Source organism: Hemitrygon akajei, unplaced genomic scaffold (genome assembly GCF_048418815.1).
Source record: "Hemitrygon akajei unplaced genomic scaffold, sHemAka1.3 Scf000048, whole genome shotgun sequence".
Lineage (NCBI taxonomy): Eukaryota > Metazoa > Chordata > Chondrichthyes > Myliobatiformes > Dasyatidae > Hemitrygon > Hemitrygon akajei.
The window spans coordinates 423,108-711,465 of NW_027331934.1; the positions used below are offsets into that span (position 1 = coordinate 423,108).

Below are 288,358 nucleotides of genomic sequence, written 5' to 3' on the forward strand. Positions count from 1 at the left end.
GAGGCAGCATTAAGAAGAGGGACGCCTCACGTCTTAATAAGCTGGTAAGGAAGGCGGGCTCTGTCGTGGGCACAGAACTGGAGAGTATAACATCGGTAGCAGAGCGAAGGGCGCTGAGTAGGCTACGGTCAATCATGGAAAACCCTGAACATCCTCTGCATAGCACCATCCAGAGACAGAGAAGCAGTTTCAGCGACAGGTCGCTATCGATGCAATGCTCCTCAAACAGGATGAAGAGATCACTACTCCCCAATGCCATTCGGCTTTACAATTCAACCGCCAGGAGTAAGATATGTTAAAGTGCCGGGGTTAGGACTGAGCTTAAGTTACCATTCAATGTATTTAAATAGTTAAGTATTGTATGTAATTAGCTTTGCAACAATAAGTGTATGGGACATTGGAAAAAATGTTGAATTTCCCCATGGGGATGAATAAAGTATCTATCTATATACACGAAAAAAAAGAGGATAGACATTGAACCGGTGCTTGCAGAAATGTTCAATGGCACCGTGATTACCCATAAGGCGCTGCGTTAAAAAATTCTCCAGCGCTGAAGCACCGATAAAATGCGCAGGCGTCAGCGCTGATGACGTCTCCGAGTATCACGCATGCGCGCAGTACACTGAAGGTCTTGGAAATATCGGGAGCAGGTAAGAACTTTTCTCTGTATTTTTATCTTAAACACCGACTTCAGGACAATTCCTGTGAAATCCGGACACCGTAGTCCGCAATCCCGGGACAGTCCTGCTCTCGTCCCTCACTCTCAGCCCCACGATCCGTACACGGGCCCCGGGGAGCTTCCGGCTGATGAGGGAATGGGAACGGATGGATCTCTCAGACAGAGCTGAGCTCCAGCTATCTAAATGCAAGGATTAGGAACTCGGAGAAAGGGAACAAAATCTTTTACATCACCATTTGAGAAAATCGCCTTTGTTCTACCTCCAATCACTACCGAGAGAAAATCTGCAGATGCTGGAAATCCAAGCAACACACACAAAATGCCGGAGGAACTCAGAATTAGTACTCTTTTCCACAGATACTGCCTGGCCTGCTGAGTTCCTCCAGCATTTTGTGTGTGTTGCTTGTTCTACCTCCTCTTGCTCTGGACTTTCCTACCGGTGAGGACATGTTTTGACCCATTCTCTCTGGGCATATAATGATATCAAACACCTTTGCCCTGGGCAACAAGTGGCTTTCACATCACAAATGTGCCAGACTCCAGTGAGACAGACTACTGCCCTTCCCTTCATATTCATTGCCATTGCCATCACTGAGTTCAACACTGTCAGTCATTGGGGGAGGGTTCAGGGGGAATATTTATGTAGAATACAGAAACTAGTGATGCCTGTTTGCATTTTGGTAATGCAAGAGTTGCTGGAAAATTTGTAAGTGGGAAGAAGTGGAGTGATATTTGGAAATCTGACTTTTTAAAGTGTAATTTAGCAAGCAAACCACATATGGACAATATGCAAAAACTTTGGTGAGAAAATCCTTCATTACCTGTTACAGGCCTGCTACATAGGTTGTGTGAGAGTGCAGATGAACTGCATCGAACCCAGAGGAGATCAAAGTTCCTATTGACAGTGATTTGCTCGCTGTGAAAATGAATACCTCTCTATATAAAATTCACTGTGCACATCTTGTCACTGGGTAAAAAAATGCACAGTATATGCAGACTGATTATTACAAATTAGAGGGGTATTGGAGGGAAGGAGGGGTGACCTCCAGTGGTCCTGATGCCCTCACCTACAAGATGTGCATCCAGCTGCAGCTTGTAACCCTGCACTTCAATGAGCTGCAACTTGAAATGGGTGAATTCCAGATCATCCGGCAGTTGGAGGTGTTGATAGATATGACATGCAGGGAGGTGAATTACACCCGAGGTGCAGGGCACAGGAAACTGGGTGAGAGTCAGGAAGGGGAATGAGGTTAAATAGGCATCACAGAGAACTCTAGTGGCCATCCCCCACAGGAACAGGAAGACCACTTTAGAAGCTGTTGTGGAAATTCCCTGGCAGAGTGCTAATAGGGGATTTGTTAGTTAGGGGAACAGATCAAGAGGCGACTAATATCCTAGTGGTAAGGCTTGCCAGAGGTAGTGGGGGGGGGGGTGGTTACGTGGTTAAAGTAAGTTGTAGGGGGAATGGGAGCCAGAATGACAGAACAGATAGTGGAGAGGGTGAATTGAATTGAATTGACTTTATTATATACATCCTTCATATAGATGAGGAGTAGAAATATTTACATTACGTTACCATCTAAATGTGCAATGTGTAATTTAAATTGTTTTATCATAATTAGTTTGTATATAGGACAGTCAAGAAAGCAAAGAAATCAATTAATCAGTCTGATGGCCTGCTGTAAGATGATGTACCGCAGCCTGTTGGTCCATTTGCTGTGGTACTGTGTCCTGGATGGTAGCAGCAGGAACAGTTTGTGGTTGTGTTGAATTTGGTTCCCGATAACCTTTGTTCCCTTTTTATACAAATCCATACGCCTACCATCCAGGCTCCCATCCAAACTTCTTTTAAATGGTGAAACCGAGCTCATATTCACCACTTGTGTTGGCATCTGATTCCACACTCTCACGGTCATTTCAGTAAAGACCTTTTCCAAATGTTTCCGTTTAATTTTCACATTCCCCACTTACCCATGACCTCTGGTTATTATCCCACCCAACCTCAGTGGAAAAAAGCTGCTTGCATTTACCCTATCTATGCCCTCATAATCTTGTATACATATAACAATTTCCCAAAGCAATGTATAATTTCCTTGTTTATGTTTAGAGCCTTTTTTAGGTGTATAAGATGATGAGGGACATTGACCGTGTTCATAGCCAGAGGTTTGTTTTCCCAGGGCTGAAATGTCTAACACGAGGGAGCAGAGTTTTAAGGTGCAAGGAAATAGATACCGAGGGGATATCAGGGGTAAGTCTTTTACACAAAGAGTGGTGGGTGTGTGGAATGCACTGCTGGCTATTTGACTGAGAGTGTTTCAGTTACTGTGGGGCCAGGAACCCATGCAGCTCAGTGGGAACAGGGAATAATATCAATGTCTCTCCAAACTGAGCCAGGACACAGATTGGAGATGGCAGAAATGCTCCTCTCTTATAGAGATAGGAAGAACATCAGAGAGTTTGATGGTCATTCCAGATAACAGCAGTGTGCCCAGTTAGATGATGATTTCACTCTCCAACTTGTGTTGAACCTCACTGTAACAGTTCAGTTCCCAGCTTGACAACTCAAGTGATCTCATCTGAAATGTTGTCCTGCAGCCACTGATGCATTTTGTTAATCTTTTTACAGGTTACAAATGACAGGGAATTTGTGTACGGGAATCTAAAACTCAACACGCCAGTTTTGCTGTCTCTGTCCAGATATTTAAGAAGTGGAGCAAGGGATTCACTCGATCATCCTTCCTGCTCAGACTGTGGGGAGGTTTTCACTCTATCATCTGACCAACTGGCACGCCTGTCATTTTAAACAGGCAATTCCCATTCATCTGCTCAGATGGTGTGAATTAATTCAGACGGATATTTGAACTAAAGGGACATAAGCAATTTCACACTGGGAGAAGGGATTCAGTCGGTCTTTCCTCCTGTGGACAAACCAGTCAGTTCACACTGGGCAGAGGCCATTCACCTGCTCAGACTGTGGGAAGGGATTCACTAAGTCATCCACCCTAATGGCTCATCAACGAGTTCACACTGGGGAGCGGCCATTCACCTGCTCAGACTGTGGGAGGGGATTCACATGCTCATCCCAACTGAAGATACATCAGCGAGTTCACACTGGGGAGAGGCCATTCACCTGCTCAGACTGTGGGAGGGGATTCACATGCTCATCCCAACTGAAGATACATCAGCGAGTTCACACTGGGGAGAGGCCATTCACCTGCTCAGTCTGTGGGAAGGGATTCACTACGTCATCCAACCTACTAGCTCACCAGCGAGTTCACACTGGGCAGAGGCCGTTCACCTGCTCAGACTGTGGGAAGGGATTCACTACGTCATCCACCCTAATGGCTCATCAACGAGTTCACACTGGGGGGCGGCCGTTCACCTGCTCAGACTGTGGGAAGGGATTCACATGCTCATCCCAACTGAAGATACATCAGCGAGTTCACACTGGGGAGAGGCCATTCACCTGCTCAGACTGTGGGAGGGGATTCACATACTCATCCCAACTGAAGATACATCAGCGAGTTCACACTGGGGAGAGGCCATTCACCTGCTCAGTCTGTGGGAAGGGATTTACTCAGTCATCCAACCTAATAGCTCACCAGCGAGTTCACACTGGGGGGCGGCCGTTCACCTGCTCAGACTGTGGGAAGGGATTCACATGCTCATTCCAACTGAAGATACATCAACGAGTTCACACTGGGGAGCGGCCGTTCACCTGCTCAGACTGTGGGAAGGGATTCACATGCTCATCCCAACTGAAGATACATCAGCGAGTTCACACTGGGGAGAGGCCATTCACCTGCTCAGACTGTGGGAAGGGATTCACTCGGTCATCCCACCTACAGAGTCATCAGCGAGTTCACACTGGGGAGAGGCCGTTCACCTGCTCAGTCTGTGGGAAGGGATTCACTCGGTCATCCATCCTAATAGTTCACCAGCGAGTTCACACTGGGGAGAGGCCGTTCACCTGCTCAGACTGTGGGAAGGGATTCACTCGGTCATCTGACCTAATGGCTCATCAACGAGTTCACACTGGGGAGCGGCCGTTCACCTGCTCAGACTGTGGGAAGGGATTCACATGCTCATCCCAACTGAAGATACATCAGCGAGTTCACACTGGGGAGAGGCCATTCACCTGCTCAGACTGTGGGAAGGGATTCACATGCTCATTCCAATTGAAGATACATCAGCGAGTTCACACTGGGGCGAGGCCATTCACCTGCTCAGACTGTGGGAAGGGATTCACATGCTCATCCCAACTGAAGATACATCAGCGAGTTCACACTGGGGAGAGGCCATTCACCTGCTCAGACTGTGGGAAGGGATTCACTCGGTCATCCCACCTACAGAGTCATCAGCGAGTTCACACTGGGGAGAGGCCGTTCACCTGCTCAGTCTGTGGGAAGGGATTCACTCGGTCATCCACCCTAATAGCTCACCAGCGAGTTCACACTGGGTAGAGGCCGTTCACCTGCTCGGACTGTGGGAAGGGATTCAGCTGCTCATCCCAACTGAAGGTACATCAGCGAATTCACACTGGGGAGCGGCCTTTCACCTGCTCGGAATGTGGGAAGGGATTCACTCGGTCATCCCAACTGAAGGTACATCAGCGAGTTCACTCTGGGGAGAAGCCATTCACCTGCTCAAGCCTGAATTATACCTCTGAGTAGGCACTATGGCATAGCAGACTCAGTAGCCCATGCATGTTGACTACACGGTTGTGAGCATTTCTACTTGTGCGTTTGTGTGTCTGCGTCGCTCTGCCAAAATGCTAGTTGGCGTTGGGGTTCTATGCTACTGTGTTGAATTGACCCGTGTGGAGTTGGGAACGATGGCGACTGCTGAGTTCATCTTGTTGGAGTTGGAGCTAATAGATGTTGAACAAGAGTTACTTTTATTGAAATTACTGCAGCACAGAAAAGAGAGAAGTTTTTCCATTTCTTTGCGCATTCCACAACGACCAAACCGATGTTTATGGAAATTTCTTTCCACAAATTTGATGCCATTTTCAATTCTTTATGGTGTGCCGACGAAGGGTCATGCAAATGGACATATTTTCTGACTTCTTCACTTACCCTCTCCTCAATTTGGTCCACTTCCCAACTTCGAAGCAACAGGAAATGCACAGGAGGAAACTGGCTGCTGCCAAGTAGACCAATCACAGTTCTTGCGGTCTGTGTCGCCACGACACATAGGTACATTTTTGGGAATGTGCGCGTTAGACTACATTGGGCAAAAGACTCTCTTGGAGGCGCTAAATGGAATTGCTTTCCGGCTTTGCTCCGTTCATTTTAAATTTACTTACCACCCCTTTAATATCTTTATCAAAGTGTTTATAACACTTTTATATGTTTGAATTTGAATTTTAATCGACTAAAATGGCTTACAGAGGAAGAAAGGCATTAGCCGAAGGCAAGGAAACTGGTGATGGAAATGGAAATAAAGAAGATGTCTTTGAACAGCCTAAAAACTTTCCACTTACTTTACCGGCTATCTAGAATCTTTTGGATGAAAAACTTGATGAAAGATTTACTACCTTGGAAGTATGGTTAAAGGAGAGCGAAGGTGGATTGGCAACACTTGAAAAGAAGAACGAAAAACAGCAGTGGCAAATTTCAGTGATTATCAAAGCTGGCAAACTTGTATCACAAATGGAATTCTTTGGAAATGAAATGAACTTCGACACTCATACATTGGAGCAGAATAAAGTCAAGATTATTGATTTGGAGAGTCAAAGCCAGACTGCATTTGCGAATAATAGACTCAGTGCGGACGTTGAGAGCCGGGATCTTACTCAGTTTTTTCTCAATTCTCAATGGAGGTCTTTGGCTCGGAGGTTTCTTCTTCTCTTCCTGCGCTCAACTGCGCACATCGGGCGCTGAAACCAAAACGATCAAAAGGGTTAAAACCGCGTCATGTAATTCTTCGATGTCACAATCTGAATACCAAGGAGCACTTCATTCAGATTGCTTGTCAGAATGAAGTTACTGAGCATGAGAATCTTAAGTTTCATTATGTTGAAGAATGTTGTCCTGAGGTGATGCAAGAAAGATTGCATTTTAAAATGGTGATGTCAGAATTGTATCAGAGGAATCTTCATCCGGCTTTGTTATATCCCTTTCACCTAAGGGTTGCTCTGCCTCATAAATCATTTAAATGGTTTAAATGTGTGGATGAATCAAAACAATTTCTCGAAGATCTAAGCTTGAACGCAGATGTCTAATGTTTTGAAGATCAATATTTGAGTTTGGATGTCTATGAAATTTACCATTCCTTTATGTCTGTGTATATCTGGTTTATTAGTTAACAACCAGCTTATAGATTTGGACAGTTTAGAACTTTGCCCTTGAGTTGATTACAGTCATACTGTATTTTGACGTTCAGAAGTTTATTATGTTTCCATGTTAAAGTTCCTTTCTTTTACCTTCATTGTTTTACTTTTTTTATTTTTAATTGTTTGCTTTTGAAAATTATTAAGACTCTGATTTGCTGATTATTTCTTTTTTCTTGAAATATTATTAAGATTGTATTTTGTGTCATTTTTAAAGGCCTTGTCTTTTAAAACGGTCTGCAATAGGCTGTTTTCTCTGAAATGTGTTTGACATTCCTTGTAATTTTTTGACTATGGGTGCTTTGTTTATTTTTTTTTGTAATTTGGAGATTTTCCCTCAGGGGAGATGGGGGTAGAGAGGTTCTTAGATAGTTCTCTGGCTGTCTATTGGCCAGGTTTTTGGACTTTGTGGGTGGGGGATAGGGCTATTTTTAGTCTAGTATTTTTCTTTTGGGCTGAATTGAAGCTACAAAAATGTCTGTATTGTCATAACTTCCGGTTCCTCTTTAAACTTTCCCTCTTCCTGATTCGTGAGTTTCCTATGCGATATGGTTAACCCTTTACATACTACATTGTTTATTTAAGGAAAATTGATATCATTAATTATTTTGGCATTATTAATTTTGTTTCATGGAATACGAATGATTTGAATCATCCAATTAAATGGAAGAAGATTTTTAGAGTTTTTCATAGACTGAATGCTCAGATTATCTTTGCACAGGAGGCTCATGTGAGGAAGGAGGATAATCAGCACGTCTTTAGGTATTGGAAAGGCCAACAGTTTCACTCATTGACTAAGGAGAAAGGTGTTTCTTTTTTCTAGACTCCTGGAACTCATTTGTTCACTACAATACAATTTCAGACCCATATGGTAGATCTCTATTAGTCACTGGTTAACTTTATAACGATAAATTAGTTTTGGTTAATATTTATGCACTAAATACTGACTATCCTGAATTCTTTAAGCACTTTTTTGTATTTTTTCTCAATTTAAATGAATATATGGTAATAATGGGTGGAGATTTTAATTGTTGTCTGAATACTATGATGAGTGGTGGTTCAACTCTATTTTACTTCAGGGCATAAGTTTTGTTAATTTCATTAAAGAACAGATTGCCTTTTTCTTTTCAACTAACTCAATGGAAGAAATTTTCAGTGGGATATTATACGATACCTTTAAAACATATATCCAAGGGCAAATTATCTCATACTCTGCTGAATTGAAAAAACAAATTCTTAATGAAATATGTACATTGGTTAATAATATTACAGAAATTGATAGAAAATATTCTTTTGCTCCCATTTTAAGTCTTTATAAAGAGAGAATTGAACTTCAGATGCAACATCATTTGTTATTAACATCCCCGATTGAAAATCAGTTACTTAAAACTAAGAGTCAATTTTATAAATATGGTAATAAATCGGGAAAATTATTAGGTAACCAATTAAAAGTGATTTGGCGAAACTTCAGATTAATGGGGTTTGCAAACGGGAAGGTATTTTGACGGTTGACCATGGTGAATTTAACAAATCTTTTCAAGAATTTTATACCAATTTATACAAATCAGAATTTCCTGATGATTCTACCATAATGTATGAATTTTAAAAGAAATTCAATATTCTGAAATTATCAGTTAATGAACGTTTAGTATTAGTCAGACACATTACTGAAGAGGAAGTAAGCAATTTATTCAATGAATTCTGGTGAAGCACCTGGTTTGGATGGTATACTGCTGAATTTTTCAAATCTTTTTCTGATTTACTTTCTCCTGGTGAGGTAAAAATGTTAAAGATTATTTATAGGTAAATTACCACAATCCTTTTATGAAGCATCTATTTCTTTAATTCCTAAAAATGATAAAGATCTCACTGAATGTGCATCATACAGACCTCTATCTTTGTTGAATGCGGAATCTAAAATCCTTTCTAAAATATTAGCAATTAGATTGAAGAAGATATTGTCACAAATTGTCTCTGAGGATCAGACAGGATTTATTAAAAATCATTATTCACATTTTAATGTTTGGAGGTTAATGAACATTGTATGCACAACTTTATCTAAGACTCCAAAATGTGTTATCTTGCTCGACACCGAGAAGGCATTTGATACACTTGAATGGGAATTTTTTTTTTTTACTATACTTGATAAATCTAATTTTAACCCAAAATTTATATTTTGGATCCAATTGATATATCATATACCTTTGGCGTCTGTTTCACTAATAATCAGAGATCCCCTTTCTTTAGGCTCTTCCAAGGTACTAGACAAGGCTGTCCTTTGAGCCCCTTACATCAGATATTGGCCTGGAGCCCTTGGCATCGCTATTCGTGATTCACCCAACATATTTGGTGTTACTCATGGGAATGGGACACATGAAGTATCGCTATATGCAGATGACCTGTCACTATATATTTCTAATTCAGAGGAATCCATTCCTGCAGTAATAACACGACTTGCTCAGTTTAGTAGTTTTTCTACCTATAAACTGAATCTTAATAAAAGTGTGCTTTATCATTAAATATGCAAGTCTCAATGTATAGACAGTCATCATTTCGATTGGTTGCTGATTATTTTATTTATTTGGGTGTTAAAATTACTAAGAAGCTCAACGATTTATTTAAAGTTAATGTTGACCCTTAATTGATCATGTTAAACAATTGTTTACTAAATAGTCCCCATTGTCCTTACCCTTGATTGGTTACATTAATGCTATTAAGATGATTATTTTACCTAAATTTCTGTATCTATTTTATGCAATATCAATTTTTATCCCTAAATCTTTCTTTTTGATATTATTGATACTAAAATTTCTTCATATATAAGGCAGAATAGAAATTCCTGCCTAAGGAAGAAATATTTACAGAATTCAAAAAAGGAAGGCGGATCCTAGATTTTATTATTGGGCAATTAATATTCGATATTTAACGTTTTGGACACAAGAGTTGGATGAAACTCCGTGTCCAGGATGGATGAACCTCGAGCGTGAGACTGTACAGGTGTTTTCATTGCCTTTTATTTTAGGGGCTTTTCTCCCCTTTGCACTTACTAAATTGAATAAACAAATGGTAAATCCAATAATTAAACGTACAATAGGAATATGGTTTCAATTTTGTAAATTTTTGGACTGAATAAATATATACTGTCAAGTTCTATTATATCTATTTTTTTTCTTTCAACCATTTAAATTGATCAAGCTTTTCTTTTATGGAAAACGGAAAATTATGCTTTCGTGACTTATTTATGGATGATTGTTTTATGTCTTTTGAACAGTTTTCTAATAAATATAATTTGCCTAGATCACACTTTTTCAGATATTTACAGATTAGAAACTTTTTGAATGTTATTTTACATTCTGTTCCGATATCACATCAAATTGATGTTACGGAAAAAAAAAAGTTCAAATCCGTATTGGAAGAGTTTATTATCATTTAGTTATGATTTAATTATGAAAATATGCTTAGATACTTCTGATAAAATTAAGAATGGGTGGGAAAGAGAACTTCAGATACCTTTACCTATACAGAAATGCGAGAAAATTCTTCAACTAGAAAATTCCTTCCACAGTTTGTGTCAGACATGCATTCATACAATTTAAGGTGGTTCATAGGGCTCCTATGACCACTGGTAAGTTAGCTCATTTTTACTGCCATATAAATCCTGTCTGTGATAGAGGTAATTCTGAGGTAGCTTCATTGAAACGTATGTTCTGGTCTTGTCCTCTTCTAAAAATAATATTGGAAATATATATTTGATATTATCTCAGTAGTTCTGCGTATTGATTTACAACCACATCCTATTATTGCAATATTTGGACTACCAGTGATAGACTGTAGTCAACTATCCTCATCAGCTTGTCGTCTAATTGCATTTGTTACATTAATAGCCAGAAGACCCATTTTACTTGAAAGATTCCAATCCCCCTACTACATTGTAAAGGTTTTCCGAAGCCTTAGCATGTCTAAACTTGGAAGAAAAAAAAACGAGTGGTACTGTGGATCCTTCGGTTAAATTTGAAGAGACTCGGAGACCATTTATTCAATATTTTCATATGATGTAAGTTGACCCTTTCCGAATCTTGTGTAATAAGGTTTTGTTCATGTATAGAGGAGCGGAGTTAATGACAAATAATAATTTCAGCCATTGTGATATGACAGCCCAATTTTTGTCTATTTGTTTTTATTTAGTTTAGTGTTTTTTTTCTAGTATAGGGTGTTTTCCCCTTATAGAATATCTTTTTCATGGTTAGTTGCTATGAGATTGGGAGGTTAAACTATATTTGTCATTTGGAATTGGTGTTTTTACATGTTAACCGTTATTAATGTAATCCCGATCTCTTTATATCATTACTATTATTGCTATGCTTATTAAATTTGAAACTTAATAAAAAGATTGAAAAAGAAAAGGAAATTGGCTGCTACCAGCTGGACCAATCACAGTTCTTGTCGTCTGCGTCGCTGCGACGCGTAGTTACATTTTTAGGAATGTACGCGTTAGGCTACGGCATACGGTACAGCCTAGGGTGCAGCGTCGGGTACGCGGCTACGTAGAGCCTACGGCGTAGCCTCGACGGAGAAGAATAATTCAGGCTTCAGTGTGTGGGAAGGGATTCACTTGGTCATCTCAACTACAGAGACACCAGCGAGTTCACACCTGGTAGAGACTGATCACCTGCGCAGACTTTAGGAGGAGATTTTCACAGCCAAATCAACCAAAGGTGCATCATTGAGTTCACACTGTGGAGAGGTTGTTCATCTGCTGTGAATGAGGGAAGCGATCCACTCAGTCATCTAACCTTACGTAACTTTCACTTCAGCTGGCAGTTTAATATACGGGCTGATAGCTCCCAGCCCGGCCAAACTTCAGAAATCTCATTTGGGTGGATGCTGTGTGATGTGTCCCATGTTACAGATCAGTACCCTGAAATTACAAACGATACACAATGTGCAATTAAACGATTCAGCTCTATAATTCTTACTTTGCCTATAGGGTTAGTAAAGAAAATGAAAAAAAGAAAAAGGGCCGCTCTCTCCATTCATGTCTTCTCATGTCTCGCCAGCAAAAAACCGTGAAAATCTCTCTTCCAGACTCACAAGAAAGAATATTTCTGTCATTGCACAGCCCCACACTGGAAAACCCTATTTCCTCTAGTCGTAACCTAAACATTGCTGCTACAGAGATACCATTACCTCAGCAGCGAAACATTACAGTGTTTCTAAGCAACTAAAATAATTAAGAAGGAAATGATGGAACACTTAAGTTACTTTAGCGGTGAAACCTTACAGCGTGTTACACTACCGGGTTCACACAGGGGAGAAAGTTTCAATAAGCTGCATGCTGAATATTTGTCCATCAACGTTGCTGAATGCAATTTCGAGAGTGACTGTCGGTGCTGAACTCTGCAATTATTGCTGCTGCTCACCACATCCAGTTCTGCACCCTGGTCACTGGGCATGGGAGGAGTTTCTTCTGCTGCACATTCACCTTTAATGGGCCTAGATCTGTGACAAATAAATCAGTTCTATATTAAACGCTGTCTCCGGTACTTAGTGAATTTATAACACAACTAGTATACAGCAGAGAGTCAACTCAGGCTGGCTGGACACTGCCTGTGATTTTGTTCCACAGGCAGATCTTTCAAATCCTCCCCTGTTGTTCACCTCTCACTGTCCCTGTGAATGAGTTCCAAATAGTCACCACTCTGTGGGCGAAGAGGTTTCCCTTGAATTCTCTGCAGTGCGAAGAAGTCGAGCTGACTGTAGTTCTGTCTGAGATGTTCTTCGCCCCTCAAATCTCTATGCATCACAAAGAGGAAGTAGTATTCTAAAGCTCAGGTGACAAAACCGTGGCTGATAAGAGAAACCAAAGAAAACATAAAAACCAAAGAGAGGGCATAGAGCAAAAATGTTGGAGGATTGGGAAGATTTTAAAAACCAACAGAATGCAACTAAAATAATTAAGAAGGAAATGATGGAACACTTAAGTGAGCTAGCCGGTAATATTAAAGAGGATACCAAATGTTTCTTCAGGTAATTGTACTGTAAAAGAAAGGCGGAAGCGGATATCGAACCACTGAAAAGTGATGATGGAGAGGTAGTAATGGGCTGGGGGTGCAAGCTGATGGCAGATGAACCGAATATCTCTCGAAGATCCCGGCAGGAATATGGAAGTACCAGATGTCAGTGGACTGAATGTGTGAAGTTACGTTACTCGGGAGAAGGTTCTTGGGAAACAGAGATGGTCTGAAGGTAAATAGGTTCCCTGGATCAGATGGTATACACCACAGAGATCTGAAAGAGCTGGCTGAAGAGATGTGGAGGCGTTAGCAATGATTTTTCGAGTATCGTTAAGGAAATAAAATCCTAAGTTAGTTTTCCCTTCACTACTCCCCCTCTCGCAGTTTCACCTATCACCGACCACTTCTTCTACCCTTTTCACCCCCACACTTCTTCCTCTGACGTCTCATCTTTTCTTCCCCCCAGTCCTGATGAAGGGTCTGGGCCTGAAACGTCGACTGTTTACTATTTCCCATATAAGCTGCCTGGCCTCCTAGGTTCCTCCAGCATTTTGTGTTTGTGTTGCTTGGATTCCCAGCATCCACAGAACGTTGCAGTTGATACAGATAAGAGACAGATAGTTTGGAGTAAAGCTGCAGTCTGCAAAATGACTTCGATAGGTTTGGTGAACGGACAACGAAGTCGTGGATGAAATGTATGGAAATGTACAGTGTATGCAAATGTACGGTCATGTACAATTGTGGAAGGAATAAGGGCGTAGAGAAAAATAAATAAATGGGAGAAAATTCAAAAATCAAGGATGTGACACTGTGGCTTTAAAACGCATTGGTCAGATCGCTCTTCGTGTATTGTGAACAGTTTACAACCTGTAAAAACAGATGTGCTCATACTGGAGCGGGTCCGGAGAACATTTACGGGAATGATTCCAGCAACGAAAGGGCTAACGAATGAGGAGTGTTAGATAGCTTTGACCCTGCACTCGCTGGTATAGAAGAAAGAGAGGGGATCTCATTGAAACCTATTAAATATTGAAAGGCCTCGACAGCGTGGCTCTGAAGAAGATGCACACTATACTGTGTGAGTCTGGGACCACAGGTCACAACCTCAATGTATCGGACATCCACTGAGAGCAGAGATGAGGAGGATTTTCTTTCATCAGGGAGTGGTAAATCTTTAGAATTTATTGCCACGGACGGAGTGGAGGCCAAGTCATTGAGTGTATTTTAAATGGATGTTGAAAGATTATGGGGAGAAGGCAGAAGAAAGGGGTTGAGAGATAATCAATTGGACAGGAACGAGTGGCGGAGGAGACTCGATTGACTGACCAGCCCCTGTCTGATTTCTCATGGCTCATGGTCTGAAGAAGAGGCCGGTGAGGTTGCATTAGGGTTAGGATTTTGTTAGGGTATCCACGTCTGGATTATTGTATTCAGTTATAGGAAAGAGGACGCTAAGCTGGAATAAGTGCAGAAAAGATTTACGAGAATGCTGCCGATACTCGAGGCACTGAGATCTGGAGAGAGGTTGGGCAGGTTGGGACTTCACACCTTGAAGTGCTGGAGATTGAGGTGACATTATGCAGGTGTTCCACACTATGAGTGTACAGAAATGGGGAATGTGCGCAGTTGAGTGATCTCGGCCTTTTCTCCTTGGAGCGACTGAGGATGAGAGGTGACCTGATAGACGTGTATAAGATGATGAGAGACATTGATCGTGTGGATAGTCAGAGGCTTTTTCCCAGGGCTGAAATGGTTGCCACAAGAGGACACAGGTTTAAGGTGCTGGGGAGTAGGTACAGAGGAGATGTCAGGGGTAAGTTTTTTACACAGAGAGTGGTGAGTGCGTGGAATGGGCTGCCGGCAACGATGGTGGAGGCGGCTACAATAGGGTCTTTTAAGAAACTACTGGATAGGTACATGGAGCTTAGAAAAATAGAGGGCTATGGGTAAGCCCAGTAATTTCTAATGTCGGGACATGTTCCTCACAATTTTGTGGGCTGAAGGACCTGTATTGTGCTGTACGTTTTATATGTTTACTTTTCTTTTACCCCATTTTTGTGGAATCAACAACCAGAGGGCACCGGTTTAAGGTGAGAGAGGATTGATTTAATAGTGATCCCGGGGGACAATTATTAATCCACTCTCACTTCCGGTTCATTGTTTAACTAACATGATGAGTGCACTGTCAGGTTGGAGGAGCAACAACTCATATTACATCCGGGTAGTTTACAACCTGATGACATGAACATCGACATCGTTAACTTCTACCTCTACCTTTTTTTTCATCAACCCACAGGCCCGTCTCCTCCATTCTGTCTCCACACTTCTCTCTTCTGCACTGCGGATCGTCTCCCTCTGGTTCCTTTTGTCCCATGGCCCGCTCTCTTATCGTATCAGATTCCTTCTTTTCAGTCCTTTGCATTTTCACCTACCACCTCACAGCGTCTCACTTCATCTCCCACCTCCCCCACCCACTCACCTTCACTCTTATCTGGCTTCACCTATCACCTACCAGCTTGGACTCTTTCCACACCCCGCACCAACTTATTCCGGCTTCTCCCCACTTCCAGTCCTGATGAAGGGTCTTGGCAGGAAATCTCTGTTTTGCTTTATCCCCTCTATAGAAGCTACCTGACCTCCTGACTTCCTCCAACATTTTGTGTATGTTACTCTGCATCTCCAACATCTGCAGAATCTCACCGGGGCAGAGAGCAGAATGCAGAGACTACATCGGGTCTCACTAATGTCGAGGAGGCCACACCTGGAAAACTGAAAACAGTAGATGACCCCAACAAGCACGATGTTGAAAAGTTGCCTCATATGGAAGGACTGTTTAGGACCCTGACTAGTGGTGAGGAGAGTGGTTTGGGGCAGGTCTGGCACTTCATCCACTTGCAGTTGGCTTCCAGCCCCTACACCCCTTCTTATCGCTGTAAACCTTTCCCTTTTGTGGACAACACTGCCGCTTGGTGGTGATTTACCACAATAACAGGACCCCCTGATTTGTGGACTCCATTGTCACCAGGTGGCGCTCTGGCGCAATAACGCTGAGAGACAGAAATGTGACGCTGCAGCTGCTGAAATGTTTCTTCAAGATTCAGGGTTGTTTAATTCCATTTCCAGCAGACACGTGTAAATGAGGTCGAAATAATTATTACTCCGGTTCCAATGCAGCACAGAAACACAACAGTAACAACATATATCCACAGCTTATATACTGTGCATGGATTGATTGTATGTTCATAAAGTGACGCTCGGCATAGGATGCCTGCATATAAGATGACAGACAGGAAATGATAAAGTAGAGGTGTTTGGTGGTGTGGAAGTATGGGTAAGTGGGCAGAGATATTTATCAGCTTTACTGCTTGGGAAAAGGAGCTGTCCCAGAGGCTGGTAGTCCTGGTGAGGACGCTGCGTATCTACCCCCGATGGGAGTGAGACAAATAGTCCATGAGTGTGATGGGTGAAGGTAGATTGTGAAAATTAGGTTGGTGCTTGATCTCAAGAGAGGGAATTTGGAAAATACCAATGAGATGCCTTTTAGATCATCTTGGAATTGTGTAGCCGGCTGGTGGCGTAGTGGCATCAGTGGCGGGAGGTCCTGAGTTTGAATCCAGCCGGCACCCATCTGTGCTGGGTTAAGAGCTGGTGATCTCTTTAAAAAAAATCTCACCCGGCAGAAGGCAAATACAACAATGGCAAGCCTTTGCTGTAACTAGCCTAGCACACGATTTCCCAATACGTCAGAGGAAATCGCCTGCTAAGTTGAAAATTACGGATGTGTCTACCTTCCCTTTGCAATTGTGCCCACTAGGGAAAAGTTAATTCTGGAATGAACCAAATTTGATTGGGGAGCTTTTGGTAAAGGGAGCATGTGGATACAGTGATAATAACATGACTGAATTCACCCTTCACTTTGAGAGGGGAAAGGTAAAACAAGATGCATCATTATTAGTGGAGTGAGGGGAACTACGGAGGCACTGGAGAAGAGCTTAGCAAAGTTGATTGGAAGGGGACACTAGCAGGGATGATGGCAGAATAGCAATGGCTGGAGTTGCTCCACTTGACAGCCTCAGGGTTGAAGAGAAACAAATCATGTTCCACCTACGTAGCTCCAACCTGAAGGCATGAATATCGATTTCTCCTTCCAGTAAAAAAAATCACAGCCCATTGCCTTTCCTTCTACTTACTCCCGAATAACGTAACTTTACACATTCTGACCACTGACATTTGAGACTTTCATATTCCTGCCAGTGCCTTCCACAGATAAGAGTGAGTACAATACTTATTCAGTTCATCAGCCATCACCTTTCACCCTCACCCCATTATTCCCTCTCCAGCATCATTCTCCAGTGGTTTGATATCCATTTCTGTCTCTCTTTTACACAATATGTACCTGAAATTAAAAATGGTATCCTCTTTAATATTACTGGCTAGCTAATCTATTCCTTCTTAATGGTTTTGGTTGCATTCTGTTCATTTTTAGAACTTTCCAATTCTCTAACTGCCTAGTAATTTTTGTTCTGTGCCCTCTTTGGTCTTTATGTTGTCTTTGGTTTCTCTTAGCAGCTACGGTTTTGTCACCTTACCTTTAGAATACTACTTCCTCTTTGTGATGTGTATATCCCGTCACTTCCAGATTGCTTCCAGAAATTCCAGCCATTGCTGCTCTGTTTTCATCCCTGCCCGTGTTCTTTCCAAATCAATTTTGAACAATTTTTCTCTCAGGCCTCTCTAATTCTCTTTTTATTCATATCTGACTTTAGTTTCTCCTTCTCTAATGTCGGGGTGAATTTGATCAGATTAAGATCACTTGTCCCGAAGGGTTCCTTGAACTCATGTGACCTAATTAATTCCGGTTCATTACAACACCCAATCCAGAATAGCTGATCCCCAAGTGGGCTCAACCACGAGCTGCTCTAAAAAAAAGCATCTTGTAGGCATTCTAGGAATTCCTCCTCTTGAGACCAACACCATCCTGATTTTCCTAATCACCTGCATGGCAATCCCCCATGACTATTGTAACATTGCCCGTTTGGCACTCATTTTCTATCTCTCATTGTAATTTGTGGACCACATACTTACTACTGTTTTGGGGTCACTATCCAATTCCCATCAAGGATTTTTTTGTACATTTGCTGTTCCTTAATTCTACCCACAGATTCCACACTGCCCAACCCTATGCCACCTTTTATCTAATGATTTTATTTAATATTTTACCAACAGAGCCACACAACCCCACTACCAGCTTGTTATTTCACTAAACATATAAATATCTGGGAAACAGGAAGACCTGCAGATGCAAGAAATCGAGAGAAATTCACACAAAGTGCTGGAGAAGCTCAGCAGGTCAGGCAGCATCTATGGATGGGAATCAACATTTCCGGCCATGACCCTTCACCGGGACTCTTGATAACCACGTATCTGGAAAATCAACAAGCAAAAGCAACAGAAAGTAGTGCAATATTGGGAAAACCTTTGACAAAATTTATTTCAAGGCTTTAAAAAACTGCCGAACAGAGCTCAATAGTTAACAATTACAACAAAGGCAATAAACACTTCCATCAATACCGACAGTGACTTTTTTTTAATGAAAATATCTTAGTCCCATTTCAATCAGTAAAATTTACAAAGATAAGTAAGAACTGAAATGACAAGATTAGAAAAGACTATTTACACTCAAACCCACTGAGATTAACACTACCTTGGGCAGAAGGAGGAAGAGCACATGAGAAAAAAATCACATAAGACCATAAGACAAAGGAGCAGATTCGGCCATTTGGCCCATCGAGTCTGCTCCACCATTTCATCATGAGTGGATCCAATCTGCCCTTTAGTCCCATTCCCCCACCTTCTCACCATAACCTTTGATGACTTGACTACTCAGATACCTATCAATCTCTGCCTTAAACACACCCAATGACTTGGCCTCCACTGCTGCCCGTGGCAACAAATTCCACAGATTCACCACCCTCTGACTCAAAAATTCTCTTCGCATCTCTGTTCTGAATGGGCGCCCTGTAAACCTTAAGTCATGCCCTCTTGTATTAGACTCCCTCAGTCACTCTTGAAATTGCATTCATCAACGGGGATGGACAAATATCCAGCCTACAGGTTATTGAGACTTTCCCCCCAGTGTGAACCCAGTCGTGTGTTACAAGGTTAGATGACTGAGTGAATGCCTTCCCATATTCACAGCAGGTGAACGGCCTCTCCCCAGGGGAACACAATGATGCAGCCTTGGTGGAGAGGGTTGAGAGAATCTCTTCCCAAAGTTTGAGCGGACGATCGGCCTCTAAGTGGTGTGAACTCCCTGGTGTTTTAATAGATGACATGATCGTGTGAATGCCTTCCCACATTCACAGGTCTACGGCTTCTCCCGAGTAGAACTCACTTGTGTGCCAGCAGATTAGATGACAGAGTGAATCCCTTCTCACAATCTGAGCGGGTGAAATCCCTCTCTGCAGTGTGAACTGACTGGTGAGTCACTAGTTGAGATGATTTGGTGACTCCCTTTCCACAGTCTGAGTAGGTGAACAGCTTCTCCCCAGTGTGAACCCGCTGGTGACTCTGTAGGTTAGATGACTGAGTGAATCTCTTCCCACAGTCTGAGCAGGTGAACAGCTTCTCCCCAGTGTGAACTTGCTGGTGTCTCTGTAGGTTAGATGACTGAGTGAATCTCTTCCCACAGACTGAACAGGTGAAGTCCCTCACTGCAGTGTGAACTGACTGGTGAGTCAGTAGGTGAGATGATGTGGAGAATCTCTTCCCACAGTCTGAGCCACACAACCCCATCAGTTCCAATATCCAGATCACTGACAAACCATGTGAGAAGTAGCGGACCGTATACTGACCCCTGAAGACCACAAGTCACTGCTGGCCAACCAGAAAGGGCCCCTTTTATTCCCACTTGCTGCCTCTTGGCTGTCAGCCTTCCTCTATCCATGCCAGTATTACTTCGGATTTTTATCCTGTTAAGCAGTTTCATGTGTGACACCTTATCAGATGCCTTCTGAAAATCCAAGTAAATGATATCCACCGCCTCTCGTTTGTCCATCCTGCTTATGACTTCCTCGAAGATCTGTAACAGACTTGTCAGGCAAGATTTCCCTGTACAGAACCTATGCTGGCTTTGACTTATTATATCATTAGTCTCCTAGTACCCCAAAACCTCATCTGTTATCAAGTGATTCTTGACGTGTCATGACCAATGCATCTGTTATCTCTCCAGCAACCTCTCTCAGGACTCTGGGATGTAGTCCATCTGGTCCAGGTGACTTATCCACTTTAAGAACCTGAGTTGGCCTAGCACGTTTTCCTTTGTAATAGCAATGGCACTCACTCCTGCTCCCTGACACTCACGGATCTCTGGCACACTGGTAGTGTCTTCCACAGACAAGACGGATGCAAAGTACCTATCAAATTCATCTACCATCTCTTCCCCATTTGTACCCCATGAGCATCATTTTCCAGTGGTCCAATATCAACTCTCGCCTCCCTTTCGTATATTTTATAACTGGTTTATATTATTGTATAGTTTGCTGTCATATTTCACCTTTCCGCTTACAGCTTTTATTTTAAATTTGCCTGTTGTTGGATGTTAAAAGGTACCCAATTATCCAACCTACTACTCACTTTTGCTACCTTATATGCTTTTATACAGTCCTTAACTTCCTTTGTCAGCCACGACAGCCTAGCCCCGCTGTTTGAGAACTACGTCTGTGGGACATATCTATCCTGCACATTATGAACTATTCCCAGAAACGTCAGCCATTTATGCTCTGGCGTCTTCTCCACCTGCATCCTCCAATCCACCTGGTGAATCACCTTTCTCACGCCTCTGTAATTCCCTTTCATTCCTTTGTGATACTACACATGTGACCTGTGCTTCACCCTCACAAATTGCAGTAGGAATTCAATCATATTATGATCACTGCCTTCTAATGGTTCATTTACATTAACCTCCATAATAAGATCTGGGTTATTACACAACACCCAATGTAAGATAGCAGTTCCCCGAGTAGGCTCAACCATCAGCTGCTCTAAAAAGCCATTTCGTTTGCATTCAATACATCCCCTCTTTTGCGATCTCACGCCAATCTGACTTTCCCAATCCTCCTGCAGATTGAAGTCACCCACTACAGCTGTGTCATTAAATTTATTACATAAATGCCAAACATTCAGCTGTACCTGGGGCAGAAGTGAGGATACATGCTTTTACCAAGGAAAGAAGGTTTTTTTGAAGCTGAAAGGCCTGAAGGTAGATAAGACACCGCAGAGTTCAGAAAGAGGTAGCTGAAGAGATTGTGAAGGCATTAGAGTCATAAAACACTACAACACAGGAAAATGCCATTCGGCCAGTCTAGTCCGTGCTAAAGCATTAATCTTCCGAGTTCCAACAACTTCCACCTGGACCATAGCCCTCCATATGCTTCTCATCCAGTGACCTAAGCAAACTTCTCTTAAAGATGACAATCGTCCCTGCCACTTGCTCTGGCAGCTCGGTGCACACTCTCCCCGCCTCTGAATGAAGAAGTTCCCCCCTTAGTTTTCTCTTCAAGTGATGAGTAATGATCTATCAGAAATCACTAGATTTTGGAACGGTTCTGGTGGACCAGAAATTTGCAAATGTCACTCCACTCTTTAAGAAGAGAGGGGGCACAAGAAAGAAAATTATTGGACAGTTAGTCTGACCGTAGTGGTCAGGAAGATGTTAGAGTGTATTAAGAGTGTGTTTTTTTGGGTACTGTAATTGGGGAAACATGATGAAGTAGGCCAAAGTCAGCCGGATTCTTTCGAGGAAATCTTGACTGACAAAGCTCTTGGAATACTTTGCGGAAATAACAGGCAAGATAGATAAAGCAGAGGCAGTGTATGTTGTTTGCTTGGATTTTCAGATGATCTTCAACAAGGTACCCCATGCAAGGCTTATTGAGAAAGTAAGGAGGCATGGGATCCAAGGGCACATTGCTTTGTGGATCCAGAACTGGCTTGCTCACAGAAGACAAAGAGTGGTTGTAGGCTGGTCATATTCTGCATGGAGGTCGGTGACCAGTGGTCTGCTTCCGGGATCGGTTCTGGGACCCCTACCCTTCGTGACTTTTATAAATGACCTGGATGAGGAAGTGGAGGTATGGGTTAGTAAATTTGCTGATGACACAAAGGTTGGGTTAGGTTGCAGGGGGATATTGATAGTCTGCAAACCTGGGCTGAGAAGTGGCAAATGGAGTTCAACCCAAAGAAGTGTGATGTGGTTCATTTTCTTCGGTCAAATATGATAGAATATAGTATTAATGGTAAGCCTCTTGGCAGTGTGGAGGAACAGAGGGATCTTGGGGACGGAGTCCATAGGACACTCAAAGCTGCTATGTAGGTTGCCTCTGTGGTTAAGAAGCCATACTGTGCATTGGCCTTAATCAACCGCAGGCTTGAGTTTAAAAGCCGAGATGTAATGTTGCAGCTATACAGGACTTTGGTCAGACCACACTTGGAATACTGTGCTCAGTTCTGGTCGCCAAACTACAGGAAGGATGTGGAAGCCATAGAAAGGGTGCTGAGGAGATTTACGAGGATGTTGTTTGGATAGGGGAGCATGCCTTTTGAGAATAGGTTGAGTGAACTCAGTCTTTTCTCCTTGGAGTGATGGAGGATGAGAGGTGACCTGATAGCGGTGTACAAGAAAATGAGAGACATTGATCGTGTGGATAGTTCGAGGCTTTTTCCCAGGGCTGAAATTGCTAGCACGAGAGGGCATAGTTTGAAGATGCTTGGAAGTAGGTACAAAGGAGATGTCAGGGGTAAGTTTTTGACACAGAGAGTGGTGAGTGCTTGGAATGGGCTGCCAGCAATGGTGGTGAAGGCGGACACGATAGGGTCTTTTAAGAGACTCCTGGATAGGTACACGGAGCTGAGAAAAATAGAGAACTGTAGGTAACCCTTGGCATTTCTAGAGCAAGGACATGTTCGGCATCGCTTTGTGAGCCAAAGGGCCTGTAACGTGCTGCAGGTTTTCTATGTTTCTAAGGTGCTGCACGTGAGGCTGCTGAACAGGATCACAGCTCATGGAATTACAGGAAAGATACTTGTACTGACAAGGGAGAAAGAGTCAGAATAATGTGGGCAATTCTGTTTTGCTGTCGGTAACTAATGCTGTTCTGCAGGGGTCAGTATTGAGACCGCATCGTTTCATGTTAAATCTGAATGATACGGATGATGGAATTGATACCTTGGTGACGAACATTGCAGTTGATACAAAGATAGGTACGGGACAGGTAGTTCAGAGAAAAGTGGGAGTCTGCAGAAGGACTTCGATAGGTCTGGAGAATGCCAGCAAAGTAGCAGTTGAAATACACTGTATGCAAGTCATGTATATTTGGTAGAAGTAATTGGGCGTAGAAAAATAAATGGGAGAAACTTGAAAAAATTAGAGGTGCATAAGTGCTTGTGAGTCCTTGAGCAAGAGGCCCTAAAGGTTTGCTTGCAGATGGAGTTGATTAAGGATGACAACTGCAATGTTAGCAATATAAGAGCAAGGATGCGATACTATAGCTTTATAACGCATTGGGCAGATCACTGTTGGTGTATGGTGAGCAGATTCCGACCGGTACTTCCGACTTATTATCTGAGCAAAAGATGTGCTTGTATTGGAATGGGTCCAGAGAAGTTTCAAAGAATGATTCCAGGAAGACCAAGAGTGGATGACTTGGATGAGGAAGTACGTGGGAAGGGATTCACTCAGTCATCCACCCTACAGAAATTTATCAATATCCACTGCTGCTGATTTCCACACACAAATAAATCAAAAGGGATATGCCTAATCAAAACGATAATTAATCGATCAATAGCCCCCAAACAACACGGCACAGCCGGACACATAACAGGGGCCTTTACATCTCACAACAGTGGATTCAGTAATGAAACCTGTGATTAATGTTGTTTTCCCTCTGAAGTCATAAGAAACGCACATTAAGGTGCATTTAAATGCGAGTGCATCCCCGCAGGTGACGTCACACAGACCCCATCGCGCCTGACGTCAGGCATGGGCTTCCCATACCGGGATCTGCCCTTACGTGCACAGCGTCTTACGTCATCCATGCGCTGGTAAGCTCGGGCTTTATCAGTTTAATAGCTGGGCTAATAATCACGTGACCAGCCCTCCCCCACCGCTGTCAACAGAGGATTCAGGGTCTGCGCTATTCCCATTGGTGCAAAGCAATGTCAATCACTTGTTACCACCAAGTCCAGAGGGCCTTACCCCCACTGAGTTCGCCTCCCGCTCCGGCCTCAAACTCCACATCACAGCGGAGTAAATGTCCGTTTTTTGATTTATTTCCATTTCCCTCCAAGGGAAGTTGGGGCATTTGTGAAGCGTCTTCTGCGGCCGGAGTCTGATGTGTCACCGAGAGGTAGGAGGAGACTGCTCGGCCCGTCGGTTTGATGCCAGTTCCCTGGGGAGGGAGAGGAGGGATTTTATTGAAAGGGTGAAGATGATGTGAGAGGAGGCGGACAGGATGTTTGTCCCGGTGAAAATCTGAGGAAAAATCTGAGCCCACGGTGGTGGTGAGCAGAGGGATTCACATTGGGGGGGAAACACCGGCAGACGGTTGACCTGCAAGTGGGGCCAATGACAGGGGTAGGAGGTGAGTGGTTGGGGCAACACGGGGCTGCGGAAGATGGACATTTTTTGCACAGAGGATTAACAAAGTGGTTAGCGAGTATTTGTTATAGAGAGTGCAATGAAGTTTCAACAGACTGATCCCTGAAATGGTTGGGTCATCATATGAAGGAAGATCAAATGTGATAACCCTTTCATTTAGAGAATCGAGGACTGAGAGGTGAACACATTGAAATGCACATCATTACCGGTTGAACCATGGATCCCAGTCTCTGAAAAAGGGGGTGGATGCCTATATTTTATAATATAACCCCTATTGTTTTACCTTTACCTCCTCTCCCAGTTTTATGCTTGCCCTGGTCCTTCACACCCCCTTACCTGCTTAAGATTCAGCCCAGTAGCAACAGTCAGCAATTCATTCTTTTTGGCTTTTCCTAATGCCTTAGGGGTTGTTGCTTCCAGAAATTTATAAATGTCCACTGCTGCTGATTTCCACACACAAATAAATCAAAAGGGATTTCCCCAATCAAATCGATAATTCATCGATCAATAGCCCCCAAATTTGTTCATATCCCAGACGCAGGTCCCAAATTTGTTATGAACCAGAATGCTTTAGAAACAAGCCAGCAGCAATAGACTACACCTGGAGTCTGATTTTGATGTTAAATCTGTCTTTATTAGAATCTACTTGTAATATGCAACTTAAACAAGATAAGATGGTAAAGTATGAAAGTTCAGTTCAACTACAGAATAGGCGATAAGAGAGAGAGATTTGTAATCCAGGGTAAATAGCGAGAGAAGGCAAATATGTAGAATTCCTCAGATTCCATGGTTGTAAAATGAAAGAACAGTCGCTGTAGATTTTATCCGTCATCATTCCAAATCCACATACTGATTATCACCAAAAGTGACTTGTCACAAGGGGTATCGTCTTCAAGTGAACTACCACACCACAGCCAGGCAAGGGTTAACACATAAGTGGTCTCCACAGGATATCCCAAATCAGATCCACTCCTATGGATCAAACAATGTGACAACCACACATTCGATGTACATGAATCGATAATTAACCCACCATTGAGGGCGTAGGAAACTTCTAAACAATGACCCTTGGTCACTAGTTCTCTGGTTTCGATCCTTCCATTTTTCCTCCTTCGTCTCCAACTGACTCTGAGTGTCTGTGTCCTCGGTTAAAACTAAACAAACTGCAAGCGATGTAAACAAGCTGCAAGTCAGACTGATTCACCTTCTTAATCTCTGTCTCTCTCTCTTAAAATGACAGTCCACAGCAAAGGAAACCCAGGGATTCATAACAACGGCCAGTCCCCACTGTGAACTGACTGGTGTGCTAGTAGTTGTGATGACTGAGTGAATCCTATCCCATAGTCTAAGCAGGTGAACGGCTTTTCCCCAGTGTGAACTCACTGATGATTCTGTAGGTGGGATGACTGAGTGAATCCCTTCCCACAGACTGAGCAGGTGAATGGCTTCTCCCCAGTATGAACTCGCTGATGACTCAGTAATGTTTATTGACTCAGAGAATCCCTTCCCACAGACTGAGCAGGTGTATGGCTTCTCCCCAGTGTGAACTGACTGGTGTGCCAGTAGTTGGGATGATCGAGTGAAACTCTACCCGCAGTCTGAGCAGGTGAACGGCTTCTTCCCAGTGTGAACTCGCTGATTCTGTAGGTGGGATGACTGAGTGAATCCCCTCCCACAGAGTGAGCAGATTAACGGCTTCTCCCCAGTGTGAACTCGCTGATGTCTCTGTAGGTGGGATGACCGAGTGAATCTCTTCCCACAGACTGAGCAGGTGAACGGCTTCTCTCCAGTGTGAACTCGCTGATGTCTCTGTAGGTGGGATGACCGAGTGAAACTCTTCCCACAGTCTGAGCAGGTGAACGGCTTCTCCCCAGTGTGAACTCGCTGATGACTCTGTAGGCTGGATGAATGAGTGAATCCCTTCCCACAGTCTGAGCAGGTGAACGGCTTCTCCCCAGTGTGAACTCGCTGATGTACCAGTAGGGTGGATGACTGAGTGAATCCCTTCCCACAGACTGAGCAGGTGTATGGCTTCACCCCAGTATGAACTGACTGGTGTGCCAGTAGTTGGGATGACCGAGTGAAACTCTTCCCACAGTCTGAGCAGGTGAACGGCTTCTCCCCAGTGTGAACTTGCTGATGACTGTGTAGGTGGGATGAATCAGTGAATCTCTTCCCACAGACTGAGCAGGTGAACGGCTTCTCCCCAGTGTGAACTCTCTGATGTCTCTGTAGGGTGGATGACTCAGTGAATCCCTTCCCACAGAGTAAGCAGGTGAATGGTTTCTCCCCAGTGTGAAATCGCTGATGTCTCTGTAGGTAGGATGACAGTATGAATCCCTTCCCACATTCTGAGCAGGTGAACAACTTCTCCCCAGTGTGAACTCTCTGATGTCTCAGCAGGTCAGATGACTGACTGAACCCCTTCCCACAGACTGAGCAGGTGAATGGCCTCTCCCCAGTGTGAACTCGCTGATGATTCTGTAGGTGGGATGAATGAGTGAATCTCTTCCCACAGACTGAACATGTGTATGGCCTCTCCCCAGTGTGAACTCGCTGATGACTCTGTAGGGTGGATGACTCAGTGAATCCCTTCCTACAGACTGAGCAGGTGAAGGGCCTCTCCCCAGTGTGAACTCGCTGATGTCTCAGTAGGTGGGATGACTGAGTGAATCCCTTCCCACAGAGTGAGCAGGTGAATGGCTTCTCCCCAGTATGAACTGACTGGTGTGCCAGTAGTCGGGATGACCGAGTGAAACTCTTCCCACAGTCTGAGCAGGTGAACGACTTCTCCCCAGTGTGAACTCGCTGATGACTCTGTAGGTGGGATGACTGAGTGAATCTCTTCCCACAGACTGAGCAGGTGAATGGCCTCTCCCCAGTGTGAACTCGCTGATGTACCAGTAGGTTGGATGATGCAGTGAATCCCTTCCCGCAGACTGTGCAGGTGAATGGCCGCCCCCTGGTGTGAACACGCTGGTGTGCCATTAGGTCAGATGACCGAGAGAATCCCTTCCCCGAAATTCAGCAGATGACCAGCCTCTGCCCAGTGTGATCTGACTGGTGTGTCCACAGGTGGGATGCCCGACAGAATCCTTTCTCACACACAGAACAGGTGAATGGCCTTGCGCAGTGTGAACTTGCTGACGTACCTTCAATTGTTATAACCGAGTGAATCCATTCCCACTGTCTGAGCAGGTGAAAGGCCTTTCTCCTCTGTAAGATGACGGGCTTGCTAGATGTTCAAATGATCAAGTGAATCCCTCCCCACAGTCTGAGCAGGAAGGATGGTCGATTGAATCCCTTGCTCCACTTCTTAAATATCTAGACAGAGACAACAAAACTGGCGTGTCGTGTTTGAGATTCCTGGAGACAAATTCCTTCTCGTTTTTAACCTGTAAAAGATTTACAAAATCTATCAATGGGTGTAGGACAACATTTCAAATGAGATCACTTGAGTTGCCAAGGTTTGATTTGGTATCACACTGTTACAGTGAGGTTAAACCCAAGTTGGAAGATAAATCATCTCCTGACTGGGCAGAGTGTTGGTATCTGGAATGACCATCAATTCCCATATGCGTTTCAAGTTCCAACTCCTTACAGTGCAGGGTTACAAGCTGCAGCTGGATGCACATCTTGTATGTGAGGGCATCAGGGACACTACAGGTCTTCCCATCTTCCCTCCAATACCCCCTCTAACTTGTAATAACCAGTGTGTACATAAATCTTGCACTGTGTATTTTTTTTACCCAGTGACAATTTGTGCACAGTGAATTTTTATAGAGAGGTATTCATTTTAACAGCTGGCAAATCACTGTCGATAGGAACATTGATCTCCTCTGGGTTCGATCCAGTTCATCTGCATTCTCACACAACCTATGAAGCTGGCCTGTAATGGGTAATGAAGGATTTTCTCACCAAAGTTTTTACATATTGTCCATATGTGGTTTGCTTGCTAAGTTACGCTTTAAAAAGTCAGATTTCCAAATATCACTCCACTTCTTCCCACTTGCAAATTCTCCAGCAACTTTTGCAACACCAGAATACACACAAGTATCACCAGTTTCTGTATTCCCCTGAAGCCTCCCTCAATGACTGACAGTGGTGAACTCAGTGATGGCAATGCCAATGAATATGAAGGGAAGGGCAGTAGTCTGTCTCATTAGAGCCTGGCACATTTGGGATGTGAAAGCTGCTTGCTTCCCCTGGCAAAGGTGTTTGATATCATTAAGTACCCAGAGAAAATGGGACAAAACATGTTCTCACGGGTAGAAAAGTCCAGAACAAGAGGAGGTAGAACAAGCAACAGGCACAAAATGCTGGAGGAACTCAGCAGGCCAGGCAGCATCTATGGAAAAGAGTACTAATGCTGAATTCCTCCAGCATTTTGTGAGTGTTGCTTGGATTTCCAGCATCTGCAGATTTTCTGTTGTTAGTGATTGGAGATAGAACAAAGGTGATTTTCTCAACTGGTGATGTAAAAGATTTTGTTCTCTGAGTTCCTAATCCTTGCCTTTATTATAGCCGGAGCTCAGCTCTGTCTGAGAGATCCGTCGGTTCCCATTCACTCAGTAGCCGGAAGCTCCCCGGGGCCCGTGTATGGATCGTGGGGATGAGAGACAGGGACAAGAGCAGGACTGTCCCGGGATTGTTGGCCACGGTGTCCGGATTTCACAGGAATTGTCCCAAAGTCGGTGTTTTAGATAAAAACATGGAGAATCGGTCTTACCTGCACCCGACATTTTCAAGGCCTTCTGTGTACTGCGCGCATGCGTGATACTCGGGGACGTCCTCAGCCTGACATTGGTGTATTTCATCGGCGCTTCAGCGCCGGCAAAATTCTTAACGCATGGCCCTCTGGGTAATCACGGTGCCATTAACCATTTCTGCAAGCACCGGTTCAATGTCCATACCTCATTTTTTTTATAGTGTGTATAGAAAAAATCTGCAGCTGTTTTAACGTAGAAAGCGGCTCCCATAAACAATATACTCAATATCAACGTGTATCTAATGCCAAAGTAAAATGCAGATATAAAACACAGGAGATTCTGCAGTTGCTGGAAATACAGAGACGCACACATACAAAATGCTGGAGGAACTCTGCAATTCAGAGAGCAACTAAGCAGCGGAGTACACAGTCTAGGCATGCTGAAGGGGCTCGGTCTAAACGTTTTCTATTTATTCATCTCCACATTTGCTGCCTGAAATTAACCACCTTTTTTTCAGTCAACCAGTTTACAAATGTTTCTGACCTTCCTTTTGTAGCCACATCCTGCTGGTCTGATTCCTCCTCCTCCTCATAAACTCTAGACCCCATCTCTCTCTGGAGCCCCAAAGCCCTGACTCAGGCTGGCAACTTTTTGGTTTTTGACTCTGCACCATCAAAGATTTACTCACTGGTCTGCTGTCAGGCTTTAGATGCGCATTGTGTTGCGAGACCGGGGGTTCATTTACTGTGAGTGTCACTTTAAGTGCCTGAGTGAGGCGGGGCTGTGACGTCAGACACAAGGAGAGAGAGAGAGAGAGGGAGAGAGAGAGAACGTCAAAACCACAGTCAGCTCATCGTCTTATTCACCCTGGAGAAAATCATGCGGGTGTCTAAGATGATGAGAGGCATTGGTCGTGTGGATAGCCAGAGGCTTTTCCCCCAGGGCTGAAATGGCTAACACGAGGGGGAATAGATTTAAGCTGCCTGGAAGTAAGTACAGAGGAAATGTCAGAGCTAACTTTTTTAAGCAATGAGTGGTGTGTGTGTGGAAAGCACCACCAGCAACAGTGGTGGAGGCAGATACAATAGGGTCTTTTAAGAGACTCTCAGATAGGTACATGGAGCTAAGGAAAATGGGTGGCTATGTGGTAGAGTAATTCTGAGCAGTTTCTAGAGTAAGATACATGGTCGGCACAGCAATGTGGGACAAAGCATCTGTAATGTGTTGTGCATTTATATGTTTCCATGAAATTCATGGGAAATCTCCTATCCCACGGAGTGGTGACTAGCTGCAACCTGTCATCTCAGGGAGAGTGAGAGGGGAATGGCAGGGAGAGATTTTGATATACTGATATGGAACAGAAACTTGGGCAGGAACCAGATGGGCCGAGTGGCCTTTCTAGTGTACATTGTGAGTGTGGTAGAGACAGTAAGTACCTGAGACATGGGATTTGATACAGAACTGATTTATCTTTCACAGATCCACAATATTAAATGCCAGTCTAGTTTAAGGCTAACATCAGCAGAACAGACTCCTCCAATGCTCAGTGACCAGGGTTCAGTCCTGGGTACGATGAGCAGCCGCAAGAACTGCAGAATCTGACAGTAACAGTCCCTCATGAACCTACAGCTGCCTTCAGTCACCATGATGGCTAAACTTTTAACACACAGATGATTTGAACTCCCTCCCTGATGTAGGAGCGCTCAGACCGAAGATGTAGGGGAGAAGGGAAAAAAAGAGATAATAAAGTTATTTGCACCGTTAGGGATAAACAGAGAGGAAGAGGTGGAAAGTTTCTTGAATGCATCTATTTTAATGTTAGGAGCATTTTAAGAAAGGTGGATGAGCTTAGAGTATGGATTGATAACTGGAAATATATTAGTGAAACATGGTTGCAGGAGGGGTGTGATTGGCAACTAAATATTCCTGGATTTCGTTGCTTCTGGTGTGATAGAATCAGAAGGGCAAGAGGGGGAGGTATTGCAATGCTTTTCTGAGAAAATATTACAGCGGTGCTTTGACAGGATAGATTACAGGGCTCATTTAGGGAGCCTATTTGTGTGGAATTGAGGAATGGGGAAGGTATAGTAACACTTATAGGGGTGTATTATAAACCACCTGATTGGGAGCGAGAATTGGAGAAGGAAATTTGTAAGGAGATAGCAGATATTTGTAGTAAGCACAAGGTTGTGATTGTGGGAGATTTTAATTTTCTACACATAGAAACATAGAAAATAGGTGCAGGAGTAGGCCATTAGGCCCTTCAAGCCTGCACCGCCATTCAGTATGATAATGCCTGATCATCCAACTCAGAACCCTGAACCTGCTTTCACTCCATACCCCTGATCCCTTTAGCCACAAGGGCCATATCTAACTCCCTCTTAAATATAGCCAATGAACCGGCCTCAACTGTTTCCTGTGGCAGAGAATTCCACAGATTCACCACTCTGTGTGTGAAGAAGTTTTTCCTCATCTTGGTCCTAAAAGGCTTCCCCTTTATCCTTAAACTGTGACCCCTCGCTCTGGACTCCCCCAACATCGGAAACAATCTTCCTGCATCTAGCCTGTCCAATCCCTTTAGAATTTTATACATTTCAATAAGATCCTCCCTCAGTCTTCTAAATTCCAGCGAATATAAGCCTTGTCGATCCAGTCTTTCTTCAAATGAAAGTCCTGCCATTCCAGGAATCAATCTGTTGAACCTTCTTTGTATTCCCTCTATGGCAAGAATGTCTTTCCTCAGATTAGGGGACCAAAACTGCATACAGTACTCTGGCTGTGGCCTCACCTGGGCCTCGTACAACAGCAGTAGAACCTCCCTGCTCCTGCACTCAAATCCTCTTGCTACGAATGCCAACATACCATTTGCCTTTTTCACCGCATGCTGTACCTGCATGCCCACTTTCAATGACTGGTGTACAATGACACCCAGGTCTCGTTACACCTCCCCTTTTCCTAATCGGCCATTCAGATAATAATCTGTTTTCCTGATCTTGCAAACAAAGTGAATAACCTCACATTGACAGCCTGACAATCTGAAAAGGTCCCATTTATTCCCACTCTTTGCTTCCTGTTTGCCAACCAATTCAGCCAACAAAGTCAGCATGGATTTGTGAAAGGAAAGTCATGTCTGACGAATCTTATAGAATTTTTTGAAGATGTAACTAGTAGAGTGCATAGGGGAGAGCCAGTAGATGTGGTATATTTAGATTTTCAAAAGGCTTTTGACAAGGTCCCACACAGGAGATTAGTGTGCAAACTTAAAGCACACGGTATTGGGGGTATGGTATTGATGTGGATAGAGAATTAGTTGGCAGACAGGAAGCAAAGAGTGGGAGTAAACGGGACCTTTTCAGAATGGCAGGCAGTGACTAGTGGGGTACCGCAAGGCTCAGTGCTGGGACCCCAGTTGTTTACAATATATAATAAATGATTTAGATGAGGGAATTAAATGCAGCATCTCCAAGTTTGCGGATGACACGAAGCTGGGCGGCGGTGTTAGCTGTGAGGAGGATGCTAAGAGGATGCAGGGTGACTTGGATAGGTTAGGTGAGTGGGCAAATTCATGGCAGATGCAATTTAATGTGGATAAATGTAAGGTTATTCACTTTGGTTGCAAGGACAGGAAAACAGATTATTATCTGAATGGTGGCTGATTAGGAAAAGGGGAGGTGCAATGAGACCTAGGTGTCATTGTACACCAGTCATTGAAGGGAGGCATGCAGGTACAGCAGGCGGTGAAAACGGCGAAAGGTATGCCAGCATTCATAGCAAAAGGATTTGAGTACAGGAGCAGGGAGGTTCTACTGCAGTTGTACAAGGCCTTGGTGAGACCGCACCTAGAGTATTGTGTGCAGTTTTGGTCCCCTAATCTGACGAAAGACATTCTTGCCATAGAGGGAGTACAAAGAAGGTTCACCAGATTGACTCCTGGGATGGCAGGACTTTCACATGAAGAAAGACTGGATCGACTAGGCTTATACTCACTGGAATTTTGAAGATTGATGGGGGATCTTATTGAAACGTATACAATTCTAAAGGGATTGGATAGGCTAGATGCAGGAAGATTGTTTCCAATGTTGGAGAAGTCCAGAACGAGGGGGTCACAGTTTAAGGTTAAAGGGGAAGACTTTTAGGACCGAGATGAGGAAAAACTTCTTCACACAGAGAGTGGAGAATCTGTGGAATTCTCTGCCACAGGAAACAGTTGAGGCCAGTTCATTGGCTGTATTTAGATATGGCCCTTGTGGCTAAAGGGATGGGGGGTATGGAGAGAAAGCAGGTACAGGGTTCTGAGTTGGATGATCAGCCATGATCATACTGAATGGCGGTGCAGACTCGAAGGCCCGAATGGCCTACTACACCTATTTTCTATGCTTCTATCCACCGTCAACCCTTTAAATATCATTTGCCAGTCTGTCTTAGCTAATTCACGTCTCATATCTTCAAAGTTGCCCTTCTTTAAGTTCAGAACATTTGGTTCTGAATTAACTATGTCACTCACCATCTTAATGAAATATTCCACCATATTATGGTCACTCTTACACAAGAGGCCTCGCATGACAAGATTGCTAATTAACCCTTCCTCATTGCTCAATACCCAGTCTAGAATGGCATGGTCTCTAGTTGGTTCCTCAACATGTTGGTTCAGAAAACCATCCCGCACACATTCTAAGAAATCCTCTTCCTCAGCACCCTTACCAATTTGGTTCACCCAATCTATATGTAGATTGAAGTCACCCATTATAACTGATGTTTCTTTTTTGCACGCATTTCTAATTTCCTGTTTAATGACATCCCCAACTTCACTACTACTGTTAGGTGGCCTGTACACAACTCCCACTAGCGTTTTATGCCCCTTAGTGTTACGCAGCTCTACCCATATCGATTGCACATCCTCCAGGCTAATGTCCTTCCTTTCTATTGCGTTAATCTCTTCTCTAACCAGCAAAGCTACCCCACCTCCTTTTCTTTCCTGTCTATCCCTCCTGAATATTGAATATCCCTGGATGTTGAGCTCCTATCCTTGGTCACCCTGGAGCCATGTCTCTGTGATTCCAACTATATCATATTCATTAATAACTATCTGCACATTCAATTCATCCACCTTATTACGAATGCTCCTTGCATTGACACACAAAGCCTTCAGGCTTGTTTTTACAACACTCTTAGCCCTTATACAATTATGTTGAAAAGTGGCCCTTTTTGATTTTTGCCCTGGATTTGACTGCCTGCCACTTTTACTTTTCACCTTACTACTTTTTGCTTCTACCCTCATTTTACACCCCTCTGTCTCTCTGCACTTGTTCCTATCCCCCTGCCACATTAGTTTAAATCCTCCTGAACAGCAGTAGCAAATGCTCCCCCTAGGACTAGGAGGAGGGACAGCCCTCAGTGAATCCTGTGTATGCTCCCTGGAAGCCTCAAGAAATGATAATGATCATGAATCAGGCCCCAGATAGAAAAGAAAAACCAGCACAGTTTGCTCAGTGTGTCCAGAGTACTATACAAATTTTTAATGCGACTCTGCAAGATTTATTCGGTCTCTCCTGCATGATTCTCTCAGCTGATGACGGGTGGAAATGGAAGGCAGAATTGAGATACCAAACCTATCAGGAGTTACAGATGGGAAAACATAATGAGAATGAACAGATGGACCAGATCATTCAAGCCTTGGAAAGGGCTCTCCAGCAACCTGTAAACATCACTAAAGTACCTGAATGCAAACCTAAGCCTGGGGAATCGGGACCAGACTATTGAGAGAGATTTGTGGCCTGCTACGGCACCTTCGCAGGAGACCAAGACTTTAATGATGGGAATCTGTCCCCCCAGTTCAATGCCCTACTGCTCCAATGCTTAGCAACTAAGTTCGCCAACATGATTAAAACAAATAATATGGATTGGACTGACAATGACCGAAATCTAATGCGACGAGCTTTGACATATCATTAGGACCCAACTTTCGAATCTCGATCAACCCCGAAGGGAACTAATATTAAAGGTGAATATGCTCAGCTGGAAGAAGGACGCAAGCAGGCTATATCTGAGGAACAGAAATGGGAACAAAAACCTACCAAAGGACAGGTGGGGACAACAACCCATTTAGAAATTGACAAGAAGATGCTTCCAACCATGAGTGCCAACCGTCAGGAAGAGCCCAATGTAATATTGCAAGTTGCTGGAAATCCAGTTCCATTTATGACTGATATGAGGGCAACCACAACCAGTCTCGATCAGGAAATAGTATCGGAAAAGTGATTCCAGCTATCAGATGCTACAATCACTCTGTCTGGGTTCAAAGGCATGGAACGTACGTATTCACGTACCCAGCCACTGCAGGTGAAATTCCAGGGGAACCAGGGTGAGGTTTCATTTACAGTCACCACCAGACGGGGGTGTAATCTTGCAGGGAGAGACTTGCTCTGTCTGTTGGAAGTCGAGATTCTTGCACAGACAATGCTGTCACCCTTGACAGGTGAACAACCGACAGCTTCCCCAGTTTCCGACCCCCAAGTGGAGGGCAATTAATTTGGACTCCTCTCCTTCTGCCAGCAGCCGACCCTCATGTGACTCTGTGCTTTGACCCTACAGGGTGCGCCACTGAGGAAAGCCAATATTATGCACCCCTCGATGGACAGAAGTTCCCAGTCACGGTGATTAGACAGGTTAAAGGAAGAGACGGTATTGCATTACTGGCCGAATTTCCAGATTTCCTTTGGCGACAGACAGAACTGGTAGTTCCCCATACCACCATTAGGGTTTGCACTAGGTTCAAGCCAAAGAGCCCAGGGTTCCTGGCCTACACCCTAACGAAACAAGCCTCCAGCACCGAGGGAGACTGGCAAGACTTGGCCGCGGGTCTAGTCCAATATGGGAAGGAGTCTGAGGTGAAGACGGGATATCTGGTAAGACAACCTTTTAATATTGACCGATCCCAAGACTCTGTACCCCATCTCTGTGCAATTTCAGGCCAAGAAGTCTGTTGCACCAACTGCCCCCCTGTCCGGATCACCACGAAAGAAGGACAGACGCTCCCATCCATTTAGCAATATCCCCTCAATCCCGAGGCAACGTTTTATGAGGATGGAAGCTCTTTAGTGGATCCAGCAGGATAACAATATTCTGACTATGCAATAATGATGGACGGTGAAGTAATTAAGCAGGCATCTTTTGAAGCAGCTGTCTCCGCCCAGAAGGCTGAGCTGTTTGCTCTGACTCATCCCTGTATCCCAGCAACAGACTAAAGTGGGAACGTTTACACAGACTCCTGTTATGCATTTGGAATTGTACATGACTACGGGGCTCTCTGGGAACGTGGGGATTCCTAACTTCCTCTGGCAACCCCATTAGTAATGCCACCTTTGTAAACAACTTACTCACCGCTGTACAGCTATCTCGAGTTTTGTTCTTCTCAGGGGGCGCCTCTGAGGAGGAGTGAAAACTGTGGTCCCAGATGGGCTGCCAGAAAGACCCCAACCTAGGTTTTTGGATCACCCCAGTGGAACAGGTTTGTGTTCCTACACAGTTTTTACCAATATTGGCCGATTATATACATAATTGTACACACCTGGGAAAGGAGGGAATGGTTGGTAACCTGTACCCTGCACACCAGGTACGACTCCCTTGCCAGGTGGACCTTTTTGTGTCTACAAGTTGATTTTATTGAATTACCTAGAGTACATTGCTATAGATGCTGCTTAGATATTATTGATGTGTTTAGTAGACTACCAATAATACTGTTATGACTGTTGTGAGGGTATTATTACGGGAAATACTTCCCGGGTACGGCCTGGCAGAGATGCTGAGCTCTGACAATGACCCACACTTTGTGGTGAAAGTAAACAAAGGCGTACGTAATGAACTAGCTATCAAGCAACAATTCCACTGTGTACACCACCCACGGGCTGCTGGCAGAGTGGAAAGAGCCAATGGCACTCTGAAGAGAAAACTGGCCAGACTAACAGCGGAGACTGGACTCACATGGTTGATGGTCCTACCGTTACCCAGTTCCACATGAGGGTTACCCCACAGGGGAAAACAGGGTTGTCACCAGCTGAAATCATTTATGGACGGCCCATGAAGACACCCTGGGGACTAAGACCTTGTGTATCATTGCTCCCAGAAAGTATACCAGCAAAATTGGATATTCATACCCGAGGGGAAGACATGGGGAAATATATATGCCAACTAACCAAAATTTTCCAAGCATACATTCACAGGTATGACAGGCTTACAAGGAAGAGAACTACTCTGCACCATGGAACCTGGGATTTATTTTCCTGATGAAGAACTGGTGTTGCGTTCTCGCTCGGGTGTGAAATAACGCCGAGGTAAACGTCGAGATAAACCAGAATCAATGCAAACGAGACCGCAGTAAGATTAACCATTTACTGTTCACTCTTCACATTAACGCATGGTGAAAACTGTTGAAAAACAATACAAGATTGGTACAGTGTTTGTTCCCTTCTAAATATCACATTTACATTGTGAATACTTGCAAAGGTAAAACTACAATAACTACATTACATTAAAGTGCAGCATACAGTCAGAATCTAGCTGCTCCATTGGCTGCTTTAGATACACTTCAATACAAACTATCCCGACTCTTTAACTGACGAAAAGGTAAACCTTACCGACCGTCGTTACTTTTAACAGAATCGGCGTTAACATTTTAACTCAAAATACCGATTATCTAATGACTTACAGCGTTGCTTTCACTGTGTCTTTGGTGCATAGAGAGACCCTAGTCAGCGTTATGGTCGCACATGTGAGTGACCCCCACCCTTGCGTGAATCTCAAACCGGTAATTCCCCACAAGACGCGGCGAACCCGGATGTGACGTCATCGCAGCCGCGATGTATTACAGACAAATCAATTGATTTAAACAATCCTAACTTTAACTAAAAAATGCTAACAAATTACTACGCGAAAATATTATAAACTAAATAACTGCCATAAAGGCAGCACAACTGGGATTGAGGGAAACTCGGACTGCGGTGGAGAGGAACATATCAGGTGTTACTGACCAGTCCCACGGCTGTGAAACTGAAGGGGCAATCTCGGTGGATACATCATTTTGCGCCAAACATGTTACTGAAGGAACTGTGTAGAAGGTCTCTCTCGGACTAATGGGAATGTATTGGTTGTTAGGGGTGTTCATGTTTATGTCTTTGAGAGGGCTCACCCCAGCATCCGGGGGCCCCCAAGTTAACACATTTCTGTCTTTCTGTCATACCTATACCAAACAGGTAGAACTAGGGGCCTGCTGGGTTTGTGCTGAAATTCCACAGCATGGTAAAACTATGGTTCCAATTCAGTAATCCCACTCAACCAGAGTGAGGAACTCTCAGCCTGGGCTTTCTCAAATAACATCCGGGGAAGTGAGATGAGGACCTGTGGTCCAGTCAGAGATGACTGTGGCTGTCAGTGTTTTGAGGGATGGTGTCTCAGGCCCCCATCAAACGGAACTTCCAATACTGGGAAACATGCATCCTGGCCATACTTGCAGGTGCCCAGCAGCCGAGAGGAACAACTGAGACTGATTGATTTTGGATGATCGCTTTTCTCTCCTCTGGAGTAGCCAGGAATTCATGAGAGATAAATCAATTTGGATACAGCACTTGAGGAGCTGGCCACAATACTGCAGGGGCCCTGACAGAAACACAGGCCCAAGTAACAGAAATATCCACTGAAATGATTGCAATCTGGCAAACAGTCATACAGAATCGTACAGCTTTAGAGTTTATCCCAGCTGAGAAAGAGGGAACCTGTGCTGTTATTGACACAGAATGCTGCACCTATATCCCTGATGAATCTACTAACATTACACCCCTCTCCGAGCACACTGCAAAGGAGATTGACAGCATCTAGAAAGTAGGGCAGGATTTACACGGGTTCACCGAAGGGTCGAAATGGTGATCTTTGAAGGCCTGTTTGGTAATATGTGGGGCATGATACTGCATTATGTCCTAACAGTTGTACATATCTTTGTTACAATTACTGTTGTACCATGTCTTTACCCACTGATAAGTCAATGCTGTCGTCAGTTGCTTTCTCTGTAAAACTTTACTGTGTTGTTGATAATGTAATGATCAAAAGGAGGGAAGGATAAAGTCTGTAAAATGGTTAACACTTCGTTAAACAATAGCAGCCAGGTTTTCTGAAAGAAACTGCTGATGATCAACCGATGTGCTGAGCCATGTTTCTTCTTGCGGGTAGCTAGCTAGGGTTTCAAGATGCTTATCTCCTTGCGCATTCACATGTAGAGATAGGACAGCTTCAGTCTGTTCTGTGTGTGTAAACCATTATGACTATTTTGTAGTTTGTCTTTAGGGGCTCCAGCCCGTCATGTAGTAAATAGCCTGTCTTGTGTGGGGGTATCTGGATGGATATATCTGTGGTGTAAGGGGAATTGTTAGTCAGTTAGTGGATTGGGTGGAAACAGTCACAGACTGTTCCTGTTTGAGCGACTAACTAAATAAGCCCCGGGTGCTTGGAATAAAGAGTTTGTGCTGTACGGTCTCTGAGTGACTTTATCCGGATTCGACTTCCACAGAATGGGAGTGGTTTTAAAGGGCTGGGCTGCTGGAAGCTCATTACCAGACCTGGAGTGATTGCAACTGGGTCTGACAGAGGCAAAACTGGTTGTTCTAGGCACATTCAGTCTCACTGCAACTATATCCCACCTTCCCTTATACAGGTATGTAATGTCTAAAGGACCAATGTTTGAGTAAATGAGTCTCACCAAACTTTCTCCTGACTGAATCAATGGAATCTCCGAGTCTCTTGAGGCAGAGCTGTTCTCTCCAGTTAATGCTCTCAGTCCTCAGGCTGGTTCACTTGTTGCTGTTCCCTTGTTTTCAGCCGTGGTTTGCTTCTAGTTGGGGTTTTTCTTCCAATAAACCTCTAACTTTAACCAGAAAGACAATGAAGCACAATAACAATAAAAAGGAGAACCAAACATTTCTAGTTAAAGTTACTACGAACAAAACGTTAAAGGCTGATATAATGATCTCAGTAAACATTTTTTTATTGTCACTCACACATCAGAAAACAATATGGGATAAGGAGGAGCCATCATTCAGTCAGGAACAGAATTAGGTGATTCGATCCATCTGGTCTGCCCCACCATTTAACCACAGCTGATTTTCATTCCAACACCATATTCCTGCCTTCCTCCTGTAACCCTGAGCTACTCACCAATCATGAATATATTAATCTCTGTCATAAATATACCCAAATGGCAGCTTCAACCAACCTCTGTGGCAACAAATTCCACAGATCAGACATTTCCTGGCCAAATTTTTTTCTCCACTCAGTTTTAAAGGGAAGCTTCTTTATTTCGAGACTGTGCTGTCAGATCACAGTCTAATGGAAACATCCTCTCCATGTCCACTGTATGCAGGCTTTTCAGCATTCGGCAGGTTTACTTAACCATACATCCCTCCACCACCCCCACTGTCCCTCTGAACTCCATTGAGCACAGGTCCAAAACAATCAAATGCTCCTCATACATAACGCCGAACATTCCTGAGATTATTCTTGTAAACCTTGTTCACAACAACTGTACTGAACACAGTTCTAGGAATAACAAACTAATTGGCACCAGGGTAATTCGCAGGGAAAAGTTGTGGTTACTTTATTGTTCAACTGTCACAGAGTGAGCCATTTCCACTTCCACATTAAAACCGGTACATTTCAGGAAACATAAACCAATCCAGAGTGAATGTAATAAAAAGAAATTGGAATTACCAAACTGCTCAGCATGTAAGGAACAGCAGTGGGGAGAGGAACAATCTTTACAATTCAGGTTAATAACATTTTGGCAGCATGACTTCAAACATTTTCAGTTTTTAGTGCAGATCTCCAGAAGGGCTTGTATTGTGCTGTAGGTTTTCTATGTTTCTGTGAATAAATTAAAAATCGTGCAACAAACAGAAATACTATATATTTTAAATGTGAGGTAGTGTTCAAGTGTTCAATATCCATTTAGCAATCGGACAGCAGAGGGGAAGAAACTGTTCCTGAATCACTGAGTGTGAGCCTTCAGACTTCTGTACCTCCTTACCTGCTGGTAACATTGAGAAAACCACATGCCCTGGGTGCTGGAGGTCCTTGATAATGGACGCTGCCTTTCTGAGACATGGCTTCTAATCCTCTGGTAATCTTATAAACATCCATCCAGTCTCACTCCAGCTGGCACGGCTCCGGAGAAAACAACACAATTTTGTCCAACCTCCCGTTAAAGCTCAGGCCCTCTAATCCAGGCAATATCCTGGTAAACCTTTTCTGCGCCCACTCCAAAGCCCCGATATCCTTCCGAGAATGGGGGCGACCAGAACTGAATGAAACACTCCAGATGTGGTCTAACTAGTTTTATAAATCTGCAACACAACTTCCCGACTTTTGAACTCAATGCTTAAACTGATAAAGACAACCATGCCATTTGCCTTCTTAACCACCCGATCAATCTGTGCAGTCTCTTTCAGGGAGCGATGAACTTGGAGTCTAAGATCCCTCTGATCATCGACACTGTTCAGGGTTTTGCATTTAACAGTGTACTTGACTTGTAGCAGCATCACAGGCAAGTACATTCAGATAACACACAGAACAGCAATTATACAATTCTCTGTCAGTAACAATACAGAAACATGTTTTACTTCATCCGGCTAATAGGACCAGAACAACACGGGCTGAGCGGCGGCTCATCTCAGACGGTTCGGTGTGAAGGTCTCACAACCCGGACCGACCCCGGCAGATTCTGTGAAGGAAGCGAGGCGAGGCCGCCAGTCCGGGAAAGTTCATCCCCTCCCCTATCAGGTTTCACCGATCACCTTGTGTTTCTCTCTCTCTTCCCCACCCCCACCTTTTATTCTCCAGTCCTGCCGAAGGGTTTCGGCCGGTAATGTCGACTGTATTCTTCCCCTAGATGCTGCCCGGACTGCTGAGTTCCTCCAGCATTTTGTGCGCGTTGCTCGCATTTCCAGCAACTGCAGATTTTCTCTTGTTTGAGTTCGGGAAAGTTAACTCGCCACTCAACGTCAGACCTCCCCGCTCGGGACCGGCTTCAATACTCACCGAAGGGAAATTGTTGGTGTAGCCCCGCAGAGTATAATCCGTCTCCGGCTCCCCGTCCAAGGGGGTGAGGACCCCCTCCCGATCCCGATCTCGAACCCGAACCCGGATCCACCGCTGACCCACTTACACAAAGAACGAAAAAAACATCACTGCCTGGCTCTGGCCTGTGAGCATGCGCACTGTGCTTCTTTTGCGTCACAGGCGGTGGGCGGGGCCACGGAAACAAACCCGCAAATGCTGCCTATCTGCGGTAAAACATGATCACGTTTCGCTGGAGGGTCTCCCATGTGACCGGTGACTGTTCCTCGCCCTTCACATACTGCCCTACCCACCGCCGCATTTCCCACATTATTTCATTATTTCCCTATATCATTTCCATACGTATTTAGATTTTCCTTCCATATCTTCCCCGATCCCTTTCCCTCCAGCCCCAGGTCACAGAGTTCTCAGAGTTATAGTTCTGATTCACTTCCAATCCCGACACACAATTCAGACCCACACAGAAAATGAGCAGGTTTCTTTTAAATCAGTCAACACACACAAAATGCTGGTGGAACGCAGCAGGTCAGACAGCATCTATAGGGAGAAGCACTGCCGACGCTTCGGGCCGAGACCCTTCGTCAGTCCTGAAACGTTCCGAAACGTGGACAGCGCTTCTCCCTATAGATGCTGCCTAACCTGCTGCGTTCCACCGGCATTTTGTGTGTGTTGCTTGAATTTCCAGCATCTGCAGATTTCCTCGTGTTTGTCATTTAAATGTCTATGTTTATAAACACTCATTTCTATTCACATTCCTCTAGCCTCACTGGACAGGAACACTGAAACATTAAGTGAGAAACAACAGGAGGAGGCCATTCGGCCCCTTTAACCATGAGCAAGATGGAGGCTACTCTCCCATCTCAGCTTCATGCTTCTACCGATCCTCATTTTCTCGATCCCTTGGGTCTCCACAAATCTGCCAGCCTCTGTTTTATGTGAGGACGATCACCGAGTCTTCAACACCCTCTGTGGTGGGGATTTACAGACATTCACCACCCTCGGCGTGGAGACATTTCCCCTCATCTCAGTCCCAACATTTTCACTGCCATCATATTTGACCTACTAAAATGAACCACTTCACACTTACCTGGACTGAACTCCATCTGCCACTTGTCAGCCCTTTTCTGCATCCTATCAATGTCCCGCAGTAAACTCTGACAGCCATCTACACTATCCACAAAACATCCAACCTTTGTGTCATCAGCAAACTTACCAACCCATCCCTCCACTTCCTCATCCAGGTCATTTATAAAAAACACAAAGAGTAAGGGTCCCAGAACAGATCCCTGAGGCACTCCACTGGTCACCGGCCTCCATGCAGAATATGACCCATCTACAACCACTCTTTGCTTTCAGTGGGCAAGCCAGTTCTGGATCCACAAATAATGTCCCCTTGGATCCCATGCCTCCTTACTTTCTCAATAAGCCTTACATGGGTTACCTTATCAATTGCCTTGCTGAAATCCATATACACTACATCTTCTGCTCTTTCTTCATCAATTTGTTTAGTCACATCATCAAAAAATTCAATCGGGCTCGTAAGGGACGACCTGTCCTTCACAAAGTCATGCTAACTATTACTAATCATATTATACCTCTCCAAATGTTCAGATCCATAGCGACTTATCCAACTCGATGCTTTGCAAAAGCTGCAGCACAGCCTCTTTCTCAATATCTACATGCTCAAGCTTTTCAGTCTGCTGCAAGTCATCAGTACAATCACTAAGATCCTTTTCCATAGTGAATACTGAAGTAAAGTATTCATTAAGTACCTCTGCTATTTCCTTCGGTTCCATACCCACTCTCCCACTGTCACACTTGATATTTCAGGGTGAAAGGTGAAATATTTTGGGGGAATCTGAAGGGGGATTCTTCACTCAGAGGTTGGTGAGAGTGTGGAATGAGCTGCCAGTGGAAGTGGTGGATGTGGGTTCGAGTTAGACACTAAAGATAAATTTGGGTAAGGAGATGGATGGGAAGTGTATGCAGGTTGTTGGCAGTAAAAACAAAAACGGGTCCGCATTGACTAGAAGGGCCGAAAAGCCTGTTCCCGTGCTGCTGGGCTCTGTGACTCTAATAATATTCTGATTTGTAATTTCCACATGTCAGTGCTTTGCTGCTAATTACCGAACCCAGTAATATACAGTATGGGTGGCGAGGCTGCGCAGTGACTGTTCCTGTGATCAAAGTCACTGAGACGTTTCATCATTGAGCAGATAATATCTTCTCCATTCTCTTTCACTCAGTCCATCACTCAACACCTTCCATGTTTACAGGAAATCACAGAACTCACAGAGAAGGAAACCGTGACAGAGGATTCCCCGCTTTTCCTCAGACCTGGTGATGGGGAAAGGCTCCCAGTCCCAGAGAGTGATGTGGGAATCAGGAATGAGTTTGCAAAGTTGGACAAAATGCTGAAAGGATTTCTGCAGCTCGGTATGGTAAAACAATGCACCGAACTGAAAATAACATTGAAATATTGCTGACGTAACAAAGTACGTCAACAAAGTTCGGCCCATAATGTTGAGCTCAGCCAAATAAATTAGCAACCAAGTGGCCACTAAACTGATTCCTTGTGCCTGCGCAATGTCCATCTCCCTCCATGTTCTTCACATTTATGTGCCTGTCTCAGCGTCTCTTAAAAGTGTCTAATATATTTGCCTCTACCATCACCCCAGGCATTCCAGACACCCACCAATCTCTGTGTGAATGAACTTGCCTCTCACATCTCCTTTGAACTTACCCCCTCTCACATTAACAGATAAAAAACAATCACAATAAACATGCGATTGTACTGGAGTGAGTGTCATGGTCCGGTCCGTGAAATCCGCATTCCGGTTTACGGTCCGGTTCATCGATCCTCATTCCGGGATTTTCTGTTTTCCCTGGGTCCAGTGGCTGCCTTAATTGAGGCACCTGATTCTCGTTTTGGGCTAGCTCCATAAATAGCTTCGGGATTCATCTTCAGTCTGCTGGACTGTTCTCTCCTTTCTTCCTGTTCCCGCACTTCTGAATCCTTGGCAGTTAGTTCGGCAGCTTATCTCAACAGTTATTTTAATCCATTTTATAAAAGATACCCCTAATCCATATTTTTCCAATACCTTAAATAAAAAAAATCCCATTCCAATCTATCAAATGCTTTTCCTGCATCTAAAGCAACTGCCACACTAATTTCCTCCCTCTTTTGAGCCAAATGAATTATGCTAAATAACTGAGTTACATTATCTGCCGATTGTCTATTTTTAATAAATCCTGTTTGATCCATCTGTATTAATTTTGGTAAGTATTTAGATAGTCTGTTGGATAAGATTTTTGCTATTATTTTATAATCAGTATTTAACAAAGAAATAGGTCTATATGATGTTGGCTTTAAAAGATCTCTATCTTTCTTTGGCAATACTATTAAAATAGCTGTCGAAAAAGATTCTGGAAGTTTATGAGTTCTTTCCGCTTGATGTATTAACTCCACAAAAGGAGGAATTAATAAATCTTTAAACTTTTTATAAAATTCAGGTTGAAAACCATCTTCTCCTGGAGATTTATTGCTTTGAAATGATCCTAGAGCTTCTTCAACCTCTTTTAATGTAAAAAGCATATCTACTGCATTCTGTTCTTCCGTATTTAATTTTGGAAGAGTTATTTGTGATAAAAACCTTTCTATCTTGACATTATTATTTTGTGATTCTGATTCATACAATTCAGAATAAAAATTCTTGAAAGTTTCATTAATTTCTAAAGGTTTATAAGTAATTTTATTTACTCTTGTTTGAATTGCATTTATCGTTTTAGAAGTCTGGTCTGTTTTTAACTGCCATGCAAGGACCTTACGTCATCTTTCACCTAGTTCATAATATCTGTAAAGTAGTGACAAATGGTCAAATTTCAACACCATTTCAGTTAACAAGGGCAAGGTTGTCCATTATCACCTGCTTTATTTGTGTTGGCGACAGAACCATTAGCTGAATTAATTAGAATGGACCCAGATATTAAGCGTTTCAGAGTTAATCAGGAAGAATACAAGATTATCTTATTTGCTGATGATGTTCTGCTTTATTTAACAAACCCATTGCACTCGTTGCGTAAATTATCCTATAGATTTGAAGAATATGGGAAAATATCAGGTTACAAAATAAATTGGGACGAAAGTGAAATTTTACCTCTTACTAAAGGAGATTATAGTCAATGTCGATTAATAACTCAATTTAGATGGCCGGCAAATGGTATAAAATATTTAGGTATAACAGTTGATAATGATATAAAGAACTTATACAAATTAAATTACTTACCATTATTGAAAAAAATTCAAGAAGATCTTGATAAATGGATGATATTACCAATAACATTAGTAGGTAGAGTAAATACCGTAAAAATGAATATATTCCCTAGACTACAATACTTATTTCAATCACTACCAATACAATTAACCCAGAAGTTTTTTCAAGAGTTAAATAAATATGTGAGGAAGTTTCTTTGGAAAGGTAAGATGTCAAGAATATCGTTGGAAAAATTGACGTGGAAACTTGATCTAGGAGGGTTACAACTTCCAAATTTTAAGAATTATTATAATGCAAATCAACTTAGATTTATTGCATCTTTTTTGGAGAAAGATAGACTGGCATGGATTAGAATAGAACTAGATAAAATAGGAGAAAATACACCAGAAGATTTTATATATAAATGGGAATCTAAATGGATACGGGAAAAGAAAGAATCTCCTATATTAAAACATTTGATTGACTAATGGAATAAGATAAAGGTTGATGATGAGACAAAGAAATCTTTATTAGCAAAGAGATCTTTAATTCAAGATAGACTTATTCCTTTTACAATCGATGATCAACTTTTATATAATTGGTTTCAAAAAGGGATTAGATATATAGGAGATTGTTTTGAAGGAGGTATATTAATGTCATTTGATCAATTAAAGAATAAATATAAAGTATCAAACAACACTCTTTTTTGTTACTTCCAATTAAGGGCTTATTTAAGAGAAAAATTAGGTCAAACAATGTTATTGCCGAAATCTAAATAAAATAGAAACTTTAATTCAGAAAGGAAAAACTAAAAAATTTATTTCTTGTATGTATAGCTTGATTCAAAAACAGGCATTTAAACAAGGAGTCCATAAGTGAAGACAAAAATGGGAAAGTGACTTGAACATTAAAATTGAAGAAACAACTTGGTCAAGACTATGTTTTGATAGTATGACAAATACAATAAATGTCCGGTTAAGATTAGTGCAATATAATTTTTTACATCAATTATATATTACACCACAAAAAATAAATAAATTAAACCCAAATTTATCTGATCAGTGTTTCCGATGTAACCAAGAAATTGGTACTTTTTTACATTCTACTTGGTCTTGTTCTAAAATTCAACCTTTTTGAACAAATTTAAGAGTTTTATTGGACCAAATTACTGGAACACAACTTCCACATAATCCAATATTATTTTTATTAGGCGATATTGAAGGGATAAAATCGAAACCCAAATTGAATAAATATCAGAAAGAATTTATGAAAATGGAATGGCAATAGCCAAAAAGGCTATTGCATTTACTTGGAAATCGGATGCATACTTAAGTATAGATCGTTGGAAGAATGAAATTTCCAGCTGTATTCCACTTGAAAAAATTACTTATAATCTAAGAGATAAATATGAAACATTTTTGAACGTTTGGCGCCCTTATTTACAAAAGACAGGATTAAATATATAGGTGCTCTGAAGATAAAGTAATTGGCTATTTGGGGAAAGAAAGAAATATACATACTAAAGTTATTACGAACTCCGTGAAGCATGTGGGGATCTTCTGATATCCAGGCACTCTTTCTTTCTTTCTTCCTTCCTTCCTTCCTTCCTTCCTTCCTTCCTTCCTTCCTTCCTTCCTTCCTTCCTTCCTTCCTTCCTTCCTTCCTTCCTTTCTTTCTTTCTTTTTCTATAGGGACGATAGGGGGGAGGGGCTAAGGGGAGGGGGAAGGGTATTTTTTTTCTTCTTTCTGTAATTATCTGAAAACACAATAAAAAAAAGTTTTTTTAAAAAACAGTTATTTTGGCACTAACCTTCGTCAGTTTCCTTCGCCTGCTACCTTGCCTGTAATCTCGCCTGATACCTTGCCTGTATCGCCGTCAAGTTCAACCGCCGGAGTGAGACTGGAGCCTCACCATGCCAAGATATGGATGTATCTATTGCTGAGTTTGGATCTGTCTCTTTGTGCCCCTGTGTTTAGTGTCCGTCAAGGAAAGAGTCCCGGCCTTAGGAGGGGTCCTGACTCTGCATAGATCCCCGGCCCTAAGTCCTGTTCCCAAGGAGGGGTCCTGGTTCAGTGTTCTGTGTAGAACCCCGGCTCTCAGTCCTGTTCCCAAGGAGGGGTCCTGGTTCTGTGTTCTGTGTAGAACCCCGACTCTCAGATCTGTTCCAAAGGAGGGGTCCCGACTCTGTGACCCTATACTCCAACACCAAGGCTCTGTGTTCCAAGATCAAGTCAGGGCGCCATGTTCCAGCCCCGTCCAAGTCCGAGCTTCGTGTCCTCATCCAGTTCTGGTGCCTCCCTGAGCCCAGGAGTACCTCGCCCAGCCTGGTGCTGGAGATTCCTCGCCCAGTCCTAGCCACGTCCAAGATCCTGGTCTAGTCCAAGCCACGTCCCTGTGATCCCAGTGCTATCTTGTGTCTAGTCTGTTCCTAGTCCCGAGTCCTCGACTGCATCCGGGTTCCGAGCCCGAGTCAAGACCCATGTCCCGGGTCCCTGTCCAGTCTCTGACTCGGAGTCCTAGTCCAGACATCTAGTTCCAAGTTCCTCATCCAGGTCCCGCTTTCACAGTCTGAGTCCTAGACCAGGCTCAGTGTGCGTGTCTCGTCCAGGGCTTGTATCCATGTCCAGCGTTCTTTCCTCCTGACTTCCCTTGCTTTCATGATAATCTTAGCCCTGCTCCCAGTACTTCAGTGTCTGTGTCTTGCATTTGGATCCGCTACCAGCACCCCCCCCCCCCCGCCCCCCCGCTTGCAACATACATAAACCAGCACGTGGCGTTCCTAACTGTGATTTCCTCAATATAACGAACATTACCGAGAATCTGGAATCTGCAGCGTTCGCGGTTACAGAGCTACTGACTTGTTAAGTGATCTTTATATGAGGGTGGAGGTAGAGGTAGAACGCTACCTCCCTCCATTGCTGAGGAATGGGAGGAGAGTGAGGTGTTGAGAAAGTTGTGTGTGGAAAGTGGAGAGCGGGTAGCTGAAGATGAAAGTGAGTGTGTGGAGAGATGGTGGGGAAGAGAGAGGAGGAGAAAGACAGACCATAAGACACGGGTGTAGATTGAGGCCATCTGGCCTATCGAGTCTGCTCCGCCATTTAATCATGACTAAACCTTTTCCCTCCTCCTTAATCCCAGTTCCCGCTCTTCTCCCCGTAATGTTCATTGTCATGTCTAATCAAGAGCTTGACAATCTCTGCCTTAAACATACCCAACGATCTGGCCACCACCGCTGTATGTGGCAACGAATTCCACACATTCAACATACTTTGGCTCGGGAAATTTTTCCGGATCTGTTTTGAAAGGGCGCCCCTCTATCCTGAGGCTGTGCTCTCTTGTCCTAGACTGTCCCACGATGGAAACATCCTTTCCACACTCACTCTGCCCAGGCCTTTCAATATTCGAAAGGTTTCAATGAGATTCCCCCTCATCCTTCTGAATTCCAGCGAGTACAGCACCAGAGCCATGTAACGCTCCTCGTGTGATAACCCTTTCATTCCTGGAATCATCCTTGTGAACCTCCTCTGGACCCTCTCCAATGGCAGCACATCTTTTCTAAGATGTGCGGTCTCAAAACTGTTCAAAATACTCAAGGTGAGGCCTCACCAGTGCCTTATAAGGCCTCAGCATCTGATCCTTGCTCTTGTATGCTAGACTTCTTGAAATGAATGCTAACATGGCATTTGCCTTCCTCACCACCGACTAAGACTGTAAGATAACCTTCATGGTGTTCTGCACAAGGACTCCCATCTCCCCCTGCATCTTAGATTCCTGGAATTTCTCACAGTTTAAAAAATAGTCCGCCCATTTGTTTCTGCTACCAAGTTGCATGACCGTGCATTTTCCCACATTGTACTTCATTTGCCACTTTCTTCCCCATTCTCCTAAACTAAATCATTCTTCATCCTTCCTGTTTCCTCAACACTAGTGCCCCTCCACCAACCTTCGCATCATCTGAAAACTTGGCCACAAAACAATCTATTCCATTATCTAACTCATTTATATAAAGCATAAAAGGAAGCGGTCCCGTCACTGACCCCTGTGGAACTAGTGACTGGCAAACAACCAGAAAAGGGTCCTTTTTATTTTAACTCCCTGCGTCCTGCCAATCAGCCAATGCTCTAACCACTTTAGTGAATTTCCTGTAATACCATGGACTCTTAACTTGGTAAGCAGTTCATGTGTGTGCACCTGGTCAAAGGACTTCTGGAGTTCCAAATGTACAGCATCCAATTCATCACCTTTATCTAATCTACTTGTAATCTCCTTCGAGAATTCCGAAAGAGTCGCCAGGCAGGATTTTCCCTGAAGGAAACCATGCTGACTTTGTATTATCTTGTCCTGTGTCACCAGGTACTGCATCACCTCATCCTTAACAATTGATTCTAACATCTTCCCAACAACTGAGGTCAGGCTAACTGGTCTATAGATGCCCTTCTGCTGCCTTTCTCCTTTCTTAAAGAGTGGAGTGGCATCTGCAATTTTCCAGTCCTCCGACACCTTGCTGGAGTCTAATCATTATTGCAATATAATTTCTAATGCCAGCAGAATCTCTAACGCTACATCTTTCAGCACCCCAGGGTGCAGTTCTTCTGGTCACGGTGACTTGTGTACCTTTAGGTCTTTCAGTATTTTGAGCACCTTCTCTCTTGTAATAGTAACTGCACCCACTTCTCTTCCTTCACACACCACAATATCAGGCGTGTTGTTAGTGTCTTCCACAGTGAAGAATGATGCAAAATACTCAATTAGTTTCATCAGCCATCTCATTGTACCCGGTTATTATTTCTCCTGCCTCGTTTTCTAGCGGTCCTTGATCCACTCCAATTTCTCTTTTATTTTTAATATACACTTGGGGAAAAAACTTTTATATTCCACTTTGATATTATTTCTCAGCTTGCTTTCATATTTCATCTTTTCCCTTCTAATGATTTTAGTTGCTCGCACTCGTGTTGCGATCAAATTTTCCAAAGGTTCTTCTACTTTAAGCTCCCTAATCGCCTCCCGTTCATTGTATAGCACCCAATCCAGTACAGTTGATTCCGTAGTAGGCTCAACGACAAACTGCTCTGAAAGGCTATCCCTCGGGCATTCAACAAACTCACTCCCTTGAGATTCATTACTGACTTGATTTTCCCAGTTGACCTTCATGTTAATATGTCCCATGACTGCCATAACATTGCCCTTTTGACTCGCCTTTTCTATCACCTGTTGTAACCTGTGGTCCACCTCCCAGCGACTGTTAGAGGCCTCTATATAACTGCCATCAGCGTCTTTTTACATTTGCTGTTTCTTAACTCAATCCACAAGGATTCAACATCTTCCGGTCCTATGTAACATCTCCCTACCTTTACCAGTAGAGCCGCACTACCCACTCTGCCTGCCTTCCTATCCCTCTTGTATAACATGTAAACTTGGGCATTCAGCTCCCAACTGCAATCATCCTTCAGCCACGATTCAGTGATGGCCGCATCATCATACCTGGCAATGTATGATGTTGAGAGTGGACAGTCACGGGGGATATAGAGAGGGGGATTTAGGGATGGTTGGAGCCAGGGGAGAGAGCTGGAGAGTGAGGAGAGCGAGGTAGAGAGAATGGGATAGAGGGCTAAAAGAAAGGGAGTGGGAGGGTTTTTTTTTTTACGGAGACTGGGATGGAAAGGTGGAATTGGTGGGGGAGGGAGTCGGCGTGGTGGGCTACAGAAAGGGGTGAGGAAGGATGCGTGTGCAGGATACCGAGGTGGTGGGGGTAAACTATAGGGGTGGTGAGGAAGGTGAGGTGAGTGAAAATGGCGTCAAGAGAAAGGAGAGGGGGAGACGAGTTTGCAGCGTAAATGAGTGAATGAGTGCAGTGTGGAGGGTGCGGTAAACTGACCGGGTTCGTGGAAAGGAGGGTTCAGTGTTTTGGGTGGCGAGGAGAGTGGAGCGATTTGGAAGGGAAGAGGGAGAGGCTGGAAGAAGAGTCCACTGCGAAGGGGAGCGGCAGTGAGGAGTCATGGATGAGTGAGAGGCGGTGCGTCTGGTCAGAATGATTAAACTAACCAGTTATTTATCCACAGTGGCGAATATGTTAGTCATGGTTGAGATTGTGGCCCTCGTCTCGGAATCCCACAGTGAAACTTTTACCGCACATGGCCCCGGTTCTGCAACCCGACGCTGGGGTGGGATAGGGGGTGTTGTGGGGTGAGCCGGGGGTTGGGGGTATTGCGATTTCCACGCACTGCTCCCGATCTCTGTGTCGAACTGTAAATCCGTCAGATCATGCCCTCCCATCCATGTACTTAACCAAGTTTCTGTATGTACACCAAGTGAGTGTATATTGGACAGCGAAGGAGGCCATCATATCTTGCAGAGGGATTTGGATCAGCTGGATAAATGGCAAATGGACCTTCGGTAGGAACCAGGAGGCTAGGGTTTACAGATTAAAAGTAGGACACTGATGAGTGTGTACAACAATGGGTTCGGGGAATACAAGGTCACAATGCGTTGGAAATGGCGTCCTATGTGGATAGGGTCGTAAGGAAATGTTTTGACGCATTGGACTCCATGTACTGGGTGCAGGGGAAGGGATGTTATGTTGAAGTTGGTGAGGCCTAATGTAGAGTATTGTCTGCAGTTTTGGTCACTTAACTGCATGAAATATGTAAATAGGTTTGTAACAATACTTTGAGAATTTACAAGGATGATGCCGGGATTGGAGGACCTACGTTATAAGGAAAGATTGAATAAGTTAGGACTTTATTCCTTGGAATGTAGATTTCCGGGACATTTGATAGAGATTATACAAATTATGAGGCTTACAGGTAGGGTTAATGGAGCGGAGGGATGGGAAGAGAGGGATAGACCGGGGGAAAGTGGAATGAAGGACAAAGGATGTGCAGAGAAGAGTATAGTGGTGGTGAGGGGGGTGGTGACGGAGCTGTGCAGAGCTAGAGGCGAGAGTGTGGGCGGAGAGCGAGGGGGTTGAGAGAGTGCAGACAGTGGAAAGACAGGTGGAGAGAGGGACAGAAATGTGAAGGGTAAGTGGAGATGGAGGACACAGGGGTGATGATGGTTTCACTCATCTTTCCTCCTCTTCTACACTTCGCTTTCCCCACTCTCATCCCCAATCTCTTCCCATCACCCTCTCCCGTTCTCCATGTCCCCTGTAGAAGATGGTCTCGATTGACGTTAACCAACTCGCACCTTTAAACCTCGCCTCCAGTTGGCACAGAAATCCATTGAAGACACCTTCCCCGGTCTACAGCCTGAAGAGGTCAGTGCATTTCATCACGGGTGGCCATTTTCAATCCGCGGCTCACTCCTTCGCTGATTGTCAATCAGGTCGTCATACCCTCCCTTCGGGCATTTTAACACAGGTGAACATTTTCAGTGAATGCATCTATCCCTCACAGACAACATTCTGACAACAATTTTTTACTGAAGTTCTTACCTCACTCCCTCCATGGTTCCCAGTTTGGATCAGCCCATCACTCTTTCCCGTGTTAAATCATTTGGCCCTTTGGAATAAGGGACATTCCAAGAGGATATCGAAAGTTTCTTTCGAAACATACAGTCGGAAGCAAAATGCGAGACTAGGTGTCGGACGCTGGGAAAAGACGCTGGAGAGATAGTAATGGGGAAAGGAAATGGCGGACGAACTGATTGAGTATTTTGCATCAGTCTTCACTGTGGACGACACGAGCAATATGGTGGAATTTCCCGGTGTCATGGTTCATGAAGTGTGTGAAGTTACCATCATTAGAGAGAAGGTTGTTAGGGAACTAAAAGGTCTGAAGGAAGATAAGCCACCTGGACCAGATAGTGCAGATCCCAGGATTCTGAAAGAGGTGTCTGAAGAGATTGTGGAAGCATTAGTAATGATCATCCAAGAAGCACTGGGTTCTGGAAAGGTTCCGGAACACTGGAAGTTTGCATGTGTCGCTCCACTCTTCCAGAAGGGAAAGAGTCAGAAGAAAGGAAATTGTAGGCCAGTTAGGCTGATCTCGGGTTGGAAAGGTGTTGGTGTCTATTATTAAGTAGCTCTGACGGTACTTGGAATCACGTGATAAGATAAGCCGTCGTCAGCATGGTTTCCTCAAAGGACAATCTCGACTGATAAATCTGTTGGAATTATCTGAAGAAATAACAAGCAGGAGAGGTAAAGGAGAATCGATCGAAACTGTGTACTCGGATTTTCAGAAGGCCTTTGACAAGATTCCATACATAGAACATAGAATAGTACAGCACATTACAGGCATTTCGGCCCAGAATGTTGTGCTGACCCTCAAACCCTGCCTCCCATATAACACTCCACCTTAAATTCCTCCATATACCTGTCTAGTAGTCTCTTAAACTTCACTAGTAGATCTGCCTCCACCACTGACTCAGCGAGTGCATTCCACGCACCAACCACTCTCTGTGCGAAAAACCTTCCTCTAATATCCCCCTTGAACTTCCCTCCCCTTACCTTAAAGCCATGTCCTCTGGTACTGAGCAGTGGTGCCCTGGGGGAGAGGCGCTGGCTATCCACTCTATCTATTCCTCTTAATATCTTGTACACCTCTATCATGTCTCCTCTCATCCGCCTTCTCTCCAGAGAGTAAAGCCCTAGCTCCCTTAATCTCTGATCATCATCCATACTCTCTAAAACAGGCAGCATCCTGGTACATCTCCTCTGCACTCTTTCGAATGCTTCCACATCCTTCCTATAGTGAGGCTGCTTAACGAGTTACGAACTCGTGGTATTACAGGAAAGATTCTGTCATAGATAAATCAGTGGCTGATTGGTAGGCGGCAAAGAGCGGGAATAAATCGAGCCTGTTCTGGTTAGCTGGCGAGGGCTAGTGATGTTCCACAGGGACAGGTGTTGGGACTGCTGCTTTTTGCGTTGTACGCCAGAATTTGGATGATGTAACTGATTACCTTGTTGAAAATTTTCAGGTGATATGAAGAAGGGTGGAGGGACAGGTAGTTTTGAGGAAGTTGAGGAGGTACAGAGGGACGGACAGCCAGATTAGGAGAATGAACAAAGTGGCAGTTGGAACACAGTGTCTGCAAATGTACTGTCAGGCACTTTGGTTGAAGAAGTGGAAGGATTGAGTATTTTCGAAACGGAGGGAAGTTACGATAAAACACGAGGGCGCCAATGCACTTGGGAGTCCTTGTGCTGGATTCCCTACAGGTGAGTTTTCCGGGTGAGTCCGTGGTGCGGAAGGCAGGTGCAATATTAGCATTCATTTCAAGAGGAATAGAATATAAAAGCAAAGATGTCCTGTTGGGACTTTGTAAAGCACTGGTGAGGCCGCACTGTCAGCAGTTCAGGCCATTACCTTAGAAAAAGTGCTGTGAACCTGGAAGGAGTTCAAACGAAGTTCAGGAAAACGATTCGTCGATTGAACGGCTTGTCATATGAAAAGTGTTTGACTCTAGTCCTGTATTCACTGGATTTCAGAAGGATAAGAGGTGATGTCATTGAAGCCTGACTGAAGAGTTTGACGGAGTGGATGCGGAGAGGATGCTTCCTCTGGTGGGAGAGTCTGAGACCAGAGGACGCAACCTCACAATGGAGAGGCGTCCTTCTGGAAGGCATTTATTTTGCCAGGAAGCGGTGAATGTGTGGAATTCTTTGTTACAGGCTGCTGCGGAGGCCAAATCTTTATGTATATTTAAGGAAGAGTTTGATTGATTCTTGATTGGTCAGGGCATGAATGGATGCACCGAGAAGGCAGGAGACTGGGGCTCAGACGGAAACGGAATCAGTCATGATGAAATGGCGGCGCAGACTCGATGGATCTGATGGGCTGATTCTGCACCGATGTCTTATGGTCATTTTGTCTCGTGGACTTTCAGGGAGACAAATTCCACAAATGATTCAGGTTGGGTGGGGGCAACAACCCCTGCTTGTGAAATGAAACCCGCTGTTTACCGTGGAGGAGGGGGTTTCTTGCGACAGCAGTTGTCCGGATGGTATGGCTATAATATGGCTTAATGTTTGTGTTAAATAGTGAACGTGAATAGACTCCTTTAGTTCTAGAATCACTGAGAAAATAATTGACAACATTTGTTCCTGTTGAGTGGGAGCTAATTGTCGAACGTGTTTTCTCTAATTTCAGCTGAGATTCTAACTCCCCATCTTCCCGATTTATTAATCTAATACCAAATACACATGTACGGGAGGGATATGAAGGACTCTCCATATTCCAGTTCTAGCTCCAGAGGACCATAAGATCAGAAGACGAAATGTCAGAATTGGGCCATTCAGCCCATCGAGTCTGCTCCGCCAGTTCATGGCTAATCCTGGATTCCACACAACCCCATACACCTGTCTTCACACTATATCCTTTGATGCCCTGACCGTTCAGGAAACGATAGACTTGCGCTTGAGATGTAAGCAAGACTTGTCCTCCACCGCAGACTGTAGCAGAGCGTTTCACAGACTCTCATGCTCCATGATAGGTAATTGTAGTATGGCAAGCGGCTGCGGATGGTAACATTAACTCCGTGGTCACACTGGAGCTGCTCAGAATTCTGCATTCTGAGAGATATAACTACCACTCAAAACTTCAGGAGCTTCACCGCACAGTCGGCGGTGACGTCACATGAAGCGGCTGCTGTGCAAAACGATTTTGAGGAACCTGCTTACAATCATGGGCACAGTATATCCCTCGGTTACTGACATAGGTATACAGACAGGGCTCTCCATTACTTTAACCTCATTAACACCTGCTCTCTATGCTCCGGCAAACATGGAACATTATTCACTGCATTACTAAAATGAATATTTTAAATATCTGGCAAATTGACTTATAAATAAATAACTTCAGACCGCCGTTATACCTGTTTCTGTGCTCCATATTCACTGTCCCTGACGACACTGAAACATTCTTTAATCTGACCGAAGAGCACATCGCGGGAATTGCGAAACTTCGACGTTGAAGCGGTCGATTGAAGTGGAATATGGACAGAAACTTCACAGAAAGGCCCTGTCCTGTGTTCACATAATCTGTCGCATTGCGCTGTCTATAGTCAGCACTTAGAATTGATTGGGCAGAAATAGTTTCTGATTGAAACAATATCTGGCACCAATAGAATCTGCTGCTGAACCTAGGTTTGGTCTGAAATCGAGATGGTATGTTGTTTCTGTAATCGGTACTATTGAATGTAAATTAATGCAATGAGCTACCTGCACAATCACAGTTAATTTGCAGGTAGATCCCTGCGCTGTCGCGGTTGTAGCCATTGCTCACGGTCCATTTATATTCTTCCTGTCATTTTTGTACAGATGTACATCTACAACGTGGCCGCGGTTCCGTCACCCAGCTTACAGCTTCGCGTCCTCTCTCCCTCATCCCCTCGGGCCGACTCCCCAAAAGCCCGCCAAAACTAGCTTACAGACCCAGAAGAGAGAATAAGATTAATCCAAATTGGTTAACAAATGAATGCAATTCTCGTTATCAGTAAATTTTAACCCAAACAAGCTTCCAGCACTCTTTTATAACAAAGAAGCACTCTTACTTTTAACAAGACAAAGAAGCCATTTTGATTAACAGACGGAGTAACAAAGAGGAAACGCCCTTTACACTCTGCCCCCACCAAATAAAAGTCATGTCCTCATGACTTCTAAATAACTCCAAAACTCTTCCTGCCAATGCACACCCTAACCCAGGCACAAACAGTGACATTGCTCCCCAAACAGTAGACCTCACGCCCTGTTCCTCAGGTGCTACATAGGTCAACTTATCTGGGAGTTCCTTAACCCTCCGAGACCTCCGTACCCCTTCAGCAAAACCCTCCAGGCTCGGACACAACCGGGGATACCTCGGGTCCGCTTGCCAATTCCTCTCTCAATCTCTCACTCATAACCCCACTGCAACTCTGATCCCCCTGCTCTCCACGGCTAACCCTCCCCACTACACCTGACTCAGTGGTAGAAGGGCCAAAGGTCTCTTCCTCAATCGAGGGGGTTGGCAAACGGCAGCATGTACCACACATCCAGCGCATCATCCTTCGAATCCGTATTCTTCCTCACTTCTGCGATCGGTAGCTGCTGTTTGATCTTCTCCAAACGGAAGCACGTGGCCTGCACTGTTCCCCCAGCCTCTTCAGCCTCCCGCAATCGAGACGTCAGCTTCCTCTCTGGCTCCTCCAACTCCCGCCACAGTCTCAACAATTCTGTATTCACTGCACTTATCTCCAGCTTTTCCTTCCTGATGACTTCTTCAAGGTCAACCTTCAGGGTTTCCACTTCATTTGGACTGTCGATGGTCATCTTCAGGCTCCCTTCAAGCTTCCGCTTCCCTCTTCCAAGATCTGTCCGCAATTGCTTCACCTCCTCAAACTCCCCTCTCCGGGCTCTCGGTTTGCTGTTACTCTTAATCAGATAACTTTCTTGTTCTCCCAACTGATACCGGATCACTTTCTCCGGTTTCTGCTGAGAATTCGGCCTCTCCATCTCCACATCAAACTTGATTCCGTAGAGACAGTCACTCACGAGCTGCGACCTTCGCCAGACCTGACACGTGTCCAGAGAAAGCTTTAGCTCTTTAGTTCTCAGTCGCTCCTGCAACAGTCTCGCTTCAGATTCTCCCGAGGCAAATCCAAATACCAGGAGAACATCCACATACGCCAAAACTCCAGACACCCCCACATCCCCCATGGTCTTCCACATGCCCCGCGGGAAGGTTGCAAGGGCTCCGGATATGCCCTCTGGCATCTTTTCGTACCGGAAGAATCATAGGGGACCTATAACGGCCGTCTTCTCCTTGTCGGCCTCACTCATCGGGATCTGGCAACATCCACTCCTCAGATCCAGCACCTTCAACCACTTCTCACCACTCAGACAGGCCATCGTCTCTTCGGCCCTCAGGGCCGTATTCTGGTCACTGACATTGCGCCTCTTCAGCGCACTATACTCCACACTCACGCTGCCTACGTCTCCCACGGCTTCAGGGCCCAGTCGGCGCAACCTCTCTCACCGAGGTGTCTTCAGCGGTCAACTCCCCTCCCTCGTGGTATTTCGGAGCGTCCACTAAGAGGGTCTCACCCTCAGTTACTTGCCCCAGGCCGTACCACCACCGGCTCTCGTTTGAATTCGGTACCGGCCCGTGGCTATTACACAAGTCCTCCCAAGCAGCTCGAAACTCTGGGTTTAATAAATAATAATAGCCAGTACACCATATGCCATTAAATGATAACACTTTATAGATATTACTAGAACTATCTGATTAATAATGATACAATATATATAAAGGAAAAGAAAAGAAAGAAAAGGCGCCGACTTATCAAAGTCCAAACCACTTCGTGTACAACCGTTTGAGCTTAATTAACAAAGTCTTCTGGCCACCATTTGATCCCCTCCGAACTCCTCGACTCGTAGCTCAGGACCACCCGAAGTGATCAACCAAGCACGTCTCTCCTCGCCGAACATCCTGGCCTCGGACCCCCACTCGGGGTCCGTTCCTCACCCAGTTTACAGCATCGCGTCCTCTCTCTCTCTCACCCCCTCGCGGCGATCTCCCCAAAAGCCCGCCAACAATAGCTTACAGACCCAGAAGAGAGAATAACATTAATTCCAATTGGTTAACAAATGAATACAATTCCCGTTATCAGTAAATTTAACTCAAACAAGCTTCCAGCACTCTTTTATAACAAAACTAAGAAGCCATTTGATTAACATACGCAGTCACAAAAAGAAAAATAAACCCTCACAAAGAAGGAACCCCCTTATACTAATAAGAAACCCCCTCTACACAACGTTCTCATGAATGCTGCCCGACCTGCTGAGTTCCTCCAGTGTGTTGTACGTGTTGCCTTTCCCAGCGTTTGAATGCCACCGATCCTTGAATGTGGAGTTGGAGTTGCGAGAGAAGACAGCGCCCCACTGGCGTTTAATATTGTGGATCTGTGAAAGATAAATCAATTCTGTATCAAATCCCATGTCGCAGGTACTTACTGTCACTGCCAAACTCACAATGTACACCAGAAAGGCCACTCGGTCTATCTGCTCTCTGCCCAGGTTTCTGTTCCATATCCGTATTTTAAAAATTATCTCTCACTCTCCCTGTTGCAACTTGTCACCACTCCGTGGGAGAAGAGATTTCCCTTGAATTTCTTAGAATCAGAGAAATCTGCAGCAAATTACAGGCCCTTCGGCCCACAGCAACCAACTCTAGAAAATGCCCAGAATTACCCTACGACAGAACCCTCTATTTTCCTAAGCTCCATGTACCTCTCTAAGATTCTCTTAAAAGACTCAATTGTACCCGTCTATACCACCGTCGCTGGCAGTGCAGTCCACACACCCACCACCATCTGTATAAAAAAATATGTCTCTGACACCTCCATTGAACTACTTCCAAGCACCTTAACTATGCCCCCCCCCCTTTTGCTGAGTTCTTCCAGCGTTGTGTACGTAACTATGCCCCCCACGTGTTAGCCATCTCAGCCCTGGGGGGAAAAAAGCCTCTGACTTTTCACACGATCAATGCCTCTCATCATCTGATACACCTGCATGAATTTCCTGCATGATTTTCCCCAGGCTAATTAACACGATGATCTCGCTGAGTATTTGACCTTCCCCAGGGCTCTGGACTAAGGTGGTTAAACTCCTATTTCCCTGCTCTTTTCAAATTTTGTGTAATTTTCACCAATTTCAAAGGACTGTGCCTCAGACAGCTGGGTTGCTGCAATGCACCTCTAAAGCCTGACAGCAGACTATCGAGTGAATCTTCAGTGGAGCAGAGTCAGAAACCAAAGAGTTACCAGCACCAATCAGGGCTTTGGGGCTCTGGAAAGATGGGGTCTGGAGGTTACGAGCATTAGGAGGAAGAGGAACCAGATCAGCAGGATGTGGCTATGAATGAAAGATGAGAAACATTTGGAAACTGGTTAATTGAAAAACAAAATGGTTAATTTCTACAAAACATTGCAGGTAATCAGCAGGTCAGGCAGCAAATGTGGAGAGGAATAAATGGGCAGCATTTAATCCGAGCCCCTTCAGCATGTCTAGACTGTGTACTCCTCTGCTTAGTTGCTGCCTGAACTGCAGAGCTCCTTCAGTATTGTGTGTGTGTGCGTCTTTGTATTTCCAGCAACTGCAGAATCTCTTTTGTTTCGCATCTGCATTTGTAAGGGGAGTGAACTTTGGCATTAGATACACGAAATGCCTGTTGATATTGAGTGTATCGTTTATGGGAGCCGCTTTTTGCGTTAAGAAAGCTGCTGAGTTTTCTACACACAAAAAAAACTGAGATATGGACATGAAACCGAAGCTTGCAGAACTTTTTAATGGCACCGTGAGTACCCATAAAGCCGCGCGATTAAAATTTCGCTGTTGTTTGAAGCACCGATCAAATGCGCAGGCGCTGGATTGCTGCCGTCTCCGATAACTACGCATGCGCGCAGTATACAAAATGTCGGGAGGAGCGGAAAGGTAAGGGCATTTTCGACTCTAATTGAGTGACAATTGCTGTGAGAACCGGAGACTGTAGCCCGCAAACTCGGCACAGGCCAGGTCTTTTTCCTCTCTCTCAGCCCCACGATCCGTACAAGGGCCCCGGGGAGCTTCCGGCTAATCAGGGAATGGGAGCAGATAGATCTCACAGACAGAGCTGAGCTCGAGCAATCTGAATGCAAGGATTAGGAACTCGGAAAAAAGAGAACAAAATCTTTCTATCAGCTGTTGAGAAAATCACCTTTGTTTTGCCTCCAACCGCAGCAAGAGAAAACCGCAGCTGCTGGAAATCCGGAGGAATTTCACACAAAATGCCGGAGGAACTCAGCATTAGTACTCTTTCCCATAGATGTTGCCCGGCCTGCTGAGTTCCTCCAGCATTTTGTGTGTGTTGCTTGTTCTGGAGTTTTCTACACGTAAGGATATGTTTTGACCTATTCTGTCTGGGTACATAATGATATCAAACAACTTTGCCCTGGGCAACAAGTAGCTTTCTGATCACAAATGTGCCAGACTCCAATGAGACAGACTACTTGCCCTTCCCTTCATATTCATTGGCATCACCAAGGTCATCACCGTCAGTCACCTGAGGGAGGGTTCAGGGGAAATATTTATGTCCAATACAGAAACTGGTGTTACCTGTGTGTATTGTGGTGATGCAAAAATTGCTGGAGAATTTGCAAGTGGAAAGAAGGGGAGTGATATTTGGAAGTCCGACTTTTTAAAGCATCATTTAGCAAGAAAATTGCATACAGTGACATGCAAAAATTTGGGCACCTTTCTGTTCCTGTGAATAGCTAAGCGAGTAAAACAATGACCTGATTTCCAAAAGGCATAAAGTTAAAGATGACACACTCTTTAATATTTTAAGCAAGATTACTCTTTTGTATCCATCATTTACAGTTTCAAAATAATAAAAAAGGAAAAGGGCCTGAAGTGAAAGTTTGGGCACCCTGCATGGTCAGTACTTAGTAGCAACCCCTTTAGCAAGTATCACAACTTCTAAATGCTTTCTGTAGCCAGCTAAGAGTCTTTCAATTCTTGTTTGGGGATTTTTGCCCATTCTTCCTTGCAAAAGGTTTCTAGTTCTGTGAGATTCTTGGGCCGTCTTGCATGCACTGCTCTTTTGAGGTCTATCCACAGATTTTTGATGATGTTTCGGTCGGGGGACTGTGAGGTCCATGGCAAAATGCGCTTCCTGAGGTAGTCCATTGTGGATTTTGAAGTGCGTTTAGGATCATTATCCTGTTGCAGAAGCCATCCTCTTTTAATTTTCAGCTTTTTTACAGACGATGTGATGTTTGCTTCCAGAATTTGCTAGTATTTAATTGAATTCATTCTTCCCTCTACCAGTGACATGTTCCCCGTGCCACTGGCTGCAACACAAGCCCAAAGCATGATCAATCCACCCCCGTGCTAAACAGTTGGAGAGGTGTTCTTTTCATGAAATTCTGCACCCTTTTTTCTCCAAACATACCTTTGCTCATTGCAGCCAAACAGTTCTTTTTTAAATTCATCAGTCCAGAGGACTTGTTTCCAAAATGCATAAGGCTTGTTTAGATGTTCCTTTGCAAATATCTGAAGCTGAATTTTGTGGCGAGGGCACAGGAAAGGTTTTCTTCTGATGTTTCTTCCATGAAAGTCATATTTGTGTAGGTGTCCCTGCACAGTAGAACAGTGCACCACCACTTCAGTCGGCTAAATATTCCTGAAGGTCTTTTGCAGTCAAACGGGGGTTTTGATTTCCCTTTCTGGTCATCCTATGAGCAGACCTCTCGGAAGGATTTCTTGGTCTTCCAGGCCTCAACTTGACCTCCACCGTTCCTGTTAACTGGCATTTCTTAATTACATTACGAACTAAGGGAATGGCTACCTGAAAACGCTTTGCTATCTTCTTATAGCCTTCTCCAGCTTCGTGGGCATCATGTATTTTAATTTTCAGAGTGCTAGGCAGGGACTTAGAGGAGCCCATGGCTCTGATTGTTGGGACGAAGTTTGTGGAGTCAGGGTATTTATAGAGCTTTGAAATTTGCAACATCTGCCTTTCCCTAATGAAGACTGTAATTACTTGAAAACACAATAAAAAAAGTTTAATAAAAAAAAAGACTGTGAACAAGCCATTGCTCTAACAAGCTAATTAAGGGCTGGACCTTGGTAACAGTTATCTGAGAGCTCAAATCTCTTGGGGTTCCCAAACTTTTGCATGGTGCTCCTTTCCTTTTTTTTTCCACTCTGAAATTGTAAAAACAAAAATAATACTCTAATCTTGCTTAAAATGTTGAAAAGAATGTTTCATCTTTAACTTCATGACTTTTGGAGATCAGTTCATCTTCTCAGGACTTTATTCCTTGGAATGTCGAAGATTGAGGGGAGATTTGATTGTGAAAGAGGGGCATAGATGGTGTAAATTCATTTTTCAATCTTTTTTATTGATTTCCAAATAAAGAATATACAAATCGGAAGAGGAGTTTAACAAGTAGATAATATAAAAGACATATAAACAGCAACAGTAAAAACAAAAAGTATATAATATCAAAATCAAATAAGTAAAATATTATGCTGTTATATATACAATGGTCAAAAAAAAACTATAACTCATAATAATCATAAAAAAAGATTGGAGATTTTATTGATAAGGAAAAAAACCCACTAACTAAACTGAAACAAAAAACAAAAAAAAGAAAGAGAAAAAAAGGAAAGAAAAAGAAAGATTGGGCAGTCCAATTGAGGATAAAATTAAAGAAAACAGAGAGAAAAAAAACACATCCTTCCAGTCATCTCCAAACCTTCATGGATAAGGATTTTCCCCGAAGAGAATTTAAAAAAAAATAATAAATTTAAATCATGTGAAAATTTTGAATGAAAGGTAGCCAGGCTTGTTCAAAATTAAAGGTTGTATCAAATGTTCGGCTTCTAATTTTCTCCAAGCTTGGACATGACATAATGGAGGAGAGCCAATAGAAAACAGTAGGTGGGTTAGATTCTTTCCAATGTAGCAAAATAGCTCTCCTAGCCGGTAAAGTTGAAAAAGCTATCACATGTTGGGTGGAAGCAGACACTTTGCTTGCTTCCTCTGGAATAATCCCAAAAATTGCTGTAAGTGGATTAGGTTAAACATCCATATCTATAACTTCAGATAATATTCCAAACACATTCCTCCAAAAATTATTTAAACTTACACATGACCAAAACATATGAGTTAAAGTAGCCATTTCTGTGTTACATCTGTCTCAAATAGGGCTTATATTCGGTAAAATATGCGCCAATTTATCTTTGGACATATGAGCCCTATGTACTATGTTAAACTGAATTAAGATATAGCGTGACCAGATAGATGAATTATTGACTAAGTAATAAATTTTACTCCGTTGATTATCTGAAAGTGAATGTTGAAGTTCTACTTCCCAGGTACGTTGAACCCTATCATTAGGCGACATGTGAGCATTCATTAACTGTTTATACATGATAGCTATTAATTGTTTTCGAAAAGGTTTAAACTGAAAAATAACATAAGCCAAATTTGAACAGCAGGCCAAGGGGTAATTCGGTAAAAAATCGCGTAAGAAATTCCTAACCTGTAAATACCTGAAAAAATGTGTATTAGAGATATCATATTTATCCATTAACTGTGAGAAAGACATTAAACAATCTTGTAAAAACAAATCTAAGGAAGTCTTTATTCCCTTAATTTTCCATGTTAAAAAAGCCTTATCCAAAGTTGATGGTTTAAAAAAGAAATTAGAATAAACATTACTAGAAAGTAAAAAATAATTTAATTCAAAAAATGTATGAAATCGAAACCAAATTTTAAAAGTATGTTTAACAATAGTGTTAAGAGCTTGTCTACCTATTCTGGAGAACAAAAACGGAAGAGGAACTCCTAATAAAGAAGCTAACGAAAACCCCATTACTGAATTTTCCTCCAACTGTAACCATGAAGGGCGATCTTGGTCGTCTGTATCATAAATCCAAAAAGTAATATAACGAATATTAATTGCCCAATAATAAAATCTAAAGTTTGGTAAAGCCAGTCCTCCATCTTATTTTGATTTTTGCAATAAAAGTTTATTCACTCTAGAGCCTTTATTATTCCAAACATAAGATAAAATCAAAGAATCTATTTTATCAAATAATGTTTTTGGAACAAAAGAGGGAACTGCTTGAAATATATATAAAAATTTCAGTAGAATAGCCATTTTTATAGCATTTATTCGACCTATCAATGACATCGACATAGGTGACCATTTAGAAAGCGCCGTTTGAGTATATTCAACTAAAGGGAAGGTGTAAATTCAAGCTGGCTTTTACCACTGATTGGTGTGGGACTACAACCAGTGGCCATTGGTTAAGGGTGAAGGGTGAAATGTTAAGGGGAACATGAGGGGAAACTTCTTCACACAGATGGTCATCTGGGTTTGGAATGAGCAGCCATCACAAGTGGTGCATGTGAGCTCAATTTCAACATTTAAGAGGTTCGTGTAGGTACCTGGATGGTAGGGATATATGGGAGTGGGCAGTTTAAATAGTTCAGCACAAGACTAGGTGGCCCAAAGGGCCTGTTTCTGTGTTGTCTTTTTCTACACGAACCTGAAATATTACAAACATTCACTCTAAGCCCTTTTAACAGCTGTGTGGACCAACCATTCATCTCAGCAGGAATTTTTTATATGGCGTTAAAATTGTGGCTCTTTAAGTTAATAATACATAAGAGAACATCCCAGTTGCACGTCAAGAAAGACTATTTGTGTGATACTGTTTCAGTTACTGTGGGGCCAGGCACCCATGCTGCTCAGCAGGAGCAGGGAATAATACCAATGGAGAGTCAAACTGAGCCAGGTCACAGATTGGAGACGGCAGAAATGCCCCATTCTTATAGAGACAGGAAGAGCATCAGGGAAGTGGTGGTCATTCCAGATACCAGCACTCTGCCCAGTCAGGAGATGATTTCTCTGTCCAACTTGGGTAGGACCTCACTGTAACAGTGTGATACCAGATCAATCCTTGGCAACTCATGTAATCTCATCTGAAATATTGTCCTACACCCATTGATGGATTTTGTAAATCTTTTTACAGGTTAAAAACAAGAAGGAATTTGTCTCCAGGAAGCTCAAACACGGCACACCAGTTTTGTTGTCTCTGTCTAGATATTTAAGAAGTGGAGCAAGGAATTCAATCGACCATCCTTCCTGCTCAGACTGTGGGGGGGGGGGGGGGGGGGGTTTAACTTGGTCATTTGACCAACTGGCACGCCCGTCATTTTACACAGGAGAAAGGCCTTTCACCTGCTCAGACAGTGGGAATGGATTCACTCGGTTATCTCAACTGAAGGTACATCAGCAGGTTCACACTGGGCAAGGCCATTCTGTGTGTGGGAAATGATTCTGTTGGTCATCCCACCTGTGGACACACCAATCAGTTAGATCACACTGGGCACAGGCTGTCATCTGCTGAATTTCGGGGAAGGGATTCTCTCGGTTATCTGATCTAATGGCTCACCAGCGACTTCACACCAGGGGGCGGCCGTTCACCTGCATAGTCTGTGGGAACGGATACACTCAGTCATCCCACCTACTGAGCCATCAGCGAGTTCACACTGGGGAGAAGCCGTTCACTTGCTCAGCCTGTGGGAAGGGATTCACTGAGTCATCCAACCTACAGAGTCATCAGCGAGTTCACACTGGAGAGAAGCCGTTCACCTGCTCAGAATGTGGAAGGAGATTCACTGTGTCATCCCACCTACTGGTACATCAGCGAGTTCACACCGGGGAGAAGCCGTTCACCTGCTCAGTCTGTGGGAAGAGATTCACTTGGTCATCCCAACTACTGGCACACCAGTTTGTTCACACTGGAGAAAAGCCGTTCTCCTGCTCAGAATGTGGGAAGGGATTCACACTGTCATCCCGCCTACTGGTCCATCAGCGAGTTCACACCGGGGAGAAGCCATTCACCTGCTCTGTCTGTGGGAAGAGATTCACTGCATCATCCAACCTACTGGTACATCAGCGAGCTCACACTGGGGAGAGGCCATTCACCTGCTCAGTCTGTGGGAGGGGATTCACTCAGTCATTCAGACTACAGAGTCATCAGAGAGTTCACACTGGGGAGAAGCCGTTCACCTGCTTAGTCTGTGGGAAGAGATTCACTGAGTCATCCAGCCTACAGAGACATCAGCGATTTCACACTGGGGAGAAGCCATTCACCTGCTCAGTCTGTGGGAAGAGATTCACTGAGTCATCCAGCCTACAGAGTCATCAGCGATTTCACACGGGGGAGAAGCCGTTCACCTGCTCAGTCTGTGGGAAGAGATTCACTGATTCATCCAACCTACAGAGACATCAGCGAGTTCACACTGGGGAGAAGCCATTCACCTGCTCAGTCTGTGAGAAGGGATTCACTGAGTCATCCTACCTACAGAGACATCAGCGAGTTCACACTGGGGAGAGGCCATTCACCTGCTCAGTCTGTGGGAAGGGATTCACTGAGTCATCCAACCTACAGAGACACCAGCGAGTTCACACTGGGGAGAAGCTGTTCACCTGCTCAGTCTGTGGGAAGAGATTCACTGAGTCTTTTAACCTACAGAGACATCAGCGAATTCACACTGGGGAGAAGCCATTCACCTGCTCAGTCTGTGGGAAGGGATTCACTCAGTCATCCCACCTACAGAGTCATCAGCAAGTTCACATTGGGGGGAAGCCGTTCACCTGCTCAGACTGTGGGAAGAGTTTCACTCAGTCATCCAGCCTACTGGTGCACCAGTGAGTTCACACTGGAGAGAAGCCGTTCACCTGCTCACTGTGCGGGAAAGGATTCACTACCTCATCTAAACTGAAGGTACATCAGAGCGTTCACACTGGGGAGAAGCCATTCACCTGCTTAGTCTGTGGGAAGGGGTTCACTGAGTCATCCTACCTACAGAGACATCAGCGAGTTCACACTGGGAGAAGCTGTTCACCTGCTCAGAATGTGGGATAGGATTCAATCAGTCATCTCAACTACTGGCACACCAGTCAGATCACAACAGGGAGTGGCCGTTGTTATGAATCCCTAGGTTTCGTTTGCTATGGACTGTCATTTTTAGAGAGAAAGTGTGAGGTTAAGAAGGTGAATCAGTTTGACTTGCAGCTTGTTTAGTTTTAACCGAGGACATGGACGCTCAGAGTCAGACGGAGATGGAGGAAAAATGGAAGGATCGAAACCAGGGATCTCGTGGCCAAGGGTCATTTTTCAGAAATTTCCTATGCCCACAAGGGCGGGTTAATTATCAATTCACCGTATATCGAATGTGTGGTTGTCACCTCGTTTGATCCATATGTTTGGATCGGATTTGGCGTATCCTGTGGAGACCACTTATGTCTTACCCTTTCCTGGGTGTGACGACGATACCTCTTGTGACAATTCGCTTTTGGCGATAATTTGTATGTGGATTTGGAACAACGGATAAAATCTACAGCGACTGTTCTCTCATTTTACCACCGTGGAACCTGTGGAATTCGACATAATTGCCTTCTCTCGACATTTACCCTGGATTACAACTATCTCTCTCTGATCACCTGTTCTGTGGATGAACTGAACTTTACCATCTCAAGACTCCAAGCCTTGTTTCCCCCGAGCTCAGTAGTTTGGGAGTTATATTTACACACATTTATACACATAACACTTAACTTTTGTTTAAATTGTTTAAGTTACAATTTTATAAGTAGTTACAAATAAAGACAGTGGTTTTATCATCAAAACTGGACTCCAGGTGTAGTCTATTGCTGCTGGTTTGTTTCTAAAGCATTATGGTTCAAAACAAAATTGGGGCCTGCGTCTGGGATATGAACAAATTTGGGGGCTTATTGATCAAATAATTATCAATCTGATTGGGGGAAATCCCTTTTGATTTATTTGTGTGTGGAAATCAGCAGCAATGGATATTTATATATGTCTGGAAGCGCCAACCCCCTGAGGCATTAGGAAAAGCAAAAAAGAATGAATTGCTGACTATTGCGAATGGGCAGAACTTTAAGGAGGAAAGAATGTGTGAAGGACCAGGGGAAGCATAAAACTGGGAGAGCAGGTACAGGTGAAAAAAATAGGGGTTTTATTACCCAAAATGTTTATAATCTCAACAGAACTGTTCTACAGTCCAAACTTGAATCAGCTAAACGGAACAAAACTGGGTTACAACAACATAGCTAAATACTCCTCAGACCTAGAGACACCACTGAGCTCCTGGCTGTGGGCTTATATTGGATGCTGGCCATTCAATAGTAAATTGCATGGGAGAGAAAACATTCCTCTCCTTAAAAAGATATGCCATAAATGAAGTAGCTCCAGAGAACACCCCTCTGGCTGTAGTAGAATGGCACAATCCAATTATCCAGCCCCATCTACTTAGGGTGGTGTAATGCAGCCACTCAGTCGTTTCCCAGATTATCAGGAGGACGGTCGGCTACAGGACACATTAATATGCCCGGTCGATGGTGCGGCTGGGAATTGCAGCCACCATAGGGGGCTATGAGAAAGCCAGAAATTCAGAGGAAAATAGTTGAGCACTATATATCTATGAAGGTATTTGATAAAGAAGTGTTAAAGAGGTTTCCTGTGAGTAAAGAGGAGATCCAGTTACGACTGGAACAATTGAAGATTGATGTACTTAAATTAGAGGCTGAAGAGAACGAGAGAACGAGGGGGTCTGATGCTCAAGAGGCATACAAACAGACAGAAGAAGCATAAAAATGTTTTGAAGCTGAGGAAGCAGAAAAACAGAGGGAAGAAGGAGAAAGACAGAGGCAGTTGGTGATAGAGAAGTTAAGGCTCGAGAAAGAAGTTGCTGTCTCAAAGGAGTTGGTTGCACCGTTTATTGCCAGTCAGGAAGTTAAATTGGTCCCTCCATTTGATGAGACTGAGGTTGGTAAATACTTACAGCATTTTGATAAAGTGGCTCAAAGTCAAAAGTGGCCGAAAGGAAGCTGGACTCTTTAGTTACAAAGTATAATTAAGGGTAAGGCTCAACAAGCTCATTCTGCCCTATCAATTGAAAATGCAGCTAATTATGACATAGTGAAACAGGCTGTGCTCAAAGCTTATGAGTTGGTCCCAGAATCATACAGGCAAAAGTTTAGAAATTTGTGGAAATCTGTGAATCAGACTTATATGGAATTTGCTTCTGAGAAGTTTGTGTGTTTTGACCGCTGGTGCACATATAAAAATATAAATGATGATTTTTACAGATAGAAAGAGTTGATTTTAATTGAAGAATTCAAAAGGTGCGTCTATGATGACATAAAGACATATTCAGATGAAAAGGGTGCTGCCACTTTACGGGAGTCTGCTACATTAACAGATTAGTTTGCTTTAACTCATAAGGTTAAGTTTACCCCAAATAAGATCTTCCAAAAGAATAGCAGGGATCAGCAGGGTAAACCAGAAATTAAAGCTGTGACTAGTGACAACAGTAAGGATGAAGGGAAGCAGTTGAAGGAGAAATATTCTGGTCTTACTTGTTACGATTGTAAGAAAGCTGGTCATATGATGGCTAATTGTTCCATCCTGAAGAAGAAAAAGGAAAAGGAGGCAGTCCCAAATGCCTGTGTTCAGTATGTTGAAGCACCTATAAACCCACAGGGTTCTGAACATTCTGTTGAGGTTCAGTTAAGGTCTGAGAGGTCTGACCGAGTTAAGAAGGGATTCGATCATTTTATGTCAAATGGGTTTGTATTAGTAAAGGAAGGGTCAACCCCGGTACCAGTGAAAATTCTTTGAGTTACTGGGGATTCTCAGTCACTTATATCAGACAGCGTTCTAAAGTTTGGTGATGAGACTGACACTGATGAGATAAATCTTATTAAAGGCATTGGGGGTGGCATGGTTTCTGTGCCATTGCACAAGGTAACTTTACAGTCAGGATTGGTTTCTGGACCTGTTAAGATCGGATTATGCTCCAGTTTACCGGTGGAAGATGTTACTTTGCTGTTAGGGAATGACCTGGCAGATGGTAAAGTTGTTCCTGTAGTGTAGTTGACAACTAAGCCAACCACTGACGACCCACAGATAATTTTAACATTTATCCTTCCTACGCAGTAACTCGAAGTATGGCTAAAATGTCTGCCGACACAGACAGTTCTGTGCAGCATGATTCTGATACCTACCCATGATAGCCAAAATCGGGATTCAGGTTATGATGACTTGTCAGGGACTTTTCTGCCTTCATTGTTTCAACAGGATTCAGGTAGTAAGTCTGATGAGAAAGATTTATCCCAGTGTAGGAAGGAGTTTATAGCAGAACAGAACCGAGACCCTGAGTTTGAAGCTTTAAAAGAAACAGCTCTCTCAGATGATGAGATTAAGAAAGTGCCAGTAAGGTATTATCTCGAGGATGGAGTGTTAATGAGGCAGTGGAGGCCACCTGCTATACCAGCGAGTGAGGAATGGGCAATTTTTCACAAAGTTGTAGTTCCTAAAGTTTATAGGGCTGAAATTTTAACTTTGGCCCATAGTATGCCATTAGGTCGACATTTTCGAGTGAATAAAACTGTAAACAGGATTATGAAATAATTTTACTGGCCTAATTTGAGGAAAGATGTTGTGACCTTTTGCAGAACCTGTAACACTTGTCAAGTTGTGGGTAAACCTAATCAGGTCATCCCAGTGGCCCCACTGTGGTCTAAACCTGCATTCGGTGAACCCTTTTCTAAAGTTATCCTGGATTGAGTTTGCCCATTGCCAAAGACTAAAGCTGGCCATCAGTATTTGCTAACTATTATGTGTACTGCATCCAGATTCCCAGAGGCAGTACCTCTCAGAAATATTAAAGTTAAAACTGTGGTGAAGGCTGTTACCAAGTTTTTTTACTTTATTTGGTTTGTCTAAAGAAATCCAGTCTGATCAAGGAAGTAATTTTACATCTGGATTATTCCAGCAGGTAGTTTATGAACTGGGAGCTAAACAAATTACATCGTCCGCGTACCATCCAGAATCACAGTCGGTTCTAGAAAGATTTCATTCTACCCTCAAAACAATGATTAAGACATAATGTGTACCACACAATCTCTCTCTCTCGCTCCGTGCCTTGTAAAGGCTTGAAAAATACATAATCGGAGGCACGCACGCACACGCCAACAAAAGACATACTGTGTTGAAAATGGAAAAGACTAGGATGAAGGAATATATTTGCTTTTGTTCGCAGTAAGAGTCGGTACAGGAATCACTGGGCTTTAGTCCATTTGAACTTGTATTTGGTCGCAGAGTGAGGTGACCTTTGACCTTGTTAAAGGGACAGTGGGTTGATGGGAATGTACATGTTAACTTGTTAGACTATGTTTTGAAGTTCAAAAATAAACTACACCAGGCCTGTACTCTAGCAAGACAAAACTTAAAGATTTCTCAAAACAAAATGAAGTGTTGGTTTGATAAGCGGGCTTGCGAAAGAAAATACCAGGTGGGGGATATCTTATCTTATCTTAACTTATTTTTTCTCCAATGTTGACGAATCCACCTCAGGCGAAATTCAACAGACTGTATGAAATAGTCTCTCAAATTAATGATGTGAATTATGTTATTAAAACACCCGACCGACGTAAACTAACACAGGTGTTACAGATAATATGATAAAGCCTTTTTTTTGACAGGCAGTGAGTGTTGTTGTCAAATCATATGAATCTGGCAACCCTGAGAATGAAACAATTGACTCGTCTGAGACATTTCACAAGCCAAACGTGGTCCCAGTTAGGCTAATGAACTCGGTTGTTCTAGAAAACATTGAGAACAAGTTGGCTCACCTGCAGCCAAAGCAAGAACATCAGCTGAAGGAATTAATTCTGAAGTTTAAAGATTTATTTCCCGATGTTCCCAAGCAAACCACGGTCGCAGTACATGACATAGATATTGGTCAAGCCAAACCGATTAAACAACACCCATATCGCATGAACATAGTAAAGTGTAAATTGGCTGAGCAATTGTTTAAGTGGGGAAACAGATTCGGTAGGTCTCAAAGGCAAGGACTTCGGACACACACAGTAATGGTAGTAAAGGATTTTATTTACAGAAGTCAAGCGTGGGAAAATGGCAAAAGAAGCAACACGCACATGCGCACAATTTACAGCAGTCGTGGGGAAAGTCAGATCGGGAATAAAACACACACGGACAATTACTATCGAACGTGGGAAAATCGCCTGGGAACAAAGTACACGCACAACCAAGGGAAAAGTCAATACGATACTTTCCACCCCTTGACTCTGTGCAGGCTCGGCTCTATGTTATTAGGGACAGTAATCAACGCTCCCAACAGTATTCAATACACAGCTCACCAACAATTCCTCCAGCTCCGTTCCACGGTTCTCAGCCTGGGGTGAAGCAGGGTGGTCCCTCGGAGTTGGCAAAGGGTCCAGCACACGTGGCATCCCTTATAGTGCAGCAGGGCTGGAGGGTCCCGCCCTGGTAATTCACAGTGGGGGCAATGGCTGGGTGCCAGCAGAATTAAGCCGATTACAAAGGCCAATTGCTCGAGGCCAAGTACAAGGAAGGCTAATTAAAGGGACCAATGGTGAGGTGTGCATTGATGGGCGAGGAGGGGTCAAACTTTGATTGGCAGGTGGCGTGCCTTCCGACCAGGTAGTGGGCAGTTCCGTCACGTGACAGTCACGACGCCTCCAATACAGTCCACCCCTCGGATCCACGCCAAAATCTGTGAGACCGACATCCCACAGCCTGGAGATGAGAGAGAGGGAGGATGAAGGACACAGAGAGACAGGAGACGGTACAAATCCCCAGTGTTTATCAGTAACACAATTACTGATCACTTTCATGTTCAGTGTCAGACACTCAGTGACTGTAAACACAATCTCCCACAGTCTGGTACTTACTCCAGTTTCTGTGTTTTACACTCCGGGTTCCTCAGAGCCGCAGACACCAGTTTCACTCCAGAATCTCCCAATTCATTACATGTAACGCAGTGAGAAGGAAAGTAACATATCTTAATGGAAGTCTTACACTTAACTATTTCTAAAGAAAGGCAGACGTGCTCTGAATAGTTTGACAAGCACAGAATAATATACACACAGAATGATAACGAGATTGAGTGCAATCGATCAGTGAATGACAGTTGCCCACCACCCCACTAAGGACCCAAACGGCCACCAGTTTCCCCATGAGGTGTCGTGCCGGAGGAGCTGGTCCCCCGATTTTTGAATTTTAGCCACCGAGTCCCGAATGTGAGCAGCCAAGTGGGTGATGTTTCTCCACACATCAGGGGTAAACGTGCAGCACTCCTTACCAATGACTGCACAGGTACCACCATCAGCCGCCAGTAGGTAATCCGGGGCCTGTCGCTTCTGCAGGGCGACCATCCTGACTGCCGCCAGCTCTGCCGCCGTTCGGGCGAGGGCATCTTCTGTGTGTGGCAGTGCCACTGCCGTCTCGTTGGCCGGCGTCCCGAGCACACTGGTCATCGGGATCACCTCACGGGGCAATCGGGCCGTGCCCTATCTGGGAGAGGCTATCATCCAGAACCTCTCCGCCTCCGTGATGGCCCTCTTGTCCCGGTGGCCGCTGTGTGTCGGGTGCTCCCCCAGATCACCCCGCCCCTCAGGGCATACACGTTGATGAAATGCAGAGGTTCACCATCCAGGTGCACAGCCAGATGGAGCAGGCGGCCGGGCACGTCATCCTGAGCTTTTACCATTTCCGGCTGGAAGGTCGAGGCCAACAGGATCACCACCCCGCTAGAGTTGGAGCTGAGGTGACTCATGTAGACCCCGCCCTGCCACTCCAGGAGCCAAGCGGACTCGTCCCCCGGGATGGTATGGTTTCCCTGCAGGAAATTCACCGCATATCTCCCATGCCTGAGGACTGCGAGATTGTTTTATCTGCGGAGAGAACCCCTGCTACCATTAAAATTTAGACCAGCTACAGTGAGCTTCATGTCGGGAGTACACTAGGCCTCAGCACCAGTACCCTTCCCGGTGAGAGCGGAGGCGCCCTCAACCACACTATCCCGAAAAAAAAGCAAGAATGCTCTTTGCTTTCCGGGCCCCAGTGATGCCAACGTCACCCTGTGACCCACCGTCTCCCGAAGGAGCGAGGCTGCTTCCCACTCTGATGTCCCTCACCTGGTCATCCAGGAAGGAATTCGGCTGTCGCCTGTCATTCCCCGACACAGCATTCCTCTTCCACTTCCCCTTCAGTCTGAGGATGACTAGGCCAGCGAAGTGAGTCTAGTTTAGGCCGATGCTTTGCACCCACAGAGCAGTGAATGAACTCTCTGATTTCCTCCACAGGTATCAACGGGGATTTCTCAGGAATGGTGAGGATGACCATTGTCTCACTATCAATAGAATCTCCCTCCAACCCCTCACTGCAGACAGATCCCCCATCTTCCCCCTCATGTGTTCTAATAGGTGGCTGCGCTTGTGACCCACACTGAGCAGCGGGTACCTCACTCAAACCTTCCCGCTCCACCGGCGCATCAGTCTTATCCACAGTTACGACGATGGAGGGATAATCCCCAGAGACTCCCTGCAGGCCATTAGTTGATGAGGTCCGCATGCAGGTTATATCACCCTCCCCAGGAAACAGGTATGAAGGGGACCCCAGCACCTCTGGTCCAAGGGATTCACTGGCAGCCTGATGCTGACAGTGAGAGAGCTTGGTCTCCTCTCCGCTCATACTGTTTAATACACTTGCCTCCAGGGAGGCGCTTACTACTAAGTCCTGAGTGAAGTACTCCAAGTCTGACTTAGTTGTGTAAACAGGGCTAGCACTAGCTTCCGGTACAGCCATTCCACCTACCACAGGACTGGTGGCTACATTTGGGGATTCAGGGTTAGAACCAACCTTTACCCGGATTCCCACCCTTCCTGGGACTCCCCCGCATGTATATTCCATGCCCCCTTGGGGGAACATTCCCTTCTCCTCTTAAAGCCGGAGGAGCACACAGGTGCGTGATTCACCGATGGAGCGGTACTCTCTGCTTCCATCACCCCGTCCAACTGCGCACTTCCCCGAGCCTCCCGCTCCACTTCAGGGCAAATGGGCGTGAGCTCTGCGGTCCCGGGGGAAGACTGCTTAAGGTGCTTGGACTTCTTATTCGCTTTCTTGCTCCGCACAGGCTCCACCCCGTCCCTCTCCTGAACCTCCCTGCACGTAGCCTCAGGAACACTCGCCTGAACCACAGGGGAGGAGCAGAGACTGGAACAGATGGAGGAATAGGGGCAGGCGCAGAAATAGGATCAGGGGCAGAGGTATCTGGGCATTGGTGCCGGAAGTGGACTCCCTAGGGTTTCGGGTGTTAGGGCAGTCCCTCCGAAAGTGCCCCACCTCCCAGCTCGCATGGCACCGTGGGCGCTCAGAGCTCCAATACACCTGATAGTCTATCCCTTGCCGGACAGTAAACCGGCCCTCAACATTGTCCTCTCGTTCCAGCATGAATACCTGACGCCGGAAAGAGATTACGGTACGGAGGGTGCCTCTCTTAAATTTGTGTCTGATGGCAGTTATTTCTGACCTTACTTGCCCCAAGTGTGCTAGTGTGGGAAGCAGGTCCTCATTGGGGATGAAAGGCTTAACGTGACCGAGGACGATGCGTTGTGTGGGAGCTGTCACCAGCTCCATCTGTAAGAAGATGTTTTCCACCGTGATCCCCCTACTGAGGGCCCGATGCACCAACTCATCACTCCTCAGATAAAACACTGCCTTCCCGAACTCTTTCTCGGTGGCCAAAATACCATCTCTCCCCAACAAGTCCTCCATAGCCTCCGCGCACTTTTCCAGGGTAGTTCCAGTTCGCAAAATACATTGCACCCCGCGTTCCACTTTCACCGACTGAAACGTTTTCCGAGGCTGGAGAGGCAGCCACCTTTGCATAACTCCCCGAAGGCCTGCGACTCACTGGAGACCTGTCCGGCATGTTGCTTCTGTGTCCGAATCGAGAATTATATGCCGCTGCTGCTTATAAAGTCCTGGAGTGAGTTGAGTAACTGGCCGGAAAAGTTTGTACTCAACGGTGCCTTGCTGGCCCGGCGCCAGAAATTCCAACGCCAGGAAAGGCTCCGTTAGTCCTGCAGAACTTCCAGGCCGTGAGAGGTCGAGACGTCTCAAACGATGTTTCGGCTCCTACACTGAACGGGAGTCACGACGATAAAGGTGGAAGGAGGTTGTCCCGATGTCAGTGGGGGAACAACGGTGTTTGTCTCCGGTTTTAAAACACGAATCGGCTTCCGGGGAGTTGCCAGCGGTCACAGCTGGGTGCTACGCAGTTAGCTGTCGAGAAACCCAGTCCAATCTGGCAGAAAAACTTCAAACGATGCTTCCACACTAACCCAGCCACTCTCTCAGATGTCCAAGAGACATTTCGAGCCACTTCCAAAGATCTCACGAACTTCATATAGCAGTTTTTCCTCGATTTCTCCCAAATGATTCAGAACGGCTCCACGCTGTGTCTGTGCGGTGAACTACATATACCTGTCTGGATACGCTCCCCCCCGCTGACTGCTCCTGTGGCTCCTCCCACTGACCGTGGTTCCTCCCACAGGCCCCGGTATAAAGGCGATTGAAGCCTGAGCCCTGCCCTCAGTCTCCAGGATGTAGCATTGTGGTCAATTGCTGCTTGTTCATACTTCCATTCAATAAAAGCCGATATCTCGCCTCACGTCTCAGAGAGTTATTGATGGTGCATCAGTCTGACCCCGGCAGTGTGTGATGGGACAGTTTGGAAGGAGCTTCGCTCTGTGTCTGTTCCGGTGAGTGTGTGATCCGACGGTGCAGAGGGAGCTTCACTCTGTGTTTGACCCTAGGAGTGTGTGATGGGATGGTGTTGAAGGAGCTGCACCCTGCGTCTGATCCGGGAGTGAGTGATGGGACAGTGGGGAGGGAGCTTCACCCTGTGTCTGATCCGTAGAGTATGATGTAGAGCGGTGCAGAGTGAGATTCTCTCAACATCTGACCCTGTGACTGTGATGTTACTCTGTGTCTGACACAGGATTTTTGTAATGGCACAGGCCAGAGTGAAATGTTCTCAATGATGACCCTGGGAGAGTATCATGGGATGGTGTGGAGGGAATTCTCTGTGTCTGACCCCTGAGTGTGTGATGGGATGGTGTGGAGGACTTAACACTGTGTCTGATCTGGGAAGTATGTGATGTGACATAATGAAGGGAACTTCACCCCGTGTCTAAACACTGGAGTGATTGATCGGACGCTGTGGAGGGAGATCACTCTGTGTCTGATCCAGGCAGTTTGTGATGGGTCGGTGAGGAGGGAGCTTCATTCTGTGTCTGATCCCGGGAGTGTGTGATGGGACGGTGTGGAGGGAAATTCACTCTGTGTCTGACCCCGGGAGTGTGTGATGGGACGGTGTGGAGGGAAATTCACTCTGTGTCTGACCCCGGGAGTGTGTGATGGGACGGTGTGGAGGGAGAATCACTCTGTGTCTGACCCCGGGAGTGTGTGATGGGACGGTGTGGTGGGAGATTCACCCTGTGTCTGACCCCGGGAGTGTGTGATGGGACGGTATTGAGGGAGATTGACTCTGTGTCTGACCCCGGGAGTGTGTGATGGGACGGTGTGGAGGGCGATTCACTCTATGTCTGATCCGGGGAGTGTGTGATATGATGCTGCGGAGGGAGCTTCTCTGAGTTTCTGACGGGGGACTATTTGATAGGTAGGTGTCGAGGGAGGTAGTCGGGGCGAGATGGTGGTGGAACGAGCTGCAGTGTGGTTCTGTCCCTGGAATTGTGTAGATGCAGATGGAGCTTCACTCTGCGCTTTAACCCTGGGAGAGTGTGATGATATTTTGAGGAGGAGGCTTCACTTTATTTCTGACCCCAGGAATATCTGATGTCTCTTTGTGGAGAGTACTTTGATCTGTGTCTGACCAAAGGAGAGATTGATGGGACGATGCAGACGGAGCTTCACTCTGTCACCCCATGCTGTTTGCTACTGTTCCATTCTCTTTTTCACGACCTCTGTGGGCGCAGGTCAGATATTATACAGTATATTAGCTTCCAATCTCTTTTGTCGTTTTTGGCTGTGAGAGCAAGGAGAGTGCGCAGGACTGTAGGGGTCAGGATAGAACACGTATGGGTGCGGGGAAACGGTGGACAGCCTTGATGGGGATGGGGAGTCAAGAGATCCTGGGGACCAAACACCGCCAGACTGACATCCCTCAGCCTGGAGCTGAGATGCTGCTGTACCAGTATGAGGAGCTCAGACCCATTATTGCAGTTCACCGGGCAGCAGTATCCCCCAGGTCACTGTATCTCCTCTAATGAGACTCAAATCCCACACCAAGACAGGAAGTTACAGTGGTTTATTGATTTCATCATGACAAATGTAAATTAAACAATGTGTGAGCTGCTGACGTGCGGGAATTAATAAACTGCTCCCGACTCACTCACAGTCACACACAATTAACTGACCGACGACAACCGGTGACAGATTGAATGATCTCACCTTCGCTCCGTACCGGGGAACCGATAATCATTAAAATTACATTTGGGGGCTGTGTCCTGGATCTAGTGTCATATCTAAGGTATTTGTCAAATTAACACCATTACATTGGCCAGTCTGCCGAATGCACGGTCCTCAACCCAATGTGAACAAAAGGATTATCTCCTGGGATAATCCCATCCCGGGACACCGGTTTCCCAGACTGAGCCCCGGCCCCGGGCTCTTCCTGTCTGTGTGATTCCCCGGATCTTACGTGGGGAACCCTCAAACCCCCACATCCGACGGAGGCCGCACTGCTGGACAGCAGGCGGAAATACGTCACTGCAGGAACGCTTCCGATGTCAGAGAGCAGGAGACTGAAGCCAGTTCCATTTGAACCGTTCGGAATTAAACCTGGCGCTCGGCCATTAAAAGTAAAGTTGGACGTTAAAGGGGAGGGCGGAGAATCGGCTAAAATGTCCCCATCCCGCGGGCGGGGATGTTCACATATTCAGATGTTCACAGCTCCACTGTCGATCTGGGTCTGGGTTCCTGCAGAGATCTCAGTTCCTTCTCCCCGGTCCGACTGAACTGATTCCCGTACAGCCTGAAACAGATGGAAGAATAACGATGAAATAAACAGATCAGACAACAGTATCAATAGCAGGGGACTGGAGTTAATTCAGGGGTGTCAAACTACCGTCCCGCGGGATGATTTGGGGGAATAAAGAAGTATATTCACCACCAGTTATATGCATCTGTACGGCAGCCGCCCTCTTTTCCACCGCGGTCTGTGTCGCTTGCTGCACCGGCAGCTTACTGTGTGTAATTATAAAACTATAGGCGGCAGTTAACCACCCGCTGTGCATAAGCACCTACCACCAACAGTCAGTGTTCAACAAAAGTCGAGAGACTCATGATGGAGCCGTCAAGGCCGGCTATATTATTGCCAACAAAAGTCGAGAGACTCATGATGGAGCCGTCAAGGCCGGCTATATTATTGCCAACAAAAGTCGAGAGACTCATGATGGAGCCGTCAAGGCCGGCTATATTATTGCCAACAAAAGTCGAGAGACTCATGGTGGAGCCGTCAAGGCCGGCTATATTATTGCCAACAAAAGTCGAGAGACTCATGATGGAGCTGTCAAGGCCAGCTATATTATTGCCAACAAAATAGCTGCTGCGTCGAAGCCATACTCAAAGGGCCAATTCATCAAAGCACGCATGCTGACGGCGGCTGAGCTGGTGTGCCCTGAGAAGAGACAGGCTTTTGGTAATATCAGCTTGTCAAGAAATACTGCGGCAGAGAGAATCAGGAACCTTGCAGGAGATTTGAGCAGTCAACTAAAAGACAAAGTGAAGTCACTTATTGCCTTCTCTGTTGCAATTGATGAGAGCACCAACGTGACTGATGTAGCTCTATTTGGAATATTTATTCGTGGTGTTGATGCGTCTTTGACCGTCACCGAGGAGTTTGTGGAGATGGTGCCCATCGCAAACACTACAACGGCGAAAGACGTTTTCTCCAGCCTCGACGAGGCCTTGGGCAGACTGGGGGTTGACTGGAGCCACGCTGTCAGCATGGCAGCAGATGATACACCGTCCATGGTCGGGAAAACGGCAGGTGTTGTTGTGAAACTCAGAGAGAATCCAGAGCAGAAATTCTGGAATTTTCGTTGTAGTTTACACCAAGGGGTAATTTGTCGCAGGAGCCTTAAAATGGACAACGTCATGGACGTAGTTATCAAAGCAGTTAATTTTATTAGAGCCAAGGGACTCAACAATCGGCAATTTGAAACTCACTTGTCCGAAAGTAATATTGGACACGGCCTCCCCTACCACACAGAAGTCCGCTGGTTGAGCAGAGGGGCTGTGCTCAAAAGTTTTTATTTTCAATTACGTGCGGAAATTGGACTATTCATGAACGAGAAAGGGAAGCCAGTGGCAGAGCTGGATGACCCAGACTGGCTTCATGATCTTGCATTTTTGTTGCATATAACAGAGCACTTATCTGTGCTTAATGTTAACATGCAAGGCCGCAACAATTTTTTTATGGAATACAACGACAGCATTCATGCCTTTCAAATTAAATTAGGCCTGTGGGGGATGTAGCTGTCCGGAGCAACTCAGTTCATTTATCCTCTTTGCAGTTTGTGCGTGTCGCTCATGGGAATAATGACAATATGGGCAGGTACAAGGACAAAATATCACCGTCGAAAAGTGAATTTCAGAATCGCTTCCAAGCCTTCCCTCAGCTCGAGAAGGAATTCTCACTATTTTGCTCACCGTTTGCCGTCAACACAGCATCAGATGTGCCGGAGGAACTCCAAATGGAACTAATTAAAATTCAGTGTAACTCAACTTTGAAATACAGATTTGAGACTGTGGATCTGGACTCATTCTATCAATATCTGGGACCGATGTACCCCGAGATGACAGACTTTGTCTCAAAGATCCTTTGCATGTTCGGGACAAGATATATCTGTGAGTAGGCAGCTCCATAATGAAGATTAACAAATTCAAGCTGTGCTTGCAGCTGACACACAGACATCTAAATGACATTATGATAATCACAACTGCCCAGAAACTGGTCCCTAATATTGAGAGGCCGGTTAAAGCCAAGAGATGTCAGGTGTCTGGAAGCAGCAAGTGAAAAATGTGACACTGTTCGATGCACTACGACATGTAAGCAAAATGCATTATAAAATATTGAGTGTCATAATATTGTGACTCATTCATTTTCTGACTATTCTATTATTGTAAATGTGATTACTTCAATAAAAATTAGAGGCTAACTGTGCTCATTGTCTAAGTTTGATTGCTGTAAGCAGGCTAATAAAAAATTAGCTGCAGTTGTGTAGCCTACATTAACAGTTTGTTTCGTTAGGTCTACTTTTGTGTCTGCTAATGTTCGATTTCAAAAGGTTTATTAATGGCAAGGGTGTGGCTCCCAAAACAATCTTAGCTAAAAGAGCATCGGTTTTTTCTCTCTCTCGTCACAACTTTCTTGCAGCCTATGACTGTAAGTTAATACCAATAATAAAAATAATGCTTGCTAAGAAATCTTCTTCATAAGAAACGAAATTCGTAAAGTGAAACACTTTGTAGTTCTCGCAGAGACTGAGGCACATGAGAGCAGGTTGAAAAAACGGAGGCAACGAAAGCCGTGGGAGCACTCGCGTATTCACAGCTGATCCGGCCCGCATGAAGTCGCATTTTGCCCAATCCGGTCTGAGACCTAAGATAAGTTTGACACCCCTGGGTTAATATTTGAACAACACTCACAGACAAATATCACCAGAAAACCCGCGGATCCGCTGATATTTTATCAGATTGAACATTAACACAAACACTCACTGGATCCGCTCCAGACTCCGGAGGGTCAGTATGAGGCGGCGGAGGGCGGGGACAGATCGGTCTGTCAGAGAGTTATAGCTCAGGTTCAGCTCCATCAGTGATGGGTTCGTACTGAGAGCGGAGGCGAGATCCTCGACACCAGAATCTGTGAGACCGATATTGTGCAGCCTGGAGTTGAGAGAGAGAGTGAGGGTGAAGGACACAGAGAGACAGGAGACGGTACAAATCCCCAGTGTTTATCAGTAACACAGTTACTGATCACATTAATTTTCAGTGTTAGACACCCAGTGACTGTAAACACAATCTCCCACTGTCTAGTACTTACCACAGTGTCTGTATTTTACACTCCGGGTTCCTCAGAGCCGCAGACACCAGTTTCACTCCTGAATCTCCCAGTTTATTAACACTCAGATCCAGCTCCGTCAGTGATGGGTTCGTACTGAGAGCGGAGGCGAGATCCTCGACACCAGAATCTGTGAGACCGACATTCTCCAGCCTGGAGATGAGAGAGAGTGAGGGTGAAGGGCACAGAGAGACAGGAGACGGTACAAATCCCCAGTGTTTATCAGTAACACAATTACTGATCACATCACATTAATGTTCAGTGTCAGACACCCAGTGATTGTAAACACAATCTCCCACAGTCTGGTACTTACCCCAGTTTCTGTATTTTACACTCCAGGTTCCTCACAGCCGCAGACACCAGTTTCACTCCTGAATCTCCCAGTTTATTCGCCCCAAGTCTAAACATAAACAGACAAATTGATGAAGAACATGTTTTAAACTGTGGGTCTGAGGGAATGTCTCTCACTCGGCTATTTCAGCAAACATTAAACCCTCCAGTAAATCACTGATCGGAGTTCCCATCACAGTCAGTGTCCCTCAATGCCCAGCTCCAGGGTATTAACCGAATGTCAGTAATATAGTCTGTCGGTGTGACCCTGTAAACTCCACAAATTCTGTCACATTCCCAGTTGGTTAGAAAAATGTTCCTGATGTGAGAGGGTCAGAAGGAGCAGGGTTGAATTGGAGAAAATCCCACAGTGAGTAACTGGGGAAATGCCAATTGGAGATGGTGGAAGAGACACCACCTGTGGAAAAGGGATAGGGAGACAAAACATGAAGGACGAAGAGGGATGGGGAAGAGAGATCCCACAGGAAGAAGGAGGTTGTGAAAGAGAGATCCCACAGGAGGAAAGGGATCAGGAAGAAATATCCCACAGGAAGAAGGGGGAAGAGGAAGAACCATCCCACAGGAGGAAGGGGGATGGGGAAGAGAGATCTCACTGGAGGAAATGGAATGAAGAAGAGAGATCCGACAGGAGGAATGTGAATGGGGAAGTGACAGAACACTGGATGGGGAGGAGAGATCCCAGAGAATTATACAGGATGGGGAAGAGAGCTCCCGCGGGAAGATTGATCCCACATGAGGAAGGGGGTTTGAAGGAAGGAGGATGAGTATGAGAGATCCCACTGGAGGAAGTGGGATAGGGAACAAACATTCCAGAGGAGGAATGGGAATTGGGAAAAGAGATCCCACAGGAGGAAAGGGGATGGGGAAGAGAGATCTATCAGGAGGAAGGGGATTGGGGAATTGATATCCCACAGGAGGATACTGATGGGAAATGATAATCCCACAAGATGAGAGGATGCAGAAATAGATTGCACGGGAAGGGAACTGATGCCCACAATCTGGAGAGAAGGTGCGCCCATGGGGCTGGGTATCTGGTAGTGAGCATAGTCACTCAGGTGGATTGATGGTGATAGAGAAGGGCAGGAGAGGACTATCACACAATGGTATTTCTTTCCTTCTCACTGAAACGGACTACTGACGATCTCTTGTCCCTCACCAGGAAGGGGGTGTGAATCTCTGACCCACCTGCTGTATTCAGTGTCGGTCTGGGTGTCAGTAACAGTGAGAAGGAATATTGTCAATGGACGTGTCACAGGCAGCGAGAAACACGGCCATTCCTGTGATTTACCACCATTAAACCAATGGCCGTTGTTCACTGATCTGATGAAGTCTCCAACATCCCTTCACAATGAACCACAGAAGATTCCCTTCCTTGGGGAGTTACTGACTGATCCCCTGGGCATTTGTCACAATTCTTCACTATCTGATTTACTACAGTTTTACACAAATTCCTTAACATTGAAACAAGAGAATGGAACAGTTTCATAGATCAGAGTGAGAGATAAATCAAGTTACCTCAACTCCTGGCACTTATGCAGCCCGGGTCCCAGCCGCTGGATTCCTTCACATTGAATTTGGCAGCCCTGCAGATTGAGGTGTTTTATTGTATTACAGAGACCGATGACATGAGACAGGACCGCGCAGTCAATCGGGGACATCGTCATTCCACTGAATGAAAGTGATTTCACAGACCCCAGAGTTTCGTGAGCCAGTCCATGATTCTGAGACTCAAACAGGTAGTGCAATGTGTTCAGGAGTCTCCTTTTACCAGCTTCACTCTCTGTGTTTCCAATCTGGCGTTTAACCTCCTCCTTCACCCAGTCAATCACCCGGCAGGTTGCTTGATGAGGAAATGGACCCAGAAACTTCTCCAGGCCCCGAGCTGTCATTGGGGAGGAGAGACCAGCAACAAAACGGAGAAATACGTCAAATCGACCATCTGTCATGCTGTGGGCTGTGATGAGGAATTTCAGGATATCTCCGGGATGTGGATTCAGGAATTGTGCGATGGCAGCTACAAACTCTTGGATGGTGAGGTGTGGGAATGTGTACACCACGCTCCGGGCAGAATCCTCTCTCTCCAAAAGCTCCATCAGGAACCCGGACAGGAACTGGGAAGGCTGCAGATTGTAGTTGATCAAATCTCCATCTGTAAACACAATCTTCTTATCAAACACTCCTCTGAAGGCCATCTGACCTACCCTGTGTAACACATCACGGGGGTTCTCAATCTCACGGCCGTGATTTTTCAGGATGTTGTAAATATAATAGGCATATAACTGAGTGATGGTCTTGGGAAGTCTCTGCGGATCCCTGACTCTTTGTGTGAAGAAGGGACCCAGTGCCAGAGCGAGGATCCAGCAGTAGGAGGGGTTGTAGCTCATGGTATACAGAATATCGTTCTCCTCTACGTGTCTGAAAACAGCTGCTGCCACTGTCTGATCTTCAAAATGGCTTTCAAAATATCCCTTCCGTTCCTCACCAACAAATCCCAGAATTTCAGCCCAGATCCCGATCTCCGCCTTTTCCAATAAATGTAACGCACTGGGACGGGTGGTCACCAGCACTGAACACCCTGGGAGCAGCTTGTGCTGGATTAAACTGTACACAATGTCAGACACCTTGCACTTGAATTCAGGGTCTGTGCATGCGTACTGAAGTTCTGTGCCTGTCCGACTGTTGGCAAAATTAATATTGTCATTGAATTCATCCAAACCATCGAATATGAACAGCAACCCCTCTGGGTTCTTCCAGACCTCTCTCAGGATATTCCCAAAGTAAGGATACTGATCCAGAATCAGTTCCTTCAGGTTAATTCGACAGTTAATACTGTTTAAATCGCGGAATTTGAAACTGAAGACAAACTGGAACTGTTGATATATTTTCCCCGTTGCCCAGTCATAAACAATCTTTTGTACCATTGTTGTTTTTCCGATCCCCGGGACTCCGGCCACTGCTGACGAACTCCCAGATTTGGATTTACTCCGGGAAAAGCTGCTCTGGAAGAACTGATCAATCCGGATTTTCTCCAGCTCTCTGCGGAGATGTTTCTCTCTCCACTCCTCGTGGTCTCTGCCTCTTGCCAGCAGCTCGTGTTCCACCAGTCTCCGATCTCGAAGAGTAGAAACGACCGTGAGCTCAGCGTATCGATCAACCAGCTGGAAAACCTTCACCTTCTCCCTCATCAGGATCGTGTTCACTCTCAGTGTTTCAGTTTGTGCCCGCAGAGTCTCCTTGTGTTTCTGTTGAACATCTTCCATGGGAAGAGAGAACATTGTGAAAATGTTAAATAGCTCATCTGATAAAGAACTTTATAACTACATTCCAACATTCAGTGTTTGAAATTGCATGGAGTAATTCAATGCTTCCATCGATATTAGGACAGAAAGTAAAACTCTGTTCACAGACACCGGAACTGACAGTGATGGATGTCCCAGAAAATGTCCAGTCCTCATATTCTGGTACTAATGACTTGTGATGGTGAACATTACCCTGATATCCTATTCCAATCCTGACTGCACTCCATTACAGCAACATTTCACTATATTTAAAGCATTCTTTGCATCATTAACAGACGATGTTAATGTTAATCTGGTGGGGAAATATGGAAAGCAGGACACTCTGCATTTTGGCAAAGCTGCACACTGGGGGGTTACAGATGTCCACTGCTCTTGTATGAAAATTGGAGCAGAATATGTTGGAAATACTCAAGTCGGGCATCATCTGTGGACAGGATCACAGTGAAGATTCGGATCGATAGCCCATCGGAACGACAAGAATGAAAATGCATATTTTTCAGTCTCAGTGATGGAGGAGCAGAGGAAAGATGGAACGGAATCTCCATGACTGGCAAAGAGCATAAGCGTCTCAGTGGTGTACATCGTGTGTGTCGAGAGGGTGGTGAAGTCTTGGCAACTGCTACTGATCAGTCTGGCAGGTGGAGTGTGGGGCACTGTATTATGATGCCACCGCCTATCAGAGTCGACCATGGATATTGTGTCCCAGCTGACTGGATGCGCAAGACAGGACACTCTTCCATTTGTTAACTTTCTTTTCTTATGATAGTTTCTTCATTTTTATGGCTTATGTTTTCATTTCTGTTCAGTGATGTGTACCCCTTATCAGAATTACATATGCTTGTACAGAGTGCTGAATCCTCCTTGCGTTGATGAAAATATATCCTTAGAGCTAATTGTGGATTTCAGTAATGGCAAGATGAGGGAACACGACACACCAGTCCTCAGAGAGATCTGATATGGAAAGAGTAAGCAATTTCAAATTCCTGGCTGTCAATATCTCCGAGTGTCTAACCTGGCCCCAATATATCGAGGCAGCTACAAAGAAGGCACAAAAGCGGCTATATTTCATCAGGAGTTTCCAACATCACTCGAATATTTCTACAGGTGTAACTTGGAGTGCATTGTAACTGGCTGCATCACCGTCTGGTTCATGGGGACTACTGTACAGCATCGGAGTAAAACGCACACTCAACAATTCAGGAACAACTTCTCCTCTGCCATCCAGTCTCCGAATGGATATTGAACCCATCGATAGTGACTCACTAATCTCTTTTTTTATTTCTATTTCTACACAACTTATTTAATTTAATTTTATAGAATCACACAAATATGCATAGCTATATATGCTGTATATGGTTTCTTTGGAAATTAGTACCATTATTTGAATTAATTGTGTTAGCTTTAGTGATGCAAGAACTAATTTCCGATCATCCTTGAATAGCTGTGTCAAAGTATAATCTGTTCATTATTTTTTTCTGATTTGATACCTGCTTTGTGCCCATTTCAGTAAATTAGACGACCATAGTGGGCTTTGTAATTCGCTCTGGAAAATGTCTCCATTTATTTTGATAACAGTGGTTGTTCCCCGGTGGTTGTTAATATGGCGATTATTATAAGTCACTGCTTCATCAGATGTTGTAGAAACTTCACAAAGATTGGGTGCATCTTATATATATTAGGAACTTCTCTTATACACGCGAGGGACAGAATCAAATGGTTTTTGATAGACAATATAATATTGAAAGATTTCGGCTTTCCCCAGGGCTTGCTATAGAATTGCATAATCTATTATCAGTTGTTCCTTAAATCCGTTCACACCCAAACTGTATTCTTACTACACTTCTGTATGCTTGTTGTGGCTATCTGTGTGTGGTAATTAGTTACGAGATGCATGATATTACAATATTATATGTAAAATTGTCTTGTCATTGAGAAGCCAATAATAACATAGTAGGTGACCTTTCAATCGTCTTATAAATGCAGAATTCAAGCTGTCCTTGAGGCTAGTGGTACATACATTCAGCCTTTTATATCTTCTGCCCAATGGGAATATGAAAGAGAGAATGTTTGAGGTGGTTTGGGGTTCAGCAGCGAGGTTTTGGGCGGGGGAAGTAGCGTTTTGCCAACCTGATTGTGTTCTTCGAGGAGGTGCCAAAGGTGATGGATGAAGTTACACATGGATATTGTCTGCTTGGATATTATTTGGGTGTTTGACAAGGTCCCACATGGGAGGCTCATACAGAAAATTAACATGCTTGATAAATGCGGGGAATAGCCCTTGCTGACGGGGAACCACACTGGGAGAAACTTCTTTCACTGGCGGTGGTGAATCTGTGAAATTATTGTCATAAACAGCTGAAGATGACAAGGATTTGAGTATATTTAAAATGCAGGTCGATATGTTCCTGATTAGGAAGATTGTCAACGTTTACTGGGATAATGGGGTAGAGAGGAATTGAAGAGCAAATTCACTGAGCCGAATGGCTTAGTTCTGCTCCAAGGTCTTCTGGATTGTTGGAGCATCTGGAGTATTGTATTCACTTCTGATTGTCCAGCTCTTGGAAGGATTGGAGAGGGTGCAGAACAGATTCATCAGGGTGTTGCCTGGATTCGGTGGCATGTGCTACAAGTAGAGGTTTGATAAACTTGCTTTGTTTACTCTGTTTACTTTATTTATCTGTTGATAGAATAGAGATCTGACAGAGGTGTACAAGTTTGAGAGATAAGAGTTTGTGTACACAGCCTGTATTTTGTTGTTGTTTTTTTCACATATGACAGGTATCTAATACCAAAGGGCATTTGGTTAGGATGAGATGGGGTAAACTTACAGCACGTGGGTATTTTTTTCACAGTGCAGTGGGTTCCTGTAATTTATTTTCTGGGTCATGTCGGAGGCAACTATGATATACATTCTTCTAGATGTACACATGAAATGTGCAGGAAATGTAAGGGTACGGTCAATAATATAGAAGAGAACACCAAAGTAGTTTCGTAAAATTGAGAGGGTCGCTATCGGATAGCTGGAAAATGATGTTGCAGATATAGTAACGGGTGAAGAGGAAATGCCAGACAAACTCTGTGGAAGTCACTAGCGAAATTACAAAATGAAAAGAGCATCAGCGGACAGAATTGATTGCAACTGCTATTACGAAGGAGAAGGTGAAGTATCTGAAGATAGAAAAGTCCCCTGGACTGAACGATACAGTATATCAAGAGCCTGCTTGGGGTGTGTGGGCATTCCCAGAGCGTTAGGACATGGAGTGAAGGCTTCACCAGGGCCACCAGCTGGATTAGTGGAAATATGCATGGTAGAATATTTAGGCTGCAACGGGATATTGTACCCTGAACCAGAGATCAGCGAATGATTACTGGTGAACTTTGATTCCCAGGTTCTATCAAGTCACAGTCAAACATTTCAGATCTGATTTGAACTGGTTCAAACTGAGTTTGAACATCACTCACCTATCAGGTCAGAGGGTAATTCAGATAACCCTTGGGCAATGTTCATGTATTCTTGTGGATCAGGACCTGTTTAAATCAAAATAATGTCCATGAAAATAGAACTAATATAATTAAAACTGTTTATTACAATGTGTCTTTGTGTTCAGTGTGTGTTTTTAACGTACCGAGCTCCTGTATTTCCCTCAGTATTCTGTCCAACTTTGGTAACTCAGACCTCCATGTCACAAAGGATTCCCACATCGCCCTCCGGGCCTGGGAACCTTTGCCATTTACCAAACTGAGGAAGAGTCTGGAACCCTCTGTCCGGTTTCCTTTCTCTGTCAGTTCAGTGACTTTCTACAAAAGAAAACAATGGACTTATTGTGGAGCAGACAGACAGATATAGAGAATGTGCAGGAAACAGTAACTGAATGAAACTCTAAATCTATATTGTGTAAGAATAGGGATTTACTGACACCCTGCAGTATATTCAACATGATTAATTTACTTGTCCATCAATGTGCAACATTACGGCAAAACGATGCCACAACAAGAACGGAAGAGGGGGAGAGTGAGAGAGGAAAAGAAATGGATGGCGGGCATCACTGTATCGTTGCTGAAATAAGATCATTGTTGGGTGCTTACATCTATGGATACATACTTAAATGGTTGGGTTGACTCTGTTCTCTTAGAAAAATAAAAGTCCTTATAAAGAGGTGACATCGGACTGGACGATGTAGCTGTGAAGAAACTGCACAGGAAAAATTACTCTGATGGAACAGTAACCAGGTTGTCGGCTACAAATTCCAGTGGGAATGTGAAGAGGCATGTAAAGAGGTCAATGTTAAAATAGTCATGGGGAATTTCAATATGCAGGTAGCTTTGGAAAATCAGGTCAATGCCAAGTGAGGGACTTCACAGAATGCCTCTGAGATGGCTTTTGAGAAAAGCCTGTGGTTGAACCCACTATAAGAAAGGCAGCTCTGGAGTCTCTGTTGTGTATTGCACCATATTTAATTGGAGAGCTTAAGGTAAATAAAGAGGCAGTGATCATAAAATAGCAGAACTCACACTGCAGTTTGAGAGGAGAAGGTAAAAGTTAGAGGTATCCGTATTACAGTGGAATAAAGGAATTACAGAGGCATGAGAGAGGAGCTGGGCAAAACAAAAATGGAAGAGGACACTAGCAGAGGCAACAGCAGAGCAGGGATAGATGAGGATTCTGGGAGCGATTCGGAAGGCGCAGGTAGAGGTACATAATCCCAAAGATGAAACATTATACCAGAGGGAGGATGATCAACCGTGGCTGACGAGGAAGTCAATGCCAGGACAAAAGCAAAGGAGAGGGCATAGAATATAGAAAAATTTAGTAGAAAGCTGGAGGACTGGGTAGCTTTTACTAGACAGCAGAAAGCAACTAAAAAGCCGTACGTAGAGAGAATATGAATGTAGCCTGGCGAATAATATAAAATAGCTTACCATTTTTTGGATATATATGTCCTTTTAGGACAACCTATTGATTTTTGGTGTCATGAGATATCAGCTTTGTGAGTGGTAGTTCATGTGTAAGCAATCTTAATGTTTTCCCAGGAAGTTACCGGGAAAGTTGTTGAACCGAAGGATGTGTGTGTTGTCTACATGGACTTTAGCACGGCATTTGACAAGGTTCCGCAAAGGAGTGTGGGCAAGAAAGCTCAGTTCCTCAGCATTCAAGGTAAACTGGTAAACTGGATTGGACAATGGCTTTTCTGAAGAAGGCAGAGAGTGGTGAGAGACTGTTGCATCTCTGACTGGGAGTTTGTAACTCGTGTGGTGCTACAGGGATCAGTGCTGAGTCCGTTGTTGTTTGTCATCTATATCGATGATCTGGATGAAAATGTGGTTAACTGGATCAGTAAATTTGCGGATGACACCAAGAGTGGGGACGTGTGGTGGAGAGTGAGGAAGACGACCAAAGCTTGCAGTGGTGTCGAAACCAGCTAAAAAATGGGCTGTAAAATGACCGATGCAATTTAATGCAGACAGGTACAACATACAGTAACCGGTAGGGCACTAAGGAGTGTGGTAGAACAATATATCCGGAATACAGGTCCATAATTCATTAAAAGTGGCGACAAAGGTAGATAGATCAGAAAGGATTTGGCACACTAACCTTCATAAATGAAAATAGTGAGTACAGGAGATGAGATATCATGTTGAACGTGTATAAAGCGTTGGAGAGGCCTATTTTTCAGTATTGTGTGCAGACCCGATCATCTACTTATAAGACAGATGTAAAGAAGGTTGGAAGAGTGGAGAGAAAATTCACAGGGATGTTGCCGGGACTGGAGGACCTGAGGTATAAGAAAAGACTGAACAAGTCGGGCTTTATACCTTGGAATGCAGAAGATGAAAGGGTGATTTGATAGAGGTACACAAAATTATGAGGGTCACAGATAGGGTAAATGAGGGGAAACTTCTTCACTCAGAGGGTGGCGAGAGTGTGGAAGCGGCTAGCAGCGCAAGTGGTACAAGCGGTTAAGAGAAGTCTGGATAGATATATGAATGATAAGGGTGTAGAGTGCAGGTCATTGGGAATAGGCAGTTTCAGTAGTCCGGCATGGAATAGATGGGCCAAAGGGCCTATTTCTGTACTGTACTTTTCTATGACTATGACAAGTCAGCCACTCATTGCTTGGGAATTCAGACAAGCTGTGCTGTGGTTAGCAGGTTTCCCTCGCTCAAGTACAGCAGTGAAGCCATTTTGCCCAATTTACAATCCGACAGTTTAATATTCATCCTGGATTAATGAACTGAGGTGAATTTGACCGACGGTACAGGTAAAATACAAAATTAATTTTAGACTGACTGCCTGTTCAACAGTCCAGATATGCAGTCACTGTTCTTATATCACACTGATAAATACAGCAGGTATGAGAGGAAAAGGTGACGCTGAACCTGCAGTTTCCAGTGCTCCCCACCTTAACAGCTGAAACCAGATCTGTTGGAGTCAAGTCAGAGATCAAAGTCTCCATTGTCATGTCGAACTCCTAGAACGTGCAGGAGATTAATATTGATCACTATTCCCTCTGATATCAGCAGTTCAGTAACAATACACTAAATACACTCACCTCATTTTCTTCTCTGCTGAGATGTCCCTCCTTTGTCAACATCCAACCGAGTCTTTCAACCTTTTCTTCAATCGCCTGTTTGAGTCTGTCTCTGTAGTACTTTGTCAGTTGGTACAGTCGATACTCCTCCCCCTGTGCCAGGAGGTCGGAGATTGTAAACACCGGCTCTGCGAATATAAAAACCGACCCATCAATGCGCTGGGCATGACGTTACCAGAAGGACCACATTCACTAGAAACCTGTCTCTACCACCGTCCCACCCACTTGCTGATTTCAGTTTAAAATGGGCAACAAATGTTGGGACTGTCAATGATAGTCGCTTCCCAGAGATACTCTCTCCATCCTGGTGAGTACTTTTCCCATAACTCATATCCTAGAAATACTCTTTTATCCAGACAGCTGCATTTCCTCCGATACACATCTTGGAAATCCTCAGAGCAGGTAGCACATTTCCTGGGGTAACAGGTGCCTCACTACACCACATGCACCACATCAACACATTTTCCCTCTCTGACCAGCCCTCCAACAAGGAATCACATTTACCCGCTTCCTACCTCATTCTTTGAACACATCACCCTCATATTTCACTCACCTGCTCCTTGTTGGGCACTTGACAATTCCGTGTTTAATGAGCTTCCCAGCTGACCGTCAGTCGCCTCACTTGTGCTGGTTCCAGGGTCCTGATTGGTGTCTCTGACGTCACTGTCTCTGGGCTGAATTTGCTCCTCCTCCTCTGCGGCCGGACCGCATTCCATTGGGACATTGCTCTCAATCTGACCCTGCTTTGGTACCTTGTGTCCCGTGTCCCGATCATCTTCCCTCGATGATCCGCCTGGTAAAAACCGCTTGAGTACTTTCTGTACCCGATTTAATTTCCCACCTGAAGTAAATGATGAATAGCAGGTTTAGAGTGATTTATACTCGAACAAGCATTCACAATGGGTGTCTGCAATAGAGTCGAGACTCCGCAAAACCAGAGTTGGAGTGGGACTGTGCTGGTGAATGTGAACCACACCTCCTGCCAGGTGACCATCCTGATAAGCCGGTGTCTGGACACATCCACTCCCAGAAAAAGAACTGGACAGACACAGTAACACTGATCACCGAATACACATTAGTTGAACAGACTGATAACCAGAGGTTATTACTGGAACGGCATCAGGTGATAGCGGGAATTATCACTGGGATTATCTTTCCCATACATGAATCTCTCTGGATCACAAAATGTCCAGTCACCTGTGTCACTCACAGACAAGCCACTGGATTACTCATGGTCAAATCCTCCAGATTAAATGTTCTCCGTTTGCTTTGTCACACACTGTCTTATCCCCTGGGTCACAGAATGACTATTGCCTTGAAACGAACAATGTCCAGTCTCCTGGGTTACAGACTGACCATAACCTTGAAGTCCATGATGCCTGGTCCCCTGGGTCCCATCCCGTCTCCTGGATAATGATCGTCAGGGAACAACCGTACAAATTATTGGCAAATGGAGAGTCTTGCGTGCAGTTCTAGTAGCTAAACTTAAAATCTCGCTTTTGCAGTTGCTAATCTATAGGATGGACGTGACTCAGCTGGAAAGAGTGTAGAGGAGATTGACAAGAACATTACTGGATGGGGTTGTTTGGTTTTTGTGTTATATGGTTCGGCTGGGACAGTTTGCACCGGATCATGGGAGCTTTAACGGTGCCCTTACACACGTACATAAAAAAATCATGGTGTAGGTAGGGCAGATAGTCACAGTCTTTTTTCCCAGGTTAGGGGAGTCTGGGACTCGAGGGCAGAAATTTAAAATTATGTATAAAGTGAAAAATTGGCAGTTACCACAAGGTATCCAAAGGTTGTTTAAAATGAAAAAAAGTCGTCATGATTTAAGAGGAATATGTATATTTCAAAAACAAAGGATAAGTCCAAATGTAAAAAGATCATTGTATTTCAGTCGGCGGGGGCAACACTTGCAGTAAGAATTAAAAAAAAAAACATTCACCACATTCAACAAGTTTAAAAAACTATTTAAAAATAATTTAATGAACAAATATAAAAATACGTGATTTTAAATGAATGGGAGTAATGTAAATAAATGATACTTGTGTCATAGTCCAGTCCGTGTTTCGTCTCACGGTCCGGTCCGTGGACTCCAGACTCCGAATCTTCAGGCTGTCCCTTGTCTCATTTGGGGCTTTATCGTAGGCACCTGATTCTCGTCATTGATCCGGGAATTTAAGTGGCCCTGAGTTCGAGTTTAGGTGCTGGTTCGTTTTGTCAGTATCCAGTCCTTATCTCTGTGTGGTCCGTCTCGTCAGTATCCTGTACTTGCCTCTGTGTGGGTTCGTCCCATCGGTATCCGGTCCTCTCTTCCTTGCCGTTACCCTACGGTGGGATCTGACCCTCCCGGTCCTTGCCTCCGTTGGGTAAGTCAGGTTGTCATTGCCGTTACCCTGAGGCTGTACTGTTCCCTTCCTTCCCTCCGACGCCCTGCCTGGAGCCTCGCCTCTGCCTCTGCCTGGGGTCTCGCCCTGTATGGAACAGACTGTCCATTTTCACGCATTCGCTAGGTAGGTCCGACCGTTTGGCCGCTACCTAGCGTTGGGAACTGTCTTGCCGTGTTCAGCGTTCTGTGTAATGAGTCCCTGCACTACGTCCTGTACCCAAGGAGGGGTCCCGGCTCGGTGTACCATGTTCCTGTCTCTCCTTCGACTCTGTGTTCTGCTTTCCTGCTCGCCCTCGAGCAAGGCTCAGTGATCTGCGTTCCGGTTCTTCCTCGACCAAGGCTCTACGTTCCTGTCTCTTCCTCGGCCAAGTCAAGGCTTCGGGGTCTCCTACAGTCCAAGGTCCTTGTCCCATCCTAGCCACGGCTTTGTGTTCTCATCTTGTCATGTGCCTTGCCCTGTAGCCACGTCTTGTTCTCGCCTGGTTCTGGAGTCCGAGCCCGAGTCAAGACCCAGGTTCTGGGTTCTTGTACCGTCTCTGGCACGGAGTTCAAGCCCAGGCTCCTGGTTCCCAGTTCTATGTCGGTTCCGCTATCCTAGTTAAGTCCTAGCCCAGGACCAGAACCCTTGTCTCGTCCGGGGTCTGTGTCATGTCCAGCGTCCTTTCTTCCTCACTTCCCTTGCTTCCTTCTCACGCCTACTCCCGTTCCTGGAAGTTCAGTGTCTGTGTCTTGCTTTTGGGTCCACTCCCAACACCCACCTTGTGACACTTGGAATTGGATTTCGTGTTAAAAGATGATGATTTTTTTTTGATGTGACGATTGACTGCAAATCTGCTTTTTGTATAACAAGCTGTAGCTTCAGCCTCCGCCCTTTCGGTCAGTTTTAAAGAATATCTATGTTTTCTTGTTGTTTTTTATTATTTAGTTTTGTCTTATGAAATCATCGTTGAACATGATGTTTGTTTTTTTTGGTTATGCTTGTACTGACAGAAATAAAATTTCTTTCATTCATTCATTCAAAAGGGATTGAAGGGGCATTTTTTCCACGAGGTGGGTGATGTGTATTAATTACGTGCAGCCAGAGGAGGCTGTGAACACAAATAAAATTACAAAGTTGAGAAGACGTGAGCAGGAAAAGGGATAGAAGAAGTCTGCAAGGGAAATCTGGGAAAAGTGGCTGGGAAATCGGGCAAGCTCAGAGACATTTAAAACAGTATGAATTAGCTGGGCCGAAGGACCTGTGTCCAGGCTGTAATCTGTGTTTTATTCCACCCGGAATCACAGAGTTGAGTACCATCACAATGCCTACAGGAAACAGAGACAGCTGGTCATTGGTTGTACCAGGTCTCTCCTCACAGATACTGGGAATTTAAATTCAGGTAGCAGATCATCTCACGAGAGAAATACTGAGAGCTCACGTTAACCATTTGGCCACTAACCAGACATGGATTGGGGTATTAAAACAGAATCAGAATCAGGTTTATTATCACTGACATGTGACGTGAAATTCGTTAACTCAGCAGCAGAAGTTCAATGCAAAACATAATCTAGCAGGGAAAAATATTAATGAATAAAATATAATAATAATAAACAAATAAACCAATTACTTATATTGAATAGATTTTTAAAAAAACGTGCAGAATCAGAAAGAGTGCACATAAAAAAAATGTTAAAAAAAAGGTAAGGTAGTGTCCAGAGATTCAAAATTCACTTAGGAATCCGATGGCAGAGGAGACAAATCTGTTCCTGAATCGCTGAGTGTCTGCCTTCAGGCTTCTGTACCTCCTACCTGATGCTAACAGTGAGGAAAGGGCATGCCCAGTGTGCTGGGGGTTCTTAATAATGGACGCTGCCTTTCTGATGCACTGCTCCCTGAAGATGACCTGGGTACTTTGTAGGCTAGTGCCCAAGATGGAGCTGACTAGACTTACAAACTTCTGCAGCTTCTCTCGGTCCTGTGCAGTAGCCCCTCCATTTCAGACAGTGATGCACCAAAGCAGACAACAAGTCTATCTAAAATGAAGTGTCTCCTGATCCTCAGCCATTTCCAAGGCTGGCAATGTTCACGGCTTGGCTACAGAAAACACCGTTCGGAAAATTCCCCTCATCTACTTTGTGCAGCGAGGGGGGAGTTGATATCTGCCCTGACAACACCTGAAATGTTGTATTATCACAAAATCTCTGAAATCCCGGAAATGTTCTTAACTCCTGCCTCTAAATTTTATAAACGAAAGTTGGAGATGTCTTTCAACTCTAAACAGGCCCTGATGTGCAACAAACCTTGAAACTGGACTTTTACGAAACAAACAACACCGCTGTCACATTCCTGTTAGTGTTTCACTCTCAACCTGCTGATTCAGGGTCTCCTGCTTCTTTCACTCAGGTGAAGCTTTGCCTGGTGAGCGGAGTCATTTGCCTGGTGTCAGTCAGGTCCCTACGCTGGAACTGTTGGATTGATCGATTACACAAAGCCGCTATACCAGTGGGATCAATGATACTGCTTGATGAAACTTTTCTCAGCCCTGTTAGCGCCTGTGTAAGTTTCTTCGTCTGAACTATTGTGCACCAACAGGGCAGAAGATTCATTATAAAGATCCCCGTGAACATACCTGCAGCCATTCTGATTCCGACTGACGGTTGTTTTGATTGTCGTCGTCTTGTTTACACTTTGATCGCTGTGCATGACAGCCCCACCTGCTGGTGATGTCCTGAATTACACAAAACAAGCAGACTGTGAGTCAGAGAGAGCAGGATTACTTTGCAAATGTGACAGTATCGCCGTCCTCTGTATCCCAACAGCATTTCACTTAGAGACCAAATATCAACTCCCACGCCACGTTGTACGTCTGTCCAGTGATATCTGAGGCATCCTACTGATAGAGTCACAGAGCAAGAGCACAGGTACAAACCATTCAGCCCATCGATACAATGCTGACCACAGTGCACACAGAGATGGCCCCAATTTCCTGTGTTTGGCCCATTTCCCTCCTGGCCTCTTCATTCTATCTTCACATCCCAACCGCTTCTTGAATTATACCATTGTGCCTGCCTCATCCACTTCCTCTGGCAGGTCCCTCCACATAATCACCAATCTCTGCATGAAACCGTTGCTGTTCGTGTTGGTCTTGCAATCTATTTACAACTCCTCTAAGCTACGATCATCTTCACCGTGAGTACCATCTACTAATTTTGTGTCATCCGTGAACTTACCAGTGAAGCCTTGTGCACTTGCATTCAAATCATTGCTATCAAATAACGAATATCAAATGTCCCAATTTGTAGCTTTACGGTACACCACGAGTTACCCGCCTCCATTCTGAGGAGAAACCTTCAACCATCACTCTTTGCTGGCTACCTTCGAGGGAACTTTTGAATCCATCTAACTTCCACTCTCTGTACCGCATGGGACCTTATCTTCCAGACCAAGCTGTCATGAGGTACCTTGCCAAAGGCTTTAGTGGACTTCAATGTACAACATCCACTCCACCACCCTTATTGACAATCATCTTGAAAAACTTTAAGAAGTGTTGTTGAACACAACTTTCCATGCACCATGCCATGGTGACTCCTGTTCATTCCCTGTCAAAACAAATGTTGGTAGATATTCTGTGTGTGACTGGTCCATACTGCGGAAAATTATCTCCGGCACCTCCCCTTCCATTTTCTCCACTCACCATCAAAAAGCCAAAATGGCAACCTGTAATAAGATTATGCTTCTCCAAATGCTTAAATGCTCTAATCTGTTGTGAACCATGGTTCGTTTATATAAAAATTCTTTAACTGCGTCTGCAGCAAATCTACCCCAACCGCATTCAAGTGTTCCTGAAACAACCTTCACAGTTCCATTGTACATTTCCCTTTGAAAATGTTTTCCTAATTTACACTCCCAAGTTGCTCCGCATACCATTGTAACTATCCATCCACTAATTCAATACTGCCTTGTATCATCTGCTACTATCCTTGTCCATGACCATGATAAAAGTTATGGTGTTGTGGTCCCTATCTAAAAAGGTCACCCATCGTGACATCTGTCATTTGACCAACATCATTGCCTCATACTAGATGCAGTAGGGCAACTCCTCCAGTTAGCCCATCCACATACTATGTCAAGAATCCTTCCTGGACACGCAACGCATTCTGCCCCACTGACAACTTTTGGAACAAGGAGGTGGGATCAACATCAGGAAACTTGAGGTCAATAATGATAACAACCTTGTTGTTTTTGCACCTTTCCCAAAACTGTCAACTTATTTTCTCACATTATCCCTGTGGCTTTGGGGGAGGCCTATTGAATACTCCCTGAATGATAGCCCCCTTCCCGTTTCTGAATTTCACTTACATTGATGTCCTCTGTTTATGTTGCTGTGATACCATCCCTAATTAGTAAAGACAATTCTCCCATTTTCACCCCCCTCCCCCCATGCGTATTATGAAATAACTAAGACCTGGAGCATCAAGCACCAATCCTGCCCTTGTAACAGTCAGGTCTGTGTAATGGTGATAACATGTACCATCCATGTTCTAAGTTACTCTTATTCTTAATACTTATTGTATTGAATTAAACACATTTCCAACTGACTACATGATGCCCTGTCCACAACCGATCCTTCCACAGTCTCTCTGAACATTGCATCTGCCTTTATATCAACTCTTCTATCATCTGACCAAACACACTGGTTCCCATTCCACAACGACTGAGTTTAATCCGACCTTGCCAGCTCCAGCAGTTCTGCTGCAAGAACATTTGTTCATCTCAAGAACAGATTTAACCCATGCCTTTGGTACAGAGTCAAATGGGAAAATAACTTCATTGTAAAACCCAATTCTGCTTAATCACAGATTCGTAGGTTCTGACAATTTATTAGTAGAAAAGCACTTGATGACGACAGGGTATGTAAATGTAAAATATTGTTTGGCATTTTCTAGTTCGGACTGAATGAAATGTGGTGCCGGGACATTTGGCTTCAAGAGGGTTTGCTGTTAGCAGAGGCTTGCACGACGATATACTCGAGGGCAAGTATATCATTGCAGCTTGCAATAGACAGAGGAGTCAATGACATGTTGCTGTAGTTCATAGTAATTCCACATTTCTGCAATCACTACAGCTGGAAACAACTGCGGCCTCTTATAAAGGGAGGAAATTCTCAACGCATTTTGAGAATATTGTGACCGAGCACAGACAAGCAAAGAAACTGCAGAGATGACGTTTGAAATGAGCAAACAAAATAAGGGAATATGCGTGGCTTCACAGAGCTAATGCAGACAGCACATTTGTAAATCTGGAATGATTGCAACTGGGTCTGATAGAGTCATAACTGGTATTGCTAGGCTCATTCAGTCCCACTCCAGCTATTTCATCTATTCCTTGGTACAGAAATGTAATGTCTAAAGAACCAGTGTTTGGGTAAATGAGACTCAGCAAACTTTCTCCTGACTAAATCAATGGAAACTCCGAGTCAGATGGGTTCTCTCGAATTGGTGCTCTCAGTCCTCGGGCTGGTTCATTGTTGTTGTTCCCTTGTCTTCAGTTGCGGGTTGCTTCCAGTCGTGGACTTTTCTTCCTGTAAACCTCGCAGACCAGGGCTAACTTTAACCAGAGAGATAATGAAGCATGTTAACAATACAAAGGAGAACAAAGCATTAAACGAAAATTTAAATCTTGAACGCATATATAATGATCCGAGTGAAGGAATCTGTAACTGTCCCTCACACGTTTCAAAACCAGACATGGGATACAAAAGAACACACACAAAGGGCTGAAAGAACTCATCAGGCCAGGTCGATTCTACCCTCTTTCATAGATGCTGCCTGACCTGCTGAGTTCCTCCAGCATTTTGTGTGTGTTGCTTGTATTTCCACCAACTGCAGATTTTCTCTTATTTATGATGGGATACAATGAAGTCATTGTTCTGTCATGGTATAAGATACAGATCACAATACATAGGAGTAGAATTAGGTGATTTGGTCATGCTCTATAATCAATCTTGGAGGATTTTTTTCCAACACCATATTCTTGCTTCCCTGCTATAACACTCAACCTATTTAGCAATCCAGAACATGAATATAACCATCGGCAGTCTCCACCATCCTCTGCGGTAACAAATTCCACAGATCAACCATTTGACTAAAGTAATTTCTCTCATCACAGTTTTATAACCATATAACAATTACAGCATGGAAACAGGCCATTTTGGCCCTTCTAGTCTGTGCCGAAAGGTTGTCTCACCTAGTCCCACCTAACTGCACTCAGGCCATAACCCTTCATTCCTTTCCTGTCCATATACCTTTCCAATTTTTTTAAATGACAAAATCGAACCTGCCTCTACCACTTCTACTGGTAGCACGTTCCACACAGCTACCATTCCCTGATTAATGACATTCCCCCTCGTGTTACCATTAAACGTTTGCCCCCTAACTCTCAACTCATGTCCTCTTGTTTGAATCTCCCCTACTCTGAATGGAAAAAGACTATCCACGTCAACTCTATCTATCCCCCTCATAAGTTTAAATACCGCTATCAAGTCCCCCCTCAGCCTTCTAAACTCCAAAGCATAAATACCTAACTTGTTCAACCTTTCTCTGTAACTTAGGTGCTGAAACCGAGGTAACATTCCAGTAAATCTCCTCTGTACTCTCTCTATTTAGTTGACTTTTTTAAAGTGAAGCTTCTTTATTCTGAATCTAAACTCTTAGATCCCAGACTCTCCGTCTAATCGAGACATCCTCTCCATTCCCACTGTATCCAGGCTTGTCGTTATTCAGTTGTGAAAATCATTACCGCCGCTCACACCCCCAGCCCCCAAGCACCATCCCACTGAACTCCACTGAACACAGGCCCAGGGTCATCAGATGCTCCTCATGCATAAAACTGATCATTCCTTAGCAACAAGTGTACTGAACACATTTCCAGGAATAACAGGACAATTGGCAGGCCTGGGCAGGGTTGTATGGGAGACCGACAGTTGCCCAGGCTGCAAGCCTTCCCCTCTCCACGCCACCGATGTTGTCTAAACGAAGGGCACGAGGACCCAAGCAGCTTGGCACCGGTGTCGTCACAGAGCAATGTGTGGTTAAGTGCCTTGCTCAAGGACACAAACATGCTGCCTCAGCTGAGGCTCGAACCAGTGACCTTCAGGTTAGTAGTCCGATACCTTGTCCACTAGAACACGCGCCAACACACATACCACTAGATACTAGCTAACAGGTTCTAAAATAACAAAGCCCGAACAAACAATAAGAAGTTCGGTATATGTTGTTTTCCACTCAACAAGCTTTATCAACGCACCATGAAAAGTATCCCATCCATATCCCTGACACCTTCGTATGGATACTGCTCTGCCCGTGACTAAGAAAATGCAGAGGGCTGTGGACCCAGCAGAACAAATCATTGATCCACTCCACTGATCTGTCTATACTTCCCGCTGCCTCAGTAAAGCAGCCGAAAAATAAACGATCACCACAACCCTGAACGTTCTCACTTCTCACCCTCCCATCGGGTCGAAGATAAAATAAAACAGAAACATTCCAACGGGCTCAATGACGGTTTCCATTCGCAAACTGTAAGCATAATGCTTTCTTACACTCTGTTATTATTTTACTTGAACGTACTAACAAATAAATAAGTAAATCAATTACATGAATTGAATAGATTTAAAAGAATGTGCGAAATCAGAAACACTGTATATTAAGTAAGTGAGGTAATATCTAAAGCGTCAATGTCCATTTAGGAATCGGATGGCAGAGGGGAAGAAACTGTTCCTGAATCACTGAGTGTATGTCTTCAGGCTTCTGTACCTCCTTCCTGACTGTAACAATGAGATAATCAGTGTCCAGACGGTGCAATTAATCTGTTTAATCTTCTCTGTCTGCAAGAACACAACAGGACGAATGGCCCCTTCCAGTGTACTGGGAAAATTATCGACCCCAGGCATCGATCCGGCCGAAGCTTGGATCTGATACCGGGCCGGGTGATGGAGATGAAGTGCCCGAGGTACAACTTAACGGATGGGTTTAGTCCGGCATCACCACCTCATCCCGCTCATCTCATCGGGCTTCCCCTCTCCGGATCGGACTCAGGGCTCACCGATAGGAAATTGTCGGTCTCGTTCCCGCATCGCGACCGGCCTCAATACTCATCGATGGGAACTTGATTCATCTGCCCCGTAGACAGTGTTTCGACCCCCGGCTTCACGCCGCTGATACGTTTCAACACAGAACGGAAAGAAAACCACCGCCCATCCGAAGACTGTGAGTATTTTACGCTGATAGCTGCGTCATCAGAGCATGGGCGGGGCCTCAAGCAAAAAACGAAATGGTAGCGAGAAAGGGGATCCCGTGACGTACAGACTGTCTTCCAACTGAACCTCACCTGTATCCACCACTCACTCCCCAGCTCTTGCCCCATCCCCACCCCTCACCTCTTTTCTCTGACTAGTTCCTGTCCAATCTCAGTCCAGAGGGAGGGTCTCGGCCCGAAATGTTGACGGTCCATTTCCCTCCATAGATGCTGCCCGACCCACTGAGTTCCTCTGGCAGTTTGTTCTTTGGTCTATGTAACCCGTGTTAGTATGGGGAGCGGGATTTTACAACGTAATCCCGATATAATCTCAACGAAACCCAAATAATTGTTACGGTAATTACCACACTTAAACAGGAGAAAGCTTGCAAACGCTGGAAATCCAAAGCAACACACGCAAAATGTTGGAGGAACTCAGCACATCAGGCAGTATCTATGGAAAGAGTAGTTCGACATTCTGTGAAAAGAACCTTCTTCATTGCTATGGGGGGGAAGGGGAAGATATCTGAATAAAAAGGTAGAGGAGGGGAAAGAGGCGAGCTGGAAGGTGATAGGTGAAGTCAAGTGATGGACAGGTCAAGGGCTGGAGATAAAAGAATCCGAGAGTTGTCAATAGGGGAACGGGAAGGAGGAACCCGGGGAAATTATAGGCTGGTGAGCAGAAATGAAAGTTCAGAGTGGAGAATAGAGAAGTGGGAGTGGGGGAGTTTGTTTACTGGAAGGAGAATTCAATATTCGTACAATCAGGTTGGAGGGTACCCAGATGGAATATAAGGTGTTGCTCCTCCACCCTGGGGGTGGTCTCATTTTGGCACAAGAGAGGCCATTGATTGTGATCTCTGAATGGGAATCAGAATTAAAATCTTTAGCCACTGGGAAGTACCCCTTGCAGCAGATGATACAGAGATGCTCGACAAAACAGTCTCCCAGTTTATGGTGGGTCTCACCAAAGCAAAGGAGGCCGCATCCGGAGCTCGGGACACAAAAAATGACCCCAGCGAATTCGCAGATGAAGTGTTGCCTCACCTGGAAGGACTGCTTTGTGTCTGAATGGAGGTGAGGGCGGAGGTGTACGGGGAGGTGTAGCACTTAGTCCGCTTGCAGGGATAAATGGTTGGAGGGAGATTAATGAGGAGGGAAGAATGAACAAGGGAATTGTTGAGAGAGTGATCCCTGTTGAAAGAAGAAGGCGGGGTGCGACCGAGGAAGGTAAAGATATGTTTAGTTGTAATATCTCTCAGGAGAACACTGTCAGTTCCGTAATCCTGGAGTCCCATCCCAGGATTATAGACCAAGAACCAACACTCCCAGGACTCTTTCCTGTCGGTAATATTCAGCAGTGTCTGGTCTAATCCGAGTTCTAAAATTAACACTCCGCTCCATCTCATAATAGAACTAGAACCTGATGATGCTTTAACTGGGCGGGGAACCCGGGCCATGGGTCGCCAGTGGGTGGGAATATATTTTAACTTGTCTGCAGAAGGTTAATTGAGCGCTTCTGTTTATTATCGTTATCGTACTGCGGAGCGGGACAAGGATCACTGCAATTCGCCGCCACATCTCCCATAATGAAATAATAAGAACATGCTTTTAGTATAAAACTGAAAATAAATCACTGGAAACTTAGTACAGGTTATTGTCTTTCTGATGCACAGACATAGGCTGACTGCAAGATGTTTGTGGCATCCTGAAGGGATTTGCATAAATAAATATCTAAATGCATTCTTTTTCTCTTTATTCCAATATAAACATGATAAATTCCATACAGTGAATGCTCAAGGCATCCGGGCCTCCACACCGGCTCCTGAGGCCACTGAAGGACGTTGTGGAGAGAGCAATAAAAATGTTCAACACTCCTTGCAACTCCAGTGAGCTGTTACCTTGGTGATGGAGGAAGTGGCTCAGCAGAACTAACTGAAAATAGGAAATAAGGAATTCAACCTCACATGCTCTGAGTTTCATTATGACAAAGATGAACATTGAGCTCTCAGCCATTTTGTAATGTGGAAGATAAAATTCAAGTGGCTGTTTTAACCCTGTCTCGAAGTGCCTCCTGTAAATCTGTTGGTAGTTTCATCTCTACAGAACTTCCAGCAGTGCAGAATATGTTCCAAAATCAAAACACGTTGTTGGATGTGGCCTATCTGCTTCAAATGGCAACTATGGGATATTTACAAAAGACATGGCACAATACACTGTAGTGATAACCATTAAGTGTCCTTCTTTGTTCCATTAAGTGGTTAAAAATTCCATCATATTCTTGTGTCTACAAATAACTACGATCTACCCCAGGCATTGATCCAGTTGATATTCAGATCCTGCTACTGGACAGAATGATGGAAGAGGAAGTCCCCAGATACAACTGAATAGAGTGAGTTTGTGATCTCAGATCCTAGACTGCCCTACTGTTGAAAACATCTTGTCCCTAGCACTCTATCCAGACCTCAGGATTTCATTGACGTTTCTGTTTCCAGAGTCACCACCCCTCCATTGAGATCAGGCCCAGAAAGACCAAATGCTCCTCATACATAAAACCTTTCAGTCCAGAATCACTCTTCTGAACTTAGTAAACAACAACTGCAATGTGCACATTCCCTCGGATACAGACAATTTGGTGGCGGAATAATTTATTAAGCCACATGTATTGTATGACTTGCACAGGTAATGGCAATGGTCTGCGGTATGTCACAAGATGAACCTACATGGGAATACAGGTCCAAAATTCCTTGAAAATGATCACACAGTTAGCTGCATTAACAAGCTACAAAAACAAGGCACCTCAGGAGATAAGGAACGGAAAATAAACGAAAGGGAAATAATAATTGAGTTGTGGAGATGCAGGCTGGACAGAGGCTGAAAAAGACTGTTGATATATATCATTGAGTTGGAAGGATACAGACTGGACATAGGTTAAACAACATGATTGATATATATCATTGAAGTGGAGGATAACAGACTGGACAGAGATTGAACAAGATGTTTGATATATATCTTTGAGGTGGAGGGGAACAGACTAGACATAGGTTAAACAAGATGATTGATATATATCATTGAGGTGGTGGGTACACATTAGACAGAGGTTGAACATGATGGTTGATATATAGCATTGAGGTGGTGGGATACACACTGGACAGGTTGAACAAGATGGTTGATATATATCATTGAGGTGGTGAGATACAGTCTGGACAGAGGTTGAACAAGATGGTTGATATATATCATTGAGGTGGTGGGATCCAGACTGGACAGAGGTTGAACAAGATGGTTGATATATATCATTGAGGTGGGGGGATACAGACTGGACAGAGGTTATACAAGATCGTTGATATATATCATTGAGGTGGTGAGGTACAGGCTCGACATAGGTTGAACAAGATGGTTGAACAAAAAGATTTTGATCAAAATTTGCATGGGGTAAGCTGATAGAACCACATGGGAGAAAGGATCATTGACAATCACAGATGGTCTTCCAGCAATACACAGATACTAAATTAGTATTGAATGAAACGATTCTCGAATGATAAAGATGGAACAGAGAACAGGAATTTTGATATGTGACCTTTGTCCCTCACTAAATTTCATCAACTTACCATAGGGAGTATCCCAACAGGATACCTTACGCGTTCGTATGGCTACTGCTTTGCTCGTAAGGGCAAGGATCTGCGGAGAGCTGTGTACAGCTGATGACATCACAGAAACCTGTCTGCCCACCATGGACTGTGTCTGCACTTCCTGTGTGAACGGTAAAGCAGGCACAACATAACCTCACAACCCAGGACAGTCTGGCATCCCACTTGGGTAGAAGATTTAAAAAAAATGTAAACCACTACAACCAGGCTGAAGGACGGCTTCCATTCTGCTGTTATAAGCAAAATGAACGGTCCCCAGCAAGATATTGTGGACTTTAACCTCGCAACATATCTTTTTACGACCTTGCACCATACGTCTACCTGCCCTGCAATTTCTCTGAAACAATAATTCTCTGTTATTGTTTTATTTGATATCACCTCAATGTACTGTTCTGTTCTATTGATCTGTATCGGTTGTAAGCTAAACAAGATTTTCATTGCACCTCGTTACAGGAGAATAATAAGCAGATTTCCCATTTTAATTGTGTGGAGATAATTGGGCAAGCTGGACCAAAAATAATTTTAAAAGGGTGTAAGTAGACTTGGGAGGGCTTGTGTAGTTTTCCTGCAGGTTAATTTATAGGCTGAGTCGGTGGTGAAGAAGGCAAATGCGATCTTTTCATTCATTTCAAGAGGACTGTAGTATAAAAGGAAGGATGTACTGTTGAGAATTTATGAAGTCCTGAAGCGGCAATACATAGAAACATAGAAAAATAGAAAAAACACAGCAAAATACAGGGCATTCGGCCCACAAAGCTGTGCTGAACATGTACCTTGGAACGACCTAGGCTTTACCCATAGCCCTCTATTTTTCTAAGCTCCATGTATCCATCCTGGAGTCTCTTAAATAGGACTATCGTTTCCACCTCCACCGCCGCCGCCGTCAGCTCATTCCACTCACTCACCACTCTCTGCGTAAATAAAAACTTAACCCTGACATCTCCTCTCTACCTACTTCCAAGCACCTAAAAACTATGCCCTCACCTGCTAGCCGTTTCAGCCCTTGGGAAAAGGCTCTGACTATCCACACAATCAATGCCTCTCATTATCTTGACAACCTCTATCAGGTCACCTCTCATCCTCCGCCGCTGCAAGGAGAAAAGGCCGAATTCACTCAACCTATTCTCATAAGGCATGCTCCCCAATCCAGGCAACATCCTTGTACATCTCCTCTGCACCCTTTCTATGGTTTCCACGTCCTTCCTGTAGTGAGGCGATCAGAATTGAGCACAGTTCTTCAGGTGGGGTCTGACTAGGGTCCTATATAGCTGCAATATTGACTCTCGGCTCTTAAACTCAATCCCATGATTGATGAAGGCCAATACACCGTACGCCTTCTTAACTACAGAGTCAACCTGCGTAGCACCTTTGAGGGTCCTATGTACTCGGACCCCAATATCCTTCTGATCCTCCACACTGCCAAGAGATTTTCTATTAATACTACATTCTAGCATCATATTTGACCTACCAAAATGAAACACCTCACACTTATCTGAGTTGAACTCCATCTGCCACTTCTCAGCCCAGTTTTGCATCCTATCAAAGTCCCATTGTAACATCAGACACCCCTCCACACTATTCACAACACACCCAACCTTTGTGTCATCAGCAGATTTGCCAACACATCCCTCCACTTCTTCATCCAGGTCATTTATAAATCACAAAGAGTCGAGGTCCCGGAACATATCCCCAAGACACAGCACTCGTCACCGGCCCCCATGTAGAATATGACGCGCCTACAACCATTCTTTGCCTCCTGTGGACAAGCCAGTTCTGCTTCTGGATCCATTGTCATAACAGGAGCGCTAGGATTGGACCCAAATGCAAGACACAGACACTGAAGTAGGAGGTGGACTGGTCTAGTTAGGGACGAGTCTGGACACAGACTAGGAGATGGGACAGGATCACAGACTTAGGCTAGGACTTTGGCTAGGAAAGTGGGACAAGGACAAGGAACAAGGAACTGGGAGCCTGGGCTTGGACCCCTAGACAGCGACTGGGCAAGGACCCAGTACCTGGGTTTTGACTCGGGTTCCGACCCCAGAACTCGGCGAAGACTGGACGAGGCTACAGGACTGGACATGGCTTGGATTCTTCGAGGCTTGGCTACAGATCTAGACGAGGCTCGGGATCTTCCATGTTTGGGTATGGACTCCGAGACAGAGACGGGGCAAGGGCACAGAACCTGGGTCTTGACTCGGTTTCAGATTCCGAAACTAGCTGAAGCAATGACGTTTTGGGGGACAGGAACCTTGGAGCCTTGGACGAAGACTGGACGCTCGAAGCCTTGTACCCGAGAGACAGGAACATGGAAGACAGCCGGGACTCCTCCTTGGGTACAGGACGTAGGGCCGGGACTCATACACAGAATGCTCAACACGACGAGACGGTTCCCAACACAAGGTAGGGGCAAATGGCCGGACCTACCTAGCGAAGGCGTGGACACAAAGAGACTATTCCAAACAACGAAAGACCGTTCCTTATCTGGACACAGCAAAGCACCGGTCTTGCTCTGGCAATAGAACTTGACAGCAATAGGTGAAAGGTAGCAGGCGAGGCTCCAGGCGAAAGGTAGCAGGCGAGGCTTATGCCAAGGGCTACAGAAGGAAGGGAAGGAAAGTGAAGAGTCCAGTCTCGGTAACGGTAAAGACGGCCTGGCTTACCCAACGGAGGTAAGGACAGGAAAGGACAGATACCACTGCAGGGTAACTGCAAAGACGGCCTGACTTACCCCACGGAGGTGAGGACGGGATACTGACGAGGCGAACCAGCATCTACACTCGATCCAAGGGCCACTAATATTTCCAGCCACAAGACGAATATCGGGTGCCTATTATTAAGCCCAAGTGAAACAAAGGACAGCCGGACGACCCGGTGTCCGGAGTCCACGGACCGGATGGTGAACCGGAACTCGATCCTCACGGACCGGACCATGACATCCACAAAGCAATGTCCCCTTGGATCCCATGCCTCCTTACTGTCTCAATAACCATTTCTTTCTTTCTTTTCAAATCTTTTTATTGATTTTGAGAAAAAAAACATAAGTAAAATATAAGTACAAAGACATTTGAGAGTACACAATAGATTCATTAATAATCAATTATGTATTAATCAATGTAAAAAGTCTCCCAAACTTATAATATTAATATGAAGGATTTAAAAAGAAAAACAAAAAAAGACCCCCAAAAAGAAGAAGAAAAAAAACCAATATATATATAAAAAAAACAACTAACATGGGCAATTGTATAATGTTAAATACATACAGTAGTGCCAATGACTCCGAACCTCCATTTATACAATTCAGGATGGTAACAATAAGGTTCAGGATCAGACCATTTAATTCGCATGAAAATGTTGAATAAATGGTCTCCAAGTTTCCTCAAATTTAACTGAGGAGTTAAAGACCACACTTCTAATTTTTTCTAAACTCAAACAGGAAATGGTTTGAGAGAGCCACTGAAATACAGTTGGAGGATTAATTTCTTTCCAGTTCAATAAAATAGATCTTCTAGCCATTAGTGTAACAAATGCAATCATTCGCTGAGATGAAGCAGATAGACACATATTATCTATCATAGGTAGACCAAAGATTGCAGTAAAAGAATGCGGTTGAAGATTAATATTTAAAACTCTTGAAATGATATTAAAAATATCCTTCCAATAGCTTTGTAAACAAGGACAAGACCAAAACATATGGGTCAATGTAGCAATATCAGAATGGCATCTATCACAGGTTGGATTAACATAAGAATAAAATCGAGCAAGTTTATTTTTAGACATGTGGGCTCTGTGTACAACCTTGAATTGTATTAGAGCATGTTTAGCACAAATAGAGGATGAGTTATATTGGAAGTCTGATGTGTACAGGGTGAACAGGACCGGAGAGAGTACGGTTCCCTGCGGCGCTCCTGTGCTGCTGACCACCGTGTCAGACCTACAGTCTCGGTGATAAAATTAGGAGAAAATGCTAAGACAGAATGACACAGATTAGAGAGGGAAAACGAATGTCAACATAAAGCAGAAGCCGAGCGAGAGAGGTTACAACAGGAAGTCCTGGAATATCAGCAAAGAGCTGACGCCGAGCGAGAGAGGTCAGGAGGAGAACAGAAAAGGCTCCAAAAGGAGAGGAAAGCTTCAGAGAAAGGGTTACTGAGTTATAGAGTCAGAGAGGTACGGGCTTGATGCATATCAACGAGTTTCAGTTTCAGTGAGAGAAATTACTTCAAGAAAAAAAAACTAATCTAGAGGTCAGTGATGCGCCACCAGCTGACGTGATCGTTCTGTTTACTCTATGTTGAAGTGACGGGTCACTTTGAAGGAGGAGGTCCTGCCAGTGATCTCACTCACGTTTGGGAAGTGCAATAAAATTAATTGTTAATCTTCACGCTCGATGGTGAAAGCTTGCTTTCGTTCATGAAATCCCTGAATCTATAGAATGTTGTTTGCGCGAAGTCGCGGTAACCTGTCCAGTTCAGGAAACTGTCAATATGACCAATTGCGGATGAAGGGAATTCCCTGGCTGACGTCATTAAGATTAATGTGAAGGTTTTTCTTCCAACATTACATGGACATACAAACGCTGGTGGAAAGTGCTGGTACTGCAGGGGGACGATATGTACATTCTAAACACAGAGCAGAAGTTCGAAACGTAGAGAGAGGACACAAAAGTAATACTTCCCCTCAATATTCGTCAGGAAAGCCGTCTTTACAGTTGCAGTGTTCACTGAAGGGAAGGGGAAATTCTGCTGCTGTTCTCCATAAATAATGTGGATATTCTCATGTCCGTAAAGAAGAACAAAACCCCAGGGCTCAGGGAGATCTTATCCCATGGTGTTGTGTGGTAGGCTGGGTGGAAATTCCTAAAGACATGGAGAAACACAGCACAGAAACAGGCCACTCGGCCCGTGTAGTCATGCTGAACCATTCTGCCGAGTCCCATCGATTTGACTCATGACCATAGCCCTGCACTCCACTCCCGTTCGAGTACTTATCCAAACTTCTCTTCAGTGTTGTAATCGATCCTGCGCTCGTCACTTCCACAGACAGCCTGTTCCACTCTCACCAAACTCACGTTCCCCTTAATCATTTCACCTTGCACTCTTAACCTATGACCATCAGTCCCACCCAACCTCAGTGGCAAACAACCCGCTTGCACTCACCCTATTTAATCCCTCAAAATGTTGTACACCTGCATCAAATCTCCCATCATTCTCCTACGATCTAGGGAGTAAAGTGATAACATATTCAAGCTGTCATAACTCTGGTCTCAAGACCCGGAAACATTCTTGTAAAATTTCTATGAACTCATTCAATCTTATTGATGGCTTTTCTTCAGACAGCTGACCACAACTGCGCACAATACTCCTAATTCTGCCTCACAAACTTCTTGTTCAACTCCAACATAGCATCTCATCTCCGATACCCAATACCTTGTCTTATGAAGGTCAATGTACCAAAAGTTCTCTTTACGACACTGTCGAACTGTGATGCCGCTTTCGAGAGATTATGGATCTCTACTCCCGGATCCGCCTATTCCACCGCACTCATCGGTGTCCCAGCATTCAACGTGTGAGTCCTCCCAAAGCGCAACAGCTCGCAGGTACCTGAACGAAATTATATCTACTGCCTTTCAGCCCATTTTTCCGACTGGTCCAAAGGCTCTGAATGGCTTTACAAGATTTGGGGAAGTCTGGAAAGTTTGGAACACACGCCAATGACAGTAGGTCTGTGCTGAGTCTGAAGGAACAAGCCGTTCCAGAGCTTTAAATCTATAGATCCCTATAGGTAAAACACCAAAGAATGTGCGCTGTGTTTCGCCCGCGTTTCCTGACCGGGGTGAGAACAGAACGGCTTCCTGGACACAACAGATTCCCGGATATTGCTCTACATTGTTCCACTCAATACATTGGAGTTTCATGGAACTAAACGCCAGACACAGTTCCACTGTATCTCGGTACATGTGAGAGGAATAATCCTGAACCAACACGAAACCGATAAACTGGATAGGTTTGTGACCGTTGTGGCGATACACCCTGAGGCTGAGAGGATCGCGATTATCGGCAGACGATAACCAGTTTGCAATATATCCCACGCAAGGAGGCGTCAGCAGCCAGGCACCATAGATGGTCATGAACTGCAGCGAGAACAGTGAATATCGGATCGCTTTGTTCCTCACCGGGAGCGCTGTTACAGATCTGAAACCAATTGCGTGAGCGCCCGGCGGAGGCAAAGTGATCAGAAGGATCTGGCTGAACATTTGGATAGAACGGGCATAAAAGTTTCGCCAGTCTGGGAGAATGCCTGACCCGGAAATGACGTGCCACCTTTTCGTACTCTGTGAACTTGCGAACCTGTGATATCCAAGTCGCCGCTCACTTCTCACTGTGGTCCGGACAAGGCAACTCTACGTGAGCGGCCCGATCTGTCCACGGACTGTGACTGTCCCGTGGTGGGAAGACTGAATCAGATATAATCGCGTGGTGGAGGGAATTTGAATCGGTTTAATATTGTCATGCTCTGAGATGCTGTGAAAATCCAGTCTTGTGCACAGATCAAATCATTATCTGGAGCCGTGAACAAGAACAAACAGAACAAGGTCAAACAGTAACAATGCTGAATAAAGCGAAACAATTACAGGTACACTGAACAACAGGGAGACAAAAAAGGAGGAAAATCACAGCAGAATGAACTGGGAGGTGAAGAGTGCGTATTCTCGTACTCGGGATCATTTCAATAATATTTTACCAGCGGGGTAGAAGACCTGCCCGAGGATGTAGTTATGTGTTTGCTGGTCTCTGTAGCTTTACCCGTGCTTTCCCGATCTTTTCCAGAAGACAGTTCCTTGGTCAGCTCTTCTCCCATCACTCTCGTACTCCGGCCTCACGTCCGATTTTATAGTCGATTTTAATCGTCTGCGGGGCACAGGAAGGGGTCAGTTAGCCAGGAAGGGGCTTTGGTGGAATTGAGGTCCTTCTGTCGTTCCCTCCCGATTCACTATTTTCAATCGGGGGACAGTTAGCCAGGAAGGGGCTTTGGTGGAGTTGAGATCCTGGGCACCCAGACGCCGCCAGTTCGACCTCCCTCAGCCTGGAGCTGAGACGCTACTGTGTCAGTGTGAGGAGCTCCGACCCACTGTTGCAGTGCACAGGGTGCGGGGGGCAGCAGAAACCTCAAATAAAACTCGAGTCCGGCACCAGGACAGGAAGTTACAGCGGTTTATTGATTTTATCATGACAAATGTAAATCAAACAACGTGTGAGTTGCTGACGTGCGGGAATAAATAAGCTGCTCCCGACTCACTCACAGTCACACACAATTAACTGACCGGCGACAAGGAGTGACCGGTTGAATAATCAGTCCCGTTTCTCACCGTCACTCTGCATCAGGGAACCGATGATTATAAAATCACACTTCAGGGCCGTGTCCGGGATCGCTGCAGATCCAGGGTCACTGCCGAGGTATTTGTCTATTTAACATCATTATATTGGCCAGGCTGCCGAATGCACCGTCCTCAGCAACGGGAGCAAAAGGATTCTCTCCCGGGATAATCCCACCCCGGGACACCAGTGTCCCGGACTGATCCCCGCACCCCAGGCTCCTCCATTCTGTGTAATTCCCCGGGGACTCACGTGGGGGAGTCTCAAACCCGCACATCCGACGGAAACAGCGCCGCTGGACAGAAGCCGGAAACACGTCACCGCGGGACCGCTTCCGATGTCAAAGAGCACGAGACTGGAGCCAGTTCCCGTTGGAACGGTTGGGACTTAAACCTGGCGCGCGGCCATTAAAGGTAATGGCTGGAGTTAAAGGGCAGGGCGAGAAGTAAAGGGGAAGGCGGGGATTCGGCCAAATGTCCCCATACGGCGGGCGGGGATGTTCACACATTCAGATGTCCACACGGTCACCATAAGTCTGGGTCTGACTCCATGCAGAGATCTCAGTTCCTTTCCCCCGGTCCGACTGAACTGATTCCCCCACAGCCTGAAACAGATGGGAGAATAAAGATGAAATAAACGGATTACACAACAGTGTCAGTAACAGGGGACCGGAGTTAATGTTTCAACAACACTCACAGATAAATATCACCAGAAAACCCGCGGATCCGCTGATATTTATCACATCGAACATTAACACAAACACTCACTGGATCCACTCCAGACTAGGGTGGTTCAGTATGAGGCGGCGGAGAGCGGGGACAGATCGGTCTGTCAACGAGTTTAATCCAAGGTTCAGCTCTGTCAGTAATCTGTTTGTACTGAGAGCGGAGACGAGTTCCTCGGCGCCAGAATCTGTGAGACCGACATCCCTCAGCCTGGAGATGAGAGAGAGTGAGGGTGAAGGACACAGAGAGACAGGAGACGGAACAAATCCCCAGTGTTTATCAGAAACACAATTACTGATCACATTAATATTCGGTGTCAGACACCCAGTGACTGTAACACAATCTCCCACAGTCTGGTACTTACACCAGTTTCTGTATTTTACACTCCGGGTTCCTCAGAGCCGCAGACACCAGTTTCATTCCTGAATCTCCAAGTTCATTCTCCCCAAGTCTAAACGAAAACAGACAAATTCATGAACAAAGTGAATCAAAACGTGGGTCTGAGGGAATTTCTCTCACTCGGATATTTCAGGAAACATTAAACCCTTCACTAATTCTCTGATCGGAGTTCCCATCACTGTCACTGTCACTCACTGCCCAGCTCTGCAGTATTCACTGAATGTCAGTAAGTTAGTCTGTCGGTGTGACACCTGTAAACTCCACATATTCTGTCTCATTCCCCGATGGAGAGAAAAGTGTTCCTGACCTCAGATGGTCGGAAGTGGCAGGGATGAAGGGTAGGAGGAAGTCCCACAGTGAGGAATATTTGTGTGTAGTAAAGTGTCGATGGGAGACAGTGGAAGAGACCCCACCTTAGGGGAATGGATAGGAAGAGAAAACCTGCAGAAAGAAGGGGGATGGGGAAGAGAGATCCCACAGGAGGAAGGGGGATGGGGAGGAAAATTCCCACAGGATGAAGAGGAATGGGGATGAGAAGTCCCCCAGCAGCATACAGATGGGAAAAGATAATCCAATAAAATGAGATGATCCAGAAATAGATTGCAAGGAAGAGCCGGGTCTGAACTGAAACCCACAATTGGAAGAGCAATTGCGCCCATGGGGTCTGGGTATTTGGTAGTGAGCACAGTCACAGAGGTGGACTGATGGTGATAGTCACACACGGGGAAGGGCAGGGGAGGAAAATCTCACAATGGTATTTCTTTCCTTTTCACTGGGGCAGTCTGCTGTCGGTCTCTTGTCCCTTACCGGGAAGGGGGTGTGAATCTCTGACCCACCTGCTGCAGTCAGTGTCGGTCTAGGTGTCAGTAACAGTGAGAAGAAACATCGTCAATGGGCGTGTCACAGGCTGTGAGAAAAACGGCCATTCCTGTGAATTAATACCATTAAACCAATGGCCGTTGTTCACTGATCTGATGAAGGTTCCAACATCCCTTCACAAGGAATCATAGAACCCACCCGTCCTTGGGGATGTTCTGACCGATGCCCTGGGCATTTGTCACATTTCTTCACAGTCACAGTTTTATGACAGTTTAACCCAAATTCCTTTACATTGAAACAACCCAATGGAACAGTTTCACAGTTCACAGTGAGAGATAAATCAAGTTACCTCAACTCCTGGCACTTGTGCAGCCCGGGTCCCAGCCGCTGGATTCCTTCACATTGGATGTGGCATTTCCCCAGGTCGAGGTTTTTTATTGTATCACAGAGTCCGATGACATGAGACAGGACCTTGCAGTCAATCGGGGTCAGTGTCATTCCACTGAATGGAAGTGTTTCCACAGATCCCAGTGCGGCCTGAGCCAGTCCACGATTCTGAGACTCAAACAGGTAGTGCAATGTGTTCAGGAGGCTCCTTTTATCAGCTTCACTCCCCGTGTTTCTACTCCGGCGTTTAACCTCCTCCTTCACCCAGTCAATCACCCGGCAGGTCGTTCGATGAGGAAATGGACCCAGAAACTCCTCCAGGCCCCGAGCTGTCATTGGAGAGGAGAGACCAGCTACAAAACGGAGAAATACCTCAAACCGCCCATCTGTCGAGTTGTGGGCTTCAGTGAGGGATTTCAGGATATCCCCGGGATGTGGATTCAGGAATTGTGCGACTGCAGCTACAAACTCTTGGATGGTGAGGTGTGGGAATGTGTACACCACGCTCCGGGCAGAATCCTCTCTCTCCAAAAGCTCCATCAGGAACCCGGACAGGAACTGGGAAGGCTGCAGATTGAACTTGATCAAATCTCCATCTATAAACACAATCTTCTTCTCGGACACTCCTCTGAAGGCCATCTGACCAACCCTGAGTAACACATCACGGGGGTTCTCAATCTCACGGCCGTGGTTTTTCAGGATGTTGTAAATATAGTAGGAGTACAGTTGTGTGATGGTGTTGGGAACTCGCTGCGGGTCCCTGACTCTTTGTGTGAAGAAGGGGCCCAGTGCTAGAGCGAGGATCCAGCAGTAGGAGGGGTTGTAGCTCATGGTGTACAGGATCTCGTTCTCCTTCACATGTTTAAAAACAGCTTCCGCCACCGTCTGATCTTCAAAATACCTGATGAAATATTCCTTCCGTTCCTCACCAACAAATCCCAGGATTTCAACCCAGACACTGATCTCAGCCTTTTCCAATAAATGTAACGCAGTGGGGCGGGTGGTCACCAGCACTGAACACCCTGGGAGCAGCTTACCCTGGATTAAACTGTACACAATGTCAGACACCTTGCATTTGAATTCGGGATCTGTGTACTGTGATTCTGTGTCTCTCCGACCATCAACAAAATTGATTTTGTCCGTGAATTCATCCAATCCATCAAATATGAACAGCAATCCCTCTGTGTGTTTCCAAATCTCTCCCAGGATATTCCCAAAGTAGGGATACTGATGCAGAATCAGTTCTTTCAGGTTTATTCTGCAATTAATCGAGTTTAAATCCCGGAATTTGAAACTGAAGACAAACTGGAATTGTTGGTATAGCTTCCCCATGGCCCAGTCGTAAACAATCTTTTGTACCATTGTTGTTTTCCCGATCCCCGAGACTCCAGACACTGCTGCGGACATCCCGGATTTCTTTCCAAAGACAGATCTTTTCAATTTCTGAACAAAACTCCTCTTGAATAACTGATCAGTACGGATTTTTTCCAGGTCTGCACGGAGATGTTTCTCTCTCCACTCCTCGTGGTCTCTGCCTCTTGCCAGCAGCTCATGTTCCACCAGTCTCCGATCTCGATCAGTAGAAATGACCGTGAGCTCAGCGTATCGATCAACCAGCTGGAAAACCTTCACCTTCTCCCTCATCAGGATCGTGTTCACTCTCAGTGTTTCAGTTTGTGCCCGCAGAGTCTCCTTGTGTTTCCTTCGAACATCTTAGGACGGAGAGAAATAGGTTGTCAATGCCTGATCTGATGAACATGGAGCACACAACATATTTTCTTTAATAAAAAAAAAATACTCGTTAAAGACACTGTTTGGGTGAAATCGGGTGATCAGAGATAAGTGTCTGAAAGTGAGCAATGACCCAGAAACAGTTCTGATCTAACTCAGATCCGCTGTTAAAGGCTCCACTCTCCCCTCTGTTGGTAGTTTGCAGATTCCCCGGTGTTCCAGCGAGCACCAAGTGCACACGTGATTCTGGAGGGGAGAGTGTTGTGTGGAGCGGGTGGTTTCACTGCTTTCACTGCTCAGCTTCTGCTGAACTGTGCAACCCTGCAGAGGGTAACAGTGGGGGGGTGAGGGGGCATTTACTTGCTCTACTGACTTTTACTTCTCTCACAATGAACCCCATGTTCTTGACACTCCTTTAGGATGAAGCTGTCAGTACTGAGCTACAGAAAAGGAACATAATTTCAGTTTCCGTTTCCAGGCTGAGCCAGTCACGATGTAACACACCCCGCACTGGTCTACAGTCTCTTATTCTCCGAGGAGCCGGTACATGAACTCAGGCAATTCCCCGATGATGCGCGGAAGAGCAGGAAGCTGAAGAGGATGGCAGCGGTAATAGGGAACTCTAAAGTCAGGAGGGCAGGTAGGCGATTCTGTGGACACCGACGGTACTTTGCCTCTCAGGTGCCATTGTCCGAGATGTTTCTGGATGCGTCCACAATATCCTGAGAAGGGATTTTGAGCAGCCAGAAGTCATGACAAACTTTAGTACCAATGACATAGGAAGAGAAAAGGGAGGAGTTCTGGAAAACAGAACACAGGGGGTTATGAAAAAAGCTGAGAAGCAGGACCTCAATGGTAGTGACCTCAGGATTGCTGCCTCTGCCACCCGACAGTGGCAATAGGAATAGAATGAGGTGGCAGAGAAATGCGTGGCTTAAGATTTGGAGCAGGGGGCAGGGATTCAGATCTGGATAATTGAGACCACTTCTGTGGCAGGTAGGGCCTGAACAAAACGGACGGGTTGCACGTGAATCCGATGAGGACCAATATTCTTACGGGCAGATTTACTGGAGCTGTTGGGAGTGTTTTAACCTAAAATAGCAGGGGGATTGGAACTAGGACGATAGAGGTGTGGAGGAACCAGCAGTTTTACAAGTAGATGATGGGTCTAACATGAATGTAAGGAAGGACATGCCAATGACTGGGTTCAAATACAGACAGAGCAAAGTATTAAATTGTACCACATAGATAAACTTCAAAAGGCCGCAAATGCAGGACTGAACGCATTGTATTTAATTGCGTGAAGCATTCGGATTAAGGTAGACAAACTCTTGGCGCAATTACAGATTGGTCGGTATGATGTTGTGGACATCACTGAGTCGTGGCTGAAAGAAGACCATAGTTGGGAGCTTAACGTTGAAGGATAAACGTCTTATCGAAGGGACAGGCAGGAAGGCATAGGCGGTGGTGATGTGGCTGTGCTGGTCCGAGGTGAGATCACATCTTTAGAAAGAGTTGACATAGGGTCAGAGAATGTTGAATCTTTGTGGGAGGAGAAAGGAAACCGCAAGTGTTAAAAAAAAGCGTTATCGTTAGCCTGCAAATAGTAGCGAAGGTGTGGGGTTGAGATTGCAAAGGGAGCTGGGAAAGGCGTGTAATAAAGGTAATGATACAATTGTAATGGGGACTTCAATATTCATGCTGAAAAAGAAAATCAAACAAACCAGGAGTTGGATCGGAAGAGAGGGAATTTACCTGTGAGTGAGCATTTTAGAACTGCTTCTGCTTGCGACTACTTAGGGAAAGGCTATCTTTGATTGAGTGTTGTGTAATAACCCTGACCCTATGATGGAGCTTAATGTAAAATAACCCTTAAGTGGTAGTGATCATAATATGAGTGAATTCGTACTGCAGTTTGAGAGTGTTATGTATCCCTCGGGTTCATATTTTTTGTGGACAATCACTTTAAAATGTCGGGAGAATGAGACTGGCGTTTGGACACTGTTTGCCCTGTTACAGAGAGAGAGAGGGACGAAGCCTGCCTTGAGATGGTTTACGAACTCTAAAGCTTGTAATGAATATACAAGGACACTGCCTGCTTGTGAGTTCTTACAGTGAGAGAGAGCAATGAGCTGCTCGTGGGTCGCCATGGTGACCGAGGGCGGCGTTATTTGAAGAACAGCTGGTGTTCACTCCGCTGAGATAAATACAAGGTCAGCTGATAGACTCACAAACACATGGTTTTAGACACTGAATAAAAGGTTTTGCCCACAGAAAAGGTGGGTTTTGGAGGATCGATCAGGAGAATCGATCAGTGGCTCTCGCAGTGTGAAAAGGTGTGACCGGTTGGGAGTTATTCGTGTGTCCAACCCTCGCCTGGGTTAATAGCTCCACCACGGGAAGAACGGTCCCCTTTGTTGTGGTCACAGTCGGTGACTTCCAAAGGATCTCGGAGGACAACGGGACGATCGACGGCGTCAGTTTACCTGAAGATTCAAAACGATCTCTCTCTCTCTCTCTCTCTCTCTCTCTCTCTCTCTCTCTCTCTCTCTCTCTCCCTCCCTCCCTCTCCCTCCCCTCTCTCTCTCTCTCTCCCTCCCTCCCTCTCCCTCCCTCTCTCTCTCTCTCTCTCTCTCTCTCCTCTCTCTCTCTCTCTCTCTCTCTCTCTCTCTCTCTCTCTCTCTCTCTCTCTCTCTCTCCCTCTCTCTCTCTCTCCCCTCTCTCTCTCTCTCTCTCTCTCTCTCTCTCTCTCTCTCTCCTCTCTCTCTCTCTCTCTCTCTCATCTCTCTCTCTCTCTCTCTCTCTCTCTCTCCTCTTTCTCTCTCTCTCTCCTGGACTCAATGCCACGAACTGAACTGAACTTCACTCATCATTGTAAGACTATATCCATTTACCCCTATGCTTGAAGAAGCTTGGTTTTCCTATTTCCACATTTATATAATATATATAATCATTGCTAACCTATTTGAAATATCTGCATTGACATTACTGTACTGCGTAATTACCAATGAATAGCATTAATTTATAGCAATACCAGACTCCACGGTGTTTTCTATTCCTGCTGGCTCTTTAACCTGTCACGGGGTTCGTGATAGAGAGGGAGAAGCATAACTTACAGTATCAGTATCGCAATGGAATAAAGTGATTTACAGAGTCACGAGAGAGAAGCTTGCCCAGGTAGATTGGAGAAGGATACTAGCGGAGATGGTCGCAATGGAATAAAGCGAATTACAGAGACACGAGAGAGCTTTCCCAGGTAGATTGGAGAAGGATACGAGCGGAGATGATCGCAATGGAATAAAGTGATTTACAGAGGCACGAGAGAGAAGCTTGCCCAGGTAGATTGGAGAAGGATACTAGTGGAGATGATCGCAATGGAATAAAGTGAATTACGGAGGCACGAGAGAGAAGCTTTCCCAGGTAGATTGGAGAAGGATACTAGCGGAGATGGTCACAATGGAATAAAGCGAATTACAGAGGCACGAGAGAGAAGCTTTCCCGGGTAGATTGGAGAAGGATACTAGCGGAGATGATCTCAATGGAATAAAGCGAATTACAGAGGCACGAGAGAGAAGCTTTCCCAGGTAGATTGGAGAAGGATACGAGCGGAGATGATCGCAATGGAATAAAGCGAATTACAGAGGCACGAGAGAGAGGCTTGCCCAGGTAGATTGGAGAAGGATACTAGCGGAGATGGTCGCAATGGAATAAAGCGAATTACAGAGGCACGAGAGAGAAGCTTTCCCAGGTAGATTGGAGAAGGATACTAGCGGAGATGATCGCAATGGAATAAAGCGAATTACAGAGGCACGAGAGAGAGGCTTGCCCAGGTAGATTGGAGAAGGATACTAGCGGAGATGATCGCAATGGAATAAAGTGAATTACAGAGGCACGAGAGAGAGGCTTTCCCAGGTAGATTGGAGAAGGATACTAGCGGAGATGGTCGCAATGGAATAAAGCGAATTACAGAGGCACGAGAGAGAGGCTTTCCATGGTAGATTGGAGAAGGATACTAGCGGAGATGATCGCAATGGAATAAAGCGAATTACAGAGGCACGAGAGAGAAGCTTCCCAGGTAGATTGGAGAAGGATACTAGCGGAGATGGTCGCAATGGAATAAAGCGAATTACAGAGGCACGAGAGAGAGGCTTGCCCAGGTAGATTGGAGAAGGATACTAGCGGAGATGGCTGAAGCGTCTGGGAATAGGTCTCAAGTTGCAGGATGGATACGGCCCACGGAGGAAGAAGTTCTCAAGTGTCACGTGCAGGCAACCATGGTTGACAAAGGAAGTTAAGGATTGCATAAAAGCAGAGGAAAGGGCTTACAAGATAACAAAAGTGGGGGAAAACTGGGTGAATAGAAAACTTTTAACATCCAACAAAAGGCAACTAAAAAAGCTATGAATGGAAAAGATGCAATGTGAGTGCAGAAAGGCTAATAATATAAAGCAGAATAATAAACACTTTTTCAGTTATATGTAGAGTAAAAAGGAGGTGAGAGTTGATAACGGAACACTGAAAATTATACTGGTGGACAAAGAATTGGCAGAGTAACTTAACGTGTACTTTGCATATATCTTCACTGTGGAAGACGCTAGCAGCATGAAGTGGTCTGCGAGTGAGAGGCAGTAGGATTGAGTGCCATTGCAATTACAAAGGAAAAGGTTATCGGCATAATGAAAGCTCTTAAGGTGCAAAGTCACCTGGGCCAGATGGACTACATCCCAGAGTGCTGAGAGAGGTTGCTAAAGGGATGACGGATGGATCGGTCATGATCTTTGAAGAATCGCTTGATTCTGGCATGGTCCCGGAGGACTGGAAGATTGCAATTGTCACTCTACTCTTTAAGAAGGGAGGAAGGCAAAAGAAGGGTAATTATAGGCCAGTTAGCCAAACCTCAGCGACTGGGAAAGAGTTCGAGTCTCTTATTAAGGTTGGGATTTCGAGGTGCTTGGAGACTAATGACAAAATAAGTTGGCATGATTTCTGTTAGATTTCATTATGGAAGTAAGAAGCAGGATGGACAAAGGAGAGTCAGTGGATGCCATTTACTTGGATTTTCAGAAGGCACATGAGTCTGCTTAACCAAATAAAAATCTATGACGTCACAGGAAAGATACTGGCCCGTGTAGCGGAATTGCTGACAGGCAGCAGGCAGCGAGTGGGAATAAAAGGGGCCTTTTCTGATTGGCTGCCAGTGATTGATGGTGTTCCGCAGGGATCAGTATTGGGACCGCTGACTTTCAGATTGTTTGTCAGTGACTTAGATGATGGAAAGAATGTATTTGTGGCAAAGTTTGCGGATGATACAAAGATAGGTGGAGGGGTCGGTAATGCGATTGCAACAGGACTGAGGCAAATTGGAAGAATGGGCAAAAAAGTGGCAGATGGAATACAGTATTAGAAATGTACGGATGCATTTTGGTAAAAGGAGCGGACTGTTATCTAAACGGGAAGAAGGTCTAAGCATCAGAGGTGCAGAGGGACTTCAGAGCCTCTAGCAAGACTCCCAGAAGATTAATTTAAACATCGATTCTGTGGTAAAGGCGGCAAATGCAACGTTGGCATTTATTTAAAAGAGAATCGAATATAAATGCAAGGGGAAAATGCTGAGCCTTTACAGGACTGTAGACAGGCCGCACTTGGAGTATTGTCAAAGGTTTAGCGTCCTGTACCTCTGAAAAGATGTGTTGTCATTAGAGAGATTCCAGAGGAGATTCAAGAGATGATTCCAGGAATGAAGGGTTTAATATATGAGGTGCGTTTTGGCAATTTTGGAGCTGTACTCAATGGAATTTTGAGAAATATGAGGAAATCTCTTTGAAGTCTACCGAATGTTGAAAGGACCAGAGAAGGTGGATGTGGAAAGGATGTTTCCTCTGGTCGGTTTATCCAGAACTGGGGTCCGCAGAATCAAAATTGAGGGTTGATCCTTTATAACAGAGGAGGATTTTTTGAGCCAAAGAGAAACGAACCTCTGGAAGGCTCTGTCACAGACTGCAGTGGAGGCCAATTCCATGGGTATATTTAACGCTAAATCTCCTGATAGGTCAGGGCATCCAAGGATAATGAGAGAAGGCAGGTGCGTGGAGTTGAGTGGAATTGGGGATCAGCCATGATGGAATGGTGGGGCAGACTGATGGGCTGAATGGCTTAATTCTGCTCCCATGTCTTGTGGTCTTCTGGAGGAATAACAACAAATCTCAGCTCCACTTTGGATCAGAGGTGTGAGATTTCCCTTGCTGAAGGTGGATGTTCCAGTTGGAAAGACTCGGCTTCAATTTTGTCAAATCTCCAGATATTCGGTCCGGAACAAAGGGTTTTGTGACAAATACAGATTGCTTCCTGTCCTCCAAACCACAGCAACAAATATTTCTCTTCCAGACTCTGACATTCTCTAAACAGGACTCTAAAGACACGTATTCAGACTCTCAGAGTGAAATAACAACAGAAACCTGTCTCCCAGACTCTGACAGTCTCTAAACAGGCCTCTAAAGAGACGTATTCAGACTCTCAGAGTGAAATAACAAAAAAAAACCTGTCTCCCAGACTCTGACAGTCTCTAAACAGGCCTCTAAAGAGACGTATTCAGACTCTCATTGTGAAATAACAACAAAAACCTGTCTCCCAGACTCTGACAGTCTCTAAACAGGCCTCTAAAGAGACGTATTCAGACTCTCAGTGTGAAATAACAACAAAAACCTGTCTCCCAGACTCTGACAGTCTCTAAACAGGCCTCTAAAGAGACGTATTCAGACTCTCAGTGTGAAATAACAACAAAAACCTGTCTCCCAGACACTGACGGTCTCTAAACAGGCCTCTAAAGAGACGTATTCAGACTCTCAGAGTGAAATAACAACAGAAACCTGTCTCCCAGACTCTGACAGTCTCTAAACAGGCCTCTAAAGAGACGTATTCAGACTCTCAGAGTGAAATAACAACAAAAACCTGTCTCCCAGACTCTGACAGTCTCTAAACAGGCCTCTAAAGACACGTATTCAGACTCTCATTGTGAAATAACAACAAAAACCTGTCTCCCAGACTCTGACAGTCTCTAAACAGGCCTCTAAAGAGACGTATTCAGACTCTCAGTGTGAAATAACAACAAAAACCTGTCTCCCAGACTCTGACAGTCTCTAAACAGGCCTCTAAAGAGACGTATTCAGACTCTCAGAGTGATATAACAACAAAAACCTGTCTCCCAGACTCTTACAGTCTCTAAACAGGCCTCTAAAGAGACGTATTCAGACTCTCAGAGTGAAATAACAACAAAAGCCTGTCTCCCAGACTCTGACAGTCTCTAAACAGGCCTCTAAAGAGACGTATTCAGACTCTCAGAGACAAATAACAACAAAAACCTGTCTCCCAGACTCTGACAGTCTCTAAACAGGCCTCTAAAGAGACGTATTCAGACTCTCAGAGTGAAATAACAACGAAAACCTGTCTCCCAGACTCTGACAGTCTCTAAACAGGCCTCCAAAGAGACGTATTCAGACTATCAGTGTGAAATAACAACAAAAACCTGTCTCCCAGACTCTGACAGTCTCTAAACAGGCCTCTAAAGAGACGTATTCAGACTCTCAGAGTGAAATAACAACAAAAACCTGTCTCCCAGACTCTGACAGTCTCTAAACAGGCCTCTAAAGAGACGTATTCAGACTCTCAGAGTGAAATAACAACAAAAGCCTGTCTCCCAGACTCTGACAGTCTCTAAACAGGCCTCTAAAGACACGTATTCAGACTCTCTGTGTGACATAACAACAAAAACCTGTCTCCCACACTCTGACAGTCTCCAAACAGGTGGCAAAAGATAGGTTTAGACTCTCAAAATGAAATAAAGGCTTTAAGCTTTCCATTCCATCGCTTACCTTTCAGATGCTTGGGCACTTCAGATAAACCCCGCTCAGTGTCCATGTAGGCGAACTGGCCGTCACCTGTTCAAACAGAGTAATCTGCATGAAGTCTGTTCTGTGTAATACTGTAAATTCATCAGCAATTACATCTGTAACACATAGTGTATTGTTCACAGTACCACGTTCCCGTATTTCCTTCAATATTCTGCTCAGCTTCGGTAAATGGTGATGTAGTTTCACAAAGGATTCCCACATCACCCTCCGGGCCCCGGAGCCCTTCTCCATCACCAGATCCAGGAGGAGTTTGGAGGCGCCCACTCGGTTTCCCTTCTCCGCGAGCTCAGTCACGCTCTGTAATGAACAACGGGGAATATACTGAGCAGCGGAGGGATGGGTTGAAATCTACCCTGAACATGGACTGACTGAGCACATGGTGCTCACTGCAGATTGCGAGCAGCAATTGGCATGTGCGCTGTGGGAGCAAGACTTTAAAAGGAAAGAGCTAGGTCATTCGGGACATTCTGCACACCACGGGACTACGGGGTAAGTTTGAACTTGGCAAGGTCCAGTAAAAAAGTAGTTAGGTTTAAGTAGAATAGCAATACCTAGAGTGGGGAGTTGAAACTTTGTATCAGAGAGGATTTGGCAAGCAATTATGGAAGATTTCGAGAGATTTTTGATGATTTAGGATATTGGAATGCTTCCTCCTACGGCGTGTGTGAAGGCAGGGAGACGTACTGGGTCCCTGACAAATGCACCTGCGAAAACTTGCACCGAGCAGCACTTTCCATCAGACTGTGATAAGGAATTGGGTCTGGATGAAACCTGGATCATTCACGACGCTGAGAATTTGCCTGAGTAGATATACAGGAAGGGAGCTGTTCCTAAAGTGCAGGACAAAGGTATCTGTGTGACCGCTGGTGGCGGGGAGCAGGAATAGGCAGCAGGTGCAGAAAACCTAAGTGGTCCTTTTCCTCTGTAATAGGTATACCATGTACTGTGGAGAGGGGAGCGTGTAAGCGGGTACGGCCTAGCAGAGGAAAGCCATGCAATCAAGTCTCCGGTACGGAGTCTGGATATCAGACTAGGAAGGGAAGTTGTGAGATGGCGTGAGCTACAGCGACAGGGAGTTCAATATTTCGGGCGTAAGACAGAAGGGTCTGTGAATGAAAATGAAATACCTGGATGGTATGCTGTCAATGTCAGGGAAATCCCGGATAATTTCCACAACATTCATAAGTGGGAGGCTGAACAGACATCGAACTCATCGGTATCAATGATGTACTAATGAAGAGTGATGAGGTTCTGCAGGGATAATCTCTGGTGAACCCCAGCAGGTTCACAGTTCACTGCGAGGCTGCATGAGTGTCCAGTGTCAGCATACAGCTGGGAACTGGCAGTGTGAAGCAGCCAGCAATTTTAGATCTTCTATGTATGTGTGAGAGACCAAACCCATCTGGTCATAATGAAGAGAACGAGACTGTCAGCTGCCTCATGGGGATATTTGTGGGTTTTCTGAGAGAATTAAGTCTCGGCAGCAACAGGTGAATATGCCCAGAAGCACAAGGACCACTGGAAAGGTGTGTCAGTAATCCTGTGTTAGGTGAGAATGCCTGGAATATTTAAGAACATAGAACAATACAGCACAGTACAGGCCATTCGTCCCACAATGTTGTGCCGACCCTTAAAGACTGCCTCCCATATAACACTCCAAATTAAATTCCTCCATATACCTGTCTAGCAGTCTCTTAAATTTCACTAGTGTATCTGCCTCCACCACTGACTCAGTAAGTGTATTCCATGCACGAACCACTCTCTGAGTAAAAAACCTTCCTCTAATATCCCCCTTGAACTTCCCTCCCCTTACCTTAAAGCCATGTCCTCTTGTACTGAGCAGTGGTGCCCTGGGAAAGAGGCGCTGGCTATGCACTCTGTCTATTCCTCTTAATATGTTGTACACCTCTATCATGCCTCCTCTCATTCTCCTTCTCCAGAGAGTAAAGTCCTAGCTCCCTTAATCTCTGATCATAATGCATACTATCTAAACCAGGTAGCATTCTGGTAAATCTCCACTGTACCCTTTCCAAAGCTTCCACATCCTTCCTATAGTGAGGCAACCAGAACTGGACACAATACTCCAAGTGTGGCCTAACCAGTGTATTATAGAGCTGCATCATTACCCCGCGACCCTTAAACTCTATCCCTCGACTTATGAAAGCTAACACTCCATCAGTTTTCTTAACTACCTATGAAGGAACTTTGAAGGATCTGTGGACATGCACCCCCAGATTCCCCTGCTCCTGCACACTTCTAAGTACCCTGCCATTTTCTTTGTATTCTGCCTTGCAGGTTGTCCTTCCAAAGTGTACCACCTCACACTTCTCTGGGTTGAACTCCATCTGCCACTTCTCAACCCACTTCTGCATCCTATCAATCTCCCTCTGCAATCTTAGACAATCCTCCATTCATTCCAATTCACACCCGCAAGTTATTGCCTTAAAGCCTCATAATTTGCCTTTCCCCAATTTAAAATTTTCCTGTCCTTTCTGATTGTATCCTTTTCCATGATAATGCTGAATGTCAGGGAGCGGTGGTCGCTGTCTCCCAGATGTTCGCCCATTGATAGACCTGTGACCTGACCCGGTTCGTTACCTGATACTGGATCTAGTATGGCATTCCCCCTAGTCGGCCTGTCAACATACTGTGACAAGCATCCGTCTGGACGCACTTCACAAACTCTGCCCTGTCTAAACCATTGGAACTAATCAGGTATCAATCAATATTACGGAAGTTGAAGTCACCCATGATAACTACCCTGTTATTTCTGACCCTTTCCAAAATCTGCCTCCGAATCTGCTCCTCGGTATATCTGCTGCTACCAGAGGGCCTACAGAATACTCCCAGTAGAGTAACTGCTCCCTTCCTGTTCGTGACTTTCCACCCATACCGACTCAAAAGAGGATCTGCTACATTACGCATCCTTTCTGTAGTTGTAATAGTATCTCTGACCAGTAATGCCACCCCTCCTCCCTTTTTACCCTCTCTCTATCCCTTTTAAAGCACTGAAATGCAGGCATATTGAGAATCCGTTCCTGCCGTGGTGCCAGCCAAGTCTCTGTAATGGACACTACATCATAATTCCATGTATGTATACAAGCTCTCAATTCATCACCTTTGTTCATGATGCTTCTTGCATTAAAGTACACGCACTTTAGCCCTTCTACCTTACTACCTTTACACCCTTTATTCTGTTTCTCTTTCCTCAAAGCCTCTTTATATGTTAGATCTGGCTTTACTCCATGCATTATACTTGCAGCTCCAGCATGACCTTTATCCTCCTCTACCTCACTATCTGCTCTAACACTCTGGTCCCCGTCCCCTGCAAATCTAGTTTAAACCCCCAGGAGCAGCACTGGCAAACCTTCCCGCAAGGGTGTTAGTCCCCGTCCAATTCTGGTGCAACCCGTCTCTTCGGAACAGGCCACACATTCCCTGGAACAAGGCCCAAGTGTCCAGAAACATGAATCCCTCCTTCCTGCACCAACTCCTTAGCCACGTATTTAGCTGCATTATCTTCCTATTTCTAGCCTCACTGGCACGTGGCACGGGTAGCAATCCTGAGATTGCAACCCTGGTGGTCCTGTCCTTTAACTTTGTACCTAACTCCCTAAATTCCTTTGCAGGACCTCCTCCTTCTTCCTATCCACGTCATTGGTCCCTACATGGACCACGACATCTGGCTGCTCACCCTCCCTCCTGAGAATACTGAGAACTCGATCCGAGATATCGCGGACCCTGGAACCAGGGAGGAAACAGACCTTCCTGGATTCTCGATCTCTTCCACAGAACCTCTTATCAATCCTCCTAACTATTGAATCCGCTATCTCTACTGCTCTCCTCTTTTCCCTCCTTCCCTTCTGAGCTGAGGGCCCAGTCTCGGTGCCAGAGACGCAACCAGTGCAACTTGTCCCTGGTAGGTCATCCCCACCAACAGTATCCAAAACGGTATACTTATTGTTGATGGGAACGGCCACAGGGGTGCTCTGCACTTCCTGTCTATTCCCCTTCCCTTTCCTGACAGTCACCCGGCTGCCTGTCTCCTGGCTATTAGGAGTGTCTATCTCCCTAAAGCTCCTGTTTATTTCTGCCTCTGCCTCCCGAATGATCCGAAGTTCATCCAGCTCCAGCTCCAGTTCCCTAACTCAGTTTGTCAGGAGCTGCAGCTGGATGCACCTTTTGCAGGTGTAGTCATCAGCAACAATTGTGCTCGCCCTGAAATCCCATATACTGCAAACTTAGCACTCGACTGCCCTAACTGCTCCCTCCATTACCTGCTTCTAAGCTAATTAGATTAATTAAAGGAGCTTACCCGGCCTACCTAACTGGGGGAAACTCGTGTCCAGCCTCTGCTCGCCGAAGCCTCTCGAGCCAAAACCTTCCTACTCTGTCTCCCTTTACTCCGTCGCCCGCTCCGTCAATCTGCTCGCTTTTAAAACTCTCCCGCCGCTTCACGGGCCGACTTTCACGCCCTTGCGCAGTCGTGTCCCGTTCAAACTGCCGAGGAAGTGACCCCAATTTTCAATAACGGTAATGTTGCAATTCTCAGTTTTAACATTGTATGCTGTAGTCATTAGAAATTCCAAATGGAACAGTCACAAGGAACAGAAAATATAACTGAACCATGAGGCATGATTGGATATTTGATCAAATCAAAGAGGGTCAGTAGCTCAAACTAGAGATGATAATCAAGAATTGTCTGTTCAAATGATGCGGGGAGGGTGAAGGGTGAATGTCCCTTGACGAGTGAAGGCAAACCCCAGAGATGGGTGGAGAAAGACAACACAATCTGTAACTATTGTGGAATGTCATGTGTCTTCAAGGAAACGCTGCTGCACGGCCAGAGTGGTCAAACATTGGAAACATGCGGACAGATGAATATAAAGTCATTCTTCTTCCATTGGCGGTACCCATCACATGTCACATCACTAACAGTCAGCTGTCATTCACTGTCTGTATGCTAACCAGAATAAAATATAATGTGTATCAGATAATTAGCGAGAGTCCTGTCAGAGCTTGTAGCTGCCGAATAAACTCTCAGCGCGGCTGCATCTCCGGGCCACCTTGATGACCCACACAGATCTGTTTCCTTACATCGGTCTGTCAATCTGTGAAGAATCTACATTCAATCTTTGTCCTTTCCACTTACGTGATACTCCTGTCCGGTGAAGAGATCCTCGCCTGTTAGCATGAAGCTGAGATCCTCCACACCCTCTTCAGCCGCCTGCTCCAATCGGTCCATGTAGAATATCGTCAACCGGAACAGCTGGTGAACGTCACAATTTGACAGGAAGGTGGAGAAAGCGGAATTCAGATCTGTAAACAGGGATAGAACATGGAACAGTGCAGCACAGGAACAGATCCTTCGTGTCACCATGTCTGTGTCGACCATGATGTCAACATGAAACAATCCCATCTACACGCTGATGGTGTACATACCTGCAGTCCCTACCTGTCCACGTGCCTATCTGAATATCTCTGAAACGCTGCAATCGGATCTGATACCATCACCTCCTTGGCAGCGCGTTCCGAGCGCTAATCTCTCTCAGTCGGTAATCTGCATCGTAAATCTCATTTTTACAATCCCCCTCTCGCATGAGCTCATGCCCTCCAGCTTTGTTGTTTTGGTACTGAGTAAGCGACTCTTGAGAGTCATTATAATCTCTGCCTCTCACAGTTTTCTTTACTCCACCACCAATCTCTCCTCGAACCTAACACTCTGTAATTCACACAGCATTGCTCAGCACCTTCTCCAGGAGGATCCACATTCTTTCGTCATTTTCAGAGCTGACTGCACACCAGCTGCAGGCGTGCCCTAATCAAAGATGTCTACAGCGACTTTCCCGCATTTGTACTCAAACATTGACCGATGTAGATCGTCTTTACGAACGGTCTGTTGTGTTGCTTCTTTCACGGCGACATGTGCCTATACATATCTCTGTACGTCAGAGTCTGGCGCTTCACTGTCTGTACTTAACCTCTTACATTTGACCTCAATGTGCAACTCCTCACACCTTCCCCCATTAAATCCCACCTGCCACCTCTCTGTTCATAGTTATAACTGCTCAATATTCTACTGTATCCTTTGACAAACATCCCAAAGTTCCAAAACTCCACCAAGTTCTGAATCTTCTGTAAATTTGCGAAACAGCCACTTGAGAGATACATAACATCATGCATGCCAATCTGTAACAGAGCAACAAGTTTCCCTACTTCACTCTGCATACATGAAAATGTCACACTTTTAGTCTTGCGTTTATCCTTTTCGACTTTGTCGGCCTTTTACATTGCAACTCATCCTGTTGAGTGCAAATTTACCCTCACCTTGCTAGGAATCTTACTACACTTTGCCTTTCTTTGTAAACCTCATACTCAGCACTATCACTCCGTTCCCATTCTCTGCCAAATTAGTTTGAAGGCTCCAAAACAACTCCAGCAAATCTGCCGGAAAGGATATTGGGCCTCCCCCAGTTCAATTGGAACACATCCCTCTTGTAGAGGTCGTACCTGCCCCAGAAGGGATCGCAATGATACATAAATGTGAACCTCTGTACCATGCACGAGCTCTTCAGCCACGCATTCACCTGCCAAATCATCCTTTTCTCTGCCTCACTGGTACTTGGAACAGGATGCAATCCAGAGATTCCTATTCTGGATCTCCTGTCTTTCAGCTTTCTACCCTGCTGCCTAAAATCTGTCTTCAGGACCTTCTCATCTCGTCTATCTATGTCATAGTTGCCAAAGGTGTTGCAGAATTTGAGGCGCCTCACCACCCCCTTTAATATGTCAAGGACCTTATCTGACCCTGGCAACCAGGAGGCAACAAACCATCCGTGTGTCTCCATCTTGCCCACAGAATTGTCTCTCCGTTCCTCAATCACTTCTGCAGCCCTCTTCGCCTCTTTGCTCCGCTGAGGTACAGCATCAGATTCAGTGCCAATGGCCTGGTCAATGTGGCTCCCCCCCAGCTGGTCGTCCTCATCAACTATATCTGAAATTGAGGGGAAAGGGGACAGATGTGTTCTGCACTGGCTGTGTGTTTCCCTTCCTTCTCCTGACAGCCGTAGTTACCTGTCACCTGGGGGTGACAACCTCCCTGTAGCTCCTGACACCTCCTCATTCTCCCGTATGAGTCAAAGGTAAGCGAGGCTGCAGGTCCAGTTCCTCAACACGTTCACTCAGGAGCTGCAGCTCCGTGAAGGTGGTGCAAATGTGTTTATCCGAGAGACTGGAGGCCTCCCAGATCTTCCACATCCCACACAACGTAGGAAACGCTGCCCCGGAGCCATACTCAGTGCGCTACTACGCCCTAACAGATGAGGAATGAGCAAGGAAGAGCAAAAAGAGACAAGCTTACCAGATAATGTACCTCATCCAAGTCTGATGTCGCCTAAGCCACTCTAAATTCTGGCACATTCAGAAGAATAGCCGCTCCACTTACACTTGTGTTCTTTTTATTCGCCCTTCCTAATGAATCCCTCAAGATGATTAGTCACAGCCGCCAACTCGAAAAAAAAACTGCAACAAACTCTGCCTTTTAAATCTTGATTGTGGACCTGATTGAAAAGGTAGTTCTATTTGTACGCTCCCTCTGGTGATTGGGTCACAGTCCAACTCATCAGTGCTGTATGTGCCCCTCCGCCCTCCTTGACCATACCTTCTTGGTCCTTCTCATTTGCGTTGCGCTCTTTTGGTTGTGCCTTTATGCTGGGAGTATATGTACAGCCAGGCCAATGGACTTTACAAAGTGCTCGAAGTAGTGCATGAGACTGACATTCCTCAGCCAGTCTTCTGAATGGTATCTGTCCAAAACGTAGACTGTTTAGTTACCTCCACGGATGCTGACCGACCTGCTAAATTTTTCCACCATTTTTGTCTTTGTGCTTTTCCCGAATCCCAGCATCAGCAACATCTCTTGTGTTCATCAGTGCATTGAGATGTTACACAGAATATAAGTCTGTCAGCGTGACCTATTTACAATGAGTGTTCCCTGGACAATTTCACCCAGGAAGTGTATTCATATCGCTCGACCCCGGAACTCCAGGAAATGCTCCAATCATCTGGTGCTGGATTTAAGAAATGAAATTTAGAGGCGTCCTCCACATCAGGGCTTGACAAAGATGAAACAGACCCTGATTGTTCACTGGAGGCTACATACACCACAACAATTGCTGTCACATTCCTGTCAGTGTTTGACTCAGAACCGCCTGATTCAGGATCTCCTGCTGCTTTCACTCAGGTGAAGCTTTACATGTGAGCGGAGTGATTAGACCATTGCCGATGTCAGTTCCCTGCGTTGGAACTGTCGGATTGATCTATTACTCAATTCCTAAGTTTACTACTGGGATCGATAGCCCTGCTTTATGAAACGTTTCGGTGCCCGGTTAGTACCTGTGCAAGTTTATTCCTCTGAACCAAAAGGACAGAAGTTTAATTATAGAGATCACAGTGAACATACCTGTGTCCATTCTGATTCTGATTCTCACGATTATTGATTGTCGTATTCTTGTTTATACCTTGGTCCCGGTGCAGAAATCTCCAACTGCTGGTGATGCTGTGAACAACACACAACAAACAGACAGTGAGTCAGAGTGAGTGCGATTACTTTGCAAATATGACAGTATCTCCAGTCCCTCTATCAGAGCAGCAGCGGCTTAGGCACCAAGCATTCCTCATTGACATCTGATTCCACACCATGTCTGTATGTCCAGTGATATCTTTTCCATCCTGCTGAGAGAGTCACAGAGCAATAGAGCACAAATACAGAGCGTTCAGCCCAACGAGACAATGCCGATCACAGTGACCACTGAGAAGGTCCTGTTTCCTGCGATGGAACCATGTGCCTCCAGGCTCCTTCATTCCATCCGCCCATCCCAACTGTTCCTTAAATGAGACTACAGTATCTGCCTCATCCACTTCCACTCCACATAATCACCAATTCGTGCATGAAAATGTTGCTGCTCATTTCCCTTTAAAAACTAAGCCCCACATCCTACATCTATTTCCCTCGGTTTGGTTTTTCCTGCCCTCGGCAGAAGACTGCTAACACTCACCTTATCTCTGACTCTGATAATTTTACACACTTCCGTAGCGTCGCTGCGCATCCTCCTGCGTTCTGAGAAGTAAGGACCCACCCTGGCCGTCCTCTCCTTGTAACTCAGGCATTTGGTCTTGAAAAGATCATCGAAAATGTTCTCTACACTCTTTCCAGATTAATCTGAACTTTTCTATAATTGAGCGACGTAATATACGACAAAATCTGCTCCCAGGTCTTCAAGCATAACGTCACCAAATGCAGCTGCACATGATGTCCCAACCTCTGTAATCTCGCCAGAATGAGTAATGATTACACTGTAATCTCGCCATTCCTCTGTACTCAATCTCTTTCTCCCCACTCTGTAATCCATGGGCCGCTGGTTCCATTACATTACCGGCAGACAGACCACATGTAACATCAGTCTCACGTTGGTTTGATTTACAAAATGTGATTTTATTAAAATGTATTTACTACAGCACTGTTCGGTTAGATCCCCTATAGTCTGCAATAACCCTCACTGTCAACAGCATCTCCTAATGGGGTGTAACACCCTCACCGGGCTCAGCTGCCCCTCTAGCAGTCACCGGTCTCAGTGGAGAGAGGTCCACCCTTCATGAACAATAGACGGCCAACGTTGGTATATACAAGCTGGAGGAACTCAGCAGGTCGGGCAACATCCGTGGAAACGAGCAGTCAACGTCTCAGGCCGAGACTCTTCGTTAGGACTGAAGAAGGAGGGGGCAGGGGCCTCATAAAGAAGGTAGGGGGATGGTGGAAGGTGCCAGGTGAAAAAGCAATCAGAGGAAATATCAAGGGGTGGGGGAGAGGAAGCAGGAAGATGATAGGCAGGAAAGATGAAGAAGGAATATAAGGGGAAAGCACTATGAGTAGTAGAAGAAGGCAGAATCATGAGAGAGGTGATAGGCAGTTAGAAGAGGAGACAGAGTAGAGGTGCGATGGGGGTAGGGAGAGGGGGGAAAATTACCGGAATTTGGAGGATTCGATGTTCATACCAAGGGGCTGGAGACTACCCGGACGGTATATGAGGTGTTGCTCCTCCAGCCTGAGTTTGGCCTCATCATGGCAGTAGAGGAGGCCATGTATGGACATATCCGAATGGGAATGTGAAGCAGAGTTGAAGCAACCGGGAGATCCTCTCTGTTGTGGCGGACGGAGCGGAGGTTCTCGACGAAGCGCCCCCCCCCCCCAATCTGCGTCGGGTCTCGCCGATGTAGAGGAGGCCGCACCGGGAGCACCAGATGCAGTAGATGACCCCACCAGACTCACAAGTGAAGTGCTGCCTCACTTGTTGATCTCTCCGAAGAGAAAACATTTCAGGTTGTATATTGCACGCAGTCTCTGATTTTAAACTGAAGTATTGGACTATTTTTTCGTTTTACTTTAAATGATGCACTGCTATTGAAAGATTAGAAGATGTTTGCAATGGAATGAACAGAGGTGCATAAATGTAACGTTCGCATTCATTAGTTTTCTCTTCATTCCAACACGGGGTTAACAGAGTCCATGCAGTCAATGTTTAGAACATCCTCCCCAATCCACTATCAATATGTTCCGTCTGTTCCTACGGCCACTGTCTCTCACCGAGGGGCAGGGACCAGAGAACGATACAAACGTAATAATCACCCTGCAGCTCTGGCGATCTGTTGCCTTGGGATAGGGGTAAGTGGCTGCCCAAATATAACAGAAAAGGGAAGTAACAGATTCAACGTTAAATGCTGCGAAATTCCACGTAACACTGCATCCGTCCGAAATTGAAAATGTACAGCCTGCTTTTACCCTTCATTCAATCTTCCGTCTTTCTGGCTAACAAAATTCTTATTCCGAAAATAAATCGGTAAAAAAATCTTCACAGTGAAGACTAAATTCAGACGAAAGATAGTCAATATATAATCACTGAGATCATGGTCTTCAGGCTGGACAGAGATTGATCAAGTTAAGCAGGGTCTGAGCAAATGGAAGCAAGTGGAAGAAGGGATCAAGGACAATCACCAATGGTCCTCCAACATTACGCAATAAAAGATCCGAAATACACAGCTAGAACAAACGATTGCCCTATGGCCTTCAGCAAATTTAATTAACGCACCATAGAAAGTATCACATCCAGATACTTCACACCTTCCTATGGCTACTGCTCTGTCCACGACTGCAAGGAACTGCAGAGAAATGTGGACAGAGCTGAGAACATCATAGAAACAAGCCTCACTTCCATTGACTGCATCTATACTTCCCACTGCCTCGGTAAAGCAGGCTGTATACTCAACGGTCACCACAACATATGAGATTCTCGCTTCTTACCGACACCCCCACTGGTGAGAAGATACAAAAGACTTAAAGCGCGTACCAGCAGGCTCGAGGACGATTGCTATTCTGCTGTCATAAGCCAACTGAATGGTCTCCAGTATAATAAATTGGACTCGAAATCACAATCTATCTCAATGTGACCTTGCACCATATTTCTACCGGCATGCACTTCCCCTGTAACCATCAACACACACAAAATGCTGGGGCCGTATCCACTAATTTTTTATGTGATATTCCGTTCAACGGCAATGGAGTTTCCATGCCAGGTTGTGGTGTAGCCAGCCAATTGATCTCCACTACACATCTATAAAAGTTTTAGATGTCATGCCAAATCTTCGCAAACGCCTAGGAAAATAGAGGCTTTGGCATGCTTCCTAGGAAACTGCATTTACATCCTGGGCCCAGGACAGATCTTCCAAATAATAACACCGAGGAAATTAATGTCGCCGACCCTCTCCATCTCTGATCCACCGAGGAGGACTGGTTCATGGATCTCTGCGTTCCGCCTCAATGATGATCTCCTTGGTCTTGCTGACTCTGAGTGAGTGGCACCACTCCGTCAGATTGTCAATCTCCTTCCCATATGCTGATCCGTTACCACCTCGGATATAACAAGCTTAATTAGATCAATATTAATTTTAGGATCAATCGAGGGAAAAAAAGCCACGTGACTTCGCGCGCAGTCATCGGATTGGTTTACTTTAATTCAACTGTCAAATTCAATTGTGGCCCGTCGGCCACTCGGCCCCTCAAATCCGCCACTCTTGACAGTAACCTGATTAAAACTTTGTCTACTGTTTCTACTGTCAAAATGAAGCCACACTCAGGTTGGAGTAACAACACCTTATATACCGGCTGGGTAGCCTCCAACCTGATGGCATGAACATTGACTTCTCTAACTTCCGTTAATGCCCCTCCTCCCCTTCTTACCCCATCCCTGACATATTTAGTTGTTTGCCTGTTCTCCATCTCCCTCTGGTGCTTCCCCCCCACCACCTTTCTTTCTCCAGAGGCCTCCTGTCCAATGATCCTTTCCCTTCTCCAGCTCTGTATCACTTTCGCCAATCACCTTTCCAGCTTTTAGCTTCATACCACCCCCTCCGGTCGTCTCCTATCATTTCGCATTTCCCCTCCCCCCACCACTTTCAAATCTTTTACTATCTTTCCTTTTTGTATGTCCTGACGAAGGGTCTCGGACCGAAACGTGGACAGCGCTTCTCCCTATAGATGCTGCCTGGCCTGCTGTGTTCCACCAGCATTTTGTGTGTGTTGTTTGAATTTCCAGCATCTGCAGATTTCCTCGTGTTTGCCCTGTAACCATAATGCTTTGTTACACTCTATTATTGCTTTATCCTATACCACAAGCGGGGGTATTGTTCTGTATGGATGGTAAGGAAGACAAGGTTGTCACTGTATCTCGGTAGACGCCAATGATAATTCATTATCTGTTTTTATTGTCAGGCAGTCTGCGTTGATGCTTTGGAATTTCTGGGGAAGTGGGTCGTGCATAACTGAAGTGTACAGAGTTTTGAGAAGCTCAGATAAATGGCTTATTTCTCACATAAATGCCGTCATGCAGCGGGACACATCAGCTGAACTTCGGTGGGTTGTAGCAGTGGAATGGAATCAGGAAAAAATGCCCACACTCAACGAGAGGACCTGAAAGATCTGGATCTCCGTGCCTTGGCTGAACGGGCAAAAAATGAAATTATATATACACGTGGAGCGCTGTTCCGAGGGTGCGATTACTCTGTTTAATCCTCTCTATCTGCAGGAGCACAACAGGCCGAATGGCCGCTTCCCGTGTCCTGGAATTATATAAAACAATTAACAGGCATCGATCTAGTTGAAGTCTGGATCCGATACCGGACTGGGTGATGGAGTTAAAGCTCCCCCGTTGCAACTCAAGTGAACGGTGTAGTCCCGCAAAACCACTTCATCCTGATCCTAACAGAGCACCAGGGGCTGAGCGGCAGCTCATGTCTGCCGATTCGGTGTGAAGGTCCGCAATCCGGACCGACCCCTGGCAGACACTGTCCAGGAGGCGGAAGAGGCCGCCTGACCGAGGAAGTTAACGGAAATCAACGACCAATATCAGACCTCTCCAGTTGGGACCGTGCTCATTACTCACCGATGAAAACTTAATATCTTCACCGGCTCACACTCAGGGGGCGAGGGCCTTTTCCCAATCCTGACCACGCGGACGGTCCGCCGCACTAACAGATAATGGGCATTAAATCATCGCGCAGCCCGGGACAGTGGATAGCGCAATGTGATCTCGCGTAATCAATGCGGCGGGGTTGGAGGGCGGGGGGGGGGGGGGGGGCGGGGAGAGGTGGGGGCTGCTGGAAGGCCTCGGTTACAATCCCACAGATGCTGCAGATCTGCGGTAAACTGGGGCAGGAAAACAGGATAAAATGACCGCTGGAGGGTCTCCCACATGAACCTGCCACTCTTCTCCTCGCCCCTCACACGCTGTACAACTCACCTGGAGCATTACTCTCATTATTTAATCTTTACAGCGTCCTCATTTCCCACCGTATGCTCCCTGTTTCCCTCCTTCAGAGTCATGGGTTCGATTCCTGTCCGATCTGACATACAATTCCCACCCAAACTGGAAATTTACAAGTTTCATTCATACGTTCACATGTTGTCGACTTGGATTTGGCCAAGGCCTTTGACAAGGTGCCATAGATTAGGCTGCTTTACAAATAAAGGGCCCATGACAATAGAGGAAAGACACCAGCATGGATAGAACATTGATTGATCAACAGGAAGTAAAGAGTGGGAGACTTTTCTAGTTTGCTGCCGATGACTAGTAATGACTTTGTGGCGAAGTTTGCAGACGATACCAAGATAGGTGTCGGGGGTAGCACACGAATAGTCCATAGATCGAGTCATCGGACCGGGAATGGTTAACGGAGTTAAATTCTTTGGCCATTAGGAATTTCCGCTTGTGGCCGATGGTGCAGAGGTGCTTGACAAAGCGGTCTGCCAATTTACAACAGGTCTCACCGAAGTAGAGGAGGCCTATCAGGAGCACCAGGCACAATAGACGATCTCCACATTTTGGCAGGAGACATGTTTCCTCGCCAGGAAGTACTGTTTGTGGCAATGAATGGAGTTGAAGGAGAGTGTACAAGGGCACGGGGAGCACTTAGGCCGCTAACAAGGATGTGGCTGGATGGAGATTTGCACGAAGGAAAGAATGGACAGAGGGGTAGTGGAGGGAGCGATCTTGTACAAAGCGGAGGAGGGTGGGAAGTAAAATAGGTTTAGTGGTATGGTCCGTTTGGAGATGGCGGAATTTGCGGAGGACTGTGCGTTGGCTGCGGAGGCTGATGGGGTAGTAGGTAGGGACAGGGGACTCTATCTGACGGCGGGAAAATTGTGCGAGCGCAGAGGTACGTGAAATACAAGATGCTGATGAGGGCAGCGTCAATAACAGATGGAAACTAGCTCCTTCAAGAAGGAGGACATTTTTGAATGTCTGGAGTGGAAACCCGCTCTCTGGGAAGAGATGCGGTGTCGGTAAAGAAACTGAGAAAATGCAATATTATTTTTTAACAGGAGACAGGCTGGGAAGAGTACTGTCGAGATAACCATGGGAATCGGAAGGTTTATGAAATATGTAGTCTGACATTTATCTCCAGAGATGAAGACAGAAATACAAAGAAAGTGGAGGGATGTATAAGAGATGGACCAATGGATAAACAATAATTCTTGCAATCACTGTAATGTACCTTTGACCTCCCTCACTACCCACTGCACCTCAGTCCCTCATTAAACGTACATTAACGTAAGATGGTGTAACCCCGGGCATGTGAGTATAAAGATCTCCGTTTGTGAAAGAGATATTGAGCTGATCGCCGTGAGTATGAGGCCATATTACCTGCCTCGAGAATTCGCAAGCGTCATTGCGGTGAATGTGTATGTCCCGCCGCGTGCCGACGCAACGGTAGCGTGTTATGGCATCAGCTCGGCTGTTGCTAGGATTCAGACACAACACCCTGAGGCACTGGTGTTAATTACAGGAGACTTCAACCATGTGACTTTGGACAAGACACTACCTGCTTTCTCCCAGTACGTGGATTGTTACACCAGGGGTAATAGGACTATTGACCTACTGTATGCAAACGTACAGGATGCATATAGTGCATCCCCGCTGCCTGCACTGGGGAAAGCTGATCACAACCTGGTTTTGTTACAGCCCAGATATAAATCAATTGTGATGAGGCATCCCACTACCACACGCTCTTTTAGGAAGTGGACTACTGAAGCTGAACAGGCCTTGAGAGACTGCTTCGGTACTACTAACTGGGATGTACTGCAAGGGGGGCTCTGTGGGGGCGTTGAGGAGGTCACTGAATGCACAACGGACTATATTAATTTTTGTGTGGATGCCGTTGGTCCTGTTAGAACTGTTCGCTGCTATCCCAATAATAAGCCCTGGATCACTAGTCACATCAAAGGCCTCCTAAACCAGAAGAAGAGGGCCTTTAAAGATGGTGATCGGTTGGAGCTTAAAAGAGTTCAGAAGGAACACCGAGTACAGATAAGGGGGGCAAAGGAGCAGTATAGGAGGAAGCTAGAACAAAAGCTGCAGAAAAAAAGCATGAAGGAGGTGTGGGATGGGATGAAGTTCATCACCGGATGCGGTGCAAAGCGGGGGGCAAACGTAAGTGGAGATGTGGAGAAAGCGAACCAGCTGAACAACTTCTTCAATAGGTTCGACAGCACAATCTCATCCTCACCGCAGAACTCCACACCAGGCTTACTTCCCTCACAGGAAAATAGCCACTCACAGGAGACCTTGCCCACGCCACGGATCACGGCTGAACAGGTGGAAGGTCAACTGAGGAAGATCTGTACCAGCAAGGCGGCTGGGCAAGTTTCCCCACGATTACTGAGGGCCTGTGCGACTGAGCTGGGAGAACCACTACAGCGCATCTTCAACATGAGCCTAGATCAGAGAAGAGTACCCAGACAGTGGAAAACATCCTGTATTGTCCCGGTACCGAAGAAACCACAACCAAAGGAGTTGAATGACTTCAGACCTGTTGCCTTGACGTCGCACGTGATGAAGACCATGGAGCGGCTGATAATTCAGTATCTGAGGCCACAAACCAGGCACACCCGGGATCCGCTTCAGTTTGGGTATAAGGAGAAGGTGGGAGTGGAGGATGCTATCACGTATTTGCTGCACAAATCACTCTCTCACCTAGATGGGGTCAGTTGTGCTGTGAGGATCACATTCCTTGACTTCTCTAGTGCCTTTAACACCATCCAGCCCAAGATCTTAAGGTACAAACTAACGGAGATGGGAGTAGACTCTCACATGGTGGATTGGATAGTGGACTACTTGACAGATAGACCTCAGTATGTGCGGTTGGGAGACTGTAGATCTGACACGGTGGTTAGCAGCACAGGAGCGCCGCAGGGAACCGTACTCTCTCCGGTCCTGTTCACCCTGTACACATCAGACTTCCAATATAACTCGGAGTCCTGCCATGTGCAGAAGTTCGCTGATGACACGGCCATAGTGGGGTGTGTAAGGAATGGACAGGAGGAGGAGTATAGGAAACTGATACAGGACTTTGTGATATGGTGCAACTCAAACTACCTGCGTCTCAATATCACCAAGACCAAGGAGATGGTGGTGGACTTTAGGAGATCTAGGCCTCATATGGAGCCAGTGATCATTAATGGAGAATGTGTGGAGCAGGTTAAGACCTACAAGTATCTGGGAGTACAGTTAGACGAGAAGCTAGACTGGACTGCCAGCACAGATGCCTTGTGCAGGAAGGCACAGAGTCGACTGTACTTCCTTAGAAGGTTGGCGTCATTCAATGTCTGCAGTGAGATGCTGAAGATGTTCTATAGGTCAGTTGTGGAGAGCGCCCTCTTCTTTGTCCTGGCGTGTTGGGGAGGAAGCATTAAGAAGAGGGATGCCTCACGTCTTAATAAGCTGGTAAGGAAGGCGGGCTCTGTCGTGGGCAAAGTACTGGAGAGTTTAACATCGGTGGCTGAGCGAAGGGCGCTGAGTAGGCTACGGTCAATTATGGAAAACCCTGAACATCCTCTACATAGCACCATCCAGAGACAGAGAAGCAGTTTCAGCAACAGGTTACTATCGATGCAATGCTCCTCAGACAGGATGAAGAGGTCAATACTCCCCAATGCCATTAGGCTTTACAATTCAACTGCCAGGATTTAAGAACTTTTTAAGCTATTATTAATGCTTTTTGAGTTAGTTCTTACTGAGTTAAGTATTGTATGTAATTAGTTTTTGCTACAACAAGTGTATGGGACATTGGAAAAAAGGTTGAATTTCCCCATGGGGATGAATAAAGTATCTATCTATCTATCTATCTATCTATCTATCTATCTATCTATCTATCTATCTATCTATCTATCTATCTATCTATCTATCTATCTATCTATCTATCTAAACACACTCAGCGTTTCTGTTACTCCGACAGAAGTGGGTGATCTCTCATTACCTACAGTGGCCTACAGCTCTGCTGTTCCCACTCACTCGTCTCGCCTCTGTTACCCGGAAAGCTCTTGACAATTGACAAAGAACACAGAACAGTATAACACAGGAACAAATCCCTCGGAGCACAATGCTGTGCTCAACTTATTATATTGGCAATCAAATGGCCAACTAAACTAATTATTTTTTCATACAAAGTATCAACATCCTTCCATTTTTCTAACGTTCCTAAACATACATACGTTTCACTGGCGATACGTTTCACGTTGATTCCAGTAGCTAAACTGAACACATTTTATTGTTATCTTATTGTTAAGTGAGATCTTGCCCAGTGCCATTGGCCATCACATTTTCTGTAAGGGATCAGGCATAAAATTATTTTTAATATATACAATTGAAAATAAAGTGCTGGAAACTCAGTACGTCAGATTAGATTTTTGGTAAGAGAAACTGCGGAAGACCCAGTGTCAGAACTGGGACTGTCCAGGATGCTGCCCGATCAGCTGAACGTTTCCAGCATTTTCTCCTTTTGCTTCAAATGATGCACAACTATTGACAAGATCTTTGTGACGGCCTGAACAGAGTTGCACAAATGTAATGCCCACATTCATTAGATTTCTCTTCATTCCAATACAGGGTTAATACAGTCGACACAGTCAATGTTCACAACATCCTCCCCACCCCACTATCAGTCTGTGACATCTGCTCCCAAGGCCGCTAACTTCAGCGGCAGTAACCAGAAAGCGATAAAAATGTGCAGCACTCCCTGCTGCCTCAGCAATTTGTTACCATATCAACGGTGGGACGTGCGCGCCCAAAAGAAACCGAAAAAGTAAATAACACTCTCAACTTTAAGTACTGTGACCTTTCTCGCGGCATAGGTTAACGCTGCAGTTATTAAGTAACGTTGAAATTAAAATTATAATGATTATATTTACGCTGCCTCGTGCAGTACGCGATAAATCCTCTGGTAATTCTAGCGAACAAAAAAAATCTATTTCGAACATAACTGGGTTTTTGGCAAAACACTTCACAAGAGAAGAGGAAAGATATGTGATATAATCATTGAGGTGCTGGAATAGAGGCTGGGCAGTGGTTGACCCAGATAGGCAGGGAGCGAGCAGATAGAACATGCTAGCGAAGGGATCAAGTAAGATCGCTTATGGTGCTCCAGTAATACACAGATACTGAATTAATAGCGCATACAACGATATACAAGCTGGGAAATAAAAAAAAGCTGGAACAAAACCATAGGAACTTTGGCACATGCACTTTGATCGTCATCAAATTTCATAAAGCACCATAGAAAGTATCCTATCCGGATAGTTCGCGCCTTGGTATGGCAAGTCGCTTCAGTTCAATTGATTCACGAAAAAATAAGTTGGCCTCCAACAACGAGACAAAGTCACCTAGCTGCCTCTCACTGCCTTATCGACATGACCCTGCACTGCATTTCACTGCAACCATAATGCTTTGTTATATTCTGTTATGTTATTGTTCTTGCTTACACCTCCTCAATGTACCGTTGTCCTCTATTGATCTGTGTCGATGGTATGCACGTCAGGATTTTCACCAGACCTCGCTGCATGAGAAAAATACACAGACTTCACATTTTAATTATATGGAGAAATTTTATAGTCTCGGCTTCCGCTTTAGAATTCCTGGAGGGAAACTTAAGTGAAGTGAACATTATTTTGAGGAACTCGGAAAAATGGAGAAGGCTGAGTTCTCGCATAAGTAGGGTCACATACCCTGACAGATTGACTGCACTTCGGTAGGTCGCAGCACTGAAATTGAGTTTAGACAAAAAATATTGCCCAACCACAATGAAACCAATGACAGATCTGGATCTCACTGCCTTGTCTGAACGGGTGTAAAATGAAACTACACATAGACATGGAAACGTATTCCGAAGGTGCGATTAAACTTTTTTGTAGGAAACAATTGCATCGGCTACCGGTCTGGGGGTTGAGGTAAAGATCCCCAGGTATTACTGAACGGTGAGTGCTGTCCGGGTATCATCACCTCAACCACTTCTAGGACCAAAGATTGAGTGGCGGTTCATCTCAGGGGGCTCGAACTGCGCAGGTTATGCCCCGAAAGTGGGCGTGAGCGCCTGTCCGGGGAAATTAACGGGATCAGACCAACCTGCTAGTAGCCGACCTAATACTGACCGATGTGAACTTGATGCTTTTGCCCCGCAGTCAGCGATCCGTCTTCCCGGCTCCCCGCCGACGATCGGCTTCAAAGCACAACGGAAAGAAAACCGCCACACCCGGGAGCGAGCATGCGCAGTGTAATTACAGAATCGTTAAAGCTGGGGCGGGGCCTCGGAAGCAAACTCCCCGAAGCTGCAACTCTGCGGTAAACGGGCCCATGTGACGGAGGGGTGATTATGCGGAATGACTCACCAGGCCACTGCACCTCCTCCCTGACTAACATTCAAGACCCAAACAGTCCTGCTCGGTGAGACAACACTTTCGCTGTCAGTCTTTCGTGGTCATCTGCTGTCTCCACTGCTGTTTTGTACGATATCCTGCACATTGGTGAGACCCGCCGTAGATTGGCATACCGCCTCCACGACCACCTAAGCACCGGCCGTCACCCATTTCGATTCGACTTCCCATTCCCATCCCGACATGTCAGTCCATGGCCTCCTCTACTGCCTCAATGCGGCCACAGTCGGGTTGGAGGAGAAACACCTTAAAGTCGGTCTGGGTAGTCTCCAATCTAATGGCATGTAATATCGATTTCTCGAACTTCCTGTAATTACCCACCGCCTCTACTTCGTCATGTTTCCCTCCCTGACGTTACCTCCTTACCTGCCCAGCATCACCCTATGATGCTCGCCCCCCCTTCCCTTTCTTCAATGCTCTTCTACTACCAGATTCCCCTTCACCGAATCTTTCACCAGTCAACCTCCCAGCTCTTTACTTTACGCCTTCTCCTCTCTGCTTTGTTCTAACACCTGCCGCAGTGTACTTCCTCCCCTCCCATTTTCATCCATTTTTCCAGTCCTGATGGAGTGTATTCGCCTGAAACCACAGCTCAACCTTTTTCATAGATGTCGCCTAGCGTGATGAAATCTTCCAGCATTTCGTGTGTGATGATTTGATTTCCAGCATCTACAGACTTCTCTTGTTTGAGATGTCTAATTTCCTTACTTTATATCTGTAGCATTGTTCACGTTAATTTCTTAATTGTTAATGGCGCATAAAGTTCATCCTTGCTCCTGAAAGCGGGGAGGACAGTCAGATATATTTGTTTTCCTATTTCTTGGGGGACAACAAGAGCGGGGTAGAGCGGGTGCTTAGGGTCAGTGCTCAATAGCGTAGGACATGGATCTCCTTGCAAGGTTTCTGTGCTGTCCTGCCTAACACATTTACTTTACGTGGGGAAAGTGTCCATCTCCAGAGATGTAGACAGGGTAGAATGGATGTCAAGTTCATGCTCTAGACTTTTGAGTTAAGAATGTCAGGTATTAAAAGGAAACTGAGGAGTAAGATCATTTTTTGTTTGTTTCCACAGCGACCATCGTGATTGCATGGAATGGCTCACCGGAAAGGAAAACTGGTGGAATTTAAGGACTTCAGCCCATTAACATGTACAGGAAAGGCTGGATAATATTTGGGCGAAATTTAACTATACAAAACTCAGACAAGAAAACCCTTGTTGGACAAGGACAATTTGTACGGCGTGTCTCTTTTCGTGCTGTAATGCATCATAATTATCTGTCTCCACAAACGGGGGGTTAAATCAAGCAGACAGTTCTGCAAATCTCATGTACAGAATACAATTGCAGTGGATATTGGAACACGCAGAAAAGGAATACGAGATTGTTTTCTCAGTAATCGTTAGATACTGTAGCTGAGTTCTTATCTCAGTGCGTTTTTGTGAATTAATATGACAGAACGCGTGTGGCAGACGATCCTGCCGTCCGGAGTACGATGAGGCTCCAAAGGTATCAGAGAATGTCAAGAGCATACAACCTGACCTTTTTACTCTTCGCACACCTGCACGAAACAGCAGAGAACCTCAAAGTCATGAACGGCAGAAAAGCGTTAGAGCCCCTAAACCCTCACCTCCTCCACACCCACACAGGCAACAGCAAAGCATTAACCTCCCGCTCCCCACCCCACTCATTTGGAGATTTTCTGGTTGTACAGGATGTTCAAAGTTGTAACGTATAATATATATCAATAGGTGTTTTTTTCTTTTTTTTAGGATAAGGTTTAGTGACTTCTGGAAAAGCGAATTTCTGCGAATTATGTGCTTATCGCTCGGGTCCAGACAGAAGAGCCCATGGAAGTGTGGCTTCTATGACAAGGCGGTGGATTAAACGGCGGTAAGAACCTATTACGACACCTGTGTGAGGATTGAACGAGACCATGTCTGGGTGTACTTCAGAGAATCCAGCCAGAAGAGCCCATGGAAGAGCGGCTTCTATTACAAGGCGGTGGATTAAACGCAGGTAAGAACCTGTTAGGACACCTGTGTGAGGATTGAACGAGAGCATGTCTGGAGCATCCGGTTTCAAGCGCAAGATCAGGTCCTTGGTCAGTTAGTTTAGCGGGCTGTGTAAACTCAGTAATTGTGTATATTGAAGAATAACTTGGGTAGAACTTTGGACTAGGGACGAAGTGTGGAGCGTCAGAAAATCAGAAGGAAGCCACAGTCAATGCAAAGATGTGGTTGTGACCTTACTGAATTATGGAAGATTCTGGGTGGGAAGAAAGCCGTCACCTGCTGCCATTTGCTTCTGCTCTTATGAGGACCAAAATTATTCATCCTTGGAACTGCGCCCTGGAAAACTCGTGTCCGTCCGACACAGGACTTCCTACCAGATGGTTGCATGTCAGATTCAAGTGCTCAATCGATGTTAACGTACAACGAGATATGTACAGTGCTCACATAAATTTATTCCTTAATATCGTCCAGAAAAAATAGTTCTATTAATGCCGTAATCGTCCATTTCTGCTGGAGTTGCCGAAAGGCTGTTCTTCCTCACGATATAATGATGCAATAGTTCAATGGTCCAATTTTTCCTGTTAGTAGCAGAGAATGTATACAGTATACAGCCTGAAATTCATATTTTTTTGCAGCCAGCCACGAAACAGAAATGTACGAAAGAAGGATTGACAGAGAAGCGTTACAAATCCGATGCCCCATACCCCTCCCACACGCAAGCGGCAGCAGAGCATTATCTAGCCCCTCCCGCTCTCACCATTATTCTCAGCAAAAACAGCAGCCCCAATTACACACGGTTCAGGTAATAGCATAGCCACAAAGAGGCCATGAAACTGACCAGGACTTCGGAGAAAATGGTCCCGATTCCTCGGTCTTTCCGTGTCCACTAAGAAACAGTGCAGATATGTATATCTGTGGCATATAGATTGTTACTGCCTGATGCACACAGGTCTTCCCAGCTCAGTAACACCTCATCTCAATTTCAGTCTGTTGTCTCATGGAACTTCAGGTCTAGAGTCCAAAGCCATGCGATTCTGCACATTCAGCCATTTGATTTTTAAAATAAATTATTATCATGATGATGCAAAACATGTCAATTAACGCTCCACACGACAGTAAACCCATTAATTCGATCTCTCTTTTTTGACGATAACAAAGTGCATGCCACAAAGAAACAGCGACTATGGAATGAAAACAAGTACGACAGAGGACAGTAGGACTTGGTGTGACTTACAGCTTCTTGGACAATGCCAGAATAATCCTACAAGGGGACAGTATCAAACTCTTCAGCTCCTCTCTGAACTTAGTTTGGGTCACTGCATAGATGCAGGTGTCTGTACAGGAACTGAGGCGCGTGAGCAGATATCCGGTGTGAGCGAGGGTAAACGCAGGAGAATAATCGTCCCGACCAGAATGCAGGCTGAAAGCGTGGATAAAATTATTTACAGACGTTGTTAAACTCAGTAACATGAAAGTGCCCGATACGCTGAAGAGCAGAATTATCGATTTTCTTCTGCTTTCTATTTCTCTGTCACGATAATTCTCACCTTTGTGACGCTGGAAATTCTTCCGGGATGTGCTGGCCACCAGGATATTTCTGACTGTCAACCCATTAAATAGAAACATTAAACCAAAGGCACCCAGCGTACCAAGGATAACTTTGAATCGAGTAAACGCGACAAATGCTGGCGAGCTAATAATATGCAGATTAAATTCAATACCCCATGAGATATTCCCAACGATTCGTAGTGGCTGGAATACAAACAGATAGGGGATGTTTTCTAAGGAAATCAGGATCAGAATTGCAGCTGCAAGGATTCGCACAGTTTTCACTTTGCAGTACTTTGTTTTGAACGTCTGACAACACATGGCAACATATCGGTCAAAGGTGAAGGCGACCGTGTACCACTTTGACAGATCCAGGCTGACCACCATCAGATAGGCCATGGCGACACGGAAACTCGTGTAATGCAGAAAGGTGTGTGGCAGACGTGGAATTAAAACTTCATGAACGACAACATGGATGACGATGACGGATAAATCTGACATTGCCATGATCGTCATGTAAGCGCAGATACAATCGGAAAGTCCGCAATTTCCCCGGAAAAGAATGATAATTGTCAGCAAGTTAGCTTTAAAAAAAAAGAAAACATTAATACATGACTTATACCACAACATCCAAACCCAGAATATCACTGATGAAACTGTGACATGTCTTGTACCACAATCTCCAAACCCAGAATATCACTGATGAGATTGTCCCTATGACCTGTCTGGTACCGCAACCTCCAAACCCAGAATATCACTGATCATACTGCACCGTGACCTGTCTCCTACCACAACCTCCAAACCCAGAATATCACTGATCACACTGCTGCTATGACCTGTCTCCTACCACAACCTCCAAACCCAGAATATCACTGATCATACTGCTCCTATGACCTGCCTCGTACCGCTTTCTCCAAACCCAGATTATCACTGATAAGACTGTGACATTTCTCGTACCACAATCTCCAAACCCAGAATATCACTGATCAGATTTCCCCTGTGACATGACTCGTACCGCAATCTTCAAACGCAGAATATCACTGATCACACTGCTCCTATGACCTGTCTCCTACCACAATCTCCAAATCCAGAATATGACTGACCATACTGCTCCTATGACCAGTCTCCTACCACTACCTCCAAACCCAGAATATCGCTGATCCTACTGCTCCTAATACCTGTCTCCTACCTCAGCCTCCAAACCCAGAATATCACTGATCAGACTGCCCCTGTGACCTGTCTCCTACCTCAGCCTCCAAACCCAGAATATCACTGATCATACTGCTCCTATGACCTATCTCCAACCACAACCTCCAAACCCAGAATAACACTGATCACACTGCTCCTATGACCTGTCTCCTACCGCAATCTCCAAACCCAGAATATCAGTGATCATACTGCTCCTATGACCTGCCTCGTACCGCAATCTCCAAACCCAGATTATCACAGATCAGACTGCCCCTGTGACCTGTCTCCTACCACAACCGCCAAACCCAGAATATCACTGATCATACTGCCGCTGTGACCTGTCTCCTACCACAACCGCCAAACGCAGAATATCACTGATCATACTGCCGCTGTGACCTGTCTCCTACCACAACCGCCAAACGCAGAATATCACTGATCATACTGCCCCCGTGACATGTCCAGTTCCACAACCTCCAAACCCAGAATATCACTGATCATACTGCCCCCGTGACATGTCCAGTTCCACAACCTCCAAACGCAGAATATCACTGATCATACTGCCGCTGTGACCTGTCTCCCACCACAACCTCCAAACCCAGAATATCACTGATCATACTGCAACCGTGACATGTCCAGTTCCACAACCTCCAAACCCAGAATATCACTGATCATACTGCCGCTGTGACCTGTCTCCTACTACAACCGCCAAACGCAGAATATCACTGATCATACTGCCGCTGTGACCTGTCTCCCACCACAACCTCCAAACCCAGAATATCACTGATCATACTGTCCCCGTGACATGTCCAGTTCCACAACCTCCAAACCCAGAATATCACTGATCATACTGCAACCGTGACATGTCCAGTTCCACAACCTCCAAACCCAGAATATCACTGATCATACTGCCGCTGTGACCTGTCTCCTACTACAACCGCCAAACGCAGAATATCACTGATCATACTGCCGCTGTGACCTGTCTCCTACCACAACCTCCAAACCCAGAATATCACTGATCATACTGTCCCCGTGACATGTCCAGTTCCACAACCTCCAAACGCAGAATATCACTGATCATACTGCCCCCGTGACATGTCCAGTTCCACAACCTCCAAACCCAGAATATCACTGATCATACTGCCGCTGTGACCTGTCTCCTACCACAACCTCCAAACCCAGAATATCACTGATCATACTGCCCCCGTGACATGTCCAGTTCCACAACCTCCAAACCCAGAATATCACTGATCATACTGCCGCTGTGACCCGTCTGCTACCACAACCTCCAAACCCAGAATATCACTGATCATACTGCCGCTGTGACCTGTCTCCTACCACAACCGCCAAACGCAGAATATCACTGATCATACTGCCGCTGTGACCTGTCTCCTACCACAACCGCCAAACGCAGAATATCACTGATCATACTGCCGCTGTGACCTGTCTCCTACCACAACCGCCAAACGCAGAATATCACTGATCATACTGCCGCTGTGACCTGTCTCCTACCACAACCGCCAAACGCAGAATATCACTGATCATACTGCCGCTGTGACCTGTCTCCTACCACAACCTCCAAACCCAGAATATCACTGATCATACTGCCCCCGTGACATGTCCAGTTCCACAACCTCCAAACCCAGAATATCACTGATCATACTGCCGCTGTGACCTGTCTCCTACCACAACCGCCAAACGCAGAATATCACTGATCATACTGCCGCTGTGACCTGTCTCCTACCACAACCGCCAAACGCAGAATATCACTGATCATACTGCCGCTGTGACCTGTCTCCTACCACAACCGCCAAACGCAGAATATCACTGATCATACTGCCGCTGTGACCTGTCTCCTACCACAACCTCCAAACCCAGAATATCACTGATCATACTGCCGCTGTGACCTGTCTCCTACCACAACCTCCAAACCCAGAATATCACTGATCACACTGCTCCTATGACCTGTCTCCTACCACAACCTCCAAACCCAGAATATCACTGATCATACTGCTCCTATGACCTGCCTCGTACCGCTTTCTCCAAACCCAGAATATCACTGATAAGACTGTGACATTTCTCGTACCACAATATCCAAACCCAGAATATCACTGATCAGATTTCCCCTGTGACATGACTCGTACCACAACCGCCAAACGCAGAATATCACTGATCATACTGCCGCTGTGACCTGTCTCCTACCACAACCGCCAAACGCAGAATATCACTGATCATACTGCCGCTGTGACCTGTCTCCTACCACAACCTCCAAACCCAGAATATCACTGATCATACTGCCGCTGTGACCTGTCTCCTACCACAACCTCCAAACCCAGAATATCACTGATCACACTGCTCCTATGACCTGTCTCCTACCACAACCTCCAAACCCAGAATATCACTGATCATACTGCTCCTATGACCTGCCTCGTACCGCTTTCTCCAAACCCAGAATATCACTGATAAGACTGTGACATTTCTCGTACCACAATATCCAAACCCAGAATATCACTGATCAGATTTCCCCTGTGACATGACTCGTACCGCAATCTTCAAACGCAGAATATCACTGATCACACTGCTCCTATGACCTGTCTCCTACCACAATCTCCAAATCCAGAATATGACTGATCATACTGCTCCTATGACCAGTCTCCTACCACTACCTCCAAACCCAGAATATCACTGATCATACTGCCCCCGTGACATGAACTGTTCCACAACCTCCAAACCCAGAATATCACTGATCATACTGCCCCCGTGACATGCCTCGTACCACAATCTCCAAACCCAGAATATCACTGATCATACTAGTACTATGACCAGTCTCCTACCACACCCTCCAAACCCAGAATATCACTGATCAGACGGTCCCTGTAACATGAATACTTGGGGATAGAAGAATTTAAAAAAAAATATCACATTAAGCTGAGGATTTGACAGCCATGCACAATAGCTCGCGAAATCAAAAACAGAAGCTCAGTTGTTGGAATTAGTAACGAGAATCCTCCTTTATAAAAGATGGGGTCTTTTTGCGCATGGTGTACACACGCGGAAGACGCAATACCTGCCAACTGCCCACCAGTTAACATAATCCCTGATAAAGTCGGTCCACTGCAATACAAAATCCGAACCTGTCGTATAACAGAGGAAAGAAAACAATGTTGCTCTCAATTGTCAAAAGCTCCTTTGACTTACCAGGCAAAGCAAAGACGGCTAGAATCGGGTAACAAACATCTTTCATTAGTAGAATCGGTGCTCGTCCCATCTTTGGATGTTGTTTCAAATTTATTCCGTCTTGTAATTCACGCCAGATTGTGACTGAGAACAAGAAATCCGTCCGTTTTATAGGAAAGTCGAATTCTCGGACTGGAGAAAAAAACATGTTGTGCACAACTGATGTTAATCACAGCCAGTTAACAAACAAGAGGCGACGTTCCGCACCAGAGCAAACGCCGCTGCAATGGCTTGATAGCGCAGGTGTAAATGAGAAAAGAACATTCATTCATATTTCGCAATGGAAAATATACCCAGTGGGGTGACCTGAGTTCCCGCTGGGTAGTCCCTCCAGGGCCACACAAGCGTCGTGGTGCCTCACAGTAATAACATGAAAACCTTCTCCGTTCCATAATTGGATCTGGTTTACAGTGTGGTGATCTCGGACGCTGAATTAGCTTTTGCATTTTTGCTGTTGATGTTACCTTCTACATTTAAATGATCAATCTTTTTTAAGTACATATCCTTATAATTCCATTCTACCTCAGCATCCGCTGGTCCTTGTTTAACATTACAGATTGCGATTCATTCAAATCGCCGTCCCTTAGATAGATAGATAGATACTTTATTCATCCCCATGGGGAAATTCAACCTTTTTTCCAATGTCCCATACACTTGTTGTAGCAAAAACTAATTACATACAAAACTTAACTCAGTAAAAATATGATATGCATCTAAATCACTAACTCAAAAAGCATTAATAATAGCTTTATTACCTTTTGATCTGGTGGAGATTTCGGTGTAACATTTAAAATGGTCGATCCAAATGAGCATATCTAATCCCTGTCAAAGATAACGAGTATAATCATATTTAATCTGTTGGAGTCTCCTAGCGTTTATACGACCAATAACAAAGAAAAACACAATCGATTGGTCAGCACCCATTGATAGAAAACCCGAAGCCCTTCTAGATTACTCTTCTCTGCTCCCCAACACTTTGTTTACCGATTACTTTTGATCCCGCTGTCTTATTATTCCTGCTTGCCCGGCCTCCTTAAGCTTAATCATTACGAATTCAATATGATTTTGAAACGTTACCATAAATTATATTGTTCCTTTACACATTATTATGGTAACGAATTGACACTGGTCGCTCAATAGCACTGACTTCAGTTAATCCATCATAGTTCAAGAATGAACAATATCCAACACTGACACGGTGACTGGAACAAGTTCCAGTTTCGCTGTACTAGAGGAGGCTCGTATGTAAATTTGCTGGCAGTGACTCGACGCTTATTGGTCATGTAAGTTCGTCCATGTTAACCAGTGCTTAGCCCATTTCCGATATATTCACCTGTGTAACTGTCTTTTGATATTGATATTACACCTGGCCCAATCACTTCCTCTGACGGATTATTACAGATTCGAGCGGACGTCGTAGTTTGTGTGGAGTTGTTGCCAAACCTCGTGACAAATGCAGTGCATTCACAGTTACTGATGTTCCTCATGATCTAGTGCACTCCCGTGAGATCAGACCTCATCCTGCTAAGCTTCAAAGAATAAAGGCTGTGCTTTCTCTCTTCACCAATTGCCAAATCCTTTAAGTACCAGAAAGAAGATCACATCTCACTCTGCACTATTACCAGTATAATGGCATCTTTTCTAAATCAGCGTGATCCACGGTTAACAAAGAACTCTCAAAGCGGTCTCACCGCCGCCTCTCAATTCATCAAAGCCACCATGCCGAAAGATTTCTTCACCTGCTTGTCTACATATAACTCCATTTCTAAAGACATTTTCCAGAGCGTTAACCAAAACCGTACATTTTGCACTGAATGTCCTATCTTGATTAACTTTCCAAAATGCACCTGTGCGCACATCTGAATTCACCTCTATGTGTCGTTCCTAGGCCCTTTTGCTCTGCTGATCAAGATCCCACTAGCACGTTTAGATTGCTTGAGAGCGACGCCGGTTGTTGAGTACCTTCTTTGTGTGTACGATCCCCAAATCAATACAAAGAGAGCTATAACCTTGTGTGAGTCGCCACGCAGCAGACGGTGCAGGAGGGAGAGCTCCCGTCTCGCAGCGCGAGGGAAATGTGTTCAGTCGAGGCCCAAGACTCTGTCCATGCGGAGTTTATGCGTTCCCCATGTGACCACGTGCTCTTCTTGTGCCTTGTTTTTCTTCGACAGCCTAAATAATTGGAGATTAGCGTAGCATTCTAAATTGCCGGATGTGATCTGCGGCGTCGACGGGGATATTGGAAAAGTTTATTATGGATAAAATGTAACTGGGGAAGATGACACCGGATTTGACGGGCCGATTGGCCTGTTGTAGAGATGTGTAGAGGTGTGTCTCTATGAGCTAAGCACTACACTTCCTTTGAAATAATTGTATTCGAATTTAGTTACATGAAAAGTATGTGTTCACTGTAATTAATAATATATCTAAGAGCAGGAATGATATTACAACTAAAAAACATTGAGGTGGGGGGGGAGGAGTTCGGTCAGAAATTACATGAAACGAGATTCACATACTTGTGCACACCAGCTACGGATTTTACATCTTACCAACTGACTGGGAAGGAGTGAACGGAATAGGTTTGCAAAACAACTGGGCCTTGTGTCCCAGGTTCTTAATGGTGAATTCAATATATATTTCCTTTCCCTTCTTTAGTCCTAGGCTCAGGTCCAGAAATAAGTTGCGCAATTGCTACACGACAATCTCTTCCTAGTAAGAACAGCTGTCTGTTAACCGGAACCACTTTTGTCGTAGTCTTATACACTTCTCTCAAGTCAGTTCCGAAGCGGTTTTCTTTCTCCAGTCCTGTGCGTGAGATCACTATTTCCAGGGTCCATGCAACAAATCTCCGGTGCATTCTTACAGGAACCTTAAGACGGTTCAACAAGTGTGATAACCGGCAATTACTCACTACAGTTCAGACTTCATTCCATCTTACCTTAAACACCCACTAGACAGTTCAGAGAGATGGAGCAGAAAAGGAATAAAAGGGTAGGCAGAGTGGTGGAGAGAGGAGGATAGGGTGGGGAGAGAGTTGGAGAGAGGAGGATAGGGTGGGGAGAGAGATGTGGGGAAGTGATGGGGAGTGAAGGGGGGACAGGGAGGGGGAGAGGGGACTGAGGCAGAGAGGCTGAGGGAGTGGGTAGTGGCTCTCGTCTCCTCTGCTCACCTTCTCTTTCTCCCCTCCCGTCCCCAATCTGACCCCTCCCTCTCTCTCTCCCCCCTCCCCGCAGAGAATGGTGGTGATCCACGCCAACCAGCTCGCACCGCCAGACCTCGCCTCCATCTTCTCCGGCAAGCCGGCGCCCACTCAAAATCAAGGCGGGCTTTTGGAGACGGAGGGAGGAAGGAAGGGTAACGGTGCTAGCCACATTCCTCCCTGTAGGAACCCCCCAGTTCCGGCTCCTTTGATACGAGTCGCCCTCTCCCACCCTCGGCATATTCCTGAAAAACTCCGCTCGCTCTCCCGTCTATCATCAGCCATCTCCCCCTGGCTGGTGATGGTTCCCATTGACAATTGCTCTCCCGGCATCAAAGAATGGGGAACACCCTTTTCCTCACCTTCCACTCACTTCCCTCCCTGTTTGTTCAATCTCAACTCCTCATTCTTCCTCTTCTTTCCCTCCCTCCTCGCTCTCCCAACTCTCCATTTAACCTTCTGCTGGCAGACATTTTGTGACAGTGTGAGACCCTTCCTCCCACTTCCCCCACCACGAAGTGTGTCACTCCCTCACACTCACCATCTTGTCACCCTCCTTCCCATCACATCACTCCCTCCCCTCGCTCTCCTCTCCCCACCACATCGACGCTCTGTACCTTATGCTGGTTTGCTGCCATTTTGCGATGCCAATCTTCGTCTCTCCTCATCGCCCTCTCTCTCTCTGTTACCCAGTGAGTCACTCCCCTACTCACCCCGTCACTCCTGACAAACCTTCCCTTTCTGACCCCTTGCCCTTTTTCCCGTCATCCACCACATCCTGGGTGGTGAACATTTTTTGATGAGATTTCGCTCCTCCACCCAACCCTTCCCTCCGTCGTTGAGTGAGTCACTCCACTCTTCCCTCCGTGAGACACGCAACTTTCCATCCCATCAGCCCTGACTGGTCCCGGCCCCTTCTCCACTTTTCCTCCGATAACGCCCCCTTTCTTGCAGCTCGTCTTATTTGCGAAGGAAAAGTCACCATCCATCCTTCCTCCACTATTGAAAAGACACCCCCCCCACACACACTCCCCATCCTTTTGGTCCCCACTCCCACCCGTCCTATTACATCTCCTCCGTTCCCATCCCATTACTTCCCCTCCCTCAACGTCCCAACACTTTCCCTCTCTCCCCGTCCCATCACATCGCGCTCCCTCCCCGTCCCATCACTTCCCCTTCCTCCCCGTCCGATCACATCTCGCTCCCTCCCGGTGCCATCACTTCCCCTCCCTTCGTGTCGTTTCACTCCTCCTCACCCCGTCTTATTCTTCTCCATGTCGGCCACCAGTTTGTGACAGGAACTTTCGCCCCTCCCCTGTCCGTCCCCTATTGAGTCAGTGACTTCGTCACGCTCACCGTCTCATCAATCCACTCCTCGTCCCGTCACTCCTCTTCCTCCCAAACCCCTCACCCCTCCTCCCCAAAACCCACATGTATATGTGTATGTGTGAATATCTGAGATATATACATTAGTTTATTCAATGGCAAAATTATTAGAATTAAAACCTCTATACAATACGCAAGACTATATAAAACGCAAATTAAAATACTGTTATTACAATCAATAACACACTCGATCCCCGGACTGTATCCATGGGCACCGCATGTTCCTTCGCCATAGATTCTGAGTGCGACAGTGGCCACTGTAAGTCAGTGTATCACTCCATCGCTTCCCGCCGCTCACGTTAAACAAGGTATCACTAACCCTAAACTGCCCCGTCAAACATTTTAAGGGAAGCAGCGGACGTTTTATGTCAGAGCGTCACTCTCTCCAAATAGGTCATTGTAATCGACCCATTACGCCCTCTCTCTTCACAATGTGCCACTGTCTCCGTTTCGGCCATTTTACCCGGTGCGTCTCACGCTCCCTGTTGGACATTTTAAGTCTGTCCATCACTCTCTCCTTGTCAGCCATTGTGACAAAGGAATCAGGGGCTATTTCAGATCGGGCCGCCTCTCCCTCTGATTTATAAGTGCGTTACTCCCGTCCTGAGGTCCATTTTCTCTCAGTAAATCCTCCCGTCCCTGGAGACCATTTTCAGTGTGCGCGTCACTCCCTCCACGGTGACAATGTTATGTCGGTGCGTCACTCTCTCCCTGGTGACAATTTTATATCCTGGCTTTAATCCAGGATCCTATTTTCAATCTTCACAGAACTCCCACCCTGGTGTTAATTTTCAATCAGTTCACAATCCCCACCCTGTCGGTCATCTTGAGTCTGCCGGTCACTCCCAATCCCTTGTCAGTGTGTCGCTCCCTCCCTGCCGGCCATTAGGAACAAGGTGAGCGTCCATCGCCCCCATTGTCACTCAGCCCTTCACTTTCTCCCCGGAGACCATTTTGAGTCCTGAGTGACGTCAGTGTTACAAAGCCGTCAACGTCCACATCGACCCTGGACTTTCAGTATAACTAATAAACCCGTCGGCGTTCTCGGCAAATTCCGTAAATTGTACTGTCAAATAGGGAATTTAGGCGTCGCGGCCAATTTCCAGGATCCCAGTCCCGTTGGAAATGAACTGGAGGAGTTCCAATGGGAGACAGCCAGTGGGAGTGAATGGGAAGGGGTGCGTCCCGTTAAGAATGCCGATGGTGGGGATGAATGGGAAAGGGTGGCGTTTGATTCGAAAAGGGACGACTTCCCGTTTTCACAAAATTTTCCTCATATTCGATTTCATCCTGGGCTACTTCTCGAACCTAGAAATCAATAGTGTTTATTAATGGATAAGGTTCTAATATCCACCTGAATTCGGCTATCCGTTTATGCCCCCTCCCGCCCTCCATGCACCCTGTATCGCTCCCCGCCGTTCCACTACTTCTCTCCGTCGCTTTCACCATCATCTCGTGTGTGTGTGTGTGTGGTGTGTGCGTGGACCTCGAGAGTGTGTGATGGGACAGTGTGGAGGGAGATTCACAAAATGTCTGACCCCGGGAGTGTGGGTTGGGACGATGTGGAGAGAGCTTCACTCTGTGTCTCACCCTGGGAGTGTGTGTTGGGACGGTGCGGAGGGAGCCGGGACATCAGTGGACTCAAGTTTGATACAATTGTCCATTATAACTGGTTGCGGGGGACAGGAGGAGGTCAGTTAGCCAGAATGGATGTTGGGTGGAGATGAGATCCTGGGCACCCAGACTCTGCCAGTCCGACCTCCCTCAGCCTGGAGCTGAGACGCTACTGTGTCAGTGTGAGGAGCTGCGACCCACTGTTGCAGTGCACAGGGTGCGGGGGGCAGCAGAAACCACAAATAAAACTCGAGTCCGGCACCAGGACAGGAAGTTACAGCGGTTTATTGATTTCATCATGACAAATGTAAATTAAACAATGTGTGAGCTGCTGACGTGCGGGAATAAATAAGCTGCTCCCGACTCACTCACAGTCACACACAATTAACTGACCGGCGACAACGAGTGACCGGTTGAATAATCAGTCCCGTTTCTCACCGTCACTCTGCATCGGGGAACCGATGATTATAAAATCACACTTCAGTCCACAGTGGCCGGGATGTTAATCAAGGCTGTTCACAAGTCTCCAAACAAATCCACGGTGAGTTTGCAGTTCCCTGCCTCCGTATTCTTTCCCCCCCCCCCTTCCCAACCTCTCTTTCTCTCCTTCGCCCTTCCCGCTCTCCCCTTCAGCCTTCTCTCCTTCCCACTCTCCCTCCACCCCCTGTCTCCTCCCCTGCCTCTCTCTCTATCCTTCCCCCTTTCCTCCTCCAGTCTCTCTCCCCTCCCCTTCGCTCTCTCTCTCTCCTCCTCCTTCTCCCTCTCCTCCCCCTCTCTCCTCACCTGCCTCCTTCCCCCTCTCTCCTCCACTGTCTCCTTCCTCCTCTCTCCCCTTCTCCCTCTCTCCCCGCTCTCTCTCCTTCCCCCTTTCTCTTTCCACATCTCACTCTGCCCCTCTCTCCTCTCTCCTGCCTCCTCCCTCTCTCTCACTTCCCCTCTCTCTTCTCCCTCTATTTATCCGCCATCGCGGTCTCTCACATTTCTCTTCCTCCTCTTCATCTCTCTCTCGCTCTTTCCCCTCCCTTTTCCCTGCTCTCCATCTCTCCCGATTTCTTCTTCTCTTCTCTACACCCTCTCCCTCAGTCCACTCTTCTCTCTTCGCCCTTTCACGCTCCCCTTCTCTCCCTCTCCCTCTGATCCTCCCCGCCTCTCCTCCATTTTCACTCTCCGTGTCTCTCCCCCTTCTCTTTTCCACTTTCCTTCCATCTCTGGGACTACCAATCCGCTCCTCCTTCTCCCTTACAACTCTTCCTCTCTCTGTCTATCTCCTCGCTCGCTCTCTCTCTCTCCTTTATTTTCTTTCTTCCTCTCTCTAGCTCTGTCTGCCCCTCCTATTCCAACTCCCTCGCTCCCCTCCCTCTCTATCTCTACCCTCTTCCTTTCCTTCTCTCTCTCTCTTTCCGCCTCTCCCGCTTCTCTTTTTCCACCCCTCTCCCCCCCCCCACGTTCTGTTTCCACTTTCTCTCTCTCTCTCACTCTCTCACTTGCCCCTGTACATTTTGTCACGTACACGCAACCCTGTGAATAGAACAGAATAAAGCTGGAGCCCGGTGTTGCTGTTAACAAATCACTATTTTAATCGGAACTAACAAATATAGTAAGAAAGTAAACCAAGAGTTAGCAAGATTATGCCTATATAGAGGTAAAAATAAAGTTCTCAAACTCATTCAAGCTCAGTTGGCAGGAGTCACAGTCCAAAATGGAGGGTTACGGGATAGTGTGGGTTTAGTACTATTTTTTAAGGATTATATGGGTCGGCACAACATGGAGGGCTGAAGGGCCTGTACTGTGCTGTAAAGTTCTATTCAAAACAAGCCGCAGGGAAAATCATTCATTGTCCATCAGATAACTCCACCTCCCTCACCATAGTAAACAAGTCTTTCTCACCCTCCCCCCACCTCCCTCACCATAGTAAACAAGTCTTTCTCACCCTCCCCCCACCTCCCTCACCATAGTAAACAAGTCTTTCTCCCCCTCCCCCCACCTCCCTCACCATAGTAAACAAGTCTTTCTCACCCCCCCACCTCCCTCACCATAGTAAACAAGTCTTTCTCACCCCCCCCACCTCCCTCACCATAGTAAACAAGTCTTTCTCACCCCCCCCGCCACCTCCCTCACCATAGTAAACAAGTCTTTCTCACCCTCCCCCCACCTCCCTCACCATAGTAAACAAGTCTTTCTCCCCCCTCCCCCCACCTCCCTCACCATAGTAAACAAGTCTTTCTCACCCCCCCACCTCCCTCACCATAGTAAACAAGTCTTTCTCACCCCCCCCACCTCCCTCACCATAGTAAACAAGTCTTTCTCACCCCCCACCTCCCTCACCATAGTAAACAAGTCTTTCTCACCCCCCCCCCACCTCCATCACCATAGTAAACAAGTCTTTCTCACCCCCCCCCGCCACCTCCCTCACCATAGTAAACAAGTCTTTCTCTCCCCCCCCACCTCCCTCACCATAGTAAACAAGTCTTTCTCACCACCCCACCTCCCTCACCATAGTAAACAAGTCTTTCTCACCCCCCCCACCTCCCTCACCATAGTAAACAAGTCTTTCACCACCCCCCACCTCCCTTCCAATTTCTCTCTCTCTCCCTGTTCCTATCTCCTCTTCCTTTCGAGTTTCTGGCTCTCTCTCTCTCTCTCTCCCCCTCCTTCCCTCTCTCTCATTCCCCCCGTATCTTATCTCTCTCCCCCACTCTCTTTCTGCATCCCTCTCACCCGCTCTCGATCCTCCCTCTCTCCTCACTTTTCAATTCCTCTCCCACTCTCTCTCTCTCTGTCCCTCCTCCCGCACCGTTTCCACACACACACTCTCTCGCTCCCCCCTCTCGCTGCTTTCCCTGTTCAGTTGGTCTCCCCCTCCCGTCACTTCCAATGTCCCTTTCAAACTTATCTCTCTCGCTCCTTGTCTCTCCCCTTCCCTCTCTCTCCCATTCTCTCTCTCTCCTCCTCCCCCCCTCTGCCTCTTCTCAATTTATCCTTCGCTCTGTCCTCCCACACTCACTCTCTCTCTTTCTCTCTCTCTCTCTCTCCGGCAGACCATCGCCTGCCTGGTTGCGAATGTGATCTGGGCCCTCGCATGCACTCCCGCCGTCATCCTGTACTCGCTGAACGTCCGCATCTTCCCCTGCATCGGATACTGCTACACCGGATGCCGGATGCTGAGTGTTCCGCCCGCCCCCCAACACACACACACACACACACACACACACACACACACACACACACACACACACACACACACACACACACACACACACTAGCGAGCCAGCCCTCATCCACACACCCCCACCCCGTACCCACGGCCTTCCCCCTCTCCCGCGGCGCTACCTTGCTCCCCTCGTGGTAGCGCTCCTTCACTCCACGCAAAAGCCTCCTCCGAACCCTCCCTCCCCTCTGTTGTAGCGGCCTCTCTCTCCTCTCCTCCCCCTCCCTCCCTCGACCACTTCCTCCGGCAGCTCCATCCGCAGACGGACCACCCGTACCCCTCTAAACCTTTCCTATCCGTGTCCCTGTCCGAGTGTCGTTAATGTACCTGCCTCGACCACTTCCTCCGGCAGCTCCTTCCACAGACGGACCACCCGTATCTCTCTAAACCTTTCCTACCCGTGTCACTGTCCGAGTGTCGTTAATGTACCTGCCTCGACCACTTCCTCTGGCAGCTCCTTCCACAGACGGACCACCTGTATCCCTCTAAACCTTTCCTATCCGTGACCCTGTCCGAGTGTCGTTAATGTACCTGCCTCGACCACTTCCTCCGGCAGCTCCTTCCATAGACAGACCACCCGTATCCCTCTAATCCTTTCCTATCCGTGTCCCTGTCCGAGTGTCGTTAATGTACCTGCCCCAACCACTTCCTCTGGCAGCTTCTTCCACAGACGGACCACCCGTATCCCTCTAACCCTTTCCTATCCGTGTCACTGTCCGAGTATCGTTAATGTACCTGCCTCGACCACTTCCTCTGGCAGCTCCTTCCACAGACGGACCACCCGTATCCCTCTAAACCTTTCCTATCCGTGTCCCTGTCCGAGTGTCGTTAATGTACCTGCCTCGACCTCTTCCTCCGGCAGCTCCTTCCACAGACGGACCACCCGTATCCCTCTAAACCTTTCCTATCCGTGTCCTTGTCCGAGTGTCGTTAATGTACCTGCCTCGACCACTTCTTCCGGCAGCTCCTTCCGCCAACGGACCACCCCTTTTTCCTCTAAACCTTTCCTATCCGTGTCCCTGTCCGAGTGTCGTTAATGTACCTGCCTCGACCACTTCCTCCGGCAGCTCCTTCCACAGACGGACCCACCGTATCCCTCTAAACCTTTCCTATCCGTGTCCCTGTCCGAGTGTCGTTAATGTACCTGCCTCGACCACTTCCTCCGGCAGCTCCTTCCACAGACGGACCCACCGTATCCCTCTTAACCTTTCCTATCCGTGTCCCTGTCCGAGTGTCGTTAATGTACCTGCCTCGACCACTTCCTCCGGCAGCTCCTTCCACAGACGGACCACCCGTATCCCTCTAAACCTTTCCTATCCGTGTCCCTGTCCGGGTGTCGTTAATGTACCTGCCTCGACCACTTCTTCTGGCAGCTCCTTCCACAGACGGACTACCCTCTGTGTGAAAAATTTTCCCATCGGGTCCCCTATTAAATCTCTAAAACCTGTGCCCTATGATTCAAGATTCCCCCCTATGCTCCAGGGAATGAAGTCCCTACCTGCCCGACCTCTCTCCGTAACTCAGCCCCTCGAATCCCGGCGACACCCTCGTAAATCCCCGTGAGCTCCCCTCTCTGGTACACGGTGCCCTGTTCGACGATGGCGGTTCTGTCTGTGACCCGACTTCCAGGGAACCATAAATCTAGGAAAATCTAGGAATCTAGGAATAATGGTGCATAGTTCCCTGAAGGTGGAATCTCATGTTGATAGGGTGGTGAAGAAAGCTTTTGGTAGGCTGGCCTTTATAAATCAGAGCATTGTGTATAGGAGTTGGGATGTATTGTTAAAATTGTACAAGGCATTGGTGAGGCCGAATTTGGAGTATTGTGTACAGTTCCGGTCACCGAATTATTGGAAAGATGTCAACAAAATAGAGAGAGTACAGAGGAGATTTACTAGAATGTCACCTGGGTTTCATCACCTAAGTTACAGGGAAAGGCTGAACAAGTTAGGTCTTTATTCTTTGGAGCGTAGAAGGTTGAGGGGGGACTTGATAGAGATATTTAAAATTATAGGGGGGTAGAGTTGACGTGGATTGGCTTTTTCCATTGAGAGTAGGGGAGATTCAGACAAGAGGACATGAGTTGAGAGTTAGGGGGCAAAAGTTTAGGGGCAACACGAGATGGAATTTCTTTACTCAGAGAGTGGTAGCAGCTTCCAGTAAAAGTGGTAGAGGCAGGTTCGATTTTGTCATTAAAAAAATGGTCAGGAAAGGAATAGAGGGTTATGGATTGAGTGCGGGTCGGTGGGACTAGGTGAGAGTAAGCGTTTGGCACGGACTAGAAGAGCCGAGATGGCCTGTTTCCATGCATTAATTGTTATATGGTTATAAACCAAAACTTGGCGTGTTCCGTTAATCGAAGGCTAAAGTTCTCCGTCTCTCACCCCTCTCCCTCTTTCACCCCTCTCCGCCTCTCACCCTGTCCATGTCTCACTCTCTCTGTCTCTGCCCCTCTCTGTTTTCCACCCTTCTCTGCCTTCCCTGTCCGACCTCTCTCATCTCCTGCCTCTCACCTCTCTCTCCCCCATCTGACTCTCATGTCTCTCCCTCGATCAACTGTCCTCTGCCACCTCTCTTCATTCTCCCCCTTCCCTACCCCCATCTCTCTCCCACTCACCCCCTTTCTTCCTCACCCATTGCCCCCCTTCTCTTCCTCCCCGTCTGGGTCTCTCCACCTCCGCCTACCCCAATACCCACTCTCCCTCACCCCTCTCTCTTCCCCGGCCATCTCCACCTATGCCCCTCCCTCCCTCTCTCTGTCTCCTCTCTGTCTCTCACCCCATTTCTCTCTCTCTCTCCACCTCTCCACTCCTCTCTTTCCGTCTGGCTCTCTCCCCCCTCCCATGCTCCCTCCGCTCTGTCCCTCCGCCAAACACCGAATCTCGCAGAGGTTTGTCAGCGGGATGACGGTGATCTTGCTGGTCAACTGCCTGGTCTCGCTGGTGATGTCCGTCCTTACGGCCATCGCCAACTGCAGGGACCTCGAGTGCTGCGCCGCACAGCCTCCGGTGGTGAGTGGGATCTTCCTGTGCACGGGGGGGGGGGGTGTGTGGGCGGCGAGGGATGGGGCATGGGGACAAGAGATGGGGAGGTGAACAGCGTGGGGAGGGAACAAGAGAGTGGGAAGGGTAGAGAGAGATGGGTGCAGAAAAGGAATAAAAGGGTGGGGAGAGGGGTGGAGAGAGGAGGATAGGGTGGAGGGGGTGGAGACAGGAGGATAGGGTGGGGAGAGGGGAGGAGAGAGGAGGATAGGGTGGAGAGAGGATGATGGGGTGGGGAGAGGAGGATAGGGTGGAGGGGTGGAGAGAGGATAGGGTGGGAAGGGTGGAGAGAGGAGGATAGGGTGGAGAGGGGTGGAGAGAGGAGGATAGGGTGGGAAGAGGGGTGGAGAAAGGAGGATAGGGTGGAGAGGGGACAAGAGAGGAGGATAGGGTGGAGAGGGGTGGAGAGAGGATGATGGGGTGGGGAGAGGAGGATAGGGTGGAGGGGTGGAGAGAGGATAGGGTGGGAAGGGTGGAGAGAGGAGGATAGGGTGGAGAGGGGTGGAGAGAGGAGGATAGGTTGGGAAGAGGGGTGGAGAAAGGAGGATAGGGTGGAGAGGGGACAAGAGAGGAGGATAGGGTGGAGAGGGGTGGAGAGAGGATGATGGGATGGGGAGAGGAGGATAGGTTGGAGAGGGGTGGAGAGAGGATGATGGGGTGGGGAGAGGAGGATAGGGTGGGAAGAGGGGTGGAGAGAGGAGGATAGGGTGGGAAGAGGGGAGGAGGATAGGGTGGAGAGGGGTGGAGAGAGGATAGGGTGGGGAGAGGATAGGGTGAGGAGAGAGAGGTGGGGGAAGAGATGGAGAGAGAAGAGAGGACAGAGGGGACTGAGAGGGTCTCATCTCCTCTCCTCACCTTATCTTTCTTCCCTCATCGATCTGACCCCTCCCTCTCCCCCACCCTGCAGAAAATGGTGGTGATCCACACCAAACAGCCCGCACCGCCAGACCTCGCCTCCGTCTTCTCCGGCAAGCCGGCGCCCACTCCTGCCTTTGACGGGCCCCAGTGACGACACGTCCCCCCACTCCACGGGACAGCCTGAAGGATTCGGGACGAGCGATCTGAGGCTCAGCCCGAAAGAAAAGTCAAAGCAGGACTTTCGAGACTGAGGAGGGGAGGGGAGGGTAACAGTGCTAGCCTCTTCCCGTAGTCACATTCCTCCCCCGTGGGAACCCCCCAGTTCCATCTCCCTTGTTACGAGCCGCCCTCGGCTCTCGTCACTCCTGAAACACTCCGTTCTCTGTCCCCTCTATCACCGCCCATCTCACCCTGGCTGGCAGCCATCTTGTGATGGTTACCATTGACAACCGCTCTCCCCGCATCATAGAATGGGGCAAACCCTTTTCCTCACCTTCCACTCACTTCCCTCCCTGTTTATTCAATCTCAACTCCTCATCCCTCCCCTCCTTCCCCTCGGTGCCCGCTCTCACATCTCTCCATATAACCTTCTGCCGACTGCCATTCCCACTCCCTCACACTCAGCATCTTGTCACCCTCCTTCCCATCCCATCACTCGCAAACCCCTTCCCTCCCTCCCCTCGCTCTCCTCTCCCCGCCATCTTGACGCTCTGCATCGTGTGCTGGTTGGGGCTGCCATGTTGCGATGCCAATCTTCACCTCTCCTCATCGCCCTCTCTCTCTCTCTCTGTTACCCAGTGAGTCACTCCTCTACTCACCCCGTCACTCCTGACACCCTTTCCCCTCTCTGGCCCCTTGCCCTTTCTCCCGCCATCCACCACATTTTGGTGAACATTTTCTGATGGGAAATTTCGCTCCCCCACCCAATCCCTTCTCCCCCGTCCGTTGAGTGAGACGCTCCCCTCTCCCTCATTGAGACAATGAACTCCCCGATCCATCAGCCCTGACCGCGTCCCCGACCCCCGCTCCCCCTTTCTCCCGCCCACGCCCCAGGTTTTTGCAGCTCGTCTTATTTGTGAAGGAAATGTCACCACCCATTCATCCCTCACTATTAAAAACGTCACTCCCCCACACCCCACATCCTGTCCAATCAGACCACTCCCTCCCGTCCCATCACTCCCGCTCCCTTCCAGTCGTTTCACTCCTCCTCACCCCGTAGTTGTCTTCTCCATGTCGGCCTCCAGTTTGTGACAGGGACTTTCGCCCCTCCCCTTTCCGTCCCTTATTGAGTCAGTGACTTCGCCACGCTCACCGTCTCATCAGTCCACTCCTCGTCCCGTCACTCCTTTTCCTCCCAAACCCCTCACCCCTCCTCCCCAAAACCCACATGTATATGTGTATGTGCGAATATCTGAGATATATACATTAGTTTATTCAATGACAACATTATTAGAATTAGAACATATATACAATATGGAGGACGATATAAAACACAAATTAAAATACTGTTATAACAATCAATAACAAACTCGATCCCGGGATTGTATCCATGGGCACCGCATGTTCCTTCGCCATCGATTCTGAGTGTGACAGTGGCCATTGTAAGTCAGTGTCTCACTCCATCCCTGGCGGCCACATTAACCAAGGATTCGCCCATTTTAAATCAGCGCGTCCCTCCCTCTCTTGTGCTCACTTCTACCAAAGCCGCCACTCCCTCCCCAGCGGCCATTCCCAGTGAAGCGTCGGACATCCCACCTCTCCCGGATATTGATAGCGGCTCCCTGACGCCCGCGAATTATATACAATATCCCGCAAATCGTTTTTTTTTAGAACGAGAGAGAGAGAGAATTGAATACTCTGCCATGGCAGAGTAAAAAAATATAAAACGTACTTCACCTCAGACTACACTAAAGTGTTCCCCTGCCTAATAGGGGTCAGGAATAATGACAGTGTTGCTCGCTGCCCTGTCTGCAACATTGTGTTTTCTATTGCCCATGGGGGGGGGGGGGGGGGGGTTTAAATCACTGTTGAGGTGAGTTTAACGGGTGTCATTCGATCATTAGCATAGCTAACGTTATTTAAACTAGCTGGCTGGCCGCTAAGGAGTAACTCTATTGCAGACATCCCACCTCACCCGGGAGTTCCGGGAGTCTCCCGTAAATTGATGGTGTCTGCTTCCCTGAAATGAGATTTTGCAGGGTGGGATTAATTGAGTGATGGAATGGTGCAGATGGAGCTTCACTGACTGTTTGGCATTGCAAGTGTGTGATGGGACGGTGTGGAGGAAGATTCACTGTGTCTGACCCCGGGGAGTGTGTGATGGGACGGTGTGGAGGGAAATTCACTCTGTGTCTGACCCCGGGAGTGTGTGATGGGTCAGTACGGAGGGAGATTCACTCTGTGTCTGACCCCGGGAGTGTGTGATGGGACGGTGTGGAGGGAGATTCTCTGTGTCTGACCCAGGGAGTGTGTGATGGGACGGTGTGGAGGAAGATTCACTGTGTCTGACCCAGGGAGTGTGTGATGGGACGGTGTGGAGGGAGATTCACTCTGTGTCTGACCCCGGGAGTGTGTGATGGGACGGTACAGAGGGAGATTCACTCTGTGTCTGACCCCGGGAGTGTGTGATGGGACGGTGTGGAGGGAGATTCACTCTGTGTCTGACCCCGGGAGTGTGTGATGGGACGGTGTGGAGGGAGATTCACTCTGTCTTCCCGTTGAGTCAGTGACTTCGCCACGCTCACCGTCTCATCAGTCCACTCCTCGTCCCATCACTCCTCTTCCTCCCAAACCCCTCACCCCTCCTCCCCAAAACCCACATGTATATGTGTGTGTGCAAATATCTGAGATATATACATTAGTTTAATAAATGACAACATTATTAGAATTAAAACATATATACAATACCCAAGACTATATAAAACACAAATTAAAATGCTGTTATTACAATCAATAACACACTCGATCCCGGGATTGTATTCATGGGCACCGCATGTTCCTTCACCATAGATTCTGAGTGCGACAGTGGCCATTGTAAGTCAGTGTCTCACTCCATCCCTGGCGGACACATTAACCAAGGATTCGCCCATTTTAAATCAGCGCGTCCCTCCCTCTCTTGTGCTCACTTCTACCAAAGCCGTCACTCCCTCCCCAGCGGCCATTTCAAGTGAAGCGTCGGATATCCCACCTCTCCCGGGAGTTCCGGGAGTCTCCCGCATATTGATGGTGCCTGCTTCCCTGAAATGAGATTTTGCAGGGTGGGATTAATTGAGTGATGGAATGGTGCAGACGGAGCTTCACTGTGTGTTTGGCATTGCAAATGTGTGATGGGACGGTGTGGAGGGAAATTCACTCTGTGTCAGGTCCTGGGTGTGAGTAAATTTACAAATGTAAATTAAACAATGTGTGAGCTGCTGACGTGCGGGAATAAATAAACTGCTTCCGACTCACTCACAGTCACACACAATTAACTGACCGACAACGAGTGACAGTTTGAATCATCAGTCCGGTTTCTCACCGTCACTCTGCATCGGGGAACCTATGATTATAAAATCACACTTCAGTCCACTGTGGCCGGGATGTTAATCAAGGCTGTTCACAAGTCTCCAAACAAATCCACGGTGAGTTTGCAGTTCCCTGCCTCCGTATCCCTCCCCCCCCGGCCCAGCCTCTCTTTCTCTCCTTCGCCCTTCTCTCTCTCCCCTTCAGGCTTCTCTCTCTCTCTTCTTCCCACTCTCCCTCCACCCCTGCCTCCTCCCCTGCCTCTCTCTCTCTCTCTCTCTCTCTCTCTTTGTCAATTTAACATCATTATATCGGCCAGACTACCGAATGCACCGTCCTCAGCAAAGGGAGCAAAAAGATTCTCTCCCGGGATAATCCCCCCCCACCCCGGGACACCGGTGTCCCAGACTGAGCCCCGGACCCCCGGGCTCTTCCTGTCCCGGTAATTCCCCGGGGTGTCACGTGGGGAGTCTTGAACACGCACTTCCGGCGGAAGCTGCCCCGCCGGACAACAGGCGGAAACACGTCACTGCGGGACCGCTGCGAGCGACACACACAGCGCGGGGCCCGAGCCGGTTCCGTTAAAACCGTTGGGAATCAGCCCCGGCGCGCGGCCGTTAAAGGTAAGGGCGGGAGTTAAAGGGGAGGGCAGGGAGTCGGCCAAATGTCCCCGTCCCGCGGGCGGGGATGTTCACACATTCAGATGTTCACAGACACTCTCAGTCCGGGTCTGAGTTCCTGCAGAGATCTCAGTTCCTTCATCCCGGTCCAACTGAACCGATTGTTCCACAGCCTGAAACAGATGGGAGAATAAAGATGAAATAAACAGATTACACAACAGTGTCAGTAACAGGAGACCGGGGTTAATGTTACAACAACACTCACAGACAAATATCACCAGAAAACCCGCGGATCCGCTGATATTTTATCACATTGAACATGAACACAAACACTCACTCGATCCGCTCCAGACTCGGGAGGGTCAGTATGAGGCAGCGGAGAGCGGGGACAGATCGGTCTGTCAGAGAGTTTAATTCCAGGTTCAGATCCGTCAGTGATGGGTTTGTACTGAGAGCGGAGGCGAGATCCTCGGCACCAGAATCTGTGAGACCGACCTCCACCAGCCTGGAGATGAGAGAGAGTGAGGGTGAAGGACACAGAGAGACAGGAGACGGTACAAATCCCCAGTGTTTATCAGTAACACAATTACTGATCACATTAATGTTCAGTGTCAGACACCCAGTGACTGTAAACACAATCTCCCACAGTCTGGTACTTACTCCAGTTTCTGTATTTTACACTCCGGGTTCCTCAGAGCCGCAGACACCCGTTTCACTCCTGAATCCCCCAGTTTATTATCACTCAGGTTCAGCCCCGTCAGTGATGGGTTTGTACTGAGAGCGGAGGCGAAATCTTTGGCACCAGAATCTGTGAGACCGACATTGTCCAGCCTGGAGATGAGAGAGAGTGAGGGTGAAGGACACAGAGAGACAGGAGACGGTACAAATCCCCAGTGTTTATCAGTAACACAATTACTGATTTTTTTTTTCAGCACGACTGCGCAAGTCGGCCAGTGAGAAGAGCGAGAAGAGTTTAAAAGGAAGACAGATTTACAGAGCGAGCGTCAGAGGAGCGGGAGACAGAGTAGGAAGGCTTTGGATCAACGGGGCTTCGGCGATAAAGGGTCGAGGCGAGGTAGGTTATCTGTTGACAATACAGACAGAGAGTATGTGTGTGAGGCTGGTTTTCTGTGCTCGGTGTCAGATGTGGGAGATCCTGGAGACTCCCAGCCTCCTGGACGGCAACATCTGCACCCGGTGTGTCGAGCTGCAGCTCCTTAGGGACCGAGTTAGGGAACTGGAGATGCAGCTCGATGACCTTCGTCTGGTCAGGGAGAGCGAGGAGGTGATAGAGAGGAGTTACAGGCAGGTGGTCACACCGGGGCCACGGGAGACTGAGGAAGTGGGTCACAGTCAGGAGAGGGAAGGGCAAGAAGCAGGTACTAGAGAGTACCCCTGTGGCTGTACCCCTTGACAATAAATACTCCTGTTCGAGTACTGCCGGAGGGGGGTGGCCTATGGGGTTGGGGAGCATCAGTGTCAGTGCCTCTGGCACAGAGTCTGGCCCTGTGGCTCAGGAGGGCAGGGAAAGGAAGAGGAAGGCAGCAGAGATAGGGGACTCTGTAGTCAGGGGATCAGGCAGATGATTCTGTGGTGGCAGGAAGGAAACTCAGATGGTAGTTTGCCTCATAGGTGCCAGGGTCTGGGATGTTTCTGATCATGTCCAAGATATCCTGCAGTGGGAGGGAGAACAGCCAGAGGTTGTGGTACATATTGGTACCAGTGACATAGGTAGGAAAAGGGAAGAGGTCCTGAAAGTAGACTACAGGGAGTTAGGAAGGAAGTTGAGAAGCAGGACCTCAGAGGTAGTGATCTTGGAATTACCGCCTGTGCCACGTGACAGTGAGAATAAGATTAGGATGAGGTGGAGGATAAACACATTGACTGAGGGATTGGAGCAGGAGGCAGGGATTCAGATTTCTGGATCATTGGGACCTCTTTTGGGGCAGGTGTGACCTGCACAAAAAGGACGGGTTGCACTTGAATCCCAGGGGGACCAATATCCTGGCAGGGAGGTTTGCTAAGGCTACTGGGGAGAGTTTAAACTAGAATTGCTGGGGGGAGGGAACCAAATTGATGTGATGGAGGAGAGGGAGGTTGGCTCACAAATAGAGAGAATTTGGAGACAGTGTGAAAGGGAGGATACGCGGGTGATAGAGAAGGAGGCACTCAGTCCGTTGGTTTGAGATGTGTCTATTTTAATGCAAGGAGTATGATGAATAAAACGGATGAGCTTAGAGCGTGGATCAGCTCTCGGAGATATGATGTGGTGGCCATTACAGAGACTAGGATGGTGCAGGGGCAGGAATGGCTACTTCGAGTGCCAGGATTTAATTGTTTCAGAAAGGACAGGGAGGGAGGCAAAAGAGGTGGGGACGTGGCACTGTTGATCAGAGATAGTGTCATGGCTACAGAAAAGGAGGACACTACGGCATCTCTGGGTGGAAGTTAGGAACAGGAAGGGGTCAATAACACTACTGGGTGTTTTGTATAGACCACCCAACAGTAACAGGGACATCGAGGAGCAGATAGGGAGACAGATTCTGGAAAGGAGTTTTAATAACAGGGTTGTTGAGGTGTGAGATTTTAATTTCCCAAATATTGATTGGTATTTCCCTAGAGTGAGGGGTTTAGATGGAGCGGAGTTTGTTAGGTGTGTTCAGGAAGGTTTTCTGACACAATATGTAGATAAGCCTACAAGAGGAGAGGTTGTACTTGATCTGCTATTGGGAAATGAACCTGGTCAGGAGTCAGGTCTCTCAGTGGCAGAGCATTTTGGAGATAGTGATCACAATTTTGTCTCTTTTACCACACCTTTGGAGAGGTATGGGTCAGTTAAGTTAGGGAAACCTTTAATTGGAGTAAGGGGAACTATGGGGCTATCAGGTTGGAACTTGTAAGCATGAATTGGAAACAGATGTTGTCAGAGAATAGTACCGAAGCAATGTAGAAAATGTTCAAGGGATATTTACATGGGGTTCTGAGAAGGTGTGTTCCAATGAGACATGGAAAGGATGGTAGGGGACAAGATCTGTGATGTACAAAGGCTGTTGTAAATCTAGTCAAGAAGAAAAGAAGAGCTTACAAAAGGTTCAAAAACGAGGTAGTGATATGAATCTGGAAGATTATAAGGCTAGCAGGAAGGAGCTTAAGAATGAAATCAGGAGAGCTAGAAGGGGCCATGAGAAGGCCTTGGCGGACAGGATTAAGGAAAACCCTAAAGCATTCTGCAAGTATGTGAAGAGCAAGAGGATAAGACGTGACAGAATAGGACGAATCAAGTGTGACAATGGAAAAGAGGGTATTGAACCGGAGGAAATAGCGGAGATATTTAATGAACCATTTGCTTCAGTATTCATGACGGAAAAGGATCCAGGCAATTGTAGGGATGACTTGCAGTGGACTGAAAAGCTTGAGAATGTAGATATTAAGAAATATGTGGTGGAGCTTTTGGAAAGCATCAAGTTGGATAAGTCACCGCGACCGGAAAAGGTGTACACCAGGCGACTGTTGGAAGCGAGGGAAGAGATTGCTGAGCCTCTGGCAATGATCTTTGCATCATCAATGAGGACATGAGAGGTTCCGGAGGATTGGAGGGTTGCGAATCTTGTTCACTTATTCAAGAAAGGGAGTCGGGTTAGCCCAGGAAATTATAGACCAGTGGGTCTTACTTCAGTGGTTGGTAAGTTGATGGAGAAGATCCTGAGAGGTAGGATTTATGAACATCTGGAGAGGCAAAATATGATTAGGAATAGTCAGCATGACTTTGTCAAAGGCAGGTTGTGCCTTACGAGTCTGAATGATTTTATTGAGGATGTGACTAAACACATTGATGAAGGAAGGAAGAAGATGCAGTGTATATTGATTTCAGCAAGGCATTTGATAAGGTACACCATGCAAGACTTATTGAGAAAGTAAGGAGGCATGGGATCCAAGGGGACATTGCTTTGTGGATCCAGAACTGGCTTGCCCACAGAAGGCAAAGAGTGGTTGTAGACGGGTCATATTCTGCATGGAGGCCAATGACCAGTGGAGTGCCTCAGAGATCTGTTCTGGGACCCCAAGTCTTTGTGATTTTTATAAATGACCTGGATGAGGAAGTGGAGGGTAGGGTTAGTAAATATGATGATGACACAAAGCTTGGGGGTGTTGTGGATAGTGTGGAGGGCTGTCAGAGTTTACAATGGGACATTGATAGGATGCAAAACTGGGCTGAGAAGTGGCAGATGGAGTTCAACCCAAATAAGTGTGAAGTGGTTTACTTTGGTAGGTCAAATATGATGGCAGAATATAGTATTAATGATAAGACTCTTAGCAGTGTGGAGGATCAGAGGGATCTTGGGGTCTGAGTACATAGGACACTCAAAGATGCTATGCAGGTTGACTCTGTAGTTAAAAGGGCGTACAGTGTATTGGCCTTCATCAGTCGTGGGATTGAGTTTAAGAATCGAGAGGTAATGTTTAACAGTTGAGAGATTATGAGGGGGGATAGATCGAGTTGACATGGATAGACTTTTTCCATTGAGAGTAGGGGAGATTCAAACAAAAGGACATGATTTGAGAGTTAGGGGGCAAAAGTTTAAGGGTAACACGAGGGGGAATTTCTTTACTCAGAGAGTGGTAGCTGTGTGGAGCGAGCTTCCAGTAGAAGTGGTAGAGGCAGGTTCGGTATTGTCATTTAAAGTAAAATTGGATAGGTATATGGACAGGAAAGGAAAGGAGGATTATGGGCTGAGTGCGGGCCAGTGGGACTAGGTGAGAGTAAGCGTTCGGCACAGATTAGAAGGGCCGAGATGGCCTGTTTCCGTGCTGTAATTGTTATATGGTTATATGTTGCAGCTATACAGGACCCTGGTCAGACCCTACTTGGAATACTGTGCTCAATTCTGGTCGCCTCACTATAGGAAGGACGTGGAAACCATAGAAAGGGTGCAGAGGAGATTTACAAGGATGTTGCCTGGATTGTGGTGCATACCTTATGAGAATAGGTTGGGTGAACTCGGCCTTTTGTCTTGGAGTGACGGAGGATGAGAGGTGATTTGGTAGAGATGTACATGATAATGAGAGGCATTGATCATGTGGATAGTCAGAGGCTTTTCCCCAGGGCTGAACTGGCGAGCATGAGAGGGCATAGTTTTAAGGTGCTTGGAAGTAGGTACAGAGGAGAGGTCAGGGGTAAGTTTTTTTACACAGAGAGTGGTGAGTGCGTGGAATGGGCTGCTGGCGGCGGTGGTGGAGACAGAAACGATCGGATCTTTAAACTCCAGGAAGGCTACATGGAGCTTAGAAACATGGAGGGATATGGGTAAAACCCAGGTAATTCTAAGGTAGAAACATGTTCAGCACAACTTTGTAGGCTGAAGGGCCTGTATTGTCCTGTATGTTTTCTATGTTTCTTTGTTTCTACTGATCACATTAATGTTCAGTGTCAGACACCCAGTGACTGTAAACACAATCTCCCTCAGTCTGGTACTTACCCCAGTTTCTGTATTTTACACTCCGGGTTCCTCAGAGCCACAGACACCAGTTTCACTCCTGAATCTCCCAGGTCATTCTCCCCAAGTCTAAACACAAACAGACAGATTGATGAACAAAGTGATTCAAACTGTGGGTTTGGGGGAATTTCTCTCACTTGGATATTTCAGGAAACATTAAACTCTTCAGTAAATCACTGATCGGAGTTCCCATCACTGTCAATGTCCCTCACTGACCAGCTCCAGCGTATTCACCAAATGTCGGTAATTTAGTCTGTCGGTGTGACCCTGTAAACTCCACATATTCTCTCTCATTTCCAGATGGCTAAACAAAATGTTCCTGACAGAAATGAAGAAATGTCAATGGGACACAGTGAAATAGACCCAACCGAGCTAAAGGGATGGTGAATAGAGATCCCACAGGAAGAAAGGGAGTGGGGAAGATAAATCCCACAGGAGGAAGGAGCATGGGCAAGAGAGATCTGATAGGAAGGGGGGGGGGGGACGTGGAAGAGAGATCATACAGGAGGATGGCGGATGAGTAGGAGAGATACCTCAGGAAGTGGGGACATGGAACAGAGGAACCACAGGAGGAAGAGGAGTGGGGAAGAGAGATCCCACTAGGAGAAGGGGGATGGGGAAGAGAGATCCCACCAGAGGAAGGGGGATGGGGAAGAGAGATCCCACTGGAAGAAGGGGGATGGGGAAAAGCGATCCCACCGGAAGAAGGGGGATGGGGAAGAGAGATCCCACAGGAGGAAGGGGGATGGGGAAGAGAGACCCCACAGGAGGAAGGGGGTTGGGGAAAAGCGATCCCACCGGAGGAAGGGGGATGGGGAAGAGAGATCCCACCGGAGGAAGGGGGATGGGGAAGAGAGATCACACCGGAGGAAGGGGGATGGGGAAGAGAGATCACACCGGAGGAAGGGGGATGGGGAAAATCGATCCCACAGGAGGAAGGGGGATGGGGAAGAGAGATCCCACAGGAGGAAGGCGGAAGGGGAAGAGAGATCCCACAGGAGGAAAGGGGATGGGGAAGAGAGACCGCACAGGAGGAAGGGGGATGGAGAAGAGAGATCCCACAGGAGGAAGGGGGATGGGGGAGAGAGATCCCACAGGAGGGAGATGGGGAAGGGATGTCCCACAGGAGGATGTGGGAAGGGGAAGAGAGAACTCACAGGGGGAAGGGGGATGGGGTAGAGAGATCCCACAGGAGGATGTGGAAGGGGAAGAGAGAACTTGCAGGGTGAAGGGGGATGGAGTAGGGAGAACTTGCAGGGGGAAGGGGGATGGGGGTAGAGAGATCCCACAGGAGGATGTGGGAAGGGAAGAGAGATCCCACAGGAGGAAGGGGGATGGGAAGGGATACCACAGGAAGAAGGGGATGGGGAAGAGAGATCCCACCGGAGGAAGGGGGATGGGGAAGAGAGATCCCACAGGAGGAAGGGGGATGGGGAAGAGAGATCCCACCGGAGGAAGGGGGATGGGGAAGAGAGATCCCACCAGAGGAAGGGGGATGGGGAAAATCGATCCCACCGGAGGAAGGGGGATGGGGAAGAGAGATCACACAGGAGGAAGGGGGAAGGGGAAGAGAGATCCCACAGGAGGAAAGGGGATGGGGAAGAGAGACCGCACAGGAGGAAGGGGGATGGAGAAGAGAGATCCCACAGGAGGAAGGGGGATGGGGGAGAGAGATCCCACAGGAGGGAGATGGGGAAGGGATGTCCCACAGGAGGATGTGGGAAGGGGAAGAGAGAACTCGCAGGGGGAAGGGGGATGGGGTAGAGAGATCCCACAGGAGGATGTGGAAGGGGAAGAGAGAACTTGCAGGGTGAAGGGGGATGGGGTAGAGAGATCCCACAGGAGGATGTGGGAAGGGAAGAGAGATCCCACAGGAGGAAGGGGGATGGGAAGGGATACCACAGGAAGAAGGGGATGGTGAAGGGAGGTCCCATGGGAGGAAGGGGAGAGAAGAGAGAGGATTTAAACAGGATGAAGGGGGAAGGGGTTGAGAGAACGGCCAGGAGGAGGGATGTGGAAGAGATGTCCCGCAGGAGGAGGGGGGTGTGAAAGAGAGATCCCACAGGATGAAGGGGGATGGGGAAGAGAGATCCCACTGGAAGAAGGGGGATGGGGAAAAGCGATCCCACCGGAAGAAGGGGGATGGGGAAGAGAGATCCCACCGGAGGAAGGGGGATGGGGAAGAGAGATCCCATGGGAGGAAGGGGGAAGGAGAGAGAGGGATTAACCAGGATGAAGGGGGATGGGGTTGAGAGATCCCACAGGAGGAGGAGGGATGTGGAAGACAGTTCCCACAGGAGGATGTGGGATTGGGAAGAGAAATCTCACAATAGGAAGGAGGTTGGGGAAGAGAAATTCCACATGACAATGGGGCATGCCAAAGAGAGATCCGACAGGAAGTGGCAGGTATTCGAAACAAGGCCCTACAGGAGTAAGGGAATGGGGAAAAGAGATCCCACAGGAGGAAGTGGGATGGGGAAAAGAGATCCCACAGGAGGAAGGGGGATGGGGCAGAGAGATCCCACAGGAGGAAGGGGGATGGGGAAAAGCGATCCCACAGGAGGAAGGCGATGGGGAAGAGAGTTCCCAGAGGAGGAAGGGGGATGGGGAAAAGAGATCTCACAGGAGGAAGGGGGATGAGGAAGGAAGATACCACAGGTGGATGGGGGATGGGGAAGAGACATCCCTCAGGAGGAAGGGGGTTGGGGAAGAGTGATCCCACAGGAGGAAGCAGGACGGGGAAGAGAGATCCCACAGGAGGAAGGGGGATGGGGAAAAGAGATCCCAGAGGATGAAGGGGGATGCGGAAAAGAGATCCCACAGGAGGAAGGGGGATGAGGAAGGAAGATCCCACAGGTGGATGGGGCGTGGGGAAGAGAGATCCCACAGCAGGATGTTGATGGGGAGCAGAGAGTGCACAGGTGGAAGGGGATGGGGAATAGAGATCCCACAGAAGTAAGGGGATTGGGGAAGGTATATCCCTAGGAAGAAAGATGATGGGGAGGAGATATCCCACAGTTGGAAGGAGAATGGGGAAGAGAGATCTGACAGGAGGATGTGGGATGGGGAAGAGAGATACATGTGGAGGGACAAGACAGATCCCACAGGAAGAGGGGGCATTATGATGACCCACAGTAGGAAGTGGGATGGGGAAGAGCAATCCCTCGGAAGGAAGGGAGGTGGTGACAATAGATCCCACAGAAGGAATGGGAATGGGGAATACAGATCCCATAGGATGATCAGGCATGGGGACGAGAGATGGGACAGGAGGAAGTGGGTGGGGAAGCGAGATCATACAGGAGGTTGGGGGATGAGTAGGAGAGATCCCATAGGAGGAAGAGTGATGGGGAAAATAAATGCCACGGGAGGAAGGGGGATGGGGAAGAGAGATCCCATCCGATGTAGGGGATTGGGAAGAGAGATCCCACAGGAGGAAGGGGGATGGGGAAGAGAGATCCCACAGAACGAAGGGGGATGGGGAAGAGAGATGTATAGGAGGAAGGGAAATGGCGAAGCAAGATCCCGTAAGAAGTGGAGGGATGGAAACGGAGCCCCCACGGGGGTCAGGTGGATGGGGAAGAGAGATCCCACTGTAGGAAATGGGATATTGAAGAGAGATCCCACAGGAAGAAAGGGGTGGGGAGTTTAAATCCCACAGGAGGAAGGGAGTTGGGGAAGACAGATCCAACAGATGGAAGGTGTATAGGGAACAGACAGCCCACAGGAGGAAGGGAGATGGGTAGAGAGATCTCACAGCAGGAAGAGGGATGGGGAAGGGAGATCCCACAGGAGGAAGGGGGATGGGGTAGAGAGACCCCACAGGAGGAAGGGGGATGGGGAAAAGCGATCCCACCGGAGGAAGGGGGATGGGGAAGAGAGATCCCACAGGAGGAAGGGGGATGGGGAAAAGCGATCCCACCGGTGGAAGGGGAATGGGGAAGAGAGATCTCACAGGAGGAAGGGGGATGGGGAAAAACGATCCCACCGGAGGAAGGGGGATGGGGAAGAGAGATCCCACAGGAGGAAGGGGGAATGGGGAAGAGCGATCCCACCAGAGGAAGGGGGATGTGGAAGAGAGATCCCACCAGAGGAAGGGGGATGGGGAAGAGAGATCCCACAGGAGGAAGGGGGAATGGGGAAGAGCGATCCCACCAGAGGAAGGGGGATGGGAAAGAGAGATCCCACAGGAGGAAGGTGGAATGTGGAAGAGCGATCCCACCAGAGGAAGGGGGATGGGGAAGAGAGATCTCACAGGAGGAAGGGGGATGTGGAAGAGAGAGCCCACAGGAGGAAGGGGGATGGGGAAGTGAGATCCCACAGGAGGAAGGGGGATGGGGTAGAGAGACCCCACAGGAGGAAAGGGGATGGGGAAAAGCGATCCCACCGGAGGAAGTGGATGGGGAAGAGAGATCCCACAGGAGGAAGGGGGAATGGGGAAGAGCGATCCCACCAGAGGAAGGGGGATGGGGAAGAGAGATCCCACCAGAGGAAGGGGGTGGGGAAGAGAGATCCCACAGGAGGAAGGGGGAATGGGGAAGAGCGATGCCACCAGAGGAAGGGTGATGGGGAAGAGAGATCCCACAGGAGGAAGGGGGAATGGGGAAGAGCGATCCCACAGGAGGAAGGGGGATGGGGAAGAGAGATCCCACAAGAGGAAGGGGGATGGGGAAGAGCGATCCCACCAGAGGAAGGGGGATGGGGAACAGAGATCTCACAGGAGGAAGGGGAATGTGGAAGAGAGAGCCCACAGGAGGAAGGGGGATGGGGACGAGCGATCCCACCAGAGGAAGGGGGATGGGGAAGAGAGATCCCACCAGAGGGTGTGGGAGGGTGAAGAGAGATATGACAGGAGGAAGGGGGAATGGGGAAGAGCGATCCCACCAGAGGAAGGGGGATGGGGAAGAGAGATCCCATAGGATGAAGGGGGAATGGGGAAGAGTGATCCCACCAGAGGAAGGGGGATGGGGAAGAAAGATCCCACCAGAGGAAGGGGGATTTGGAAGAGACATCCCACCAGAGGATGTGGGATGGGGAAGAGAGATATGACAGGAGGAAGGGGGAATGGGGAAGAGCGATCCCACCAGAGGAAGGGGGATGGGGAAGAGAGATCCCACAAGAGGAAGGGGGATGGGGAAGAGCGATCCAACAGATGGAAGTGGGATGGGAACAGAGGCCCCAGAGGGTGAAAGGGGATGTGGAAGAGGATCCCACAGGAGCATGGGGGTGGAGAAGAGAGATTCCACTGTAGGAATGGGGATGGGGAAGAGAGATTTATCAGGAGGAAGGGGGCTGGTGATGAGAGATCCCACAGGAGGAAGGGGGATGGGGAAAAGAGATCCCAGAGGAGGAAGAGGGATGGGGAAAAGAGATCCCACAGTAGGAAGGGGGATGAGGAAGGAAGATCCCACATGTGGATGGGGGATGGGGAAGAGAGATCCCACAGCAGGATGTTGATGGGGAGCAGAGAGTGCACAGGTGGAAGGGGATGGGGAATAGATATCCCACAGAAGTAAGGGGATTGGGGAAGATATATCCCTAGGAAGAAAGATGGTGGGGAGGAGATATCCCACAGTTAGAAGGAGAATGGGGAAGAGAGATCTGACAGGAGGATGTGGGATGGGGAAGAGAGATACATGTGAAGGGACAAGACAGATCCCACAGGAAGAGGGGGCATTATGATGACCCACAGGAGGAAGTGGGATGGGGTAGAGCAATCCCTCGGAAGGAAGGGGGGGTGGTGACAATAGATCCCACAGAAGGAATGGGAATGGGGAATACAGATCCCATAGGATGATCAGGCATGGGGACGAGAGATGAGACAGGAGGAAGTGGGTGGGGAAGCGAGATCATACAGGAGGTTGGGGGATGAGTAGGAGAGATCCCATAGGAGGAAGAGTGATGGGGAAAATAAATGCCACGGGAGGAAGGGGGACGGGGAAGAGAAATCCCATCCGATGTAGGGGATTGGGAAGAGAGATCCCACAGAACGAAGGGGGATGGGGAAGAGAGATGTATAGGAGGAAGGGAAATGGCGAAGCAAGATCCCGTAAGAAGTGGAGGGATGGAAACAGAGCCCCCACGGGGGTCAGGTGGATGGGGAAGAGAGATCCCATGGGAGGAAGGGGGAAGGAGAGAGAGGGATTAACCAGGATGAAGGGGGATGGGGTTGAGAGATCCCACAGGAGGAGGAGGGATGTGGAAGACAGTTCCCACAGGAGGATGTGGGATTGGGAAGAGAAATCTCACAATAGGAAGGAGGTTGGGGAAGAGAAATTCCACATGACAATGGGGCATGCCAAAGAGAGATCCGACAGGAAGTGGCAGGTATTCGAAACAAGGCCCTACAGGAGTAAGGGAATGGGGAAAAGAGATCCCACAGGAGGAAGGGGGATGGGGCAGAGAGATCCCACAGGAGGAAGGGGGATGGGGAAAAGCGATCCCACAGGAGGAAGGCGATGGGGAAGAGAGTTCCCAGAGGAGGAAGGGGGATGGGGAAAAGAGATCTCACAGGAGGAAGGGGGATGAGGAAGAGTGATCCCACCAGAGGAAGGGGGATGGGGAAGAAAGATCCCACCAGAGGAAGGGGGATTTGGAAGAGACATCCCACCAGAGGATGTGGGATGGGGAAGAGAGATATGACAGGAGGAAGGGGGAATGGGGAAGAGCGATCCCACCAGAGGAAGGGGGATGGGGAAGAGAGATCCCACAAGAGGAAGGGGGATGGGGAAGAGCGATCCAACAGATGGAAGTGGGATGGGAACAGAGGCCCCAGAGGGTGAAAGGGGATGTGGAAGAGAGATCCCACAGGAGCATGGGGGTGGAGAAGAGAGATTCCACTGTAGGAATGGGGATGGGGAAGAGAGATTTATCAGGAGGAAGGGGGCTGGTGATGAGAGATCCCACAGGAGGAAGGGGGATGGGGAAAAGAGATCCCAGAGGAGGAAGAGGGATGGGGAAAAGAGATCCCACAGTAGGAAGGGGGATGAGGAAGGAAGATCCCACATGTGGATGGGGGATGGGGAAGAGAGATCCCACAGCAGGATGTTGATGGGGAGCAGAGAGTGCACAGGTGGAAGGGGATGGGGAATAGATATCCCACAGAAGTAAGGGGATTGGGGAAGATATATCCCTAGGAAGAAAGATGGTGGGGAGGAGATATCCCACAGTTAGAAGGAGAATGGGGAAGAGAGATCTGACAGGAGGATGTGGGATGGGGAAGAGAGATACATGTGAAGGGACAAGACAGATCCCACAGGAAGAGGGGGCATTATGATGACCCACAGGAGGAAGTGGGATGGGGTAGAGCAATCCCTCGGAAGGAAGGGGGGTGGTGACAATAGATCCCACAGAAGGAATGGGAATGGGGAATACAGATCCCATAGGATGATCAGGCATGGGGACGAGAGATGAGACAGGAGGAAGTGGGTGGGGAAGCGAGATCATACAGGAGGTTGGGGGATGAGTAGGAGAGATCCCATAGGAGGAAGAGTGATGGGGAAAATAAATGCCACGGGAGGAAGGGGGACGGGGAAGAGAAATCCCATCCGATGTAGGGGATTGGGAAGAGAGATCCCACAGAACGAAGGGGGATGGGGAAGAGAGATGTATAGGAGGAAGGGAAATGGCGAAGCAAGATCCCGTAAGAAGTGGAGGGATGGAAACAGAGCCCCCACGGGGGTCAGTTGGATGGGGAAGAGAGATCCCATGGGAGGAAGGGGGAAGGAGAGAGAGGGATTAACCAGGATGAAGGGGGATGGGGTTGAGAGATCCCACAGGAGGAGGAGGGATGTGGAAGACAGTTCCCACAGGAGGATGTGGGATTGGGAAGAGAAATCTCACAATAGGAAGGAGGTTGGGGAAGAGAAATTCCACATGACAATGGGGCATGCCAAAGAGAGATCCGACAGGAAGTGGCAGGTATTCGAAACAAGGCCCTACAGGAGTAAGGGAATGGGGAAAAGAGATCCCACAGGAGGAAGTGGGATGGGGAAAAGAGATCCCACAGGAGGAAGGGGGATGGGGCAGAGAGATCCCACAGGAGGAAGGGGGATGGGGAAAAGCGATCCCACAGGAGGAAGGCGATGGGGAAGAGAGTTCCCAGAGGAGGAAGGGGGATGGGGAAAAGAGATCTCACAGGAGGAAGGGGGATGAGGAAGGAAGATCCCACAGGTGGATGGGGGATGGGGAAGAGACATCCCTCAGGAGGAAGGGGGTTGGGGAAGAGAGATCCCACAGGAGGAAGCAGGACGGGGAAGAGAGATCCCACAGGAGGAAGGGGGATGGGGAAAAGAGATCCCACCAGAGGAAGGGGGATTTGGAAGAGACATCCCACCAGAGGATGTGGGATGGGGAAGAGAGATATGACAGGAGGAAGGGGGAATGGGGAAGAGCGATCCCACCAGAGGAAGGGGGATGGGGAAGAGAGATCCCACAAGTGGAAGGGGGATGGGGAAGAGCGATCCAACAGATGGAAGTGGGATGGGAACAGAGGCCCCAGAGGGTGAAAGGGGATGTGGAAGAGAGATCCCACAGGAGCATGGGGGTGGAGAAGAGAGATTCCACTGTAGGAATGGGGATGGGGAAGAGAGATTTATCAGGAGGAAGGGGGCTGGTGATGAGAGATCCCACAGGAGGAAGGGGGATGGGGAAAAGAGATCCCAGAGGAGGAAGAGGGATGGGGAAAAGAGATCCCACAGTAGGAAGGGGGATGAGGAAGGAAGATCCCACATGTGGATGGGGGATGGGGAAGAGAGATCCCACAGCAGGATGTTGATGGGGAGCAGAGAGTGCACAGGTGGAAGGGGATGGGGAATAGATATCCCACAGAAGTAAGGGGATTGGGGAAGATATATCCCTAGGAAGAAAGATGGTGGGGAGGAGATATCCCACAGTTGGAAGGAGAATGGGGAAGAGAGATCTGACAGGAGGATGTGGGATGGGGAAGAGAGATACATGTGAAGGGACAAGACAGATCCCACAGGAAGAGGGGGCATTATGATGACCCACAGGAGGAAGTGGGATGGGGTAGAGCAATCCCTCGGAAGGAAGGGGGGTGGTGACAATAGATCCCACAGAAGGAATGGGAATGGGGAATACAGATCCCATAGGATGATCAGGCATGGGGACGAGAGATGAGACAGGAGGAAGTGGGTGGGGAAGCGAGATCATACAGGAGGTTGGGGGATGAGTAGGAGAGATCCCATAGGAGGAAGAGTGATGGGGAAAATAAATGCCACGGGAGGAAGGGGGACGGGGAAGAGAAATCCCATCCGATGTAGGGGATTGGGAAGAGAGATCCCACAGAACGAAGGGGGATGGGGAAGAGAGATGTATAGGAGGAAGGGAAATGGCGAAGCAAGATCCCGTAAGAAGTGGAGGGATGGAAACAGAGCCCCCACGGGGGTCAGGTGGATGGGGAAGAGAGATCCCATGGGAGGAAGGGGGAAGGAGAGAGAGGGATTAACCAGGATGAAGGGGGATGGGGTTGAGAGATCCCACAGGAGGAGGAGGGATGTGGAAGACAGTTCCCACAGGAGGATGTGGGATTGGGAAGAGAAATCTCACAATAGGAAGGAGGTTGGGGAAGAGAAATTCCACATGACAATGGGGCATGCCAAAGAGAGATCCGACAGGAAGTGGCAGGTATTCGAAACAAGGCCCTACAGGAGTAAGGGAATGGGGAAAAGAGATCCCACAGGAGGAAGTGGGATGGGGAAAAGAGATCCCACAGGAGGAAGGGGGATGGGGCAGAGAGATCCCACAGGAGGAAGGGGGATGGGGAAAAGCGATCCCACAGGAGGAAGGCGATGGGGAAGAGAGTTCCCAGAGGAGGAAGGGGGATGGGGAAAAGAGATCTCACAGGAGGAAGGGGGATGAGGAAGGAAGATCCCACAGGTGGATGGGGGATGGGGAAGAGACATCCCTCAGGAGGAAGGGGGTTGGGGAAGAGAGATCCCACAGGAGGAAGCAGGACGGGGAAGAGAGATCCCACAGGAGGAAGGGGGATGGGGAAAAGAGATCCCAGAGGATGAAGGGGGATGCGGAAAAGAGATCCCACAGGAGGAAGGGGGATGAGGAAGGAAGATCCCACAGGTGGATGGGGCGTGGGGAAGAGAGATCCCACAGCAGGATGTTGATGGGGAGCAGAGAGTGCACAGGTGGAAGGGGATGGGGAATAGAGATCCCACAGAAGTAAGGGGATTGGGGAAGGTATATCCCTAGGAAGAAAGATGGTGGGGAGGAGATATCCCACAGTTGGAAGGAGAATGGGGAAGAGAGATCTGACAGGAGGATGTGGGATGGGGAAGAGAGATACATGTGGAGGGACAAGACAGATCCCACAGGAAGAGGGAGCATTATGATGACCCACAGGAGGAAGTGGGATGGGGTAGAGCAATCCCTCGGAAGGAAGGGAGGTGGTGACAATAGATCCCACAGAAGGAATGGGAATGGGGAATACAGATCCCATAGGATGATCAGGCATGGGGACGAGAGATGGGACAGGAGGAAGTGGGTGGGGAAGCGAGATCATACAGGAGGTTGGGGGATGAGTAGGAGAGATCCCATAGGAGGAAGAGTGATGGGGAAAATAAATGCCATGGGAGGAAGGGGGACGGGGAAGAGAGATCCCATCCGATGTAGGGGATTGGGAAGAGAGATCCCACAGGAGGAAGGGGGATGGGGAAGAGAGATCCCACAGAACGAAGGGGGATGGGGAAGAGAGATGTATAGGAGGAAGGGAAATGGCGAAGCAAGATCCCGTAAGAAGTGGAGGGATGGAAACGGAGCCCCCACGGGGGTCAGGTGGATGGGGAAGAGAGATCCCACTGTAGGAAATGGGATATTGAAGAGAGATCCCACAGGAAGAAAGGGGTGGGGAGTTTAAATCCCACAGGAGAAAGGGAGTTGGGGAAAGACCGATCCAACAGATGGAAGTGGGATGGGAACAGAGGCCCCAGAGGGTGAAAGGGGATGCGGAAGAGAGATCCCACTGGAGCATGGGGGTGGAGAAGAGAGATTCCACTGTAGGAATGGGGATGGGGAAGAGAGATTCATCAGGAGGAAGGGAGCTGGTGATGAGAGATCCCACAGGAGGTAGGTGTATAGGGAACAGACAGCCCACAGGAGGAAGGGAGATGGGTAGAGAGATCTCACAGCAGGAAGAGGGATGGGGAAGGGAGATCCCACAGGAGGAAGGGGGATGGGGTAGAGAGACCCCACAGGAGGACGGGGGATGGGGAAAAGCGATCCCACCGGAGGAAGGGGGATGGGGAAGAGAGATCCCACAGGAGGAAGGGGGATGGGGAAAAGCGATCCCACCGGAGGAAGGGGAATGGGGAAGAGAGATCACACAGGAGGAAGGGGGATGGGGAAAAGCGATCCCACCAGAGGAAGGGGGATGGGGAAGAGAGATCCCACAGGAGGAAGGGGGAATGGGAAGAGCGATCCCACCAGAGGAAGGGGGATGTGGAAGAGAGATCCCACCAGAGGAAGGGGGATGAGGAAGAGAGATCCCACAGGAGGAAGGGGGATGGGGAAAAGCGATCCCACAGGAGGAAGGCGATGGGGAAGAGAGTTCCCAGAGGAGGAAGGGGGATGGGGAAAAGAGATCTCACAGGAGGAAGGGGGATGAGGAAGGAAGATCCCACAGGTGGATGGGGGATGGGGAAGAGACATCCCTCAGGAGGAAGGGGGTTGGGGAAGAGAGATCCCACAGGAGGAAGCAGGACGGGGAAGAGAGATCCCACAGGAGGAAGGGGGATGGGGAAAAGAGATCCCACCAGAGGAAGGGGGATTTGGAAGAGACATCCCACCAGAGGATGTGGGATGGGGAAGAGAGATATGACAGGAGGAAGGGGGAATGGGGAAGAGCGATCCCACCAGAGGAAGGGGGATGGGGAAGAGAGATCCCACAAGAGGAAGGGGGATGGGGAAGAGCGATCCAACAGATGGAAGTGGGATGGGAACAGAGGCCCCAGAGGGTGAAAGGGGATGTGGAAGAGAGATCCCACAGGAGCATGGGGGTGGAGAAGAGAGATTCCACTGTAGGAATGGGGATGGGGAAGAGAGATTTATCAGGAGGAAGGGGGCTGGTGATGAGAGATCCCACAGGAGGAAGGGGGATGGGGAAAAGAGATCCCAGAGGAGGAAGAGGGATGGGGAAAAGAGATCCCACAGTAGGAAGGGGGATGAGGAAGGAAGATCCCACATGTGGATGGGGGATGGGGAAGAGAGATCCCACAGCAGGATGTTGATGGGGAGCAGAGAGTGCACAGGTGGAAGGGGATGGGGAATAGATATCCCACAGAAGTAAGGGGATTGGGGAAGATATATCCCTAGGAAGAAAGATGGTGGGGAGGAGATATCCCACAGTTGGAAGGAGAATGGGGAAGAGAGATCTGACAGGAGGATGTGGGATGGGGAAGAGAGATACATGTGAAGGGACAAGACAGATCCCACAGGAAGAGGGGGCATTATGATGACCCACAGGAGGAAGTGGGATGGGGTAGAGCAATCCCTCGGAAGGAAGGGGGGTGGTGACAATAGATCCCACAGAAGGAATGGGAATGGGGAATACAGATCCCATAGGATGATCAGGCATGGGGACGAGAGATGAGACAGGAGGAAGTGGGTGGGGAAGCGAGATCATACAGGAGGTTGGGGGATGAGTAGGAGAGATCCCATAGGAGGAAGAGTGATGGGGAAAATAAATGCCACGGGAGGAAGGGGGACGGGGAAGAGAAATCCCATCCGATGTAGGGGATTGGGAAGAGAGATCCCACAGAACGAAGGGGGATGGGGAAGAGAGATGTATAGGAGGAAGGGAAATGGCGAAGCAAGATCCCGTAAGAAGTGGAGGGATGGAAACAGAGCCCCCACGGGGGTCAGGTGGATGGGGAAGAGAGATCCCATGGGAGGAAGGGGGAAGGAGAGAGAGGGATTAACCAGGATGAAGGGGGATGGGGTTGAGAGATCCCACAGGAGGAGGAGGGATGTGGAAGACAGTTCCCACAGGAGGATGTGGGATTGGGAAGAGAAATCTCACAATAGGAAGGAGGTTGGGGAAGAGAAATTCCACATGACAATGGGGCATGCCAAAGAGAGATCCGACAGGAAGTGGCAGGTATTCGAAACAAGGCCCTACAGGAGTAAGGGAATGGGGAAAAGAGATCCCACAGGAGGAAGTGGGATGGGGAAAAGAGATCCCACAGGAGGAAGGGGGATGGGGCAGAGAGATCCCACAGGAGGAAGGGGGATGGGGAAAAGCGATCCCACAGGAGGAAGGCGATGGGGAAGAGAGTTCCCAGAGGAGGAAGGGGGATGGGGAAGGAAGATCCCACAGGTGGATGGGGGATGGGGAAGAGACATCCCTCAGGAGGAAGGGGGTTGGGGAAGAGAGATCCCACAGGAGGAAGCAGGACGGGGAAGAGAGATCCCACAGGAGGAAGGGGGATGGGGAAAAGAGATCCCAGAGGATGAAGGGGGATGCGGAAAAGAGATCCCACAGGAGGAAGGGGGATGAGGAAGGAAGATCCCACAGGTGGATGGGGCGTGGGGAAGAGAGATCCCACAGCAGGATGTTGATGGGGAGCAGAGAGTGCACAGGTGGAAGGGGATGGGGAATAGAGATCCCACAGAAGTAAGGGGATTGGGGAAGGTATATCCCTAGGAAGAAAGATGGTGGGGAGGAGATATCCCACAGTTGGAAGGAGAATGGGGAAGAGAGATCTGACAGGAGGATGTGGGATGGGGAAGAGAGATACATGTGGAGGGACAAGACAGATCCCACAGGAAGAGGGAGCATTATGATGACCCACAGGAGGAAGTGGGATGGGGTAGAGCAATCCCTCGGAAGGAAGGGAGGTGGTGACAATAGATCCCACAGAAGGAATGGGAATGGGGAATACAGATCCCATAGGATGATCAGGCATGGGGACGAGAGATGGGACAGGAGGAAGTGGGTGGGGAAGCGAGATCATACAGGAGGTTGGGGGATGAGTAGGAGAGATCCCATAGGAGGAAGAGTGATGGGGAAAATAAATGCCATGGGAGGAAGGGGGACGGGGAAGAGAGATCCCATCCGATGTAGGGGATTGGGAAGAGAGATCCCACAGGAGGAAGGGGAATGGGGAAGAGAGATCCCACAGAACGAAGGGGGATGGGGAAGAGAGATGTATAGGAGGAAGGGAAATGGCGAAGCAAGATCCCGTAAGAAGTGGAGGGATGGAAACGGAGCCCCCACGGGGGTCAGGTGGATGGGGAAGAGAGATCCCACTGTAGGAAATGGGATATTGAAGAGAGATCCCACAGGAAGAAAGGGGTGGGGAGTTTAAATCCCACAGGAGAAAGGGAGTTGGGGAAGACCGATCCAACAGATGGAAGTGGGATGGGAACAGAGGCCCCAGAGGGTGAAAGGGGATGCGGAATAGAGATCCCACTGGAGCATGGGGGTGGAGAAGAGAGATTCCACTGTAGGAATGGGGATGGGGAAGAGAGATTCATCAGGAGGAAGGGAGCTGGTGATGAGAGATCCCACAGGAGGAAGGTGTATAGGGAACAGACAGCCCACAGGAGGAAGGGAGATGGGTAGAGAGATCTCACAGCAGGAAGAGGGATGGGGAAGGGAGATCCCACAGGAGGAAGGGGGATGGGGTAGAGAGACCCCACAGGAGGACGGGGGATGGGGAAAAGCGATCCCACCTGAGGAAGGGGGATGGGGAAGAGAGATCCCACAGGAGGAAGGGGGATGGGGAAAAGCGATCCCACCGGAGGAAGGGGAATGGGGAAGAGAGATCACACAGGAGGAAGGGGGAATGGGGAAGAGCGATCCCACCAGAGGAAGGGGGATGTGGAAGAGAGATCCCACCAGAGGAAGGGGGATGAGGAAGAGAGATCCCACAGGAGGAAGGGGGATGGGGAAAAGCGATCCCACAGGAGGAAGGCGATGGGGAAGAGAGTTCCCAGAGGAGGAAGGGGGATGGGGAAAAGAGATCTCACAGGAGGAAGGGGGATGAGGAAGGAAGATCCCACAGGTGGATGGGGGATGGGGAAGAGACATCCCTCAGGAGGAAGGGGGTTGGGGAAGAGAGATCCCACAGGAGGAAGCAGGACGGGGAAGAGAGATCCCACAGGAGGAAGGGGGATGGGGTAGAGAGACCCCACAGGAGGACGGGGGATGGGGAAAAGCGATCCCACCGGAGGAAGGGGGATGGGGAAGAGAGATCCCACAGGAGGAAGGGGGATGGGGAAAAGCGATCCCACCGGAGGAAGGGGAATGGGGAAGAGAGATCACACAGGAGGAAGGGGGATGGGGAAAAGCGATCCCACCAGAGGAAGGGGGATGGGGAAGAGAGATCCCACAGGAGGAAGGGGGAATGGGGAAGAGCGATCCCACCAGAGGAAGGGGGATGTGGAAGAGAGATCCCACCAGAGGAAGGGGGATGAGGAAGAGAGATCCCACAGGAGGAAGGGGGATGGGGAAAAGCGATCCCACAGGAGGAAGGCGATGGGGAAGAGAGTTCCCAGAGGAGGAAGGGGGATGGGGAAAAGAGATCTCACAGGAGGAAGGGGGATGAGGAAGGAAGATCCCACAGGTGGATGGGGGATGGGGAAGAGACATCCCTCAGGAGGAAGGGGGTTGGGGAAGAGAGATCCCACAGGAGGAAGCAGGACGGGGAAGAGAGATCCCACAGGAGGAAGGGGGATGGGGAAAAGAGATCCCACCAGAGGAAGGGGGATTTGGAAGAGACATCCCACCAGAGGATGTGGGATGGGGAAGAGAGATATGACAGGAGGAAGGGGGAATGGGGAAGAGCGATCCCACCAGAGGAAGGGGGATGGGGAAGAGAGATCCCACAAGAGGAAGGGGGATGGGGAAGAGCGATCCAACAGATGGAAGTGGGATGGGAACAGAGGCCCCAGAGGGTGAAAGGGGATGTGGAAGAGAGATCCCACAGGAGCATGGGGGTGGAGAAGAGAGATTCCACTGTAGGAATGGGGATGGGGAAGAGAGATTTATCAGGAGGAAGGGGGCTGGTGATGAGAGATCCCACAGGAGGAAGGGGGATGGGGAAAAGAGATCCCAGAGGAGGAAGAGGGATGGGGAAAAGAGATCCCACAGTAGGAAGGGGGATGAGGAAGGAAGATCCCACATGTGGATGGGGGATGGGGAAGAGAGATCCCACAGCAGGATGTTGATGGGGAGCAGAGAGTGCACAGGTGGAAGGGGATGGGGAATAGATATCCCACAGAAGTAAGGGGATTGGGGAAGATATATCCCTAGGAAGAAAGATGGTGGGGAGGAGATATCCCACAGTTGGAAGGAGAATGGGGAAGAGAGATCTGACAGGAGGATGTGGGATGGGGAAGAGAGATACATGTGAAGGGACAAGACAGATCCCACAGGAAGAGGGGGCATTATGATGACCCACAGGAGGAAGTGGGATGGGGTAGAGCAATCCCTCGGAAGGAAGGGGGGTGGTGACAATAGATCCCACAGAAGGAATGGGAATGGGGAATACAGATCCCATAGGATGATCAGGCATGGGGACGAGAGATGAGACAGGAGGAAGTGGGTGGGGAAGCGAGATCATACAGGAGGTTGGGGGATGAGTAGGAGAGATCCCATAGGAGGAAGAGTGATGGGGAAAATAAATGCCACGGGAGGAAGGGGGACGGGGAAGAGAAATCCCATCCGATGTAGGGGATTGGGAAGAGAGATCCCACAGAACGAAGGGGGATGGGGAAGAGAGATGTATAGGAGGAAGGGAAATGGCGAAGCAAGATCCCGTAAGAAGTGGAGGGATGGAAACAGAGCCCCCACGGGGGTCAGGTGGATGGGGAAGAGAGATCCCATGGGAGGAAGGGGGAAGGAGAGAGAGGGATTAACCAGGATGAAGGGGGATGGGGTTGAGAGATCCCACAGGAGGAGGAGGGATGTGGAAGACAGTTCCCACAGGAGGATGTGGGATTGGGAAGAGAAATCTCACAATAGGAAGGAGGTTGGGGAAGAGAAATTCCACATGACAATGGGGCATGCCAAAGAGAGATCCGACAGGAAGTGGCAGGTATTCGAAACAAGGCCCTACAGGAGTAAGGGAATGGGGAAGAGAGATCCCACAGAACGAAGGGGGATGGGGAAGAGAGATGTATAGGAGGAAGGGAAATGGCGAAGCAAGATCCCGTAGGAAGTGGAGGGATGGAAACGGAGCCCCCACGGGGGTCAGGTGGATGGGGAAGAGAGATCCCACTGTAGGAAATGGGATATTGAAGAGAGATCCCACAGGAAGAAAGGGGTGGGGAGTTTAAATCCCACAGGAGAAAGGGAGTTGGGGAAGACCGATCCAACAGATGGAAGTGGGATGGGAACAGAGGCCCCAGAGGGTGAAAGGGGATGCGGAAGAGAGATCCCACTGGAGCATGGGGGTGGAGAAGAGAGATTCCACTGTAGGAATGGGGATGGGGAAGAGAGATTCATCAGGAGGAAGGGAGCTGGTGATGAGAGATCCCACAGGAGGAAGGTGTATAGGGAACAGACAGCCCACAGGAGGAAGGGAGATGGGTAGAGAGATCTCACAGCAGGAAGAGGGATGGGGAAGGGAGATCCCACAGGAGGAAGGGGGATGGGGTAGAGAGACCCCACAGGAGGACGGGGGATGGGGAAAAGCGATCCCACCGGAGGAAGGGGGATGGGGAAGAGAGATCCCACAGGAGGAAGGGGGATGGGGAAAAGCGATCCCACCGGAGGAAGGGGAATGGGGAAGAGAGATCACACAGGAGGAAGGGGGATGGGGAAAAGCGATCCCACCAGAGGAAGGGGGATGGGGAAGAGAGATCCCACAGGAGGAAGGGGGAATGGGGAAGAGCGATCCCACCAGAGGAAGGGGGATGTGGAAGAGAGATCCCACCAGAGGAAGGGGGATGAGGAAGAGAGATCCCACAGGAGGAAGGGGGATGGGGAAAAGCGATCCCACAGGAGGAAGGCGATGGGGAAGAGAGTTCCCAGAGGAGGAAGGGGGATGGGGAAAAGAGATCTCACAGGAGGAAGGGGGATGAGGAAGGAAGATCCCACAGGAGGAAGGGGGAATGGGGAAGAGAGATCCCACAGGAGGAAGGGGGATGGGGAAAAGCGATCCCACCGGAGGAAGGGGATGGGGAAGAGAGTTCCCAGAGGAGGAAGGGGGATGGGGAAAAGAGATCTCACAGGAGGAAGGGGGATGAGGAAGGAAGATCCCACAGGTGGATGGGGGATGGGGAAGAGACATCCCTCAGGAGGAAGGGGGTTGGGGAAGAGAGATCCCACAGGAGGAAGCAGGACGGGGAAGAGAGATCCCACAGGAGGAAGGGGGATGGGGAAAAGAGATCCCAGAGGATGAAGGGGGATGCGGAAAAGAGATCCCACAGGAGGAAGGGGGATGAGGAAGGAAGATCCCACAGGTGGATGGGGCGTGGGGAAGAGAGATCCCACAGCAGGATGTTGATGGGGAGCAGAGAGTGCACAGGTGGAAGGGGATGGGGAATAGAGATCCCACAGAAGTAAGGGGATTGGGGAAGGTATATCCCTAGGAAGAAAGATGGTGGGGAGGAGATATCCCACAGTTGGAAGGAGAATGGGGAAGAGAGATCTGACAGGAGGATGTGGGATGGGGAAGAGAGATACATGTGGAGGGACAAGACAGATCCCACAGGAAGAGGGAGCATTATGATGACCCACAGGAGGAAGTGGGATGGGGTAGAGCAATCCCTCGGAAGGAAGGGAGGTGGTGACAATAGATCCCACAGAAGGAATGGGAATGGGGAATACAGATCCCATAGGATGATCAGGCATGGGGACGAGAGATGGGACAGGAGGAAGTGGGTGGGGAAGCGAGATCATACAGGAGGTTGGGGGATGAGTAGGAGAGATCCCATAGGAGGAAGAGTGATGGGGAAAATAAATGCCATGGGAGGAAGGGGGACGGGGAAGAGAGATCCCATCCGATGTAGGGGATTGGGAAGAGAGATCCCACAGGAGGAAGGGGGATGGGGAAGAGAGATCCCACAGAACGAAGGGGGATGGGGAAGAGAGATGTATAGGAGGAAGGGAAATGGCGAAGCAAGATCCCGTAAGAAGTGGAGGGATGGAAACGGAGCCCCCACGGGGGTCAGGTGGATGGGGAAGAGAGATCCCACTGTAGGAAATGGGATATTGAAGAGAGATCCCACAGGAAGAAAGGGGTGGGGAGTTTAAATCCCACAGGAGAAAGGGAGTTGGGGAAGACCGATCCAACAGATGGAAGTGGGATGGGAACAGAGGCCCCAGAGGGTGAAAGGGGATGCGGAAGAGAGATCCCACTGGAGCATGGGGGTGGAGAAGAGAGATTCCACTGTAGGAATGGGGATGGGGAAGAGAGATTCATCAGGAGGAAGGGAGCTGGTGATGAGAGATCCCACAGGAGGAAGGTGTATAGGGAACAGACAGCCCACAGGAGGAAGGGAGATGGGTAGAGAGATCTCACAGCAGGAAGAGGGATGGGGAAGGGAGATCCCACAGGAGGAAGGGGGATGGGGTAGAGAGACCCCACAGGAGGACGGGGGATGGGGAAAAGCGATCCCACCGGAGGAAGGGGGATGGGGAAGAGAGATCCCACAGGAGGAAGGGGGATGGGGAAAAGCGATCCCACCGGAGGAAGGGGAATGGGGAAGAGAGATCACACAGGAGGAAGGGGGATGGGGAAAAGCGATCCCACCAGAGGAAGGGGGATGGGGAAGAGAGATCCCACAGGAGGAAGGGGGAATGGGGAAGAGCGATCCCACCAGAGGAAGGGGGATGTGGAAGAGAGATCCCACCAGAGGAAGGGGGATGAGGAAGAGAGATCCCACAGGAGGAAGGGGGAATGGGGAAGAGCGATCCCACAAGAGGAAGGGGGATGGGGAAGAGAGATCTCACAGGAGGAAGGGGGATGGGGAAAAGCGATCCCACCAGAGGAAGGGGGATGGGGAAGAGAGATCCCACAGGAGGAAGGGGGAATGGGGAAGAGAGATCCCACAGGAGGAAGGGGGATGGGGAAAAGCGATCCCACCGGAGGAAGGGGAATGGGGAAGAGAGATCTCACAGGAGGAAGGGGGATGGGGAAAAGCGATCCCACCAGAGGAAGGGGGATGGGGAAGAGAGATCCCACAGGAGGAAGGGGGAATGGGGAAGAGCGATCCCAGCAAAGGAAGGGGGATGTGGAAGAGAGATCCCACCAGAGGAAGGGGGATGAGGAAGAGAGATCCCACAGGAGGAAGGGGGAATGGGGAAGAGCGATCCCACCAGAGGAAGGGGGATGGGAAAGAGAGATCCCACAGGAGGAAGGTGGAATGGGGAAGAGCGATCCCACCAGAGGAAGGGGGATGGGGAAGAGAGATCTCACAGGAGGAAGGGGGATGTGGAAGAGAGAGCCCACAGGAGGAAGGGGGATGGGGAAGAGAGATCCCACAGGAGGAAGGGGGATGGGGTAGAGAGACCCCACAGGAGGAAAGGGGATGGGGAAAAGCGATCCCACCGGAGGAAGTGGATGGGGAAGAGAGATCCCACAGGAGGAAGGGGGAATGGGGAAGAGCGATCCCACCAGAGGAAGGGGGATGGGAAAGAGAGATCCCACCAGAGGAAGGGGGTGGGGAAGAGAGATCCCACAGGAGGAAGGGGGAATGGGGAAGAGCGATGCCACCAGAGGAAGGGTGATGGGAAAGAGAGATCCCACAGGAGGAAGGGGGAATGGGGAAGAGCGATCCCACAGGAGGAAGGGGGAATGGGGAAGAGCGATCCCACCAGAGGAAGGGGGATGGGAAAGAGAGATCCCACTGGAGGAAGGTGGAATGGGGAAGAGCGATCCCACCAGAGGAAAGAGGATGGGGAAGAGAGATCTCACAGGAGGAAGGGGGATGTGGAAGTGAGAGCCCACAGGAGGAAGGGGGATGAGGAAGAGAGATCCCACAGGAGGAAGGGGGAATGGGGAAGAGCGATCCCACCAGAGGAAGGGGGATGGGAAAGAGAGATCCCACAGGAGGAAGGTGGAATGGGGAAGAGCGATCCCACCAGAGGAAGGGGGATGGGGAAGAGAGATCTCACAGGAGGAAGGGGGATGTGGAAGAGAGAGCCCACAGGAGGAAGGGGGATGGGGAAGAGAGATCCCACAGGAGGAAGGGGGATGGGGAAGAGAGATCCCACAGGAGGAAGGGGGATGGGGTAGAGAGACCCCACAGGAGGAAAGGGGATGGGGAAAAGCGATCCCACCGGAGGAAGTGGATGGGGAAGAGAGATCCCACAGGAGGAAGGGGGAATGGGGAAGAGCGATCCCACCAGAGGAAGGGGGATGGGGAAGAGAGATCCCACCAGAGGAAGGGGGTGGGGAAGAGAGATCCCACAGGAGGAAGGGGGATGGGGAAAAGCGATCCCACAGGAGGAAGGCGATGGGGAAGAGAGTTCCCAGAGGAGGAAGGGGGATGGGGAAAAGAGATCTCACAGGAGGAAGGGGGATGAGGAAGGAAGATCCCACAGGAGGAAGGGGGAATGGGGAAGAGAGATCCCACAGGAGGAAGGGGGATGGGGAAAAGCGATCCCACCGGAGGAAGGGGATGGGGAAGAGAGTTCCCAGAGGAGGAAGGGGGATGGGGAAAAGAGATCTCACAGGAGGAAGGGGGATGAGGAAGGAAGATCCCACAGGTGGATGGGGGATGGGGAAGAGACATCCCTCAGGAGGAAGGGGGTTGGGGAAGAGAGATCCCACAGGAGGAAGCAGGACGGGGAAGAGAGATCCCACAGGAGGAAGGGGGATGGGGAAAAGAGATCCCAGAGGATGAAGGGGGATGCGGAAAAGAGATCCCACAGGAGGAAGGGGGATGAGGAAGGAAGATCCCACAGGTGGATGGGGCGTGGGGAAGAGAGATCCCACAGCAGGATGTTGATGGGGAGCAGAGAGTGCACAGGTGGAAGGGGATGGGGAATAGATATCCCACAGAAGTAAGGGGATTGGGGAAGATATATCCCTAGGAAGAAAGATGGTGGGGAGGAGATATCCCACAGTTGGAAGGAGAATGGGGAAGAGAGATCTGACACGAGGATGTGGGATGGGGAAGAGAGATACATGTGAAGGGACAAGACAGATCCCACAGGAAGAGGGGGCATTATGATGACCCACAGGAGGAAGTGGGATGGGGTAGAGCAATCCCTCGGAAGGAAGGGGGGTGGTGACAATAGATCCCACAGAAGGAATGGGAATGGGGAATACAGATCCCATAGGATGATCAGGCATGGGGACGAGAGATGAGACAGGAGGAAGTGGGTGGGGAAGCGAGATCATACAGGAGGTTGGGGGATGAGTAGGAGAGATCCCATAGGAGGAAGAGTGATGGGGAAAATAAATGCCACGGGAGGAAGGGGGACGGGGAAGAGAAATCCCATCCGATGTAGGGGATTGGGAAGAGAGATCCCACAGAACGAAGGGGGATGGGGAAGAGAGATGTATAGGAGGAAGGGAAATGGCGAAGCAAGATCCCGTAAGAAGTGGAGGGATGGAAACAGAGCCCCCACGGGGGTCAGGTGGATGGGGAAGAGAGATCCCATGGGAGGAAGGGGGAAGGAGAGAGAGGGATTAACCAGGATGAAGGGGGATGGGGTTGAGAGATCCCACAGGAGGAGGAGGGATGTGGAAGACAGTTCCCACAGGAGGATGTGGGATTGGGAAGAGAAATCTCACAATAGGAAGGAGGTTGGGGAAGAGAAATTCCACATGACAATGGGGCATGCCAAAGAGAGATCCGACAGGAAGTGGCAGGTATTCGAAACAAGGCCCTACAGGAGTAAGGGAATGGGGAAAAGAGATCCCACAGGAGGAAGTGGGATGGGGAAAAGAGATCCCACAGGAGGAAGGGGGATGGGGCAGAGAGATCCCACAGGAGGAAGGGGGATGGGGAAAAGCGATCCCACAGGAGGAAGGCGATGGGGAAGAGAGTTCCCAGAGGAGGAAGGGGGATGGGGAAGGAAGATCCCACAGGTGGATGGGGGATGGGGAAGAGACATCCCTCAGGAGGAAGGGGGTTGGGGAAGAGAGATCCCACAGGAGGAAGCAGGACGGGGAAGAGAGATCCCACAGGAGGAAGGGGGATGGGGAAAAGAGATCCCAGAGGATGAAGGGGGATGCGGAAAAGAGATCCCACAGGAGGAAGGGGGATGAGGAAGGAAGATCCCACAGGTGGATGGGGCGTGGGGAAGAGAGATCCCACAGCAGGATGTTGATGGGGAGCAGAGAGTGCACAGGTGGAAGGGGATGGGGAATAGAGATCCCACAGAAGTAAGGGGATTGGGGAAGGTATATCCCTAGGAAGAAAGATGGTGGGGAGGAGATATCCCACAGTTGGAAGGAGAATGGGGAAGAGAGATCTGACAGGAGGATGTGGGATGGGGAAGAGAGATACATGTGGAGGGACAAGACAGATCCCACAGGAAGAGGGAGCATTATGATGACCCACAGGAGGAAGTGGGATGGGGTAGAGCAATCCCTCGGAAGGAAGGGAGGTGGTGACAATAGATCCCACAGAAGGAATGGGAATGGGGAATACAGATCCCATAGGATGATCAGGCATGGGGACGAGAGATGGGACAGGAGGAAGTGGGTGGGGAAGCGAGATCATACAGGAGGTTGGGGGATGAGTAGGAGAGATCCCATAGGAGGAAGAGTGATGGGGAAAATAAATGCCATGGGAGGAAGGGGGACGGGGAAGAGAGATCCCATCCGATGTAGGGGATTGGGAAGAGAGATCCCACAGGAGGAAGGGGGATGGGGAAGAGAGATCCCACAGAACGAAGGGGGATGGGGAAGAGAGATGTATAGGAGGAAGGGAAATGGCGAAGCAAGATCCCGTAAGAAGTGGAGGGATGGAAACGGAGCCCCCACGGGGGTCAGGTGGATGGGGAAGAGAGATCCCACTGTAGGAAATGGGATATTGAAGAGAGATCCCACAGGAAGAAAGGGGTGGGGAGTTTAAATCCCACAGGAGAAAGGGAGTTGGGGAAGACCGATCCAACAGATGGAAGTGGGATGGGAACAGAGGCCCCAGAGGGTGAAAGGGGATGCGGAATAGAGATCCCACTGGAGCATGGGGGTGGAGAAGAGAGATTCCACTGTAGGAATGGGGATGGGGAAGAGAGATTCATCAGGAGGAAGGGAGCTGGTGATGAGAGATCCCACAGGAGGAAGGTGTATAGGGAACAGAGAGCCCACAGGAGGAAGGGAGATGGGTAGAGAGATCTCACAGCAGGAAGAGGGATGGGGAAGGGAGATCCCACAGGAGGAAGGGGGATGGGGTAGAGAGACCCCACAGGAGGACGGGGGATGGGGAAAAGCGATCCCACCTGAGGAAGGGGGATGGGGAAGAGAGATCCCACAGGAGGAAGGGGGATGGGGAAAAGCGATCCCACCGGAGGAAGGGGAATGGGGAAGAGAGATCACACAGGAGGAAGGGGGATGGGGAAAAGCGATCCCACCAGAGGAAGGGGGATGGGGAAGAGAGATCCCACAGGAGGAAGGGGGAATGGGGAAGAGCGATCCCACCAGAGGAAGGGGGATGTGGAAGAGAGATCCCACCAGAGGAAGGGGGATGAGGAAGAGAGATCCCACAGGAGGAAGGGGGATGGGGAAAAGCGATCCCACAGGAGGAAGGCGATGGGGAAGAGAGTTCCCAGAGGAGGAAGGGGGATGGGGAAAAGAGATCTCACAGGAGGAAGGGGGATGAGGAAGGAAGATCCCACAGGTGGATGGGGGATGGGGAAGAGACATCCCTCAGGAGGAAGGGGGTTGGGGAAGAGAGATCCCACAGGAGGAAGCAGGACGGGGAAGAGAGATCCCACAGGAGGAAGGGGGATGGGGTAGAGAGACCCCACAGGAGGACGGGGGATGGGGAAAAGCGATCCCACCGGAGGAAGGGGGATGGGGAAGAGAGATCCCACAGGAGGAAGGGGGATGGGGAAAAGCGATCCCACCGGAGGAAGGGGAATGGGGAAGAGAGATCACACAGGAGGAAGGGGGATGGGGAAAAGCGATCCCACCAGAGGAAGGGGGATGGGGAAGAGAGATCCCACAGGAGGAAGGGGGAATGGGGAAGAGCGATCCCACCAGAGGAAGGGGGATGTGGAAGAGAGATCCCACCAGAGGAAGGGGGATGAGGAAGAGAGATCCCACAGGAGGAAGGGGGATGGGGAAAAGCGATCCCACAGGAGGAAGGCGATGGGGAAGAGAGTTCCCAGAGGAGGAAGGGGGATGGGGAAAAGAGATCTCACAGGAGGAAGGGGGATGAGGAAGGAAGATCCCACAGGTGGATGGGGGATGGGGAAGAGACATCCCTCAGGAGGAAGGGGGTTGGGGAAGAGAGATCCCACAGGAGGAAGCAGGACGGGGAAGAGAGATCCCACAGGAGGAAGGGGGATGGGGAAAAGAGATCCCACCAGAGGAAGGGGGATTTGGAAGAGACATCCCACCAGAGGATGTGGGATGGGGAAGAGAGATATGACAGGAGGAAGGGGGAATGGGGAAGAGCGATCCCACCAGAGGAAGGGGGATGGGGAAGAGAGATCCCACAAGAGGAAGGGGGATGGGGAAGAGCGATCCAACAGATGGAAGTGGGATGGGAACAGAGGCCCCAGAGGGTGAAAGGGGATGTGGAAGAGAGATCCCACAGGAGCATGGGGGTGGAGAAGAGAGATTCCACTGTAGGAATGGGGATGGGGAAGAGAGATTTATCAGGAGGAAGGGGGCTGGTGATGAGAGATCCCACAGGAGGAAGGGGGATGGGGAAAAGAGATCCCAGAGGAGGAAGAGGGATGGGGAAAAGAGATCCCACAGTAGGAAGGGGGATGAGGAAGGAAGATCCCACATGTGGATGGGGGATGGGGAAGAGAGATCCCACAGCAGGATGTTGATGGGGAGCAGAGAGTGCACAGGTGGAAGGGGATGGGGAATAGATATCCCACAGAAGTAAGGGGATTGGGGAAGATATATCCCTAGGAAGAAAGATGGTGGGGAGGAGATATCCCACAGTTGGAAGGAGAATGGGGAAGAGAGATCTGACAGGAGGATGTGGGATGGGGAAGAGAGATACATGTGAAGGGACAAGACAGATCCCACAGGAAGAGGGGGCATTATGATGACCCACAGGAGGAAGTGGGATGGGGTAGAGCAATCCCTCGGAAGGAAGGGGGGTGGTGACAATAGATCCCACAGAAGGAATGGGAATGGGGAATACAGATCCCATAGGATGATCAGGCATGGGGACGAGAGATGAGACAGGAGGAAGTGGGTGGGGAAGCGAGATCATACAGGAGGTTGGGGGATGAGTAGGAGAGATCCCATAGGAGGAAGAGTGATGGGGAAAATAAATGCCACGGGAGGAAGGGGGACGGGGAAGAGAAATCCCATCCGATGTAGGGGATTGGGAAGAGAGATCCCACAGAACGAAGGGGGATGGGGAAGAGAGATGTATAGGAGGAAGGGAAATGGCGAAGCAAGATCCCGTAAGAAGTGGAGGGATGGAAACAGAGCCCCCACGGGGGTCAGGTGGATGGGGAAGAGAGATCCCATGGGAGGAAGGGGGAAGGAGAGAGAGGGATTAACCAGGATGAAGGGGGATGGGGTTGAGAGATCCCACAGGAGGAGGAGGGATGTGGAAGACAGTTCCCACAGGAGGATGTGGGATTGGGAAGAGAAATCTCACAATAGGAAGGAGGTTGGGGAAGAGAAATTCCACATGACAATGGGGCATGCCAAAGAGAGATCCGACAGGAAGTGGCAGGTATTCGAAACAAGGCCCTACAGGAGTAAGGGAATGGGGAAGAGAGATCCCACAGAACGAAGGGGGATGGGGAAGAGAGATGTATAGGAGGAAGGGAAATGGCGAAGCAAGATCCCGTAAGAAGTGGAGGGATGGAAACGGAGCCCCCACGGGGGTCAGGTGGATGGGGAAGAGAGATCCCACTGTAGGAAATGGGATATTGAAGAGAGATCCCACAGGAAGAAAGGGGTGGGGAGTTTAAATCCCACAGGAGAAAGGGAGTTGGGGAAGACCGATCCAACAGATGGAAGTGGGATGGGAACAGAGGCCCCAGAGGGTGAAAGGGGATGCGGAAGAGAGATCCCACTGGAGCATGGGGGTGGAGAAGAGAGATTCCACTGTAGGAATGGGGATGGGGAAGAGAGATTCATCAGGAGGAAGGGAGCTGGTGATGAGAGATCCCACAGGAGGAAGGTGTATAGGGAACAGACAGCCCACAGGAGGAAGGGAGATGGGTAGAGAGATCTCACAGCAGGAAGAGGGATGGGGAAGGGAGATCCCACAGGAGGAAGGGGGATGGGGTAGAGAGACCCCACAGGAGGACGGGGGATGGGGAAAAGCGATCCCACCGGAGGAAGGGGGATGGGGAAGAGAGATCCCACAGGAGGAAGGGGGATGGGGAAAAGCGATCCCACCGGAGGAAGGGGAATGGGGAAGAGAGATCACACAGGAGGAAGGGGGATGGGGAAAAGCGATCCCACCAGAGGAAGGGGGATGGGGAAGAGAGATCCCACAGGAGGAAGGGGGAATGGGGAAGAGCGATCCCACCAGAGGAAGGGGGATGTGGAAGAGAGATCCCACCAGAGGAAGGGGGATGAGGAAGAGAGATCCCACAGGAGGAAGGGGGAATGGGGAAGAGCGATCCCACAAGAGGAAGGGGGATGGGGAAGAGAGATCTCACAGGAGGAAGGGGGATGGGGAAAAGCGATCCCACCAGAGGAAGGGGGATGGGGAAGAGAGATCCCACAGGAGGAAGGGGGAATGGGGAAGAGAGATCCCACAGGAGGAAGGGGGATGGGGAAAAGCGATCCCACCGGAGGAAGGGGAATGGGGAAGAGAGATCTCACAGGAGGAAGGGGGATGGGGAAAAGCGATCCCACCAGAGGAAGGGGGATGGGGAAGAGAGATCCCACAGGAGGAAGGGGGAATGGGGAAGAGCGATCCCAGCAAAGGAAGGGGGATGTGGAAGAGAGATCCCACCAGAGGAAGGGGGATGAGGAAGAGAGATCCCACAGGAGGAAGGGGGAATGGGGAAGAGCGATCCCACCAGAGGAAGGGGGATGGGAAAGAGAGATCCCACAGGAGGAAGGTGGAATGGGGAAGAGCGATCCCACCAGAGGAAGGGGGATGGGGAAGAGAGATCTCACAGGAGGAAGGGGGATGTGGAAGAGAGAGCCCACAGGAGGAAGGGGGATGGGGTAGAGAGACCCCACAGGAGGACGGGGGATGGGGAAAAGCGATCCCACCGGAGGAAGGGGGATGGGGAAGAGAGATCCCACAGGAGGAAGGGGGATGGGGAAAAGCGATCCCACCGGAGGAAGGGGAATGGGGAAGAGAGATCACACAGGAGGAAGGGGGATGGGGAAAAGCGATCCCACCAGAGGAAGGGGGATGGGGAAGAGAGATCCCACAGGAGGAAGGGGGAATGGGGAAGAGCGATCCCACCAGAGGAAGGGGGATGTGGAAGAGAGATCCCACCAGAGGAAGGGGGATGAGGAAGAGAGATCCCACAGGAGGAAGGGGGATGGGGAAAAGCGATCCCACAGGAGGAAGGCGATGGGGAAGAGAGTTCCCAGAGGAGGAAGGGGGATGGGGAAAAGAGATCTCACAGGAGGAAGGGGGATGAGGAAGGAAGATCCCACAGGAGGAAGGGGGAATGGGGAAGAGAGATCCCACAGGAGGAAGGGGGATGGGGAAAAGCGATCCCACCGGAGGAAGGGGATGGGGAAGAGAGTTCCCAGAGGAGGAAGGGGGATGGGGAAAAGAGATCTCACAGGAGGAAGGGGGATGAGGAAGGAAGATCCCACAGGTGGATGGGGGATGGGGAAGAGACATCCCTCAGGAGGAAGGGGGTTGGGGAAGAGAGATCCCACAGGAGGAAGCAGGACGGGGAAGAGAGATCCCACAGGAGGAAGGGGGATGGGGAAAAGAGATCCCAGAGGATGAAGGGGGATGCGGAAAAGAGATCCCACAGGAGGAAGGGGGATGAGGAAGGAAGATCCCACAGGTGGATGGGGCGTGGGGAAGAGAGATCCCACAGCAGGATGTTGATGGGGAGCAGAGAGTGCACAGGTGGAAGGGGATGGGGAATAGAGATCCCACAGAAGTAAGGGGATTGGGGAAGGTATATCCCTAGGAAGAAAGATGGTGGGGAGGAGATATCCCACAGTTGGAAGGAGAATGGGGAAGAGAGATCTGACAGGAGGATGTGGGATGGGGAAGAGAGATACATGTGGAGGGACAAGACAGATCCCACAGGAAGAGGGAGCATTATGATGACCCACAGGAGGAAGTGGGATGGGGTAGAGCAATCCCTCGGAAGGAAGGGAGGTGGTGACAATAGATCCCACAGAAGGAATGGGAATGGGGAATACAGATCCCATAGGATGATCAGGCATGGGGACGAGAGATGGGACAGGAGGAAGTGGGTGGGGAAGCGAGATCATACAGGAGGTTGGGGGATGAGTAGGAGAGATCCCATAGGAGGAAGAGTGATGGGGAAAATAAATGCCATGGGAGGAAGGGGGACGGGGAAGAGAGATCCCATCCGATGTAGGGGATTGGGAAGAGAGATCCCACAGGAGGAAGGGGGATGGGGAAGAGAGATCCCACAGAACGAAGGGGGATGGGGAAGAGAGATGTATAGGAGGAAGGGAAATGGCGAAGCAAGATCCCGTAAGAAGTGGAGGGATGGAAACGGAGCCCCCACGGGGGTCAGGTGGATGGGGAAGAGAGATCCCACTGTAGGAAATGGGATATTGAAGAGAGATCCCACAGGAAGAAAGGGGTGGGGAGTTTAAATCCCACAGGAGAAAGGGAGTTGGGGAAGACCGATCCAACAGATGGAAGTGGGATGGGAACAGAGGCCCCAGAGGGTGAAAGGGGATGCGGAAGAGAGATCCCACAGGAGCATGGGGGTGGAGAAGAGAGATTCCACTGTAGGAATGGGGATGGGGAAGAGAGATTCATCAGGAGGAAGGGAGCTGGTGATGAGAGATCCCACAGGAGGAAGGTGTATAGGGAACAGACAGCCCACAGGAGGAAGGGAGATGGGTAGAGAGATCTCACAGCAGGAAGAGGGATGGGGAAGGGAGATCCCACAGGAGGAAGGGGGATGGGGTAGAGAGACCCCACAGGAGGACGGGGGATGGGGAAAAGCGATCCCACCGGAGGAAGGGGGATGGGGAAGAGAGATCCCACAGGAGGAAGGGGGATGGGGAAAAGCGATCCCACCGGAGGAAGGGGAATGGGGAAGAGAGATCACACAGGAGGAAGGGGGATGGGGAAAAGCGATCCCACCAGAGGAAGGGGGATGGGGAAGAGAGATCCCACAGGAGGAAGGGGGAATGGGGAAGAGCGATCCCACCAGAGGAAGGGGGATGTGGAAGAGAGATCCCACCAGAGGAAGGGGGATGAGGAAGAGAGATCCCACAGGAGGAAGGGGGAATGGGGAAGAGCGATCCCACAAGAGGAAGGGGGATGGGGAAGAGAGATCTCACAGGAGGAAGGGGGATGGGGAAAAGCGATCCCACCAGAGGAAGGGGGATGGGGAAGAGAGATCCCACAGGAGGAAGGGGGAATGGGGAAGAGAGATCCCACAGGAGGAAGGGGGATGGGGAAAAGCGATCCCACCGGAGGAAGGGGAATGGGGAAGAGAGATCTCACAGGAGGAAGGGGGATGGGGAAAAGCGATCCCACCAGAGGAAGGGGGATGGGGAAGAGAGATCCCACAGGAGGAAGGGGGAATGGGGAAGAGCGATCCCAGCAAAGGAAGGGGGATGTGGAAGAGAGATCCCACCAGAGGAAGGGGGATGAGGAAGAGAGATCCCACAGGAGGAAGGGGGAATGGGGAAGAGCGATCCCACCAGAGGAAGGGGGATGGGAAAGAGAGATCCCACAGGAGGAAGGTGGAATGGGGAAGAGCGATCCCACCAGAGGAAGGGGGATGGGGAAGAGAGATCTCACAGGAGGAAGGGGGATGTGGAAGAGAGAGCCCACAGGAGGAAGGGGGATGGGGAAGAGAGATCCCACAGGAGGAAGGGGGATGGGGTAGAGAGACCCCACAGGAGGAAAGGGGATGGGGAAAAGCGATCCCACCGGAGGAAGTGGATGGGGAAGAGAGATCCCACAGGAGGAAGGGGGAATGGGGAAGAGCGATCCCACCAGAGGAAGGGGGATGGGAAAGAGAGATCCCACCAGAGGAAGGGGGTGGGGAAGAGAGATCCCACAGGAGGAAGGGGGAATGGGGAAGAGCGATGCCACCAGAGGAAGGGTGATGGGAAAGAGAGATCCCACAGGAGGAAGGGGGAATGGGGAAGAGCGATCCCACAGGAGGAAGGGGGAATGGGGAAGAGCGATCCCACCAGAGGAAGGGGGATGGGAAAGAGAGATCCCACTGGAGGAAGGTGGAATGGGGAAGAGCGATCCCACCAGAGGAAAGAGGATGGGGAAGAGAGATCTCACAGGAGGAAGGGGGATGTGGAAGTGAGAGCCCACAGGAGGAAGGGGGATGAGGAAGAGAGATCCCACAGGAGGAAGGGGGAATGGGGAAGAGCGATCCCACCAGAGGAAGGGGGATGGGAAAGAGAGATCCCACAGGAGGAAGGTGGAATGGGGAAGAGCGATCCCACCAGAGGAAGGGGGATGGGGAAGAGAGATCTCACAGGAGGAAGGGGGATGTGGAAGAGAGAGCCCACAGGAGGAAGGGGGATGGGGAAGAGAGATCCCACAGGAGGAAGGGGGATGGGGAAGAGAGATCCCACAGGAGGAAGGGGGATGGGGTAGAGAGACCCCACAGGAGGAAAGGGGATGGGGAAAAGCGATCCCACCGGAGGAAGTGGATGGGGAAGAGAGATCCCACAGGAGGAAGGGGGAATGGGGAAGAGCGATCCCACCAGAGGAAGGGGGATGGGGAAGAGAGATCCCACCAGAGGAAGGGGGTGGGGAAGAGAGATCCCACAGGAGGAAGGGGGAATGGGGAAGAGCGATGCCACCAGAGGAAGGGTGATGGGAAAGAGAGATCCCACAGGAGGAAGGGGGAATGGGGAAGAGCGATCCCACCAGAGGAAGGGGGATGGGGAAGAGAGATCCCACCAGAGGAAGGCGGTGGGGAAGAGAGATCCCACAGGAGGAAGGGGGAATGGGGAAGAGCGATGCCACCAGAGGAAGGGTGATAGGAAAGAGAGATCCCACAGGAGGAAGGGGGAATGGGGAAGAGCGATCCCACAGGAGGAAGGGGGAATGGGGAAGAGCGATCCCACCAGAGGAAGGGGGATGGGAAAGAGAGATACCACAGGAGGAAGGTGGAATGGGGAAGAGCGATCCCACCAGAGGAAGGGGGATGGGGAAGAGAGATCTCACAGGAGGAAGGGGGATGTGGAAGAGAGAGCCCACAGGAGGAATGGGGATGAGGAAGAGAGATCCCACAGGAGGATGGGGGAATGGGGAAGAGCGATCCCACCAGAGGAAGGGGGATGGGAAAGAGAGATCCCACAGGAGGAAGGTGGAATGGGGAAGAGCGATCCCACCAGAGGAAGGGGGATGGGGAAGAGAGATCTCACAGGAGGAAGGGGGATGTGGAAGAGAGAGCCCACAGGAGGAAGGGGGATGGGGAAGAGAGATCCCACAGGAGGAAGGGGGATGGGGTAGAGAGACCCCACAGGAGGAAAGGGGATGGGGAAAAGCGATCCCACCGGAGGAAGTGGATGGGGAAGAGAGATCCCACAGGAGGAAGGGGGAATGGGGAAGAGCGATCCCACCAGAGGAAGGGGGATGGGGAAGAGAGATCCCACCAGAGGAAGGGGGTGGGGAAGAGAGATCCCACAGGAGGAAGGGGGAATGGGGAAGAGCGATGCCACCAGAGGAAGGGTGATGGGAAAGAGAGATCCCACAGGAGGAAGGGGGAATGGGGAAGAGCGATCCCACAGGAGGAAGGGGGAATGGGGAAGAGCGATCCCACCAGAGGAAGGGGGATGGGAAAGAGAGATCCCACAGGAGGAAGGTGGAATGGGGAAGAGCGATCCCACCAGAGGAAGGGGGATGGGGAAGAGAGATCTCACAGGAGGAAGGGGGATGTGGAAGAGAGAGCCCACAGGAGGAAGGGGGATGGGGAAGAGAGATCCCACAGGAGGAAGGGGGATGGGGTAGAGAGACCCCACAGGAGGAAAGGGGATGGGGAAAAGCGATCCCACCGGAGGAAGTGGATGGGGAAGAGAGGTCCCACAGGAGGAAGGGGGAATGGGGAAGAGCGATCCCACCAGAGGAAGGGGGATGGGGAAGAGAGATCTCACAGGAGGAAGGGGGATGGGGAAAAGCGATCCCACCAGAGGAAGGGGGATGGGGAAGAGAGATCCAGCAGGAGGAAGGGGGAATGGGGAAGAGAGATCCCACAGGAGGAAGGGGGATGGGGAAAAGCGATCCCACCGGAGGAAGGGGAATGGGGAAGAGAGATCTCACAGGAGGAAGGGGGATGGGGAAAAGCGATCCCACCAGAGGAAGGGGGATGGGGAAGAGAGATCCCACAGGATGAAGGGGGAATGGGGAAGAGCGATCCCACCAGAGGAAGGGGGATGTGGAAGAGAGATCCCACCAGAGGAAGGGGGATGAGGAAGAGAGATCCCACAGGAGGAAGGGGGAATGGGGAAGAGCGATCCCACCAGAGGAAGGGGGATGGGGAAGAGAGATCCCACCAGAGGAAGGGGGTGGGGAAGAGAGATCCCACAGGAGGAAGGGGGAATGGGGAAGAGCGATGCCACCAGAGGAAGGGTGATGGGAAAGAGAGATCCCACAGGAGGAAGGGGGAATGGGGAAGAGCGATCCCACCAGAGGAAGGGGGATGGGGAAGAGAGATCCCACCAGAGGAAGGCGGTGGGGAAGAGAGATCCCACAGGAGGAAGGGGGAATGGGGAAGAGCGATGCCACCAGAGGAAGGGTGATAGGAAAGAGAGATCCCACAGGAGGAAGGGGGAATGGGGAAGAGCGATCCCACAGGAGGAAGGGGGAATGGGGAAGAGCGATCCCACCAGAGGAAGGGGGATGGGAAAGAGAGATACCACAGGAGGAAGGTGGAATGGGGAAGAGCGATCCCACCAGAGGAAGGCGGTGGGGAAGAGAGATCCCACAGGAGGAAGGGGGAATGGGGAAGAGCGATGCCACCAGAGGAAGGGTGATAGGAAAGAGAGATCCCACAGGAGGAAGGGGGAATGGGGAAGAGCGATCCCACAGGAGGAAGGGGGAATGGGGAAGAGCGATCCCACCAGAGGAAGGGGGATGGGAAAGAGAGATACCACAGGAGGAAGGTGGAATGGGGAAGAGCGATCCCACCAGAGGAAGGGGGATGGGGAAGAGAGATCTCACAGGAGGAAGGGGGATGTGGAAGAGAGAGCCCACAGGAGGAATGGGGATGAGGAAGAGAGATCCCACAGGAGGATGGGGGAATGGGGAAGAGCGATCCCACCAGAGGAAGGGGGATGGGAAAGAGAGATCCCACAGGAGGAAGGTGGAATGGGGAAGAGCGATCCCACCAGAGGAAGGGGGATGGGGAAGAGAGATCTCACAGGAGGAAGGGGGATGTGGAAGAGAGAGCCCACAGGAGGAAGGGGGATGGGGAAGAGAGATCCCACAGGAGGAAGGGGGATGGGGTAGAGAGACCCCACAGGAGGAAAGGGGATGGGGAAAAGCGATCCCACCGGAGGAAGTGGATGGGGAAGAGAGATCCCACAGGAGGAAGGGGGAATGGGGAAGAGCGATCCCACCAGAGGAAGGGGGATGGGGAAGAGAGATCCCACCAGAGGAAGGGGGTGGGGAAGAGAGATCCCACAGGAGGAAGGGGGAATGGGGAAGAGCGATGCCACCAGAGGAAGGGTGATGGGAAAGAGAGATCCCACAGGAGGAAGGGGGAATGGGGAAGAGCGATCCCACAGGAGGAAGGGGGAATGGGGAAGAGCGATCCCACCAGAGGAAGGGGGATGGGAAAGAGAGATCCCACAGGAGGAAGGTGGAATGGGGAAGAGCGATCCCACCAGAGGAAGGGGGATGGGGAAGAGAGATCTCACAGGAGGAAGGGGGATGTGGAAGAGAGAGCCCACAGGAGGAAGGGGGATGGGGAAGAGAGATCCCACAGGAGGAAGGGGGATGGGGTAGAGAGACCCCACAGGAGGAAAGGGGATGGGGAAAAGCGATCCCACCGGAGGAAGTGGATGGGGAAGAGAGGTCCCACAGGAGGAAGGGGGAATGGGGAAGAGCGATCCCACCAGAGGAAGGGGGATGGGGAAGAGAGATCTCACAGGAGGAAGGGGGATGGGGAAAAGCGATCCCACCAGAGGAAGGGGGATGGGGAAGAGAGATCCAGCAGGAGGAAGGGGGAATGGGGAAGAGAGATCCCACAGGAGGAAGGGGGATGGGGAAAAGCGATCCCACCGGAGGAAGGGGAATGGGGAAGAGAGATCTCACAGGAGGAAGGGGGATGGGGAAAAGCGATCCCACCAGAGGAAGGGGGATGGGGAAGAGAGATCCCACAGGATGAAGGGGGAATGGGGAAGAGCGATCCCACCAGAGGAAGGGGGATGTGGAAGAGAGATCCCACCAGAGGAAGGGGGATGAGGAAGAGAGATCCCACAGGAGGAAGGGGGAATGGGGAAGAGCGATCCCACCAGAGGAAGGGGGATGGGGAAGAGAGATCCCACCAGAGGAAGGGGGTGGGGAAGAGAGATCCCACAGGAGGAAGGGGGAATGGGGAAGAGCGATGCCACCAGAGGAAGGGTGATGGGAAAGAGAGATCCCACAGGAGGAAGGGGGAATGGGGAAGAGCGATCCCACCAGAGGAAGGGGGATGGGGAAGAGAGATCCCACCAGAGGAAGGCGGTGGGGAAGAGAGATCCCACAGGAGGAAGGGGGAATGGGGAAGAGCGATGCCACCAGAGGAAGGGTGATAGGAAAGAGAGATCCCACAGGAGGAAGGGGGAATGGGGAAGAGCGATCCCACAGGAGGAAGGGGGAATGGGGAAGAGCGATCCCACCAGAGGAAGGGGGATGGGAAAGAGAGATACCACAGGAGGAAGGTGGAATGGGGAAGAGCGATCCCACCAGAGGAAGGGGGATGGGGAAGAGAGATCTCACAGGAGGAAGGGGGATGTGGAAGAGAGAGCCCACAGGAGGAAGGGGGATGAGGAAGAGAGATCCCACAGGAGGAAGGGGGAATGGGGAAGAGCGATCCCACCAGAGGAAGGGGGATGGGAAAGAGAGATCCCACAGGAGGAAGGTGGAATGGGGAAGAGCGATCCCACCAGAGGAAGGGGGATGGGGAAGAGAGATCTCACAGGAGGAAGGGGGATGTGGAAGAGAGAGCCCACAGGAGGAAGGGGGATGGGGAAGAGAGATCCCACAGGAGGAAGGGGGATGGGGTAGAGAGACCCCACAGGAGGAAAGGGGATGGGGAAAAGCGATCCCACCGGAGGAAGTGGATGGGGAAGAGAGATCCCACAGGAGGAAGGGGGAATGGGGAAGAGCGATCCCACCAGAGGAAGGGGGATGGGGAAGAGAGATCCCACCAGAGGAAGGGGGTGGGGAAGAGAGATCCCACAGGAGGAAGGGGGAATGGGGAAGAGCGATGCCACCAGAGGAAGGGTGATGGGAAAGAGAGATCCCACAGGAGGAAGGGGGAATGGGGAAGAGCGATCCCACAGGAGGAAGGGGGAATGGGGAAGAGCGATCCCACCAGAGGAAGGGGGATGGGAAAGAGAGATCCCACAGGAGGAAGGTGGAATGGGGAAGAGCGATCCCACCAGAGGAAGGGGGATGGGGAAGAGAGATCTCACAGGAGGAAGGGGGATGTGGAAGAGAGAGCCCACAGGAGGAAGGGGGATGGGGAAGAGAGATCCCACAGGAGGAAGGGGGATGGGGTAGAGAGACCCCACAGGAGGAAAGGGGATGGGGAAAAGCGATCCCACCGGAGGAAGTGGATGGGGAAGAGAGGTCCCACAGGAGGAAGGGGGAATGGGGAAGAGCGATCCCACCAGAGGAACGGGGATGGGGAAGAGAGATCTCACAGGAGGAAGGGGGATGGGGAAAAGCGATCCCACCAGAGGAATGGGGATGGGGAAGAGAGATCCCACAGGAGGAAGGGGGAATGGGGAAGAGAGATCCCACAGGAGGAAGGGGGATGGGGAAAAGCGATCCCACCGGAGGAAGGGGAATGGGGAAGAGAGATCTCACAGGAGGAAGGGGGATGGGGAAAAGCGATCCCACCAGAGGAAGGGGGATGGGGAAGAGAGATCCCACAGGAGGAAGGGGGAATGGGGAAGAGCGATCCCACCAGAGGAAGGGGGATGTGGAAGAGAGATCCCACCAGAGGAAGGGGGATGAGGAAGAGAGATCCCACAGGAGGAAGGGGGAATGGGGAAGAGCGATCCCACCAGAGGAAGGGGGATGGGAAAGAGAGATCCCACAGGAGGAAGGTGGAATGGGGAAGAGCGATCCCACCAGAGGAAGGGGGATGGGGAAGAGAGATCTCACAGGAGGAAGGGGGATGTGGAAGAGAGAGCCCACAGGAGGAAGGGGGATGGGGAAGAGAGATCCCACAGGAGGAAGGGGGATGGGGTAGAGAGACCCCACAGGAGGAAAGGGGATGGGGAAAAGCGATCCCACCGGAGGAAGTGGATGGGGAAGAGAGATCCCACAGGAGGAAGGGGGAATGGGGAAGAGCGATCCCACCAGAGGAAGGGGGATGGGGAAGAGAGATCCCACCAGAGGAAGGGGGTGGGGAAGAGAGATCCCACAGGAGGAAGGGGGAATGGGGAAGAGCGATGCCACCAGAGGAAGGGTGATGGGAAAGAGAGATCCCACAGGAGGAAGGTGGAATGGGGAAGAGCGATCCCACCAGAGGAAGGGGGATGGGGAAGAGAGATCTCACAGGAGGAAGGGGGATGTGGAAGAGAGAGCCCACAGGAGGAAGGGGGATGGGGAAGAGAGATCCCACAGGAGGAAGGGGGATGGGGTAGAGAGACCCCACAGGAGGAAAGGGGATGGGGAAAAGCGATCCCACCGGAGGAAGTGGATGGGGAAGAGAGATCCCACAGGAGGAAGGGGGAATGGGGAAGAGCGATCCCACCAGAGGAAGGGGGATGGGGAAGAGAGATCCCACCAGAGGAAGGGGGTGGGGAAGAGAGATCCCACAGGAGGAAGGGGGAATGGGGAAGAGCGATGCCACCAGAGGAAGGGTGATGGGAAAGAGAGATCCCAAAGGAGGAAGGGGGAATGGGGAAGAGCGATCCCACAGGAGGAAGGGGGAATGGGGAAGAGCGATCCCACCAGAGGAAGGGGGATGGGAAAGAGAGATCCCACAGGAGGAAGGTGGAATGGGGAAGAGCGATCCCACCAGAGGAAGGGGGATGGGGAAGAGAGATCTCACAGGAGGAAGGGGGATGTGGAAGAGAGAGCCCACAGGAGGAAGGGGGATGGGGAAGAGAGATCCCACAGGAGGAAGGGGGATGGGGAAAAGCGATCCCACCGGAGGAAGGGGAATGGGGAAGAGAGATCTCACAGGAGGAAGGGGGATGGGGAAAAGCGATCCCACCAGAGGAAGGGGGATGGGGAAGAGAGATCCCACAGGAGGAAGGGGGAATGGGGAAGGGCGATCCCACCAGAGGAAGGGGGATGTGGAAGAGAGATCCCACCAGAGGAAGGGGGATGAGGAAGAGAGATCCCACAGGAGGAAGGGGGAATGGGGAAGAGCGATCCCACCAGAGGAAGGGGGATGGGAAAGAGAGATCCCACAGGAGGAAGGTGGAATGGGGAAGAGCGATCCCACCAGAGGAAGGGGGATGGGGAAGAGAGATCTCACAGGAGGAAGGGGGATGTGGAAGAGAGAGCCCACAGGAGGAAGGGGGATGGGGAAGAGAGATCCCACAGGAGGAAGGGGGATGGGGTAGAGAGACCCCACAGGAGGAAAGGGGATGGGGAAAAGCGATCCCACCGGAGGAAGTGGATGGGGAAGAGGGATCCCACAGGAGGAAGGGGGAATGGGGAAGAGCGATCCCACCAGAGGAAGGGGGATGGGGAAGAGAGATCCCACCAGAGGAAGGGGGTGGGGAAGAGAGATCCCACAGGAGGAAGGGGGAATGGGGAAGAGCGATGCCACCAGAGGAAGGGTGATGGGAAAGAGAGATCCCAGAGGAGGAAGGGGGAATGGGGAAGAGCGATCCCACAGGAGGAAGGGGGAATGGGGAAGAGCGATCCCACCAGAGGAAGGGGGATGGGAAAGAGAGATCCCACAGGAGGAAGGTGGAATGGGGAAGAGAGATCCCACCAGAGGAAGGGGGATGGGGAAGAGAGATCTCACAGGAGGAAGGGGGATGTGGAAGAGAGAGCCCACAGGAGGAAGGGGGATGAGGAAGAGAGATCCCACAGGAGGAAGGGGGAATGGGGAAGAGCGATCCCACCAGAGGAAGGGGGATGGGAAAGAGAGATCCCACAGGAGGAAGGTGGAATGGGGAAGAGCGATCCCACCAGAGGAAGGGGGATGGGGAAGAGAGATCTCACAGGAGGAAGGGGGATGTGGAAGAGAGAGCCCACAGGAGGAAGGGGGATGGGGAAGAGAGATCCCACAGGAGGAAGGGGGATGGGGTAGAGAGACCCCACAGGAGGAAAGGGGATGGGGAAAAGCGATCCCACCGGAGGAAGTGGATGGGGAAGAGAGATCCCACAGGAGGAAGGGGGAATGGGGAAGAGAGATCCCACCAGAGGAAGGGGGTGGGGAAGAGAGATCCCACAGGAGGAAGGGGGAATGGGGAAGAGCGATGCCACCAGAGGAAGGGTGATGGGAAAGAGAGATCCCACAGGAGGAAGGGGGAATGGGGAAGAGCGATCCCACAGGAGGAAGGGGGAATGGGGAAGAGCGATCCCACCAGAGGAAGGGGGATGGGAAAGAGAGATCCCACAGGAGGAAGGTGGAATGGGGAAGAGCGATCCCACCAGAGGAAGGGGGATGGGGAAGAGAGATCTCACAGGAGGAAGGGGGATGTGGAAGAGAGAGCCCACAGGAGGAAGGGGGATGGGGAAGAGAGATCCCACAGGAGGAAGGGGGATGGGGTAGAGAGACCCCACAGGAGGAAAGGGGATGGGGAAAAGCGATCCCACCGGAGGAAGTGGATGGGGAAGAGAGATCCCACAGGAGGAAGGGGGAATGGGGAAGAGCGATCCCACCAGAGGAAGGGGGATGGGGAAGAGAGATCCCACCAGAGGAAGGGGGTGGGGAAGAGAGATCCCACAGGAGGAAGGGGGAATGGGGAAGAGCGATGCCACCAGAGGAAGGGTGATGGGAAAGAGAGATCCCACAGGAGGAAGGGGGAATGGGGAAGAGCGATCCCACAGGAGGAAGGGGGATGGGGAAGAGAGATCCCACAAGAGGAAGGGGGATGGGGAAGAGCGATCCCACCAGAGGAAGGGGGATGGGGAACAGAGATCTCACAGGAGGAAGGGGAATGTGGAAGAGAGAGCCCACAGGAGGAAGGGGGATGGGGAAGAGCGATCCCACCAGAGGAAGGGGGATGGGGAAGAGAGATCCCACCAGAGGATGTTGGATGGTGAAGAGAGATATGACAGGAGGAAGGGGGAATGGGGAAGAGCGATCCCACCAGAGGAAGGGGGATGGGGAAGAGAGATCCCACAGGAGGAAGGGGGAATGGGGAAGAGCGATCCCACCAGAGGAAGGGGGATGGGGAAGAGAGATCCCATAGGATGAAGGGGGAATGGGGAAGAGCGATCCCACCAGAGGAAGGGGGATGTGGAAGAAAGATCCCACCAGAGGAAGGGGGATGGGGAAGAGAGATCCCACCAGAGGATGTGGGATGGGGAAGAGAGATATGACAGGAGGAAGGGGGAATGGGGAAGAGCGATCCCACCAGAGGAAGGGGGATGGGGAAGAGCGATCCAACAGATGGAAGTGGGATGGGAACAGAGGCCCCAGAGGGTGAAAGGGGATGCGGAAGAGAGATCCCACAGGAGCATGGGTGTGGAGAAGAGAGATTCCACTGTAGGAATGGGGATGGGGAAGAGAGATTTATCAGGAGGAAGGGAGCTGGTGATGAGAGATCCCACAGGAGGAAGGGGGATGGGGAAAAGAGATCCCACAGTAGGAAGGGGGATGAGGAAGGAAGATCCCACAGGTGGATGGGGGATGGGGAAGAGAGATCCCACAGCAGGATGTTGATGGGGAGCAGAGAGTGCACAGGTGGAAGGGGATGGGGAATAGAGATCCCACAGAAGTAAGGGGATTGGGGAAGATATATCCCTAGGAAGAAAGATGGTGGGGAGGAGATATCCCACAGTTGGAAGGAGAATGGGGAAGAGAGATCTGACAGGAGGATGTGGGATGGGGAAGAGAGATACATGTGAAGGGACAAGACAGATCCCACAGGAAGAGGGGGCATTATGATGACCCACAGGAGGAAGTGGGATGGGGTAGAGCAATCCCTCGGAAGGAAGGGGGGTGGTGACAATAGATCCCACAGAAGGAACGGGAATGGGGAATACAGATCCCATAGGATGATCAGGCATGGGGACGAGAGATGAGACAGGAGGAAGTGGGTGGGGAAGCGTGATCATACAGGAGGTTGGGGGATGAGTAGGAGAGATCCCATAGGAGGAAGAGTGATGGGGAAAATAAATGCCACGGGAGGAAGGGGGACGGGGAAGAGAAATCCCATCCGATGTAGGGGATTGGGAAGAGAGATCCCACAGAACGAAGGGGGATGGGGAAGAGAGATGTATAGGAGGAAGGGAAATGGCGAAGCAAGATCCCGTAAGAAGTGGAGGGATGGAAACAGAGCCCCCACGGGGGTCAGGTGGATGGGGAAGAGAGATCCCACTGTAGGAAATGGGATATTGAAGAGAGATCCCACAGGAAGAAAGGGGTGGGGAGTTTAAATCCCACAGGAGGAAGGGAGTTGGGGAAGACAGATCCAACAGATGGAAGTGGGATGGGAACAGAGGCCCCAGAGGGTGAAAGGGGATGTGGAAGAGAGATCCCACAGGAGCATGGGGGGTGGAGGAGAGAGATTCCACTGTAGGAATGGGGATGGGGAAGAGAGATTCATCAGGAAGAAGGGAGCTGGTGATGAGAGATCCCACAGGAGGAAGGTGTATAGGGAACAGAGAGCCCACAGGAGGATGGGAGATGGGTCGAGAGATCTCACAGCAGGAAGGGGGATGGGGAAGAGAGATCCCACAGGAGGAAGGGGGATGGGGTAGAGAGATCCCACAGGAGGAAGGGGGATGGGGAAGAGAGACCCACAGGAGGAAGGGGGATGGGGAAGAGAGATCCCACAGGAAGAAAGGGAGTGGGGAAGATAAATCCCACAGGAGGAAGGAGCATGGGCAAGAGAGATCTGATAGAAAGGGGGGGGGGGACGTGGAAGAGAGATCATACAGGAGGATGGCGGATGAGTAGGAGAGATACCTCAGGAAGTGGGGACATGGAACAGAGGAACCACAGGAGGAAGAGGAGTGGGGAAGAGAGATCCCACTAGGAGAAGGGGGATGGGGAAGAGAGATCCCACCAGAGGAAGGGGGATGGGGAAGAGAGATCCCACTGGAAGAAGGGGGATGGGAAAAGCGATCCCACCGGAAGAAGGGGGATGGGGAAGAGAGATCCCACCGGAGGAAGGGGGATGGGGAAAAGCGATCCCACCAGAGGAAGGGGGATGGGGAAGAGAGATCCCACAGGAGGAAGGGGGATGTGGAAGAGAGACCCCACAGGAGGAAGGGGGTTGGGGAAAAGCGATCCCACCGGAGGAAGGGGGATGGGGAAGAGAGATCCCACCGGAGGAAGGGGGATGGGGAAGAGAGATCCCACAGGAGGAAGGGGGATGTGGAAGAGAGATCCCACCGGAGGAAGGGGGATGGGGAAAATCGATCCCACAGGAGGAAGGGGGATGGGGAAGAGAGATCCCACAGGAGGAAGGGGGAAGGGGAAGAGAGATCCCACAGGAGGAAAGGGTATGGGGAAGAGAGACCGCACAGGAGGAAGGGGGATGGAGAAGAGAGATCCCACAGGAGAAAGAGGGATGGGGGAGAGAGATCCCACAGGAGGGAGATGGGGAAGGGATGTCCCACAGGAGGATGTGGGAAGGGGAAGAGAGAACTCGCAGGGGGAAGGGGGATGGGGTAGAGAGATCCCACAGGAGGATGTGGAAGGGGAAGAGAGATCCCACAGGAGGAAGGGGGATGGGAAGGGATACCACAGGAAGAAGGGGATGGGGAAGAGAGATCCCACCGGAGGGAGATGGGGAAGGGATGTCCCACAGGAGGATGTGGGAAGGGGAAGAGAGAACTCGCAGGGTGAAGGGGGATGGGGTAGAGAGAACTCGCAGGTTGAAGGGGGATGTGGTAGAGAGATTCCACAGGAGGATGTGGAAGGGGAAGAGAGAACTTGCAGGGTGAAGGGGGATGGAGTAGGGAGAACTTGCAGGGGGAAGGGGGATGGGGTAGAGAGATCCCACAGGAGGATGTGGGAAGGGAAGAGAGATCCCACAGGATGAAGGGGGATGGGGATTAGGGAAACCACAGGAGGAAGGGGGATGGGGAAGAGAGATCCCACAGGAGGAAGGGGAAAGGGGAAGAGAGATCCCACAGGAGGAAGGGGGATGGGGAAGAAAGATCACACCAGAGGAAGGGGGATGGGGAAGAGAGATCCCACCAGAGGATGTGGGATGGGGAAGAGAGATATGACAGGAGGAAGGGGGAATGGGGAAGAGCGATCCCACCAGTGGAAGGGGGATGGGGAAGAGAGATCCCACAAGAGGAAGGGGGATGGGGAAGAGCGATCCAACAGATGGAAGTGGGATGGGAACAGTGGCCCCAGAGGGTGAAAGGGGATGCGGAAGAGAGATCCCACAGGAGCATGGGGGTGGAGAAGAGAGATTCCACTGTAGGAATGGGGATGGGGAAGAGAGATTCATCAGGAGGAAGGGAGCTGGTGATGAGAGATCCCACAGGAGGAAGGGGGATGGGGAAAAGAGATCCCAGAGGAGGAAGGGGGATGGGGAAAAGAGATCCCACAGTAGGAAGGGGGATGAGGAAGGAAGATCCCACAGGTGGATGGGGGATGGGGAAGAGAGATCCCACAGCAGGATGTTGATGGGGAGCAGAGAGTGCACAGGTGGAAGGGGATGGGGAATAGATATCCCACAGAAGTAAGGGGATTGGGGAAGATATATCCCTAGGAAGAAAGATGGTGGGGAGGAGATATCCCACAGTTGGAAGGAGAATGGGGAAGAGAGATCTGACACGAGGATGTGGGATGGGGAAGAGAGATACATGTGAAGGGACAAGACAGATCCCACAGGAAGAGGGAGCATTATGATGACCCACAGGAGGAAGTGGGATGGGGTAGAGCAATCCCTCGGAAGGAAGGGAGGTGGTGACAATAGATCCCACAGAAGGAATGGGAATGGGGAATACAGATCCCATAGGATGATCAGGCATGGGGACGAGAGATGAGACAGGAGGAAGTGGGTGGGGAAGCGAGATCATACAGGAGGTTGGGGGATGAGTAGGAGAGATCCCATAGGAGGAAGAGTGATGGGGAAAATAAATGCCACGGGATGAAGGGGGACAGGGAAGAGAAATCCCATCCGATGTAGGGGATTGGGAAGAGAGATCCCACAGAACGAAGGGGGATGGGGAAGAGAGATGTATAGGAGGAAGGGAAATGGCGAAGCAAGATCCCGTAAGAAGTGGAGGGATGGAAACAGAGCCTCCACGGGGGTCAGGTGGATGGGGAAGAGAGATCCCACAGTAGGAAATGGGATATTGAAGAGAGATCCCACAGGAAGAAAGGGGTGGGGAGTTTAAATCCCACAGGAGGAAGGGAGTTGGGGAAGACAGATCCAACAGATGGAAGTGGGATTGGAACAGAGGCCCCAGAGGGTGAAAGGAGATGTGGAAGAGAGATCCCACAGGAGCATGGGGGGTGGAGGAGAGAGATTCCACTGTAGGAATGGGGATGGGGAAGAGAGATTCATCAGGAGGAAGGGAGCTGTTGATGAGAGATCCCACAGGAGGAAGGTGTATAGGGAACAGAGAGCCCACAGGAGGAAGGGAGATGGGTCGAGAGATCTCACAGCAGGAAGGGGGATGGGGAAGAGAGATCCCACAGGAGGAAGGGGGATGGGGTAGAGAGATCCCACAGGAGGAAGGGGGATGGGGAAGAGAGATCCCACAGGAGGAAGGGGGATGGGGAAGAGAGATCCCACAGGTGGAAGGGGGATGGGGTAGAGAGATCCCACCGGAGGATGGGGATATAGAGAGAGTTTAAACAGGATGAAGTGGGAAGGGGTTGAGAGATTGGCCAGGAGGAGGAGGGATGTGGAAGAGAGTTCCCACAGGAGGATGTGGGATTGGGAAGAGAAATCTCACAGGAGGAAGGGGGTTGGGGAAGTGAAATTCCACAGGACAATGGGGCATGCCAAAGAGAGATCCGACAGGAAGAAGTCGATGGGGGAGAGAGATCCCACAGGCGGAAGGGGGATGGGGATGAGAGATCCCACAGCAGGATGGAATGGGGAAGGGAGATCCCACAGAAGGAAGGGGGATGGGGAAGAGAGATCGGACAGGAAGAAATCGATGGGGGAGAGAGATCCCACAGGAGGAAGGTGTATGGAGAAGAGAGATCCCACGGCAGGAAGGGGGATGGGGATGAGAGATCCCACAGCAGGACGGAATGGGGAAGGGATTTCCCACAGAAGGAAGGGGGATGGGGAAGAGAGATGCCACAGGAGGAAGGGGGATGGGGGAGAGAGAACCCACAGAAGGAATGGGGATGGGGATGAGAGATCCCACAGGAGGAGGGTGGATGCTGAGGAGAGATCCAACAGTTGGAAGGAAGGGGGACTGGGAACAGAGAGCCCAGAGGATGAAAGGGGGATGGGAAAGTGAGATCCCACAGGTGGATTGCTACCCGTGCTACGTGCTAGTGAGGCTAGAAATAGGAAGATAATGCAGCTAAATACGTGGCTGAGGGGATGGTGCATGAGGGTGGGGTTCATGTTTCTGGACAATTGGGCTTTCTTCCAGGGGAAGTGTGACCAGTTCGAATTGGACAGTTTGCACCTGAACTGGAGGGGGACTAATATCCTTGCCGGTAGGTTAGTAAGTTCTGCTCCGGGGGTTTTAAACTAGTTTGCAGGGGCAGGGGAACCAGAGTGTTAGAGCAGATACTGAGGTGGAGGAGGATAAGGGTCATGCGAGGACTGCTTGTATAGACAGATATCAAAGGTTTGTCCGTGATAGAAATGTTCTCAGGTGCATCAATTTTGATGGAAGGAGTACTGTAGGTAAGGCAGATGAGTTTAGGGCGTGGATTGGCATGATAATGATATCGACATTATTGCTATTAGTAAGACTTGGTTTGCAGGAGGGGCAGGGCTGGCAGCTTCATGTTCTGAGATTCCGGTGTTTCAGACGTGATAGAGGGGAGGGATGAAAGGGGGAGAAGTGGCATTACCAGTCAGGGAGAATATCACAGCTGTGCGTAGACGGGACTGCCCAGAGGGCTCGTCTACAGAGGCCATGTGGGTGGAGCTGAGGAACGGGAAAGGTGCGACCACACGAATAGGGTTGTATTATAGACCGCCCAATAGTCAGAGAGAATTGGAGGAGCAAATCTGTAGAGAGTTAGCAGACCAATGTAAGAAACAGAAAGTTGTAATCGTAGGGGATTTTAACTTTCCACATATTGACGGGGACGCCCACTCTGAGAAAGGGTTAGATGGCGTGGAGTTTGTCAAATGTGTTCAGGAAAGTTTTCTAAATCAATATATTGAGGTACCAACGAGAGAGGGTGCAGTACCTGATCCCCTATTAGGGAACCAGACAGGTCAGGTGACAGAAGTATATGTAAGCAAACATTTTGGGTCCAGTGACCATAATGTCATTAATTTCAAGATAATTATGGATAAGGATAGGACTCATCCACCAGTTAAGGTTCTGAATTGGAGAAGGGCCAATTTTGTTGAAATGAGAGAGTATCTGGGAAGAGTGGATTGGGATAAGTTGTTTTCTGGCAAGGATGTGTTCAGTAAGTGGAACACCTTCAAGGGTGAAATTCTGAGAGTGCAGAGTTTGCATGTTCCTGCCAGGATTAAAGGCAAAGTTAACAGGCATAGGGAACCTTGGTTTACAAGTGATATTGGTGATCTGGTTAAGTAGGTGTTTAGCAGGTATAGGCAACAAGGAAGAAATGAGGTACTTGAAGAGTATAGAAAATGTAAGCGAATACTAAAGAAGGAAATCAGGAAGGCAAAAAGAAGACATGAGGTTGCTTTGGCAGATAATGTGAAGGTAAACCAGAAGGGTTTCTACAAGTATATTGAGAGTAAAAGGATAGTAAAGGACAAAATTGGTCGCCTAGAAGATCAGACTGGTCGTCTATGTGTGGAGCCTCACGAGATGGGGGAGATCTTAAACAGGTTTTTTGCATCAGTGTTTACTCAGGAAACTGGCATAGCGTATATGGAATTAAGGCAAACAAACAGTAGTGTCATGGAACATATAGAGATTAAAGAGGAGGAGCTGCTTGCTGCCTTACAGTGAATAAAGGTAGATAAATCCCCCGGGCCTGACATGATTTTTTCTCGGACCTTGAGAGAGACTAGTGTAGAAATTGCAGGGGCTCTGGCAGAAATATTTAAAATGTCCTCAGCCACGGGTGCGGTGCTGGAGGATTGGAGGGTAGCTCATGTTGTTCCGTTGTTTGAAAAAGGCTCCAAAAGTACACCAGGTAATTACAGGCCAGTGAGCCTGACATCAGTAGTAGGTAAATTATCAGAAGGTGTTCTGAGAGATCGGATATACAAGGATTTGGACAACCAAGGGCTGATTAAAGATAGTCAGCATGGCTTTGTGTGCGGTAGATCGTGTTTAATGAATCTTGTAGTGTTTTTCGAGGAGGTTACCAAGAATGCATATGAAGGAAAGGCTGTGGATGTTGTCTGCATGAACTTTAGTGAGGCCTTTGACAAGGTCCCACGTAAGAGGTTAGTTCAGAAGGTTCAGACACTAGGTATCCATGGAGAGGTTGTAAACTGGATTCGAATTGGCTGTGTGGGAGAAGACAGAGAGTGGTAGTGGATGATTGCTTCTCAGACTGGAGACCTGTGACTAGTGGTATGCCTCAGGGATCTGTGCTGGGACCATTGTTGTCTGTTGTCTATATCAATGATCTAGATGATAATTTGATAAATTGGATCAGCAGGTTTGTGGATGACACTAAGATGGAGGCGTTGTGGACAGCGAGGAAGGCTTTCAACGCTTGCAGAGGGATCTGGACCAACTGGAAAAATTGGCCAGAAAATGGCAGATGGAATTTAATGCAGACAAGTGTGAGGTGTTCCATTTTGGAAGGACAAATCAAGGTACGACATACACAATAACGGTAGGGCACTGAAGAGTGCGGAGGAACAGAGGGATCTGGGGGTTCAGATACATAAGCCCCTGAAAGTGGCGTCACAGGTGGACAGGGTTGTAAAAAAGGCTTTTGGCATCCTGGCATTCATAAATCAAAGTACTGAGTATAGGAGTTGGAATATTATGGTGAGGTTGTATAAGGCATTGGTGAGGCCAAATTTGGAGTATTGTGTGCAGCTCTGATCACCGAACTGTAGGAAGGATATCAGTAAGTTTGAAAAAGTGCAGAGAAGAATTACTAGGATGTTGCTGGGTGTGCAGGAGTTGAGTTACAAGGAAAGATTGAACAGGTTAGGACTTTATTCCTTGGAGCGTAGAAGAATGAGGGGAGATTTGATAGAGGTTTACAAAATTATGAGGGTATAGACAGGGTAAATGCGAATAGGCATAGATTAGGAGAGATACAAATGAGAAGACATGGCTTCAGTGTGAAAGGGGAAAGGTTTAGGGGGAGCATTAGGAGGAACTTCTTCACTCAGAGGGTGGTGAGAGTGTGGAACGAGCTGCCATCTGATTTGGAAAATATGGACTCACTCTTAAGCTTTAAGAGTACATTGGATAGATACATGGATGGGAGAGGACTGGAGGGTTACGGACTGGGTGCAGGTCAATGGGACTAGTGGAATAAGGTTTTGGTACAGACTAGAAGGACTGAATGGCTTGTTTTCTGTGCTGTAGTGGTCTATGATTTTATGATTCTATGGGGAGGAGAGTTCCCACAGGCGAAATGGGGATGAGAAAGAGAGATCACAAAGGAGGAAGGGGATGGGGAAGTGAAATCCCACAGGAGGAAGAGGGATGGGGAAGAGAGAACCCAAAGGAGGAAGGGATCACACAGGAGGAAGGGGATGGGGAAGAGAGATCCCACACGGGGAAGGGGGATGGGGAAGAGAGATTCCACAGGATGAAAGGGGGATGGGGAGAAGAGATCTTACAGGAAGGCGGGGGGGTGTGTGGGTTGTGTGGAAAAGACATCCCACAGGAGGATGAGGAAAGAGTAATAGAGAGCCTACAGGAGGAATGGGGGTGTGTGCAAGATTCCAAAGAATGGAAGGGGGATTGGGATGAGAGGTCCCATGGGAGGATTCCAAAGGTAAACTATAATCCTACAAGACGAGAGGATGCAGAAATTTTTTGTATGTGTGTGTTGGGTCTGAACAGAGGCCCAGAGGAGATGCGCCCTCGCTCTTTGCGTATCTGGAAGTGAGCAAAGTCACACACGGGGAAGGGCAGGGGAGGACAATCTCACAATGGTATTTCTTTCCTTCTCACTGGGACAGTCTGCTGACGGTCTCTTGTCCCTCACCGGGAGGAGGGTGAGAATCTCTGACCCACCTGCTGCAGTCAGTGTCGGTCTGGGTGTCAGTAACAGTGAGAAGGAACATTGTCAATGGACGGGTCACAGGCAGCGAGAAACACGGCCATTCCTGTGATTTACTACCATTAAACCAATGGTCATTGTTCACTGATCTGATGAAGTCTCCAACATCCCTTCACGTGAACCAAAGAACCCTCCTGTCCTTGGGGAATTACTGACCGATCCCCTGGGCATTTGTCATAATTCTTCACAATCTGATTTACTACAAATTTACCGAAATTCCTTTCCATTGAAACAACACAATGGAACAGTTTCACAGTTCAGAGTGAGAGATAAATCAAGTTACCTCAACTCCTGGCACTTGTGCAGCCCGGGTCCCAGCCGTTGGATTCCTTCACACTGAATGTGACAGCCCTGCAGGTCGAGGTGTTTTATTGTATCACAGAGTCCGATGACATGAGACAGGACCGCGCAGTCAATCGGGGTCAGTGTCGTTCCACTGAATGAAAGTGTTTCCACAGATCCCAGTGTGGCCTGAGCCAGGCCACGATTCTGAGACTCAAACAGGTAGTGCAATGTGTTCAGGAGGCTCCTTTTACCAGCTTCATTCCTCGTGTTTCCACTCTGGCATTTAACCTCCTCCTTCACCCAGTCAATCACCCGGCAGGTTGTTTGATGAGGAAATGGACCCAGAAACTCCTCCAGGCCCCGAGCTGTCATTGGGGAGGAGAGACCAGCAACAAAACGGAGAAATACCTCAAATCGCCCATCTGTCGTGTTGTGGGCTTTAGTGAGGAACTTCAGGATATCCCTGGGATGTGGATTCAGGAATTGTGCGACTGCAGCTACAAACTCTTGGATGGTGAGGTGTGGGAATGTGTACACCACACTCTGGGCAGAATCCTCTCTCTCCAAAAGCTCCATCAGGAATCCGGACAGGAACTGGGAAGGCTGCAGATTGTAGTTGATCAAATCTCCATGTGTAAACACAATCTTCTTCTCAGACACTCCTCTGTAGGCCATCTGACCAACCCTGAGTAACACATCATGGGGGCTCTCAATCTCACGGCCGTGGTTTTTCAGGATGTTGTAAATATAGTAGGAGTACAGTTGGGTGATGGTTTTGGGAACTCGCTGTGGGTCCCTGACTCTTTGTGTGAAAAAGGGGCCCAGTGCCAGTGCGAGGATCCAGCAGTAGGAGGGGTTGTAGCTCATGGTGTACAGGATCTCGTTCTCCTTCACGTGTTTGAAAACAGCTTCTGCCACCGTCCGATCTTCAAAATACCTGATGAAATATTCCTTCCGTTCTTCACCAACAAATCCCAGGATTTCAGCCCAGACACTGATGTCTGCCTTTTCCAATAAATGTAACGCAGTGGGACGGGTTGTCACCAGCACTGAACACCCTGGGAGCAGCTTGCCCTGGATTATACTATACACAATGTCAGACACGTTGCACTTGAATTCAGGATCTGTGTACTGTGATTCTGTGTCTCTCCGACCATCAACAAAGTTAATTTTGTCCTTGAATTCATCCAATCCGTCAAATATGAACAGCAGTCCCTCTGTGTGTTTCCAGACCTTTCCCAGAATATTCCCAAAGTAAGGATACTGATGCAGAATCAGTTCTTTCAGGTTTATTCTGCAGTTAATGGAGTTTAAATCCCGGAATTTGAAACTGAAGACAAACTGGAATTGTTGGTATATCTTCCCCGTGGCCCAGTCATAAACAATCTTTTGTACCATTGTTGTTTTCCCAATCCCTGGGACTCCGGCCACTGCTGCAGACATCCCGGATTTGTTTCTAAAGACAGATCTTTTCAATTTTTGAACAAAGCTCTTCTTGAATAACTGATCAGTCCGGATTTTTTCCAGCTTACCACGGAGATCTTTTTCTCTCCACTCCTCGTGGTCTCTGCCTCTTGCCAGCAGCTCATGTTCCACCAGTCTCCGATCTCGAACAGTAGAAATGACCGTGAGCTCAGCGTATCGATCAACCAGCTGGAAAACCTTCACCTTCTCCCTCATCAGGATCGTGTTCACTCTCAGTGTTTCAGTCTGTGTCCGCAGAGTCTCCATGTGTTTCCTTCGAACATCTTATGACGGACAGAAATAGGTTGTCAATGCCTGATCTGATGAACATGGAGCTCACAACATATTTTCTTTAATAAAAAAATACCTGTGAAAGACACTGTTTGTGTGAAATCGGGTGTTCAGAGATTAGAGTGTCTGAAAGTGAAAGACGGCCCAGAAACATTTCTGATCTGATTCAGATCCGCTGTTAAAGGCTCCACTCTCCCCTCTGTTGGTAGTTTGCAGATTCCCCGGTGTTCCAGCGAGCACCAAGTGCACACGTGATTCTGGAGAGGAGAGTGTTGTGTGGAGCGGGTGGTTTCACTGCTTTCACTGCTCAGCTTCTGCTGAACTGTGCAACCCTGCAGAGGGTAACAGTGGAGGGTGAGGGGGGCACTTACTTGCTCTACTGACTTTTACTTCTCTCACAATGGACCCCATGTTCTTGACATTCCTTTAGGATGAAGCTGTCAGTACTGAGCCACAGAAAAGGAATTTTCCAGGCTGAGCCAGTCACGATGTAACACACCCCGCACTGGTCTACAGTCTCTTATTCTCCGAGGAGCTGGTCCATGAACTCAGGCAATTCCCCAGTGATGTGCGGAAGAGCAGGAAGCTGAAGAGGATGGCAGCGGTAATAGGGAACTCTAAAGTCAGGAGGACAGGTAGGCGATTCTGTGGACACCGATGGTACTTTGCCTCTCAGGTGCCATTGTCCGAAATGTTTCTGGACGCGTCCACAATATCCTGAGAAGGGAGGTTGAGCAGCCAGAAGTCGTGACAAACATTTGTAACAACGACATAGGAAAAGCAAAGGGAGGAGGTCTGGAAAACCGAACACAGGGGGTTAGGAAAAAAGCTGAGGAACAGGACCTCAAAAGTAGTGATCTCAGGATTGCTGCCTGTGCCACCCGACAGTGGCAATAGGAATAGAATGAGGTGGCAGAGAAATGTGTGGCAGAGCATTTGGAGCAGGGGGCAGAAATTCAGATTTCTGGATAATTGGGACCACTTCCGGGGTAGGTAGGACCTGTACAAAAGACAACATTCAAAAGGGGGGAGATGCAGGACTAAACGCATTGTATTTAAATAGCGCAGCATTCAGAATACGGTGGACGAACTTTTGGCGCAATTAGAGATTGGTCAGTATGATGTTGTGGGCAGCACTGAGTCGTGGTTGAAAGAAGACCATAGCTGGGAGCTTAACGTTAAAAGATTTACGTCTTATCGAAAGGACAGGCAGGAAGGCATAGGCGGTGGTGGTGTGGCCGTGTTGGTTCAAGATGGAATCACATCTTGTTAAAGAGGTTACATAGGGTTAGAGAATGTTGAATCTTTGTGGGTGGAGATAAGAAACTACAGGGGTTAAAAAAAGCTTTATGGGAATCTTATATAGGCCTGCAAATAGCAGCGAAGGTGTGGGGTTGAGATTGCAAAGGAAGCTGGGAAAGGCGTGTCATCAAGGTGATGACATATTTCAATTTGCACGGGGAATTCGAAAATCAAACAAACTAGTTTTTTTGAAACTACTCAGGAAAATTCTGTCTTTGATTGCGTGTTATGTAATAGCTCGGATCTTATAAGGGAGCTTAATGTAAAAGAGCCCTCAACTGCTAGTGATCATAATATGAGTGAATTCATACTGCAGTTTGAGAGGGAGAAGCATAACTTATGGTATCAGTATCACTATGGAATAAAGTGAATTACAGAGGCACGAGAGAGAAACTTTCCCAGGTAGATTGGAGGAGCATAACTTATGGTATCAGTATCGCTTTGGAATAAAGTGAATTACAGAGGCACGAGAGGGAAGCTTTCCCAGGTAGATTGGAGAAGGATACCAGTGGAGATGACGGCAGAGCAGAGATGGTTGAAGCTTCTGGGAATAGGTCTCAAGTTGCAGGATAGATACGGCCCACGGAGGAAGAAGTTCTCAAGTGTCACGTGTCGGCAAACATGGTTGACAAAGGAAGTTAAGGATTGCATAAAAGCCGAGGAAAGGCCATGCAAGATAACAAAAGTGAGGGAAAGTTGGATGAATAGAAAACTTTTAAAATCCAACAAAAGGCAACTAAAAAAGCGATAAGAAGGGAAAAGATGAAATGTGAGGACAGAAAAGCCAATAATATAAAGCAGGATAATAAACACTTTTTTCAGTTATATGAAGAGTAAAAGGGAGGTGAGAGTTGATACTGGAACACTGGGAAATGATGTTGGTGTGATAGTAATGGTGGACAAACAAATGTCAGAATAACTTAATGTGTACTTTGCATATATCTTCACTATGGAAGATGCTAGCAGCATGCAGTGGTCTGCGAGTGACAGGCAGTAGGAGTGAGTGCCATTGCTATTTCAAAAGAGAAAAGTTCTCGGCATACTGAACGCTCTTAAGGTGCAAAGTCACCTGGGCCAGATGGACTACATCCCAGAGATCCGAGAGAGGTTGCTGAAGAGATGACGGATGGATTGTTCATGATCTTTGAAGAATCACTTGATTCGGGCATGGTCCCGGAGGACTGGAACATTGCTATTGTCACTCTAGTCTTTAAAAGGGGGAAAGGCAAAAGAAGGAAAATTATAGGCCGGATAGCTAAAACACGGAGACTGGAAAGAGTTGGAGTCTTTAATTAAGGTTGAGGTTTCGAGGTACTTGAGACTAATGACAAAATAAGTTAGGAATGGTTCTGTTAGATTTCATGGTGGAAGTAAGAAGCAGGCTGGACAAAGGAGAGTCAGTGGATGCCATTTACTTGGATTTTCAGAAAGCATTTGATAAGCTGCCGCACACGAACCTGCTAAACCAGATAAAAATCTATGACGTCACAGGAAAGATACTGGCACGTGGAGCGGAATTGCTGACAGGCAGCAGGCAGCGAGTGGGAATAAAAGGGGCCTTTTTCTGGTTGACTGCCAGTGACTGGTGTGCTCCGCAGGGATCAGTATTGGGACCGCGGCTTTTCAGATTGTTTGTCAATGATTTAGATGATGGAATAAATGTATTCATGGCAAAGTTTGCGGATGATACAAAGATAGGTGGAGAGGTAGGTACAGCGATTGCAACAGGACAGAGGCCGACGGGAATGTCTGTTTATCAAACTCATAGAGGCCTCTGTGTGCCAATCCCGAGATCGGGAAGGTGCCGGGTGTTGTGACAAATGCAAATTGCTTCCTGTCCTCCAGCCACAGCAACAAAAACCTGTCTCCCAGACTCTGACAGTCTCTAAACAGGCCTCTAAAGAGACGTATTCAGACTCTCAGTGTGAAATAACAACAAAAACCTGTCTCCCAGACTCTGACCATCTCTAAACAGGCCTCTAAAGAGACGTATTCAGATTCTCAGAGTGAAATAACAACAAAAACCTGTCTCCCAGACTCTGACAGTCTCGAAACAGGCCTCTAAAGAGACGTATTCAGACTCTCAGAGTGAAATAAAGGCTTTGAGCTTTCCAGTCCATCACTTACCTTTCAGATGTGCGGGCACTTCAGATAAACCCCACTCAGTGTCCATGTAGGCGAACTGGCCGTCACCTGTTCAAACAGATTAACCTGCATGAAGTCTGTTCTGTGGAATACTGTAAATTCATCAGCATTGACATCTGTAACACACAGTGTATTGTTCACCGTACCACGTTCCCGTATTTCATTCAATATTCTGCTCAGCTTCGGTAAATGGTGATGTAGTTTCACAAAGGATTCCCACATCACCCTCCGGGCCCCGGAGCCCTTCTCCATTACCAGATCCAGGAGGAGTTTGGAAGCGGCCGCTCGGTTTCCTTTCTCCGCGAGCTCAGTCACGCTCTGTAATGAACAATGGGGAAAATATTGAGGGGCGGAAGGATGTGTGCAAATCTACCCTGAACATGGACTGACCCAGCTCACCACAGATCACTGAGAGCCATTGAAGTGTTCATAGCAGTAGAAAGATTTTAAAAAAAGCGAACAAGGTCAGACTGCGCCACGGATGGCAAGGTAATTATCCACTTGGCAAGGTTTAGGTGGAGCAGACATAGTGTGAGTGAGCCAGAAATAGACTGGGGAGTTGAGGCTTTGTGTCAGAGAGGGTTCAGTTAGGAGAGGCGGAGGCTTTAGGTAGATTTTGGGTGATATTTTTCCTCTTTTTCACGGTTAGAACAGTGGGAATGCCAGGCAGGATAGTGGAATGCTCTTCCTATACTGTGTGGCATGATAGGGAGACCTCCAGTGTCCTTGATAACTGCACCTTCAGGAATTGCATACAGCGGCAGCTTCTCACAGACTGTGCTCAGGAATTGGAGCTGGATCTGGGTGAAACCAGGATCATTCAGGTGGCTGAAATGTTGACTGACAGACTTTACAGGAAGTGAGCTATACAGAAGGCGCAGGACACAACTAATTGGGTAACCATCAGGAGGGGGAAAGGGGATAGGAAGCCACTGCAGGGAACTCCTCTGTAACAGATATACAGCTTTCTGTTTCGGGGTATTGCCTAGTAGAGGAAAACCACGGTGATTATGCCCCTGGCTCTGAGTTTGGCTTTGTGGCTCAGAAAGGGTGAGAAGAGGTGAGCTGTACTGACAGGGGGAATTCAATGGTTAGGAGAACAGACAAGTGATTCTATTTATGAGAACAAGATGTCTGGATTGTGTGTTGCCAAGGTCAGGGATATCTTGCATCAAGTCTGAAACTTTCTTAAGGACAGGATGAGCTGCCAGAGGTCGTGGTTCACGTCGGTACCAATGACAAGAGTAGGAATTGTGATGAGGTCCTGCAAAGTGATTTCATGGGGTTCGGGCTAAGTTACAAGGGCAGGTACTCTAGTGCTATGTTCTCAGGATTGCTACCCATAACGTGTAAGTGAGGCCTGAAGTAGGACGATAATACAGTCTAACGTGTGGCTGATGAGATGGTGCATTACAGAGGGCTTCAGATGTTGGGATGATTGAGCTCTCTTCCAAGGAAGATGGGACCTGGAGACACGTGATTGTTTTGTACCCAAACTAGTGGGGTACTGATACCCTTGCGGAAAGGGCTGTTAGCGTGACGTAGGGATGGGGGAGGTGTTAAACTAGAGTTTCAGGAGGATGAAGAACCAGAGTCTATAATGGATGACTGTGTGGGAAATACGTTGTTAAGCTGACATACAGAGTCAGGACACTAAACATTCTGAAGCTAATGTTCTGAGTTGCGTATTATGTCAATGCAAGGATTATTGTTGGAAAGGCCGATGAGCCTAGAGCATCGGTCAGCACGTTGAATTACAGCATAGTAACTATTGATGTGATTTGGTAGGAAGAGGTGCAGGACTGGCCGTTCAACATTCGAGCGTTCCGTTGCGTTAGAACTGATTCAATCGAGTGGGAGGAATTAAAGAAGGAGGTGACATAACTAGTCAGGAAAAATGTCCCTGCATTGCTGGAGGTCTCCTCTACTGAGACTGCATGGGTGAAACTGATCAATAAATGGTTGGGATTATATTATAGAGCACCCAACAGTCAATGGATTTAGAGGATCATATTTGTAGAGAGTTCACAGACAGTTGCAAGAAACAGAAGGTTATGATGATAGATAATTTTAACTTCCCATTTATCGACTGGGACACCCATATTGTAAAGGGCTGGATGCGACAGTGCTGGTCAAATAAGTTCAAGGAAGTTTTTGTAATTAATATATTGAGGTCCTAACTATAGACAGTGCATACTGGAATTCTATTAGGGAACAAGTCAGATGACAGACGTGTGCAGGTAAACACTTTGGATCTATTACCATTAGTTTAAACATCATTATGGAACAAGCTAGGTCTGGTCTTCGGGTTAAGAATCTAAATTGAAGAAAGGCCAATTTTAATGGTATCAGAAAGGATCTGACGAAAGTGGAGTGGGACAGGTTGTTTTCTGGTACAGATGTGCTTGCTAAGTGTGAGGCCTCCAAAACTGAAATTTTGAGAGCACAGAGTTCGAATGCATAAATGACCACAAGTACAGAGTTTGAATGTTCATGACGGAATAAAAGGCAAGGGTAAGATATTTAGGGAACCTTAGGTTTTGAGAGATATTCAGACCCTAAGCACATAGCAAGTACAGACTCGAAGGATCAAATGAGGTACTTGATGAATACAGGAAATGCAAGAATTAGTAAAGGAGGAAATCGGGAGGGCTGAAGTACGGCATGAGTTTGCTCTGGCGGTCAAGGGAAAAGAGAACCCCTAACCCTTCATCAAATATATTTAGAACAAAAGTATATCAATGGACAATATTGGTCCTATTGAAGTTCAGAGTAGGACTTTATGCGTGAAGCTGAAAATGGTGGGGGGGATATAAATTGATTTTTTTTTTTGCATTCATATTTACTCAGGAGATATACAGATTCTTTAGAATAAAGCAACGCAGCAGTGAAATCATGGACTCTATACGGATTATAGAGGAGGTATTTGCTGTCCTGAAGCAGATTAGTGTGGATAAATCCATAGGACTTTCCTTCGTACCTCGTTTGAGGCTAGTTCAGAGATTTCAGGTGCTCCAGCAAAGGTATTTAAGAGTATTTAAAGCTATTTAAAAAGTCAGATGCGGACATATTGGAGGGTTCTGCTGTTTGAATAAGGCTTAAGAATAAGCCAGGGAATTATAGGCTGGCGAGCCTGCACCCGTGGTGGTAAAGTTATTTGTCAGGTATTCTAAGGGACCGAATATGAGTATTTGGATGGCCAAGGATTAATTATTGATAGTCAACACTTATTTGTGCCCTGTAGATCCCGTCTAACCAATCTTATAGCTTCTCGAGGAAGTTACCAAGCAAATAATGAAAACAAGTCAGTGAACGATATCCACATGGATTTCATCAAGGCCATTGAGAAGATCCCTCATGAAAGCTTGGTGAGTAAGATTAAGTTGCTTGGCAGTCATGACATGGTAGTAATTTAGTTTAGATATTGGATTCGCGTGGGAAGCTAAGAGTGGCAGTAGAGGTTTGCTTCTCTGACTGGAGGTCTATGACTAGTGGTGTGCGGCAGGGATCTGTACTGGGTCTGGTGTTGTCTGTCATATATATCAACGCTCTGGATGATAATGTGGTTAACTGGGTCAGCAAATCTGTGGATGACACCAAGGTAGTGACAGCGAGGAAGGTTATCAGAGCTTGCAGTGGGACATGGAACAGCTAGAAAAAGGTAGAATGGAGATTGGGAGATAGAATTGATGAAGACACGTGAGAGATGTTGCACTTTTTGAGGACAAACCACGATGCCACTAAGACATTGAGCGGTAGGACATTGAGCAGTGCACTTAAACAGGTATTAGGGAATACAGATCAGACATTTCTTGAAAGTGTTGTCGAAGGTAGATGGCGTTATAAAGCTTTTAGGACATGAGCCTTCATAAGTCAAAATATTGAATACAGAAGTTGGGATATTATGTCGAAATTGATGTTGCAGAGGTTACTTTGAAGCAATGTGTGCACCTACCTCTCGGAAGAATATCAATAAAATTGAACGAGTGCAGAAAAAATACAGATTGTTGCCAGGACTTGAGGACCTGAGATACAGGGAAAGTGTGAATAGGTTAGGACATTATTCCATACAGTGTAGGAGGACCAAGAGAGATGTGATAGAGCTATACAAGTTTATAAAAGGTATAGATAGTGCAAGTGTGAAAAGGCATTTACTACTGAGGTTGGGTGGGACTGGAATTAGAAGTAATGGGGTAACGATGACAGGTGAAAGGCAATATGAGGGGGAACTTGTTCAATCAGAGGTTGCTGATGATGGCTGATCATACACAGTACCCCGTTCCTGCCCTCTCCCCATATCCCTTGACCCCGCTATCTATAAGAGCTCTGTCTAACTCTCTTGAATGCATCCAGAGCATTCCACATATCCACCACTCTCTGGGTGAAAAAGTTTTTCCGCAACTCTGTTCTAAATGGCCTACCCCTTATTCTTAAACTGTGGCCCCTTATTCTTAATCTGTGAAAGGCAATATGAGGAGGAATCAACACGTACAAACAAGCTGGATGAACTCAGCAAGTCGGGCAGCATCCATTGAAATGAGGGTCTGATAAAGTGTCTCGGCCCAAAACGTTGACTGCACATTTCAACGGATGCTGAGTTCATCCAGCTTGTTTGTACATGTTGATTTGACCACAGCATCTGCAGTGTACTTTGTGTTTAATATGAGGAGGAACTTGTTCACTCAGAGGTTGCTGAGAGCGTGGAACGTACTGCCATCAGAATTAGTCGATGTACATTCGATTTGAACATTTAAGATCAATTTGGATGAGTTCATTCAATGGGGGAGTTATGGATGTCTCCAGTCCGGGTGCAGATCAATGGGACAAAGCAGATAATAGGTCTGTGAAGACTAGATGGGCCGAAGAGCCTGTTGATGCACTGTAGAATTTGATGACTATGACTAGGTCAAACTATGGCAGGGTCACTGTTGATTTTCCCTGGGGTAATCCCTGGTGAACCACAGCAGGTTCACACTTCACTGCCAGGCTCCATGAGGGGTCCAGTGTCAGTCTACAGTGGGGAATTGGCAGTGAGGAGCAGACAGCAAATTCAGGACTATTGTGCATGTGTGACAGACCAAAGTCAACTGGTAGCAATGCTTAGAAGGAAATTTGGAGTGAGACTGTCAGCTGCCTCATGGGGTATTTGTGTTTCTTTGCTACAATTCAGTCTCGGTTGCAACAGGTGAGTGTGCCCAGGAGCACGAAGACCACTGGAAAAGTGTCTCCCAGTTGGAATATTTACAATGACACTAATGTTGCAACTCTCAGTGCTAACATTATCTGCTGCAGTCATTAGAAACTCCAAATAGAACAGTCACGTGCAACAGACGGTAAGTTAACCATGAGGCATGATGGGATACTCGATCAAATGAAAGAGGATGAGTAGTTCAAAGGAAAGACAATAGTCAAGTAGTCAAGAGGTGTCCCATGACGGGTGAACGGAGGCCACAGAGATGCGTGGAGAAAGACAAAACAGTTTATATGAATTGTGGGATCCCAGGAGCTTCAAGACAACTCTGTTCAATGGCCAGTGACGTCAAACATTGGAAACAAGGTAGAAGGATGAACAGAGTAATAATATAGTTATTCACTGTCCATTGGTAGTACCCATAACATGTCCTATCACTAAAGACGGTAGTCAGTTTCTGACTGTATCGTAACAGTAAAAACTAATGTGTTCACACAGTTGGAGAGAATCCTGCCAGAGCTTGTATCTGCTGAATAAACTCCCAGTGAGAGAGAACAGCTGTTTTGCTGACCCACACATACCTGTTTCTTTACATTTGCTTTTTTAAAAAACTCTGTGAAAGCTTTAGAAAGATCTGCACTCAGTCTGTGTCCCTTCCACTTACGTGATACTCTCGCTCATTGAAATGATGATCGTGTGTTAACATGTAACCGACTCCCTCCACACCCTCCTCAATCGCCTGCTCCAGTCGCTCCATGTAGAATATCGTCAAATGGAACAGTTGGTGATCGTCACAATTTGACAGGAAGATGGAAATAGCGGAATTCAGATCTGTGAACATTGAACAGTACAGCTCAGGAACAGACCCTTCGTGTTACCATGCCTGTGTCAACCATGATGTCAAGGTGAAACAATCCTATCTACATGCTCATGGTCTATATACCTTCAGTTCCCGCTTGTCCATTTGCCCATTTAAATGTCTCTTAAAGGCTGCAATCGTATCTGATACAATCTCGTCCTTGGCAGCGCGTTCCCGGCACTGATCTCTCTCAGTGGAAAGCCTACATCGTAACTCTCCTTTGTTCAATCCGCCCTCTCACATGAGTACATGCCCTCTAGATTTGACATTTCCACACTAAGTGACTGAGCGTCAATGCAATCCAAGCCTTTCCCCTCACACACGATACTCTGTAATCCATACAACACGGCTCTACACCATATCCAGAGACACAACATTAATCTGTAATGTGTAAACCAGAACTGCACACAAACCACAACTGTGCCCTGATCAAAGTTTCCTACAGCGACACTATGGCTTTCCCACATATATGTTCAACATTCGACCAATCGATAGATCGATTTTATGATCCATCTACATGTGTTGCCTCTTTCAAGGAAATATGCACTTGTACCCTAAATCCCTCGATATCAATTCTCCTCAGGGTCTTGTGCCTTACGGTATTGAACCTTCCTCTTATATTTGGCTTCTCAATGTGCATCTCCTCACACTTTGCCACATTAAAGTCCACCTGCCGTTTCTCTGCTATAACCGGTCAATATTGTACTGCATCATTTGCCACATATTACTAACTTCCACAACTCCACCGAGTGCTGCAAAATACCTGCCTCCTGCAACCTAGGCGTGACTACCTCGCCGCAGCTCCTGTCACCTCCTCGTCATCCAGTATGGGTCAAAGGTCATTGTTCTTAATACGTTCAGCCAGGAGCTGCTGCTAATGCAGATATATTTATCTGGGAACCTGGAGTTCTCCCAGAATTCCGGTGTCCCACATACTGCACACATACTGCCCCGGAGCCATACGGGCTACACCACTATGCCCTAACAAGTAGGAACAAAAAGAGAGGAACTTAGCAGGTACTTTACCTCGCCCAAGTCTGATCTTGCCTAAGCCTGATGAGCTAAAACCACTCGCTCGTTCAAAAGAATAGCCACTGCGCCTGTGTTATTTTATTTGCCCTTTCTAATGAACCCGTCTCGGTGATTGCTCACAACCTAGCTCCGAAAAACAGCAACAAAGCTCTGTTTTTTAAATCTTGATTCCGGTCCTGACTGAAAAACTGTTCCTATTTATGCTGCCCTCTCGTGATTGGTTACAGTCCAACTCGTCAGTCCTGTAAGTGAACCTGCGACTCCCATGACCATGCCTTCTTGGTCCTTACGTCTGGAGCCGTGCTCTTTTTTCTCTGCCTGTCTGCTGGGAGTAAATGTACGGCCGTGTGAATGGACCTTACAAAGTGTCGATGCACTGCATGAGAACTGACCATCGTCAGTCAATTCTGATAAAGGGTATCTACCCAAAGCGTAGACTGTTTATTCACTTCCACGGATGCTGTCTGACCTACTGAGTTTTGTGTTTGTGGTTCTCTGGGTTTCCTGCATCTGCAGAACTTCGTGTTCGTCAGTGCATTAAAACGTTATAGCAAAGCTTAAATCTATAACCATTATGTATCTATAATGAACCATTCCAACCATTGGAAGTATTTTCCAACTTGTCCATAGAAAATAGACCAAAGGAAGCTCCCCACATCTCCACTGCGCAACAGCCCCAAAAGTTTGCGGGCAATTGCCCTTCCAAAATTTGAACTGTACTCATAATCGCTCAATCCCACAACTCTTGCTCCAATCATCTGGTGCCAGATTTCTTAGATGAAAGTTGGAAGAGTCTTCCACATCAGGGCCTGTATGGTAGTGAAACAGACCCTGACTATTCCCTGGACTGTCACATCACTCACAAGACTGCTGTCACATTCCTGCCTGTGTTTCACTCACGAACACCTGATTAAGGACAACCTGGTTCTTTCACTCAAGTGAAGCTTTGCATGGTGAACGCAGTGATTTGACCAGTCCCGGTTTCAGGCCCATGCCCTGGGACTGCTGGATTGATCTATAACTCAAATCTGTTTTACCACTGGTATCCATGACCACGTTTGATGAAAACTTTCTGTGCGCCTGCATAAATTTCTTAATTTGAATTATTGTACACCCTGTGGAGCAGTTTAATTAAAACGATTATAATGACTAATTGTAATCATACCTGTGTCCATTCTGATTGTGACGGACGATTGTTGAACGTCGCCTTCTTGTTTAAACTTTGGTCCCAGTGCAGGAAAGCTCCACCTACTGGTGATGCACTGAATAACACAGAAGGAGACAATGAGTCAGAGAGAGTATGAATTTGTAAATATGAGAGTATATCGGTCTCCTGTATCAAAGCAGTAGTTGGCTTAGGGATCAAACATTTCCCGTTAACATCAACGTCCATACCATTCGGTATGTCTGTCCAGAAGTGCTTCCTACTGATAGAATCACAGAGCAATACAGCATGGACATAAACCTTTCAGTCTGACGAAATCATGCCGATCACAGTGCCTACTGAGATGGCGCCAATTTCCTGTGATGGGTCCATATCACTCCAGGTCCCTTCACTCCATCCACCAATCACAACTGTCCCGTAAATGATAATATTGTACCTGCCTCATCCACTGCAAATAATCACCAACCTCTGCATGAAACCATTGCTGCTCATATCTCTTTTAAAACTTCCCCTCACTTACAAAATCAATTTCCCTAGTACTGGTCTCCCCTGCCCTCAGGGAAAGACTTAGCACTGGCCTTATCTCTGACTTATAATTGTAAACATTTCTGTAAAGTCACTGTTCATTCTTGGGCCTTTAGTCTTGGCAACATCATCAGAAATCTTCTCTAAACTTTAATCACAACGTTTCTGTAACAGCGCAACAAACTCTGCAGTGGTACTCCAAGCACAGCCTCAACTCCACGTGATGTCGCAACGCCTGTACTGTATATCCAGACTGATAACGGCCGGTGAGAAAAAGTCTTTAAACCCGCCCTGTACTCATAGGGCCCTGTGCTCCATAACACTACCTACCTCCCTACCACTCATAAAACAAGTCCTACGTTGGTTTCATTTCCAAAACTTTCAAAAAGTATTTTGGTAAAATTTGATTATCTGTGTTTGCAATCGCAAATACAGGGACAATGGGATGAAACACCATAATACCGGACAACATGTTATGTGTCCTTACTTTGGGCTGCGGGGACAATTCCCGTCCAAACAGCTCTGATCAGTCTCTATCCTGATTCTGACTGTAAGAAAACAAATCCTATCTATCTATCTATCTATCTATCTATCTATTAAAGATCAGTTCACACTGTCATGACATCTACTTACACCCTGCCCAGTATCATCTCTCTACCTGATCCCTGACACGGGAACGTTCCAAATACAGATTAATTTTAAGTAGGACAGAAACAATTGAAACACTGAATTTAAAACATGCAAAATAACATGAATTAAGCATGAACTGACTTTAGAAAGTTAGGAAACTACCAACAAAGGTTACCATTTGAAGAATATATAGCATTCTCAATGTACCGAGACGCTTTCACCAGAGAACAGAGAACCATACAGCACATGACCATCCGTTTGGGGAAATTAGGTAAGTGTAAGTAAATCAATGCAGCTTGCAACAGTCAGAGGAGTCAATGACATGTTGCTGCAGTTCATAGTAATTCTATATTTCTGCAATTGCAACAGCACGAAGCACTTGGGTCATTATGACGTAACACAGCCAATCATCAGAACTGACCGAAAGCTACTTCAGAAGATGCAAGACCTTGAAATGAGCAAATACTGTGAAGGATTCTCAGTGGTTTTGAAGAGCCACGCTGCTAACAATAGACCACCAGACCAGGAGTGATAGTGGCTGGGTCTGACAGAGGCATAACTGGCACTTCTAGGCATATTCAGTCTGATTCCAAATATTCCCTATCTTTATTTGTGACGTCTAAAGGACCAGTGTTTGAGTAAATGAGACTCACCAAACTTTCTCCTGGCTGAATCAATGGAATCTCTGAGTCAGAAGGCTTTAACTCCAGTTGGTGCTCTCAGTCCTCGGGCTGGGTCACTTGTTGTTGTTACCTCGTCTTCAGTCGTGGCCTACTTCCAGTTGTGAGTTGTTCTTCCAATAAATGTCTCACCGCAGGTCTAACTTTAACCGGAGAGATAATGAAGCACGTTAACAATACAAAGGAGAACAAAACATTTCTGCTCAATGACCCTGAAAAACATAGACTCACCGAAATTTAAACATCGAAGACGAATATAATGATCTCAGTCAACAAAGCAGTAATTAACCCTCACACGTCACAAAAGCTGATATGGGATACAGAGGAGTCATTGTGTGGACCTAAGATATAGGATAACGGTCACTCGATCCATCTGGTCTGCTCTACCATTCAATAACTGTTGATGATCCCCGCCCACACGCTCTGTTTCATTCTGCTTTCCTCCCGTAACACTCAAGCTGCTTAGCAGTCATGACTGTATCGAACTTTGCCATAAATGTACCCAAATACTCCCTGCACCACATGTATGATAACAAATTCCACGGATCAACCAAGCTTTGGCTGAGGAAAAAAAAACAGTTTTAAAGGAATGCTTATTTATTCTCTGCCATTCTCTAGGACAGATGGAAACACCCTCTTCACGTTTACAGCATCCAGGCTTCTCAGCATTCTCGAGGTAATCTGCAGATGCTGTAAATTCAAACAACAACACACACGAAATGCTGCTGGACACACAAAATGCTGGTGGAACACAACAGGCCAGGCAGCATCTATAGGGAGAAGCGCTGTTGACGTTTCGGGCCGAGACCCTTCGTCAGGGTCAGGGTCCTGATGAAGGGTCTCGGCCCGAAACGTCGACAGCGCTTCTCCCTATAGATGTTGCCTGGCCTGCTGTGTTCCACCAGCATTTTGTGTGTGTTTCATCAGGACTCACGAAGGGTCTCGGCCCGAAACGTCGACAGCGCTTCTCCCTATAGATGCTGCCTGGCCTGCTGTGTTCCACCAGCATTTTGTGTGTGTTGCTGTTCTCAGCATTCTGTAGGTTTGAAACATTCTAGAGCAAGGAACGACTCCGCGTTTGGCTGATTTCAGCGCGCGGCCAAATTGAAAGAGTCGTGATGTTGGTGTGGGAGGCGAAGGACTGCCCGGTTCAGCTCATTGCTCTGCGAGGTTTACTCATCTCAGCGGTGAACCGAAGCGGCTGCTCTGATGACCGGCGTCTTGGCACACTTTCCTGAACATCGCTTTTGAATGCAATTTGCTTATTTTTATTCTATGCACAATTTGTGCCCTACACACTGGGTGTTTGACGGTCATCCTTTTTTAATGGCTTCTATGAGTTTCTTTGTTTTGTGGCTTCCTGTAAAATGACCAATCTCAAGGCTATATATAGGATATACATTTTTAAAATAAATATACTTTGAACTTAGATAAGTACTGAATGCATTCCGGAAAAATGTTCTGTTTTCTTTAATGTTCTACTGCTTTAAAAAAAGAGAAAAAAAAACGAGATTTTGGGCACTTTCTATTTCTAGGAGATTGAATCCACTGCAGGGTGAATCTAAAAAAACGAAAGTGGATTTACTAAAAATCGTCCAGCCGGTAAGGAACAGGTATTGGAGAGCTGTAAATTAATCGATTCGGGATAACGAACTTTTGTCAGAATGGCTTCAAGCATTTTCAGTTTTTACTGCAGATCTCCAGCATCTCGAGTTTCTGCCTGACAGACACGTGACGGTGAGGGGGAATTTCCAAACACGGTTTGAACGCTGAACCCCCGTGTCCAATCCTATTCTTGCAAACACGGATCGACCCATACAAACAGAGTTTCTCTCTCTGTGAGGGTTGGAATGGGAACTCATTCTCTCCTCAGATTAGCAATCATTGCCTCCAAGGAAATCTCGGAAACAAACACCTGAGCTCGGAACAAATGCAGCACTTGTTCAACACATCATAAACCTGGGAGGCCTGATCACTGGGTTCACATTATTTGGGTCGAAAACTGTGATATAACAGGACACAACCTCATAGGAACACAGCTGAATCTGTCACATACACATCCCAAAATCCTTACACATCATCCCCAAGTCTCACACTGAGTGGTGTAGTCAGTAATTTGCCCCAACCAATGTCCAGCCACCAGAGACTTCTGCTTCATTGCGGAAGGAGGAATATCGAGCCCAATCTGTAGAAGTTCATGCATGAGACAAATCCCAGTCTCTGATAGCTCCATATTCCCGAAGTCCCCATCCCAGCATTATGGACCAAGCACCAACTCTTCCTGAAATCATTGCTGCCACTAACATGCTGCAGAGTCTCGGCCATTCAGAGTTCAGAAACTAACGTCCCGACATTAACTTATGGCAGGACGGCAACCGGATGGTCGTATGACTGGAACAGAGATCGGACTGGGTAACTTGGGTTTGAGTCACCTATCACATCGTCTTTAGCAGCAAAACTGAACACATTTTGTTAAATGACATATTACCCGACACAACTGGCCATCACATTTCCAGCAAGATATAAGTAATAACACCAGCACTTGGAAATCCCCTCCAAGTCACTCAACATCCTGACTGGGGAACATACCGCCGGTACTTCATTGTCGCTCGGTCAAAATCATTGAATTCCCTTCCTAACAGCACCGTGATTGTTTCTGCACCTCAGGGAGTACAGCTATTCAAGAAAACAAAAATACAACTGCAGATGCTGTGGATCAAAGAATACGTACACAACGCTGGAAGAACTCAGCAGGTCAGGCAGGATCCGTGAGAAAAGAGTAGCCAACGTTTCGGGTCGAGACCCTTCATCAGGAATGGAGGGGGTGGGGGGAAGAGAGGGCCGAAGCCCAGTAATAGAGATAGGGGAGGGGGAGGGGCTAGAGGCGCCAGGTGAAAAACCAATCAGAGGAAAGATAAAGGTGGAAGGGGGAGGGGATAAGCATGAAAGAACTGTAGAGATAAAGAAGCAGAAAGTTGAAAGGGGAGAGAGGCAGAGAGAGACCTAGGATAGGGGAAGGGGGAGGGGGAGGGAATTACCGGAAATTGGAGATTTCAATGTTCATACCACCAGGCTGGAGGCTACCCAGACGGTAGATGAGGTGTTGCTCCTCCAACCTGAATTTGGCCTCATCATGGCAGTAGAGGAGGCCATGTATGGACATATCTGGATGGGAATGAGAGGCAGAGTTGAAGTGGGTGGAAACCGGGAGGTCCTGTCTATTGTGACGGACGGAGCGTAGGTGCTCGACGAGGCAGCTCATCGCCACTTTCTCCAGGGTAACTAGGGATGGGTAATAAATGTTGGCCGAGCAGGTGACGCGCACATACTGTAAATGAATGAATAAAAACAATGTTTTTAATATAACGTTGAAATTAAAGTGTTGGAAGCTCGGTATATCAGATTGGATCGGTGGAAACGCTATTAGACTCAGGATCAGAACTGAGACTGCCTAATCTGCTGAAAGTCTAATTGCGAAATTTGTCCCAGATATCACCTTTTGCTCATACCTATAATGGGAGAGCTAATACCCCACAGGGTTCTTAAAGATGTAGTTCAAGAGATTTGGGGGCACCTTGGGGGGGGGGGGGGGGGGGTGTGTGTGTGTGTGTGTGTGTGTGTGTGTGTGTGTGTGTGTGTGTGTGTGTGTGTGTGTGTGTGTGTGTGTGTGTGTGTGTGTGTGTATGTGTGTGTGTGTGTTTGTAATATGCATCTATGAATATTTAGAATGGAAATTGAATAAAAGTCATATGTTTTGATGTTAATTATTAATTGAAGGATATGAAAAAATACAGTACAACCAAGAAAACAAACTTCCAGTTTTCGTAAACTTTGTTCCAGCTGAGTTCAATTCCATATGCGCTGCAACAAAGGCTCCGACTGCGGGAACTTTTTACTTACAACGCAGTTGCATACCGGCGCCGCTCAGAGCGGACAGTGACAGTCTCTCTCTCCAGGTTACACCACCTTTATAGCGGTGTTTAGACCACTGCCTTGTCAGCGACAACTTGTTGTTGGAAACAGGGAAATCGGCAACAATCAGGTCCAGATCTCGTCCGTGTTTATATTCCAGATGGGTGAGGGGTTGTCTAAATGGAAATTGCACTAGATGGCCTCTTTATTAGGTACAACTGTACAGCGGCTCATGAATGCGAATCTGTTAATCACGTGACTGCAACACATACAGATACGTCAATAGCGTTTAGTTGTTGTTCAGGCCAAACATCCGAATAGGGAATCAAGGTGATGTAAGTGACGTTGACCGTGGAATGATCGCTGCTGTCAGACGGGTGCGATGGGTATCACGGAAACCGAACAACTCCTTGTATTTTCACACAGAAATCCCTGGGTTTACAGAGAATGGTGCGGAAGCAAACCTGAGGAGAGTCCAGTGAGCGCCAGTTCTTAAGGCCTCGTTAATGAGAGAGCTCAGTGAGATTTGCCAGACTGATTAAATCCGACAAGATGGCGGCAGCAACTCAAATAACCCCGCGCTCCAACAGCGGCGTGCAGAAGGGCGTCACTGAACGCCGAACATTGGATTTGGACGGGGTACAGCCGCAGTAAACCCCGAGCATTCACTCAGAGCCACATCATTACGTACAGTAGGTGCATAAAAAGCGGCCACTGTGTGTAGAATTCCATACTTTTATCAACTGCCAGTGCGATTTATTACAGGAATTTTTATCTTAAATATCACTGCCAGATATACAGCGTCTTTGCTAAAAGAAAATACACAAACAAAATAAAACACACATTTCGGTTAATCCACGCAATCGCAAAGACAATACTGAACTGGTAGAAACAGAAGGAATACCTCCGGGACAAGTCAGCGAAATAAAACAACATAACATTTCCCCGTATAGCCTCTGTTCCTACCTGGTGCTAGAACCCCGTTTTCAGCGAATCCGTACATCTGAATTTTATGGGCCCTAACAGTAGATGAACACACCCTGAGCAATTCAGTTGATAACTCACTCATAAACCTGATCTTCAGCCTATTCTAACACCACACCCTGTTCCTCAACGCTCGTGTTGAAGCACACAAAAACTCATTCTTCGTGAATATGTCTTTCTAACATGTAATCCGAAACAGAATTACTATGCCAGTGCTGATGGCAATGTTTCTCTAGAAATCTTCATCCGCTCCAGAGAGGAATCACAACCTGCATCCTGGTCCGAGTCTGTTGGTGTTGTCGCATTGATTTATGGTTCGCCTTGGGACCAGTTTATTGTCAGATTATAAACTCCAGCAACTGATCGCTATGGGTTTATTGCACAGAGACAGCAGAAGGAAGGGAACCGTGAACTCTGATGAAATATCATGTATTTGGTGTATTTTTTTTCTTTTGAACACTAGACATTCTCTTTCTCCAGATTTAACTGTGCCCCAGCTGTTAGGAACTGACTTCGAGGTCAGTTTGTTTGTAAAAAGCCATTTTTAATAGATGTTGGCAGTTGGATCATTCCAGTAATGGACCAGTTGGGGAGCAACTGTACCGAGATAACCACCCCCCAGAGATAACAACCAGTCAAAGTCGAAAGCAAGACTGGGGCGCCCTTCTCCTTCAGCTTATTTCTCACTTACTGAAAACAAGTTACCACATTACAGCAACAATCATATGAAATTATGACAATTTCCCGCTGGTGAATGTGACTGGCACCGCACTTAGATTACAGATACATCTGCCGTTCCTCGTCAGAGAAGGATGGAAAAACACCAAACATTAAATTCACAGCGTCTCTTATTTGCCAGAGTGTGCTGCTGGTATGTTGAATTAGTAACAGGACATTCGCCCCCTCAGTCCTGTTTCGCCATTGTCTATAATCACAGCTGGACTGTGATCGCAGTGACACATTCCTGCGACCGCTTGCAACACTTCACGCCCTTGTCTGTCCAGAATCTGTGCGCTTCGGATTTAAACACATTTTTAAAAATTTGCTTCTTTTTCCCTTTCAGGAGGAGATTTTCAAAGATGCATGAGTTCTACCTCATAAAAAAATAACCTAATCTATCTTCATTTGTTTCAGCTCCCCTTACAGTAGCAAACATGCTCTCCACATTCCTGTCCAGACTCTGCGTGATGCTCACTCTCCCCAGCAAGGGACCAATTAATTTATCTAAACACCAGCGAAAAAAATCTCCTCTCCTTCATCAAAATAACAGAGAATACGTTGAACTCCCCGCTTTTATCAAATACCAGCAAATTCAGGCAAATTCATCGATTCATCTAGTACCCGAAGATAAAATCATGTTACCTCTAATTCTACTAAATCAGCGAAATCAATCTGAGGTTGATAAACGTGACGGGCGAGAGCACAGTGGTCAGCGTTGAAGCGGACGGTAGCGCAGTGGTCAGCGTTGAAGCAGACAGGGAACAGCAGCTGAAGGCCCCGGACAGGCACTCAGTGGCCACATTAGTAAGTACAGGAGCTAGATGGTAAAGTGCCCAAATTAGCAAAATTTGCTAATTTTCTCTACGGCCACTGAGAATTACCACAATATTTGTTGATATAAATATCACTGCCAGAAGTACCTCGTCTTTCCTAAAAAAAAATAAATACGGATACAGAATAATCGAGCACACAGATCCGTGAAGCCGCGTGATTTCAATATTAATATTGATATGGTAGAAATATTAGAAATACTGCCATTACAAGTGTGTTTATTAAAACGCCATAATAATTCCCGAATACAGTCCATGTTCCTACCTGATGCAGGACTCCTGATTCTGGTTTCAGTGAATCGAGTATCTGAATTTTAGGTCCCTAACAGTAAGTGAACACACCCTGAGCAATGTTCAGTTGATAACACGCTCGTAAACCTGAACTTCACCCTATTCAGCATGAAACGCCACACCCTGTTCCACAGCGCTTGAGTTAAACCACACAAAGACTCACCTTGATTGAATGAGTGTTTCTAACTTGTGGTCCGAACCAGAATTAATACTTCAGTGCGCGAAATTTTACCACCTCCAGAGAGGAAACATAACCCCCATTCTGGTTCCGTTCGGTTGGTGCTGTCGCTTGGAGTTATTGCTCACTCTGGGAGTAGTTTATTGTCAGATTATAAACTTCAGCGACAGCCCAGGGCAAAGATCACTTTGGGCTTATTGCACAGAGGCAGCACACGCAAGGGCGTTCTCCACTCTGTTGAAATTATACGCATTTGGAATAATGTTCTCATTTGATCAGCTGACATTCCCTTTCTCCCGATTTAGCTGCACCCCCGAGGCCTGGACCTGCACTGATCTTTAGCAGTTGTCCTCAGTTGTAACATTTGGGTAATAGTCAAATGGAAAGCGGCTGTGCCGAGATTACCATCTCCCAGAGATAACTACCGGTCAAAGTCGACAGCAAGACAAGGACGCCCTTCTCCTTCAGTTTATTTTTCACTTACTGGAAACAAATCGCAGGATCACAGCGCCATCATATGAAATTTAGACCATTTCCTGCTGGTGAATTTGCCCGACATCGCATTTACTTTACACATACATCAACCGTTTTTCATCAGTGACGGATGGAAAAACTCTGAATATTAAATTCACGGGGTCTCCTATTTGGCGGAGGTTGTTGCTGGCGTAATGAATCAGTAGCAGGGCATTCGGCCTCTCAGTCCTGTTCCAACATTCTCCGATTCTCTGATCTCAACTGAACTCTGATTTCAGTGGCCCAAGCCTGCACAGCCTGCAACACGTCACTTCCCTGCCTGTCACGAAACTGTGTCCTGCGGAATTAAACACGTGGAAAAATCTCTCTTTTTTTTTCTTTTGAGGAAAAATTCCAAAGACACAATATTCTGCCTCTTAAAAATAATCTCGTCTATCTTCACCTGTTTGAGTCTCCCTAACAACAGCAAGCATATTGTCCACATTGCTGTCCAAGATGTCTCGTCATGTTACCTATTACCAGCAACCGCTCCACTCACTGATCTAAGCAAGTCGATAAAGTCTCCTCTCACTGATCTAAATAGCAGCGAGTACCATCGCCTCCCGACCTTTAAATAATACCCGCGAATACAGTAAAAAAAATCCGACATTCATTCAATTTATCCGACACCTCCCTCTGCAACTGGATCCTAGACTCACTGACTGGGAGACCTCAGTCAGTCCGGATCAGGAGCAACATCTCCAACACCATCACACTGAGCACGGGGGCTCCCCAGGGCTGTGTGCTCAGTCCACTGCTGTTCACTCTGCTGACCCACAACTGTGCTGCAACACACAGCTCAAACCACATCATCAAGTTCACCGATGACACGACCGTGGTGGGTCTCATCAGTAAGAACGTCGAGTCAGCATACAGAGAAGAGGAGCAGTGGCTAACGGAAGGATGCAGAGCCAACAACCTGTCTCTGAATGTGAACAAAACAAAAGAGATGGTTGTTGACTTCAGATGGCACGGAGCGACCACTCCCCGCTGAACTTCAACGGCTCCTCAGTAGAGATCGTTAAGAGAACCAAACTTCTTGGTGTTCGGCCTGCGGAGAATCCCACCTGGTCCTCAACACCAGCTCCATAGCAAAGAAAGACCAGTAGCGTCTCTACTTTCTGCGAAGGCTGAGGAAAGACCGCCACACCCCATCCTCATCACATTCTACAGGGGTTGTATTGAACAGCTGCATCACTGCCTGGTACGGAAATTGCACCATCTCAGATCGCAAGACCCTGCAGCGGATAGTGAGGTCAGCTGAGAAGATCATCGGGGTCTCTCTTCCCGCCATCACGGACATTTACACTACACGCTGCATCCGCAAATGAAACAGCATTATGAAGGACCCCACGCACCCCTCATACAATCTCTTCTACCTCCTGCCGTCTGGGAAAAGGCACTGAAGCATTCAGGCTCTCACGACCGGACTATGTAACAGTTTCTTCCCCCAAGCTATCAGACTCCTCAATACCCAGAGACTGGACTGACACCTTACTGTCCTGGTTATTATTTATTGTAATGCCTGCACTGTTTTGTGCACATTTTGCAGTCCTGGATAGGTCTGTAGTCTAGTGTAGTTTGTTTGTTTGTTTTTCTGTGTTGCTTTTTTTTACGTAGTTCCGTCTAGTTTTTGTACTGTGTCATGTAACACCGTGGTCCTGAAAAAACGTTGTCTCATTTTTACTGTGTACTGTACCAGCAGTTATGGTCGAAATGACAATAAAAGTGACTCGACTTGACTTGAGAACAAGCTGGTAGTGGGGTTGTGTGGCTCTGTTGGTAACATATTAAATAAAATCATTAGAAAGAGGTGACATAGGTTTGGAAATTATAGAATGTGTGGGTAGAATTAAGGAACAGCAAATGTAAAAACAGTAGTAAGTATGTGGTCCACAAATTAAAATGGGAGAGAGAAAATGCGTGCCATACGGGCAATGTTACAATAATCATGGGGAATTGTCATGCAGGTGATTAGGAAAATTAGGATGTTGTTGGTCTCAAGAGGAGGAATTCCTGGAATGCCGACAATATGCTTTTTTAGAGCAGCTCGTGGATGAGCCCACTTGGGGATCAGATATTCTGGATTGGGTGTTGTAATAAACCGGAATTAATTAGGTCACTTAAATCCAAAGAACCCTTTGAGGCAAGTGCTCAGAATCTGATCAAATTCACCCCGACATTAGAGAAGGAGAAACTGAAGTCAGATGTGGAATAAAGAGAATTAGAGAGGCATGAGAGCAAAATTGGTCAAAATTGATTTTAAATGAAGACGGGCATGGACGAAAACAGAGCAGCAATGGCTGAAAATTTTGGAAGCAATTTGGAAGGCACAGGATATATACAGTGGCATGCAAAAGTTTAGGCACCCTGGTCAAAATTTCTGTTACTGTGAATAGGTAAGTGAGTAAAAGATGTCCTGATTACAAAAGGCATAGTTAAAGATGACACATTTCTTTAATACTTTAAGCAAGATTACATTTTTATTTCCATCTTTTACAATTTCAAAATAACAAAAAAGGAAAAGGGCCCAAAGCAAAAGTTTGGGATCCCTGCATGCTCATTATTAAGTAACACCCCCTTTGGCAAGTATCACAGCTTGTAAACACTATTTGTAGCCAGCCAAGAGTCTTTCAGTTCCTGTTTGGGTAAATTACCGGGTTCAGTCATAAGTAGCAAAGTACTGACTGTGTTAATTACAAATGACTATATTACTAGAGTCACAGAGAGCAGCCGCACTGAAACAGGCCCTTCGGCCCTTCCAGTCAGTGCCGACCTGTTTTTTTTGTTACTGCCTAGTTCCAACTACCTGCACCAGAGCCTCCATACACCTCCCTTCCACGTCCTCACCCAAATTCCTCTTTCGTATCTAAATCAAACCCACATTCTCCACTTCCACTGGCAGCTCATTCCACACTCTCACCAACCTCTGAGTGAAGAATCCCCCTTCAGATTCCCCGAAAATAATTCACTTTCACCCTGAACGTATGTCCAATGGCAGGGTGAGAGGGAGGACGGGGCAGAGAGGGAAGACAGTAAGGGGAGGGGGTGGTCAAGTGCAGAGAGGGAAACAGAGCGGAGTGTTTATACTTAATATCTTTCAGAAAAACTATTTGTTTGAACATAATTGCTGCAAACCTAATATCCATACTCTATACATTCTCAACCAAATTACTGATCTAAATGACAAGTAGCAATGTTTGATGTTCAAAGTAAATGTTATTATCAGAGTACATATATGTCACCACATACAACCCTGAGATTGTTTTTCCTACAGGAACACTCAGAAAATCTATAGAATAGTAACAGGATCAATGAAAGATCCAGTGGAGCATAGAATTCAACAAACTGTGCAAATGCAAGTACAGTCGGCCCTCCTTATCTGCGAGGGTTTTGTTCCGGGGCCCCTTGCGGATACCAAAATTCGCGGATGCTCAAGTCCCTTATTCAACCGTCTCAATGCCGTGGACATTAGGACCCAGAGGTAGAGATCTGAATCCGCAGTGTTTCAGTTCACAAAAATAATCCCGATAACGATTTAAAATAAAGTGGAAATTATAAAGCGATCGGAAAGAGTTGAAACGCCATCGGTCATTGGAAAAGCGTTAGGCTACGTCGGTCAACGATCGGAACAATTTTAATGGATAAAGTGAGAAAGGCCCTGCCCCGATGAAAGCTACTATTATTACTAAGCAACGCAGTGGCTTAATTATTGGGTTTTGGGGTTTGGGGTTTTTGATCCTCCAGATCAACCCTGCAGGGTGGATAGCGCACTCGAGAGCGGTTTGTCACTGGATCTTCCGGAGATCTCACGAACTTCCTGAGCCCGACGCTGAAACATACGTTCTTAATTGTTTTATATGCATAGCAAGGTAAAATATATACTATATAAGAATACAAACGTTTGACTAACTGACGCTAAATAATACGGATGCACGTTCCGACTTACTCAGTAAAAGAACTTCCGATTTTTTTCGATCCTCACGCACGTGGGACGATGACTCACGCACATCCTCCCGTATACTTTAAATCATCTCCAGATTACTTATAATACCAAATACAATGTAAATGCTATGTAAAATAGCTGTTATACTGCATTGTTTAGGGAATAATGACAAGAAAAAGGTCTGTACTTGCTCGAACAACAAGTGTTGGGAGGGCACTTCCGGGTTTTCGCGATTTGCGGATAAGGAGGGCCGACTGTATAATTGAAAATCAATAAATAATGAGAAACATAGTTGTAACCCCGGTGAACCTCACTAGGCCCGGGCCTTAAGTCCAATAAACTGCCTCCCACCATCACTCTCTGCTTCCTACCATCAAGACAACTGTGCATCCAGTGAGCCAGCTCTCCCTGGATCCCGTGTGGTCTGACTTTCCACAGCAACTTACCATGTGAACCTTGTCAAAGGCCTCACTGATTCCCATATCGGCCCCGATCCTGGGACAGAGGTGTCACCGATCAGAGGGCATAGATTTAAGCAGAGGATGCAGACGTTTAGAGGGATCTGAGGAAGCGACTTTTCACTCAGAGGGCATCTGAAATCTGGAACTCACTGCCCGAGGTGGTGGTGGAGGCAGGTCCCTTCACAACATTTACGAAGTGGATGAGCATTGAAACTGCCGAGATACAGTCGGCTATGAACCAAGTGCTGATAAATGGGACCAGTGTAGACAGTGAGTAGATGGTCAGAACAGGTATGGCCGGCCAAAGACCTGTTTCCGTGCTGTGTGATCCACCACTCCGAATTAACGATGGTGGCACCGCAAGGCATTGATTTCAAAACTCCACACCCCTCTCCAACCTGAAATAAACCAGACTGAACCCCTTTGTCACCACTGGGAGTATCTGTTTCTGTCAAGGTAATATACAAATTGTGCACTTTTGCAAAACAACTGGCAATTGATGAAGCTTCTGTGTAAGGCATTAATGTTGCTACCTTACAGCAAAATTAACCCTCTCACTGTGTCAGAATCAGTGATTAAATCAGACTCCAAACACTGTGCTTCCATCCCTGCACGTTATAACCGGAACCACTAAGGGTCTGATGGAGACATAGGATCACATCTCCTCTGCTTCTGACATTTCAAATACCCTCAGAATGGTTTTCTGATTCAGTCTGAAGGTTATGGTACATTCAGCTCGTCGTCAGACCTGACAAACCATGTCTTCCCACAGCTGGTTCCACCTGTTGGTGTGTCCTCTTTCCTCCACCTCCAGGGAAGCTGCATCTCCACACAAACTCCTCACTTGAGACGACTGTCTGTACCCGTGACACAGGAAATCACATCTCTGTCACTCTCCTGATACCGTGTCTGACCTGCACACCTCCGGTATCCTCCCTCAACAAGCTCCTTCCTCAGTCACCATCTGTGAGATTATATAAAAACACAATTACTGTAAAACAATCTATCAGACAGCTCCTGTACCCCTCCATCCCGGACGATGGTTTGCTGATTAAAACTCTCTCTCCTCAGCCCCTTCCCTATTCCCTTTCCCTTTGCAAACTCCAGATATGCCAGCTGATGCGAATCCACTGTGAGGATATTTATATCTCACAGGAGGATGTCGAAACCCGTGTTGTTCTCTGATACAGAGGTCACTGAAACCCCACCGCCATCCCAATCTGCATCAACAGCCCATGACGGTGACAGCTCTGCCAGACACTGGGGCTTTGTAACAAACACCATGTTAACAGCAAGATTAGACAGTAATTCATTTGAAGAGAGAATTGCTGTTTCCTGAAAGGACACGCGAGCGTCCGATACAACGGAGCAGATCCTCCCCTGTTTACAACTTTATTTGACCCGGGTCACAGAACGTCCGATCATCCCACTTTCTCACAACAGCAACCCCCCCCCCCCCCCCCGACTACACCCATAACCTCTACCCACACACACACACACAGATCCCCTTCACCCCAAACCCCTCCCACCCTGGGAACCACAACTAACTGATCCCACAGCCCGGGCTCGGGCGCAAAGCTAAAACCGGGGCTGCGGGACCGGAGAGCCCGGAGCCTCCAGCCGTCCGGCAGAGCTCGTTCCCGGCACTTTTCATAGAAACATAGAAAACCTACAGCACGATACAGGCCCTTCGGCCCACAAAGTTGTGATTCGACGGCAACCGGCCCCCGATTTCCACAAACCCGAGATCAGACCCTTCTTCACGGACGCCTGAACAGAATAATAGGTACGGTCGGCACTGCGCCTGCGTTTAGCAGGAGGTTCTGGGCTGCACCAGCCGTGGCCGGAGGTCCCTACAGAGGGACCAGTGACCGGAGGCGGGAGGGACAACGGAGAGGTAAATCACAAACACGACAAAGTCTGCAGATGCTGGAAATTCAGAGCAACACAAACAAAACGCTGGCCGAACTCAGCCGGCCGGGCAGCATCTATCAGAGAGAAAAATCACACTCCCACCCCGCCCCCCGCATAAAACAATGCAATCAGAGGTTTATGATCATTTTCAACATCAAAAGATTGCCCTGACACAAACTGATGAAATGCCTCACAAGGAAACATAATGCTGAGCAATTCTTTTTTTCAATCTGGGCAATAACGTGTTTCTGGATCAGATAATGAACGAGTTGCATCCGCCACTTGTAGCCGTTCCTTATCATGAAATGATCATTTTCAACATCAATAGATTCCCCAGAGGGAATCGGAATGAAACTGTTTGGACACCAGGAAGTCCCGCTCGGAGCTTAATAAAGGTTAATTTATTATCAAAGCAGGTATCCGTAAACAATTCTTGAGCTTTTTCTCTTCTCCAGAAAACCACGAAACAAAGAAAGAGCATGAAAGTCGTTCAGAGAGAAAAATCAAACTCCCCACCTCAACCCCCGCATCAAAAAGACAGTATTCCGATCATCAAACCCCCAAAACCCACCCCTCCCGCACAAAAGGGAACAATATCGTCGACCGCCACCCCCCCCCCCAAAACAACCCTACCCCGCACAACTGCGGAGGAGCCGGTGTCACCAGTGTAGAGGCGGCCGCATCGGGAGCAGCGGACACAAAGGGCGACCCCGGAAGATTCACAGGTGAAGTGTCGCCTCACCAGGAAGGGTGTTTGGACAACGGAGAGAGTTCGGCCGTTCGGCCCTTTCACTGTGACACCCCGAACTCCACATCGAATCCGTCCAAACGAATCTGGGCGAAATTTAATGACCAATAAATATAATTCCTCTCAGCGGTCAGCTGTCTGAATGATTCCCTGACTCTGAGAGGAAGGGGTATCTATGGTCCACACTGTCAGGGTGTTGAGTTTACCAGGAGACAAAGACTGCAGGGACGAGAGGTTTTCTGTTGACTAATACACTGTGTGTGTGTGGTGAACTAGATATACCTGTCTGACTGCTCCTGTGGCTCCTCCCACAGACCCTGCTGACTGCTCCTGTGGCTCCTCCCACAGACCCCTGTATAAAGGCGACTGTGGGCTGCTGCTCTCCCTCATTTTCCCCAGGATGTAGTGTTGTTTATTCTTCCAGTCAATAAAAGCCGATATCTCGCTTCCTAAGTCTCAGCGTGAGTTATTGATGGTGCATCAGTGTGGACCCCGCTGGCAATTCTGGTGTTGTGACCCGAATCGAGACAAACACTACGCTGCCCATTCCACCGACAACACGGCACAGCCGGACACATAACAGGGGACTTTACATCTCACAACACTGGATTCAGTGATGAAACCCGTGATTAATGTTGTTGTCCCACCGAAAAATCAATTAAAGTGATTTTAAATACGAGCGCTCCCCCACAGGTGACGTCACACAGCTCCCCCCCCCCCCCCACTCGCCTGACGTCACACATGGGCTCCCCACACCGGGATCTGCCCTGACGGGCGCGGTGTCTTACGTCACCCACGTGCTGCTGTACTCGAGCTTTATCGGTTTAACAGCTGGGCTAATAATTAACTGTTTATAAACATAGACTGATTTAACTGAAACCCGCACATTTCCTGTGTGGGTCTGAATTGTGTGTCGGGATGGGATGGGATGGGAATCGAAATTATAACTCTGAGAACTCTGTGACCTGGGGCTGGAGGGAAAGGGATCGGGGAAGATATGGAGGGAAAAACTAAATACGAGTCTGGTGTAAATATGGAAATAATATAGGGAAATAATGAAATAATTTGGGAAGTGCGGCGGTGGGTCGGGCAATATGTGAAGGGGGAGGAACAGTCACCGAGTCACGTGATCCTGTTTTACCGCGGATCGTCAGCATTTTCCGAGGCTCCGCCCAACGCCCGTGACGCAATAAGCACATTGCGCATGCTCACATTCCCGGGAACGGCAGTGTTTTTTCGTTCTTTGTGAAAGCGGGACGGCGGTGAGATCGGGATCGGAGGGGCTTCTCGCCCCCTTGGACGGGGAGCCGGAGACGGATTATTCTCTGCGGGGCAACACCAACAATTTCCCTTCGGTAAGTATTGAAGCCGGTCCCGAGCGGGGAGGTCTGACGTTGGGTAGTGAGTTAACTTTTCCGAACTCAAACAAGAGAAAATCTGCAGTTGCTGGAAATGCGAGCAACGCGCACAAAATGCTGGAGGAACTCAGCAGTCCGGGCAGCATCTACGGGAAGAATACAGTCGACATTACCGGCCGAAACCCTTCGGCAAGACTGGAGAATAAAAGGTGGGGGTGGGGAGGGAGAGAGAAACACAAGGTGATCGGTGAAACCTGAAGGGGGAGGGGATGAACTTTCCCGAACTGGCGGCCTCGCCTCGCTTCCTTCACAGAATCTGCCGGGGTCGGTCCGGGTTGTGAGACCTTCACACCGAACCGTCTGAGATGAGCCGCCGCTCAGCCCCTGTTGTTCTGGTCCTATTAGCAGGATGACGTAAACATGTTTCTATATTGTCACTGACAGAGAATCGTATAGTGTGTGTTCCGTGTGTTATCTGAATGTACTTGCCTGTGATGCTGCCACAAGTTCAGTGTTTCTCTGTACCTTTACGTTCCCGTACTTGTGCACTTGGCAATGAATTCAACAGGTCCTGAGAAATCTCAGTGAGATTTGATTAGTGATGATCATCTTGGCAGCTCGGTAGGTCGAATGTATGCGACAGTACACTGTTAAATGCAAAACCCTGAACAGTGTCGATGTTCAGAGGGATCTTAGACTCCAAGTTCATCGCTCCCTGAAAGAGACTGCACAGATTGATCGGGTGGTTAAGAAGGCAAATGGCATGGTTGTCTTTATTAGTTGAAGCATTGAGTTCAAAAGTCATGAAGTTGTGTTGCAGCTTTATAAAACTAGTTAGACCACATCTGGAGTGTTTCACACAGTTCTGGTCGCCCCCATTCTCGGAAGGATGTCGGGGCTTTGGAGTGGGCGCAGAAAAGGTTTACCAGGATATTGCCTGGATTAGAGGGCCTGAGCTATAACGGGAGGTTGGACAAAATTGTGTTGTTTTCTCCGGAGCCGTGCCGGCTGGGGTGAGACTGGATAGACGTTTATAAGATTACCAGAGGATTAGAAGCCATGTCTCAGAAAGGCAGCGTCCATTATCAAGGACCTCCAGCACCCAGGGCATGTGGTTTTCTCAATGTTACCAGCAGGTAAGGAGGTACAGAAGTCTGAAGGCTCACACTCAGTGATTCAGGAACAGTTTCTTCCATTCTGCCATCCAATTGCTAAATGGATATTGAACCCTTGAACACTACCTCACATTTAAAATATATAGTATTTCTGTTTGTTGCACGATTTTTAATGTATTCACAGAAACAAAGAAAACCTACAGCACAATACAAGACCTTCGGCCCACAAAGTTGTGCCAACATGTCTCTACCTTAGGAATTACTATGGTTACCCATAGCCTTCTATTTTTCTAAGCTAGTATTTCTTTATTTTTCTCCAGTGTCTCCAGGTACCTATACAAAAGACCATATTCTACCCTCCTCCACCACCGTTGCCGGTAGCCAATTCCACACACTCACCAACCACTCCCTGAGTAAAAAAACTTATCCGTAACATTTCCTCTGCAACTACTCCCCAGCACCTTAAACCTGTGCTGTCTTTTCATAACCATTTCAGACCTGGGAAAAAGTCTCTGACCATCCACACGATCAATGCCTCTCATCATCTTATACACCTCTATCAGGTCACCTCTCATCCTCCGTTGCTCCAAGTAGAAAAGGCCGAGTTCTCTCAAACTATTCTAATAAGGCATGCTCCCCAATCCAGGCAACATCTGTGTAAATATCCTCTGCACCATTTCTATGGTTTCCACATGCTTCGTGTAGTGAGGCAACCAGAATTGAGCACAGTGGGGTGTGACCAGCGTCACATATAGCTGCAACATTACCTCTCGGCTCCTAAATTCAATCCCACGATTGAAGAAGGTCAATGCATCATATGCCTTCTTAACCACAGAGTCAACCTGCGTAGCAACTTTGAGTGTCCTATGGACTGGGACCCCAGGATCCCTCTGATCCTCCACACTGCCAAGAGTCTTACCATTAATGTTATATTCTGCCATCATGTTTGACCTAACAAAATGAACCACTTCACACTTATCTTGGTTGAACTCCATCTGCCACTTTTCAGCCCATTTTTGCATCCTATCAATGTCCCACTGAAACCTCTGACAGCCCTCCACACTATCCACAACTCCCCCAACCTTTGTGTCATCAGCAAACTTACCAACCCATCCCTCCACTTCCTCATCCAGGTCATTTATCAAAATCACAAAGAGTAAGGGTCCTAGATATACTGTAAATGATTCAGTTGTTTATTTTTATTATTTTATTTTGTTTTTTTTTCCTTTCTATAATATGTATTGCATTGAACTGCTGCTGCACAGTTTTCAAATTTCATGACACACACCGGTGATAATAAACCTGATTCTGATTCTGAGTGGACAGACAAGCTATTTTTCCTTGGGGTTGAAATGTCTAATATATTTAAGGTGAGAGGAGATGTAAGCAGTAAGTTTGTTTCTTTACACAGAATGGTGGGTAGCTGGAAAACTCTGCCTGGGGTGGGAGACCCGACTGGTCACGTGACCCCGTTTGCCCCTCCCATTTAACAGCAGATGGGCAGCACCTGTGCATCTGTTTCCGAGGCCCTGCCCTCCGGATGATGTGACACTCACTTCGCGCATGTTCACTGTCTCCGGCCGGGCGGTGTTTTCTTTTCCACTCAGTGCTGAAGTGCATCATCTGTGGGATCGAGGGAAGGGTCCTCACCTCCTGGGTGGGGGAGCCCGGGGTCGGGATCACTGTCTGTGGGCAGAAGATATTGCGTTCCCATCGGTGAGTATTGAGACCGATCCCAAGCTGGGAGATCTGATGTGGGCCGTGAGCCCCAAACTGAGGACCAATTACTCATTTATTTTCCGATTATCTGGGCTGGTCAAAAATGTGTAGAGTTCACTTAATCTGCATTGAAACCTGGAGCCCAGGCTGTCTATTTCCGCAGAGTTGAAATGGGAGACCCACCAACAGGTCACGTGAGGCTGTTTACTGTTGATCTGCCCTGCCCTTCACTTTGTGATGCAAGATAACTTGGTGTGTGCTCAGAGTCCCCGGATGGGTCAGGATGCTTCCTCTATGTTGTGTTGGGGGATCTGACATTGGTCACTGAGTCCCGTTAACTTAACCACACATTGCTCCTGCACGTTTATAGCCCAGATGGATCAAATCGCCTAATCCTGTTCCTGTGTCTTATGTATTACCATGACAGAATGATGGCTGCTTCTTATCCCATATTGTTTTGTGATGTGTGAGGGACAATAAAAGATTGTTCACTGAGATTATTATATTTGGCTTCAACGTTTAAATTTCAGTGAGTTTTGTTCTTAGTAACATTAAGCAGAAATGTTTGGTTCTCCTTTTCATTGTTAATGTGCTTCATTATCTCTCTGGTTAATGTTAGACCTGCGGTGAGAGGTTTATTGGAAGAAAAAACCCCAGCTGGAAGCAAACCATGGCTAAAGATGTGGGAATAGCAACAAGTGAACTGGCCCGAGGACTGAGAGCATCAACTGGAGAGAACAACTCCGAATCAGCTGACTTGGAGATCCCAGTGAGTCAGTGAGGAGGAAGTTTGGTGAGTCTCATTTACTTAAACACTGGTCCTTTATACATTACATACCTGTACAATAGAAGGTGGGAAATAGTTGGTGAGACTGAATGTGCCCAGAAGAACCATTTATGCCTCTGTCAGACACAGTTGCAATCACACCAGGTCTGGTAATGTGCTTCCAGCAGCCCAGCCCTTTAAAACCACTCCCACTCTGTGGAAGTCGAATCTGGATAAAGTCACTCTGAGACCATACGGTACAAACTCTTTATTCCAAGCACCCAGGGCTTACTTAGTTAGTCGCTCAAACAGGAACAGTCTGTGACTGTTCCCACCCAATCCACTAACTGACTAACAATTCCCCTTACACCACAGATATATCCATCCAGATACCCCCACACAAGACAGGCTGGAGCCAAAGATATTTACTACATGACAGGCTGTAGCCCCTAAAGACAAACTACAAAATAGTCATAATGGTTTACACACACAGAACAGACTGAAGCTGTCCTATCTCTACATGTGAATGCGCAAGGAGATAAGCATCTTGAAACTCTAGCTAGCTACCCACAAGAAGAAACATGGCTCAGCACATTGGTTGATCATCAGCAGTTTCTTTCAGAAAAACAGGCTGCTATTGTTTAACGAAGTGTTAACCATTTTACAGACTTTATCCTTCCCTCCTTTTGATCATTACATTATCAACAACGCAGTAACTTCTTACAGAGATAGCAACTGACGACAGCATTGACTTATCAGTGGGTAAAGACAGTGTACAACAGTAATTGTAACAAAGATATGTACAACTGTTAGGACATAATGCAGTATCATGCCCCACATATTACCAAACAGGCCTTCAAAGATCACCATTTCGACCCTTCGGTGAACCCGTGTAAATCCTGCCCTACTTTCTAGATGCTGTCAATCTCCTTTGCAGTGTGCTCGGAGAGGGATGTAATGTTAGTAGATTCATCAGGGATATAGGTGCAGCATTCTGTGTCAATAACAGCACAGGTTCCCTCTTTCTCAGCTGGGATAAACTCTAAAGCTGTACGATTCTGTATGACTGTTTGCCAGATTGCAATCATTTCAGTGGATATTTCTGTTACTTGGGCCTGTGTTTCTGTCAGGGCCCCTGCAGTATTGTGGCCAGCTCCTCAAGTGCTGTATCCAAATTGATTTGTCTCTCATGAATTCCTGGCTACTCCATAGGAGAGAAAAGCGATCATCCAAAATCAATCAGTCTCAGTTGTTCCTCTCGGCTGCTGGGCACCTGCAAGTATGGCCAGGATGCATGTTTCCCAGTATTGGAAGTTCCGTTTGATGGGGGCCTGAGACACCATCCCTCAAAACACTGACAGCCACAGTCATCTATGACTGGACCACAGGTCCTCATCTCACTTCCCCGGATGTTATTTGAGAAAGCCCAGGCTGAGAGTTCCTCACTCTGGTTGAGCAGGATTACTGACATTGGAACCATAGTTTTACCATGCTGTGGAATCTCAGCACAAACCCAGCAGGCCCCTAGTTCTACCTGTTTGGCATAGGTATGACAGAAAGACAGAAATGTGTTAACATGGGGGCCCCCGGATGCTGGGGTGAGCCCTCTCAAAGACATAAACATGAACACCACTAACAACCAATACATTCCCGTTAGTCCGAGAGAGACCTTCTACTCAGTTCCTTCAGTAACATGTTTGGCGCCTAATGATGTATCCACCGAGATTGCCCGTTCAGTTTCACAGCCATGGGAGCGGTCGGTAACACCTGATATGGTCCTCTCCACCGCAGTCCGAGTTTCCCTCAATCCCAGTTCTTCATCAGGAAAAAAAATCCCAGGTTCCATGGTGCGGAGTAGTTCTCTTCCTTGTAAGCCTGTCATACCTGTGAATGTATGCTTGGAAAATCTTGGTTAGTTGGCATATATATTTCCCCATGTCTTCCCCTCGCGTATGAATATCCAATTTTGCTGGTAGACTTTCTGGGAGCAATAATACACAAGGTCTTAGTCCCCAGGGTGTTTTCATGGGCCGTCCATAAACGATTTCAGCTGGTGACAACCCTGTTTTCCCCTGTGGGGTAACCCTCATGTGGAACTGGGTAACGGAAGGACCTTCAACCAAGTGAGTCCAGTCTCCACTGTTAGTCTGGCCAGTTTACTCTTCAGAGTGCCATTGGCTCTCTCCACTCTGCCAGCGGCCCGTGGGTGGTATACACAGTGGAATTGTTGCTGGATAGCTAGTTCATTACATACGCCTTTGTTTACCTTCATCACAAAGTGTGGGTCATTGTCAGAGCTCAGCATCTCTGGCAGGCCGTACCTGGGAAGTATTTCCCGTAATAATACCCTCACAACAGTCATAACAGTATTATTGGTAGTTGGAACAGCTTCAACCCATCTACTAAACATTTCTATAATATCTAAGCAGTATCTATAGCAATGTACTCTAGGCAATTCAATAAAATCAACTTGTAGACACAAAAAGTTCCACCTGGCAAGGGACTCGTACCCTGTTTGCTCCTTTCCCTCCTTTCCCAGGTGTGTACAATTATGTATATAATCGACCAATATTGGTAAAAACTGTGTAGGAACACAAACCTGTCCCGCTGGGAGATCCAAAAACCTAGGTCGGGGTCTTTCTGGCACCCCATCTGGGACCACAGTTTTCACTCCTCCTCAGAGGCGTCCCCCTGAGAAGAACAAAACTCGAGGTAGCTGTAGAGCAGTGAGTAAGTTGTTTACAAAGGTGGCATTACTAATGGGGTGGCCAGAGGAAGTCAGGAATCCCAATGTTCCCAGAGAGCCCTGTAGTCATATACAATTCCAAATGTATAACGGGAGTCTGTGTAAACGTTCCCACTTTAGTCTGTTGCTGGGATACAGGGATGAGTCAGAGCAAACAGCTCAGCCTTCTGGGTGGAGACAGCCGCTTCAAAAGAGGCTTGCTCAATTACTTCACTGTCCGTCACTATCGCATAGTCAGAATATCATTTTCCTGCTGGATCCACAAAGGAGCTTCCATCCTCATAAAACGTTGCCTCGGGATTGAGGGGATATTGCTGAATGGATGGGAGAGTCTGTCCTTCTTTCATGGTGATCCAGACAGGGGGACAGTTGGTGCGACAGATTTCTTGGCCTGAAATTACACAGAGATGGGATACAGCATCTTGGGATTGGACACTATTAAAAGGTTGTCTTAACAGATATCCCGTCTTCACCTCAGACTCCTTCCCGTATTGGACTAGACCCGCGGCCAAGTGTTGCCAGTCTCCCTCAGTGCTGGAGGCTTGTTTCGTTAGGGTGTAGGCCAAGAACCCTGGGCTCTTTGGCTTGAACCTAGTGCAAACCCTAATGGTGGTATGGGGAACTACCAGTTCTGTCTGTCACCAAAGGAAATCTGGAAATTCGGCCAGGAATGCAATACCGTCTCTTCCTTTAACCTGTCTAATCACCGTGACTGGGAACTTCTGTCCGTCGAGGGGTGCATAATATTGGCTTTCCTCAGTGGCGCACCCCGTAGGGTCAAAGCACAGAGTCACATGAGGGTCGGCTGCTGGCAGAAGGAGTGGAGTCCAAATTAAGTGCCCTCCACTTGGGGGCCGAAAACTGGGGAAGCTGTCGGTTGTTCACCTGTCAAGGGTGACAGCATTGTCTGTGCAAAGAATCTCGACTTCCAACAGACGGAGCAAGTCTCTCCCTGCTAGATTACACCCCCGTCTGGTGGTGACTGTAAATGAAACCTCACACTGGCTCCCCTGGAATTCCACCTGCAGTGGCTGGGTACGTGAATATGTACGTTCCGTGCCTTCAAACCCTGACAGAGTGATTATAATGTCTGATAGCTGGAATCCCTTTTCCGATACTATTTCCTGATTGAGTGTTGTGGTTGCCCTCATATCAATCATAAACGGAACTGGATTTCCAGCAACTTGCAATATTACATTGGGCTCTTCCTGAGGGTTGGCACTCATGGTTGGAAGCATCTTCTTGTCAATTTCTAAACAGGTTGTTGTCCCCACCTGTCCCTTGGTAGGTTTTTGCTCCCATTTCTGTTCCTCAGATAAAGCCCGTTCGCATCCTTCTTCCCACTGAACATGTTCACTTTAAATATTAGTTCCCTTCGGGGTTGATCGAGATTCGAAAGTTGGGTCCTAATAATATGTCAAAGCTTGTCGCAATCGATTTCAGTAATTGTCAGGCCAATCCATATTATTTGTTTTAATCATGTTGGCTAACTTAGTTGGTAAGCATTGGAGCAGTAGGGCATTGAACTGGGGGGACAGATTCCCTTCATTAAAGTCTTGGTCTCCTGCGAAGGTGCCGTAGCAGGCCACAAATTGCTCTCAATAGTCTGGTCCCGATTCCCCAGGCTTAGGTTTGCATTCAGGTACTGCTGTTCAGGAGGATTTAAACTAATGTGGCAGGGGGATAGGAACAAGTGCAGAGAGACAGAGGGGTGCAAAATGAGAGTAGCAAAATTCCATATCCACCGTCAACCCTTTAAGTATCATTTGCCAATCTATCTTAGCTAATTCATATCTCATACCTTCAAAGCTACCCTTCTTTAAGTTTAGAACCTTTGTTTCTGAATTAACTCTCCATCTTAATGAAGAATTCCACCATATTATGGTCATTCTTGCCCAAGGGGCCTCGCACAACAAGATTGCTAACTAACCCTTCCTCTTTGCTCAATATCCAATGTGGAATTGCCTGCTCTCTAGTTGGTTCCTCAACATTCATATGCAATGGCAAGCATTTAAAGATTGCAAGGATGAACTACAACAAGTGTTCTTCCAGTATGGCAAAAGAATAAACCAGGGAAGGTAGTGCACCCGTGGCTGACAGGGGAAACTAGGGATAGTATCAAGTCCAAAGAAGTAACATACAAATTAGCCAGAAAAAGTGGCACACCTGAGGACTGGGAGAAATTCAGAGTCCAGCAGAGGAGGACAATGGGATTAATTAGGAAAGGGAAAAAATATTATGAGAGAAAGCTGGCAGGGTACATTAAAACTGACTGTAAAAGCTTTTATAGATAAGTGAAAAGAAAAAGATTGGTTAAGACAAATGTAGGTCCCTTACAGTTAGAATCAGGTGAATTGGTCATACGGAACAAGGACATGGCAGACCAATTCAATAACTACTTCAGTTCTGTCTTCACTAAGGAGGACATAAATAATCTTCTGGAAATAGTAGAGGACCGAGGGTCTAGTGAGATGAAGGAACTGAGGGAAATACATGTTAGTAGGGAAGTGGTGTTAGGTAAATTGCAGGGATTAAAGGCAGATAAATCCCCAGGGCAAGATGGTCTGCATCCCAGAGTGCTTAAGAAATTAGCCCAAGAAATAGTGGATGCATTAGTGATAATTTTTCAAAATTCCTTAGATTCTGGATTAGATAGATAGATAGATACTTTATTCATCCCCATGGGGAAATTCAACTTTTTTTCCAATGTCCCATACACTTGCTGTAGCAAAACTAATTACATACAATACTTAACTCAGTAAAAAAAAATATGATATGCATCTAAATCACCGTCTCAAAAAGCATTAATAGCTTTAAAAAGTTCTTAAGTCCTGGAGGTAGAATTGTAAAGCCTAATGGCATTGGGGAGTATTGACCCCTTCATCCTGTCTGAGGAGCATTGCATCGATAGTAACCTGTCACTGAAACTGCTTCTCTGTCTCTGGATGGTGCTATGTAGAGGATGTTCAGAGTTATCCATAATTGACCGTAGCCTACTCAGCGCCCTTCGTTCAGCTACCGATGTTAAACTCTCCAGTACTTTGCCCACGACAGAGCCCGCCTTCCTTACCAGCTTATCAAGACGTGAGGCGTCCCTCTTCTTAATGCTTCCTCCCCAACTCGCCACCACAAAGAAGAGGGCGCTCTCCACAACTGACCTATAGAACATCTTCAGCATCTCACTACAGACATTGAATGACGCCAGCCTTCTTAGGAAGTACATTCGACTCTGTGCCTTCCTGCACAAGGCATCTGTGTTGGCAGTCCAGTCAAGCTTCTCGTCTAACTGTACTCCCAGATACTTGTAGGTCTTAACCTGCTCCACACGTTCTCCATTAATGATCACTGGCTCCATATGGGGCCTAGATCTCCTAAAGTCCACCACCATCTCCTTGGTCTTGGTGATATTGAGACGCAGGTAGTTTGAGTTGCACCATATCACAAAGTCCTGTATCAGTTTCCTATACTCCTCCTCCTGTCCATTCCTGACACACCCCACTATGGCCGTGTCATCAGCGAACTTCTGCACATGGCAGGACTCTGAGTTCTATTGGAAGTCTGATGTGTACAGGGTGAACAGGACCGGAGAGAGTATGGTTCCCTGCGGTGCCCCTGTGCTGCTGACCACCGTGTCAGACCTACAGTCTCCCAACCGCACATACTGAGGTCTATCTGTCAAGTAGTCCACTATCCAATCCACCATGTGAGAGTCTACTCCCATCTCCGTTAGTTTGTGCCTTAAGATCTTGGGCTGGATGGTGTTAAAGGCACTAGAGAAGTCAAGGAATGTAATCCTCACAGCACAACTGACCCCCTCTAGGTGAGAGAGTGATTTGTGCAGCAAATACGTGATGGCATCCTCCACTCCCACCTTCTCCTTATATGAAAACTGAAGAGGATCCTGGGCGTGCCTGGTTTGTGGCCTCAGATTCTATATTATCAGCCGCTCCATGGTCTTCATCACGTGCGACGTCAAGGCAACAGGTCTGAAGTCATTCAACTCCTTTGGTTGTGGTTTCTTCGGTACCGGGACAATACAGGATGTCTTCCACTGTCTGGGTTCTCTTCTCTGCTCCAGGCTCATGTTGAAGATACGCTGTAGTGGTTCTCCCAGCTCAGTCGCACTGGCCCTCAGTAATCGTGGGGAAACTCCATCCGGTCCAGCCGCCTTGCTGGTACAGATCTTCCTCAGTTGACCTACCACCTGTGCAGCCATAATCCTGGGCGAGGGCAAGGTCTCCTGTGATTGGCTATTTTCCTGTGAGGGAAGTAAGCCTGGTGTGGATTTCTGCGGTGAGGATGAGATTGAGCTGTCGAACCTGTTGAAGAAGTTGTTCAGCTGGTTCGCTTTCTCCACATCTCCACTTATGTTCGCCCTCTGCTTTGCACCGCATCCGGTGATGATCTTCATCCCATCCCACACCGCCTTCATGCTTTTTTCATGCTTTCCTGAGGATTGGAGGGTGGCTAATGTGACCTCACTTTTTTAAAAAAATGAGGGGAGAGAGAAACCAGGAAATTATAGACCGGTTAGCCTGACATCGGTGGTGGGGAAAATGCTAGAGTTGGTTGTGAAAATGTGATAACAGCACATTTGGAAAGAGGTGAAATAATTGGACAAAGTCAGCACGGATTTGTGAAAGGAAAATCATGTCTGTCGAATCTTACAGAATTTTTTGAGGATGTAACTAGTAGAATGGATGGGGAGAATAAGTGGATGTCGTATATTTAGATTTTCAAAAGTCTTTTGACAAGGTCCCACACAGGAGATTAGTGTGCAAACTTAAAGCACACAGTATTGGCGGTATGTTATTGATGTGGATAGAGAATTGGTTGGTAACCAGGAAGCAAAGAGTGGGAATAAGCGGGACCTTTTCAGATTGGCAGGCAGTCACAAGTGGGGTACTGCAAGGCTCAGTGCTGGGACCCCAGTTGTTTACAATATATATTAATGATTTAGACGAGGGAATTAAATGCAGCATCTCCAAGTTTGCAGATGACACGAAGCTGGGCGGCAGTGTTAGCTGTGAGGATGCAGGGTGCCTTGGATAGGTTAGGTGAGTAGGCAAATTCATGGCAGATGCAATTTAATGTGGATAAATGTGAGGTTATTCACTTTTGTTGCAAGAACAGGAAAACAGATTATTATCTGAATGGCCGATTAGGAAAAGGGGAGGTGCAACGAGACCTGAGTGTTATTGTACACTAGTCATTGAAAGTGGGCATGCAGGTACAGCAGGCGGTGAAAAAGGCAAATGGTATGTTGGCATTCATAGCAAAAGGATTTGAGTACAGGAGCAGGGAGGTTCTACTGCTGTTGTACAAGGCCCTGGTGAGGCCACAGCCGGAGTACTGTATGCAGTTTTGGTTCCCTAATCTGAGGAAAGACATTCTTGCCATAGAGGGAGTACAAAGAAGGTTCAACAGATTGATTCCTGGAATGGCAGGATTTTCATATGAAGAAAGACTGGATCGACTAGGCTTATACTCGCTGGTATTTAGAAGATTGAGGGGGGATCTTATTGAAACGTATAAAATTCCAAAGGGATTGGACAGGCTAGATGCAGGAAGATTGTTTCCGATGTTGGGGGAGTCCAGAATGAGGGGTCACAGTTTAAGGATAAAAGGGGAAGCCTTTTAGGAGCGAGATGAGGAAAAACTTCTTCACAGAGTGGTGAATCTGTGGAATTCTCTGCCGCAGGAAACAGTTGAGGCCAGTTCATTGGCTATATTTAAGAGGGAGTTCAATATGGCCCTTGTGGCTAACGGGATCAGGGGTATGTAGAGAAAGTGGGTACAAGGTTCTGAGTTGGATGATCAGCCATGATCATACTGAATGGCGGTGCAGGCTTGAAGGGCCTAATGGCCTACTCCTGCGCCTATTTTCTATGTTTCTATGTGTGGAAAATTAAAATCTCCCACAATTACAACCTTGTGCTTACTACAAATATCTGCTATCTCCTTACAAATTTCCTCCTCCAATTCTCGCTCCCAATTAGGTGGTTTATAATACACCCCTATAAGTGTTACTATACCTTCCACATTCCTCAATTCCACCCAAATAGGCTCCCTAAATGAACCCTGTAATCTATCCTGTCAAAGCACCGCTGTAATATTTTCTCGGACAAGCATTGCAATACCTCCCCCTCTTGCACTTCTGATTCTGTCACACCAGAAGCAACAATATATTGGAATATTTAGTTGCCAATCACACCCCTCCTGCAACCATGTTTCACTAATAGATACAACATTATATTTCCAGTTATCAATCCATACTCTAAGCTCATCCACCTTTCTTACAATGCTTCTAGCATTAAAATAGATGCATTCAAGAAACTTTCCCCCTCTTCCTCTCTGTTTATCCCTAACGGTGCAAACAACTTTATTATCTCTTTTTTTCCCTTCTCCCCTACACTTTCAGTCTGAGCGCTCCAACATCAGGGAGGAAGTTCAAATCATCTCTGTGTTAAAAGTTTAGCCATCATGGTGACTGAAGGCAGCTGCAGGTTCATGAGGGACTGTTGCTGTCAGATTCTGCAGTTCTTGCGGCGGCTCATCGCACCTAGGACTGAACCCTGGTCACTGAGCATTGGAGGAGTCTGTTCAGCTGATGTTAGCCTTAAACTAGACTGGCATTTAATATTGTGGATCTGTGAAAGGTAAATCAGTTCTGTATCAAATCCCGTGTCTCAGGTACTTACTGTCTCTACCACACTCACAAAGTACACTAGAAAGGCCAATCAGCCCATCTGATTCCTGCCCATGTTTCTGTTCCATATCAGTATAACAAAATCTATCCCTGCCGTTCCCCTCTCAGTCTCCCTGAGGTGACAGGTTGCAGCTAGTTACCACTCCGTGGGATAGGAGATTTCCCTTGAATTTCATGGAAACATATAAATGCACAACAGATTACTGGCGCTTTGTCCCACATTGCTGTGCCGACCATGTATCTTACTCTAGAAGCTGCTTAGAATTACCCTGCCGCATAGCCACCTATTTTCCTAAGCTCCATGTACCTATCTGAGAGTCTCTTAAAAGACCCTATTATATCTGCCTCGACCACCGTCGCTGGCTGTGCATTCCACACACACACCACTCTTTGCTTAAAAAACTTAGCTCTGATATCTCCTCTGTACCTACTTCCAAGCAGCTTAAACCTATTCCCCCTCGTGTTAGCCGTTTCTGCCCTGGGGAAAAAGCCTCTGGCTATCCATCCGACCAATGCCTCTCATCATCTTATACACCTGCATGATTTTCTCCAGGGTGAATAAGACGATGACCTCACTGTGGTTTTGACGTTCTCTCTCTCTCTCTGTCTCTGACGTCACAGCCCCGCCTCAATAAGGCGCTTAAAGCGACACTCACAGTAAGCAAACCTGCGGTCTCGTAACACAATGCACCTCTAAAGTCTGACAGCAGACTAGCGAGTAATTCTTCGATGGTGCAGAGTCATAAACCGAAGAGTTGCCAGCCTGAGTCAGGGGCTCCAGAGAGAGATGGGGTCCAGAGTTTACCAGGAGGAGGAGGAGGAGGAGGAATCAGACCAGCAGGATGTGGCTACAAAAGAAAGGTCAGAAACATTTGGAAACTGGTTGACCGAAATAATGGTGGTTAATTTCAGGCAGCAAATGTGGAGAGGAATAAAAAGACAACGTTTAGGCCGAGCCCCTTCAGCATGCCTAGCCTGTGTACTCCGCTGCTTAGTTGCTCTCTGAATTGCAGAGTTCCTCCAGCGTTTTGTGTGTGTGCGTCTCTGTATTTCCAGCAACTGCAGAATCTCCTGTGTTTTATATCTGCATTTTACTTTGGCATTAGATACTCATTGATATTGAGTATATTGCTTATAGGAGCCGCTTTCTGCGTTAAAACAGCTGCAGGTTTTTCTATACACACTATAAAAAAAAGAGGTATGGACATTGAACCGGTGCTTGCAGAAATGGTTAATGGCACCGTGATTACCCAGAGGGCCATGCATTAAGAATTTTGCCGGCGCTGAAGCACCGATGAAATGCACCAATGTCAGACTGAGGACATCACCGAGTATCACGAGTACACAGAAGGCCTTGAAAATGTCGGGTGCAGGTAAGAGCGATTCTCCATGTTTATATCTTAAACACCGACTTCGGGACAATTCCTGTGAAATCCGGACACCGTGGCCAACAATCCCAGGACAGTCCTGCTCTTGTCCCTGTCTCTCAGTCCCATGATCCGTACATGGGCCCCGGGGAGCTTCCGGCTGCTGAGTGAATGGGAACCGATGGATCTCTCAGACAGAGCTTAGCTCCGGCTATAATAAAGGCAAGGATTAGGAACTCAGAGAACAAAATCTTTTACATCACCAGTTGAGAAAATCACCTTTGTTCTATCTCCAATCACTAACAAGAGAAAATCTGCAGATGCTGGAAGTCCAAGCAACACTCACAAAATGCTGGAGGAATTCAGCATTAGTACTCTTTTCCATAGATGCTGCCTGGCCTGCTGAGTTCCTCCAGCATTTTGTGCCTGTTGCTTGTTCTACCTCCTCTTGTTCTGGACATTTCTACCCGTGAGAACATGTTTTGTCCCATTTTCTCTGGGTACTTAATGATGGCAAACACCTTTGTCCTGGGCAGCAAGTAGCTTTCACATCCCAAATGTGCCAGGCTCCAATGAAACAGACTACAGCCCTTCCCTTCATATTCATTGGCATTACCATCACTGAGTTCACCACTGTCAGTCATTGGGGGAGGCTTCAGGGGAATACAGAAACTGGTGATACTTGTGTGTTTTCTGGTGTTGCAAAAGTTGCTGGAGAATTTGCAAGTGGGAAGAAGTGGAGTTATATTTGGAAACCTGACTTTTTAAAGTGTAACTTAGCAAGCAAACCACATATGGACAATATGCAAAAACTTTAGTGAGAAAATCCTTCATTACCCATTACAGTCCTGCTACATAGGTTGTGTGAGAGTGCAGATGAACTGGATCGAACCAAGAGGAGATCAAAGTTCCTATTGACAGTGATTTGCCAGCTGTTAAAATGAATACCTCTCTATAAAAATTCACTGTGCACATCTTGTCACTGGGTAAAAAAAATACACAGTGCAAGATTTATGTACACACTGGTTATTACAAGTTAGAGGGGGTATTGGAGGGAAGATGGGGAGACCTGTAGTGTCCCTGATGCCCTCACGTACAAGATGTGCATACAGCTGCAGCTTGTAACCCTGCACTGTAAGGAGTTGGAACTTGAAACGCATACGGGAATTGATGGTCATTCCAGATACCAGCACTCTGCCCAGTCAGGAGATGATTTATCTTCCATTTGGGTTTAACCTCACTGTAAAAGTGTGATACCAAATCAAACCTTGGCAACTCAAGCAATCTCATCTGAAATGTTGTCCTACACCCATTGATGGATTTTGTAAATCTTTTACAGGTTAAAAACGAGAAGGAATTTGTCTCCAGGAATCTCAAACACGACACGCCAGTTTTGTTGTCTCTGTCTAGATATTTAAGAAGTGGAGCAAGGGATTCAATCGACCATCCTTCCTGCTCAGACTGTGGGGAGGGATTCACATGGTCATTTGAACATCTAGCAAGCCCGTCATCTTACAGAGGAGAAAGGCCTTTCACCTGCTCAGACAGTGGGAACGGATTCACTTGGTTATCACAATTGAAGGTACATCAGCAAGTTCACACTGGGCAAGGCCATTCACCTGTTCTGTGTGTGAGAAAAGATTCTGTCGGGCATCCCACCTGTGGACACACCAGTCAGTTCACACTGGGCAGAGGCTGGTCATCTGCTGAATTTCAGGGAAGGGATTCTCTCGGTCATCTGACCTAATGGCACACCAGCGTGTTCACACCAGGGGGCGGCCATTCACCTGCACAGTCTGCGGGAAGGGATTCACTGCATCATCCAACCTACTGGTACATCAGCGAGTTCACACTGGGGAGAGGCCATTCACCTGCTCAGTCTGTGGGAAGAGATTCACACAGTCATCCCACCTACAGAGTCATCAGCGCGTTCACACTGGGGAGAAGCCATTCACCTGCTCAGACTGTGGGAAGAGTTTCACTCGGTCATCCCGACTACTGGCACACCAGTCAGTTCATACTGGGGAGAAGCCATTCACCTGCTCAGTCTGTGGGAAGGGATTCACTCAGTCATCCCACCTACTGAGACATCAGCGAGTTCACACTGGGGAAAGGCCCTTCACCTGCTCAGTCTGTAGGAAGGGATTCACTGAGTCATCCACCCTACAGAGTCATCAGCGAGTTCACACTGGGGAGAAGCCATTCACATGTTCAGTCTGTGGGAAGAGATTCACTCATTCATCCCACCTACAGAATCATCAGCGAGTTCACACTGGGGAGAGGCCATTCACCTGCTCAGTCTGTGGGAAGGGGTTCACTCAGTCATCTGACCTGCAGAGACATCAGAGAGTTCACACTGGGGAGAAGTTGTTCACCTGCTCAGAATGTGGGAAGGCATTCATACTGTCATCCTACCTACAGAGACATCAGCGATTTCACACTGGGGAGAAGCCATTCACCTGCTCAGTCTGTGGGAAGGGATTCACTGAGTCATCCACCCTACAGAGACATCAGAGAGTTCACACTGGGGAGAAGCCGTTCACCTGCTCAGTCTGTGGGAAGAGATTCACTGATTCATCCCACCTACACAGTCATCAGCGAGTTCACACTGGAGAGAAACCGTTCACCTGCTCAGACTGTGGGAAGAGTTTCACTCGGTCATCCCAACTACTGGCACACCAGTCAGTTCATACTGGGGTGAAGCCATACACCTGCTCAGTCTGTGGGAAGGGATTCACTCAGTCATCCACCCTACTGGTACATCAGCGAGTTCACACTGGGGAGAAGCCGTTCACCTGCTCAGACTGTGGGAAGGGATTCACTCATTCATCCAGTCTACAGAGTCATCAGCGAGTTCACACTGGGGAGAAGTCATTCACCTGCTCAGACTGTGGGAAGAGTTTCACTCAGTCATCCCACCTACAGAGACATCAGCGAGTTCACACTGGAGAGAAGCCGTTCTCCTGCTCAGTCTGTGGGAAGAGATTCACTCGGCCATCCCACCTACAGAGACATCAGCGAGTTCACACTGGGGAGAAGCCGTTCACCTTCTCAGTCTGTGGGAAGAGATTCACTGCATCATCCAAACTACTGGTACACTAACGAGTTCACACTGGGGAGAAGCCGTTCATCTGCTCACTCTATGGGAGGGGATTCACTCAGTCAACCCACCTACAGAATCAGCGAGTTCACACTGGAGAGAAGCCGTTCTCCTGCTCAGTCTGTGGGAAGAGATTCACTCAGTCAATAAACATTACTGAGTCATCAGCGAGTTCATACTGGGGAGAAGCCATTCACCTGCTCAGTCTGTGGGAAGGGATTCACTCAGTCATCCCACCTACAGAATCATCAGCGAGTTCACACTGGGGAAAAGCCATTCACCTGCTTAGACTATGGGATAGGATTCACTCAGTCATCACAAGTACTAGCACACCAGTCAGTTCACAGTGGGGACTGGCCGTTGTTATGAATCCCTGGGTTTCCTTTGCTGTGGACTGTCATTTTAAGAGAGAGAGATTAAGAAGGTGAATCAGTCTGACTTGCAGCTTGTTTACATCGCTCGCAGCTTGTTTAGTTTTAACCGAGGACACAGACACTCAGAGTCAGATGGAGACAAAGGAGGAAAAATGGAAGGATCGAAACCAGGGAACTAGTGACCAAGGGTCACTGTTTAGAAGTTGCCTATGCCCACAATGGTGGGTTAATTATCGATTCATGTACATCGAATGTGTGGTTGTCACATTGTTTGATCCATAGGGGTCGATCTGATTTGGTGTATCCTGTGGAGACCTCTTATGTGTTAACCCTTGCCTGGCTGTGGTGTGGTAGTTCACTTGAAGATGATACCCCTTGTGACAAGTCACTTTCAGTGATAATCAGTATGTGGATTTGGAATGATGACGGATAAAATCTACAGCGACTGTTCTTTCATTTTACAACCATGGAACCTGAGGAATTCTGCATATTTGCCTTCTCTCACCATTTACCCTGGATTACAAATCTCTCTCTCTTATCGCCTATTCTGTAGTTGAACTGAACTTTCATACTTTACCAGCTCAAGACTCCAAGCCTTGTTTTCCCCGAGCTCAATAGTTTGGGAGTTATATTTACACACATTTACAAACTTAACACTGTTAACTTCTGTTTATCTTGTTTAAGTTGCAATATTACGTAGATTATAATAAAGACAGATCTAACATCAAAACCAGACTCCAGGTGTAGTCTATTGCTGCTGGCTTGTTTCTAAAGCATTATGGTTCATAACAAATTTGGGGCCTGCGTCTGGGATATGAACAAATTTGGGGGCTATTGATCGATGAATTATCGATTTGATTGGGGAAATCCCTTTTGATTTAATTGGGCTCAGATTTTTCCACAGATTTCCACCGGGACAAACATCCTGTCCGCGCCCTCTCACACCATCTTCAGCCTTTCAATAAAATCCCTCCTCTCCCTCCCCAGGGAACTGGCATCAAACCGACGGGCCGAGCGGTCTCCTCCTACCTCTCGGTGACACATCAGACTCCGGCCGCAGAAGATGCTTCACAAATGCCCCAACTTCCCTTGGAGGGAAATGGAAATAAATCAAAAAACGGACATTTACTCCGCTGTGATGTGGAGTTTGAGGCCGGAGCGGGAGGCGAACTCAGCGGGGGAAACGCCCTCTGGACTTGTCCACCTCTGCGACTGGTGGTCGCAAGTGATTGACATCGCTTTGCACCAATGGGAATCCTCTGTTGACAGTGGTGTGGGGAGGGCTGGTCACGTGATTATTAGCCCCGCTAGTAAACTGATAAAGCCCGAGCTTACCTGCGCATGGATGACGTAAGACGCTGTGCACGTAAGGGCAGATCCCAGTGTGGGAAGCCCATGCGTGACGTCAGCCGCGATGGGGTCTGTGTGACGTCACCTGTGGGGATGCACTCGCATTTAAATGCACCTTAATGTGCGTTTCTTATGATTTCAGAGGGACAACAACATTAATCACGGGTTTCATTACTGAATCCAGTGTTGTGGGATGTAAAGTCCCCTGTTATGTGTCCGGCTGTGCCGTGTTGTTTGGGGGCTATTGATCGATTAATTATCGATTTGATTAGGCATATCCCTTTTGATTTATTTGTGTGTGGAAATCAGCAGCAGTGGATATTGATAAATTTCTGTGGGTTGGATGACTGAGTGAATCCCTTCCCACGTACTTCCTAATCCTGGTCATCCACTCTTGGTCTTCCTGGAATCATTCTTTGAAACTTCTCCGGACCCACTCCAATACGAACACATCTTTTGCTCAGGTAATAAGTCGGAAGTACAGGTCGGACTCTGCTCACCATACACCAACAGTGATCTGCCCAATGCGTTATAAAGCTATAGTATCGCATCCTTGCTCTTATATTGCTAACATTGCAGTTGTCATCCTTAATCAACTCCATCTGCAAGCAAACCTTTAGGGCCTCTTCCTCAAGGACTCCCAAGCACTTATGCACCTCTAATTTTTTCAAGTTTCTCCCATTTTTTTTTTCTACGCCCAATTACTTCTACCAAATGTACATGACTTGCATACACTGTATTTCAACTGCTACTTTGCTGGCATTCTCCAGACCTATCGAAGTCCTTCTGCAGACTCCCGCTTTGCTCTAAACTACCTGTCCCGTACCTATCTTTGTATCAACTGCAATGTTCGTCACCAAGGTATCAATTCCGTCATCCATATCATTGAGATTTAACATGAAATGATGCGGTCTCAATACTGACCCCTGCAGAACAGCATTAGTTACCGACAGCAAAACAGAATTGCCCACATTATTCTGACTCTTTCTCCCTTGTCAGTACAAGTTTCTTTCCTGTAATTCCATGAGCTGTGATCCTGTTAAGCAGCCTCACGTGCAGCACCTTAGAAACATAGAAAACCTGCTACAAAATACAGGCCCTTCGGCCCACAAAGCTGTGCCAAACATTTCCTTACCCTAGAACTACTTAGACTTACTTATAGCCTATTTTTCTAAGCTCCGTGTACCTATCCAGGAGTCTCTTAAAAGACCTATCGTGTCCTCCTCCACCACCATTGCCGGCAGCCCATTCCAAGCACTCAGCACTCTCTGTGTAAAAAACTTACCCCTGACATCTCCTCTGTACCTACTTCCAAGCATCTTCAAACTATGCCCTCTCGTGCTAGCAATTTCAGCCCTGGGAAAACGCCTCGAACTATCCACACGATCAATGTCTCTCATTTTCTTGAATACCTCTATCAGGTCACCTCTCATCCTCCACCACTCCAAGGAGAAAAGACTGAGTTCACTCAACCTATTCTCAAAAGGCATGCTCCCCTATCCAAACAACATCTTCGTAAATCTCCTCAGCACCCTTTCTATGGCTTCCACATCCTTCCTGGAGTTTGGCGACCAGAACTGAGCACAGTACTCCAAGTGGGGTCTGACCAAAGTCCTATATAGCTGCAACATTACACCTTGAGTTTAAAAGCTCAAGCCTGCAGTTGATTAAGGCCAATGCACAGTATGGCTTCTTAACCACAGAGCCAACCTACATAGCAGCTTTGAGTGTCCTATGGACTCCGTCCCCAAGATCCCTCTGTTCCTCCACACTGCCAAGGGGCTTACCATTAATACTATATTCTATCATATTTGACCGAAGAAAATGAACCACATCACACTTCTTGGGGTTGAACTCCATTTGCCACTTCTCAGCCCAGGTTTGCAGACTATCAATACCCCCCTGCAACGTAACCCAACCTTTGTGTCATCAGCAAATTTACTAACCCATACCTCCACTTCCTCATCCAGGTCATTTATAAAAGTCACGAACGGTAGGGGCCCCGGAACAGATCCCTGAAGCAGACCACTGGTCACCGACCTCCATGCAGAATATGACCAGTCTACAACCACTCTTTGTCTTCTGTGAGCAAGCCAGTTCTGGATGCACAAAGCAATGTGCCCTTGGATCCCAGGCCTCCTTACTTTCTCAATAAGCCTTGCATGGGGTACCTTGTTGAAGATCATCTGAAAATCCGAGCAAACAACATACACTGCCTCTGCTTTATCTATCTTGCCTGTTACTTCCGCAAAGTATTCCAAGAGATTTGTCAGTCAAGATTTCCTCGAAAGAATCCGGCTGACTTTGGCCTACTTCATCATGTTTCCCCAATTACCGTACCCAAAAAACACACTCTTAGTACACTCTAACATCTTCCTGACCACTAAGGTCAGACTAACTGTCCAATAATTTTCTTTCTTGTGCCCCTCTCTTCTTAAAGAGTGGAGTGACATTTGCAAATTTCTGGTCCACCAGAACCGTTCCAAAATCTAGTGATTTCTGATAGATCATTACTCATCACTTGAAGAGAAAACTAAGGGGGAACTTCTTCATTCAGAGGCGGGGAGAGTGTGCACCGAGCTGCCAGAGCAAGTGGCAGGGACGATTGTAATCTTTAAGAGAAGTTTGCTTAGGTCACTGGATGAGAAGGATATGGAGGGCTATGGTCCAGGTGAAAGTAGTTGGAACTCGGAAGATGAATGCTTTAGCACGGACTAGACTGGCCGAATGGCATTTTCCTGTGTTGTAGTGTTTTATGACTCTAATGCCTTCACAATCTCTTCAGCTACCTCTTTCTGAACTCTGCGGTGTCTTATCTACCTTCAGGCCTTTCAGCTTCAAAAACACCTTCTCTCCTTGGTAAAATCATGTATCCTCACTTCTGCCCCAGGTACTGCTGAATGTTTGGCATTTATGTAATAAATTTAATGACACAACTGTAGTGGGTGACTTCAACCTGCAGGAGGATTGGGAAAGTCAGATTGGCGTGAGATCGTAAAAGAGGGGATGTATTGAATGCAAACGAAATGGCTTTTTAGAGCAGCTGATGGTTGAGCCTGCTCGGGGAACTGCTATCTTACATTGGGTGCTGTGTAATAACCCAGATCTTATTAGGGAGGTTAATGTAAAGGAACCATTAGAAGGCAGTGATCATAATATAATTGAATTCCTACTGCAATTTGTGAGGGACAAGCACAGGTCACATGCGTAGTATCGCAATGGAATGAAAGGGAATTTCAGAGGCGTGAGAGAGGTGATTCCCCAGGTGGATTGGAGGATGCTGGTGGAGATGACGCCAGAGCAGAAATTGCTGACGTTTCTGGGAATAGTTCATAATGTGCAGGATAGATATGTCCCACAGACGTAGTTCTCAAACAGCGGGGCTAGGCTATCGTGGCTGACAAAGGAAGTTAAGGACTGTATAAAAGCATATAAAGTATTAAAAGTGAGTAGTAAGTTGGATAATTGGGTAGCTTTTAACATCCAACAACAGGCAAATTTAAAATAAAAGCTATAAGGGGAAAGGTGAAATATGACAGCAAATTATACAATAATATAAACCAGTTATAAAATATACGAAAGGGAGGCGAGTGTTGATATTGGACCACTGGAAAATGATGCTCATGGGGTACAAATGGGGAAGAGATGGTAGATGAACTTGATAGGTACTTTGCATCTGTCTTGTCTGTGGAAGACGCCACCAGTGTGCCAGAGATCCGTGAGTGTCAGGGAACAGTAGTGAGTGCCATTGCTATTACAAAGGAAAACGTGCTAGGCCAACTCAGGTTCTTAAAGTGGATAAGTCACCTGGACTAGATGGGCTACATCCCAGAGTCCTGAGAGAGGTTGCTGGAGAGATAACAGATGCATCGGTCATGACCTGTCAAGAATCACTTGATCCTGGCATAGTCCTGGGGGACAGGAAGATTGCAAATGTCAATCCACTCTTTGAGAAGGGAGGAAGGCAAAGTAAAGCAAATTCTAGTCCAGTAGGCCTAACCTCAGTGGCTGGGAAAGCGTGGAGTCATGATAACAGTTGAGGTTTTGGGGTACTAGGAGACTAATGATATAATAAGACAAAGCCAGCATAGGTTCTGTAGAAGGAAATCTTACCTGACAAGTCTGTTACAGATCTTCGAGGAAGTCATAAGCAGGATGGACAAACGAGAGGCATTGGATATCATTTATTTGGATTTTCAGAAAGCATCTGATAAGGTGTCACACATGAAACTGCTTAACAGGATAAAAGTCAGAAGTAATACTGGCATGGACAGAGGAATGGCTGACAGCCAAGATGCAGTGAGTGGGAATAAAAGGGGACTTTTCTGGTTGGCCAGCAGTGACTTGTGGTGTTCAGGGGTCGGTATTCGGTCCGCTACTTCTCACATGGTTTGTCAGTGATCTGGATAATAGAACTGATGGGGTTGTGTGGCTCAGACTGTGGGAAGAGATTCACTACATCATCTCACCTAGTGACTCACCAGTCAGTTCACACTGCAGTGAGGGATTTCACCTGTTCAGTCTGTGGGAAGAGATTCACTCAGTCATCTAACCTACAGAGACACCATCATGTTCACACTGGGGAGAAGCTGTTCACCTGCCCAGACTGTGGGAATGGATTCACTCGATCTTTCAACCTACAGAGTCACCAGCGAGTTCACACTGGGGAGAGGCTGTTCACCTGCTCAGACTGTGGACAGGGATTCACCAAATCATCTCACCTAGTGACTCACTAGTCAGTTCACACAGCAGAGAGGGATTTCACCCGCTCAGATTGTGAGAAGGGATTCACTCAGTCAGCTGATCTGCTGGCATACAAGTGAGTTCCACTGGGGAGAGGCCTTCGACCTGTGAATGTGGGAAGGCATTCACACGATCATCTCATCTATTAAAACACCAGCGAGTTCACACCACTTAGAGGCCGATCGTCTGCTCAGACTTTGGGAAGAGATTCTTTCAACCGTCTCCACCAAGGCTGCATCATTGTGTTCCACTGGAGAGAGGCCGTTCACCTGCTGTGAATATGGGAAGGGATTCACTCAGTAATCTAACCTTGTAACACACGACCGGGTTCACATTGGGGAGAAAGTTTCAATAAGCTGTAGGCTGGATATTTGCCCATACCCGTTGCTGAATGCAATTTCGAGAGTGACTGGGGGAGTCTAGTACAAGAGGGCACGACTTAAGGTTTACAGGGCGCCCATTCAGAACAGAGATGCGAAGAATTTTTTTTAGTCATAGAGTGGTGAATCTGTGGCATTTGTTGCCACGGGTAGCAGTGGAGGCTAAGTCATTGAGTGTGTTTAAGGCAGAGATTGATAGGTATCTGAGTAGTCTGGGCATCAAAGGTGGGGGAATTGGACTAAAGGGCAGATTGGATCAGCTCATGATGAAATGGTGGAGCAGACTCGATGGGCCGAATGGCCGATTCTGCTCCTGTGTCTTACGGTCTTATGTTATTTTTTTTTCTCATGTGTGTTATTCCTCTTCCTCCTTCTGTCCAAGGTCGTGTTAATCTCAGTGGGTTTGAGTGTAAATAGTCTTTTCTAAACTTGTCATTTCAGTTCTTACTTATCTTTGTAAATTTTACTGATTGAAATGGGACTAAGATATTTTCATTAAAAAAAGTCACTGTCGGTATTGATGGAAGTGTTTATTGCCTTTGTTGTATTTGTTAACTATTGAGCTCTGTTCGGCAGTTTTTTAAAGCCTTGAAATAAATTTTGTCAAAGGTTTTCCCAATATTGCACTACTTTCTGTTGCTTTTGCTTGTTGATTTTTCAGATACGTGGTTATCACGAGTCCCGGTGAAGGGTCATGGCCGGAAATGTTGTTTCCCATCCATAGATGCTGCCTGACCTGCTGAGCTTCTCCAGCACTTAGTGTGAATTTCTCTTGATTTCTTGCATCTGCAGGTCTTCCTGTTTCCCAGATATTTATATGTTTAGTGAAATAACAAGCCGGCCGTTGGGATGTGTGGCTCTGTTGGTAAAATATTAAATAAAATCATTAGATAAGAGGTGGCATAGGGTTGGGCAGTGTAGAATCTGTGGGTAGAATTAAAGAACAGCAAATGTACAAAAAAAATCCTTGATGGGAATTGTATAGTGACCCCAAAACAGCATGTGGTCCACAAATTACAATGAGAGATAGAAAATGAGTGCCAAAAGGGCAATGTTACAATAGTCATGGGGGATTGTCATGCAGGAGATTAGGAAAATCAGGATGGTGTTGGTCTCAAGAGGAGGAATTCCTAGAATGCCTACAAGATGCTTTTTTTTAGAGCAGCTCGTGGTTGAGCCCACTTGGTGATCAGCTATTCTGGATTGGGTGTTGTAATGAACCGGAATTAATTAGGTCACTTGAGTTCAAAGAACCCTTCGGGACAAGTGATCTTAATCTGATCAAATTCACCCCGACATTAGAGAAGGAGAAAGTAAAGTCAGATATGAATAAAAAGAGAATTATAGAGGCCTGAGAGAAAAATTGGTCAAAATTGATTTGGAAAGAACACGGGTAGGGATGAAAACAGAGCAGCAATGGCTGGAATTTCTGGAAGCAATCTGGAAGTGACGGGATATACACATCACAAAGAAGAAGTAGTATTCTAAAGGTAAGGTGACAAAACCGTAGCTGCTAAGAGAAACCAAAGACAACATAAAGACCAAAGAGGGCACAGAACAAAAATTACTAGGCAGTTAGAGAATTGGGAAGTTTTAAAAATGAACAGAATGCAACCAAAACCATTAAGAAGGAAAAGATGGAATACATAGATGAGCTAGCCAGTAATATTAAAGAGGATACCATTTTTAATTTCAGGTACATATTGTGTAAAAGAGAGACAGAAATGGATACCAAACCACTGGAGAATGATGCTGGAGAGGGAATAATGGGGTGAGGGTGAAAGGTGATGGCTGATGAACTGAATAAGTATTGTACTCACTCTTATCTGTGGAAGGCACTGGCAGGAATATGGAAGTCCCAAATGTCAGTGGTCAGAATGTGTAAAGTTACATTACTCGGGAGTAAGTAGAAGGAAAGGCAATGGGCTGTGATTTTTTTTACTGGAAGGAGAAATTGATATTCATGCCTTCAGGTTGGAGCTGTGCAGGTGGAATATGATGTGTTTCTCTTCAACCCTGAGGCTGTCAAGTGGAGTAACTCCAGCCATTGCAATTCTGCCATCATCCCTGCCAGTGTCCCCTTCCAATCAACTTTGGTAAGCTCTTCTCCAGTGCCTCCGTAGTTCCCCTCACTCCACTAATAATGATGCATCTTGTTTTACCTTTCCCCTCTCAAAGTGAAGGGTGAATTCAGTCATGTTATTATCAATGTATCCACATGCTCCCTTTACCAAAAGCTCCCCAATCAAATCTGGTTCATTCCCGAATTAACTTTTCCCTAGTGGGCACAATTGCAAAGGGAAGGTAGGTCACATCCGGAACTTTCAATTTAGCGGGCGATTTCCTCTGACGTATTGGGAAATTGTGTGCTAGGCTAGTTACAGCAATGGCTTGCCATTGTTGTATTTGCCTTCTGCCGGGTGAGATTTTTTTATTAAGTGATCACCAGCTCTTAACCCAGCACAGATGGAGAGCATGCAAGGGTGCCGGCTGGATTCAAACTCAGGACCTCCCGCCACTGATGCCACTACGCCACCAGCTGGCTGCCCAATTCCAAGCTGTTCTAAAAGGCATCTCATTGGTATTTTCCAAATTCCCTCTCCTGAGATCAAGCACCGATCTTATTTTCACAATCTACCTCCTCCCATCCCACTCATGGACTATTTGTCTCACTCACATCGGGGGTAGATACACAGCATCCTCACCAGGACTACCAGCCTCTGGGACAGCTACTTTTCCCAAGCAGTAAAGCTGATAAATATCTCTACCCTCTAACCCACCCTTCCACAACACCAAACACCTCTATCATTTCCTGTCCGTCATCTTATATGCAGGCATCCTATGCCGAGCGTCACTTTATGAACATACAATCAATCCGTGCATGGTATATAAGCCGTGGATATATGTTGTTACCGTTGTGTTTCTGTGTTGCATTGGAACCGGAGTAATAATAATTTCGACCTCATTTACAGGTGTCTGCTGGAAATGGAATTAAACAACCCTGAATCTTGAATAAACATTTCAGCAGGCTGCAGCGTCACATTTCTGTCTCTCAGCGTTATTGCGGCAGAGCGCCACCTGGTGACAATGGAGTCCACCGATCTGGGGGTCCTGTTATTATGGCAAATCACCACGATAAGAATGGGTGTAGGGGCTGGACGCCAACTGCACGTGGATGAAGTGCCAGAGATGCCCCTAACCTCTCTCCTCACCACTAGTCAGGGTCCTAAACAGTCCTTCC

General features: G+C 47.5%; 5 protein-coding genes and 1 pseudogene across 12 annotated transcripts in view; 2 read left to right on the forward strand and 4 right to left on the reverse strand.

Annotated features, from left to right (window-relative positions):
- Positions 1-630: 630 nt before the first annotated feature.
- LOC140720921 (uncharacterized) lies at positions 631-6,136 on the forward strand (annotated as a pseudogene).
- Positions 6,137-16,099: 9,963 nt separating this feature from the next.
- On the reverse strand, positions 16,100-42,636 carry LOC140720922 (uncharacterized). 6 transcript variants are annotated; one of them, XR_012097274.1, is made up of 4 exons: positions 42,470-42,636; positions 40,137-40,301; positions 27,836-28,078; positions 26,876-26,996 (listed from the first exon to the last, which is right to left on the reverse strand). XR_012097274.1 is itself a non-coding variant. In XM_073035769.1 (3 exons), exon 3 carries the CDS (start codon positions 27,669-27,671, stop codon positions 26,271-26,273), a length of 1,401 nt encoding a protein of 466 aa, XP_072891870.1. In that variant the 5' UTR covers positions 27,672-28,007; positions 40,137-40,301; positions 42,470-42,636; the 3' UTR covers positions 25,296-26,270. The 6 variants fall into 6 exon arrangements, 3 of the variants coding, with proteins under 3 accessions (XP_072891870.1, XP_072891869.1, XP_072891871.1); XR_012097275.1 differs by lacking the exons at positions 26,876-26,996; positions 27,836-28,078 and adding an exon at positions 16,100-18,451; XM_073035769.1 differs by having other exon boundaries at positions 25,296-28,007.
- Positions 42,637-80,469: 37,833 nt separating this feature from the next.
- Positions 80,470-95,284, reverse strand: LOC140720963 (NACHT, LRR and PYD domains-containing protein 3-like). The gene is made up of 9 exons (XM_073035834.1): positions 95,097-95,284; positions 94,505-94,671; positions 91,580-91,751; positions 91,416-91,481; positions 86,170-87,907; positions 84,617-84,703; positions 84,286-84,456; positions 83,961-84,128; positions 80,470-81,210 (listed from the first exon to the last, which is right to left on the reverse strand). The coding sequence occupies exons 1-9, from the start codon at positions 95,257-95,259 to the stop codon at positions 81,123-81,125; spliced, it is 2,820 nt and encodes a 939-aa protein (XP_072891935.1). The 5' UTR covers positions 95,260-95,284; the 3' UTR covers positions 80,470-81,122.
- Positions 95,285-111,990: 16,706 nt separating this feature from the next.
- Positions 111,991-148,315, reverse strand: LOC140720961 (NACHT, LRR and PYD domains-containing protein 3-like). 3 transcript variants are annotated; one of them, XM_073035830.1, is made up of 9 exons: positions 148,234-148,315; positions 136,663-136,758; positions 133,354-133,520; positions 128,327-128,498; positions 128,163-128,228; positions 118,526-120,275; positions 117,323-117,409; positions 117,001-117,168; positions 111,991-116,837 (listed from the first exon to the last, which is right to left on the reverse strand). In XM_073035830.1, exons 2-9 carry the CDS (start codon positions 136,670-136,672, stop codon positions 116,660-116,662), a joined length of 2,598 nt encoding a protein of 865 aa, XP_072891931.1. In that variant the 5' UTR covers positions 136,673-136,758; positions 148,234-148,315; the 3' UTR covers positions 111,991-116,659. The 3 variants fall into 3 exon arrangements, with proteins under 3 accessions (XP_072891931.1, XP_072891932.1, XP_072891933.1); XM_073035831.1 differs by having other exon boundaries at positions 136,663-136,749; positions 148,208-148,304; XM_073035832.1 differs by lacking the exons at positions 128,327-128,498; positions 136,663-136,758; positions 148,234-148,315 and having other exon boundaries at positions 133,354-133,457.
- A 22,899-nt stretch (positions 148,316-171,214) lies between these two features.
- On the reverse strand, positions 171,215-243,136 carry LOC140720949 (NACHT, LRR and PYD domains-containing protein 3-like). The gene is made up of 9 exons (XM_073035796.1): positions 243,059-243,136; positions 240,667-240,833; positions 234,958-235,129; positions 234,794-234,859; positions 229,608-231,357; positions 179,401-179,487; positions 174,584-174,754; positions 174,261-174,428; positions 171,215-174,096 (listed from the first exon to the last, which is right to left on the reverse strand). Exons 1-9 carry the CDS (start codon positions 243,066-243,068, stop codon positions 174,003-174,005), a joined length of 2,685 nt encoding a protein of 894 aa, XP_072891897.1. The 5' UTR covers positions 243,069-243,136; the 3' UTR covers positions 171,215-174,002.
- A 17,460-nt stretch (positions 243,137-260,596) lies between these two features.
- LOC140720923 (uncharacterized) overlaps positions 260,597-288,358 on the forward strand; it is a 443,642-nt gene continuing 415,880 nt past the window's right edge. The window contains exons 1-3 of the mRNA XM_073035771.1: positions 260,597-260,745; positions 264,202-264,375; positions 276,510-278,124. Of these exons, the coding sequence (XP_072891872.1) occupies positions 276,917-278,124 (1,208 nt within the window). The 5' untranslated portion in view covers positions 260,597-260,745; positions 264,202-264,375; positions 276,510-276,916. The remainder of the gene's footprint in view (positions 260,746-264,201; positions 264,376-276,509; positions 278,125-288,358) is intronic.

Excerpts from the sequence above, each read along its gene's own strand:
- LOC140720961 (XM_073035830.1), bottom strand. Across the intron at positions 128,229-128,326 it reads GAAGGAAATACGGGAACGTG|GTGACGGCCAGTTCGCCTAC; the intron begins GTACTGTGAACA and ends CTGTTTGAACAG. Across the intron at positions 116,838-117,000 it reads CCTAGTCTGGAGTGGATCCA|GCTGTGGGGGAATCAGTTCA; the intron begins GTGAGTGTTTGT and ends CATCTGTTTCAG.
- LOC140720922 (XM_073035769.1), bottom strand. The coding sequence starts at position 27,671 with ATGGCACACCAGCGTGTTCACACCAGGGGGCGGCCATTCACCTGCACA.
- LOC140720949 (XM_073035796.1), bottom strand. Across the intron at positions 234,860-234,957 it reads GAATGAAATACGGGAACGTG|GTGACGGCCAGTTCGCCTAC; the intron begins GTACGGTGAACA and ends CTGTTTGAACAG. Across the intron at positions 231,358-234,793 it reads AGTGCCCGCACATCTGAAAG|ATGTTCGAAGGAAACACATG; the intron begins GTAAGTGATGGA and ends GTCCGTCATAAG.
- LOC140720963 (XM_073035834.1), bottom strand. The coding sequence starts at position 95,259 with ATGGAATGCGGTCCGGCCGCAGAGGAGGAGGAGCAAATTCAGCCCAGA. Across the intron at positions 87,908-91,415 it reads ATTACCCTCTGACCTGATAG|ATGTTCAACAGAAACACAAG; the intron begins GTGAGTGATGTT and ends TTCCCATGGAAG. Across the intron at positions 84,457-84,616 it reads TGTAAAATACAGAAACTGGG|GCTGGAGAATGTCGGTCTCA; the intron begins GTAAGTACCAGA and ends TCTCATCTCCAG.